General features: G+C 40.0%; 15 protein-coding genes across 24 annotated transcripts; 10 read left to right on the plus strand and 5 right to left on the minus strand.

Annotated features, from left to right (window-relative positions):
• Window positions 1–788: 788 nt before the first annotated feature.
• On the minus strand, window positions 789–3,187 carry npy2r (neuropeptide Y receptor Y2). Its single transcript, XM_018703211.2, is given in 3 exon segments — window positions 789–1,683; window positions 1,685–2,167; window positions 2,169–3,187. Coding segments are annotated over 3 exon segments (1,107 nt in total). The 5' UTR covers window positions 2,421–3,187; the 3' UTR covers window positions 789–1,311.
• A 6,841-nt stretch (window positions 3,188–10,028) lies between these two features.
• On the minus strand, window positions 10,029–12,408 carry si:dkey-30k22.5 (lecithin retinol acyltransferase family protein). Its single transcript, XM_051070553.1, is given in 3 exon segments — window positions 10,029–10,321; window positions 11,423–11,848; window positions 11,850–12,408. Coding segments are annotated over 3 exon segments (642 nt in total). The 5' UTR covers window positions 11,910–12,408; the 3' UTR covers window positions 10,029–10,165.
• Window positions 12,409–12,880: 472 nt separating this feature from the next.
• Window positions 12,881–14,705, minus strand: lrata (lecithin retinol acyltransferase a). Its single transcript, XM_018703214.2, has 2 exons — window positions 14,064–14,705; window positions 12,881–13,176 (listed from the first exon to the last, which is right to left on the minus strand). The coding sequence occupies exons 1-2, from the start codon at window positions 14,595–14,597 to the stop codon at window positions 13,024–13,026; spliced, it is 687 nt and encodes a 228-aa protein (XP_018558730.1). The 5' UTR covers window positions 14,598–14,705; the 3' UTR covers window positions 12,881–13,023.
• A 5,705-nt stretch (window positions 14,706–20,410) lies between these two features.
• On the plus strand, window positions 20,411–32,360 carry fgg (fibrinogen gamma chain). 4 transcript variants are annotated; one of them, XM_051070552.1, is made up of 9 exons: window positions 20,455–20,529; window positions 20,611–20,658; window positions 28,497–28,683; window positions 28,889–28,973; window positions 29,876–30,006; window positions 30,290–30,423; window positions 31,107–31,291; window positions 31,467–31,744; window positions 31,941–32,360. In XM_051070552.1, exons 1-9 carry the CDS (start codon window positions 20,470–20,472, stop codon window positions 32,126–32,128), a joined length of 1,296 nt encoding a protein of 431 aa, XP_050926509.1. In that variant the 5' UTR covers window positions 20,455–20,469; the 3' UTR covers window positions 32,129–32,360. The 4 variants fall into 4 exon arrangements, with proteins under 4 accessions (XP_018558728.1, XP_050926509.1, XP_050926508.1 ...); XM_051070551.1 differs by lacking the exon at window positions 20,611–20,658 and adding an exon at window positions 28,344–28,391; XM_018703208.2 differs by lacking the exons at window positions 20,455–20,529; window positions 20,611–20,658 and adding exons at window positions 28,134–28,262; window positions 28,344–28,391.
• Window positions 32,361–34,016: 1,656 nt separating this feature from the next.
• Window positions 34,017–39,799, plus strand: plrg1 (pleiotropic regulator 1). The gene is made up of 15 exons (XM_018703220.2): window positions 34,017–34,183; window positions 34,441–34,547; window positions 35,445–35,581; window positions 35,835–35,885; window positions 35,991–36,084; window positions 36,249–36,339; window positions 36,449–36,547; window positions 36,687–36,779; window positions 37,172–37,321; window positions 37,465–37,566; window positions 38,333–38,435; window positions 38,544–38,652; window positions 38,913–39,052; window positions 39,190–39,383; window positions 39,483–39,799. The coding sequence occupies exons 1-15, from the start codon at window positions 34,175–34,177 to the stop codon at window positions 39,540–39,542; spliced, it is 1,539 nt and encodes a 512-aa protein (XP_018558736.1). The 5' UTR covers window positions 34,017–34,174; the 3' UTR covers window positions 39,543–39,799.
• Window positions 39,679–42,141, minus strand: LOC108901666 (uncharacterized). Its single transcript, XM_018703221.2, has 4 exons — window positions 41,990–42,141; window positions 41,650–41,850; window positions 41,219–41,424; window positions 39,679–40,294 (listed from the first exon to the last, which is right to left on the minus strand). Exons 1-4 carry the CDS (start codon window positions 42,124–42,126, stop codon window positions 39,780–39,782), a joined length of 1,059 nt encoding a protein of 352 aa, XP_018558737.1. The 5' UTR covers window positions 42,127–42,141; the 3' UTR covers window positions 39,679–39,779.
• A 1,067-nt stretch (window positions 42,142–43,208) lies between these two features.
• dchs2 (dachsous cadherin-related 2) lies at window positions 43,209–72,859 on the plus strand. The gene is given in 23 exon segments (XM_018703219.2): window positions 43,209–44,811; window positions 44,813–45,373; window positions 45,375–45,671; window positions 49,135–49,326; window positions 49,504–49,735; window positions 51,065–51,301; window positions 53,334–54,362; window positions 54,454–54,641; window positions 55,051–55,150; window positions 55,241–55,410; window positions 56,109–56,958; window positions 57,367–57,606; window positions 60,331–60,465; window positions 62,970–63,179; window positions 63,352–64,212; window positions 64,299–64,412; window positions 65,148–65,359; window positions 65,475–65,626; window positions 66,144–66,274; window positions 66,389–66,675; window positions 67,465–67,606; window positions 69,632–71,124; window positions 71,126–72,859. Coding segments are annotated over 23 exon segments (9,825 nt in total). The 5' UTR covers window positions 43,209–43,935; the 3' UTR covers window positions 72,242–72,859.
• A 16,989-nt stretch (window positions 72,860–89,848) lies between these two features.
• Window positions 89,849–97,250, plus strand: sfrp2 (secreted frizzled-related protein 2). Its single transcript, XM_018703238.2, is given in 5 exon segments — window positions 89,849–90,529; window positions 90,791–90,871; window positions 91,196–91,251; window positions 91,253–92,072; window positions 97,161–97,250. Coding segments are annotated over 4 exon segments (888 nt in total). The 5' UTR covers window positions 89,849–90,027; the 3' UTR covers window positions 91,502–92,072; window positions 97,161–97,250.
• Window positions 96,213–100,195, plus strand: tnip2 (TNFAIP3 interacting protein 2). 2 transcript variants are annotated; one of them, XM_018703236.2, is made up of 6 exons: window positions 96,213–97,330; window positions 97,776–98,078; window positions 98,196–98,285; window positions 98,436–98,699; window positions 98,812–98,928; window positions 99,061–100,195. In XM_018703236.2, the coding sequence occupies exons 1-6, from the start codon at window positions 97,013–97,015 to the stop codon at window positions 99,334–99,336; spliced, it is 1,368 nt and encodes a 455-aa protein (XP_018558752.1). In that variant the 5' UTR covers window positions 96,213–97,012; the 3' UTR covers window positions 99,337–100,195. The 2 variants fall into 2 exon arrangements, with proteins under 2 accessions (XP_018558752.1, XP_018558751.1); XM_018703235.2 differs by having other exon boundaries at window positions 96,221–97,330; window positions 99,058–100,195.
• A 4,555-nt stretch (window positions 100,196–104,750) lies between these two features.
• Window positions 104,751–120,230, minus strand: fam193a (family with sequence similarity 193 member A). Of its 3 annotated transcripts, none has more exons than XM_018703232.2 (23): window positions 119,816–120,230; window positions 118,023–118,097; window positions 116,029–116,271; window positions 113,995–114,170; window positions 113,727–113,894; window positions 113,077–113,323; window positions 112,769–112,893; window positions 112,527–112,674; window positions 112,347–112,397; window positions 112,176–112,250; window positions 111,976–112,088; window positions 111,244–111,486; window positions 110,937–111,093; window positions 110,593–110,739; window positions 109,932–110,210; window positions 109,342–109,564; window positions 108,871–109,230; window positions 108,341–108,623; window positions 108,053–108,239; window positions 107,563–107,802; window positions 106,461–107,361; window positions 105,889–105,970; window positions 104,751–105,792 (listed from the first exon to the last, which is right to left on the minus strand). In XM_018703232.2, the coding sequence occupies exons 1-23, from the start codon at window positions 120,035–120,037 to the stop codon at window positions 105,699–105,701; spliced, it is 4,839 nt and encodes a 1,612-aa protein (XP_018558748.1). In that variant the 5' UTR covers window positions 120,038–120,230; the 3' UTR covers window positions 104,751–105,698. The 3 variants fall into 3 exon arrangements, with proteins under 3 accessions (XP_018558748.1, XP_018558749.1, XP_018558747.1); XM_018703233.2 differs by having other exon boundaries at window positions 108,919–109,230; window positions 112,347–112,409; XM_018703231.2 differs by having other exon boundaries at window positions 112,347–112,409.
• Window positions 120,231–120,338: 108 nt separating this feature from the next.
• On the plus strand, window positions 120,339–133,012 carry arfip1 (ADP-ribosylation factor interacting protein 1 (arfaptin 1)). The gene is given in 11 exon segments (XM_018703226.2): window positions 120,339–120,785; window positions 122,311–122,696; window positions 127,095–127,196; window positions 128,302–128,410; window positions 128,995–129,096; window positions 130,542–130,654; window positions 130,969–131,190; window positions 131,812–131,969; window positions 132,424–132,598; window positions 132,711–132,806; window positions 132,808–133,012. Coding segments are annotated over 10 exon segments (1,521 nt in total). The 5' UTR covers window positions 120,339–120,785; window positions 122,311–122,312; the 3' UTR covers window positions 132,868–133,012.
• Window positions 133,013–136,744: 3,732 nt separating this feature from the next.
• Window positions 136,745–173,352, plus strand: fhdc1 (FH2 domain containing 1). The gene is made up of 12 exons (XM_018703240.2): window positions 136,745–137,076; window positions 154,623–155,471; window positions 156,916–156,977; window positions 160,234–160,336; window positions 160,494–160,579; window positions 162,020–162,120; window positions 163,256–163,326; window positions 164,126–164,233; window positions 164,885–164,955; window positions 165,620–165,737; window positions 165,919–166,083; window positions 167,185–173,352. The coding sequence occupies exons 2-12, from the start codon at window positions 154,965–154,967 to the stop codon at window positions 169,372–169,374; spliced, it is 3,582 nt and encodes a 1,193-aa protein (XP_018558756.1). The 5' UTR covers window positions 136,745–137,076; window positions 154,623–154,964; the 3' UTR covers window positions 169,375–173,352.
• A 6,011-nt stretch (window positions 173,353–179,363) lies between these two features.
• trim2a (tripartite motif containing 2a) lies at window positions 179,364–206,969 on the plus strand. 4 transcript variants are annotated; one of them, XM_018703228.2, is made up of 12 exons: window positions 179,364–179,566; window positions 194,707–194,885; window positions 196,714–196,951; window positions 198,026–198,177; window positions 198,356–198,536; window positions 200,783–201,506; window positions 202,033–202,136; window positions 202,409–202,576; window positions 203,029–203,209; window positions 203,662–203,732; window positions 203,920–204,060; window positions 205,018–206,969. In XM_018703228.2, exons 2-12 carry the CDS (start codon window positions 194,752–194,754, stop codon window positions 205,168–205,170), a joined length of 2,247 nt encoding a protein of 748 aa, XP_018558744.1. In that variant the 5' UTR covers window positions 179,364–179,566; window positions 194,707–194,751; the 3' UTR covers window positions 205,171–206,969. The 4 variants fall into 4 exon arrangements, with proteins under 4 accessions (XP_018558744.1, XP_018558743.1, XP_018558746.1 ...); XM_018703227.2 differs by lacking the exon at window positions 179,364–179,566 and adding an exon at window positions 185,638–185,805; XM_018703230.2 differs by lacking the exon at window positions 179,364–179,566 and adding an exon at window positions 185,638–185,805 and having other exon boundaries at window positions 203,029–203,197.
• A 425-nt stretch (window positions 206,970–207,394) lies between these two features.
• mnd1 (meiotic nuclear divisions 1 homolog (S. cerevisiae)) lies at window positions 207,395–222,184 on the plus strand. Its single transcript, XM_018703243.2, has 8 exons — window positions 207,395–207,683; window positions 208,428–208,493; window positions 209,160–209,217; window positions 211,351–211,499; window positions 213,265–213,339; window positions 213,505–213,619; window positions 219,817–219,861; window positions 221,429–222,184. The coding sequence occupies exons 1-8, from the start codon at window positions 207,681–207,683 to the stop codon at window positions 221,533–221,535; spliced, it is 618 nt and encodes a 205-aa protein (XP_018558759.1). The 5' UTR covers window positions 207,395–207,680; the 3' UTR covers window positions 221,536–222,184.
• A 2,636-nt stretch (window positions 222,185–224,820) lies between these two features.
• tmem131l (transmembrane 131 like) lies at window positions 224,821–257,822 on the plus strand. The gene is made up of 34 exons (XM_018703224.2): window positions 224,821–225,015; window positions 225,777–225,850; window positions 229,720–229,763; window positions 237,620–237,691; window positions 241,444–241,567; window positions 241,696–241,812; window positions 243,486–243,590; window positions 244,971–245,048; window positions 246,174–246,327; window positions 247,269–247,327; window positions 247,411–247,516; window positions 247,638–247,740; window positions 247,903–248,023; window positions 248,226–248,396; window positions 248,483–248,552; window positions 248,651–248,774; window positions 248,879–248,948; window positions 249,035–249,144; window positions 249,252–249,321; window positions 249,534–249,667; window positions 249,872–250,014; window positions 250,124–250,310; window positions 250,799–250,984; window positions 251,403–251,552; window positions 251,661–252,213; window positions 252,324–252,436; window positions 252,617–252,786; window positions 252,884–253,090; window positions 253,172–253,250; window positions 253,654–253,760; window positions 253,896–254,028; window positions 254,450–254,520; window positions 254,707–254,840; window positions 257,257–257,822. Exons 1-34 carry the CDS (start codon window positions 224,892–224,894, stop codon window positions 257,563–257,565), a joined length of 4,572 nt encoding a protein of 1,523 aa, XP_018558740.1. The 5' UTR covers window positions 224,821–224,891; the 3' UTR covers window positions 257,566–257,822.
• Window positions 257,823–260,662: the final 2,840 nt, after the last annotated feature.

Here is a 260,662-nt window from a genome sequence, read left to right on the forward strand (position 1 = left end):
CTCACGTACACACAAAGTAAATCAGTGAGGACCTGGTCAACAGGAAGGGTTCTTCAAAACCTGAGCACCAGTGTAATCACTGTAGAAGCAAATAGTGGTAATTAGGATGCCCACTGCAAACAAAGACGGGTTAGCGAGGGGGGGGGACTCCTCGTTTGTGGAATAAGAACAAATGGATCGCCACATAATAACATCTGCATCCCGCATCTGTAGATTAAGTCCAGAGCAAAGACCCAAATAAACATCAAGGCTGAAACAAATGTAGATATAATTAGTAGTATTTACTTCACATGTCAGTTTCCCCCATTTTACATGTATTTCATATTTATTTGTATATTTCAGCATGCAGTGAAATTCACCACCAACAATTCTAAACTTGGCTTGATTGTCGACAATTGACAAGATATTATTTTGTTCAACCAGGCTGATAATGTCTACCATTATGGCATCCACCCATTATGACATCCATCACATGGTCATTAAGCAACACTTAAGTATAAAATAATGATCAGATAAATGACTTGATCCCATTGATCAACACACAGCTCTGTGACTTCTTGCCCATGTGTATCTGACTGCTGACTGTTATCATGGACCCCTCATTTAAAACCATAGACCGACATTTCCAGCATCAGAAGCTGGAGTAAACAAGATACTCAAAGAAAAATGTAACATGTGTGATACCAGAGAGATCCTGTTTATTAATATTAATATTAATAGTAATATTATAATTAATATTAATATCAGAAAATAGAGATGAATTCCCAATAAATCGTGTAAATAATTGTTTTTCATTAATTTAACTTTATTTTTCTAATATGTTAACCATAAGGACTTAGTAAGCCAGTAACGTATCAAAGCTCTGTTGTTGTGGTGCTGGTATCACTTAATGCAGTTTAATGTGGATGGGTTAATTTTGCTGAAATTTGCAGTTGTCTATCTTTAGTTCAGTGTAGTTCATTTACTGTAATAGCACTAATTAATGCATGATTGTTTGAACATGTGGCTGATAGTGCTGACTTGCAATTTTCAATTACCCAAAACAGAAATACCACAAAAGTTATTACCTTCAGACAAAGAGTTGAACCATTTAACTCATCTCCTTCTGCCAGAGGCCACAAACTTATCAATCATCCCTCATAATTGACTTATTTTAAAGCCGAAGCCCCCTTTTAAATCTTAAAGTAATTTCTTCCAGCCCATACAATTTTCATCATCCCTCAGTTTACAAGGTCAAAATGCAGACACAAAACCAAATACAAACCTCACATATCCACAAATGATTAGCAGTGAACTTTCTGACTGTGCAACTTATACATTTGTTGACTTACAATCTGTGCAAACCCTGTCTTCCTCTTTTTTTGTGTCTCTGTTGTTGGAGCATCTTGGCCTCAAACTGAAGGGCCAATAGCACTTACACACAGACAAAAAGGCTGACCTGTAGTTGTTGTTCATCCACCCATACAGTATTGGATTGACAAATGTCGAGCACATCGCCACAATATGGAATACAGTGAAAAGCAGCTTGAAATCTTTCATAGACAGCACAGAGCTGTCAATGTCAGCAGCCAGCTGAAACGCATGGAAAGGCAACCAGCTGACTGCAAAGACCACCACCATGGTCAGCAGCATCTTGGTTGTCTTCTTCCTGCGCTGACTGCGGTCATTTCGACCTCCGTACTGTCCTGTGATTCTTCAGTTTATTCCAGATGCGGATGTAAGCGACAGAGTTAATGGCCAGAGGTAAGCCATATTGAACCAGAAGCATTGATATGCTATAGATGGTTCCGTTCATGCTGCTTTCTGGCCAGTTCTCTGCACACACCTGGATAGACTCGTCCGGTGAAAGATCGAATGTCCCGTACTCCCTGAAGATGGCGAGCGGGCTGGCCAACAGGGCGCTGACGGCCCACGTGATGACAATGACCACAGCGCACATGTCCTTGGACATCTTGGTCTCTGTGTGGTAGACAATGCTCCTGTGGCGATCCAGGGCGATGATGTTCAAGGTGATGGTGGACACGTGCACGGCCATGCCTTGAGCGCAGGGCAGCATGAAGCACAACACCCGACCAAACTTCCACTCGCCATAGAGCGTGTAGACGAGGGTGAAAGGTAAACACAGCGTGTTCACCAGCAAGTCCGCCACAGCCAAGTTCACGATGAAAGAAATTGGTTACAGTCCGTAGAGTTTTGAACTTGTAGACGACGTATATCACCAAGGAATTTCCAATGACTCCAAACAATATGATGGTGCTGTAAGCAAGGATGAGAACAACTTGAACTCCAACCAGCTTTGTGCTGTCGTCCAGCTTTAAAACCCTCTCTTCACTCATTGTCTCTGTAGTTGAGCCACAGTTGGAAGATTTAACTTGTGAATCTTCTGCCTCAGTCATGTTTAGTTGATTTGTTGCATCCATGGTTAACAGTCCTCATCAATCTGTGAAAACACTAAGGGTTAGTTGAAGCAATGGGTATTCGTGTTTTGGCCCAGACAAAGTCAAGTATTTTCTGTTCTTGCTTTTTATAATGAGTTAACAGGCAACAATCTGGCAAAATGTTTTCAGCATTTCTCCAAAAACAATAAGGCAACATCTAGAAAATATAAATGAATAGGCAGTTATTTAAAATTATGACTGCACTGATGCCTACTAAATATCTAACTTGGATTACAGGGGAGGATGAACTATTATTCATGGTACAGTTTGTACACTGAAACCCTTTTACAAGCTTTCTGAGATGAGATAGGTATCTTGAAAATATTTTAAGCATTTGAATCACCAGAAAGGTCCGCCATAAACCAGAATTCACACCACATCCTAAATAATGGACCGTCTATAAATTTGATGAGTGAAAATGAGCTGAACATCAGAGACTGCAGATGATGCCTTCAGGAGGCTGATGCTGGAGCCATTTAACAGATAGTGAAAGATACAGAAGAAAATATGGACACTGACAACAGCAGTGATTTTGCTGTAATACAGACGCATTTACTGATCCACAGCTATCTTTAAATAAAACTAAAACTACACCTGAGCTAATGCTAATATTACAGCTCCATAAAGTGATGAGTTCAAGTCCTGATTCTCTGTTTTCCAGCTCAGAAGATAAGATAACTGCTGTGTTTGTAGATATTTACTTCTCCTGTCAAGAGGCACAATTCACATTGAAGGCATTAGCCACAGCCATGGATTCTCTTTGAATGATTAATGATTTATCTTTGCTCGATGTTTAAAAATCTTATCACTTCATATCTTCTCCCGTGATTAAAAACCAGTGAAGAACAACCTGCTAAGCTGCTGAACTTTGAAAGACTTTAGTTGTATTTGTGTACTAATTGTCCCATCGGGCTTTATCTGCCCCAGTGTTGTTGTTTCTCTGCTATTGCATGTATCCACCTCGCTGAAAAATAGCATTAGAAGTTCAAATGCAGCTGTGACTGAGGTCTGTGGCAGCTGGTGACAGTCAAAGGACATTATAGGATGAGAAGGTGGAATGGGTCAGTGGCTATAATATGCAAACCTGCAGTGAAAAAGCAACTATTTTTTCCACACTAGTTAACTGCCCGGATCAAAAGATCAAATGTAAAATCAACAAGCGTTTTCCTCCATAGTAAGATCCACTCACCTCAACCTGTAGAGTATGTTTTTTAGAGTCCTCTCATTGCTTGTCTCCAGTAAAGTTTTTTTTTTTTTTTTTACGTGTTTGTCCTCCTCCCTGCGTTATCCACATAAATAAAGGGTAGAAACCACTCAAACACCGACGGAATTATGTTGTCTAATGGAAAAGCTAAGTGAGCGCTGCAGCAAAGAGCGCAGCATTTGCCAGTGCGCACTGCAGCCCGTTTGGCACTGAGAGCGCATTACCTGCCCTGTGAGGCTCAGAGGGACCGACATGTGAGGCGGGCTGAGCAACGGGGAAGAAACGCGTGCTTCCCCGACCCGCATCCTGGAACCGGGAGGTGATGCCTGCCCCTCTGTTTGCCCTTCAGTTCGTCGTTTTAACGCACTTCTTCTGCTGTTCGTTGGAATGGCAAATGTCATATTTCCGCCCATCTGTGTCAAAAGTAAAGCATATGCATGAGGGATGTAATGCATAGTGTAGATGGAGCGTTTGTATTAAAAACCTTTAGTAAATGAGAAAGTGTGAGAATATCCAGATCTGATGTCAGTTTAAGAACCGTTTCAGGTGCAAACAGCTCGTTAATATAATTTATTATAATCCCGTTAAATATATCTGCTTTTTGTTAATGTCAGTAGCTCTGCTCTGGGTGTGCCTCTGCAGACCAGTCCTTCAGAAGAAAAACACAAGGCTCATAGTCAACAAACACACCTTACAAATCTGTGTTTGAAGGCCATGTTTTTGAAAGGGATCGAGAGTTGGATCATCAGGGGGAAAAATAGATTCCTCGGAGTTAAAGACATCATCAGGCAACAACATTTTTCAGACCTGATATAAAAGCAGATCAGATATGTTAGTGTTAGGCACAGTGAGTTCAATTTGAGTCTTATCAGTTATTTACAGCACTGACAAATGTGATTAGAAAGTGACATTCAGCATCATTTGTACAGAAATGTTTCAGTGAACACAGCAGCATCACTTTGATCCAGATGACATTCAGTAATTAAAGCAAACTGCTGCTTAACTGCTGCTTAACTGTGATTATTTTACAATAATGAAGATTTATTGACTTTACTCCACCAACCACAAAATAGATCATCATTAGAGACCTCACTTTGTGCAATAACCCCTAACATTTCATATTATGGTCAATGACAATGAGAGTTTACAGTTTAAAGTGTAGCAAAATGTAACTGACCCATTTCAAACTGTTCAGCCTCTGGATGGTAATTGGGTTCATAATTTGATCACCACTGTTATAAACCAAGACACCATGTGGCCATTAGAAATTGAGTTACCATCAAGCAGCCTCCTTGGCAAAACCCCACTTTGCCCATAGTACAACTACACAGATGGTGAAGTAATGAGGAAAACCAGGAAACCCTGAAAAGATGGACATGTTAGAGGTTCCTCCGTGATTTTAGGAGGTAGAGCAGACTGTAAATGATGACCTTGTTTCAACAGGAATGTCAGCACCAGAAAAGATTCTCATGTTGTCATTTAAGTACAATAACTGTGTTTTTGTCCTATAACACAGTACAGTTTGTGTCACAGATAATTTTGCAGTCTATTTTCCACACAGTTTTTACATTGCCTTTGAAGTGTGTTCTCTTTAACTCCAGAAACAGTTCACCTCTGATTCAAGTTCTTGATGATAATTCCCACATTAACAAAGTGGATGGTATCTACCTGTAATCAAAGTTAAAACATATAATTGTGTGATTATTCTATTCTTGCACCATGTCCTTTGCACCAGTCTAATGGCAAAAATGTAAATGAGACTAAATGTATTTCCTGTTTTTATTGACCCTACTTAAAGTAGAGATCATTGTCGCGAGTCACACCCTATAAATTAGAACTATCCACTGCAATAAACAACAAAATGCAGAGCCGGTGACTGAACACGAAAGTACGACGCACTGACTGATTATTGATATCCTCCATCTAAATGGAAATCGTGCTCTGGAGATATCTGAAGTGACTGAAGCATGCCTGAATACCTGCAGGAGTTTTCATGGCTTACACACTGTGTCTGTAGAGGACACACGGCGCATTTATCATTCTTAACAGCAGAGACATTAAGATGCAAAGCTGCACAGGGCCCTTATGTCAGGGATATTTAATCATAGCCTATTAAATAAGATTATTGACCAAATGTCACCTGTTCTTTACAATGCTGCAGACCTCTGCATGATGTCAAGATCGCAAAAGCAAATGCCAGTTTGAAGGTGAGCTGCTTACACAAGGAAAACTTCCTCACTGTACTACTATAATGTTTTATAGTATGCTGTTATACTTTTTTTTAATCCTAATTGGCCAAATTCAAACCCTATGCCACAAATGACATGATTACTTTCTACAAACAAACATTTTTTAACAGACATGTTTGATAGTGACATGAAATGACAGCAGACATGACATGCAACAAAGGTCCTCAGTTGGCGATGCAGTGAAAAATGAAAGGTATTTTCTTTTCATAAGGCTGAGCAGGTTTCACTTACAGGCCAACTCTTTGTGTGTGTTTATGTCTACCTTTAGTTGTATCGCCAGATACACCAGTGTCTTTTATGAGTCTAAATAAGGTGATCATGATTCATGGCAGCAGAAAATTTGCATGCAAATAACAATAATGTATTGCCCATCCTTTCCACATGCACAGGGCAGTGTGTGTGTAGTCAATTTAGACTACTATTATGACACTGCTCTCTCACAGCCAGGGCTAATAGTTCCTCTACCTGCTGGCTGACTACTTCTCTACCTCAGTATTCATCATAATTACTACAGTCGCTGCTGTGCCATATTTGCCCATAGCATTTAATAAAGCTGAGGAAAACAACAACTGCACTGTCCCTGTTCTGGATTTCTCAGTTAGGAATCAGCAACACTTTCTCCTAGAAACTACACATATAGCTAAACTGAGACAGCAAATACACTTTGTAGGAAACATATTTGTGACCAGATTACATTTTCTATTACTACCTTGTTAATTTACATATTTGGCGAGTCCCAAAAATGTTGATCCTGAACATATCAGTAATATCTCCACTATCAGACCTATCTGTTCCTGTTCCTCCAAAAATTCAGATTTTACAGTATTGTATTTTACTGTACTGTTCACTTGTAGTGACTGTAGCATCATTAAACCTGTTTATGTTTAAGTGGAGACACTCACAGCACTTGGTTATCAACTTCAGAAACAAAGTGTTTAGTGACATTTAACCAAAACTACAATCTCTCCCAAACCTTAACTAGAGTCTTTGCTGCCTAAACCTAGCCACAGATGGTGTGCCCACCATTCACCCCAATCCCCTCATGGTGACTCAGCTGCTGTTAATAAATGTGGGAAGGGGACAGAAAATGGCAAAAACCTCCACTGAACCTTGGTGTTTGCTGAACACTAGTTTAGCAGACAGAAAGGATTTGATTGGTGTATATTCCCATCTGTGTCCAGCTGCCCCATGACTTTTATGAGTTCATGTGTTTACACAAACCACATTTGAAAACATTTAAGGGCAACACACCCCAGCACTGTATGCACCATTTGTTGTTTATGTAGCCTGCGCAGTTACAGTGTCATGATGTGCATCATCGCAATTTGATGCTCAGCAGAGTGTCAAGACACACCACTGTTCTATTTCCCTGCTTCCAAGCCCACCTACTTTCCAGAAAAGCAATACATTTTTAAAATCATATTCACTCCCGAGATCAGCAGCTACTCCACCTTGAGTAGCTTGTTTACTACATCTGGGAGAACCCTCTCAGAACATTGGAAAAGCTGGGGCCTGCAATGTTTTAAATAGGCCATTGCTGGAGAGATAATCATTTAATAGAGTCACTACTAGTCTTTCAGTGGTGTGGGAACCATTTCACAGTTGGAATGCTTAGACTAATGTCCCTCGAGGCTGTGGCTGGGGTGAGAAAGAGTTGAAAAAAAGGAAACTGAGTCTTACTATTATTCTTAAAAGCATGCATTCTCAAATAATATATGTATATCAGCATTAAGAGTACAGTAAGGGCTTATTTTCCTCTGATGGCTCTAATGAATGGTAGAAATTGTAGGCATGTTTTTGCTTAGAGCAAGTCCTCCTTTATCCTAGAGACAGAATGTTTGTTTGTGCTCTCAGTAAAGATTCTTCCCATTCACGTCTTCCTTTATATTTAAAGCATCCATGTGATCCAATCATCTATCCATTAGATATACTGTTTATACTTTGAGGGTCATTGGGGGGGCTGGACCCAATCCCAGCTGGCATTGCCCGAGAGGCGGTGTACACCCTGGACCGCCTATCACAGCCCACATGATATATGGCTGATATATTTATTGGTAGCTGAATATGGGAGACTGTCCACACCATGAGAAGATATAGAAATGAAAATCAGATTTCCCTCAGTGATCCCATCTGAAAATCTGACAGGTGTCAATTTTAGAGGTGACAAAACCCAGTTACTCTTCATTCTCAGAGGGGACTGTGCACCTGTACTCCGCTTAATAGAACTTGCAGGCTTCAGACCATTACATCAGCTTCTTTTAAATCAATACATAGTGTTTCTCTGCAGGATTAGTGCCTTAGTGGAACGTGTAGCGATTATCCTTCATTAACTTAATTATTTGAGAAAGATGAGAAGTGCAAGATGTGTGTCACTTCTACATGTAGCAAAAGCCAGAAGTCTCATTTCACACTACCTTTACCCATCAGAGGGTTTTGCCTGTGCTCATAGAACCAGGGTTTCAGTATGTAACCTTTGTGTCCTAACATTACAGCATCTAATGTATACAGAAAGCAAAGTGAGATCCTTCATAGACAGGCAGAGGAGGTCAGCCTATTTGTAACATTTAGTACATTTTTTTTCCTCTGATGCCAGTCTGCCAGTTTATAATCTCATGCCATTCCCTCCTTGTCCACTAGTTGTCCCCAGAGTGTTTCCAAATTTCCACATCAAGTGACTTCTACACCCACCTACACACCTCATCTCTGTTTCCTCATCAGCCCCTCAGTATATACTGTACGTATACCTAGACTTACCCATTGGCCCAGATTGTGCTTTTCAAGCTGTAGCAAGCTAGCCCTCTAGTTTTCTTGTTCCTGCCTGTTCTATTATGATCCAGTGCTGTTCTTTTTGGACTTTTTGCTCGCCTGATTTGCCCCTTTGCACTTTTAGAAACTTTTTAGAAATACTTTCAAAGATACCCAGATGTTGAAAGTTAACGTTCCACTTTTTACTTTTTGAAGACCATTTCATCCCTTATATATGGAGTTAAATAAATTTGATAGCTTTGTAGGCACAGACAGAATCACTACCATCAAACTATAATAAAGAGCTATTGATTTGTTACATGAATAATATTTCTTGTTGATTTCAAGTGTCTCCTCTGGTTCATGAAGCCATTTGAGTGTTTCCCTTTAGACAAAAGAAAGATCAATAACTGACCACTCTGACCCTCAGATTCTTGAAACAATTGATCACCCTGAAATTCAGAGCTGCTTTTAGTAATACTTCTTGGTCACTGTTATGTATCTCCTCTATTCACTCAGTCTATTTGTGTGACTGTTGTTTGGTTGCTTTGAATTATCAGGAGAAATATTAAAAGAAGGTTTGGGAACATTGCCCAGTGCATTATATTATTCTTGTTGTAGTTACAATGACAGACAGTCGGTTGACCACATTTTCTGCAGTAATGTGTAAAACATTTAACTATAATCAAATCTTATTTGTGGCCACTATTTCCCAAGCCTGTAAGCTTCAATAGTATGTTCCCATGGACAGTCCTTTGATGTATTTTAAATGCAGTTTTTCCTTTGGGCAAAATAGAGGGACACGATTAATGTTGATAGGATGTGAAAATAAATACAAGAAACACAACTGGATACAGGTAGAAATACATGTTTAATGGACTGATAAAAACATAACACTTCTCAATATGATCTATGAAAGTAATATTACACAAGAAGCTTATTGCACTTTGTCCAAGCCAACATTTAAGCTAGAGCATGATGTGAGTGTAGTGTAACACTGATGACTTTTAAAAATGATCCTAAAGAATATAACAGTATCTATAGTGACACTTGCAATAAGTTCTGGCCAGATCTAATATGCATATGTCATTGTTGTATATATCAGTGGTTAGTTTCTTCTTTTGATGTTGAGCTTCATCTCAGTATTCAAGAGTTTTCCACTGTGCTGAGTCAAAGTTCATTTATAAACTATGAGCTGCTACTGTTAAATGAGATTCATGTTGAATATCAGAGCCTAGTGAACATTAATGATGAATAACAGACAAAATTAGACATCTACTAGAAAAAAAAGGGTTTTATAATAGCACCATCATTCAAAGAAAATCCCACTTAGGCAAAGAAAGATAAAACATCTGGAAATATAAAAAATAATCAACAATTGGCAGATGAATGTAAAGTATAAAATAATGACATTTTATTATTGTGAACACATTTGTTTCCCAGTGCCTTTAGCCGCACAGCTAAAATACAGGACTTTCATTTCAGCATCCACCAATTTGTTAAGTTAAGAGTCTTTACTTGTGAGGCCTTTAGGCTGCCATCCAGATGGTGAATGAGATGAGCAGGGTTGGTAAAAGAGTCAGCGGCGTCACACAGCCCAGATACAACATGATTCCTGCACCACACAGCGCAGTCAAATAGGCACTCATCCTGCTGCAGATGATCTTCCTCACTGTTGTGCAGAACTGAAGGAAAGAATGTGAGAATTAGACGGTGATTCAGGGCAAAGTAAACGATAAACTGGTAGAGCAGTGATTGTCACTCGGGATGACAGCAATTTGGGATGAATGTAACACTAGATGGAGCCACTCATCTCATGAATAAAGGAAGTTAATTTTCACTGCAGTGGACTGAAGTAAACAGCCCTCATATGACCATGAAGGAGTAAGTTCAAATTCAAGTATTAAGCTAGCCAAACGTTGTGAAATAAGACTGTTTTCTTCAGTCACACTCCTTCATAAGTACATTTGCAGTAGGTTAACAATGCTTTACACTGAGTGTTACACACAAACTGTCCAATAATCTGTTTATCATTAAACCCCTTGGAAATAACTATGGGTATTTCAAATACTACACGTGTGATAACCTGTGGCCTTGCATGTGACTTCAATAATGCAACATTCTCCAGGATACAAAGATGGGATTGAAGAAGTAAAGATTACTGTGGGGGAAAAACAAACCAGCCTTTCCAATAAAACTCACTGCCCAATGATCACTGAGAGTAGATTTTGTCAAGCTGTTCAACAATGATATAAATGATTTTGTACATTTTGTACAATGTCTCTGTATAGAATATTTCAAAATATTCAGTGATGTTTTTTACCAGATAGCAATTTGTAAAACACACCTCAATCACTAATTCAGTCCTATTAGATGGAAAGTACAGTACGTTAATCAATCTCATATGAAAGGATAGGTTAACATTTTTTCAAACCTGCCTTAAAACAACACTCACATGCTTACATGTACATTAAAAGAGTTACTGGTTGCTCTAATTGTTCCTCCTGCCTATACTGGCTGTGAAGAGATTCTTCCCTACTGTGATTCCAGTGTAAGCAGACTGGAACAAACTCTATGCATCCATGCAAAACTGTATTTCAAAGTTCAGCTGAAACTAATAGGATAGAACATCTGAACTCGGTACAGTTTTGTGTACAGTGCAAAGGATTTTTCACAGTCAGAATGGACAAGAACAATTGCAGCCACCAAAAATGTTTTCTATGTAATGGGCGTGTCACTCTTGTTTTAAGACAGACTTTCTACTGACTGTGAGTCAGAGACTCTACCTGGTATGTCTGGTAGCTGATAGCCATGCCGTATCTGCAGTACATGACGTAGTGTTCACAGTTGTACCACAGTAAACTGTAGGTGACAGAGCCCAGGAGTTTCTCAGCCCTTCGAGCCACTTCATCCCCATCCAATGGAGGCTGGCTGCACACTTTGTCCATGTGGTTGATTAGAATCTCTGAGCCATACGCAAAATCCACCACAGAGTCCACTCTGACACTGGCAACTTTAGTGATAACCCCCAGCAGCAAGCGGTTGTTGGTTACCATCTTGGCAATTGCGGATTTGTTCTTGGTAATCACAGGCAGGATGTCCGGTATGAGATGAGCCACACGGTTGTCACCCAAGTAGATACCAAAATGGGTGAATAATGTTCTGGGGACTTCTAATAGATCACCACGCTTGTAAAGGGACAGGTCATATTTTCGAGTCGTCCTCCTTTTTGGAAGCTGCGAAGAAAAAGTTGAGCAGTTGGTAGAGAAACATGATGGCAGTCTGCAGCAAAGCACCAGACACCTGAGCATTTTATTGATGTTGGAATTGGGAGGGGCCAGTGTGGTTAGTCAGATTAGATATTGGTCAACGTTTCAGTTTGATTTTGACAGAAATAAAGGAGCTTTCTCTAATCACTTTGCTGTGCAGTTGGATTTTGAAACTCTGGTCTTGTTTGTGGTGTATTAAGGTCAAGGGTCCTCATTAAGTTGCAGAATTGGCAGCAAGTTAAATCCTCATTTAAAAGGTCATAGATGTTGAGCGATCGTACGCAAATAAACAGCCTTTGTTATTCATGGTCTAGATTGGTCGAGAATGTTTTATTCAGCATTATTCAGCACTTCCTTGAATATCAAGAAAAATATGCATTTTGAACAGTTATACGAATATAATTATATATGAAATGTAATGTGGAATTATCTAATTCATCACAGGCATAGATTTATAACAACATGAAAAGACTCAGCAGTTAAACTACACTGCCTCATTGAGATTGTTTGACAGTTTGCTATTATTACTTAACATTGTTTGGCGTGTATCTGTACTGTATATGCTGTATTACTGATTTAGATGATTTTACACCCAACTAGTTTAACAAGTAACCCAATAACCAAATACACCATGGAGTATCTGCTATTATCAAGGCTAATTCAGGGCTACGCTCCTACTGGCATGTTGGTACACACATTTACACAAGGCACACAAATAAAAATAAATTGTTTATTAAACATTTGTCATATTTACAGCATTATATTAAGTGCACTACTATAAAGTATCCACTATATACACATTATGATGCTAAAGATATTGCTACAGTCCATGTACCACTGTATATTCACATTCATTGTGACTCAAATGTTAGCAACGATGTGTATATCAAAGATTTCATGTATTTCACTACACTTTTACAAGAGCACAAGTATAGGAGCCATATAGAAAAGTATTGCTACACAAAAGCATTCAATATTGTCTACACAATAAAATGAAAGTATTGTTGTAAAGCAGACTTATAAGGCATCGCATGACAATAATGCACCATTTGGAAGAGGTTTCCAGTCAGCCTTCTTTGCCAGTCAGTTCATTTGCATGTTCTTAGTGCTGAGCCCCTTTAACCGGCCATCCACAGAGTGAAGGGAACAAGAATTGTAGGTAATGTCGTTGAAGGTGCCATGCCAAAACAAACGATGGAGATAATTCCAAGCAGTCCTGTAACAATGACGCTGCGCTGGTCTCTGATGATTGATTTCAGACACTCACAGAACTATGAAGGAAAGAAATAAAGTTTGTTACGTCACTTGGTTTGTGTTTAATAGAGTTAGATTGTTTTGAATTTTCTGGCTGCAGAAAGTTTCTGCTTTGCTGCCACCTGGAAAGTGTTTGTAAAAATCATCAAACAGGGTTCCAGCATTTTCACTGCTGTTGTAAATCAGTGTGCAAGGTTAAACTCAGTTCACTCTGCACTGGTTAGTTTTACTAATCAGATTTGCAGATTTGTTTTGGAATGTGTATTATTGGGATTTCTTGCAGTGCTTTATAGTAGATGACTTATATTTAATGAGTTGAGTATTTTGTTTAGGCCGTTATCTACGGAGTAAACTGATCACAAGACAAGACTGTGTCAGGATCTGGGTGGCTTACCACCTTGGCTAAACTATTCTCTAGGGGAAACCCCCACTTAAACATGTGGACCTGTCTTGTGGGGGGGTCCTGTGTCTAGTTTTAAGACCTAACTTTTCTTTATACACCGCTCCCATGATGCATATGTCAAAATATTAGGCCTATAATGAATAGAATTCAAATAGCTTCAAACTATTTGACACAGAAGACTTGGAACCAGGTTACATTAGTCCTGCATGGGAGTGCTATTTGGAATTTTTTTTGTCTTGTTTAGTTTTGTTATTTGGGTCTTGGTGTGCCATTTGGACTTGCTACTTGGATGCATGGAGGGGGCCCAACAACAAATTTTAGCCCACCTGCCTTGACACATGTTAATCCAGCCACGCTTGGACTGACTTTAAAAGAGTGAATGTGGATTTTAACATAGCATCATTTTTCTCCAAGATACCTATCATTATCAACAACTGGAGTGACATTTATTGAGGCAGACATTTAATTCTGCACTTGTTGCACTATTTAGAGGCACCATACCTTCTCTGTTTGGCGGCTCGCTGCAGACCCGTATCTGCAGTATGTCACAAAGTGCTCACAGTTATTCCACAGCAGACTGTAGGGGATTGCTCCCATGAGTTTTTCAGCTCTCCTGGCGACAACTTCATTGGGAAACGCTTGCGCCTTCATCAACTTATCCGTACGATTAACCAGTATGTTGCAGCCATATGCAAAATCTTCCAGTGTGTCCACGCGTACCGTAGCAGCCTTATACATGCAGCCGAGGATGAGTCTCTTGTTTGTTATGACAGAGCTGATGAGCTTCTCGTCTTTTGTAAGCACAGGGAGGATGTCAGGGATCAGGTGAGCTACTTTATTGTCTCCTAGGTAAATACCGTAGTGGGTGAAGATGGTTCTTGGGACCTCAAGCAGGTCTCCTCTCCGGGGGGGCGGCAGCGGACCGCGCTGTGCAGGGAGCTCATGGTCCTTACCGTCCAACCAGCTGGACTCAAAAAGTTTGAAGTTGGACACGAGGGAGAGCTTCTCCACCAGGAATGTCAACAGCTGCAGCATCGTGAGAGTTTAGGAGGCAAATGTGTGAAAAAGTTTGAGTGAAGCGGGCTTTTTATTCTTAGTGGCACGAGGAAGAGAGACTGTGACGAGAGAATCCCGAGGACACGATTGGCCACGAGTGACCTTTTGCACGTGCGCATTCTTCATCAGTCACCTCCTCAGCATCTTGCATTTCTTTCCGCGTCATAGTTCTTTAGACGCGCACGTGCAAATTTTCAGCACTGATCCACTCTTGTTTTGTTCTATTGCGCAGAAAGGGAGAGAATAAGCTGTTAAGTAGGATATTAATATTATTAATTTTGAATCTCTAAAGAATCAAGACAAGGTAGATGTAGCCTATTTCAGTGAAATCCACAGTGTTATACACACAAAAAACGTGTGGTGCGTAGATAGATAGATAGATAGATAACTTAATGCGGTTTAGTGTGTATAGTTCGATCGTCACTAGCTTTTTCTTCAAGACAAATTCCTGCTAGATTTGTATTTTCAAGTCATGTTTTGATAGGATTTACATTATAGGAATGGCACTTTAAAATAATTAAAAACAATAGATTTAATAGAGGTAATGAGCTCAATTGTTCAACCCTCCTCTCATTTAAAACTGAGAACAAAAATCACATTGTTAATAACATCTACCACCAGCGCCCCCACACTCAAGTAATTGGAGCCTTTCAGGAGACTACTGGGTGTCTGATGATAGGCCACATGTCATTTAATCATTTAGATAAAGTTATAAATATAGTCATAAGTCACTTGACTTGCATTAACTTGAAGGGAACAAAGCCCACTGATGCTTCGGTATAAAACACCATCACAACACAGTACAATATTTATCTCCAAAATTGGAGTAGTATCTTTGGAGATAAAGTAGTATACAGTGCAAATACTTCAAAATTGCACTTCAGAACTTGAGTAAATATGATCTTTACAGGTTCTAGCCATGGCCTCACAATTTAGTTTCACATAGCCTGCTCAGTGTGGGGAGTTAACAGACAACAACAAACTGAAAATTTGTTAGATGCTGCAAAAAGAAAAACAAGTAGAAGAAAGACTATTAAGCTGATTAACCCTCAGACAGTAACTTGCCAAGGAGCTAATGGGAGGTAGATTTTGTTTATACACAAAGACCAGTCTGTTCTGTCCCATCATCAACCCTAGATCAGCTCTCAAAAAAATAGGGGGCTGTGCTGGATGGCCTGCACTTTCTCAGAGGGACCATATGATGAGATAAAACATTCCTTTGACCAGATTACCTTAATCCTGTAGGCTTCAGTTACACGCTCATCTTTCAACCCAGAAAATACCTTGAGAAACACTTAAGTCTTTTTGATCTTGTGTCTTCGAATCATTTGTTAAACTACATTTGCTGACCTAGATACTGTAAAGTTTAATTTAGGCCAGCTGCTTTGTCAGACTATGGGAAAGCGTGAAAGAAAGTGTGTGCCCTACTTTTGAGGAAGTGTGTGTGATTAATGAGTGTGCAGCACCACACCTCTCAAATTTTGAACTTCTAACCTGGAAAATTTTCAAATGATAAGCTTGCATTTATACATGATAAGCAAAAGCAGGGAATAAACTCTTATCACTCTTTGTGAAGTGTGTGTGTGCCAACAGTGCCTACTACTCAAATCTTGAGTGAATCCAGAGTAAATTACTTTGAATCAGTATTAAATGAACTAACTTTCATTGAGTTTATACAATGAAAACATCTAATGTAGTTTATGCTCTTATATTTTTTGGACCAGTCAATCACAGTAAACTGAAAGTAAACACAAGTTTCTTTTCAGTCAGAGTTGAAATTAAAACCAATGAGAGCTTCAGTATTTCAGTTTCAGTTTCAGTATTTACAAACACACTGAATTTATATTGTGATCCTTTTTGCAATAATCAGTGATGGAATAAGTACTCAGATTTTACATTGTAAAAATACATATGTAATGGCACTAAGCAGAATAGCTCATTTTAGAGTGTTGGATTATGTTAGTTATAATTTGAAATCTTAAATTATTATTACTGATGCATTAATGTGTAAATTGTCTGCTGTAGTTAGTTGAGGTGGAACTAATTTTTACTGTTATACTTTTACTATATACTGTTGGGTAATTTAATATTTAACAGTGTGTCATAATCTATGTTATATATGTAATCTATGTTTATATGGTTTGGATCTTCAAACTGCAAAGTAAACATAGTAACAACAACTGTCAGATAAATGTAGTAGAGAAAATTAGTATAATTTCATTGTGAAATGTAGTTGAGTAGATGGGAATAGTAACATAAAATGGACATATCCCAGTAAAGTAACATAAAATTGTTACTTGAGTACAGTACCGGTGTGAAAGTCTGAGTAGCAGTGACATTAGCCATGAACTTTAAAAGTGCAGTTAAAGGTGCAGATATTTTTTGTGTTTATTATATCATAATATAACTTGACAGGTTGATTTGGAACAGCTTGTAATTTCTCAGAGAGAGCACACAAGAACATACTGTATAAATCAATCAGGATAATAAATAACAAGAGACAATGTAAGACACGGGTGTTAGTATACTGGTAGTGTAAATAACATAGAACAGCTGTTTATTATAGAACTGCTGCAGGACCAAATGAACCCTCTCTGAACTGTGTGTAAGCAAATTAAACATAGAGGCAGTAAATCGATCCAGCAGTGCTAATATTAAGAGGAACATATCCAGGTCAACGCAGTTGTTTAGTAACATAGTCACTAAAAACCTAAGACCACAGTATCATATGGTAAGATGCTCCCTGTAAGATGTACTGTACTTTTTACACCAAGGTCATCCATGATATGTGGACAGCAAAGTGTCAGCCTCATTGCTCATTCTAGCTTGGATCACACCATGTTCAGCTGAGTCGACTTACTGCCTGTGACCGAAGGCTGAACCCTCAGGTGGCGTTATAACAAACCTTTGCCCTCTGTCCTGGGGAGATTTACACAATGGTCAAATGGCTCCAGACTTATAGTTGTGGCCAGTGGGGGACTCTAACAAGCTCTTTAGATTTAATTCCTGGTCAGACAACCTGTGAACTATGCTGACTTTGTTTCTCAGCCTTGAAACTTAAGTTGATTACTGACAGACGCATTTCCCAAAGACGTAAATGTATTTGCGGAAAACAGTGATTCAGCACCATATTCCTATGGCTTGATTTACAGGATAAATAGTGGTGCACTGCCACTGCTATGTACTGCTTATATGTTGTTTTGTATTCTGATGAAGTATAGACTGTATACAAATGTCAGCCTGGCATCAGTGTCTGAATACATCAACACCAACAACAGCCCAAAACACATCTTAACATCCTGGACACAGCGTTGAAAAAAAGTACCCATGTCTTCATGGCTCTTAGAGAGAGAAAGAGACACTTTCCATCTGGTGTTTCTACACAAAGAGGCCAGTTCAGCAAAAGTTCAACACTGTTTAGGTTCATGGGCCTGGCAGTTCATTCTCAGGTCAGCAAGGCTTTATATCCACCCTGGGCCTGTTTTTTTCCACATAATAAAACCAGGTCACGAAGAGGTAGTTATGGTAAGATTTATCATCTAATGTCAACATGGGGCAGACAGATGAAGCTTTATTAAGCTTGATTCTGTCACATGTATCTTCACTGTTTGTTTTGATGTAATAAAAAGAGGTGTGTTTGCCATGTGCAACATGAAGAATATTTACTGGCAAACCATTATCAACAACTACACCCATGTTAAACTGTACATCCCACAAAATTTTGGAGTGATAAGACTGATGTATGGTAGCCTTAAACTGCATGGAATTAGCTGCAAACTTTTCTTAGTCAAACAGAAAAATGTCACACTTTACTCACTTGCAGTAAAGACTGCATATAATGTATAATGTTTAAGTTACAGGTCCATTAACCCACTGACTTTGTAACCTCACAATCCATAGCAGACAAACATTCCTGTTTCGAATCTAGGCCTTGCTGGAGAAAATCGAGGCCCCAGAATCATCTGTTCTGAGAAAGGAGGTGTATTTCCATTAGGTGTGACATAAATCAAGCACAGAAGTATGAAACCAGAGCCATGTGGGAGGCTAAAAGTAACTGAGACAACAAGATGATTAGGCATTATTACTGTCCTGTAGATATGAAATGAGATATTTAAATGCTATAACATGTACATACCTTTTGGTGTCTTTGAACACACACATTAGATAGAGCTTTTTCAGTAAGTGAAGTATGTTGTCATAGTTGCATTGTTTGACCCAAAGTCCTTCACACTTTACCTTAACTACACTGTCCATTGCAACCAGTAAAACTAATTATGCATTTAGTCTGTGTTGTCCTTCAAATTATGCTTAATTGTGACTTAAAGCACCCTTCTCTTTCTACAGTAGCCCAGAACAAACAAACCAAACACTGGCTCTAAAGAGGGCCTTTTCTGTTTTTACGTTACCTGAGAGTCACCATAGGTTCTCCCACACACTCGAAAAGGGAAGGATGAGGGGAGGGGTATTTTGTTGGTTGCAATCTGTAACCTCACCACTAGATGCCACTAAATCCTACACACTGGTTCTTTAATCTTTTGACTGCCTGACCTTGCATGACTTTATTTAGGTCCGCAGCCAGGATTTTCAAAATATTTAAATCATGAGACCAGCAGGTCTGTCAGTAAGAGGATGGATTTTTGATTGCATTGCCTGCACATGGTGCATTGCATGCCCCACAACTACTCAATCCTGTTGTGCCCTTGCACCTCAAGAAATTAATTTTCAGGTAAAAAGCAAAGCAGAAGAGACTGATCAACAATTGGTGCATTCACTCCACTTTGTGTGAGTACTGAGAAAAGTGTAAGCAGCTGGTCCTAACGTGACATGTCACTGAGTTACATCAACTTCATCTCTTCTAAGGGTGAGTTTAGTGGTCTATGCACTGTTTTTCAAAGCATGAACACAATCAATCCCTTACCTTAAGCACGTGCTCATTATTATAATCATGTCAACAAAGGTCCCCAACCCTAACTAAGTAGTTATTTGCACCCAAACCACAGTGTTTCACTAACCTCATTAACAAATCATTGTTAATATTTGGCTGTAACAATGATTTGTTAATGCCATACATGAAATGACGTTAGCTGTCCACATGGGGAACAATGAGGAGATTTCCTTTCTCTGTTCTCCTCTACTGATCTGCACATGAGCTCCTTACAAACTAAGCCTATGAAAAAGCTGCTTTGTTTTCTCAGAAAAATAGTTTCCCTGCAGAATGGATAAAGCAAATAATTGTTACTCCTCTGAAATATTTACTGCAAGGTTTCCATGGACATTTTATTTGGCGTTGCTATTATTTGGTGTTGTTATACTGTTGGTCAGATGTAGCTTTTTGGCAGTGCATTTTTAGATCTTTCAGAAAATGTCATTGCAAACTCTTCATAAACTCTCTCAACCAGAACTACCAACATGTTTTGCAAATTGAAAGCCAGGTTCCAGACCTCAGAACTGTAACTGAACAAGAACTGTTTATTTTAGTGGCATAATGATGCTTGAACCATGGCTACTCATGACAGTTGTCTTCAAAACATCATCTATTTTTAAGTTTTTTTGGAGTCACTTTTAACCATGGCTGGGTCAGTTTAATCAGTGACACTGCACCTTGCATCTTGATGTAAAATTATTTGTTGTAAAAATATGTCAAGTTACATACAGTTGTGATCTGACAGCTTTGCTACAGCTGTCAACTACAGACCCCATCAGCTTTGCCCCAACACAGTGAGTCGGATGTTTGCATACAAACCCTTTATCAAACACTGAACTGATGACCTTGTTCAGATAAATATCCCACAGAGTCAAATTGCTCTTCATTCTCCAAGAAGACGAGACCACAACCAGTAGCCAAAGCAAAATGGCTCCTCATCTTGCAACAGCAGGAGGACTTCTGTTGCTTTTCTCCTTCTCATCAGCAGTAAGTCACTAAATTTACATTTTCCACTGATGCAGTTCTCTTGAGCACAGAAGACTAAATCGTTTTGTCTTTGTTGTGTAGCAAATCCAAGTAGAAAACCTCACATCATGCACCCCAAATGATGGCTTTGTAAGTAAACAGTTATATATAATAACCTTTTATATTTTTGCTTTGGTATTTATCACAGAGCACAATTTCATTGATAGTTTTCACTTGCTCTATTTGTACTCAGGGAAAGTACTGTCCAACTGCATGTGGAGTGGCTGATTATCTGCTGAGGTACATGCCAGGAGGGACCAGGGATTTGGACTATTTGCAAAGAGAGCTCAAAGTAACTGCCAGTTTGACCCAGGGGGCTGAAGAAAAAAAATCGTCTATATGAAAGATTGTTATTTATTTGCGTGAACAGCTTGTAAATCATGATGCAATGTTATAAATGTTATATAATGTTATAAACGGTAAACAAGTATATAGATTCTACTGGGTTAAATGTAAAAATGCTTATTATTATTGAATGTACACACACACACACACACACATATATATATATATATATATATATATATATATATAAAGTCACACTCTAAAAGAAGTAGTGGACTCTTACTTTTGATATTCATAAAGACTTGAATGCAAGGCTTGTACTTATACTGGAATATTCTTACATAGTAGAACTGCTACTATTGCTCATGCCTTCAGGTCAGTGCAGACCAACCTGGCCCACACAGTTAGGACTTGACGCAGATCATGAGGTGATTTGCCACCCACAGCTCTCTTCCTTACAGGCATAGGAATTCAGTTCCTGCTGACTTGAAAAACTTAGATTTGATTATGTCATTTTCCAAGTTTGATTTGCCATTTTTTCCTTTTGCTTCTATTGCATTCTTATCCTATCCTTATTTTATCCAGTGTCATTATTTGCGCACACAGCAAGTGCAAGCAATAACTTTTGTGAGTCAGTATTCCAAGTTATGTCACACGATCAACATCTGGGCCTGTTTTATGCATTTTGCTACCACTTGCAGGTGCACATTTGCAATTTCACCATGCAGAAGCATCATTAGATTAAAACCTGCAAGGGTCTCTGTCAACAATGAATGACGACAACTATGTGTGTCCAAGATGGCCTTTGACGCACTTACGCAAGGGGGACTTGTGGTGTGGCAGTAGCACTGGGAGTAGTGTATCACTGCACAAGGTGACCACTTTGAATGAGATGGGTACAGTTTTTGCTTATTATAGGTTCGGTCTATAATTGTCACACTGTGTAAGAAACTGAAGCATGAACTAGTCAGGATACATCTCATACAACTCGTATTTGTTTCCCTCTTTCCAGTGAACTTAAGGATCTAATTTCATCCGACGAGAAAAGACTGGCAGACCTGAAACAACTCTCTAATCAGCTGAAGCAGAAATGCAGTAATCGTTGCCAAAATACAGTTCAGATCCAACCCATCACAGGAGCAGGTAACTAAGACTGGGTCAAAACCTTGTATCTGACTGGTATTTGCATTGTACCTATTGTCAGCCAGTTTCAGCCATTTATCTGTTTGCTTCTCCCCTGATCATATATACAGTATATTAATACAACCAAATTCCCAAAAAAGCTGCTCTATTTCTGCATTTTTGCAAGTATGAAATAGTAACTTAAACACAGTCTATTAAGCTGCCGTGTGGTTAACATAGAAAGGTGTGCCCTTGGACGGAAAGCCCAACCTTACATTTGCGGGGCAATACTGGTGACTCTCTATTATGGAAAGCAGCTAAGGTTTGTCCTAAGTGACGCTAGATTAGTCATTCAGTTTTTTTTTGAAAAAAGTCACTGAAGGGCTTTGGTAACTTTGTAAATCTAGCAATCAGGATGCCGAATTGCCAATAAACGCCCCCCTGTGGACATAATAGAAACTGTTTGCACCACTTGGTGTAACCTCATCTCTCAGAAATGTTGCATTCAGTCTGTCAGTCAGTGACAGATACATGCGTTTATAGGGCTGTTGTGGTCCAGCCAAAAAAATAAATAAAACATCAACCGTGACCCTCAGACCGTTCCTATTTCACAAGAAGTTTCTCAATCATGTCTCATCTGAACATTTGTCCTTGTTCAGTGTTTAGAGACTAAAATCAATATGGTGCATCAATACAAAGTACAAAGTATTTATTCTAGATATGATTTGTTGTGTCCTCATTTCAAAGAGCTCTCTAAACTTTATAATAAATGTGAACATTACTTCAAACATAATTCACACCAACAAATGTAAATCTGATTATTTCAGTCATTATTTATCATAAACAGCTGAGTAGTTTAAGGAGTCACCCAAACACATTTATTCTACATGTTTGTTGTGACCTCATTTCAAAGAATTTAGCAAAGAACCCAACTTATTACAACTTACTCTACTACTTAGTACTGACATATTTTGTAAAGAAACAAAACCCTTCTTTTTCTTTTCTTTTTTATCAGACTGCCAGGATATTGCGAACAAAGGTGTTAACACCAGTGGTATTTACTATGTGAAGCCAGCAAAAGCCACTGAGCAGTTCCTGGTCTATTGTGAGATTGACAACTTTGGACGTGGCTTCACAGTAATACAGAGGGTATTCATCACTTGAACCATTAAGGAAAATGTCTACTATCTTCATCTTGCACTGGATGATTCAAATGTATTAATTTTGGAAAAGAACTATGCAGTAATAGTCAGAGAAATAGCATGTAGTTTGTTAATCCCGAAAGCAAACACTAATATTCTGATGATGCTAAGGCCTGATATGTATGATGTCAGATGTCTGCCTGTTGAGGAGAGTCCAAAATAAAATAATCACTAATAATTTTCATACAGTTCCTTAGTGAGTTATACCTTCTATAGTAGCAGTAGGGTTTGATGTTTTGTCGACCAACAGTAAAAACAGTAATCACATTATTCTTTTGCCTCAACATAATTTGACTCTGATCATATTTTTTGTGTCCACAGAGACGTGATGGCAGTGTGGACTTCAACAAGAACTGGATCCAGTACAAGGAGGGCTTTGGTTATCTTGCCCCAAACAACAGAACTGAGTTCTGGCTCGGCAACGAGAAGATCCATCAGCTGACTGCCAGTTCGATCATCCCAACTGTGCTGAGGATAGAGCTTGTTGACTGGGAGGGCAACAAAAGGTAAGTACACACCAATAATAACAGGCAATATAAGAGGAGAGGAAAGAAACTCACTTACAAGGCAAACATAACCCCAGTGATGAGATTTACTTTGAAGAAAAAAAAGATGACTCAGCAGAGATTACCAAAAACTAAATCCCCCGTTCCTCATTGTGGCCTCCTTTCTCCAGGTATGCAGATTACAACATGTTCAGACTGGGACCAGAGGTCGACATGTACCGTCTGACCTATGGTTACTACTTTGGCGGTGATGCAGGAGATGCTTTTGATGGCTTTGACTTTGGAGATGACCCCAGTGACAAGTTCTACACATCACACAATGGCATGCAGTTCAGTACCCCTGACAAGGACAATGACAAGTATGACGGCAACTGTGCTCAGCAGGACGGCTGCGGCTGGTGGATGAACAGATGTCATGCTGCAAATCTGAATGGCAAATACTACCAGGGTAAGACCATTTGACTGCAACACCAGAGCCAAATCCTTTCATCTGATGTTAATTAGTGTGACTGGTGGTGCTTAAAGCCCTGTGACTATGTCTTTACTAATGAGTCAACTACAAATTCCCACTAGCACAAAAACAAAACCATCATCAAAGCACATATAACAATGCAAAATCAGTTGAGGTCTAAATTGGCTTTGTTCTTTTCATCCAGGTGGCAGGTACACAGAAAAGGATGCAGGTGAATACGGTTACGACAACGGCATCATTTGGGTCACATGGCACAACCGCTGGTACTCCCTCAAAGAGACCACTATGAAGCTCATTCCGCTCACCCACATCACAGCAAAGCAGTGAAACTGTTTGCACATGGAGTAGACGCGTTTGTGGTCTTTACTTATTGTGTTCAGTACAATAACCCTGAAAACACTTAAGATTAAATTAAATGTCTCCATGGATAATTTCTGACTTCATGGTGCCAACATGACCAAGAAAGAGAATTCCAAGTGAAATAAAAGATAACATTGTTCATCTTCATCCAGTTTATTCATTTGCATTTTTGTTGCCTCACTAATCCTTGCTCCTTGCACTGTATGCTCAGGTGTACGTTTATCCAGTATATGAGAAAGTGTGTGTGTTTGTATGTGAGTGGTCTAACAACATTCAGGATTGTAGTGTTTCATGTGTCCGTAACATTCAATGAAACAACGAATACTGTGTCCCCTTAAACAGTTGTGGTAATTGGGTTGTTAATATACAACCGGTTCAAACTTTGTTTTTACATTTATTGATGGGTCTGATAGATTTGATAGTTGCCTTCAGTCCCACATGGCAGAGGCGCAGCTCCATTTGCTGCATCCTGATGTTGCAATGCAATAACCAATTAGTGTTCCCTTCTTATCAGTGTCAGGTCTTTGACAACCCCCAAAACATGAAGCCAAAACATCTCTATCGCTCCCTGGTGGCTGGCTGCAGTATAGGTAATAAGCCCCACCCCCTCCATGTGACATGATGGGACATGGACTAAACTTAAAAAAAAACTTTCCCAAATGTTTTTCTGTCATTTCAGTTAGCTCGCATCATGCTGATGTATGTTCAAGTGTCTGATGAGTTTGGTTTTAATTAAAAGCCAATAATGTAACTGTAGCACAGCGATTAGTTCTGGATCACTGACTGGAACATTGCTGCTCTGAAGTGCAGCTAGATGTGAGGTGAGGTATTAAAACAGTTTTGATGAGAAACAGCCAAATAGAAGTCGTCTGGTCTGCCCATTGAGTAATATTATCATTACTGTAGTTTGATTGCTGGGCTTTATACTGTGGAGGGATGAAATGCTTATTGGATATCTGGAAGAAAGCAGTATATTTCTGCCTGTCTCCAGATAGGTATAGGCCATAACACTAAAGTTGAATCTGAATTCATAATATTGTTCACTTGTTGTAATTGTAATGTTGCTCAAAATAACAACCAAAGCACACAAAACCATTGTAACTGCCAGTGATAGAACACAGTATTAACCGAATACAAAATAAATTGTGGCTGCCTGTGTTGAAATGTTGGTAAACCACACATATCAACTTCTTTATGTAAACAGTATTGTGTTAAATCAAAGTTCAACCTTTTGACTCACACCTTCATCGGGGGACAAACAGGAATACTGGGTTGAAAACCACTTTTTATATATTTTCCAACATCGCAAGGAATCATATAGGATACATCATTTGGTAACCATCCATTGTCAGTGTCACCTGTATTGTTACCTGTTTGCTTTACACATTATGGCATCATCTTGTGTTTAAATTAAAGCTAATAATAACAGTTAAACTTTGTAGGGAAACACCTCAAGTCAGGGTCATGGATAAGGTCAGTTCATGTGGTGACTGTCTGTTTAATTTACATTTCCTAAATGCTTCACATTTAAAAAAGAACAGATCCAGATTGCTGCCTCACTTATTATTTCTCAAGCAAAGAAATTACAGAGCTGTAGCTACAGAAGTGAGATCCATGTTTTTGAATAGTGCTAAAATCTTTTTGTTGTTGTTGTTGTTGTAGTTTTGTCTTCATACATCAAGGCACCCAGACAATTAAGCATTTCAGATGTTGGGCTTTGACTCAGCACAGTGCTCCTGAATTAAAGAAAAGGTGTGTGCAGTCCCCCTCCTTCAACTAATTAAAGCCACCAGCATAAATATGATAGGATTGAGGTGTTTCTTCATTTCATGCATCTGTTGTGCAAAAAGCATAATGCTCATCTGTCTGTCCCTGTCCTAGGTTCACTGTAGATGCTGAAGAGAAAGGACACTTTTCTTCCATGTCTGAGTCCCAGAACATGTAACATGTAACAGTTTTTTGTATAATTAAGCACCACATTTTTTTTTGTTCAGGCCTGATTTGCAAACTCCCTAAATACAACCACACTGATGTGTGCTTCTCAGACTCACACTGCTTGTTTCAATAGGTAGCATCAGTTACATCACACCCAATGCTACTTCCATGTCCATTAACAAACATTAATTCTTGTGGCCCCATTGACGTGATCATATGATAATTATACTAATTTTGCATGGCAGGGATTCTGCAATCCTCAGACCAGAAGTTAATTTGTAAACTATTTATTAATTAGACTAGCTGTACTATGTGACCCCAACTAAGCAGGAATTTAAATTGGTGGTGGCAAGAACTCTCTAATCTCTGTACATGTTTTGTTTTAAAACATCAGTATATAAAGCTCTCTCTCACTTTATTCCAGTTGTTCTGTTATTACAAATAGTTCACCTGTCTGTTATACAAAAAAATTGTAGAGGTGCGGGTTGAGGAAAAAAAATATTTCAGTTTCAAGGAAAGCAGAGAACTTAAGGACCTGACATTTGTCAGACCTCTGGAGTGGCAGGGTCACTTCAGGTTTGAGGTAAAAGCTTAACAATTAACTAGACCTGTTTTTGATGATTCTTTTTCTTTATCTATGTGACCACAGAGGCCACCCTCAGACTTCAGCGCCATCCAGTGACAAAATGGAGGGCTTTTATAATTCCTCTTTTTATTGCCCATTAAATGAATTACTTTGTAACTGTAACTTTGTACTGGCTTGATTGAGGTTACAGACACATTGCAGTCTGGGTTATAATATCTTAGTTCATTATGGCTGCGTGGCCTTTAATGTCATGGTAAAAGTAATAACTATTTAGTTAAGGAAAGAGAACAATAGTCGTCATGATTAAAAGTTAATAATGTTAACTGGTGATGGAAAACAGGAAGGTAACGGAAGTCTCCTGTGTCAAGTTACGGCGTTTTGTTTTTGATAGGACAGTCTTAAATATGCAGTTTTTAAGTTTGTGGTTATAAGTCATAAATTAGCCTTACTGAAAAAATCACATCAAGATAATGCCTTTATATTAAACATTTTTAACTTACCCTGATTGTTTTTTTATTGTAGTCATTCCTGACAGTTTTAGTTCTATTTTCTATTTGTCCTCTTAAAGGATTTTAACTGACAGCTGCCAGCCAATCTAATTTAATATTTTCCTATCCTGAATTTCTTAGCACATCTTTACTGATAACACACCAATGTTCATGTTTTACACAGATATGTTATAATGACATTGTTTCTTTATGGAATGATTCATGCTGCAGTTTGTCTTTGATCTTTATCATACGATGAATAAGAGAAGTAAATAAACTGTTTTCTAATCTCACTTCATAGCTGGCATCAGCTCAGTTTGACTGGTGGCCCAAGTCCAGAAAAAACTGCCATCATGTTCTTGATAGACAAGACATAGATATACAAAAGTGAGTCATCATTCTTTCAAAGTTCTTCACAAATACACAGTTTGTTGATAAGTTTCTGTTAAGTTCTGGTAGCTCAACTACAGCTGGTAATTACAGAGTCAAATCTGGGAAATGACCGCTGTTGGATGTTTGAGTCACAGCTTTGTCCTAGCACAGTGAGGGGGATGTTTGCATACGAACCCCTTATCAAACATTGAACTGATGACCTTGCTCAGATAAATATCCCACAGAGTCAAACTGCTCCTCATTCTCGAAGAAGACAAGACTGCAACTAGTGGCCAAAGCAGCATGGCTCCATCACTTCTTGCAACAGCAGGAGGACTTCTGTTACTTTTCTCCTTCTCATCAGCAGTAAGTGACTGAAATTATATTTTACACTGATGCATTTCTCTCAAGTTCTAAAGCCTAAATCGTTTTGTCTTTGTTGTGTAGCAAACCAGAGGCGACAACATCGCATTATGCACCCCAAATGATGGCTTTGTAAGTAAACAGTTATAATGTATATTTCTGTTGTGCGGACTACATAATGTGTCTATCACTGAGCACACCATCATTCATATTTTCACTTGCTCTATCTTTATTCAGGGAAAGTACTGTCCCACTACATGTGGAGTGGCTGATTACTTAACGAGGTACATGCCAGAAGTGACCAGGGATTTGGACAGCATGTTAAGAGACCTGGAGATAGCTGCCAATTTGACCCAGGGGACTGAAGAAAAAATTGTCTATATGAAAGATTCTGCTACTTCAGCCCAAAAGAGTTCCCCACAAGGTACCCTTATTATCCTTATTATATTATTATCCCTTGTAAAGCACACATCATTTATCCATATATTTTTTAATGTGCTCTTTTTATAAATACATTTGACTTGACTTAAGCGCAAACTGTTGAAAATATATTGAAAGTATTATCAAATTGGGTTGGATGATTTGAAACTGTTGATGAGTCCACTACTACAGATGACTTTTCATTTCAGACTCATACTTCAGTAAGACATCAAATATGCTGGAAGATGTCCTTCGGTTTGAAAAGACCATCATTCAACAGGAACAACAAATATTGTAAGTTACCAGCAGCACTCAAATTATACCTTTTATGGCTCTCTTGTAGTGACATGACATCTTATACCCAGTAGGGTAGCTAAGCACATTTACCCAAGCACTGTACTTCGTTACAATTTTGAGCCACGTGGGTAATTCAGCTTTTGTTGCTTTATACTTCTTCTTCTTCTTTATATTTTTTCTGTACTACAGTTTGTAATAATGTACTTTTCACCCCACTACCTTTATCTGATTAGTTACACTGTAGATTAAAATTTTCTTCCACAACAGCTTATAAATCATGATGCATTGTTCTAAACATGTGAAGTTTGAACACCGTATGTTAAGTATATAAAATTTTCTCCATCTCTACAAGTTTGAAAGTGAAACGTTTCTTACTCACAAAGGCCGCAGTAATAATAATCCAATCCAATTATATGATATTGATCATAATATACAAGATAACACTAAAGGAAGTCACAGCACACTCTTACTTTTGATAAATCTAAAGTTTTGAATGCAATGCTTTTACTCCTAATGGAGCAGTTTAACATGGTAGAACTGCTACCCCTGCCCACGCCTTCAGATCAATGCTCACCAACCTCCTCGCCCACACAGTTAGGACTGAACACAGATCATGGGGCATTTTTCCACCTACCTCTTTCCCATATAGACATAGACTCTCACTGACTTTTTTTAAAAAGCACCTCAATGTGATTGTCTTTTTCCACATTTGATTTGTCATTTTTTCCTTTTGTCTCTATTACATCGTTATCTTCTTATTCTTATTTTGTCTGTTTTGTAAGATATATTTGAGTGTCATTATTGTGTACTTCTCATAGCTGTGACAATTGCCCTACTGTGTAAGAAACAGAGGGATAAATTATTTAGGATACATCTCATATTTGTTTCCCTCTTCCCAGTGAACTTCAGAATCTAATTTCATCCAACGAGAGGAGACTGGCAGACTTGAAACAACTCTCCATTCAGCTGCAGCAGAAATGCAGTGAGCCTTGCAAAGACACAGTTGACATCCAACCCCAAACAGGAACAGGTAAAAAAAAGATAAAACATCAACTGTGACCCTCAGGCCATTTCCATTTCACAAGAAGTTTCTCAATCATATCTCATCTGAACAACATTTGGCCTTGTTCAGTGTTTAGTTAGAGACTAAAATCAATAATGTGCATCAATGCAAAGTAAACAGATTTATTCTACATGTAATTTGTTGTGACCTCATTTCAAAGAACTTAGCAAAGAACACAAATTTTGTTTTGACATATTTAGTAAAGTAACAAAACTATATGTTTTTTCTTCCTCTTTTCTTTTTCCATCAGACTGCCAAGATATTGCAAACAAAGGTGCTACCACCAGTGGTCTTTACTACGTCAAGCCAGCGAAAGCCACTGAGCAGTTCCTGGTCTATTGTGAGATTGACAACTTTGGACGCGGCTTCACAGTAATACAGAGGGTAAGTATCACTTGAACCATTAAGAAACCTCTTTACTGTCTTCATCTTGCACTGGAAGATCCCACTATATTGTTCTTAAGAAACAGGTAGTAATAATCAGACAAATAGCATTTTGTCGATCCCAAAAGAAAATAACCAATACTGATTAGGGACTGCACAAAAATTATTAGGGAGGGGAGGGAGGCTGAACCATTTGTTCTGGGGCAGTTTTGTTTGTTTTTTTTAGGCTTTTCTGAGTGTCATTAATATTTACTTTTGACCTCCACTTAAAATAAAATGTGCAAAAAATGTGCAACTCCCTCCTCTCAAATCCCAATATAATATAGCAGAACTAAGTGGTTACATTAATGACAGAATGACAAAACATTTAAGGTTATATAGCTTAGAGTTTAAACACTAGTATTCTCATATTCTAGTAAAATAAAAATATTAATTAGATCTGATGATGCTTAGGCCTGTTATGTATGACTGTTAATCATAATCAAACACATTTTCTAACTTCTCCATTTTATAATTTCCCTTTCCTCACTAATAATTTTCACACAGTCCCTTAGTGAGCTACTCTGTCTAGAGAGGCATTAGGACCTGGGAAGTATTTTGTTGACTTACTGTGGAAACAAAATTCTAATTAATCTTTTGCCTTAACAATTTCCATGTTTTTGTGTGTGTGTGTGTGTCCACAGAGACGTGATGGCAGTGTGGACTTCAACAAGAACTGGATCCAGTACAAGGAGGGCTTTGGTTATCTCTCCCCAGATGACACTACTGAGTTCTGGCTCGGCAACGAGAAGATCCATCAGCTGACTGCTGGTTCGACCATCCCAACTGTGCTGAGGGTAGAGCTCGTTGACTGGGAGGGCAACAAAAGGTAAGTACACGCACACACACACAATAACAGATTATATAAGAAGAGAGCAAAGGGACTCAACAAGGCAAACATGACCCCAGTGATGAGATTTACTTTGAAGAAGAAAAAGATGACTCAGCAGAGATTGCCAAAAACATGAAATCCCCCGTTCCTCATTGTGGCCTCCTTTCTCCAGGTATGCAGATTACAACATGTTCAGACTGGGACCAGAGGTCGACATGTACCGTCTGACCTATGGTTACTACTTTGGCGGTGATGCAGGAGATGCTTTTGATGGCTTTGATTTTGGAGATGACCCCAGTGACAAGTTCTACACATCACACAATGGCATGCAGTTCAGTACCCCTGACAAGGACAATGACAAGTATGACGGCAACTGTGCTCAGCAGGACGGCTCTGGCTGGTGGATGAACAGATGTCATGCTGCACATTTGAATGGCAAATACTACCAGGGTAAGACCATTTGACTGCAACACCAGAGCCAAATCCTTATATCTGATGACTGGTGGTGTTTAAAACCTTATAACAATGTTCTTATCAACAAATCAGCCACAAGCTCCCACTAGCACAAAAACAAAACCGTCATCAAAGCACATATAACAATGCAAAATCATTTGAGGTCTAAACTGGCTTTGTTCTTTTCATCCAGGTGGCAGGTACACAGAAAAGGATGCAGGTGAATACGGCTACGACAACGGCATCATTTGGGTCACATGGCACAACCGCTGGTACTCCCTGAAAGAGACCACTATGAAGCTCATTCCGCTCAGCCGCATCACAGCAGGCGGTGGACAGCAGACGAGTGTGAAAGAGTATGGCGGACTTGGAGATTCGTAAAAAGTAGATACAGATGTTTGTGGTCTCTACTTATTGTGTTCAGTCCAACAACCCTAAAACCATGTCTGATCAAATAAAATGCCCCTCTGGAATATTTCTGATTTCCTGGTGTGTTACCATGTGATGTTTGCATGCTGTGGTGATCTGACCCAGCTGGGCACTGATGTTCACATTTTCCTTTCCCTCCTCAGTGTTGTTTTGAACACTAAATAAATGTCTTTTCTTTACCAAATATGGTTTGTCGTCACTTCACTGGACGGTCTTTTGACTCATTGCCTCCAGCCAGGAAACACAACCTAGTGAAGTCCATATGGTAGACAGCTGTTTTATAAAAAGATGTGGAGAAGAGACTAAAACACCAGGTAAAAAGAAATAACTGAGAAACCTAATACATGATACAAGACCAAAATATATTAGTACACAGAATTACCAGAATTAAACACCTACGCAGCCCTGAAATGAATACCATCTCAAACGTCTCATCTCATCTCACCATCTCATTCAAATTATTTGTCTCTCAAATGCAGTGTTTAGTACAGAACCTATGAACCTTGGTTTTCATCAAAGTCTACAGGAGTTTCTATCTTTCTGACACCAGGTCCATGTGTGGGTGTGTGGATAACACACACCCACACATGGACACACAAAAACCCGAGCAGCATATTGGCTCTACAGAGAACAGTTTAAACAAATTAAATGCCAGGTTTAAAAGGAGTCCGGCTATAACCAGTTTGCTTTAGAAGCAAAAGAACGCAATCCATCGACAGCCTCTTGTCTCCATGAAATGAATAATTAAAAAATACTGACCAGGGCAATGATCCTCAAAGCACTTCTAAAGGGCACTTGAAAACATTCCAATATAAATTTAAGATGTGTGTAATTGAATTATTTAAACTTAAGGGCTGCTCATAGAGTGTCTTCATAACATGGAGCTGGTTTGAAAAGAAAGTTTCATTGAGTGGATTGGAATTTATTTTCTTCACTAAAAGCTCATGGTTGCATTTCATTGCTCAGGCAAGACAAGTTATTTATAATAAATAAATCTGCCCCACTTACTTTTCTGTGGATGAGCCCAGAATAACAACTTCAACTGGAATAGTATGTCCTAAGACTAGTTGCAGGAATTAGAGTTAAATTTTCAGTATTAAGCAGAACACTAAAACCACTCTGTGACCAAGTTATATTGGCAGAGTTCTTATCGGGACATCACAGTTGCCATGTGTATTTTGATCCACACAGTTTATTTACTTTTCATTGTGTACTGGTGGTACTTGTCCCCATGCAGAATCACACACACCTCAGTAACTACTTGTGGAGTCCAAACTCCATCTAACTCATTGTAGATGGTTGTGTCAAAATGGCATATGCCCATGTGCAGCAGCTCAAATACGGTAGTCCTATACCACCAAGAGAATATATTTTTTAGTTTTTGTTCCATTCCCTTTTGGTGTCATAACCCTTGGAAACTTGAAAGTTGTATCTGAACTTAATTTACCTCTTCTGGATCCTGTTATATATATAATAATGTTGGTCAGATCTGGTCAGATCCCTAGCATGCTATTTATTATTTATTAATTTAAAAAGAAAGCAAGGACAATTTTGCTCCCAAAAGGATTGTTTGGTTTTTGTCCTATCATGTCACAACACGGCAGCCCACACACTTTTCACTAGCCAGGTACATTTTTTTGGCCAAACCACTGACCTGTGTTTGTCAGGTAAACATTGCCTAAGAAATGACAAGGCAGGAGAAACTTTGGCCTGTGCTCACTGCAAGTTACATTCATTGTATCTATAAATACATATATTTATTTATTTATTTTCTTAAGCAGCATTGACCTGACTTGCCTGCCTGGCCAGTAGGTGGCGCTGACAAATTACCAGCTACTTTTGATGTTGTTTACTTCCGGATCATTCGGTCGTCGGTTTGTGGTGGTGGTGGGTCATGTTTTTACGTTTGTGATATATTTTTGAGTGCGACCAAGCGACATTCACGGGTATTGATCGTTTCTTCAGCTGCGGTGTCATATCAGGATATTTATCACCACAATGACTGAGGTAGGACAACGGTTGAAGTACTTTCGTGGCTTTTTATTCGCTCCCGCTCAGACGCTGCCACACGTAAAGGCACGGGGTTGGGCCCGACTATTTACTGGAATGCGTTGCGTTAACGTTACCGTCCCTTGTCTGGATAACATATATTAACGTGTGGAGGATTGACTTTGCCGGGAACGTTGCCATCTTTGTTTTTCCTAAGTACAGTATAATATACAGTATAATATCTTTTTTTAAAAACCACCTATGTTCTTCCACAGGATGTCCAGAAGCACTCAGTCCACACTCTGGTCTTCAGATCCCTCAAAAGGACCCATGATATGTTTGTGTCCGACCATGCGAAATCCATTGCACTGGACGATGAAAGGTAAATCTGGCACACTTACATTAAAACTTGTTGCAGTTTAACGTTATTGTTTTTACATGTGCGTTAAATGATTCACAAAATTTAAACTGCTTTTAAAACTCCCCTTGGTCTCTAGTACTATTACTTATTCCATCTTTTTACTCTATAAATCTATCCTAGTACAATTCAGAGGCAAATACTGTACTTTGTACTCCATGACATTAATTTGTTAACTTTAGATAGTAATAGATTAATGATACAAGCAGGACCAGCTACAACATTAAAGTGATGTACGCATTAATGTGTCAATAATTCAATGATCTAATGAGTATTGAAGTATATTGCTGCTAATACTTTTGTGCTAGTAAAATAATAATAATGCTCATAATAATAGTAATAATAACAAGTTCATTGATGCAGATTTCTTTGTAAATGAGTATTTCTACACCGTGGTTTTGCTACTTAAGTCAGTCAAAGATCTGATTACTTCTTCCACTACTGATCCAGTCCAGCTTAGACCAATATATGTATATATATATATATATGTATATATAAAAAAAAATAATATATATATATATATATATATAGGGGGGTTGGTTTAATGAAATACGATTGTGCACAACTGGAAATGTGCACAACTGGAAAATGACATATCATGTTGTAAGTACAGTCCTTGCAAACAGTCATTAAAACATGAGCAGCTCTTCAAATGTCAATGCACTGTTACTTTTTATATTAGAAATTTAGAAATAAAACAAAAAGATCAGTATTGGCACCAAGTCAGCTGAAACTTAATTTTTGGCCTGTAAAATAACATGACAAGATCATATCATCTCTATAAGATGCTCATTCATCATATAGGTGATTTTGAAGGTGAGAGAAATTATCATTATCAATTATCATCTCCTGTATTTGCAGCCACAAGGTGAAGATGGATGTGAAACTGAAAGCAGAGTATGGTGCAGTGTTACACATGCCTGTCCTAAAGGAAGGGAAAGACAGAGTCTCACATCTTCCAGGCAGCATGCAAGGCCACCAGAGCTACACACAACCAGGTGAGGAACAAATGAAAACTGCACCCTACCTTCAGTATAATCACATCAGATTGATTAAAAAACTATTGAGAGTAACAGTTTCATATCAAGTGTAATGTGAATCTACTGTGAAAATTAATTGGTAATATTCCCTCAAAGTAAAACAAAAGGAGTTGATCCCTCTAGTTGCCTCTTTTGCCAGATGTAGATTATTTGGACTACTTTTAAAAATTTCTTGCTTGAAAGAAAATGTTTTTTGTGTGTGTTTTGGAAGATGACCCAGAATATCTGATCACCGGGACACATGCTTACCCCTCTGGCCCTGGTAAGAACAGCGCTATTATTTTAACCAAGCTGAATCTTTCTAATTTTTCTAGACCCACTAACTGCACCATTGTTGCCAGTTTCACACCTGTATTTCATTCAACAGGAGTGGCTTTGACTGCTGACACAAAGATGCACAGGAATCCCAGTGAGGGAGGAGTTCATTCCATGGCGTTGGCTTTGCCTCCCTCACAAGCCAGGTAAACCTTTTTTTCCCCCACCACAGTGTTTAAATTGAATCAGTTATTGGTAATCATTTGTCAGAAACACTTAAGATGAAGTACACCTTCAGACGTTTTTCAGGATTCGGCACAAGTTGTCATATGTAAACAGTTTTCAATTCTTTGTTGTTGTTGAATTTCAGGCAGGACGTGAGCCGGACCGCAGCCAGTGTCAGTGACATCCATCGACACGCAGGAGGAGCAGAGAGATCTCACCCTCACTCAACTGCCGTGGTAGGTCGCAGTGCATTCCCACATTCACTTGATGTGATATCCTTTCTTATTCCTGCTGTAAAATCCCTTAAAGAAGTGCAGAGGTGATAGTGAATGTGTTTTATTTTAGTCACTCATGGAAGGGGGTGGCACCAGAAATTCTGCGCTCATGAGGAAAGCATCAACCATGCCCAAACCTCAGTGGCATCCACCATGGAAACTGTTTCGGGTAACTACAGATCATTTTAACTCTTTTCAGTACATGCTGTGTTTTCCTTCATGTGTAGATACACATGGCACACTCCTGCTAAAGTGAGGTCTGCACCTGGAATGTGTTGTTTTTAACAGCAGTATGTTTTGTCTGATAGGTCATCAGTGGTCACCTTGGCTGGGTGAGGTCCATTGCTGTGGAGCCGGGGAATCAGTGGTTTGTCACAGGGTCTGCTGATAGAACCATAAAGGTGAGTGAAGTGGAAAATAACAATAACTCCCTCTGTCACTTATTTCTTTGATTAATTATTTTGTGTATAGAATTTGAAAAATAATGATCAATATTTTTGCAGAAAGGTTATCCTTTGGTTATCTGGATGTATAAGTAAAAAAGAAAAATAATCTAATTAATCATTTTTGATTCTGTAACTAACATGTTTGATATTTGTGAGGTAAATTACATTACATTACATTATACAATACAATAAATTCTGAGTATGAAAGCTCCTTTCTATCGTTCAATGCTTTCAGGTGCATCTTATGGTCTTTGGCTTTCATGATAATGTCCCTCCTGTCACCCCAAGTTAACAGTCAATTTCCTATAATGATCCAAGTACAACTGGAATGTTCTTTGTCGTGACAGATCTGGGACCTGGCCAGCGGGAAGCTAAAACTTTCTCTGACCGGACACATCAGTACAGTGCGTGGTGTGGCAGTCAGTAGCCGAAGCCCCTACCTGTTCTCCTGCGGTGAGGATAAGCAGGTCAAATGTTGGGACCTGGAGTACAACAAGGTATGAACCATTTCGATGAGCTTGTGGCCGAGCGTGAGGTTATTCGGGGGAATTCACTTTAAAACTTCAAAAAGGCCATAAAATGAGACATTTGCATTTGTGTTTTTTCCGAAGTCCCTTGACAAAATAAATGTGTGTTTTAGGTCATCAGGCACTACCACGGACACCTGAGTGCTGTGTATGACTTGGATCTTCATCCAACCATTGATGTGTTGGTGACATGCAGCAGGGATGCCACAGCAAGGGTAAACTTAACTCTGCGTGTTCTGTGCTGAAAGTATGGATACAGTATTGAAATGAGGAAGCTGAACTTAGGTCAGATTCAGTGTGTATTTAAAAAGACAACAGTTTGTATTCTTTGGTCATAACAAGGAGGGAAGTTTATTTTAAAGTCACATTTAGATTGAATGTATCATAAATAAGTCAAACCATGTAAATAAAAGTTTGTGAGTTTTGTAATTGTCAGACAGAATTTTGGGAATGCTGAACCAGTAAGATTCTAGTTGTTGAAGTTTTAAGTATTGTGTTTGGTCTGCTTTTGGACCTCTGTGATTTCCAGACTGTGGTTTGTCTTCAGTTCTTTGTCTTATGTTAGGCATTAATAACATCTGACCATCAGACATCTGCATCTGCCAGATTACATCCCATACACCTGTTATAGAACAATAGATCAATAGTTAAATAATGACACACTCATACTGCCCTGAACTGAACAGAGATCCTGTGTAGTTGTATATGTTGTGCACTCAAGTTCAAACAGCATTAATTGCTCCTGTTTCAAGAGAGAGGAAATGTAGTATTCAGCTGAATCATGTAGCTGGTGTAATTTTCTGTTCAGTCCATTTGCGTGATAGTATCTTAAATGGCAAAATGACATCATTTAAAATTTACAGAGTTCATCCTCCCACCAGAATATTGCGGTTGAGTACATTTCAGATATGATGTTTAAGTAATTAGGCCTCTGCAGGATGAGTTAGTTGGATTAATTTGGTTTCCTTTCTAACCACACAGGTGTGGGACATCAGGACAAAAGCTAACGTGCACACACTGACCGGCCACACCAACACTGTGGCCACAGTGAGATGCCAATCTGCAGAGCCACAAGTCATTACCGGTAAATACATTTTACAACCCCAATCTGGAGAATATCAACCCTATCATTCAGTTTAATCCTTTATTCCTGCTGTTAATCCCAGTCTGACGACCGATACACCTCTTGCAGGAAGCCACGATTCAACAATCAGACTGTGGGATTTGATTGCCGGGAAAACCAGAGCCACGCTGACCAATCACAAGAAGTCTGTCCGAACTCTGGTTCTGCACCCCAGACAGTAAGTTAGCACATACCTTATTGTGCAGTAAGTGTGGTGTTGAGTATAGTAGTTAGTTGAAAGGCACTCAACAGCAAAATTAATTCAATGACATTTGATTAATTGTTGTAAAAAAAATTGTCAAATTAATCTACAAAATATTTCTGTTTTGACATTTTATAGTCTACAAGATTCATAATTAGTCTAGATTTGACAAAATACCTCAGTAATACCATTACAGGAGGAAATGAAAGAGTTTGCTTATTTCCTCTTTTTTACAGATACACATTTGCTTCTGGTTCTGCTGACAACATCAAGCAGTGGATGTTCCCAGATGGCAACTTCATCCAGAACCTTTCAGGCCACAATGCTATCATCAACACTCTGGCTGTTAACTCTGACGGCGTGTTGGTGTCAGGAGGTATTAAGATCTGCCTACGCTGTTGCTTTTTCCCGTTCTTCATTCAGTTTTGACTTGAATATACAGGTGATTTCAGTATTGCATTAGAAACACATCAAGACTTGTGATTCATCACACACATTGCGTTTTCTCTGTAGCCGACAATGGAACCATCCACATGTGGGATTGGAGGACAGGCTACAACTTCCAGAGGATTCATGCAGCTGTCCAGCCTGGATCTCTGGACAGTGAGTCTGGCATCTTTGCCTGCCTGTTCGACCACTCAGAAAGCAGGTTGATCACCGCTGAGGCTGACAAGACCATCAAAGTATACAAAGAGGACGACACCGCTGTAAGTTTTACAATCAAATCTAAAGTCTAAAGTTGTTAAAGTCTTTATTTCTGTGCCCATTCCCAGATAATTTGACAAATCTGTTTTCTTTTCTTGCAGACGGAAGAAAGCCATCCGATCAACTGGAAACCAGAAATCCTCAAGAGAAAAAGATACTAATGATTTTTTTTATTTGCTCTTCTTGTCACAGCAACAAGAATTTTATTTCTACCAAACCACCTGTTGTAGATACACCCATCAAGTTTTGCTCGTTAGTGCTTTTTCATTAGGCAGATTTCTTTATAACGAATGTGTCTTTGAGGTGACCACATTTAAAAAAAAAAAAAAAAAAACACAACAAAATTTCAATTTGTCTGCTTTACACTAAAAACCACTTGCAGCCTTCATTATATGCTGTTAGTCCAACGAGGTGGCCATTTTCGACAGCCAGGAACCTCCCTGAGTGTTTGTTCTTGATGATGACAGCTCTCTGATGACTCTGGTCTGTCTGGTCCACCAAAAGCAGCCACTCTTCAGACACAGAGGGACTGGCCTCAGTGTGGACCTGGTTACTGCTTTGGTCAAACCCTGCAGAGGGAAAGACGAGTACGTTAAAAATGTTGTTTTGTATCGAGTCAAAAGAAATTTGAAAGTTGTATAGACTTGGAAACAAACATTGCCCTTTTTTCTGGCTTGCAATGTGAGATTTATTTTGCTCCATTTAATAATAAAGACCACATTTTTCACATACATGTTGCCCTTGTTCAGTGAACATGAGTCTCTGTGCTTACCGAGGTATCTGTTGGTGACAACGTTCCTGTAGTATTTACAGCCGTTACCCTTAATCTCCTCCCAGTAGCAGTGATCTCCAGGTGTCTCGCTGAGCTCCACTGTGTTTCTGCTGTCACTAGCTGCATGGATTATCTGCTCACCTGTAAACACAAGTCACAGCACAAGAGAATGCACAAAATCAACAACAAAGTATGCATTGTTTAACACAGTCAATTGTCAATGTGCAAATCTCAGGAGTGCCATAGAGGTTCAAGTGTCATTTCGCCTCCACTACAAAAATAATTTCTCAACTTCCTTTATTGTAAAGCAAGCTTCAACAGTAACACGTCTTCCTTCAAAGAGCCAGTTACTGTCCCAATTAATCTGAAAAATCACTGTTAGCAGTTTTCACGGGAGCTAGTTTCTACCAAACAAAATGTCCCTTTGAAGACTGTTGGTTTGGGTCTGTATATGGAAGACATTTTCCTGTATATACAGTATATATTTTTTAAAATCTCAGACATCCTGCTCCTGGTCTTGGGCTCAAATTGTGGATAGGTCCACGGTTTTGTATTTTTCTTCCACTTTACAGAATAAACAAAGGAAGTGTTTTCCACCAGAATTTTATTCCTGGTATGATGGAGAGGGCTCTGAAACTGCATTTAAACCTTTATATTGGGAATTAAAATGGTAACACTTTTTAATTTATTTAATTTTACAGGCCTGTAATTCCCTAATGATTTCCTAAAGATGTTTCCTGATAAGAAAAATGTTATCTACCTCCTAGTAAGGTGAAATATGTAGATGTTCTGGCACCATTTAGTTAGTTGAATTTATTGAGGAGTTGCTAATTTTCTGGAAGGAAGTTTTTATCCTGAACACTTTCATCATATCAAACCAAATTTTGGTGCTACTAACAGTCTGTTAGTAGCAATGTTTTCCTCTTCAGGGATACTCAGTGTTTCTTAAATCTATTTTACGGCTCTGGGTAAGTGAGAAGTTTTGTTTTCCTGTAATTTGAGTGACCCACCCCTTTAAGTGGATTTGTAAATTGCATTGTTTTAGTGTTTAGTATCCTTGTGTACCTGAGTCATGAATGTATAGGTCTGAGAAGGCGTGGCGAAAGCCTCGGCCCGGTTTCCTCTTTGGGCAGCGTTTTGATGGTTCTGGCTCGTCCACCTCCTCTCTGGGAGGTTCCTCCACTGCCAGGAGGTGACCAGCGTTAAACATGATCTCCTCCTCCAGAGATCTGAGACACATCTCAAAGTGCTCCTCATCATTTTCTGCATTTCTAGACGGATAACAGAAGATGTTTATGTCAAATGTTTAATCTTCATTTTTTTGTGAAAGAAGAAAATAAATTCTTTATTTGTCCAAAGCAGGCTTAGCTACATGATATGTAAACAAAATTCTAAAGTTATACATGACAGTATATACTTTTGGAGTATGCTTTTAATACCAAACCTTTGAACTGGTGTAAAATGTTTCACCTGTCCCTTTTCAGATTGCTCCTCACCTGAAGTCCACCCACAGCAGACCTGCAGTGATCAGTCCCAGCCACTCACTGGCATCCCAGTTCTTCTCCACCATGACAGGCACGATGATAACTTCCCTGCTGTCCGCGTAGTTGAGCTCCTTCTTACAACTGCGGGACGCCTGGTAAGCCATGGTCATGAACGGACAAATCACTACAGCCTCCTCCACACCTGCAGCCATCCTGAAAACAAAAGCACATATAGATTTTGCTTTAAGAGGCTAAATATATGTTTTATATGATGGAAAAACACGTCAGTGAACAGTTATTCTTCTTTCCAGTAAGTACAATCAGATGTAACCACATCCTTTTGTGAACTTACGCGTCGTTGATGTTCCCTGTCACCCCTCCTTCGATGTCCATCCACACTGGCAGCCCATCATCTTTGAGGCGGTTGTAGATCTTTTTCACAAGAGCCTGGTCATCCCACTGGTAAGAGAGCATAATATGAGATGGCATTTTATCTCTTTTCAACTCAAATTTATCTGAAAACAATCCTGTATGCAGCCGCTGAGGCAAAGTTTTCAGTTTGCTGAACAGAGCAACCCAGACAAAAGGAGAGTCAGTAGTTACGCTGCTTGTTTACTCAGGTATGCTGCTCAGGTTACATCTGTTGCTCGGTTACAGTGCCTGATTGCACCGGTGGGAGGACACATGATGGCTACTATGGGGTTCACAATAATAATCATGTCGTTTATGGAGCTGTGACCAATGAAAGGCAATGTCTGAAACGCATATTCTCAGAAATATGAGAAATGTTCTGGTACACTGATATAGACATTAACACTGTCCATTTTTGATGCTATTCTGGGCTCAGTGTAATAGATAAAAGATTATTTGTAATTCAGATGGTCATTTTTCTTGAGAAATACATTTACATTACATTTACTCATATGGCAGATCCTTTTATCTGAAGTGACTTGCAAAGTGAGAGACAACACTAAAGCTTCAGTGCAGGAGGAGGCTTTGAGGTAAGTACTAAATCTGTTAAATAAGGCAAAGTGCAAGCAGATCAATTAAAGAAGTGCAGCAAAAGTCTATAGTAGGTGTGAGTAATGCCAGGGTGTTAGAGGAGAGGAGGTGCTCTCGGAAAAGATGAGTCTACAACAGATTCTTGACAGAGAGAATTTAAAATTAAAATTAAATTAAATGTTTACATTACTGCATTTTTTATGTGGATTATATAAAACCAGTTTAGAGTAAACTAACTCAGATTAAAAGTTTCATTGTCACTTTACAGTGAAATTACAAGTCGATTAAGTGGTTCTCATCCATAAAAACACATAAAAAGTGACATAAAAACACGCGAAGTTATAATGGGAGAATAAAAACAGAATCTGTTTTGGTATTTTAAATTGAAAAAGAAAACGAAAATTAAGCAGAGCCAAAAGATCATGATTTAATTGTAGGTGTGCATGTATAAGTTCAGTGTAACACGCATTGTGTACAGCAGAACCTCACTGTTTGTGTAACTGCACTTACACAAGCTCAAAATCTTTCTGCCCATAACTGGCCAGATAAACTTGACCTGAAGTTAATTTTTTTGTTTGTTCGTTTTGATTATTCCTCTGTGCGGGGACTACAGTTCTCTTTTTTACCAGTAGAGGGAGCCACTCTAACACTACATGGGCCTTTTGCCATAACCGACCTCGTTAAACCGCTTTAGTCTTCTGATTTATTCTAACAACTTCATCAGAATCGGGAGGATCAAATCATAGACTACAGTGAATAAGCTCAACTTTCGGACCACAACTGATTCTATATGATTTTATATCTTTATTTCCTCCACCTCGAGGCTCGCTTTATGATCTTCCACAGGTCGAACTTACTCTGCCACCTGTCAGCACGCGGCACTCAGGGTAATCTCTCGGCCTAATTAAATCTTAAGCAATCAGGGCCACAGATGGAGCTGATCAGCGTGGGACGTGCCGCCTGCCAGGAGGTGTGTTCAGTGCGCACAGTTGAGACTCTGTGGCCACACTCGGTGCCGCGATGTGTGAAGAAGCCAAGCGAGGGGGGGGTAGGATTTGCTCGCTCCTGGATGTGCGGATTTCTAGTCTTTAAAATCACGCAACGAGTTGCTGAAAAACCGTGATGGAGAATGACTGTTGGTCGCTTTCCTGCGCGCAAACATGCACGGTGCGTTTACCTGTTTCTGTTTGGAAAAGTTCTCTAAAACGTGAGCGATCGGTGTGAGTTTGACACGGAAAATATGTAGCCTGATTTTGAGTCGAAAACGAAGAGGTTTAAGTCACGTGGGAAGGAGGAATGGGTCGCAAAAATGCCACAACCTGGTTCCCCTGGACCCTTGTCCTGTCGCTGCTTTTTTGCGCGCGGTCACTCGGACAGGTGTTCAACCTGACGCTCTCCGTTAAAGAGGGTTTGCCCGCTAAAACCATCGTTGGAGATCTGGGAGCGGGGTTAAGCAGGCCAAGCACCGGGTTCTTCATCTCAGAGAGCAGAGACTCGTACGTGTTCAGAGACTTGGAGATAGACGCAGACACGGGGATCATCTCCACAGCTGTGATCCTGGACAGAGAGAGCAGGGATAAGTATGAATTTGTCGCAGCCACTCTGACGGGTGAGATGATAAAAGTGAGGATAGAGGTGAAAGACGTGAATGATCATTCACCTGTGTTTCCATCAGAGGAGTTTGACCTGGAGATATCAGAGTTGAGCCCCCCAGGGAGTCGGTTTCAACTTGAAGGTGCTAAAGACCAGGATGAGGGTGAGTTTGGTACGCAGGGATACAGGATCACAGAGCATGATATGGGGGAGTTATTCCACCTGGATTACCGCAGCGGATCTGAGAACCACATGAACCTGGATCTAATCCTTAACAGCAAACTAGACAGAGAAACACAGGACTTCTACTCCCTGACCATTGAGGCCTTCGATGGTGGCATCCCAGCCAAGACGGGGACCCTTCAGGTGAACATCCACGTCCTGGATGAGAACGACAACCCACCTGTGTTCAACCAGACTGAATATCACGCCTTGGTGCCTGAGGATGCTCAGGTCACATCCTCTGTTTGTCAGGTGCACGCAACCGACCTCGACCTGGGCAACAATGGCAGGATCACTTATGAGATCAACAGGCGTCAGAGTGACCCGAATGAGGTTTTCTCCATCAACGACACCACAGGGGGTGGTTTACCTCAGCAAGCCACTCGATTTCGAGGCTCAGGCATTTCACGAGTTGATCATCAGCGCAAGAGACAATGGGGCTCAGCCTGAGTTCAGCAGCACTTTTGTGGGTGTTAAAGTGCTTAACATCAACGATAACAGTCCCAGCATCAGCATCTTGTTTCTCAGCGAGACAGGAGATGCGGTGGTGTCAGAAGCAGCAGCCGTTGGGGACTACGTTGCCAGGATTTCAGTGTCGGACCCCGACGTTGAGGAGGAGAGGGTCACTGTCACGCTCGAGGGAGGTGATGGGAAGTTCAATCTGAAGCAGACAGATGATTTTCTGTATGCTTTGTGTGTCAATGCAGAACTGGACAGGGAAGAAAAGGATCTGTATGAGTTGAGGGTGCAAGCGTCAGATTCTGGGAGCCCACCTCTCAGCAGCGAGATGGTCTTCCTCCTGAAGGTGGCTGACACCAACGACTGTCACCCACAGTTTGAGAAAGACGTGTACATTGTCAGTATCTCAGAGGATGCTCCTCTCGGGAGTTCCTTAATCCGGATGCAGGCCCGAGATAGTAGATGAAGGCGTCAACTCAGACATCAGATACTCCATCCTCAAGTCCAACCAAGACAGTCTGATCAGCATCGACCCAGAGTTGGGCCTGGTTACCACAGCCGCTTCTCTGGACAGAGAGATGCAGGAGGAGGTGTGGTTTCTGGTGGTGGCAGCAGACGGAGGGGAACCCGCTCTGTCGTCCACGGCTACAGTCACTGTGCTGGTGGAAGATGTCAATGACAATGAGCCGGTGTTCCAGCAGCAGCTGTACAACGTGTCCATACCAGAGCACAGTGACATCGGAAGCTGCTTTTTACAAGTATGTTGAAGAGTATTTCATTTAGGGGATCAGTGCACACAAACAAAAACATGTTTTCTCACATACCCTTAAAGGTATCAAGTCAGATATATAGTTTTGGTTTATTTGCCCAGGTTTTGGAGATTTCTGCTTCCACCCCAATACATATTTAAAGTACTTAAGGGGCATTTTCATGCCTTCTTATAATAGATGATATGCAGTAGAGAGCTGAATGTGGAGAGAGTAAGGAATGGCATGCACAAAGTCTTTAGCTTGACTTCAAACAGGTCTCTCAATCAATGTTTGAAAGTTCCATCACAATGTGTCCTGAGCACTAACAACAAAATTCATCCATCTGTTGTAATGGTGAAACAGATGCAGGTAAAACCTGCACAACTGACACTGCAGCTGAAATAATTAATAGTTAGTTGTTTGACAGAAAATTAATTTAGCCAGTTATTCACCAGTTTCCACTCTTCCATAGTGATTGTTTGTTGCTGGACTCTGTTTTACGTAAATATAAATTGAATAATTTTTTTGTTTTGGACTGTTGGTCAGACTACACAAGCAATTTGAAGATGCTGTCTTGGGCTCTGAGATGTTACAATAGGCCTTTTTTCAAATGTTTCGGACTTTTTGTACACAAATGGATTATCTCAGAGTATAAGTAGCAGAATAATATATATTTAAAAATAATCACCGGTTGCTAACTTACTGTTTAGTTTTTATGGATAGACTCATCTCATTCATTCAGGCTTTGTAATGTTAGGTCATAATTAAAGTATCCTCTATAACAACACAACCAGGACCCCATGTAGACACAGCTTCAGTACAGTTGTTCATGTGTCAGAAAGATTGAGAACCATTGCTCCTGTCCAGTGGATAGTTGTACTTTCCACTTGATACTCCCCTGACTTATACAGTACAACTGGCTTGATTTTACAAAAAGAAACTGCAAATTTCAAATAAGAGCAGTCGAACAAGTCTGCCTTGTGGACGTCTGACATCTTGTGCCCTCTGTCTTGCTATCTCTTTTCTTACCGTCTCATAAGACAAAAGTAGCCTTCAGTCTGTATGCACAAAGCCATCAGTGTTCCTCCTAAACACACACAACGACACACACCCTTTCCAGTTCAGCGCTGTGGCTTTGATATGACAGATGTGATGCCTGGTACCGCACTCCTGCTGCCTGGCACAAGCTGAAGTCCATTACAAAAGCAGCTTTATTTACCAAAGTGTTGTGTGTAAACATGAGTGATAGTTGAGATTTAAATAAGAAGTTATTATAAAATTAGTTTTTCAGTGAGGTCTATTTGCGATAGGCTGAACTTGAAGTGAGCTATTTTGCATAAGCACTGTAGTTTTAAGTCAATGTCAAAACAAAATACCACCAGAAAAATACCAATATGAGTCAAAAGAATTAATTGAGAGTAGTTTCATTATAGCCTGGTGTATACAGGAGAAAATACACATCTGGTTATGTTGGATCCTCAAGAGTCTATAATAGTGAGGATTTCTCAGAAACAGCATGGTAAAGAAGTCTGCTAAAAGCGAGAGCTGAAAAGTGACAGATACTAGGATTGATTTCATTATTTGTTGATGTGTTTATTATTCAGATTAATAGTTTAGTCTATGAAATATCAAAAACCAGTGGAAAAATGACCATCACAATTTCTTTGAGCCCTATGTTGCTTGTGTTATCCCTCAACAGTCCAAAACCAAAACCTGTTCAATGAACAAATAAATAAAAAAAGAAAAGCAGCAAATTGCTATATTTGAGAAGAAAATGAAATAATTGAATCAAACTGTAAAAGCAATTTAAGAAATCTAGCCATTACAACTGTACTTGTATGACTTTTTATTCAGTATCAGTATTCAGTAACAGTATACATCTTTGTGGTTCAGTTGCAATTGTATTTAACAGTTCCTACTCCATGAAAAGTCATTGCCTTCAGATTAATATGAAAACCATTATTCATAAGACAAAGACAATGAGTAGAATTACAATCAGTTTACATAAACTCTGCTAGTGCTCTGTTAACACAACTCCAGATGTTAACAATGCATGGACATTCACAAATATGTGTTTGATATGTATAAATCAAGTAACCATACACAAGAACACACTGGATCCTCTTTTATAAAATGTGGGCTGAAAGCATGTTTGTGGGTGTGTTGTGTGTTTAATACAGACCTTGACCCATGTATCTACAACTGCCTCTGATCAGAGTTCATAAAGTCTGAGGTGATATCATCTTTATGACAGGAAAGTGAGTGCTCTATCTGTAAAATGTGTCTTTTGTCACGGAAACACTGAGACATGAAAGGAGCTCTGTCGGATCTGAGGCGTGTCTTCACTCGCACAATGTGGTTGTCATATGTTTTCCACTGCACTGATGTTCATTCACCCTTTGATTATGGGGATTTTTTACTGCGTTGACCTTCTCTGGCAGAACATGACAAGTATTATGATTCACTTACTGCAGAGGTTAAATCTAAACATTGACCGATGAGACTGTCTCTTCACTGCTGTTAATGAATGATAGAGAGTTACAATGGATGAACAACAACAATTTCATTTTTAACATGGTACCAGAAATGCCAAAACTAAACGATTAATATTTAGATAATCAATGAATAATTTGATGTCAAAAGTATTACTATAGTAGTAGTGGTATTTTCAGATATAGTATGTATAGATACTTATGTATAGATACAACTGACTTTTAGTCAGAAAATTACTTGGCAGCTACTCTGAGGACTGACTTACCATCATTGAAGCAAACAATGACCAGAATTCACTTGATCCAGCTTCTCAAATGTGAATATTTTCTTCTTTTCCAAATTTCTTGTGATAGACTGAAAATCTTTGCATTGTTTTGTTGAATCAGACAAAACAAAGATGTCACCTTGGTCTCTGGGAAATTGTGATGGGCTTTTCTCACACTCCTGACATTTTATTGACTAAAAAATAATCAGTGGATGAAGAAAGTAATTGTTAGATACTCTACATGAAATATCACCCAACTGACAAGGTATCTGCATCATTTTTAAGTTTTCTAAAGACAAGTAAAAACCACCTCTAACAAGAGCATATTGCTGCACACACATTTTCATATTTATGGAAAAATTGTAAGTTTTAAATGTAAATTTCATGTAACTGGAACTCAGTTTTAAAATCTGCAACAGTAATTCCCTGCAGCTTTTATTTTTATATTGAAGGGTTTATTCTTTTATTTTCTGGGCATCAGTGGACAGTCTGAAAGCTGCTGGATTTTTCCATTGCTCCTTGATAATGTCAGCAACAAAAGGATGTTGGAGTATCTCTAATCTATGAAATCTAGTACCAGATTCCAGATACAGCCTTCTTGATGTACACTGAGCAGACCACCTGTAGTTTTTCATAGCAGTCTCTCAGATGATCATGAATGTTTAAGTTGCTCAGGATCTTTAACTGTTTTTTCTTTCTTTCTCTTATTTTCAGGTTGTTGCCACAGATGCAGACAGCCCTGACTTTGGCACAGTGCTTTACTCTCTGTCTGATGGCTTTGACAAGCAAGACAAACACCCCCTCTTCCAAATCCACCCACAGACTGGAGAGCTGTGTGTCTCCCAGGATATCGATCGAGATACGGGACAGACAGTCCACGACATTCTGATCAAAGCTGAAGATCCAGTGAGTGGCTTCATTTAGTAATAATTTGTTTTGACATACTATAGACAGGGTCTTTCATTTAATATGACTGACTGACTCCCTGCACAGTGATCTTAAGAGTATCAGTGTGTTTTTGACTCACAAAGTACAGCTTCCTCCAAGTTCCTAACAAATCTTTTCTCACTTTTCCATCCTCAGGGAGGCCTGAGTGCACAAACCTACGTGCATATTGAGATAGAAGACTTGAATGATAACGCTCCAGTGTTTAACCCTGACGAGTACACCATGAGCATCAGCAGCCACGCACAACCCGGCACAGAAATCCTCAATGTTATCGCGACCGACAGAGATTCTGGCAGGTTTGGACAGGTCACCTACGACATTCTCCCTGGTGACATGTCCAGTTTGTTTGCACTGGACAAACAAACAGGTAGGGAGCCATACGAAATTCAGGTACAGACACAAGATTATGTCACAGAATCATTAGTGTCTTTACTGTTTTGTTTTTCCTAAGCTTGATGTATCTGTCTGTCCTTAATTTGTGTGCGTAAGTATGGTGGCCCTGAGAGGCAAAAGCAAAACAACATATATAATGTATGTTAATATATATATAAAAACAAAATCAACGTTTAACAAAAACACAGCAAAACTGAAAAAACAAGAACATCTGCAACAAACAACATTTCAGAATCTATTAATAAAACTGAAAACACAAAAATGAACAGATGGAGTTAATAGAAAATCAAGCTTTAGTCAGCATTACTCTACAGAGGTAAACACCCATGAATGTGTTAACTGGCACAGCCTGGGCCAGTCTTTGTGTTATCATTTTTTTAATTTGTTAATATGTTTTGTGAAATAAATGTTGCTGTGATAGATTCTCAGGGCCAACATATCCAAGCCAATCGCAATCAAATTTTAAAACTGTATTTGGAGGACATCTCAAGCCTCAGTGACATCTCATGGATCCACTCTCTAGTCTTTAAGTAACTTGTGTGACTGGCATTCTCTGGACTCAGGGATAAACAACTGCTTACTTTGTGTAAGTCCCTGTGAAATGATTGGCAGTGTCACTGCTCAGCAGGGGTTGTGCAGAAAGCCCCAAAGCTTTATATCCCCATGTGGTAGAGTGTAAGATAAGATTTTAACTCAGCCACAATGTCAAATAAAATTTAAATAAGGCAACAATTTTAAGCTGCTAGTGTGTTTGAAGTTGCTCTGCCTCCACATGACGAAATGCATTATAAGCAGTGGTTTTTGATTCTCCGAGCGCTAAGCAAGGGCTTCAACAATATTGTTTTGCTGTGAGATTGCAAAGTCAATTCAGGTGACAAGATTTAACATTCTGGAGCTTTGTCATCTCACAGTTATGTCTACTAATGCAGCGAATGAAATATTAGATTTTTCTCCTTTTTCTGCAGTGTGACACTTCTTCTTGCTGCCTGTTGTTGTGTGTATTTTATTTTTGTGATGATTCGTCGCCTTCATGGTCAGCCATCTCTTTAAAAGGAAGTTTTAACTCTCAATTACAGCTGCAGCTATTCTCATTATAAATGAATCTGGCAAATTTTCCAGCCCAGGGTGACTTATTGAAATGATTTGTTCAACCAACAGTCAAAAAGCAGCAATCAACTAGTCTTCCTCTAATCTAAATAATAACTAAAGGAAAGATGACAGTCCTCCAAGTGTTACTAAAATGTGCTGTTAAAGCTTAATGAATAAAACCACAAAAACTCCAAACTTATTTTTGTCACTGTAGGAATGCTCTTCCTGACCTCCACTCTGACACACCTGGGTGCAGCCAGCATGAAGCTCTCAATAACAGCACAGGATGGGGAGGGCCTGGCCTCGGTCAGACCTGCAGAGGTCACCATCAATGTCTTACGCAGTGCTCAGGCTCCAGCTGTGTTCCAGAGGTCACGCTACACCTTTACTGTGCCTGAGGATGCACCGACAGGGACTTCTGTGGGGACAGTGGAGGCCATAAACCCAGCAGGTGAGTGAATATCTCTGCATCTTCTGCAGGTAGTGATGATTACTGAATTCTATTATATTTGCAGTGATATTTACATTATTGCGCAGTTCATATTTGTTGTTCACATTTTGGCAAATCACCATTAAAAGTATGCCAAATGAGCTATTAGATGATTATTTTGATACTGAAGAAAACTTAAAAACGTGAAGATTCTCTGGCAGTTTATGGAGTTATAAGAAGCATCTTTTTTTCTATTATTTCTAAGCAGATTTTTAGGGTACTAAATGGAGCATAAATGGAATTACACATTCAGAATTAGGACATTCACCAAAAATGGAAGAGGGTAAATGTAGTGCAGTATGCAGTAAATAGGGAGTGATTTCAGACTCAACAACTGTAATCATAAAACACATAATTTTACGGATCACATAGAAAAATAGAATAACATTGTGCATAGTCCTGAAAAGAATAGTGATGTATGAATAGTCAGTTCAGATTTTAAGATAAAAAAGAGAACTTGCATCAGATCTACACTCTGTCAGCTGATTTTTTTTTACTGTACATGAGGAGGTTGACCCAATGTACAGTAATTATTTTCTTATAATAACACTAACTTTCTCATGCACCCAGTTCAGTTTAAACAAAGATAAAGAAATTAAGTTAACAAAATGATTGAAAGAGCAACTTTCTCCAACACTGGACGTTGATGAAATGCCTTAAAGTAGGATTTGTCCTGGTAGATGATTGTGACAAAAACAATTGAGCGATCATTGTCATCGCTCAAATCTCCTTCCAGACATGAAGAGGCAAAGAGGAAGGCTGCAGCTTAATCTTTAATCCTCCTTAGTCGCATGAGCAGATGACAGATGATAAAGGGTTGGAGACAGCTGTATAATATATTGTGTCATTATTCTTAGAGGTCAAAGATAAAATGAAGACTGGTGTATTGTCATTGTTATTATAAAGATATCTCGTTATATTAGTATTTAAATTTGTGTGAGTTTATTCGATGTACAACATTTTAAATATTGAAAGGAAAAACAGGAGATACAGCAGCTTGTTGTCAGTTTAATATCTGATCTAACAAACTATACCGTCTCCTCTCTCTTTTCCATAAGTTCCCTAGTTTTACAGGATTATCCCTTCATAGTCCACTTGTTATGTGCCACTAACCCCTTCAGGAGCTAAACCACTCTACTACACTAGACAGTCATTTAAGGTTGTCTAATCAATTAACGGATTAACACTTCAACTTAAAGCAGAAACAACAGAATTGGGCCTGTTTGACAGGGGTGGGGCACCGTTAAGCTCTCTGCTTGTTTCAGTGGTTTGTAGTTACTGTTGAACTTTTACAAACACTTGGAGGGGATTAATGGGATCTTCTGACCTATACTGTAATTACTTAATGTTGCTTACTGAGTGCGTGTGCTGTGTATATATGTTTACATTCTCATGTAGGTAAAAAAGTATGTTTAGTTTAAATATAGTGTGTTTCTCCACCACATGACCATGAATGTATACCAAAACAAAAACCAGAAACAGAGAAAAAATAGATATGTGAGTATGATGCTAATTACAGAGGAAGACATTAGACAAAATGTTTATTCTTGTCACTCGTCCTCATTTTCTCCACATGGGGCCATGTGGTGACAGTTTTTTAAATTGTATCGGAAAAAAAATGAGCATCTCAGAAACGTAAACAATTTTGAAAAATGTTCATTTTCTCTTTGTGAAGTTTAATTGACCATCCAATGATGGGTGTATTTTACACTTTCCTGTTACCATTAAGTGGGAGAGTGAGGTGATTTCTTGTGCAAGTGTGTACTACAGAGACTTGAACGAAGCAGCACTGTTCACTGTATTTTGTGTGAAATTTGACACAGCAACTGTTTCTGGAATTATATGTTAATGTTGCCTTGTCATAATGTTGGCTGTGAGCACCACAGCTAAAGGTAAGTGAGGAAAATTTAAAATGTAGCTTGTAATTTCGGTGAACCAACCCTTTCATGTTTTGTCATTCATTTATCAAAAAAAAATCTCTTTGCCTTCACAGGTTCTGAGGAATCCGTATCCTACCGAATCTCCTCTGGAGATCCTCAGGGTTTGTTCTCAGTTCATCCGAAGTCCGGCCTGATCAGCAACGTCAAACCTCTGGACCACGAGTCACAGCCATACGCTCTGCTGGTTCTTCAGTCCTACACCGACACGTCTCCTGTTTACAGCACCACTCAAGTCAACATCACTATCGCTGATGTTAATGACAACGCACCTGTCTTCCCCAAACTCAGCGACACCCTCACGGTGTCCCAAAACACTCTTCCCGGAACAGTGTTGTTCATCGCTCATGCGCACGACTATGACAGCGGTGCCAATGGGAGGGTGCAGTATTACCTTAAAACTAGCAGGAATGGTACATTTGTGGTTGACCCCGACCTCGGCACAGTGACATTAAATCAAAGTTTGCAGAAGGATCATCAGCAAAGGTATAGCCTGGAGATCGTGGCTAAAGATGAAGGAGAACTTTCTCTGAGCTCCATGCTCACTCTCACAGTCAACGTGGACCGCACCGCTGCTGAGGACAGCCTGGCCTTTGAGACTTTAGTCTACCAGGTGGAGATAGGTGAGGGATACCGTAAAGATTCGAGAGTCATCCAGGTGAGGGCGCACCGGACCTGGGGAGCTCACATGTCAAACTCTGGCCTCACCTACTCCTTGGAGGCAGAGGCTGGATTCCCTCCTGCTCCATTTCGGGTTCACCCAACAACGGGATGGTTGTATCTGTCCCACAACCTGGACTACGAGACTGAGTCCACGTATCGTTTTCGAGTGTTGGCCACAGCCAGGGAGGCCTCACTGGCAAACACCACGGCTACAGCCACGGTGGTTGTGCTGGTGTTGGACATCAACGACAACGCTCCGATGTTCAGCAGCGAGGTCTACTACTTCACTGTATCAGAGGGGTCGGCACCTCAAGGCCTGGTGGGAACAGTCAGAGCTGTGGATAAGGACTCTGGGAAAAATGCCCAGCTGTCATACCTCCTGCTGTCAGATGGGAAGTTCTTCCGTATCAACGCTAAAACAGGTAAAAACATTCACCACTTTGAGTTCATCTTGTGGTTTACTGCGTCATCGTGCATCCTCACCTTACCCTGTCTCCTCTGCGCCCATTCCAGGTGAAATTATCAACTGGGTGGCACTGGACCAGGAGCAGCACAGCCAGCACAGTCTGAAGGTGATGGTTACAGATCAGGGTCAACCTCGTCTCAATGCCACTGCCACTGTTCACATCCTGGTCACTGACGTCAATGACAACGCTCCACAGTTTACACACCTGCCTGCTAGCAAAGAGCTGAATGTGCAGGTAAGATTGAATCCTTTTGGGATGTCTGGTGGTGTGGCAGAAAAGCAGCAGTTTTATTGTATTCAGTCCTTGGAATGACACATGTCAGCTGCCTTACCTCGACTACTTCTGTCACATAACGTCATTTAAATGACTCAGTGCTATGTTACAGTGGATGTTGTGGATGTGTATGCACTTACTGACTCATCAATATTTTCATTAGATGAGATGATTTCTGTGGGTCTGGCAATAATGATATGACATGGAACGTCTAGAAAATACACCTGCACTGATTTTAGAAAAGCAGAAAAGACAACAGACTTAATTAACAGAACCATATATATGAATATAAGTCTTTAAATTGTGGTTGATATTTTGTGATTTTGTGACAAAATGTTATGCACTCTACATATTCTTCTCTTCATTGCAGATTTGGGCTGGTCTGTCAACAGGATCCTTGGTGACCAACATGTTTGCCAAAGATTTGGATGCAGGAGAAAACGGAACAGTCACCTTCTCACTGGTCACAGGTGAGAGATAAATGTTTCAGACCTGCACTGTATGCGTATTTACTGCCATGTGCTATTTATCATTGAGTCCTTGAATGCCTCTCTTTTCAGCTGATTTTGACGATAAGGATCTTGGACACTTTGAGATTGACAGTAAAAGTGGAGACATCAGAACAACAGAGCTTTTCACCCAGAACACTGAACTGTACTACACTCTTAAAGTAACTGCCAAGGACAGCGGAGCCACACCTCAGGAGGACACTGCAGTCATTCATGTTCAGGTACAGTCTTTCCTCCCCCTCATACTGTGATTTATGGTATTCATTAAAGTGAAACTACTGCTACATGAACACAGCATTTGATACAAACTCAGTTTTCAGAATTTTGTTTAGTGTAGGATACAGGGACCACACAGATTCATTTTTACAAAGTACTATATTCTCATTGTCTTCCAGATCAACAGATGGTGCTTTGTTTAGTTTAGTGTGTAAGGGAAAGAGGAAAAGTAGTCCATATGAACAATATTGCAATCTCCTAAATGTAATGACATTAAAGTTTGATCGTCAAGGTCTTTGTCAGAAACACGTTTGTAAGAAAAAACAAATGGTGGAAGCTATATCTACAATTCGGAGATAACATGAACAAAAACTCATATAATCTCCTTAATGATCCACTGTGTGGATACCAATGAGCTCTAGCTTAGAAGTGATTTTATTTATTTTATACAAATTTGGCACTAGGGGGAGACATTTTTTCATGAACATTCATTTGACACAGTGTTCACTCTGTCCAAAGAATTTGAAGTTGCAGAGAGATTTTTTTTAATCATTGTCTTTCAAAGAGAGCCATATGATGCACATTCATGGCATTTTTCTGTTCCTACCATGTCACATTTTAAGTCTTCCCACTCTTTGGACTTTAAGGATTTTTTGTTCTCTGTGATAAACAAACAATATTTTAATGTATGTTTTATCTGCAGGTTCATGGATTAGAGGCTCTGTATGGCCGCCATATGGCTGATCACCAGATTGTGAGGCGCTTCACAGTGAGAGAGAACACAGAGCCGGCAACTGTGATCGGTTCCGCCAGTGTTTCAGATAAAGGGAAATTCCACTACTCCATCTCTGAGGGGGACGGGAGCGTTCACTTTGGCATCGACGGCTCCTCTGGTGACATATACATCAACCAGCCGCTGGACTACGAGTCCGCCATGCAGTACTTCCTCATGGTTCGAGCTGAAGATGTCGGACTCGCTCCTGGAGTGAACGTGTCCGTGCTGGTCAGTGTGATAGTGGAGGACGTAAACGACCATACTCCCTGGTTCCCTGATAAACTGGTGATGTTCGGCCTGAGGGAAGACGCTACAGTCGGCTCGCTGGCATTTGCTTTTCATGCCAGAGATGCAGATGGGACCTTCTCCAACAGCGCCCTCCGCTACACTCTGACCTTTGACCCTGAACTTGGTGAGTCATCGTCACGCTTCCCCTTTCAGATCAACCCTCACACAGGGAGCCTGACAGTGGCAGCACCTTTAGACCGTGAGACCACCCCCAGCTTTGCCTTCACCGTAACAGCCACCGACCAGGCAAAGAAGAAGGACGAGCGTAAACAGGCGTCAGTGACGGCTCAGGTCTTTCTGCTGGATGTGAACGATAACCGACCAGTGTTCGTGTCAGTGGATACAGTTCAGGTGATGGAGGATGCACAGCTGGGGAGTCTACTGCATCATTTTGTGGCCATAGATGGAGATAAAGGTGAAAATGGACTTGTCTCCTACATCATCATAGCTGGAAATAAGAAGGGATTCTTCACACTAGAGGAGAAAACAGGTAGGATTTGTAGAATTGACGTTTAGCTCACTACTGTCTGCATTGGTGTGTATGTCACAAGGTAAGAAAGAAAAAATTGAAGTTTATTTTTCAACTCATAATTATATTATATAGGTTATATGTATATATGGTGCAATTCTTAAAAAAACTAAAACATCATTAATAAGATTTGTTTGTTTAATGAAGTTATCAAAAAACAATATCTGATATTTTCTTATTTGAATTTTTAAAGTCTCAGATTTTCAAATTGATTCATATTGGTCAGGCTTTAATTTTTAGTTAAATAAAAGTTGAAAATTCTACCAGAAAAATGTTAAATCTTACATTCTTTCCTATTATCATTAGGAAGTTATTAGTTGTGACTAAGTATTGAACAATTGAGGTTCCATCCTCTCTCATCTCCTTCAGGGCTTTTGTTTCTCTCTGCCCCTCTGGACTATGAAAGACAACGTTTCCACCGTCTGACCGTCCGTGCAGTGGACCACGGCCTGCCCTCGCTCTCCTCCACCCAGACTCTGACAGTGGAGGTGGGCGATGTGAACGACCAGCCGCCTGTCTTCAGTCAGAGCATCTACAACGCCAGTGTGGCCGAGAACAGAGATCCCGGAGAACCAGTGGTCAGGGTCTCTGCCACTGACAGGGACTCAGGTAACACTAATTATTATTTCTTATCTGGATTGTTTGGTTTTGAGCAGTTGTTGTTCATCACTAAGTTGTAAGTAACAAATTTGTTATAATTGGATATTATTTGGATGAGCTTCAGGTCTCATGTGGTGTTTACCCTGAAATAATCATCCTGTGAAGGTGGACATGGCAGTGTGCTTCCAAGGTGCCTAGATGGCAGCACTAGCATGTCTCTGTAGAGCCAAACAACCTTAAACCATGGACTCATTACACGTAAAATCAAAAAATAAATACAACTGATTTTCTTTTCTTTTCTGTTCCTCTTAAACCTTTTAAAGCTGATTTTAAAAATACTTGGTAAATTAAATGAAAAAAGAGGAAATTCCCCTACAACATTTTTCAGTCTGAGCAGTAGTGCAGCAGTCCCCTTTTATTATTTCTAAAGCACAGTACCACATGACAAAACAGAGTTGAGCACCCTGCCATGTTTTGGTTAAACTTCAGCGCCACAGTGACTCAAGGTTATCATCTGTTTTGTTTCACTCCATTAGCAGTTTAATTCAAACCAACCCGTGCCCTTTTCTTCATATGTCGCTCCAATTGTGTTTTTTTTTTTTTCATGAGCTACTCTCACTGTACATCCTACAGCAAATCTCAGTCATCTGACCCCTAATCATATTCACAAATCTGCACATCAGTACTGTTTATTTTAACACATTGCGCACAGGGCCTCCACGAATCCCATTTCGTCTCGTCATGTTGACAGTACAAGTCCTTTTAAATGCGGGAGGTGGAGGGGGCATGAGCCGGGAGGACCTGTATAGGAGGGGTTTCTATGTGAACTAACATTCTTGGGGGTGAGAATTGTCCAAGAACAGCAAGCAACACAGCTCCTCTGGGAGAATTGAAAGGTCCTGTCTCATGATGATTTCCATAATCCAAGCCATCTGTGCCAATAGGCGCCGTGTTTTCATCTGTCTCCTCAAATCACCTCCTCTGGCAGCTCGACCGGCTCTCCCACCAGTCTCATTTGATGATCATTTGCACTGCCTTATTTTTTTTTCCATCCAGTGCTCCCCAAAGATGACCATTGTTTTGTGCCTGTGTTGGTCCCTGTATCCAGTTTCCATGTGTTGGAGTCAGTCAGGGGAGATGAGCAATATCAACGAGTGTGACAGCTAACCTTTGTATCACTCTGCACGTCCTGAGTTTCACTTCGTTGAGCAAATGTTCATGTGTTCAGTGGGACTTTTGTTTTTAAGAATAACCGTTCTGTCTTTGGGGTCAAAAGGAAACAGATGCAATTTTATCATTCATGGTGAACTTTCATGGTAAGATGTGACTTACCATGTACACATTTGCATCAGGACATGCTGATGACAACATATGAAAGATCCACTGCCACTGGCAGTGCTACACTGACACGCAACACATCATAAATAACAGGCTGATGATTTAGTGCTGTACAATACAATATATTTGTAATTAAAGTTATGCCAAAAATGCAACCCCTGTTTCACAAAACATGTGATTCATATGTTTCACAGCTTTGGGCACAAAAGGTAATCTCAATCATTCTGTGCAGCATTTTGGCATCCTTAACCGTTCATTCAACAGACTTTTTAGATTGATTAAAACACCTTTTCTAATAAATTGGGAGTCAGTTCAATTATAGAAGCATTGGCTTTAATGTTATTACAGCAATACATCAGCAGAGAGGGTTGGTTTACTCAAAACACCTTCTCACTCACCTCCAGACAAATCACATAAAACATCCACAGATCAAGTTGTTAACAGTTTTCACAGGGATTTGCTCAGTACAAAGTATTTCTTTCTTATTTAATTTTCTACCTGTCATCCTGTGAGCTCTCAAATTGTCTTATATCCACAAACACTACATCTGTTCAGTGTCTAGCTCAAGTAAACAGGGGACACTCCTACTTTCCACTTGCTTTTGCTCTCTTGACAATTTCTCTAAAGATCTTCTACTGAAAGGATGAAAAACATGTTGCTTTATAGCAGTTGATAGACAAAACTAAGATTCACCACCATAACTTAAAATAAAAAATAGAAGATTAGAAGACCTATTACAGCTGAGCCCGATGAGCACTGTGAAGGGCTCAGACAGAGGTCATGTCTTTTGTCAGTTTTTAAAGGTGACACATTATGGTGTGTGATTCCTAACTCGTGCTTCTGTTTTCAGTTTGACAATCAGATAAGGTTTTTGTGAGAGGGAGGAAGGTAAGAAACATGAGCTCAACTGATGAGGTGCTAAGCTGAACCTCTGGACTGAAAGATTTAAAGAAGAAAAAATGTTTGCTTTGATCAAAAACATGGACATTATTTGAAAAATTCTGGATATAAAACAGCTCATGATTTAAAAGAAATGAATATTTGTCATGTGTATTTTTTTTAAAAATAATTTTCAGATTTCTAATGAATATGGAAACAGGATATCTAGAATAAGCCAAAACTTAATATATAAACAATAAATAAATAAACTCAAAACATACACTTGTAATGCATCATGCTTATTATGTTTTTTGTTTGTCTGTTTGACACTGTTGTGAAGTGTTAATTAAATTATATGTTTTAGCATTTAGGTCAAAGTTAGATGGTGTTGCACTGGAGTGCATTATATTCAGAGGTGTCTCTAATAATTATAATTAATGTTCTTTTTGCCTAGTTTTAGTAGTTTTCCTTGTACTCTTTAAAATGAGCATTATCCGTCCTGTGTCTGTCCCTCAGAGGAGAACGCTGTGGTGTGGTACAGTCTGCTGCCGGGCCCAGGCTACGAGCTCTTCAGCATCAACCCTTACACCGGTCTCATCACTACCACCTCCTACCTGGACAGAGAGCAGCAGCAACATTATACCCTCAGGGGTAAGATCACATGAACAAACAACCCGCTGCTCTTCATGCACATAAATACACTCACAGTTAAAACCTCTCAGAGCTGAGAGACACAGCAGTAACAGAACAACACGGTGAGCAGGAGTAACAATCAAAAGGTGGTAACATTCATGATTGTTGAAAATTATACTTTAACAATTATACTTATTTTTGGTGGATATATCCAACTTTTAACTTTTATAAATATAATTTTAGGCTTATTAAGCTTCATGGAAATGAGCAGTGGTAATGAGCACTATATATGTTATTTTAATCTTTATTTAATCAGGCACAGTAGTCTCATTGAAATCAAGATCTGTTTTGCAAGGGAGAAATAAGATGCAACAAAACACAGCCAGTCACACACAAGCACATACAAACAACCACACACAGCTCTAAAAATGTTTGGCATTGAAAGTTTAAGTTAATCCAAGAGTAAAAGTTGGTTTGTGGTGGACGACAGCCTTAGCAAATTCAGAATTTAGCTGTGAGGTATCAAGAGTTAGCCACTCCTGGGATCTGGTCTGATCAACTGCATCAAGCTGCAGTTTTAAATTTGAGGCAGAATATTAAAGCACATTTAAAAACTCATGAAACGAGTACCTAATGAGTCTTCTAGTAGCAACACAATGAGATGTGTACGATTTGCTGTATTCAGCTCAGAAGGTGAGTGTTCATTTCTCATATGTTCAGCACCCAGTTATTAATCAGAGCAACATGTTGCATCGGGGGGGTAAAAATGGAAATAATTGTGGCAGCCCAATCAGTCACAGTCCAGTGCTGATGTGTGTGGGGAAAAACTCCCTGTTGGATGGCAGGTCAGACACCAGGCTGAAGTTAGTGTGTTCATTGAGGTGATACAACTTTAAAGGCCACATTGATCAGTACATTATCAGTGGCTGTGATCAGGATTTTCCTGGAGGACATCTCTGATAAATGTCTTCTAATGAACTGTCACTTTTTGATGCAACATTGAGGACACAAGCACAGCCATAACAGACGACTTGAAAGTCTGCGCTTCTGCTCTTTGCACAGTGCTCCTGTCTGCCCACACATTTAAGTCAATATTCATATCTTCCAAATCAAGGGCAATAAAAATGTCTAATATCTGAAAAATTAAAAGTAAGCTAAAATAAAACATAAAGTTGTCTTCTGCAGTCTCTATCAAATATGGACATTGTTCTCATTCTTTACCCCTCTCTGTTTCTGACTCTCTAACTTCTCTCTTGTCGAGCTTCACAGCCAAACTCATAAAGAATTTGAGGTCTGCCTTCTGTATGAACACAGATTGATTTATGTTAAGGAAACAATAGAGTTTTCACAGGCTGATGTTCAGTATATCTAACCTCTGCTGACTGCACTGCTGCACCCTGAGCCTTTTGAAGTGTTTGCTTTCCCTCTCTCATGGGCATACACGGTAATTACATTCAAACTATTCAGCAGCACTCAGTGATAAACTGCTTTCAGATGTTTTATCATAATGTTTGTACAGTCAGCAGTATGATGAACAATTAAATTTAATAACAAAATATAATAGTAGGAAAGCCTGAATGTCTTGAAGTTGTGCCAGAATCACGCAGGGCTTATTGGGAAATACCGAAATCTGTGGGGACAATTTTCTCTGGCTGCACATGAATTTGGAAAGAAATGAAATACCAAGTTCTTTTCAGCAAGTATTAAAAGCCGTCGCAGTATACTTTATGTTGACAGGTTTTTTTTTTTCCCCTTTACTGCTATGAAAGGTCTTTGGTCTGCAGAGATGGAACCAATAAGACTGACTCATTGCTGTGTTTCAATGCTGAGACTACTGAGCAAAACTGTATTTTTCCTTGCACTGCTGCATGTATTACTTATGCTTTCATTACATATGGTGTATTACCATTTTGGTTTATGACCAAATACCTGCAGAATGACATTCCCATCAGCCTCAGCTGCACTTCATGTTCAATGCTAATTATCAAATATTAGCATGCCAACACACTAAACTAAGATTGTGAATATAGGTAACATTAAAACTACTGAACATTACCACGTCATCACTGAGCATCTTAACATGCTGATGTTAGCACTTAGCTCAAAATACCTCTATGCTGAGAGCAGGACCCAAGGTCTTATAGATTGTCTGACTGTACTTGATTGTGAGACAATGTTTGCGGTTCAATGACCAAGGACCTTTTTTGTGTCGTACTTCCCTTTCTCTTTCGCACCATTTTTTGTTTGCACCTCTGTTATGACCTGTCTAAAAAGGACAGAATACCTAAAAAAAAATCTATATAAACTGCTGTTTGAAATGGACTCCTGGTGGTTATTAAGTACTAAAACATAAATATATAAAGTTTTCAAGTTATTTGCAGAAAAAATCCAGATCAGATTTTCAAATTTTCAAATTGGTGTGAAACAGCAGATACCACTTCGATAGCTGATTTCACATGACAATCAAAATTAAGGTCTATTATCAAAAATACGTGTGAATTCCTTTCGATTCCTGTCTTCAGTCCAAGCTCGCGACAGCAGCACGCGGCCTCTTTCGGGCACAGCCACAGTGCAGTGCTCTGTGCTGGACGACAACGACAACCCTCCAGAGTTCATGCATTCATCCTTCCAGATCAGCCTGCCAGAAAACCTGCCCCCTGGAGTCATCCACACCGCTCAGGCCTCTGATCCAGACCATGGGGAAAATGGAACTATACATTACTCCATACTAGGTAAGGAACACAGATAATGCTCTTTACATCAAGCACTTTCAGTCAGTGTTTCCTTAATGTATGAAACTTATGGGCAAATCTAGAAAAGTAAGACTCAATTTGTGACAAACTGGAATTATTCTTTCATCTCTATCCACTGCTTGGTTGTCACTACATCTTTGATTGTCTTTAGGTGAGGACTACAGAGGCCGCTTCACCATCAACAGTCACACAGGTGCTCTCAGCACCACGCAGGTCCTTGACCGTGAGGACAGGCAGAATTACACACTCAACATACAGGCCCGTGACTATGGCCCTACCCCGCTCAGCTCCTCCACCCAACTCCAGCTGGTGCTGCTAGACCAGAACGATAACATCCCATCTTTCACCCATGAGAGTTACCACGCCTCCATCAGCGAGGGCCTACCTGTTGGAGCTGAGGTCCTGCATGTTAGCGCCTTTGATCCTGATGAGGGGTCCAATGGTGATATAACATACTCTCTGACAGAGGACAGCAGCCAGGGGGCTTTCTCTGTGGACAGTTTCACCGGAGTGATCCGCACCACCAGGGCTCTGGACAGAGAGACCAGGGCTCAGTACACCCTCAGAGCTGTGGCTACTGACGGCTGCACTCAGGGACCCCTGAGCTCCATGGCATCTGTGACCATACAAGTGGAGGACGTCAACGACAACATACCAGTCTGTGACCAGAATCCCATAAATGCATGGGTTTCCATGAGGACTCTACCAAATGAGATAATTACCACGGTGACGGCAACTGATGGCGACCAGGGTGAGAATGGGACAATACATTTTATGCTGTTTGATGAGGAAAACCTGTTTGACATCAACACTGAGACAGGAGAGATTTCACTGAGGAGACGTGTGAGAGCAGGTTTCTCAGGGAGGAAGCTGCAGGTTGTGGTTTCAGACCGAGGACGACCTGCTCTGACCTCCACCTGTTTGGTTTTTATCCACCTGAAGGGAGAACATGAAGGACTTCAGTTCACAAACAAAGTGTACAACACTACTGTCAAGGAGAACAGTAGAGCTGGTAGGTCTTTACTACCTCTATTCCTACTGTTTTCGCTTGATGCAAATAAGAACCCTTACCAAACTTTTCACTTTCTTTTTGTCAAGGCACTTGGATTGCAAAAGTAGAGGCAAGTGACCAAACAAACAGCAGACAAAGGATCACCTACACAATATTTAGTGGCAATGAGAATCACATCTTCTCCATTAACCGTCACACAGGTAAGAAACATATAAAGCATCTGAAACAAAAGCATCTCAGTTTTCTTGCTGTCCATCCCAAGTTCAGTTCTCTGGTTATGATTAACAGACTGCATTCTTGTTATGCATTTGCAGGACAGTCATGCATCGTTACATCATTTAAGTTATGCTAATAGCACAAATTCTCATCCACTCATCCATTTTATTTTCCGCTAAAGCATCCAGAAAGTAACTTTTGATTTCAAGTCCTCATCATTGTTTATGTCTGACCAATGAGAGTTTTGAACCAAACCATTTTAGGCTCTGATTTTCCATCTTTGTCTGTATTTCCTAAAGAATTATAATTGTTGCCTGCCTGATTTTATCATGTTTTAGCCCATGTCTGTTTTTGGGTTCATGTCTACATGAAGTAATGAAGTAGATACAGACACAGGCACTTAAATACACAACGTTCTACTTACTGAATTTTTGGGTTTCCACAAAAATTTGAACCTAAAAGCATTTCTGTCGACACATTTTTAATGGATCAAAAGTTATATTTTCCTTTCCACTTCTTTCCCTTCATTTTCCCCTGATCTGATAAAAAAGGGGGGCTTTACAAGACCAAGGAGCAAAGTAAAGAATTTATTCAAATATTAATCTCATAACTTGGGATATATTATTGAATATTAAACTTTCCACTTTGGCCCTGATTGTCAGTGTTGCTGGAAGTGCAGTTTTCTGGGGCTCACCTTTCCATCTTTCTGTCTCATGCAGGTGAGATCCGGGTGCAGAAAGATAACTCTCTGGACTTCGAGGTGAACCCCCAGATCCAGCTGGTGGTGCTGGCTGACAACGGGCTTCAGACGGCTCACTGCAGGGTCGCCATCACCCTGCTGGACATCAACGACAATGCGCCACTGTTTGAACACAGCAGTTACAGAACAGCTGTGTGGGAGGGGCAAGTGCACAACACCTACATTATGCAGGTATACTCTCAATATTTAAGCCTCTTTGACATTAGAAACATCAAGCAAGCATATCATGTATTTTATGGCACTAACTGGTGGTCTCATTAATACTGACCACATCCCATATTTTCAGGTGTTTGCATCTGATGCTGACAGCGGGATGAATGGGCAGATGGAATACTCCATTGTGTCTGGTAACCATAATGACGCATTTATCTTGGACTCTGTGCGAGGGATCCTTGCTACCAATGTTTTACTGGACCGTGAGATCACTCCATCATACAAGTATGCCAAACTCACACACTGAACAGCAACGAGTAATCTTTTTTATGGCATTTAAAGAACAACTAGTTATATCAGTTTAATAATGGTTCTACTGATAAAATAGAGTTAATGTCCCACTTCCTAGCTTCTGTAACTAAGTAGGTTTTCACAGAAAAAACTGTAAATCACACCTCGCGTCTTGCAATTCTGACGAAATGGGCCCCATTGGCACCCAGCAGATTCATTCATTCTTTTTCATAGGAAAGACCTACATAGGTAAAAGAGATCAAACTAATCAAATGAAGTATCTTCCTGGTTCAGTTATAGCTGTGGACTGTGGAGTACAACAGTGATAAATTGAAAATAGTCAAATAAAATTTTAATCTGTAGTTTTAGAATGTAGTTAATAGTTAAAATTATTGAGATGAAAATTATTGATAAAGGGTAAATTTCCAACCTGGTATAATACAGTAATATGCTATCCATGATATGCATTTTGATTAATTACTATTATTTGTTTACTCCCTTTATATTGTAGGCTAGTTCTGCAGGCGGCAGACAGGGGGAACCCTCCACTCAGCAGCACTGCCACCATCAGGGTCCAAGTAGTGGACGTCAACGACAACAGCCCTGCTATTCCCCCCATGGAGCCTGTGGTTATAGCAGAGAGTAAGATCAAACCTCACTGCCCTGCACACAGTTTTAATGATATTCACCAGGATCTAAAAACTGTGTTCTCTGTCTCTATGTGCTCCTGTCTTGACAACTTCTGTTTTTCTGTAGATCTGCCAGCAGGTTACATGGTCACCATGGTGACTGCAAATGATGTGGACCTGAGCTCAACTATCACCTACAGTTTTTCAGACAACAGTAGCACAAATAGTCCCTTTGCTATTGACCGGTATACTGGTGTGGTTACTCTAACACAAGCTTTGGACTACGAGGAGCAAACAGAGTACACTCTGACTGTTTGGGCATCTGACTCCCTCCACCAGACCTCTGGGGAGGTTAGAGTTCAAGTGCTTGACGTCAATGACAATGCTCCGGTCTTCACCCAGGTCTCCTACCAGGTACAGATGATATATTTCTCAGTAAAAAAATCTATGCTTGGTTGCAGTCACCAAGCCAAGAGACACACATTAGATACATGTTGTTAGAGATTTATGAGGATAACTTTTGGGTTGCTAGGTTGTAAAATATCCATGTGTCTGGTGCACATTTTCCTTCAGCATAACTTAGCCTGTGAAACTTGTGACCGTTTATTGATAACTTGCATTAACTGCAGACCCGATAACTTAATAAAGTTATTAAAGAGGTACTCTGTCTGTCCATTAAGTTGTGGAACTTAGAAGAGACCAATTTACAAACTAATTTTGAAAATCAAAGCAGCACAGGTTGAAATATCCTGACTATTAGTTCTTAGCATAGGTCAGTCACATGACAAGTAAACAAAATGTAATGTGTAAAATTTGTGGAGTGCCCCTTTAATAAAGGTTCCCAAGGTTCTCACTTAATAAAGAACCAGGTGTGTGGTTAAAAATTCTTTTTCCATGTCAGTAATACATGTTTTGTATTGTTAAGTAAACGTCCACCTGGAAAGTCTTCCTGATGAATTATAGTATCAACTAAATTCAGCTGGAGGGGGCTTTATGCCAACCAATTTTTTCAAACTTGGCAACCCAAAGGTTGTTCTCAAAAATGCTTATTCGTGAAGAATAAATAAATCGCTTTTTCAACAGTTAAATAGTATTTGTCACAATTACAAACCCATTTTAAGTTATGCCTTTTTGAAGAAATGCACCTGAAATGCTACTGTGATTTTGCTGGAGATGTGACTCATTATTCTTTTTTTCTTCCAGGTGGAGCTGTCAGAGTTGGTCTCAGCAGATATGCTAGTTGTGTCAGTGTCAGCCACTGACAGAGACTCTGGACTCAATGGCAGGATAACATACAGACTGCTTTCATCTCCTTTACAAGGCTTTTACATCCAGCCAGACAATGGTAAGGACATTTTAACTGCTGGAAAATAAATCATCTAACAGCTCTGATATAAATGTCACTGCCAGCAAAAAAATGCTGTATGTGTATGTATGTATATATATATATATATGTGTGTGTGTGTGTGTGTGTGTGTGTGTGTGTGTGTGTGTGTGTATATATATATATATATATATATATAATATATATATATATATATATATAAAAGGTGGTTAGGAGGTTAAGAAGTCACCAAAAAAAAAAAAAAATCCAAAAATGTAGCGTAGTTCATCTGTAAAAGATATTTCTTAAATCTTAACAAGTTTCATGACTTATGACTTTCTGCTGGTCTGATTTTCATATTCATCCTTCTTATTCTCTCCATTAAAATCTGTTTTTTTGGCATAGTTTAAGGAGCCCATGCCAAAGAAAAGGGCACAGAGAAAGTCTTTGCCTTGTTATGAGCAGCTCAGCATACAATATCAGAGGTTACTGAGAGCTTTCATTCTGCCAGTAGCACTATATTTCACCATTGTTTATATTTTTGAAGTCTTGGATAAAGTGCTTCAAAGGAGTCATGCCTATCCTATTATCTTCCTTTTAAAAATCCCTAAACCCAAGAGAGAAGATAAATCCTACAGAGCTGAAACCAAACCAGCACTCCTCAGTCCTCTCCAGTCTTTTCCACACATGAGTGATTTATGGACGTCTACCATGTTTGAACCCCAAAGTTTAATATCAGAGAAATGTATTTACCCTGTTTTGTGGTGAAGAGCACTAATGAAAAGTGAAATTTGCATCAACGTTGACTAAAGCTCTCTAACTAGAATCCAAAAATTTTAAGTGGTGCTTTTTGTAGTGCTGTGCCTCTGAGTTTCTCCATGCCTATATGTTTCACAAACAATAATGGTGCTGCTTTAGAGCAAGGCCTCAGAATTAATAAAGTCATCATGGAGAAAAGTTTAAGCAGGCAGTGAAGTGAAATAATGAATTGGATGAACAAACACTTCATTGTCATCCAAGAGGAAAATTTGCTCTTACAGTCTGCACATGGAATTCATTAAGAATTGTCCCACAGGAAATGATGTTGCATTATGGTGTCTAATGAGAAGGGCAATTTTGATTTAACTCTCAATATATTGTCATACAAGCTGACATGTTTTATAGTTATTTTTCTGAAGAGAAACAAATCCAGGAACAATCTGTATATTTGTTAAACCATCTGTTAAGTCAATTGGAAGGAGTTTAATAGCTTTACATTGTTGAGACCAAGTCTCTCCCAACGTTTCTCTACTATGTAAGATTTTAAAAAAAGACAGTGATTTGACTGACAGGCTGCTATGTAATATTTGGATAAATTGTAATAGGTTTTAGTAACGGATATATCAATTGATATTTGATTCACAATCACTTTGTGAAGTTGTTATGACAAACTTTTTAGCAAAATGTTTCACATCCAGCAGACCAAGAGCTTAGCATTAGCATTCATTTAGTGCGTAGGTTTCTGGCCACCTGATCTGACCCTGACCTGAATTCCATAGACCTAGAGGGAACTACAGAGGTTGAAAGGTTAAAGCTTAATTGCTCCCTCCAACAGTGATTGCCCAATAAGAGCCAAGCATCTGAATGGGGTCATGTCTGGTCTTAGATTTTTATACAAGGACTACAGACATAATAACAGTGCTGTTTCTTTATTTCCATTTCTCCTACATGGGTCCTCATCTTTCATGAATACTGACCTTTTGCTGGTATATGTAGCTTTAGCCTCAGTCTTTTAGCACAATCTCATACATGTTGTATCAAGTGCATATTTAAGGCTCCTTTAACAAGAGTTTTCTTGTAAGTAAGAACATTAACTAACTAGCTAACACATAAAATCTTACACCAATGGTTATCTTCACTTTAAAGAGAATTTAGCACACAGTCAACTGGTTCTTCACTGTAAACAACTCCTTTCACATTACACAGTCATTGGATCAATTGGTAACTTCTTTTTCAGGTAAAGAAAAACATTTACTCATGTGTACTCAACATGTTTTTGTCTTGCAGGGTCTGTTTTCACCAATAAGCCCCTAAAGGCCATCACAAACAACAATCTGATTCATCTCCTGGTTGAGGCAAGAGATGGAGGCGATCCTGTACACTCCACTATCACCTCCATAGACATACTGATTCTAGACACCAACGACCACGCACCTTTGTTCCACCAGGACATCTACACCCTCACTGTCCCAGAAGACACCCCCACAGACACCACCCTCCTGACGCTGTCTGCAGAGGATAAGGACTGGAGCCCAGAAAATACCCATTTAGACTACGCCATCATCAGGGGAAATGAGGAGAGGCGATTCTGTCTGGAAGTAAAAATGATTCAAGTTGAGAATCAAATGAAGAATTTAGGAAAACTTGTTCTTTGTAACCCTTTAGACCGTGAGACCACGGAGAGCTACGCACTAACAGTGAGTGTATCTGACCGAGGAACGCCTCCACTGAACAGCTCTGCCGTTGTTATGATAACGGTGACAGACTGCAATGACAATGCCCCTATTTTTTCGAGTTCAGAGTACCATGCGCATGTGAGCGAAAACAGCCAAGTAGGTACCAGGTTAGTCCAGGTGACTGCTCAAGATCCTGACCTGGGAACCAATGGCCTGTTGCACTATGACATTGTCTCTGGGAACAGCAAAGGTCACCTCAAGCTCGACCCTCAGTCTGGCGTTTTGGTGGTCAACCACCCACTTGATTATGAGGAAGACTCAAAATACACTGTCACTATCAGAGCATCTGATGGCGGCGAATCTTCTGAAGAACATAATGTTGCTTTTACAGTTGTATTCATCACAGTGCTGGATGAAAACGACAACACTCCATACTTCATGTTCTCTACCATTAACTGTTCTGTGTTGGAGAACCTCCCGGCATTTACCCACACCTGTTCAGTTCATGCTGTCGACAATGACTTAGGCCCCTATGGCCAGCTCACCTACTCGATTCTATCTTCTTGCTTCATGGACTATGGCAGTGGCAGCCCTGAGAGGAAGGAGGCCTTTGCCATTGACCCCCTAACAGGCGACATTCACACCAGGCAGACATTTGATTTTGAACGTGAGAGCGAGTATTGCTTTTTAGTGGAAGCCAGGGACAAAGGTGACAAAGCAGCCACGGTGAGAGTGCAGGTGAACATCAAGGGAGTGGATGAGTTCAGTCCCATCTTCACCCAGAAGCAGTACCACTTCCTCCTGCCAGAAAACGTGAAGGCTGGAGAGACAGTTGGTTACGTGATGGCAATGGACCATGATGGAGGGGTGGATGGGATAGTGGAGTACTCCCTTGTGAACTCATCACCATTTTTCTCAATAAACAAAACAATTGGTGCTATCTTTGTAACAGGTCCTGTGTTTCGCAGAAGAGGCCATGCCAGTGAGGACATGGTGGAGCTGGTTGTATCTGCAGGTAGTCCCAGACTGGGCTCCAGATCTACCACGTGCTCGGTTTTCGTCAATATCTCCAGCTCAGCAGAAGCACTCACAGGGGTTCCCTATTGATGCGCATATGCTCAGTCTGAGTGTCTCACTCACCATGTTCCTCCTAATCCTCGTCATTTTCGTGGGCATGGTTCTCAGGTTCAAGATCAAAGAAGCCGCAATCAAAAAGGCAGCTGCCATTGCTGCAAACTTGAACCACAGCACAGGCTCATTCAGTAGATCCAATGGCCAAACACAAAGTGCCATCTCTCTGCAGGAGATGAAACGACCCAGCATCTTGGTGACCAAGAGGGACATATCAAAGCCGTATAATCCGTCAGACTCGAGTGGCCGTGGATCAGCAGAAGGTGAGACAGCTGAGGACCAGGAGATCAAGTGGATTAATGAATACCCCTGCCGTAAAAGAGACGAATCTGTCAAAGTCACCCAGTCCACCGACATCCCAGATGCTGCCTTACCTGGAGATAACATCTCCTGCCACTCTATCAATGTAGGGCCGGAGCATCTTTTATCAGTCAATAAATGTTTAGTCTCAGGAATGGCTAGCACAGAAAGCCTCCATCACTTCAAAGAGGAGGGGGGAGGTGAGGGGCTACTTCCTGCAATACTTAGGGTAAGAGATTTGGAGGAGCATATGGGGACAAAAGGGTACGCTCCCCTCCCCGAAAACCACGGCTCAGCCGATTCTCTCTCTTCGCTGGTGTGTCTAGAGGAGCAGCTGCAGGGCAGCTACAGCTGGGACTACCTGTTGGACTGGGAGCCACGCTTCCAGACTCTGGCCGCCGTCTTCACCGATATTGGGATGCTCCCTGATGAGGAGCTCCAAGGTGGCCGTGAGGACTTAGCAGCAGAGTCAAGCTGTTTAATGTACCCACCGCCTCTAATAACAGGAGTGGCTCAGCCTGGCATCAGAACTGTACCTCCGCGAAAGCTGGGGCGTGTGCCAAGCCTGAGCAGGAAGCCCTCTTGCCGCAAATATGCATATTCCCCCTTAGCCAGGAACACTGGACTTACCCCTTCAGCCATGACGCCAAATTTCTCCCCATCACTGTCTTCTCTCACCATGAGGACCCCCAATGCCTCACCAGTTGTCTCTGAGACTGGGGTAGGGGGGATCAGACTTGACTCAGGGCCTCTCACTGCAAGCCTGTTAGAGGCAGAAATACAGGTGTAGACAGAACTGAACTAAGTTTATCTGTGATATACAGTTCCATCTTCCGTTCACTACCTGAAGGTACTTTCCCTCAGTATTTTATGGGACCATAAGGGACACTGCACAGTTTGGTTTTAATTTAGGTTTATTGACAACATTTTCTTTTTAGGGGTAAAACTATATACTCCTGGACTTATTTCCATCATTGTCCCAGTTTCCCAATGGTTTTAGACTCATGGCTTTCATGGGTCTAGACTCAAGGGGGTGATACCAGGCAGAATTGTCATATGAAGGTAATATAGTTCATTTAATCGCTTAGACTGAGGTTGATTTCATAACTTGCTTCTGAATTAAAACTAATATCTGGAAAAGCCTGAACTCAGCCTTGCATTATATTCTTATAATGCAGTACTTTAAATAAGAGCAGATGTTCAAGTCAGAAATTAATTATTGAATGTTTTACTGTAAACATGTCTGTATGTGCAGAAAATGAAACACTTTGTTATTGCAGTTGGTTGCAGCTTCTAAATGGAAACTTTTTCAAGGTTGGTTTAACTTTAATAACTAAAGAAAGGCAACATTGTTCTGTGGTTAAGTCTATCTTCCTGGAATAATAAAAGCCAGCGTTTTGAAATCAGGCCCTTTTTTACTCCCCTCTTCTTTAATATATTCTGCCAATAAAATGCCAATAAAATCCCATAACGAAAAGAACTTATTTTATCCCTTAAATCTAGGACACTTCTCAATGTCAGTATTATATTGCTTAGCTAGAAAGATATCATCCAAAACTAAAAAAAAAAATATATATGAGGGATTCTTCATTGACATTTTGTATGGATTCAAGACATGGGATTATATTGTCTCTCTGTCACTAGTCAGCATTATTGCAGATTTTCATAAACCTTTTCCAGGTTCTCGTCATTTTACTTTTCCCATGCATAGAAATGTTTTTTTCCCTTCACGATTGTTTTTGTGTATGCTGACTATAGACTATGGATACACTGTTAATAAACAGCACTTTATGTAAAATTTGAATAAATTAGCAGTCAAACTTGCATTAAAGAAACTTTGTTCTGTATTTTCACAGATGAATGGCGTGGATGTTGGATGAGTTCAAATCTACATTTAGCCAATTACTGTATGAAGGATAATGTTTATTTCTAATTTTCGCATTTTTCCATTACCTGAAACAGAAGTACCACAAAATTTATAAACATCAAACTTTTTGCATAATTACTCAGAGTTGAACTGCATGTGCATGTGACAAGAGCCGTCAAAGACAGGTTTTCTTGCTTTAATGGAGAAAAAATAAAACTAAACATAGTATTCTTAGGATCAAAACAATAATAAGACCGCAAGGATAGGGACCACACAGAACTAAGACTTATTGCTGCTCTTTCCATGGAATATCATAATTGAAGTGCCTCTTTAAAAATCACGATAGACTGATATTTTGGCTCCAATGATAATTTTTTCCTGAATTCATTTTTCACATGGCCACCATCAGTACCTTTAATCAGCTGTTACATTCCTCTATGCATGGGAAAAGCACCATCTTAACCTCTTGAACTTGAACTTGAACTTATGTTTCCTTTAAAAATCTTCCTAAGTAGCTTCAGAGTTATGCAAACATTTATATGTGGTAGTGTACAACACTATCACATATGAACTGCTGGTTTTGCAGCATCTGCAGTAAATTGAGTGAAATATGTCAGATTGTTTTTACTCATTTTTCATTAGCAGTCATTTTTTATTGATACTTTATTATGTATCTCTCTGTATCCATGTGTCATTGCAGATCATTCATATAAATCCTTTGCCATTTAGAAGCAACTGGAAGATGCAGTATTTCCATTTTCTCCATTGCTTTCATCTGTATTGGAACCAGCTTGAATCTAAGAAACACTTGAGCCCTGAGTTTTACACTGCTTGGTTTGGCTTTACAGAAATCCCAATACTGATGAGTTGTCTTGTCAGATTCGTTACAGTAATAGAATCAGTTCTTCACTGTTGCCACAAAGCAATGCCACATCTTAAATTTTCAGTCAGTTTTAAGCCCTATTGATGATCTCTGCCTCTTTAAATCTCTGCCTCTGAATCACTGCCCACATTTTTAATGTGTTCACCTATCAGGCTTCCAGTGTTTGACTCCCAATCTTTCTCTTTGTCTGCTTACAGATGGATCATAAAATAGCTCATTATCCAGCATCGTTGCATGTTTTTTCCTCTATTACTTACTGTAAGGGGAGGCTTTGGAGACATTTCATATTTTTCCTATTGTTGTCTGGAACAGTGAACATCTAAGAATTTAGCTTTTCCAAGAAAAGTAAAGAAATACAAAGTGATTCAACATGGCTCCACTTGGTCTGCTGTTAATCTAAATGTACTGCCCTCAGGGAACATCTGAGCTGAGGAAGCTGAGGAGCTAAAGTCTTTATCAGATAGTTTCATGAAAGATAATAAACAGTCAGGCCCTGAACCCTACCAGCCAAGTGTGCCCTGTATGTAGTCACTGATAGGTGAGTAATTATTTATTGACTCTGTTCAGTCTCTCTTCTGCACCTCAGTGGGTTTTGAAAAGCTCCACACTCTCAGTGTTTGTGATTTCAGCAGGTCCTTGGCCTCAGGATCACGGTGCTGGAAGAGATCTCTCGCCGTATCAGGTGATCTGACCAAACAAGCTTCTGTGTCTCGGTGCATAACTCAACAGCCCCCACAACTGGTGTCAAGAGCTGCTCTGTGGATCTTTATCAAATACTGCCTGTCACTCAATCAGGCAACTAAATTTGCTGAGAGAGGTCAGGAGGTCCTGAGTACAATAAGATTCCCTGGCACTCACACAGAGGTATTTGGATCTGCAGGAACAATTATGTTCAATACATGCCTGAGATCATTCACTGCTTTATAAGGCAGACAACTGAAATACTCAGCATGGCTAGATGACATGATATGGAGACCTGGGGCAAAAAATAAGTTGCTGCCCCCCCCAAAAAAATCCTCCTGCACTCTGTGTACTCTGCATGGTATTCCTGCGCTAACATTACATAGCCTCAGGTTTGCTGTGTGGTAATCTGATTAAACACAAATAGATCAATTAAACACAAATTAATTAAGTAATATGCAACGTGTAAACAGCAATAGCAAAAGCAATGAGGGAGTTTAATTTTACCGCAAACGATCGGTAGTGACCCAACATATCAGCCCAACTGACAGTCATTTTTCTAGACGCAGTTAACATTTGTCATGTTGATCAGAGGTGAAGGGTGAGCTCACAATGTTCCCCCCTGGACTGTCTTTACCTCCAGAACAAGGAGAAAAGATTATCATCTGATAGTCCTGTCTGATAGTCACTTGGAAGAGGAGGCATAGTGACAAATAAAACACAGCTGTGTTCTCATCCTGACTTGGATTTCATATTTATCTCAATTTGCATTCTATTGAGATATGTACTGGCCTCTAAACAAGTTCTGCATTGTGGTCTCTGGCTTGTATCTCAGGGGACTTGAGGCTGTATGATGCACCGAAGGAATTTAGGTTACATTCACTTGGCAGAGAAAAAGCTGTGGAGTGGGAAAGTGCAGTCAGGGTGACAGCTGATTTTATGATAAATGATTTCAAAACGATTTTCATATCCGGTGTTTGAGGTTTTTGATGGATTGCTTAATTTCCCACTCAGCTTGAAAAACAATGTGACGTGTCCTCAACTAGTAGACAATACACAGAATGATAGTAGACATATAGTATTTCTGTTTACTGGGTGCTACCTCACACATACTTTTGTGTTTAGCTCAACTGGAAGAACATAGACAAGTATAAAATGTTCTGTTGTTTGGTGCCAGGGGTACAGTACATTGTTAGACTTACCTTAACAACAGAAAAAAACAAATCTTGTTTATGTAATGTAGATTTGTGGCATGAGATTTTCATTACAAATTCCTCCTGTTGCAAGTAAAACTATAACAAGAGTGTCTATAGGAACTCTTCTGAAGTTCTCTAACATGAAGGATGGTATAGATTATCGACTGGACACAGACTAGAGAATGAAAACAGCATAATCAGCTCATTCCAGTATAAGCAACTGGCTTTCTGTGTTCAAAGGGCCTTTTAGCTGTGCATAGTTTTTCCATGTAGCTCTTTTTTATGTTTAAAGAAATTCTATGTATGTTCAGTTAAACTTCAAAACTTCTTTAGAACAATTGCCTTGCCACCAGTCAAAGTTTCAGCTTCCTTCTAAGAACCTTTCAAGTACTTGACTTCACTTTGATGCAGGCAGCCATGAGTAGCAAGTGGAGGTCAATAAGCAGTGACATGTGTCCATTTTGGTTGCCTGAAAACCAGAAAGCCAGTTTCTGCATTCTGGATCATCTGTATGGGTTTCACTGTGCATGAAAGAAGGCTCACCAGAGGGGCACTGCAGTAGTCAAGACAAGAGAAAACCACGGCTAAGTTGTGTGCATACTGAGGCAGGTAAGGCCTGATTTTTCTTGTTGTATCACAGTGCTTTGAGCTAAATGCTAACATCAGCACGCTAACATGCACATTTTTAGCAGGTATAAAGGTTACCTCATTACCCATCTTAGTTTAATATCTTAGCACCCCTATCACCAGTCTGAGCGACAACACTAAATGCAAAGTGCAGCTGAGGCTGATGGAAATAACATTAGTTGTCACAAAACAATGAATGTGATTAAAAAAAAAAAAAAAAAAAAAAAATTCTACCTGATGATCATGCTATATGAAAGTTAGAGCGATCACAGCAGTTATTACCATTTATCCTGACGCCGACATGAATGCCAAGTTGTCAAGACATTTCAGTCTGGACCAAAGTGGTGGATGTACAGACAAGTCAATAATACCAAGTGATACTGGTATTATCTTATGTTGTTGCAAGAGAATTATATCTGCACTGTTGAAGCTTTCACTGAATGCAGCTACATTTTTAGTTTAGAGGAAAGCTAGAATGTGTTTATGATCTAGCAGCAGGATTTTGACAAAAACATAAATCATCATCTTCAGTATCATAAATCACCGCTGGGCCCTTTGACTCCAGACAATCAGCATATGTGCAGAGTCTTGATATTTTTCCATAAACCTTTAAGTTCATTTACGCTGTGTTGCTGAAAGATTATATAAACATTGTCACACAGAGAGCATATGCTTCATGCTTCATTTGCGAGCTGGAAACAATCCAAATGTTTTCTGTTTTCTCTCTCTTCCACCTTTTCTTCCCAAAACAAAAGGGGGCACATTTGACAGCAGAAAGAAAGAAAAGTTAACCATCGTGATTTATTAATAAGGGGGACCAATTTTAGCATTTATTTATAATACAGCCATTTTTCCCACAGACCTTTATAATCTTAACAAAGAGATAACAATATTGTTTACGTAAAGAATTAATCACAGAACAGGAATGAGTAAACTGTGCTCAGTGACCATAACTTACCTCTGTTTTTTATCAGGACCATGTGGAACATCCTTTCTATGCTTTTCAGATGTTTGACAAGTGTGTGGGACGATATATGCCAGAGTGCATTGCTGTGCCTGTTCTTGATAGAAATGAATACAGACGTGATGTGGGATAGCTGAGCCGAGTTTGAAGTGGTTGGTAACATGCAGCGTGTAGACACTGGCTTGTTGCTTGTGGATTTTTTCCAAACTCTTATCAGGGCTACATCCATTTTAGGAAAGTATCCATACCTCTTATATTTATCAAGCCCAGTTGACAACTATATTATTGTGAACTATAGTGAATAGCATCCAGTGATGGAAAGTAACTTGGTACATTTACTCAAGTACTGTGCTTTTTCCCATTTACTTCGACTTTAGACTTCTGCTCCACATGCATTTGACAGCTATAATTACTTGATACTTTCCAGATTAATATTATAGGCGCTGATTATTCAACAGACCATTAGTGGTAAATATTAGTTCAACCATGACCTAGTATGGTTTTTAAATGTGCTTCATGCACACATGAATGCATTAGCTGATAAAATCCAATAAAATTATGTATAAATATATAAGTACACAACACTATGAAAGAGGTTATTCAGTAGAATATATGCTTTTCTGATAATAATTTAAAATATCATTTTGAATGTAAGTACTGAGTTTACATGGTGCTAATGGTACATTAACTTAAATACTGTAAAAGACACTTCACTGCTAATTATCTGCTATCTTCTATGTGTAACATCAGACAGAGACACTAAAATGTGATTTTAGAATGAAATAGCTCAGAATAGCTCAGACAGTTTGTACCCAGAACCCATCAAACACCTTTAAAGGAATACTCCATTGTAAAGCTACAGTTTGCTCTTTGTATTGCTTCTTCATGGGAGAATACTACAACAATCCAGAGCCAGGCTTAAAAAATCAAAAAATGTCCAGAAACTTATAAAAATCAGTTACCAATTTTTGGCCATCCTAAGAATTTAGCAATTCTTTAGGGATGGCAGTGTCAATCACCACCACTTTGGTTAAGACTGAACAATCTCAACAACTATTGGAAGGATTGTCATGAAATTTGGTACAGACATGTATACTGCCCAAAGGATGAATCCTAATGAGTTTGGTCATCCTCTAACTTTTCCACTATCACCAACATGAGGTTGGTATTTGTGGTTTTGAGTGAAATGTCATAACAACGATTGGATGGATTGTTTTAAATTTACTTTGTCCAGTACTTTGGTTTATGAAACAGATGACTTTCTCCACAGTCCTCAACTGCACTTTTCGTTTAGCACTATACAGCAAACGTTAGCATGCTAACGCGCTAAATTTTGAACATGGTCAGCTTTATACCTGCTTAACATCTACATGTTAACATTGTCTTTGTAAATATGTTAGCATGCTGATGTCAGTGTTTGGCCCCGAGCACCACTGTGGTCAAGTGCAACATAAGCAAAGGTAGTTGCAGCAAACACTGTGTGCGTCAGTGGGGTTATTCTTTGTAACTGGTTTCAATTCAAGCTGTCTACAAACTGTTCAGGGCCACCTTTCAAGTCTACAGGTGGTTTGATCCTGAACAGGTTTTCGGTTGAGTATTCTTCTCAGTATAGACCTTAGCTGGCAGCTCAGTAAGTCGGGACAAGACTCCCCATTCCCACACACACACACACACACACACACACACACACACACACACACGCACAGTGAGGCCTGGAGCCTCTTTGAATGAGACCAGTGGGGAGAGGGAAAGGGAGCTTTGTTGGTGGAGGGCAGGAGAAGGAGGGTCAAACAGGCTTTGGATGTATGAAGGAGCCTCAAGCATCACATTTGGGTCCAATCAAATCAGTGATGTTTTTTGGCCACAATATATAAAACAGATGGAGGAGCACGATTCTTTTGTGTAAACGCTGTTCCCTGTGAAGGAGTAGCTTTCTTTTCCTTTTTAAGGGGATTGATCTGTGCTTAGCAGCTTTCCTTTTTGTTTTCTGAAATGTCTATTCTTCCATATTTCAGACTGAAGCACTTAACTTTCTGATGTCTTTAAGGTTTTGTTTTAGTTTTCACTCTTTGTGTTTGTCTCCAGCACTGATTATTTTCATGTTTTGACTGTAGCTTGTGTGGCCCTCTGTTAACATTAATAATTCCTCAACCTTTGACCTGCCTGAAATGTGAGGCCTAATAGATTTAACCACAGACTTGAGTGTGAATGTCACCTTAAAAGAGTGTCTCTGGACATGCAAAGTTGTCTCACACCCTCAAATGACCTCTAACCTCTCAGGAAAGCAGCGGGGGATGAATTGTGCCCAGGGGGGTTGGGGGCTGTTTTAGCCACAAGGTGAAAACATGAGGACAGGTGCTCCCCACAGGGGCCTCTACTCCTAGTATAAGGGGCCTGGTTCTCCTGTGATGGATGGGTCTGGCTGAGATGCCAGGCCCCTTTGGGGCAGAGTCCACAGCAGGGGAGGCACCATCTGGGAATAGAATGTCAAGGCTGGCCTGAGGGTGGAGATTTATGCCCCAACCTCAGGTTCAAACGACTGTGTCTGACACAGCATAGAAGAGGTGGCAATGACAGCTTTCCTCCCTTCTAGTCCAGAAAGAGTCCATCCATTTTTGTCTGTGGGGACATCAGGAGGATGAAGGGGATCAAACAACTTTAGGGTCAAGTTTTTCCAAACTAAACATCTTCCCTTTTTTCACTGGGTGCCTTTCAGTGCGTGTCAGACATAAGTGTCAATCTTTCTAGTGGTGCCAACTTAGAGTCTTTTGTTTGCTCTACTCAACAAAGGAGATCTGATTTATATACAGCTCAAAAAATGTGCAAAAATGAAGCCCAACTTCAACAGCATGCATAAATTAAGGACAGACTGACTGAAACAAACAGACCAAAGCCTTTTTTTCTCCTAGTTTTCCTCAGCCCCCTGAAGAAGCCGCAACCAAAGTTTTTTCCACACTACTCCACCATCCTCTACGCACATTTATATACACAATCCAGCCACAATGACCATGTGGAATAAACACAGATGATGTGTAGCATGAGTTCATCCACTGACCAGTGAAATCCCCATGGGTTAGCTCAGAGTAACAAGAATCAGAGGCCCTGGCATTTTTTTGTTGGACCTATTAGTACCTCGGCTGCACAGGGAGGTTGGACAGGGAGAGGTATTAAACAATTAGGGCCATAGACACAGATGTGGGAGACAGAAGGAAAAGCTCAGTGTGTGTGTGTGTGTGTGTGTGTGTGTGTGTGTGTGTGTGTGTGTGTGTGTGTGTGTGCGTGCGTGTGCGCGCGTCTGGGGGTTCCCAGGCCTATGAAAGTGGTCGTGCAGACTGTGCACATTGTCCCATGTGGAGCTCATTTTATCCCTTCACTTTGAGAATAATCTGCAGAGTGTAGAGGCATAAAGCATGTGTGCATTTAAAGTATTTAATTTACTGGAATAAAAGAAATGTGAAATGTCTGTTTCTTAATGTATCTATACACAGTGCAAAAACATAGAGAGACTGTGCTATAGCTGTTATATACGGGGGAAATGAGTATAGAAATTGCATAGCCAAACATGACATGTTCCAGTATAAATATGGGCTCCACATATACAACAGTACACAAGAGCCTGGCAATCTAAAAATATGTAATGAGGATAAATTTCAGCTCTACAACATGTGAATTCAATGAAAAACACAGATTTCACAAAACAATATTTTCCCATGTCATATCTGTTTTTATTTTTTTATCCAACATTTCAATCACCTTTTGTAACCTCTACATGAGTTTTGTACATTGTTTCATACCTTCTCAATTTTCTATGTAATTTCACTGTCTATTTAAAGCCACACTTCAAAAGACAATATTAACAGACAGTATGTTTTATATATGTATGTAGCTTAGTCATGCTTGTAGGTGTATACTTTGTATGAAGCGAGGCTGCCTGTTTCTCTCTGTTTCATCTTTATGCTAAGCTAAGCTAATTGTCTCATGGTTCTAGCTCCATACTTAATGAACAGACAAGAGAGTGGCATCAATCTTCTTGTCTAACTCTTGGAAAGAATGTTAAAAAGACGTATTTCCTTGAGTTGCAAACTGGACCAATGTGATGTTACATCTTTTGTGTCTGTTATTATGAAGTATAATCACAGACTGTGCAGGCTGGTGGATATGATTATACAGTGTGTAGTTCATGTCAGTTGTGTTGGAAAGTCTGTATTTTGGAGCACAATAAATAGTTGGTCGCCAAACCAAAGGGAACAGTGACTTTATTATTTATTATTCACTACACAGAGCCTAAAATGATTTTAAATATTAAGTCATCTGGGTTAAATACAAGCATGTATTCTTCAGAATATAATGCAGCTTTTTGTTTGAATACTTCTAATAAGCAGTGGCATTATTCTGCTTCCTGGGCAGAGCGAAAGAAACAACCCATCTCAGCATCTTGACACTGAGCAAGTTTGTCACTTCTTGCTTACTATTTCAGTTGTAATAGCAGCCTTAAAACCCAGGCCTCATGCATGGGCTGGATTAGAATAAATATCATATTTAAGCTTGTATACACTGGACGTGTCATCTGATAGGGCATACGTAACTTCTGGCAGTATGAGGCAGAGCCAGGTCGATGTTTTGGTTGGAATGCTAAAAGTCGACATTGTGCCATCACCACAATTTAACCAGGACTGTCAAGCAAAGATTTAGGGAATATTTAATTAAGCACCACTGAAAAAGATAAGCACAGGCCATGTTTACTTTCTGGTCATGTGCAAAAGCGCCTTGCGGTGGAGTGATGTTTCATCCTTCTGTGACAAATACAACCGGCACGTCAAACGATTAGAGCAGAAGCACTTTGGAGGAGATGGTTTTGTTGGATTTTTGAGGTTGGAGAAGCCCTCGGCGTTTAAAGGGGAGCCATCATTTAGTTAATGTGAGGCCAGTTTTTAAGTGTGTGTGCAGTGATGTGTCTAGCATGTTTAGGATAACTCTAGGTCTTTTCCTCCTCCTCTCAGCAGGACTCTGCAGGTTTAATGTACGTTGCCCCGGGCTTGTTCCATCTGCCTCTGCACACTGTTAGACTGAAACACACACACACACACATACAGAAGGTAGTGACGCTACTGTAAGTCAGTGCTAACACGCTCTCTTCTGGGAGTGTATTTAGGAATAATAAAGGGCTTGGTGATTCCCTCTGACTGTGTTTAAGCTGCTTTCCTCTGTTGCCACCATAGGAGAATCCAGCATGTGGGATTTTAATGTTGCCTTCTTCATATGAAAACAACAGGAAAGCAATGATGACATGTTTTTGGGTTCACAGGACGACTTCAAGTTGGTAGCTGGCACTTTTACAAAAGCATTTACTTCTATGGAGGAAAAACGTCTACTTTTGGAAACTGGTTTTGAAATAAACTTTGTAGCCTAGTGAAGTATGTTTGCCAGACATTATATACCAGTATGAAAAGATGAAATACAGATGACCAGTTTTTGTGGTAAAATGAATGAATAAATCAAGAAAATTAGCTGGTTTGAGGCTGATGATTCATCTAGTCTATTTTTTTTTAATAATCAGTCTTATTAACAAATGACTCATCTGAAAGCAAAAATATATCATTTAATCCAGTTCAGTTTTCTGCTTTTAAAGCTCTGACAAGTTGGTAGCATGCTTCCCTGTGAAAGCTAAATCGCTAAATACAACTTCCATTTGTCGTTACTTCAGTTGGCTGTTTATCTCTGTTGCTCACATTTGCTTTTGTCGGTTGTGAATGACAAACATGAGCAGCCAACTGCGCTGGTGAGAAATGGAAGCAGTGTATTTATCCATATTTCAGCTAGAATATGACTGTTTGGAACATAATGTCAAACAGACGGACAGCAGAGAAGTGGATTATGCTGCAACAGTGGTTTGAGAAGTCATATGGACATTTTTCTCCATGAAACTGGGCTGCAATTGGAATCCATCATAACTCTTGGGAATGCAAGTCTCAGTGAAAAAGCAAGCTACAAACCTCTCCCTTTTAAGCCCACTGGGAGAGAGTATTTGATACTCAGAGAGATGATTTTTAGTGGAGAATTCGTTTAAGGTTATCAGTCCTATTCAGACCCCCTTTGACTCTGGACGGAGGCCATTCGTATATTGTTCCAAACCAAACTATTATAAAGGTTACAGCCTGTCAGATGCGAACTATTCTTCAGGGGCGTCATTACATGAAAATTTACAAATGTTATCTGTGACAAGGTGAATGAGGACAAAACCACATGCAGTTTAAAACAGAAGACCAATGAGTTTTATCAAACATGCTTATCCTGTTTAGTTTAAGGCTTGTTGTCACACTGTGTCCTTGCTCTGTTTTAAGGAAATGAAAATGCATTTACCATCTCAAAAGATAAATGCATGGATTAGGGCCCTTAGAGACTGTGATTTTAATGTAGATTTTGATATAATTTTTTCTTCTCTTCTATATGTTTCTTTTGTGTCATGTTTTTATCCTGTTGATATCTTGATTTTATTTGCATGTGTTCCAGGATATATTTGGATAATGGGAGTTACAAAAAGTGCTGAACTGCGCTTCACTTCATATTTGCTTTTAAAAATCAACCTGTTAAACACAGCTCAAATAGAAACAACAGATAAACATTTAAAACACACCAGAGCTGTTTTCCCTCTGCTCTTATCTAGATGACTTGCATTCCACAGCTCGTTCAAATATGAGTTTTTGGCAGGTCAGGGGTATTTGGATAAAATTACACTCACCTAAGTTGAATGAAATTGTAGTAGTGAAACATAGTATAAGAAAAAAAAGATAATTTAACATACAGCTGGAAAATTTAAAAAATTATGATGTTGGAGATCTGTTTTCTGCCTCATGCAGGCTTTTGTAGAAAATAATTATATTTTGATGGCTTTGCCCCCTTCTTGAGACCATAGAAAGCAGCTATGAGTCAAATCCTGTTTCATGGTTCAGAGTGGCTGTTACAAGTTGGATCTGTGAGCAGAAGTTGTTCAGAGTTTGGGCTGAACTTGGTGTAAAGTCTGTTTCTGTTCAGGGGACACACACTTCTCAACTACACCTCCAAACAAACTGTGTCCTTGTTGTGGTGTCACAACTGTGAATGAATACCAAACCTTTATTTACACTTGAGTCTGTGTCTGGTATTCCAGAGGTCACTGTGGGTCACTTGCTAACCCACTGCCACCATCACTAAAATTAAGAGCGGTGGTTTTTCTTTTTTTCTTTTTTGTAACCCCCACCCCCACCCCAAATTCCTGGAATGAAGGTATGTGAGATTATATTTCACAACACAAACTGTCAAAAGGCAAATGATCCATGACTTGTGCCAGAGTGGTCATTTGTTCACGTCTGGGAGAACGTGTCTTTGTAGGAAGTAAAAAAAAAAAAAAAAAAAACATCCTATATACATGTAATTTATTATTTTGATTAAGCATGAAGTCATCAATGTGATACCAAAAATACAAATTAAAATGAAATCACAGAAATTGATCACTAATAAAAAATCACCACATAAAAAAGACTTAAGAGCCAAGAGTAAAATATTTCATCGCTGTGTGGGGTCATTAATAAGCTATGTTTCAAACAACTCACTTTGACTTTTAGCAAAGTATAAGAGTAACCTTTAAGGGCAACTTTTAGTGATCACATGATTGATTTCATGTATGCTCTGAGCAGGAATAACTAATCAAATCAAATACAAGAATTTACTCTATATCTGCCATATTGATGATTTTTTTTTTAGATCTGCAAAAAAACAAAATGCAATTTGCAATTTGCAATTTAGATTTAGATTTAACAGCAACATCCCTTTTGTGAGGAATGTGTGAAGATGGCAAGGGGCAGGACTGTGGGTTTTCCCCCTCTCCATATGGAGTGGAGATCAGGTATGGGTCACTCACAAAACACTTCCCTGACTGCAGAGCTGCTTGTACTTTGGTCTGAGTTGTAAAATATCCCAGAGAGCCCTTCACAGTATGAGTCTTCCAGCTTCAGTATCGGTCAGGGGTCAAAGAGCAGGTCCCTACAGAAGGATTTGCTTGTCACACTGATCCATGGACATCCTGCGAGCATAAACCTGCCCGGCTCTGTCCTGTGTTTTATGGTACATGATGCTGTTTCTGGATCCTGTGACACAAATCTAAATAGGCTTTTGACCTGCTTTCAATACTGAGAACTGTCATGATTGTTCTTGCACTAATTACACACTGTTAATGCAATAGGTTGGTCCCACTCTTATGTCTGTAGGCTGCATTAAATATGAAGTTACAGCCAGGAGCAAGTTAGCTTCGCAGCTAGCCTCTGTCCAAAAATAATAAAATTCACCCATCCATCCTGTGTTTGCTGTATTACTAACATTTATTCATCACATTTCAATACTTCAAAAAGAGAAAGTACAAATATTCTTTACTCTCTCCGCATATTTGTCTGCTGCTATGTAGACATTTCTAATATGCTTGCGGTTATTGCCAAAGTCTGGTAGAGTCGTCTACGTATCCCACAGCTGCTCTGAAACCCCATACTGAGTCAATTAGACCTGTACAATGGGAACATCAATTACACCAAACAGGGACAATCTATATGACTCTGGAGCTATAATGAGATTAATTCCTCTTGGATGGGATAAATTCCTTCCCAAATGTCAATGTAGAAGGAGTGATTGAAGTTAACAAGCTCATTAGTGCACTTCAGGACGATGTTCAGAGCTGTATGGTTGATTCTCAGTTGGCAGTCAAGGGGCTGTGGAAGATAAAGAAAGACTAGTAGTTCTAACAGTGAAGTCTTGTGGATCTTTTTTTTTAGTGCGGTCAACTAAATCATCTTTATTTGATCAGGCAAGTTAACGCTGTCTTTGTAAAGGTGTGACAGACAGCAAAGACAATCTCTACAAAATCTAACCAAAGTATTTTGATACCAAGTGTCTGTCATACACTCAACACTGGCAGTGATTTCAGCCTGTTGAAGTTTAATGGATAGGCTGGCATTATTCCATATTTTTCTAGCCAACAAATCCCATTAGAAGACCAAAACCAACATACATTGGTCCATATCTCAGTACTCTCTGAATTCCGCAGCCTGTGGCGCTCAGCCCCAAGCTCATTTGCTCCTACTGAAGACATAAATCTTTTTTGAAAAAAGAAGGCCACAAACGTATATTTGATTTTTAAAAGAGGCTAAGTATTTTCCCAAAACAGCTGGAGAAGCTGTGTATCCATCTGCAGATTAAAACACATTTGGTGCACTAGGGAGTGTTTATGGCGGCAGGATGGTGCATCTGGGATCCCACAAATAAACTACAGTGCCCATGTTATGAAATGAAAAAACATCTCTGTAGCATGGGGGAATAAGCTACAGCAGACTTAAGCTACACAGACAGACAGGATTGTGTCTATTGGGAATCTATCAAGAAAGAGGACTTTTCAAAAGCATACTGGTTTACATTAGAACAGCCCTGCCGGCTTTGATGCTCCTCATTCCAAAAGGAGTCTCCATGAACATTCAATAAATTGGTTCCTCAAACATTTCCACTGGGATTTGGCTTTCTTTTGAACCTGCCCCATACATCCTGTGATTGTTTCTGACAGTAGCCCAGCCCTTGGTTCTTTATGAAAAAAGGAAGGAGAAGATGGAGGGAAAAGCATAAGAATGAAAGGTTACTGGCCCACAGATGGACCAGAAGGTCTGACAAGCTGTGTCTCATTTTCACATAGTTGTAATGAGAACCTGCTGGGGTGACTTTATACACAGGTCTAGGATCAGTTTACCTCTATCCTGAGCCTCTGACCTTAACTGTTGGTGAAACCATATTGTTAATAGAGCCTGCATGTTGTCTGTGTTTGGAGAAATAAGCCTTATGCTCTGTAAGGCTTGATCCAGTCCTAATTGTGGTCCATTTATCCCCCTTTGGATTCTTTCCATCATTTTTTGTTATTCCAAAAGATGAGCTGAAGCATCCGGGATGTATCAGTCTAAGCAGTTTACCACATATTTTGTACATATCAGATGCCTGAAGAGAATCCATAAGAGTGCATCAGGAGTCTGTTTGCAAGTGATCACATTTAGTCACCTAAGAAAGTTGAGCATGTGACCTCCACACCACAGGTACAGTTCAGCCAGCTGACCTACTGCCCACCTATAAGGAGTCCAGTTGCAGGTTAACAGGGGGCTCTGGCCCTTAAATGGTTATAAAAGTGTTTCTACAGAGAGAGAATAGAAAGAGCGGGAAAGTGCCCCATAATAGCCTTTGACACAGACTGAAGAACCAGGCAGGTATCTGGTTCTCTAGCCTCTCTTCACACCATTAATCAAAGACAGTTTGCTCTTTAAAGGATCAGTTCACCCAAATTACAGATCTCACTTTCAACTGTTTTCATGAGAATCTTTCCTGGGAGAAATAGTCCCTGAAAAAAGTGTGTGAAATGCATGTTCTCTGCAAAACTAACAAAGACTTTTTAAATCATCTTTCTGTGCTTTGCACACCAAAAATTAAATTCAATGCACTTCTAAACTTGTAGTGATTACAGCTCAGCACTATAGATCGGAGCAAATATTACTCGCACAGAAAGTAAACAGTGTATTAGTTGGGGACTACTTTTAGCTGCGTATTTATACACATTTGGTGCACAAGTGAGTATTGACATCATTTGGCTCTTAATAAAATGCAGTGTTTATATTATTCATCATGCATCTCATGTATGTGTCTTTAATCGTTTTTAAACAACCATGGAGTTCTATGGCTCAGAGAAATAAGCTATATAAGGCTTTGGGTACAACAAATCCATTAAAAATATAGAAAAATAAATCAAGTGCCCTCCAGTACAGTTTCTTGAAGTGAACAAAATAGATTCATGAGTCACTGTGTGGCATCTAATTTTAATTCAAACTCCTTTGTTCAAGAGTTGGGAAACACCTATTTTACCTTCAGTAGCAAAAGAATCTAACACCTAATTTAAGGGTGCAGCACTTTATTCATAAAACACTATTTATACACGCCAGGTTCACCAAATCGTTCATAGGTTCTGTCTTGTTTTAGTATGGAAAGAAAAACAAGTGAGGTGGGACCTCTTGCCAGAGTGTCCTCTTTGTTCAGTTCTTGGCGCATGTGGAGCTATAAACTTTAATGACAGGTTTAATTCAGAGCAAATAAACTACAACAGTGTTTTCAATTTGAATACTTTTTTTCCTTTATTTAAAACAAGTGACTCATGACCTTTTTGAATGATTGAAGGAGCTGCTGAGTGGAGAACGTAGGAGGTTCTGAGAGACTTAGTAGTGACAATGCAGGAATCAACATGTGCTGCACTGGGTGAGTTTTGGAGAGATGGATCTTTGCCAATTCATTTCCAATTGGAAAAAATATGTTGCAGTGGGTGCTTTGAGCAACATAAATCTAATTTAGCTCCATTGTACTTGGGTGGCAGCAAGAGATAGCTCTAATTCTGGTTAGATGAAACCAAATATATATGCATATCTTTAAATCACAAGGGGTATGTGGGAAAATATCCTTTTGTAATTTGGGTGGACTGACCCTTTTAGCATGAAGACTGAAATGCTTGCTGATTTCACCTTCTTCCAGGAGAGGAAGAGGAAGGTCAAGCCTGAGAAGAACCACACGGCTGTCTGCGGACCAGACTGTAGCTCAAGGGGGTCTGAGGGCGGATAGGAGCCAGAGCTGCAGAGCAGGAGGAGGCAGATTCGGTTTCACCCCTGGGTGTGCTGAGTGGAGGTCTCCCTCTCACACCAGGGTGAACAATATTTCATCATGTGGTATGAACCTGCAGACATGCCCAGAGGATTTCACCACTACACTCCTAATGATGGAAAATTAACGCTCCACTGAACAGAGCTAAATGCCCCTACTGACAACATCTCCAAACTATTTACAGCGTGGGTCTAAAAACAGCAAGTTAAGGGATCACTCAGGATATATTTCTGTTGATTTGGGCGTAATGAGGAAAACCTGTCAGACACGTTTTGTTATGATTTCCATGAAGGGCAGGAGATGAAATAGAGAGGGAAATTGCTAAGAAAACGACTGGTGATAAAATACTATGAGCTATAATTAGAAATCAAAAGTCTCTCTCAGACCCCGAGGAGCAACAAGTGAGAATTTGAGGTTTTTCTTTGACTTGGGAGACAAATTAATCCACAAGTTTCACCTGATATTAGGAAACAGAGTGTGCTGAATGGAGAAGGGGTCCTTACGTACAATATACAGACTCCACCCAGACATGCCTGGAAGAAAACCTCTTGGTACAGTAGGGGCTGGCCACTGACAGAAACTCCATCCACCCTGACTGATGCTCTGCAGCCCCTGATTAAGCGTCTATGTTCATATTTTACAGCTTTTACGCGCAAACAAAATGAGAGCCTTTATTTCGACTGTGACATTGTTGTGGGTGATAACAATACCCTGCATGGAAGCCATCCACGGATTATACAATTTTGGCCAGCATGAGTTGTTTTACAAAAAGAATAACTGCAAGCAAATTCCTGCAAACCTCCTGCTGTGCCACGACATAGAGTACACAGAGATGCGCCTCCCGAACCTGCTCGGACACGAAACCATGAATGAAGTTCTGCAGCAAGCTTCGTCCTGGATCCCGCTGGTCCAGAAACAGTGTCACCCGGACACGAGAAAGTTCCTCTGCTCCCTTTTCGCCCCCGTCTGCCTGGACGACTTGGACGAGCCCATACAGCCGTGCAGGTCTCTGTGCGAGAGCGTCAAGCGCGGCTGCGCGCCCGTGATGTCCGCGTTTGGCTTCCCCTGGCCAAAGATGTTGGACTGCGACCGTTTCCCACTAGACAATGACCTGTGCATCCCACCTGCAGGCAACGACAATTCTGTGCCAGTCACCAAAGAAGGTGAGCTTTGGTTTAACTGTGTTGTAGAAGCAAATATTCCCAAGTCAATTCCAGATTCACTCAGTGGCACAGCGTGGTTTTTATCCAGTTTATTCACTCATGTGTCCATGTACTACACCAGAATGCACTGTGGTCATATGTGGCTGTGTGTCTTACTTCTTTTGTTCAGTGCATTACATTTTGTATTGTATTATGGCAGAACATTAAGAGGTTAGTCTGACATCACTGATTTGTTAATTGAGTCTAATTTGTTTGTTTTAGTGCCCAGAGTGTGTGATGCTTGCAAGGAAACAGATGAAAATGACAACGAAATTGTTGACAACCTGTGTAAGAATGACTTCGGTAAGTAAGCCCACCCATTTTATTAGAGCAGTAGTTCATAAGGTGAAGCTCAAGGGCCCCAAGAGGTCACGAGGGGAGGTTCCAGGAGATTTCAGGCAACAAGAGGGAAAATTTCTTTGTTGAATATGTTTTTATTTCACTAAAAGGTTCCATGAAACAATGTGTATTGTGACTCCCCACTTTCATCTCCCCCTAATGCATGCATTTTAGCACCAAAGCATATGTAAATACAGATGGCTTTCATTAGCACATGTCAAACAAGATGATCTGTATACAATATGTGTGTGTCATTTCCCCCAATCCTTACATTCTGCATGCTTGAAGCTCTGAAGATAAAAGTCAAGGAAATCTCCTACATCAATGGTGACACCAAGATAGTGCCAGGAGACCAAGAGCAAGACCATCTACAAGCTGAACGGCGTGACGGAGCACGACCTGAGGAAGCAGGTGCTGTGGCTGAAGGACGGCCTGCAGTGTATCTGCGAGGAGATGAACGACATCAACGCTGCCTACCTGGTCATGGGCCAGAAGATGGACGGCCATCTGATCATCACCTCGCTGAAGCGCTGGCAGAAGGGGCAGCGCGAGTTTAAGAGGTTTTCTCGCAGCATCCGCAAGCTTCAGTGTTAGGAAGGGGGGAAAATCATTAAAAAATGACCCAAAACTCAAAAACTAGGTAGTATAGGGCACACACAGGGCTACATAGCTAAAATGACTTGAATTTATTTGACCCTACAACTGTAAATCCAATGGATTTTCAGTTTTTGGATGGTGCTGTGCCCCAATACACTCAAACTACATTAATCAGTAAAACCAAATATTCTAAAAGACCACTGTTGGTAGCTAAAAAACATGAATTATATCTGTTGCAAACACAGAGGTGAGCAAATATAGAAACACGAGTCCCTGAAGCTGCAGTAATATGAGATTTCATGACTTTCACTCATCTACTCCAATTCATTTTGCACTGAACGCCCCCTAGTGGCCAATTTTCAGGTGGTGTGTTTTTCCCCGGGGGAGCTGTCTTTGCTGTCACTTCATTAATTGCGGTTAATCACACTCAGCTGGTGTCCCAGGTGCAGAGGAATCACTAATTACATGGTCAGAGTGAAAACTAGCAGAGCTTTGAATCCAGGATTAAAAATGACTGACTCCAATAATTGCTGGCAGATGTGGCCTAAAGTTAAATACTACAGATGGGGTGAGTTTATCAGACTTTAAGATATTTTTCTTTTCGCTTCTGGTATCAAAAAGCAGTCTTTTTCTACCGTCTTTGGGGAGGCCTCAAACAGGGTTAAATCCTCAGAGCAGGAGCAGTGTTCAGGGTCTATTCAAAAATCCTATAAAAACAACTTGCATTACAAGAGTCAAAAGCCTTGACTGCTTGAGACAGGACTCCATGATTTAAGTATTTAGGTTAAGTAAAAGCACTCTAGTAAAATGTTTTTTAAAGTCTTCCTAAATAAGGTATTAATTTCCATCCTAGTTCTATAGACACAGTTAAAGAAAAAAGAGCGATTTTGTGTGGTGCATACTGAGTGAAGCTGTGATCCCTGTGTGCGTAGTGTGACGTTCAAAGACAAAATAATGTTTGCGTTTTTGTACTCCTACCGTTTTCTCAAGCAAAAATGAGAGATAGCTGGCTATATTCTCTTCCTGTAAAACATTTTAATGTCCTTGGTAAACCTTTTTGTACTTGAGCCAATGCATACTTTTCTATCACAGTATGATAAAACTAATATTTTTCTACTCCAGACTTTCACGTGTCATTTAAGTTTTGGTGTGCATCTTCATCCTGTTTGATGAGTAACGCAAGTTGGTTTTTGTTTGTTTTTGGTATTAACAATGAATATCTGAGTTTTTGGTTGGTAGTGTTGATTTGATGAGCAGTAACTTAGTAAGCCCAAATAACCATGTGGTGGTGTGTGTCTGTGTGTGTGTGTGTGCAATTTAAAGTATTTTTTGAAAGTATTACCATGTAAATATCAAATACTGTCTTTTATTCTTGTATAAAGCTATTCAGCTATTAAAAGTTGCCAACCAACATGTTTTGAAATCGCTGACTGAGTGTTGCTCGAAAAATAATGAAACTTGACAATTGGAGGACAAGTTCAAGTTTGACTATCAGCAAGAAACCAGCATACTCATGAATGAAAGAGGAATTTAAAAAGCTAATCCTACCGGTCAGAGTAAGAAGATGGAACATTAACCTACAGAGTGTTATTAAACATTGCCATCTAGTGGAAGTCAGTGGTAAAACTTGTATGCTCTACTTGCTCACATTTGGATACACAAGGTATTTGGTGCAGTCTAATTACTTAAGATCTGTATTTTCAGTATTTCCTATAAGATATGTTCACCATTATTAAATTTTGACCGTTCTAATGCTAAAAACAGTCATGCAGTCCTATTGAATGTAGGCTTTTCATGCTTGCTTCCCTGTAGAGTGGCTTTATTTTCAAGTTTTTTATGATTTGACTATGCATTTCTGAGAAACATGTGGCACCTGTTTATTGTTTTGTTCTGGATACACATCTTTCTTTCAGCACTTTGATTGCTGTTTGTACAGTTCACAAACTGGGTCTGAATGAGGCCCAAGGCATTTAAAATATTCCACATATTGTCTTTGCGCATAAACTTTGGAAGAGTTTACTTCTTACCTCCATACTTTTAAACAGAAGTTTTCCCTTGCTCTGTTTTTGTACAGCTCTTTGTAACTTAATAATTTAATAATTTCATATGGTGCTTATCAAAATAAGTCTTTATTTACTCACCTAATACCAAAAGGCACTTTAGAGCCCCACACAATGGTACCTTTGAAAACAACAAACTAAGGGTTTAATCTAGTGATTATCTTCAGTGTCAGCTAATATTGATTGACCTTTTAGTCTATAAAATGTCTGTTATTTAAAGAGAGTGTTTTAATGAAAAAAGTCTCACAGTTGCTCAGACCCAAAGGTGACCACTTCAAATTGCTTATGTGACCAACAGTTCAAACCCACAGGTAGCATTTATGATTATATAAAACAGCAAAATGCAGGAAATCCTGACATTTGAGAAGTTGGAAGAAGTCTGGCATTTTTGCTTGAGATTCACTTAAATGATTAATAATCAAACTGTTAATGAATTTTCTGTCAACTGATTGTTTCAGAACTGTAACAAACAGCTTAGAGCTGTCCGGTGAGTGGCGTTTTCATGGTGCACTGCACTGGGCCACGTCTCTGTAGATTCTTCTCATTCATTCATATTTTACTACCTGGTATTGTGCTACCTGGATGACTGACACTGTACTGATGTGTCAAAATGAAACAACTGGACTGTGGGAGTAGATTTTAATACATTTCACTATGTGTGAGGGGCTTTGTCAGGTCTGCCAGGTGATGGGGAGTCCCACACATTTTCACCTCTGTCACACTGATGACACATGAAGTGCTGAGGGTTATCACATGAATCAAGGTGTGAACCAAATGAGAGAGGATTTGGGTTACAGTCTAAAAGGTTTGCAAAGTATCCCATGAGAAAGAGGCATCACATTCTTCTACTGTGGCAACAACAGTAGAGGAACAGTAGCTCTTAGCCAAAAAGACTGACAGTATCAGTGACTTTTAACACCATCCTGACACTCACCTCTTCCTTCATGGTTTTAATACCACTTCACACCTTCATTGATACATGTGACTCTGACATCTGTCACACGACTGCCATGTGACTTTTATGACTCACCGACAGCTTTTGTTTGACATTATAGTGTGATTGACCCAGAAATGCCTGGGACTCCCCAGCGGCCAGTAGAACCGATAGATCCTCTTGAACGACAGCCTAAAAGTCTTGAACTGTACTCCTACAGTCTAGACAGGAGTTTCATTTTAACCCAATGAGGCTCAGAAGTTCAGTGTTCTTGTTGTTCACGGTCCAAATCCAAGGAGTTTAGCCAGTGTAGCTTAGGTATCAACAAAGGGGTTGTATGCATTAATAATTGTGCACTGTGTATAAAGCTACACATGTGTAAATCTACTGAATTCAAAGCCTAATTAAGGAATACATCTATGTACTGAGCAAATTAAACTCAAAACATATGAGCATTTTATAAAATATGATGCATTCCTTTATTAACTATAAGCACTATGTAGTTAAAATGAGCTCCACTTTGTCCACAATAATTTCAGCCCTGACTTGGACTTTTTCTTCATAATGAGTGTTTTTGTTTTTTTCAGTAATGTTGTGAATGCAGGACTGTTACTTGTAACACAGTATTGTATTACCACTTTTACGTAAAACATCTGACAACTTATTCTACCAGTGTATGTTATATTCTGTTGCATTTTATCCATGTTAACCTGTAGTAAACCTGTGAAACTCATGTAGCCTGATTCAAACTGCAGCATCAGGATGGATGAGTTCTACTGGTGTCTTCTGAAATTAGTCCTATTGTCCATATCCTTGTGTAAAGGTAGTTTTGAATTAATTTTACTTTTAAAAATCCCTTGCAAACCTGAATGATCTTTGTGACAGGTGAGAAGGTGAAGCAGACATGTCTAAGGAAGAAGAAAACACCCATACACTGTCTTCACTCACTCAGGACATTTAAACAACACTGTGGTCAGAGACCTCCTTCAGGTCTATCAAATATATCTGTATCAGAGAGATGTATTCAGTGTTTTTTGCTGAGCAAGTGAAGACAGTGTGTGGTTGTTTTCTTCTTCCTTAGATTAATTTTAGACTGACAAAAGAAAAAACACACAACAAAAAATAAACAGCAACTATTGCGATAACCAATTAATCATTTGTCATTTTTGACAAAAATCAGTGAAGCGATGCCAAATATCTTCTGGTTCCAGGTTCTCAAAGATGCAAGATTTTTTTTGTTGCCTCATTCTAAATGGAATATTTGGGGGTTTTGGACTGATTGTTAAAAACCGAAGACATTTGATGATGTCACTTTTGGGTTGAGAGAGAAGACATTGAAAACACAATACTGATTAATTGTGTAAAATACCAGCCTGCTTTTCAAGAATGTAGTCAATATATAGTATGATATCGTTGGCATATTGCAAAAATAGTTGAGTGATAATTTTCAGTAAAACTAAAGCATCATGAAATAATAATGGCATAATAGGTCAAGTTCTACTATTACTATTGTAGTCAAGTGGTAGGCTAATTTGTTACGGTAACGGATATTCCCAAAATTTCAGAAGGCAGAAATGTCCACACAATAGTCCGTAATACTCGTAATGTATGAATCATAGTCTGAACAACTAAAATACAATCGCACACTCCCTGGTTGTGCGTATTTCAGGCTAACAGAACAATTAAATTACATCATAATGAGGTGCGGAGAAGAATTAACTAGTATGATGCCTTCATACTGTGGGAAACTATAATACCCATTGAGCGAAGATGAACAAACTTAACAAAATGACTGGCGTATATGGGGAATTTGCTATGACAATCAAAATGCCCTGATGTGACGTTTAGGGGGCGGGATGCGTGAAAACCCTGTAAACTACCGTTGGGAAAAATTTAATATTTTGAATTCGTACTGTTTGCAAAATATTAGCTGATACTAGAGGGGGACTTCATTTTCTACGTTTTTTTTAAGCCCACGGCGACAGCATTTGGGTGGGATTTGAACTTATTTTCTCTCACACACACAAACCCATTTCTGAAACTAAAACAAAAAAAGGAACACGTGCAAATGCCAATCAAACGCACTTATTAATCGCGCCACTCGCACGCAGAGTTCGAGTTTACGACGGTCACGAACGCAGCACCAGTATTTGTTTTCCAGCCGTTGGTGAAGCCTAGCTTATAACTCTTTAGTCTGTAGTTAAAATTTATGTTTCTGTGTATTCTTTACTATTTGTGCCAAAAGGCTATAAAACCATTTTACCTTCCAGTGACGGTCGACGATGAATCTTTGAGAGGTTCAGTTTGACGAAGCTCAAAAAAGTACGCGGGGAAGTTCCCTAGGAAATCCCCCTAGACTGTTCGGGGATATTATTCAGACACTGATGAGCCAAACCCCCGACACAATCGACCTCCTCGGTCCATTTCTAAAGACACGGGGCTAGGAGCAGAGGTGTCAAATGTTGGATTATTTAAAAAAGAGTGGTCTTTCTGTTTAAATCGACTCAGCCCGCAATGGATAACGTCAGTATGAGCACGGATAACGATATGCTCAAAGACAAAATCCGGAGTTACAGCACGCTGAATACTCTTTATCATGAGACTCGGCAGGAAATCGACCTTCTGAACAAACAGATCTATGTAAAGGACAATATCATTGCAGATTTAAAAGCGAGGCTCGGGAGGTATGAGAGGATCTACATGACGGTGGGAGATAACGATTCCGTGGTCATCGGGCCGTCAAAGTCTCTGCTGGAGAGCTTATGTAAAGAAATATGCAAACTGAAACAGAAGAGGAACGACATGGAGTTCAAGGCATCTCGACAAGAGGAGGTAAGATATGTTAAAAAATGATGTTAATATGTTGTTTCGTGTGTATGTGTGTGTGTACATAGTGGAGCTTTAAATTGGTAGTTGGTAGTTAGTCAAGTGGTGCAAGTCTGTCCAGTGTGGGCACATTTCCACTAGCCCATTAGCCAGAACTTAACAGCTTTCAAACCCCCAAGACTGTATTTTAACATTTAACAATACAGTTTACTGTTTTGCACTGTAAGCTATTGTGGTCATGTATTTTTTTTTTATTCTTAACTGTATATGTTCAGTGACAACCTCCAGGCTAGAGACATGATTTTAAAGAATCAAACCCAAAATAAATATAACCAATAAGTAAAATAATACGTTAGTTGTAGAGTATCTTTGATAAATGTAAATAGACTAAAAAGAATTCACAGTATGAAGTCATATGCTCATGCAGTTCATCTTCTCTCCCTCCTCCCAGGAGATCCAGAGGCTGAATGTGCAGCTCAGAGAGAAGGAGCTGGAGCTTGAGAGTGTCAGGTGTCAGCCAGACCACGAGAAAGACCAGGAGATCCAGAGGTTGCGGTCAGCCTTGGAGGAGAGGGAGCGGTCCGAGGCCACCAGAGCCGTCCTCTGCACGTCCCTGGCGGAAGAGGCTGACCAGCTGCGCAGCCAGCTTGGCACAACTGTGAAGGTGTGCCAGGAGCTGCTGGCAAGGCTAGATAAAGAGAAAAAGGGGGAAGGAGAATTGGAGGAGATGGGCCAGCAGCAAAAGGCCAAAGAGGTGTGTGACATCTTGTTGGACATGTTGCATACTTTGGTGGTGGGGTGAATGGTGTCTTTACTCACGTGTTGCACTGCAGCTCATGCTCAAAATTGTACCCATATTTCTTTTCCACAGACGCCAGAGTCTGCGGACATGAGTGGTGTTAACACTCAAATCCGTCAACTTCAGGAGGAGAATAAACAGTTAAAGCAGCGTGTGGCATATGTAAGTCTTGAACATTATGTTCAGTGTTTTGGCTTTTTTCTTTTCTTACCCCTAAATTCAAATCAGTTGAATGGTGTACTCATCATCAGAGTGTAATACTGATTATAGTGCATTATCAGATGGTCTGAACTTGGTAATTTTTCCTTCTAGGTGCAAGGTTTGAACTCTCAGTGGCAGAGGTATGACTCAAGCAGGGAGGACTATATCAGAGGTTTATGTCAGAGGCTGAAGGAGACCACTGGGCAGGGCTTGATGCCTGGGCTGGGTTCTGTCAGCACCGGGTTGCTTCATCAGGAAATTTCCAGGCTCAATGGTTTACTGGAGGAGAAGATGAGCGAGTGTGCAAGGCTGGGTAGAGAAGTGGAGGAGATGAGGAGGAAAGACCAAGAACGCATCCAGACACTGGAGCAGCAGGTTGGTACTATTTTATAGTCTCCGTGTGTCTTCTGCTACATTGAATCTGAGTCTGCAGTCTGAGTCTTTTATCAAATTGAAGATTTAAGTTTTTTTCCCTTTCCTTTCTCAGGTCCTCATCTACACAGAGGACTTTAAGTCAGAGCGTACTGACAGAGAGCGAGCCCAGGGCCAGATTCAAGACCTGAAGGAGCAGGTTTATCAGTTAAAACAGCAGCTACACAAACAGGTGAGACAACAGCCCTCCAGTCAGGCGGCTGAGGCCCTCCACAGAAGCATTCATTTCCTTTTATGGTTAGCATATATCCATATGTGTGGCTGTCACAATCCTAACTTGTATATGCCTCATGGTTTTCAGCAGGGAGCTAGCAGAGAGAACAGAGATGTGGTTCCCATGTGTCGTGTGCACATAGGACACAGAATCTCCACGAGGCGTTCAAAAGACAATGCAGAGCGTCTATTGAGGACCACTGCTGAGACGCAGCAACAGCCCGCAGCTGCAGCAGCAACACCAAACCCTGCCTGGAGCGAATGCCTAGGTCTGTCAGATTTACAGTGTCCACGATGCCAGGCCAAGTTCAGCGAATCGGAGAGTGCAGAGTACCTGAAACATTGGGAAGAGTGTGCCAAACTATAAACAGAACAACACTCATTTGAAAAAGACCATTGTCTTTTACTGACAGTAACTGAACACTGATGAGCATCACTACACGGCAGAAAATAACCTGAGTGGAGTTTCCAATTTGGAGAGGCTTGACTACAAATTAAAACAACTGACTTAAGATGTTTGTACATAGGGAAGCAAAACTGTACAACCCACAGTTCCCTGTTGCAAAAGAAATGAGTTCATCAAGCTTCTCTTAGTCTGAATAGGTTTTTTTTTTTTTTTTCCAGTGTCAGGTTCTGAGTGTTCTCCTCTGGCAATACAGGATATTACTGTGGAGGGGAAGAGGATGTCAATGCAATATATCAAATATATACCTCAATGTGTCAAATTACAAACCTGTTGCACTTTCTTGACATTTAGCCAAAAATCATAGGATCGTACGATTAAAAGATTCATGATGCATAAGCTTCTTATTTTGGATTTAGACAATCTAGTTGATAATGTGGTGCTATTACTAGTTTATTTTTGATTGAACTTAACATATGTCTGTTCTGTAAATTATATATTATTAAAACAGATTTAAAATATAACTATTATATTAATATTTATTCTTATTGCATAAATATAATTGGGAAAGGCAGATCATTTTAGTGCAATGATTTCTTGCCTTTTTTCCACCAAAACCATGAAATATATATATTTTTTCCTGGTAAACATTTGGGATCAAAAATGCTAAATACATTACAACTGAAAATAATGTTTGAGATCCACTTTTTGAACGTAAACATAAAATCCCAACTGACAATATGCTTATTTTTGGATATCTGGTGCTGTTGTTCTCGAGCTGGCACATTATTTTTGTAATAAAAGATTGTTTACCCACCCTTTAGCTTATGGTGATTTATATAGCTTTAAATATGCTCATTATTGTGTGGCGTGTTTTAACTCTTGTGACAGTCTGCAGCCTCGAGCTGTAACCAGATCACAGCCTAACCACGAAAATGTTGGCGCTACTTAATCTAAGTCTGTGTGCATGTCTTTTAGTGTGTGTTTGTGTGTCCATTTGTGTCACGTGTGTGTGTGTTTGCGCGCGGTGGAAAACCCCTTCCCAGCGTTGCCTGAATGGGCATGCTGTACTGTGACAGCTAGATTCCCAGCTGTTGTGTGGCTGAAGCAAACACTACAGGGGTACGGTAGCTCAAATTACATCCAAACCCTCAACAACTGCCTGCAGATGGGTTAGTGACTAAAAAAAATTCTGCAGTCAGTGGCTGTGAGGTATCATTTTGACACAAACTGTGCTGTTTGGTGAATCAGTTGTCATGGGTTCGGTGTAGTAAGCACAGGAAGCTGGACATCCCCTGCTCAAAAAGGAAGTAGGCAGTTGCATTACATAGAGAAGACAAAGCCAAACAGTGGTATTTGTGTGTATGTGTGGGTGAACACATACCCCTTTTGCTGCTTTGTTTTATGATCAGATAGTAGCATATTTAAAGTAAGACAATGTAACTTTTAAAAGAATACATGCTCTTACAAATTAAATGTTTATTCCATAAGCTGTAAGTAAATATATCTTTAAGTAAATATATATTCAGAACAAGTTACATAGTCCAGCCTTTAAATACTACTTTAGTGAACAGTAAAGTTAAAAAAAAAAAAAAAAAAACTCTCAAACATTTGAAGGAAAAGTTTCATATTTTGGGAAATTAGCTTATTTGCTTTCAATCCACTCTCAACAGTTAGAAGACAGGATTGATCCTGAGTTGTTCTCATGTTCGCAGCATCCTGTGTTCCCCAGATTTTTATGGTGAATAATGGGAACATGACAAAGGTTCCCCTGTTATATATGTATATGCTCTTCCAGGGTCCTATGCTGCCCAGGTCCATAAAAAAAATCTAAAAATAACCAATTTCTGACTTGATCAATTTCATATCCTTCTACCAATACTAGAGTTAAGGATTTGAAAAATGCTTAGTTAGAAGTGCTGAAATGAACTGCTTCTGAAAAGAAAATGAAGAGGTTTGAAAGTTAGTACATTACCCAAGTCCCCAAGCGTTCAAATGACACCAGGCAGCATCACATGATAACTTACTCATCAGCTAACAGGGGAATATATTTGTGGCTGAATTAGTTTCCAACACATTAAATTAATTTACATAACAAACCACCCTGGCTCTGGTTTGTGTGCCCACAAAATGACTGGGTCCAATTTTGGCTTTAAAGGGCAACTTGAATCTCTTGTTTTAAAGTCAACCACATACACATTGGCAGAAATACACACAAGCCCTAAAAAGGCCATGAGCTGTCTTCTAGGGATTCCCCCCCCTCCACTCCGCCAGCATACACCTACACATTTTTAAAAGGGTCTATAAGTGACTGAACTTCCACACACACAAATGCTCTACCCACCGATCTGACAGTGGAAAAAAATAGGTCACAAGTCCCCACCTGAGTGTCTGGGAACTTTTCTAAGAAACAAAGAATTAATGAGAGAAGTCAGGTGACAGAAGTACATCAGTTCCTGTTGGAAACAGGTTTCAAAGCATCAGGATGTAGCAATGTAGCAGTTATGTACTTTAACAGAGAGGGAAAACTTCAGCCTGACACTTATCCAGACAAACACAGAATAGATAGATAGGGCCTTTAATCTTGTGTATATCCTAAAAGAATGGGAATTTCCAGCCATCACGAGGGAATTCCCAAAAAAGCAGACAAGCTTATGTTAAAATGGAGTGCTGTCGACTTGAGTGGATCATTTGAATTTAACATATGTTGGTTGAGGTAGTTGGTATTAATGTTGACTGTTTGTTTTAAAGCTGCTACCTAAAGGGGTCCAAGGTTTCAGCCATTAAAAACAAGAGAGTGGTGGCAGTTTGTAGCCAGGAAAGCAGGAGGGAGATTCCCTCTTTGGAAATGTATGTGATCCTGAAGCGCTCCAGGCAGTTGACAATGAAAAGATCAGCGTTCTGATTACAAGCTACAAGGCAGCTCTGATCCCTTTTAATAATCCTTTTGGCGCTCTCCCCTGTCATTGTCAGACTGCTCTGAGAGCACCATTGTGTTTTCCTTCATCGACCAAGACGATTTTCACAGCAAATTTTAAATCAAGGGAATCTTTCTTGAAAGTACACATGATGGAAAAAAAATTTAGGTGACTTCTACAGATAAATATTTCATTAATGAGAGAAAGGGTTGAGTTAAGTGGCTCTTATCTCTTCATATATCAAAAAACAGAAATCTGTGCCATTTTGATGTTTTATTTAGATCACAGCCTACGTTTGTCCTCTCAGACATTTTTGTTTGCTGATTTTGACTTTACATTTGCGTAGTTTTGTGGGGCATTTGCTTAAATGTGGTAGATCCGATCTTACATCACTGGTGACTGAGAGCTAGCACACTCTACAAACAGCCAGACAGTCATTCATACCTGAAATAAATTATGAGTCATATCTGCTCCAGTGGCTCTTGCAAACCAAAACCTTTTGTCTTCTCTAACATGAAGTACACGTTTACCACAGTTCTCTCATTCATCAAATTTGTAAGAATGGTAATTTTTCGTAGTGAAATCCCTCGGTTTTAAGAAACAATTACTCTTGGAAAAGTTAAGAGGAAGCAGTCACTGTGAACAACATTACTGTAACTCACTTCCTCTTCCACATTATCTCTTGACCCTAAACATATGATGTGAACATACTGTACTTTACATACAGCACAATATTTTAACATTTTTTAAAAATCAAGAGCTGCTGAAAACTCTAATCTAGTTTTCTTTTTAAGTAAGAATGAAAATATGGGAATGTTTTGCATCCTGAAATGCAGGGCATCTGTTTACCCTTATGTGTCTATGCAAATTCATGTGAAATTAGGTTTTAGCAGCTGAAATGAACTACCAATAAAAACTCAGCTCACTAGTTTTCCAAAAATGTAACCACCAGAGTCACACAATAACCTGAACGTATTTTAGCACTGTATGGCAGAAAAGGATGCTTAGAGAAAGTTTACAAAAATGCCATTATGCCTCTTTTTAATTCAAAACAAACTGGTGGAAAAACACCAAGCAAAATTACCACAGCTGATGTTCACTTTGAAAGGTATGTATTATCTCATCTACATCTAGATAAGCCAAGGCATGACCTCATTTCGCGCTCACTTTACCCTGAGGGAATGTACTTGATTTCATAACTGTCTCAATTCAATTTTCCCTAGAGTTTCATGTGCATGTATGAAATAGTGCTACATGTAACTGCCTGAAGTAGCCTAGTGGCAGCTGCCTTTTTTTGTTTAAGGTACTGTACAAGTGAAACTGAACCTCTGGATCTACATGACTCAGTTACATTAGCCTTGTAGATTGATTATGACTGTCAATTAGTGGATTTCCCAAAAGGAACACATAACTGAGGGTGTGACTCACCCTGCAACCTTGTGTGGCCGCAGACAGCAATAATGGGTAAAATTCCTGCCATAGTACAAACACTACATATTACTGTCTGGTCCCATACTATTTACTGTATTGGGGCATGAGCACATTCAAGCGAACTGGCCTTGATGAATTTCTCTCTTAGTTAGACCCTTTGGGATTACGCTTATTTACAAGCTTGCCAATTTAGCTAGATGAAAAGACTGACACCACTGTCATATTTGTCTGTTAAATATGAAGCTACAGCCAGCAGTCGATTAGCTTAGTTTAGCTCAAAGACTGAAAATGGGGGAGAAGCAGGAAGCCTTGTTCAGTAAAACTGTCCAGTGGCAATAAAATCTACCTATTAGCACCTCTAAACCTCACTTTATTAACACATTATATTGCTTTATCCATAAAAAACCATGTGTAATTTTTCCCCCACTTTGGGTTCTTGTAAAAAAGGTTTTAACGTTTTTGGGTTAATTTGTGAACCGGATCTACGGGGTGCTGGTAGGTGGATTATTTATTTTATTTTTTAAAAAATTTTTTGCAGTCAGACAGAACCAACCCGTTTCCTCCTTTTTCCAGTCTTTGAGCGAAGGAAGGCTGGATCACTAATGGGCAATGCAGGAAACTGCCCCAGAGCCCCAGAGCCTCCAAAAGCCCCAGGTTCACTACATATAATTTGGGTCTACATGATTGTGATTAATCCCTTGGAAGTAGACTTTCAGTTCTGATGGGTTGTCCAACTTGTATGGATGCTGTGTCAAAACTTGTAGGGGTCACAGGGGGGCCCACAAAAAAATCTTTGTCCCAGGACTTCCTAGGAGGTTAATCCGGCCATGGTGCTAACCAGCTGCTTACTATAGCCTTATATTTCATGGACAGATACTAGAGAGGTATCGAAAGCGACTAAATATATATATTTCCCCAAAATGTCCAACTATGTATATAAATGTCTGTATGTGTTGTTTTAAGTGTCCACGTCCTTTGTTAACAACTTCTGCTGCATGTAGGAAATAAGATTTGACACAAGACACATAATCCTGCCATACTACTGTATTCCATCTTTCAAAAAAGAAAGACAAGATTTAATATTACTTAACAATATGTTAAAAGTAGCCAGTTTGGCTTCAGTGTTAATACAATATACACTCTATAACAGATTGATAGTGTGAGTATTGTTCTTTTTCAATTTCATTCTGAAAGTATTCTGATACAAGCTGGCTACAGGTCAAAAATCAAGAAAACAAAAACTGTAACTGGTACACTTTTACTCAACAGTTTGTTAAACAGAACTTAAAAACCAAAAAAGAACATTGTCAAGTATTACGCCTTCCTCCTTTCTGTGAAATAGGGTGTTGGTGGTGGTGTTGGGGGGGCGGGTTGGTGGGGGAATTGGGGAGTGGAGACCAGCTGACCAAGCCCATTCCCTTGTCAATCATATGTGGATGAGATGCCGTGCTAGGAAGGGAGACGATGGGATAGTAAGCCACAATATCTCAAATACAGCTTTTAATTCATTACATTTCTCATTTTTTTGTAGTTTCCATTGTCTTTTTTTTTTTTGGAAGGAAACCATCCAGACAGAGTAAGCATCTTTTGACTACAGGTAAGCCAATATAAGAAAATAATTTCAGACCATGGCTTTTTCAGTCAAGAGAAATGCCCAACTCAGACTAAAAGCACACAAGCACGCAAGGAAAATTAATCAGATGTAAAGTAGCATTTTGTGATTCTTTTTGTGTCATTTCATTTCATTTTTGTTTTTAGTTCTGCAGGTGGATCAGTCCAGATGGGTCTGTGTTGGAACCACACAGTGACAAGAACAAAGCAAGGCAGCGTGGGTGTGATTTGGGCACAGCAGGAGAGAAGTTCTGGGAGGACAACAGTTGGGTGGAGGTACAGGGATGAGCTGTGGGGTGGGGAACGTGTGGGTTGGTATAGCTGTTAAGGTACTGATTGTGTCCTGACAGTCACTCACTAACACCCTCAGTGTGCAGCAAATGTAGCCTTCTTCAAACTAAAGTTTGACCAGTTGATGGAAAGCCGTTGACGGGTCTGCCGAGCAGAATCCAAGCAAAACCTGAGACAACAGAAAGAAAAAGTTAACTCCTAAGAGGTGACACATAGATTTTTAAGAACACATGGAATACAAACAGTTGGTTACTTCAAGACATACCTTTTAAAATATTCCACCTCCCTCTCTGTTTCATCCATTTCAGTGCTGTCCAGGTCGATGTCTTTGGGCAAAAATACATCATCTAAAACAAAATAAAATACATGCATGATAACTGCACCTATTTCAGTTGGAAGCAATTTTTTGGTTCTAGTCAAATAGTTTTAAGGCCAAAGAGTGAGGCTGAACATATTATGACAGTGTTAACATCACTTCTTCTTCAACTTCTCATACTACCTGGTCAAAGCAATGAAAGTAAATGAGAGCAGCCATCTGCACAGCGCACAAATTCACTAACCACACTGTAATGCGGTGGTTGTAACACAGAATACCCAAGAGACAAGTGAGGAAATAGATGTTGCTGTAATGTAGACAAGTCAAGCTGTCCCTGGTGAGTGTTCTGTTGAGGACAGTTCATATTTCCCCTCACCTAGCACGATGTCTGTGGTGCTACAGTTATTTATGCAGCGAGGCTGGTCAGGAGTGACATTAAGAATAAGCTACTGCATTTATACCGTTTCATGGTTAACACACACCTGAATCTTCAAAATCTAATTGTGAGTCGTAATACCAACCTATTGAGCTGTTCATTTTGTCCCCCTTCTTCTTCTTATTCTTCTTGGTCTTGCCTTTGGGCTGTGGGGACTCTGCACTGGGAGGTTTACCATTCTGCTGGGTCTGCTCAGACTGAGGGGCTGGAGGGGGAGATGGGGAGGGGTTTGACACAGGTGGACTTCTCCTGTCTTCCTTTATTTGGGTCAGGGGTGGCTGTTGCTGCTGCCTTTTTCCACTAGCACTTCTGTTATTACTCCTGTCCTCCCTCCGCGGTTCGGTGGTTGGGAGAGGAGCTAGAGCCTCAACAGGTCTGATTTGTGTTGCTTTGGTGTCTGTTGTAGTGGTGTGGGTGGTGCTGTTTGTTAGCTTTGCTGTCACGTCCGAGTTCTTGGGTAACTCTGGTGCTTTCTTAACTGCAGCCTCACAAGTCGCCACCTTAGCAGACTGTTTGGCCTTAACTTTACTGTTCACCTCAAGGTGAGATGTAGAAGTGCCATTGTGGAGGGTGGCTGGAGAGCTGGGGAAGTTGGTCTCAGCAGAGAGCCCCTTGTCACTGGTGCGTTTTGGGCTGTGCTGTGTGTTGGATTGGGGTACAGGGTCAAATCTAGGTTCCCTCTGATCAGGGAGGCGGATGAGGGTTTGAAGCAGTTGTGACTTTCCGTTCTGAAGATTATCTAAGACGTTTTGAGCTGTCTGTTTGAGGGGCTGTGGGTTGTTTTGTGGAGGTGCGGTGTTTTCCTTTGCTTTCTCTTTCTTTTTCTTCTTGGCAGCACGATGTTGCTGCAGCTCCTGCAGCCGGAGCAGTTCCTTTTGAAGCGCTGCCTCTTCCTCTTCCTGCCGCTGTCGTCGTTGCTGTTCCTCCAGCAGCAGCTGCTCCTCCCTTTCACGGGCCTCTGCCTCCAGACGGGCTTTCTCCTCCATCTGGAGCACAAAAAGATGTACGCTTTCAGCATTATGACAACTTAAACCCAAAAAATCCTAGTTGTCGACATAAAGACATCTGCACTATTTACCAGCAGAGGTACTTTATTTTAAAGTGGTTTTGAGCAGTGATTTAAACAATGATGGATACAGACTGGAGGTTGCTGTGACAATTTGAAAAGACCTTTGAAGTTATTTTACCTTCTTTTGTTTATGCCTGGCCCGTTTTGCCGCCTTAGAACTGGAGGCAGGTTTACTGTCGGCACTGTTTATGAACTGCAATAGGTCCTCCACTCGCCTGTGGTCCTCCACCCCTCCATCTCGTTCTATCACTGGCTGCTGCTCCTCACGCTTTGGCTGCTCCTCCTTACGTTTTGTGAGACGCAAGCGCAGCTTCTCCCGCATCTCTGCATAGTTTCGACTGGTAGGAGCAGCTGGGGGCTGGGATTAAAACAGAGAGAGATGCAAGCAATGAGGATGCCATCAATAAATTACTAAACTATGAGTCACCAAATGTCTATTTTTAATCAATTTATTACATCTAAACTTGAACTTAAAACTAACTGATGACAGAAGTGAAATTCAAGATTGAGTAAGAAAATTTAAGTACTCATTAGTGGCATTTGCCAGAAAACTATGTAAATTTGAGGTGAACGTGTTAATGTTACTGAATAATAAATGTATGTCTTACCCCGCCATGCCCAAAGAACTCGCAGTAGCAGCAGTCACAGTACTTTCCTTCTTTCTGATTGGTGGAGGTGGAGGTGGAGGAGCTATGCTCAGAGCAACTGTCCTCATCCTGACTCTCTTCTCCATCGTATGGCTGATGCTCATATGCCCCATTCCCCTCACAGCGATGGCCCTCACAGTCAGGATCACTGAAAAGAAGGATACTTAAAACTGGCTCCCTCTTTTTCATCACAAACAACAAAATCACATTTCAAAACAAACAACATTTTTAGGTTTCCTTAATGCTTACCTGCAGACACTGGGTGGGGCACTGATGGGGCCATCTGTTGAGGAGGCTGGAGGCTCTGCAGGCGGGAGACATAAACCCTGGTGGGCTTCTACAAAGTCTGGGGCTGGAGCAGCCATCTTTGGGAAGGGCTGCGATCCCATTGTGGGAAGGTGCGTGGTGGGTGCCGGTGGCAGGGCAGGGCCCGAGAGCGGAGGAAGGGAGGTCAGTCCTGTGGAGCCGTTTCTAGGTGTTGCTGGAGCAGGCTGCCTGTGGTCCTCTTTACCTAGATTGTGAAATACATCGTCTAGAAAAGACAAAGATGCATTGGATGAGACCACGGTTTATTTCTTGTAAGACCAAATCTACTTTGTTACGACACATGGTCACATGTGTCTTTCTCACTTTGAAAAACATTTGCTTTGGTGGTGGGTTTAACAGTGGATATCACACCCCTGTAATAACTCTGATTTTCTCAGTCGACCATTAGTTAATCATAAAAAAGTCAAGTCATCTATACAAACCTAACCACTGCTCCTGCCCTCCTATATTACCTAAAGAGTTGGGTCTTTTAGATGCTAGGTGGATGGGTGGGTTATTACTTGACTGGACAGTGGTGGCAGTGCAGGACACAGAGGACGTGGAGGCGGAGGTGGCCATCACTACTCGATTGGTCTCCATGAAGGCATCCTGGAAATTGTAGAGACACTTCTTCTTGGCGCCACTCTTCTTCTGCTCTTTGGCTTCTGAAGAGGAGCACGATGACGACGACGACGATGATGATGAAGACGATGACAGTGATGAGGAGGAGGAAGGGGGCAGAGGGGTGGGCAGTGAGGGGTGCTCCCCTTGGGGGCCGATGGATGATGTTGGCGGGAGAGGGACGTCACCAAGGGGTGGTCCGAGCATGTCACCTGTTGATTGTCAACAAATGTGAGGGATTATAATAGGTTTCAGACTTTTTATTATCTAAAACAAAATTCACCTCAATTTTTGGGATCTTCTGTTGTGCCAGAGTGGCTCACCTGGCAGAGACTCAGGCAACAGCACAGATGGATTCCAGGTCTTCATCACAGCAGCATCCCACAGGTTCTCAAACTTGAGTGAGAGGCACTGCAGTGAGCTGTTCCAGTCACCTGTTCCACCTGCACCACCAAAGCAGTTCTGGTAGACGTGCTCTGGTAGTGATGGGCTAAAAGCTGGCTGCTTGGCCGCTGAGTGGTTTGATGTAGGGTTTGGGGGAAGAGGCTTTAGGAAAAAAAGAAAGTAGTTACAAAACAAATCATGTCATTAGCCCGGGTTTATGAAATGAAGTGATTTGAGCTGGCCTACAATTCAACTTTAGACTGCTTATGACATGTCTTAGATTGGGTTCAGTCTGACCCCTTGTGGCAGACAATTAAAATGACAGTGAAACTAAGTGAAACTAGATGCAACTAAGCTTAGTATTGTTCCTGGAACCTTAAAAAATCCCCAGCCATAAGGAAATGAATAAATTTTTCCCTTAAAGAGAGTCTCATGCCTATAATTCTACATGCTGTAAAAAGAAAGTAATATGGGAGAAAATAATTTATGTCTAGCTTTATGGCTGTATGGGCCCAAGAATTATGCTCACCTTGCTGTGTGTGAGAGGAGGACTGGGTGGGTAGAGTGTGGGGTGCAGTAGGGGCCGGGAGAAGTTGTGTAGGGGCAGGTGGCCGTGGATGTGGGGGTAGAGGTGGAGGGCGGGGTGGGCGGGGGGAGTTTTGCTGTCTGTGAAGAACTGGTGTCCGACAGCTGAGGGAGGCGCAGCGTGGAGCCGACTAGGGGGCAGGCATGTGGCAAGGCCCAAGGTGGAGGAGCTGGGATCCTGGTTGCAAACGTGGCACTCACAGGCATGCTGGACCTGTTCTACCTGAGAGTGGTAACATAAATTCAAAACATGTCCGCTTTTACACCACAGAGTGTGTTCCTCAATATGAGATAACTGCCCTTACATGTGAGAAGATGGACTATTTTTCACTTATGCTGTCAACAGTCCAAAATTTCTAAAAACTAAGTAAAGAAGATTGTGATGCCGGCTTTCTGTACTTTAAAAGGTTTTCACTACTTGTTCAATGCTAGTAAAAGTATTAAGGGTCCATAGCAAGCCCAAATGAGGACTAGTTCCAAACTGATCCCTAAACCAGAATGTTTTTATCTCCACTGCTGTGAAAAATAATCATGTGAATGCTGTGATTGTTGTCATTCTGTTAACAGGGTTAATTCCTGCAAAAATTCAGACAAAGTGGGAATACCTGTTGGTGATTGTAAGCGGGTGGAGGACTGTTGGTCTTTCCTGGAGAAAGCTCCTCCTGCTGCCCTGGGGGCTCCCCACCAACCTCACCATCAGCTTCCTCTTCATCACCCTCTGATGAACTACTGCTGCTGGTAATGTGAGGAGACTGAGACAAACAAAATGTGTGAAACAAAGAGGACTGAATTAGGAAATAGTTGGGTAACAGTACACGAAACATTTCCCTAACCACCAGTAACCCACTCATAATGAATATTGGTTTCATCATCCAGAAACTCTGCAGGGAAATTCACAACTAATCTTGGGCATTTTTCTTTAAGTAACACACCACAATACAGAACTCACCCCTGCCTTTAGAGCCACGTTTTCCCCTTCCCCATTGATGTCACTGTGGAGGCCGTTCACAGCAGCGGTCACAACGCTGCTCTCCTCATAACCAGTCATAGGGTAGATGTCCCCAAATTTACTGGACAACGGAGGCACTTCGTCATCATCACTAATACTAGAAGAAGTATTAGTCAGGTTAGGGGAAAGTGAAAGAGGGGGAAATTATTGTCTATAAGATGAGCTGTGCAAATATGGTGATCTGACATAAACAACACTAAACTGTGGCTTAAAGTTCTGTGATTGGAACAATGACTGGCTGACTTACAAAGTGTTGGTATCCCCTTCTGGCAGAATGAGCCTTGGATGTTGCTGAATGGTGATGGGAGAACTGGAGTTGGAGCCAGATGCTGAACTGCCGGAGGAGAGGCTGGGAGGGTGAACCTCGGCCAAGTAATCCCGGGGAGGTTCGCCTTGCAGAGGCAGTTTGATGTGGAGGTCCTCAGCGATGGGAGAGTCCATGATGCCACATGTCAGGATGTGCGAGAGACTGCAGTCATCACATGTGCACCTGTCGGTCGAGGTGGGTGGTACGGACAAAATGAACATTGCAACAAGCATCACAGCAATATGTCAACAGTGATTTACCAAAATATTGAAATTCACACTGTATAATATCAAGAAGGCAATGCACTTTGTGGCTAGTCCAGTTCAGACCTTGATTAACTCTCGGGCTAGCTGCTACCAATAATTGATTTCGCTCAACTATATTCCAGTCTGCATAGAGCACCTGGCTCTGACAGCCATTTAGCTTTTACTTGCAAAGTAGTTATACTTGTCGTTGGGTCAGACTGAGGTCAAATCATGTTCACAGCACAAACAAACTGCTCAAGAATTTGTTTGTGGTGAAGCTGAGATCACTTCCTCTAAAAGGTCTCGGTGTGGTTGTGGAATCAAGTCAACTGAACAAAACAACATCGGTTTCGTTGGCTTGGAATTTATTTTACTGGATGTGAGTTGATCTCAGATAATGACACAAAAGCTAATCCTAAAAACTCACCTTCTTCTATAATTGCAGTTTGGACAGTCTGGAATACTCAGGCGAGATGAGAGCATCCTCATAGTGTCTGTGAAGTTGTTATCTCCACTGGGGGACTTTTTACTGTTGGGTAACTGTAGAGAACAAAATAAAAATGTACTTTGAATCAGAGAAATGTCTGTTTAAATCTGCCATGATAGCTTCATATTCTTGTAGTGTACCTGTTCTTCTATAAATCTTCTCTGCTTAAAGAACTCCCAGTCCTCCTTCAGCATTCGCTGCTTTGTCTTCAAAGTCTGAAAATGGGCAGGTAATGAAAAGAACATTTACTTTCATAAATTGGAAACCGAAAACCTGTATGACTCTGTTCAGATATAACTTAAAAATCTTACATTTTTGCTAATCAAGGACTTGTGTGGCTCTGTTCTTTGGTTACCCTCCACCTTAAAAAGCAGCTGCAAAAGAGTTACAACCTTACACCTTGAATTACTGCATCTTTAACAAAAAACATCTTTTTATAAAAATAACTTTATGTATCAAATTCATTTATGTGACATCTTCAATGTGTGTACCTGTTCATCTACATAGTCATCAATCCTCTTCTCACACTCCTGCCATTCAGCAGCCACTGAGGCCATCTCCTGCTGTAGCTGCTGGTAGCTCTCTAACAAGGTCCTATACATGTCTTCATTGTATGAATCATGGGAGGCTGTGCCATGTCTGAAAAAAGGAAGATTAAAAATATTGGTCTAGAGTAGCAAAGAAATCCAAGTCATAGTATCTTTCAGTTTCTTAAATAAAAATGATGTCTTACTTCAGCTGTGCAACCAGTGCAGGTAAACTGCTGTGCAAGATTGGTTCAGAGAACACCAGATTCTCAAAAAGGTGCTTGTTGTGCAGCTCCCACGTCACCTGGAATTTCTGGAGGTGCTCATTCTCCTGAGGGGAAAAAAGGTTTGGATTACAATCAAAACAATGACAGTAACAAAAGATATGAATGTAATGGATATCTTAAACATTGTAATGTGTGTGACAAAGTTGATCTTTAGTAAAAATTTTGCCTTTTATGCCACCTGCAGGACACCTAACAGAAACTCTGGCTGCACTAAAGGACAAACTAACCAGGGTGAGTAGGAAGCTGCTGATGGTGCGTGCAGCTTGACAGAGGGCACTGTACTCCTCCAGCAGCAGGGAGATGAACTGGTGGGCCTGAGGGGGACCCTGGGCTGCAGCCACAGTCCCCGATTGTCCCGTGGTCTTGGAGCCTGCAGAAAGGTGCTTCAGTAGCCGCACCTTCATTTCCAAGACATATTCACGGGCCTGCTGCTCCAACCGTTGATATAACTGGTAGGGGTCCTTCTCACAGAGTCTGTGAGTGGGAAACAAGCAAAATTATTTTTGGAAATGGCCACCTAAAATAAAACTGGTTTTCTTTTCCTAATCTCCCTGCCTTGGTTTACAGTTTACAATGTTCCCTCAGTGAGTCATGGCATGACCCAATATACTGTAATACAGGAAATACATGATATTAAGGAAGTAAAGATTCCATTTTATTGGGGCTTTTAATCAGGCCATTTACAGCAAGTAAGGCAGTAGTTTCAGTTGGTTGACATCACTACTTTCAAAGGCTTTCAAGCCTCTGACTGACTCAGATGCCTTTTTCCTGCATTCACAGATGCTTTTGCAGTTCAGTAGAGACCCCTAGTGGACACATATCCTATAAGTGAGAACTGAGGCAGAGAAAATGAGCAGAGCTGTGTTTGTCATTATACCTGTCCACCAGTTCCTTCATGCCCTCCTTGTCTCTCTCTAAGGGCTGGTCATGGTCATCTGCTAGTGGTGTTCCTGTCTGACGGTAGATGCAGCGCACCAGGTAGCGAACCTCTGACCAGTGGTTCTGCAGCTGCTGTGACTCTCTCTCTGACTCAGCAGAGATCTCCCTGTGATTCAGGTAATGAATTCATCAAGATTTCATTAACACACACAAAAACTTACTCATCTGAAAGTAATTTACTTCAGAGATAATCAACCTGAACTAACCGTCTCTCATTGCAAGCTTCACAGCTGCACACTGTATCAGCAGGCATTGGTGCGGTAAGGTCCGGGGCAGGGAGCATGGGTAGTGTAGGCGCAGCAGTGGTCACTCTGTCCCCGGTAGCTGCCTCCTGGCCCAGGTTTCCATTACCCACAGGCATGTGCAAAAGGAAGTCCTGGCTCTGTGTGGAGTATGAAAAAGAGCAGTGTAAGATACAAAACAATCTTGAATTTCTTCAAGATAGAAGCAAGCAAAGCCATAAACATATAAATGACTCGTTTGTCCAGAAAATGCTGCTACACCACACCATGTGACTAGCACACATAGGGTATGTCAACAAGAAAATACAGAAAGCCCAAAATAAAACTTATAATGTGAATGAGCATCAGCTCCCACAAACATCTTCATCTTTTCGTCCTTTTCTTCCGTGTAGTATTCAAAAATGATCCACAGGCAAAAATGCCCTTAAATATATCAAATTCTACATGTTTCTAAGTTTTATTCACCAGAGTTAGCAGTGACTAACTTTGCTAACCTCAGTGACTCAAAGACTGAAATCTCTGGTTTCTGATCTAATTGCTGCTAGGCTATCTGACTGACTTATGTGCCAATTGTCTGTTACTGCAAATGTTCTGCAGCTGCTTCATAGTAAAAGCTTTCCAGTGGTTTGGCCTTGTTAGCTACAGGGCCATGATACTGTGAGTCAGCATAGTGCTCGCCCTTTTGCGAGGATGCAATGGAACAATACATTTAGGAGGAAACCAAGCCCAAGCTCAAAAGCAAAGACACACACACCCCCAACTGAGGAAACATAACCCAACCACCCACCCATACCTGACAAGCCTTGGAAAAAAGCCTAATCAATAGGATATGAACCAGACTGACAATGTAACATTTACAACTACTTGAGGTCTTGAAGGAGGATTTGAGATGTGCTACATTGTTAAGTTTTAAGAATTCACTGGCACTTACATAATTTGTACAGCAGCGTGCCATTAATCCATGAACTAATTCACATACTATTTTATTCCTGGCAAAACAACTTTGAATCACAGGCTGAGTAAAGCTGGAGGCTGTGCTTGAAAATGAACGATCGAATATTGCAGTCTATACTATGAATACCTAATTGTGATGATCAAACCAGGAAAAACATGGAAAAACAATAATTTCCAATGAAAGAAAATAAAAGCGTCAGACTTCCTTTTTAAATTCAGCATGCAATCAAAAGTTGCGTTAACACCTTTATTAATTACAACCAATAATCACACCCTTATAAGCACTACCCAGAGGAAGAAAAGTGACTTTGTATTCCAGCTAAAAAAAAAAAATGCTGTGCTGAATCACAAGATTTTTCCACAGCTAAACTGGTGTTATCTGTAAGACACAAGCTGAGTGCATAGCATGGGCAGTCCAACATAAAAAAGCTCTTTATATGAGGAGGTATTAGCCTTATACATCATGGCATCTCTACAGCATAGGTCTGAGAGGATATTTACAGTCTTATGTGTAAAGGAAATCAAAAAAGTACAAAATAGAAAGTATCGTTCGAAAGTAAGAAATATACTTAAAGACACCCAGAAAAGATCCAATGTAATCTTTATTGTAGTATACTGTATTAAATGTGATCCACCGCAATGTTCCTTGTTCTAGGGAACTTGACAGTATTTGCATATTTGACCTAGATACCATCATCTAGCCATAGTTCAACCTGAAGCCAAGTTGGAAAATTAAATGATATTATGTTCATTATTACATTCTTTTTACAGCAACAGCTGCTGCTTCTGACTGCTGCATCTGTGTCTGGCAATGAACCAGAGGTGGCCAGTGAACACAAGAGCTACACCATCTACTGGCAGACTAACCACAGCTGTGTGAGTTGAGACAGAGAGAGCAGATATGTGGCATCAGTACAGAAACAGAAACTCTAGAATCACGCCAAAGAACCAGAGGAATTGCAGTCCTGTCACAACAGCCACCGACAACGTTTTCTATAACCTCTCTATAAAGAATTTTAAATGCTTTATACCCAGGTGACTTACCCCCAGTGACTGCTCCAGAGCAGTGTGTCGGTCCTCCTTCTCGACCGTGCGCCTGCAGTCAGAGCACACCCACAAAGGCAGCTGGAGGGCACTGGGTGTCTTGGCGGGCTGTGCCGTACCGTTCTGGCCTGAGATCCCTGCCTCTGAAGGCACAGCACTGTCTTTACGCTCACATCGGCATAAGAGGCAGCGATCACCGGCCGTGTAGGGCGCCCGCTGGTTCAAGCCAAAGGTAAATGGGGTCTTTAGTGGGTATGTTTAGTAGGAGGAAGAAGAGAAAGAAAAATATACCATGAGATAACCAGCCATGTTAACTTAAGCATAAAATTACTGTGTGATTACTGTTAATAAAAGACATATAAGAAACTTCAAAGAAAAAGTGAGAATATTTGTAAATATTTTCTTTAGAAACTAATGTACAAGATTTAACTTGGTTTATTTTTTTTCTGAGGATAATTTAGGTTTAGTCACCATTGGCAAACAAGATTGATTAGTCTCTGCTAAATATTAAGCCAGGTCACATAACATGGCACTACTAAAACCTTCTCTTAATACACAGCCTTCTCAGAGAGGGAACACAGAGTGGCACACACACATAATTAGCAGACAGAGGTTTCAATTAATCATTTCCATACTGACATTGTGTGTCAGTGAGCAAAATGCTTAATATTTTCATTCATTTCAGCAACATTTTACAGGTGTACCAGCAGTACGGGGAAAATTCTGAATCTGTTGTTGCTATGGATTTCCCAAATTCACCCACTCTTCTAGCAGTATTTTGGGTCTGAATCATTGCTGCACCAAAAAGCAGATCACTAAACGAATAATGTAAAAGTGCTGGTCAAGTTTATTTTTCCAATTGCCTGCCTGTATAATTCAGGATGGGGAGAACAAATAGTTCATGGTTTGGCTCCATACAATATGATAGTATCTAAATCCATTCTGAAGTTATAATACTCCAAAAAAATTTATTCATTGTTTATATTATAACAAAAGCAACCATTTGTGGTGACAAAAACATAAACTCAGATTAATAGCCACATGATATATTTTGGACAAGCCAGAGGTGATTCACCATGTGAGCTTAGCACAATGTCTTGTTGTGAACAATACACACAAAAACACTACTAAAGCCTCACTGATTTCTTACTATGGCACATGTAAACAAGACAACATATCTGAATGTGCTCAGTTATGCGTGAGTTAATAGTTTTGTATTTACTATGATTTAATTTGGAAAAACATTACAGCTCATGCATCCTTAGTCTAAGACAGAGACTATAGTGAGATATAAGCTCTGTTCCTCCTTCAAAGCAGTAAAGCATATATTCTTATAAAACTTTTTCAAAAATTATGTTGTCATCAATTATCCCGATGCTGCTATTTTGAGTTTGGCAGGTTTTCAATGTTTATAACTACTAATTTCACTGGTCAGAATAACTGCAATAGCATAAAGTTTTGTGAATGTCAAATCTTCCTTAAGGAAATATTTGATGACAGTCAGTTGAAATATGGCTGAATGGTAACAGAAAACTCCTTCTGAGTGACGAACACTGTAACACTGTTGTGAGCGGAAAAAAAGTGCTGCCAAGACAGAAATTAGTGCTGTAATCGAACACATAGGGCAGGCAGTCACTAGAAGATGGAGCTGGCGCCCATCATGTCCCAGATATTTAGTCCAAAACATAACTGTTGGAGCATCTTGATGTTCTACTGTTGTCAAACACACAACTTTGTTTGGGGCAAGTCGGTTCAGAACTGAATATGTTTGAGACAACTGTGTCACTGTGGACACTCAATGTTTTAAAATCTGTGATTAAAAAGCATAAAAATAAATTTAACGCAACTGAGGGCATCTTGTTGTGTACCTCTACTTATAGTGTGTTTAAAGCTCTGGCATCAAGCTGTAAATTGCCTTTGACAAAAAGGGTATGGCTTCCGAAGGAAAATTATACAGTGGGCTTTAACTTCTGAAACACCCAATGTAAATTTACCTGAAGGACTCCGGAGAAGTCAGCGTTCACTGGTCCTTCCGTAAACTGCGGTGTAACACTGTTGTTCACATTGACCTGAGGGATACAAACAACTCAGTGTTTACATGGAAGTGACCACTTTCCACTTTTACAATTAGTAAAAATGACATTAGGACAGTCTGTAAGAGTCAATCAGGTCTTGAGATTAATGATTAATGATTGTGGACTGCCTTGGTGAATGGGCTAATTTCACATCCTTGCTTGGTGAAGTGGAGTTCTGCATGTTATGAGCATTAAAGCTACGTGCGTGTGTGGTGCACATGCAAGGTAGAAATCTGATAAGCAACACAGTCAGGACTGTATATTCCTACAGTGCAAGACAGGACTACTATGCAAACATAATATGTTTATGACTCATGATTGGACATTTGAGAGTCATTATGCCCAAATTACAATAGAGCGCTTTCCCACTTGCTCCTAGTGGTATCTAGCTATGCAGACAGTTTTATTTGCTTTACTGGTAATTTGCGTAAAAATGAAAAACTAAACTGTAAAACTCATACCAGATCATTTTACTCAAAATATTAAACACAACTTACTAGTGAACTTATTACTGGGACAAAACTACAGCAAATTAATGTCATGTCAACCTACTAGACAACATCTGCACATAAACAAAAATCAGAGTTTGGAATTGTCTCTGTTACCAACTTTTCCAATTTCTAAGCATTTTTATCCAGCATTTCTCTGTGTGTATTATTTTCTTATGATTACGTGGAAGTAATTCTTGTCTGGATGGAGAGGCTATCACATTCCAAGGAATATGGTTATTTATTTGCAATTAGACTGGCTGTTTGTCCATATTTGCATACACACATTAGCGAAGTTAAAGACTTTGACTGCCTCTGTATTTTTACAATAACGCATTAATTATAGATAGAAAATAGGAGAGACACATTTCACCTCCATGCAGGACGACTATATAACTTTAGGTCACCTTTGTGATTTCTTTGACCTCAACAGCTAATTTAATAACTTCTGAATCGACATCTAGGAGTTGGACAACTGAACATAAGACAGCTGCATAGAAACAGGAGTGTCAATGTGAGCCCTTATTTTACTGCTAACTTAAGATGTATAACTAAGCTAACTTTGATAACTTCAGGTTGTCAGATGGTTTAGCTTATCTGCCGGAAATTATGACCATGTTATAAACTATTCAAGTCTTTATAAACAAAAAGTGGAAGGTCAGCTTATAAAAACACATAGGCCCGACGGGGCTGAAGTTGTTAGTACTCTTAACTGTTAGCATTAGTTAGCATTAGTGTTTATCTGTATAACAGCAGCCCGTGGGCCAATTATGTTTAACCCAACGGTCCTCGCGAATAATCTTGGCTTGGCCAATGTAATCTCCACCTACCTGGACTGGTATTAGCTCAAAATAATGCTTCGTGGTGTTTAAGTTGTTGTCGATTCAGCTACGATATCTTAAGCTAACGGTGGTAGTCGTAGCGTCTCGACCAAGGCAAAAGTAGCCTAATGTTTACGACACTTTATTAATACATAATAAGGCCAGTTTAACTACACCGCTAACTTATATGGCTTGTTAGCAGGTAAGGTGTTCCCCAAAGCATAGCAACCAGCATTAGCGATAATTAAGCCAGTTAATTTCCACCTACGTTGCATAGGTTAGTTAGCTAGCTGCCTTCCTCGCATCAGTATCGGGCCCAAATCAGATTTGTGTCGTTGATAACGCTGCTAGCTAGTCGCCCCCGTTTTGACATGCACCGGTTAACATTGTGTGACACTCTCACCTCTCCGTTTATGCCCGTGATGGACCCCATATTCCCGTTGCCTGTACTCCCAGGTGTTAAAAAGCTGACGACAGAGGCAGGTGTTGCTGTTCCCGCACAGCCTAGGGCCGAGGCAACCCCGGCCTTGCCACCGCTGGTGTTGCAGACAGCACTGCAGCTACTGCCACCGCCCCGCTTGTTCTTCCTGCGTTTAGCCCCTCGTTTAGCATCGGTTGGACTCATTTTTTCCACAAAAGAAGCGAGACAACTTGCCGTCCAGACTTGGCAGGGTCTCAAGTGGAATGCCTGGCGCGATCACACGAGTATAACTCCGGGATAGCGATTTAGAGACTCCCAAATCGACAGAGACTCAATTCCATCAAAGTGCAAGCCGACTTCATAGATTCCAATATGGCCTCTGGCTGGACTGCCTCAACCAGGCTTCAGCTTGCGTTGTGACGCAACTAACGTCGCCCTTCTCGAGGCTTATGGGAAATTGGGTTTATTGTTGAATATCACATAGTAGCCAGTTACAGGGAGAAAGTTGTAGTTAGCTGGGGAAACAACACACGATGAATGCATGAACTGCATTTACTCCGCTCATTGACGTGTTTTCACCTAAAACATATTTACTCGATCGCTAAAAATCATTAAATAAACTTATTGTAAACAGCGGACACAAAGTGCAAACAGCATAATTTAACAGCAGGGGGAGAGCGCATGCAGCAAATGATGCAGTCTGCCTCAGATGACAGCCGACGGCCCGCAGTGGATCAGTCTTTCCGGGGTTCAAGCAGCAAGTCCAGTGAGCCAGTGAAGAGTCAAGGACCACCGATGATAAGTTGGTAGTATATCTGTGCAACGTTTGCATTGACAGCAGGCGCCCTGCCTTTCAAGAAAACGTCCAGTGCGGCACAGCACCGAGGAGGATTTCAGTGAGCTATAACGGCTAGCAGTCCGCAGCTAAATAGTTAGCCACGGCCGCAGACAGGTAATGTTAACTAAAGTTTTGATCATCGCCTTTCCCTTATGGCGTTGGGTTGCATATCTAGCGAAATAGTGTGTTAACTTCAATTATGTTAAGTGCTTTTAGTGAAGTTTTCCATGAGTTCGTCGTCTGCGTTTTCTGCCGTTTAGCTACGTTAACGTTAGCTAACAACACGTCAACGGCACCGATGCATTCACATTAAATCAAACTGATGGTCAGCCGTATGCTAACTGAGTGGGAGGTGAAGCCACTTAAAGATTTGTTGAATGCCTGCTTTCCAGACGCGTTATGTCGGCTTATCCTTGATCACGCAATATACCTATTGTGTTATAATAATGTGTCCAGCACTAACAAGTATTTTATCACTTTTGGACACCATCGGCAGTCACGTGACGGTGCTGCAACAGGTAATTCACCTAACTTTGCGAAACGTAAGAGCTAGTTCCGGTGTTTGATGGGGAGAAAAAGAGCAAATATCATGAGAACAGCTGTTATGTTAAAAAGTATTAACATCCAGGTCGTTTCCGAATGTAATGTCAGAAAAGTGCCGAAACTAACTCAGTAACTACGAGGTAAATGGGTAATATTTTCCAGCAGAGAACTGAAAAACTGGAAATGTACACCTTACCACTGCCTTGCCAGCAGTTAACTCACATCTGTTAGTTTATATCCAAAGCAAGAATTGCTCTAGAGTTTCATCCTGACTGCTGATATTATCTTATCTTTTATATAATGTCATTGATTCGAGCTTGAGATCATCAGACGTAGCCAACTGAGCAAGACACGTGTGCAAAGTACAAGTTCATACAAAAGCAAGTCAAGGTGCTTGCACTGCCGGTAGTGTCTGCAGCTTCTTCATATTCTGTAATAGCCATTTGAGTTTCTCAGCAAATTGCCTTTAAGATGCAGGGGTTATAGCCTCAGCTTGGGCCTCTCATGTAATGTCATTAAATTTGAGTTGAAGTGATAAACATCTGCTTTTCTGAACTTATCCAAACAAATATTGTAGCTGGAAATGGCATAAAACCTTGCTGGAGTTGTAGGATGTAAATCAAAGTTAAATTTGCCATCTATTTTTAATTTGTATGCATGTACAGTACAGTATATGGAGATTTTATTTGTGTGTGTCTGGAAGCACTGAGTACTGAGCAGATGCGTTGATGATAATGCATGCACTGTAGAAACAAATACCCCTCTTGGGAAAAAAAAGTCTTTTATCAGTTATCTTTTTATGTAATAATGTCACATTCAGTTATTGATATTTTTAAACACAATACCACATTTGTATTTTCAGAATCTCAGAATATATTTTTTCATCCAGATGCTTTGTAAAGTCTTTGAGGATTTTAAACAGGAATTTATCTTTCAGAAAAACAGATGCTCTGCTCTTGAATGTAATGATACACATACATGCACAAACTGGTGCCTGGATAGTAGTGCACTGTTGTGTTGTGCTACAGTAGAGCACTATAAGCAGTCAGCCAGCTTGGTAGGACCCGTTCATACCCTCTCATCTGTCTGCTTTCAGGTATGTCTGAAGTTAGTCTTGAGGCTGAATCGGAGAGGACCTCAGCCGAGGACCCTCAGGTGGATTGTGAGGAGGCTGACCAGACAGAGGAGAGTTTGAGTGAGGATGTGAAACAGGAGAGTGTAGACAACAGCAGGGGAAGCGATGGCACAGATGAGGTGCTGTACGAAATTGATATTGACAGTGCTGAAGAAAATGCAGAAAATGGTGAGAAGGATGGTCAGAAGGAGGATGAGGGCATTCAGAGGGAGAGTGCAGTGACGTGCAGGGACGGTACTGCTGCACACATGTCTGGCAGTGTAGACAAAGAGGGACTCGAGACAAATCATCATGTTGAAACAGCTGAAGCACCAGAGGAAAGTGGAGATTCTCACGCTGAAACAAAGGTGATATTTACCTTCACTTTGGTCAGTTAACACTCTAGCACTTCCTCCCTGTGCACCTGTTCATGTTGCTGTTGTGATCTTGATTTGCTGTGGTGGTGGCGGTTCTCTTTCCTATGCAATCACTTTAATGTTGTTTTTTAATTTTGTTGTGAAGCTTTATCTGATATGATCAACAACATGAACCTGAGTTGTAGCCATAAAGTGATTATGTTTCTTTGTCCCTTTTGTGTGTGTAGTTGTGTTTCAGATTTCATTCTGCTTTGCTGGGGGTTTTAGAGAAACAGCAGGTGTAGCGGTTGCTCTTGGTGCAGTCGGTGGCTTTCTCGCTGATTATTAGTGTATTGATTGTGGTTCCTTCTGTGTTTGGGGATAATCAAAGCTTTGCTCCGGTTCTCTGCTTCGTATTAATGCTGGCTTATCTCAAAGTGATTTATCTGTATTATTATGCAAAATATACTCACTGAGCACTTTATTAGGAACACCATACTAATGCTGGATTTGTCAGCTGCACATTCATGCACATTCCCCCGTTCCACCACATCCCAGAGATATTCTATTGGATTCATATCTGGTGACTCTGGGTGGCCATTGAAATACACTGGACTCATTATCGTATTCATGAACCGATTTGAGATGACTTTTGCTTTGTGACACAGTGCGTTATCATGCTGGAAATAGCCATTAGAAGATGGGTAAGTTGTGGCCATAAAAAGATGCACATAGTCAGCGACAATTCTCAGAGAGGCTGTGTTATTCAAATTGATTGATATTAAGGGGCCCAGAATGTGTCAAGAAAACATTCCCCACACCATTATGCCACCAGCAGCAGTCTGGACTGTTGGGTCCATGGACTCATGCTGTTGATGCCCAGTTCTGACCCTGCCATCTGCATTCCCCAGCAGAAAGCCAAATTAATCAGGCAAAGCAACATTTATCTAGTCTTCAACTGTCCAGTGTTGCCGCCTCAGATTTCTGCTCTTGGCTGATAAGAGTGGAGCCCAACAGGGTCTTCTGCTGTTGTAGCTCAGCCGCCTCAAAGTTGGACGTGTTGTGCATTCTGAGACGCTTTTCTGCTCACCACAGATTTAAAAAGCCTATTTGGCATCAACCATCCTGCCACAGTCAAAATCAGTGAGATCACATTTCTCCCTACTCTGAGATTTGATGTGAATATTAACTGACCTGTATCTTGCATCTGCATGATTTTATGTACTGGATTGCTGCGTGAATAAGCAGGTGTATGAATGTTCCTAATAAAATGCTCAGTGAGTGTATACATGTGTTTGTGTAAGACCTTTAGACATTCTTTGTTGGTTATAGTAATCATGATTCCTGCTGTTAGTAAGTATACACTCCTCTACAGTTATTTGTGCTGCCTTTTGTTGGACGCTGACTTTGTGTGTAAGTGAAAGTGTATATGATGTAAATAATGTCATTTCCTCATGATGTTTTCCTGTTTGTAAGTTGTGTATACATAGAGCTCTTGAATTCTACATGCTGTCAGTCACATGGCTGGGTAAGTGAGATGGATTTGGACTGACTGCACATTCTCAGGCAGTCCCACATTTCTTGTGTTGCTGGAATGTGTGAATCCTCAAGCTGTGGGCTCAGTGCCAGTATTACACGTCAGACTGCCCAAATTTAAAATGGAAAAACTTTTTTTTTTTCTGTAGACCCTCCTCATTTAGTAGCTCTTAATTTAAAACAGCTATAGTCCAGAATTTTCAGGTCTTACTTAAAGACAAATTTTCAATCCCTTCTGCAGTTTGAACCTGGCATTGTACAACACAGCTGTGTCATGTTCTTCCGCAGTTTGAGAAGCAAGATGTGATTCTTTGCTCCTTGGCTGACACAGCTAATTGCACAACTACCTCATTGTTGTTATCCATCCCTCCCTCCCACGTCAGGTTAGCTTGTATCCAGGATACTGAACTGTAGGGACTGGCAAACGATGACATGCCATACCTTGCCCCTTTGTATGCCTGATTAATTCACAGCCACTTAACTACTATCCCTGCTGCACTAGGCTGACACTATTAGCAAGCTTTCCTCCAGAATGTTTGCAGATGGTGGGTGGGATCATTTTGGCTCTGAGACCCCTGATCATCTGTGAATCTATGGTTAAATAAGTTCCATTATGTTTTGCTATACAAGACTTACAGCTAAATAAATTAACAAAACAGTGCAGTGCAGTCAGCAAATGTTGGTACAATCTGTCTTTATTTACACCATTTTTTTAAAATGCATGTAATCAGAGATGTGCCTCTGCCAGCCGGCCTGTTTAAACGTGGTGTCAGAGAGAACTATCAGGCAGGAGTCTGTCTTATCTGCAGTAGGCGGTTAGACAAGTAGTGCATGTCTGTGCTGTCTGCCTGTCTGCATGCCGGCATCATATGGCCTTTAAGTATTTATGTGTCCGTCACATGACTACACTCAAAGTCTTTGTCACATGTGAAAACATGAAATTATTTTATAGTGCTCAACTTCAGACTTGTTTTTAATATGTTATATTCTGTTTGAGAGAAATCAAAAATCTTTGGTTATGGATTCTAGCTTTAAAGAAAGAAAGATGTTTTGCCTCTAAGGGAGTATTTATTATCAATTGGTTGACTCATTTTACTAATATTTTATGTAAGGCTTCAGTTAAACATGTATTTAAGAAACTATCAGCTTATAGGCTTTCTGTTGGGGTTGACACTACCTATCATTTTAGGGTTACACACTACTTTGTGCTTTCTTTTGAAAGCAGAAACCCTCACTTTTTCAAGTTTGTATGTTGGTGTTTTTACCCAGGTTTGTGTAGTTTACTAGATAAGAAGTTTTTTCATTCACAGTCTGCAATAGAATCGGATATTTTTACCCAATATGTACCTTGTAATATATATATCATTTATTAAATTAAGTAGGTAAGCATGCTAGTTTAAATTTCTTACAGTACCCATGATTTACACTCACTTTTTTGTTCACACAGTGAAACCAGTCACTCAGTTTAGACCAGACCCAGATCTTGTTACCTGGTGATCTGGCAGCTATTTGCATTATTTACACACTGGTCAAGGTCTATAGGTGAAGGATCTTGTTCAAAGATGCAAATTAGAATTTACTGATCATTGACATCATTCTAAAAAAAAAAAAAAAGAAAGAAAGTGGTACCCCCTTGGCTTGGTGTGTCATTAATCAGTATTTACCAGCTCTAGATTGTTAGGCCTTACTATACTCCCATGCAGAGCTTCATAGTGGTTAGGTAACTGCCCTAGTTTCCAGGTCCACAGTGATTAGACCAAAAACAAGTACTAAAACTAGCACAGCTGTATCTTCAGCCTGCAACAACGGGCAGCCAGTTTATTATAGCCTAAACAAAACTCATGTGGCCACAAACTGTTGTCTCCACCCTGTGGCCTGCTAGGAGCAAACATGTAAATGTGCAGCTAAGCAAAGCAGTGTGTCACTGTGTCATTTTAATCCACAGAGAACCACGATTTATGTGTTTTCAAAAAGATTATAACAGCTCTTTCCATATGCTTGTTTATTATATTCAAATTTAAGGAGAATTTCATCCCAAGCGTGCTCCTGTAGCATAAGAGTTTCTGAGTTAGATCACAGCATGACTAAACTATGACACAAAGGGTTTAATGTGGTCTGAAATTATCAATGTCAGTGTAGAACATAAAGCCCTGCATTTGCTAGGAAACACTGACGTGAATAAGGCAACAAGAAACCAGTTATTGTTTGTCCAAAGCATCACTATGGAGAACTACAGATGTTAGAGATACCTGTTTGATTCCCCTTTTTGCGTAGCCTCATGGGTGGGGCATTATGCACTAAATCTTTATGGCAAGGTCATGTGTGTACAATATCCCACCAAAGCAGGAATAAACCTACATAATAGGTGAGAATGGTGACTTGCTCTTGCTGTATTTCATCGTTAAACAGCCTTGTAAAGTGGAGGAGTGTTGAAAATCAATGTCAGTTGTTGCACAACCTTATATACTGGGAAATACTGTAATGCTGCAACATAACTGACTCAAAGCTCACCAAGCTTCCCATCCTGTCCTTCAAATGAATGAAAGGATCAGTTGAAAGAGTATGAGCTGTCCAGAATATAGACTCATTTCTGCAGTAATTTGCTGGGATTTGATACAAGTGCTATAATATTTTTAAATCTATTTACTGTAATTACAGTAATTGATCCATATTGTAATTTTAGCTGTGAAATCAGACTGTCTCCCCAGGCCAATAGTTTCCACTATGGCAGTATCCACAAGATGGCAGTCCACAGCTACTGTGTCCCACCAGTGGATCCTGAGACCTTGTTTCTTAACGGTGATCTCTCTCTTTCAGGTTGTCCGAAGCAAGCTTTGAGCAATAACCTACTTCATTTCATCTTCATCATTGTAGGAAAGCACAATGGCTGAGGAGTCCCACAGAAGCTCAGCCGCTGAGATTCCAGTCACCAGCAATGGAGACCTGGATCAGAGCCCTGAGACAGTATTCCAGAGGGTAAGAGTTTATTTAGAGAACAGCATCTCTCAAAACTATATAATTGAATAGGTCCTGGAGGTCCTTGAGTTGAACGATGATATCTTTAACATCAACATAACATGTTATGATATCTGTGTCTGTGATATTTATTTTACTCCTGGATGAAAATTAACAATGCAAACAAATTTGCAAAATTGTCTTTGGCTATGTAGGCAAAATTGTGGGTCTGCAGGTGACCATTATCTTCATTATCAGTCACCCCATTATTATGTTAGAAAACAGTGAAAATGATTTCCCAAAACATAGGGAGATTTAGATGTTTTTTTCATTTTAAAACCTGGAACCAGCACAATTTTGGCATTTATGCTTGAAAAATAAGCAGCAATTAATCAAGTATCAAAATAGTGGCACTTGATTAATAGGCAATTGTTAGAAGTGCTCTACAAAATAGGTTTCATTCTGTGTAGCAGTGGTATATTGAGACAGTCAAGATGAGATCATTCCACCATGAGGTCATCTTGATAGAGACCTCAGGGTGCCCTCTCTTTCTCATCAATCTGACTGTGTGCTGGCAGAGCCTCCAAATGGTCTGCTATCTGTTCCTAATGGCTCGCAGTCACACTGACGGTCTGTGGCAGGGAAGACACAGCAGCCACAAGCATGTATGCAGCTTTAAAAGTTTTAATCTTCATAAAATTAGTACAGATGGGATTTATAAATTGCCCCAGGGACCTTACTCTATATTGCCTTGTTTTCTGTCTTGCGTTGGTTATTTGTGTCACTGTGCACCACATAGCTGCAGTCTACTAATTAAGGTTTGCATGAATTAACTTTACTTCGATCGTTAGAGTAACGCAAGTGTAAAAAATGCTTGCTTCTGTACAATCAACCATTTTATCCAGTGCCCAGATTATAACAATATAATAGCAACACCAACGCCACACAAGTAAAAGTTAATAGACAGCAGAAAGCAAGTGTGTGAAGAGCATGTTTAAGTATGTCTTTGTGGTATAAAGTTGTGGGAGCCTATTAACAACCAATACAAATACAGAGAGTACACATAGAACCACTGCAAGTAACCATTAAACCTGTTAATATAATTCCTGTATGAATTTTATCATAGGACTCATACCCTGGTGGCCCTGGTGCCCTAAACCTCTCAGAGTCCTGTGTCACCTCCAGCAACTTTGCTTCAACAACAGAGGGCATCATTGAATCAGGACCATACAAAGGTAAACACTCCCCATCTTTACTATTATTGCCTGTAGTTTTGTGTGTGTGTCTCATTATATTTTGTTATGCAGCAGCTCATCAGAAACTTATCAGGCCCCGTCAGCTTATTTCATTATTTGATTGCTTTGCAGCATTCTGTGTTTACAAACTGTTTTTCCCTTCATGAATTCCCGATGGCTCCACTTTTGGTTTTTAATCTCTGTGAAATTTGAAAGGCAGACATTTGAATTTGTAAAGGTGGACATCTAATTGAATTTAATGAGCTTTCTCTGATCTCCAGGTTGTAACCCTCCTTTCTTTTTCATCATCACGCCCTTGTTACAAATGCAAATAAAAATCTCCCCATAGAACAGTGAGCTGTTGTAGCCCGTTTACCACAATGTTGCCATGGCTATTTTCCATGTTGTTTACACTGGATGAGGTAGGCTTTTGTTCATTAATACATTCAACATGCGGAGAGCCTCTGTAATTTAAAAAAAAAAAAAAAACGCACAGGAAATAAGCAGCAATGAGAATTCCCCCTTACACTTGTGAAGGCTGTAGGGTGACATACTAATGAATCATAACTCTGAATATCTCCCAGGGTCAGCAAGCCTGCCCACGTCTCCCGTGGCACCTGTAGCTCCCAGCTCGGCTGTTGCTAGCCGCCTGGCGCGCTCTGCCAGCGATAGTCAGGCTGAGAAAGGTACCCACAGCGATGGAGCATGAACAGGATGATACTGCATCATCACCATTTGCACACTAAATTAACCACAGTCTACTGTACCTTTCTTGGTTTTCATCAGTTTCTCCCCCTCTCCTTGTTCCCGCAGGCTGTGCTCAATTCAGAGTCAAACCTTTCTTCTTCTCCTTTCTTATTTATTGGCTCTCCAAACTTTGCCTTTGCACAAGTCTGGGCTACTTGAAGTAGTTTTCTGCTTTGCAGGAGCTAATTATAAGTGTTTATATACTCCTTAGAGAAACTGTCTTAAGATCTAGAGATGAAGATTTCTAGATCTGATGCAATTTCTTGCATTGGCTTGGAAAGAAAACTGCCTTCACATTTAATCTCAGTGGGTTTCCCTGCTTGCAACCTTTGTCCTTGCAAAAGTTGGTACCTGTAGTCTTGGTATGTGGAGCCCAGAAAATGACAAAATGTAGTAAAAGCTAAGACAAGAGATCTATATATGAATAAATAATATTGTTGGTTAAAATAGTTAAAATGTGTAAAAAGAAGTGTAACTTTTATACTTTCAGTTGGTGACAACAAAGTAAAAATCTTTTGAGTCATTTATTTATTTTTACCATCATCAGTTGGCAAGACAAAACAAAAATAAACTGAAAACACTGGTCACTAAACACACCTGATCGCCAGCTCTTTCAGCTAATGTTAGCTAACTCTCTGAAGCTAACATTCTTTAAGTGCACATAATGTCATTCATTTATATGCTGCATACTGCTGTAGCATTGCTGTAGAACTCTTGCAATAGTTGAAGTGTTTAAGCAATGTGCGCAATTTTGATAAGCAAATACTAAGAAAGTTAGCTAGCTGAGGCTACTTAGGTTTTAGTTCAGTGTGTTTTACATTCTTAGAAAAGAGGCATTTAAAGCCCATGACGGACTTTAAATGTGGCCCACCTTGATGAAGATATGAGACAAACACCTGAAGATAAAATATTAGTTAGCTAGCTAGCTTTCTTAGCATTAGCTTGTCAGCTAAAAGTATATAGCGTCATATTTCTTTTTGCACTACACTTTAGTTATTTAACAGTATTATTTATTTGACACCATAATTGCATTTTGTCAGTTTCAGTACTCCATAGCTTTCAGTATTTCCCTTCTTTGCCCAAAACACAATGAAGCACTATTCAACTCTTTTACTGTGATTGTTAGCACTGTCAAAGTGGTTCATTATGACTAATTGTATTTTCATTTTGATCTGAATAATCATAGATGTCATCAGCGTCCTCTAATGTCTTTTAATTAAGCATTTGGTCTGTGTTGAAGTTTCAGTGTCCACAAAACAATCTAATTACATTGTTTGATAATTATAACACTTGAAATGTACCTCCCTAATTTTCACCACAGCTTTCTAGGCTGCAAATCCAGTAACTTAATCACTCACTAAGTCAATGACTTTTAATTGTCCAGGCGCAATGAAAGCTCAGCCAAAGAGTGGAGCGGTGGTCCTCTCAGATGACTTAAAGAACCCAGCCATGGAAAAACTGGACCTAGTGAGAAAGTGGAGCATCAACACATATAAAGTAATCCTCTCTGTCCTTGATTTATTTTTATGTCCCTCCTTTATTCTGCTTCATCTTTCAGCCTTCAGCCTATCTCCTCTCAGTTAATTAGGATGTTGGCAGAAAAAGTGAGCTATACCCCAAAGTGACAACCACAATAACTCTTTTCTTGCTTTAGACTCCACTGTGTCCCTTTGATTGTCTCTTTCACAGTCCATCTCCTCTCTCTCTCTTGACTTAAGTACAAGTTTCCCACAGTCACCTATAGTATTTTAAAGTGCAGTTAGCCTCTTATCAGTGTGTCTCTGTGTTAATAAGCCTGCTCCCCTCTGCAGTGTACCAGGCAGATCCTGTCCGAGAAGCTGGGTCGGGGCTCGAGGACCGTGGACCTAGAGCTTGAGGCTCAAATCGAAGTTCTACGTGACAACAAGAGAAAGTACCAGAATGTGATAAAGCTTGCTCAGACATTGGCCAGTCAGCTGTCCCAGATGATGCAGACGCAGAGGCAGCTGGGCGACGCCTTCGCCGACCTCAGCCTCAAGTCACCAGAACTCCATGTGAGTCCACATTCTTAGATACATTGAAATTAATCAGATTAGGCAGAACACAGGAAACAGTCTTGCTATCATCTTTATCTCAGTGTCCCAGGCAAAGACTCTAAAAATAATGCAGCATGCAGTGATATGTATTGAGTCGTGGGCCATCTGCTGGACATGTTGTGTTCTCTCAGAAGTTACTCTTCTCTCATAGATTACTGTTTATTGTCACTGTTAATTGTTATTGTTTATTTAGATTTTATTGAAGCATCACATAGCAGTGTACACTCTAAACTAGGAAATTAATAGCTTAAAAGGCAATTCATTCATAAGAGTTTAGATCCTCTCCCACATCCTTTGAGTCTTCTAATTGTGTTACGGGATTTATATACTGTATATTACTCCATGTTTTGAATATCAAGTGTATTCTAGTTTACCTTTATCTCTGCCTTGTTTGAGTTTACCTTTATTATGACATAACTGGACATTTATTTTTCAAAATAAAAGAACATGTAGGTCAGATCAGCCTGTGTATGTACTGACCTCTTGCCTGTTTTGTTAAGGGTGATACTGACACAGCTGACTCATACAGTTTTAATAAGCACTAACGCTCCTCTACACATGCTTAATTGTGCTCTTCAGGAGGAGTTTGGCTACAATGCTGACACCCAAAAGCTTTTGTCCAAAAATGGAGAGACACTGCTGGGTGCCATCAACTTCTTCATCTCCAGTGTGAACACACTTGTGGACAAAACAATCGAAGACACCATGATTAATATCAAACAATATGAAGTAGCCAGGTAATGTATACAAATACATGTTTGTTCTTTCTGTGCACTGGCTCCAATCCACAAACTTTATAGAACTATTTGGAGAAAACATTTCTATCCTTGCTGGAGGGCAGTGCAACAAGCTGTAAGCACAACATTAACATTTATCATCACCTTTATGAAGTCGATATGGTGAACATGTTTGCAAACAGTTGCTTATTTACACATCCAGTAGACACAGTAGCAATCATTTAGAGTGGTGTTTGTCTCCACCTGATGAAAACAAGTCCAGTATTCACTCTCCTCTAAGCTCTGTTTTTGGTCTCTACCAGAAAAATATCTGGTTGTTTAGCTGCTAAATGCCCCTCTGTAGCGATGTTTACTGGGTGTATAGCAACACTCCCCTGCAGTGTGTGTCCTTATATGATGTAATGCATACACACATAGTACAAAGTACTGATGCTGTTTAATGTGACATCCCTAGGGTTGAGTATGATGCGTACCGCACAGATTTGGAGGAGTTGAATCTGGGGCCACGTGACGCCACCACCATGCCCAAGATCGAGCAGTCCCAGCAGCAGTTCCAGATCCACCGTGAGAAGTACGAGAGGATGCGAAATGACGTCTCTGTGAAGCTGAAGTTCCTGGAAGAGAACAAGGTCAGCTAGAAGCTAGCTCTGCTCTGCATACCCTGTGTCATCATATCAGCATGAAGTTCAATGTGCTCATCATCTTTTTTTCTTTTTTTTTCTTTCTCCTGTTCCTAAATAGGTGAAAGTATTGCATAACCAGCTCATCCTGTTCCACAATGCCATAGCTGCATACTACGCTGGGAACCAACAGCAGCTGGAACAGACACTCAAGGAGTTTCCACATCAAGTTGAAAATGCCAGGTGGGGACAGTCCATCTTGGCTGGAAGAGCACTAATCACTCCTTTCAAAGCCATACTGGCTCAGTTTGGGGTTTTGACAGGAAACCTTAAATTCTACACACAAAAAAAAACTACAGGAAACCCTCTTCTCCCTTCCACTTTTCAGTCTCTGCCTTTCAGAATCTCTGAATTGTAAATCTTTTAACAAAATACATAAAAGGAAAAGAAAATCCTCAATCCGTTTTACTCTTGATCTTAACTAATTCTTTTCAACTTTGCAGTTACTTCAAATCATAGGAAACGCACTTTTGTACTGTTTGACAAAAATGTTGAACAGAAGTTGCTGCAGTAAACACATCTGGAAACTGTAAATGGCCTTTTGTACTCCAGCATATGAATGTTGAATCCCAGCACGACGGACATGCGGGCTCTATAAGGGCAGCTACAGGATCAAAACGACTGCCATTTTATTTACGTTGCTCTTATCGGCTGAGCGACATGAGGATGAATGCTTTATGAAAGTCTAATCAGGAAGCTTCTTTTTCAACATATATTCTTTCAAGATTTGACCTGTCGTGATAAATAGGGAAAAATTGCATTCAGATTTCTGGATCATGCAAATGCAAACTGATCACCTTTACCAGCAAACTCTGATTAAAGTTGTTGATCGACATTTTGGGAAATATGGCTATTTGCTTTCTTGCGGAAAGTTAAATGAGAAGATCAACACCAACTCTCACAATTGTCATTTCAATATAAGACTATAGCCAACAGCTGGTCAGCTTAGCTTAGCATAAAGACTGGAAAGAGGGGGGCACAGTTAGCCTGGCTTGTTCCAGAGGTAAAAAAGAAAATTATCCCTTTCTAACACCTTTAAATTTCACTAGTAATAAAATCAAAGTGTAAAAGGATCAAGTTGTGGTTATATGAGAGGTTGCTTACCTTTGGACAGAGCCAAGCTATTTGTTCCTGGTTCCAGTCTTTATGCTAAGCTAAGCTAACTGGCTGTTGGCACTAGTTTCATATTAAAGGATAGATGTGAGAGTATGGAGTATGTATTTATTTCTCATATAACTCTAACAAGAACAACCAAGATTATATCCCAAAATGTCACACTGTCAAGATTAAAGTTGTAGCGATGGCTGTTCACAACAAGTCTCATGTTATGCTATGATTATGCTGACATGATGCTACATTTTAATCAATATTACCCTTTTTTTTTAAGCATTTCCCCATTTTGTCTAAATTCATTGCATTTGACTGAATGGGTGAAAGTGTTGATTAAATCCCAGAGAAAATGAAGGACCAGCCTTATGTGACTAAATGTGCCTTGATTTCATAAATTTGTTCGTCTCTTCCCCTTCACGCAAACTGATCGTATTATTGGAAACGAACGCTCTCACTACCGGTTTTTGGGACCAACTCTTGATGGAAGAGAATGGACCAAACACATGCACAAACACGCACTCCAAGAATATAGTTAAAGACTATATCACATCTAAACACTCCATACAACACAAAGTGATAACTGTGTTTAAAAAATAATAAAAAAAACCTTGATCAACTTTAGAAAGTCTAAATCCATTTAAAGACATGCTGTTCTCAAAGTTATTTATCTGTATTGCACATATGCACATTTATGCATTTAAGACTAATTACATAAAATCTTGTAAGAACTGTATGATATGTAAGGTGTAAACCAAAATACAATTAACTTGAGAAACTTTTTGTCTTTTGTAAATTTAAAAGACCAGCATTCTTTACCTGAGCTGCTAATGGTTTCCTTCATTGGGCTGTATAAAAGTATATTTTTCAAAGGGGACTTCTGTATTCTGGTATTTATAACCAGCTGTCATGTCCTCACTTTGTTGATTTGTACTTTTCCTATGGCTCACTGTAGCAGTTTGAGAGTGTGAATCTTGTACAACAATCTATTGTTTCCCTGAAATAGGTGGATATATATTTGTAATTTTCTGTGTTTTACCTTGAGTATGTAGTCTTTGACCAATGCAGCCATTTGGCTTTGTTTTTTTGTTTTTTCCTGATGACCTACAGAATGATGTGCTAGTACTAGTATGTACTAGTGGATCTCTACCTTTGTAATAATGAAACATTAACAAATGTTGAGTTAAAAAGGATTCAGAATGTTGTGTAAGCTCTTTGGGGAAAATAAAAGTTTCTTTTCTTTAAGTGTCTTCAGAGGTTATTTTCTTTTTGTTTTTTTGATGTTTCATGATAGTTGCTTATATGGAAACTTGCACCCAGGGGGGTCAACAAAGAAATGTGAGAGAAATATGAGGTAAGTTAAAGTTTTATAGTATATTTGGTTTGTTGTTGACAATGTGCCACAGCAGAAAAGATACACCCATGAGAATTTACAATTATATGGAGAGTGTTTTTCAAGTGGAGCTGTTCTGCTTCATCCTGCTTTTTCATCAATTTGTTCCATTCCAGATAAACACGCTGTGGTTTATTGTACACTCTGTTATATTATGTTGACACATGGATTCAAATTGCTGTAGTTGACTGAGGGACTTGTTTACCTGAGTCCAGGTGCTTTAGGTTCCCCTTTAGGTTTTTATCATCAGAAACCCACCACACCCACATGTATACATTCAGCAGGATCTGGTTAATCCTTAGAAAAACCTTGAGGATGTTGAACATAGTCTCAGTAACATGTTTTATCTGTAGGTACATTGTCAGTCAAATGTGGCTCTTCAGAGCACAACTGGGGCAAAGGGTTTATAAAGAAACTACAGTTCAAGCAGCAGCTCCGTGTTTTTCAATGAAATTTATGACAAACAATTTGGCTCTGAGACACTGTCATGGACACAATATCAAAGTGTGATGCATACAGGATTTTAAAAAGAATAACAATGTAAAGAGAAATCATGGCATCATGTTAATATATGAGAATGTTTTACAAAATAGGAACCATTTTATTATACTAAATGTACTTCATTCAATGATGTGATAAATGTAACAGCATAGAGGTGCATAGATATTGTCAGCACACCTGCAAGTAGTAATACAAGTGATGTAAGGAAAATATGTCCTGAGGTCTGATCTAACTAGTAAATGTAAATCAAGTCAGTTTCATTTATATGGCTCCAAATCACATCAGAAGTTCATATGGAGCAGGTCTAGACTGTACTCTTTATAATATTTACAGAGACACATTTACAGAGACTGTCGCTGTTTGCATATATTTCTGTCTCCGGAGCTGAAGCATCTGGTCTGTGAAGACATGCCTCCTGCTGCCCCTACGATCCTGCTCACCACCTAGCTGTGAGAATGATGCCAAATATTAATTTGTTGAAACTTTTGTTGAAATTTGGAATCAGAAAGCAATAGAAAAAAAGGTTGGGTAAATTAAAAAATAATAAGAGATCAAAAGAGTGATAGAAAATGTGGAGCAGGAACGACAGAGAGGACAGAAGGCAAGGAGGACTATAAGAAGAAAGAAACGTTGGAAGATCCTTCACTACTGTTTTCCCAATTAATCAATCATCTGAAATGTCAGAAAACAGTCTTCAGATGTCCCAAACCCAAAGATATTCAGTTTAGTGCCATGTGCAACAACAAAAAGCATCAAATTCTCACATTTTTGAAGATGGAATGAGCAAAGTTGCAATTTTTACTTTAAAAAAATTAGTAAATGATTAAGTGATTAACAAAACAGCTGCAGATTAATTTTCTGACGATCGACTAATTGATTAATTGACTAATTGTTGCAGTTCTACAATACTTCCTTTTGAAATGTAGTGAAGCAGAGGTGTAAAGTTGTATGAAATGTAAAGTACATTTACTTCACATCTGGCCTTAATTGCAGTACTTTAATAAATATACTTGGTTACTGCCCAGCACAGCTCAAACCTGATTAAATATACCTTTAACTCACCTCGTCACTGTTCTCAGCCCTGTGATTGCACCAGTGGTCACAAGCTGTGTGTGTGGCGCGCGGGGGGATACGTGAACGCGCGTGCTCCACCTGGCCCAATCACGTACAAGGAAGCTCACAACACCGCCACCGTCTGCTGCTGCTCGTACTGCTGCTGCCGGTGTGTGTGTTTGTGTGTGTCTGTGTCCGTGTATCAGCCTCTGCCCTGTTCGTGCTGCAGTTCGGCCAGGACAGCAGCAGCTCACCTGACCGCGGCTGATAACCTGAAACACAACACAGATTTTCTCCTCTGAAAAGTATCTCCTACTAACTCCAACGGCGTCGGAGCGGATTACGTGTCCCGACGAGCCTCCTCATCCCTCCGGTAAGTCAAGCAGGACGTTTACCGCCGCATCATGCCGTGTGTGGATGTACGATATGTAACGACCTGCTGTAACTCCGCCGTGAAAAGTCATCGTACCGTGAGAGTGGAGTCTGTATTTTAGCAAAGCACCGAGCCTTTCCTACTGCTGTTTTTCCTCTTTGAGGCTGTAAGGTGACTACCGAAGGTGTCCTGCAATGCAGCTCAGGTCCATAATTGCATCATTATAAAGAATTAGTGTAGTTTGAGGCCTGAATCTGTTGCTTTACTGTATCATGGCAGTGTAAACACAAAGGAAACATTAGCTTGTTATCAATATTTCTTTGCAGAACTTGACTATATCCATTTAACATGGCTACTGGATGCCTCAAAATATGCATTATTGATTAAATTCTATTACCTTATTATCATTTCAGCAGTCACTTTGTAATATGATAAGACTAGTAGCTATCATGCAGCGCCAATAAAAAGTTTTAATTTTTATTGTTTTACAACACTGAATCAAAGTAAATTTAATGTGGCTCTTGTTTCATGTCAGTGACAGAGTACTTTTTGTAGACACTGCAGGGCAAAAGTTATTTCACGTCAGAGAACTCTTTATTTGTTTCATAGAACTACAATACTCTATGCATAACTGTATATTTACAGTTGCTAATTTCCAACAGTTAAGAGCCTCCTTTTTGGAAATGACTGTAGCCTATGTGTTACATTAACTGGCACTTCACCTCCATTAATATTGCATTTGGGCTGGTTATATTCAAAATTACATGTTTCAATATATTTCCTGATGCTTGATATAAACATGTTTTCCTACAAAATCCTTGTTTTATGCAACTAAAAGTAGGCAAAGTTCTCAAATTTAAACTGGTTTCTGCTCACAACCAGTCACACAACAACTTTTCGTGATTCAAAACTGTTAAAAACTGGAAACATTTTGACTTAAGTCAGGAACTATAAGAAGTAAATAAGTCTAGAAATGTGATCAGATGATGATAAATCCCAGCTTTTTTTCCCTTAATGTTTCAGATACTTAATTTCAGTTCCTACCCCATAGTATTGAGGTTCAGTTCAGCCCTGTATACTTGATGGACATTTTGATTTTACATTAGCGTGGTTACTGGAGTAAGAAGCAGTGTTTAGTGTTGTGGTGGTTGTTGTGGATTCCTAACAGAACTTTCTGCCCCTAGCCCCTCCTTAGTTAAGCATGTATGGCTTTATAACTCTGCCCCTATTGGTTTTGTTCTACACCTCAGACCCCGGCTTCCTTGGCTTTTGTACACTATTATCCATGCTGAGATGAATTAGAGGTCAGTCCATTCAAGTGTGGGGAACAATACCCCCCTGGAAAAAAAGAGTTTCTCCCCGGGTCAGGTCAAGGGGGAGGGCGGTGTCACCCCCGGTTGCTGTGGAGGCTGAGAGTAACATGGAAAACTCAATTCTCTGACGTCATCCTGAGGAGGAAGATATTGGGGGGCCTTGATTTATTTGTGTGGGAGCAAGGAGGGGCTGAATAGTTGTTGGCAACTTGGGTCGACTTGAGTGTTTTTTATTGCCTAAAAATCTGTCTATGTCTTATAAATTCAATTTTAACCTGCAATGAAAAATGGTTTAAAGAAAAAAAAGGATCACAATAGAAGAAAGGAGTTAGGAAGAAAATTAAAGCACCCTTGGTTGCATGTCTGTCTCTTATATCTCACGCCCCAAACTCCCACCCACGTTACCACCCAAATTTCCCAGCTTTCAGATGTCTAATAAAGAAAACAAGCCCGAAAGATGAAGCAAAGAAATTTAAAATGACACACCTTTTTTGCAGGAAAATAAAAAGGATTCAGGACAAAAATAACACAACAATATTCCTTCCACTCATGTTGTCTTCTAAATATTGTTTTGGGGACTTATGTACATTGCTCAATGGCAGAGTCAGAGTCTGTAATGTGATCCGCGTGCATGCACTGCCTGTAAGTAGTGTTTCGCTGGTATTATGAAGCCTGCTCTGTCTCTGTGCCCTTGGGCAAACACTTTTCCCCACTGTCATGCACATGTTTGCATTCCCTCCATGTTTTCCTGCTGTTGTCTCTATAGTGACCTGAGCACCTGCTTTATTTGTCACCTTTGTATATCATAATCATCTGCACCTCACTCAGGATCTGTTGCTTTAAGCCAGCTGTTAAACCACTCTTTCCCCCTAAATCATACACTGTGTGTTTTATTAAGCTCAAAATAGTATGATTAACCTGTAAACTGCCGTGGTGGACTCTGGTTCTGAAACTGCAACAACAAGGCAAGACTGTGTGAAGCCAAGAGGTGCAGCGAGATTTGCCTGAAGCCTTGTCTTGGCACCGGGCTCAGATTGCTGAAGCAACAATTGGAGCTCAGAGCCAGAGGTGATACAGTCGAAGTGGTCTGCTACAGGCCAGACACTGATCACAAGAACAAACAGGAGGAGATTCAAAGCTCTGGTTTTGATCTGTGGCCCCGCAGACGACAGAAGGATCCTCTCACATCTCCGTCCCTCCTTCCCTTCTCGTCATTACCTCACTTGAGTGGGTTTTGTTTCACCTGGTTTACTTTTTCTCCTTTGTATTTTTTATCAGGAGATTCAGTTTTGTTTTGCAATCCTGACCTGTAATGCGCTTCTGTAAAATACTCTCTGAAGTATGTTTGAAGCTGCTGTGTCATTGTGTAGGATGGTAGCATGCCTCTTAGGAGGAAGCCTTAATGGATAAAATCCTCTTTCATGGTATTTATCATTCTGATATCAGTACTTATAGTGAAGTCCAGTAAACAGGGAACAACATTGTCCAGTGTTCACTGTCCTTTTAGCTTTACTAGTCCCACCAAATGCTTCACTGTGTTCACCAACTAGTTGCTAACTGTCTGCCTGCCTTTTGTTGTTGACCAGGTAAGTTTTTTTGTCACAATATAGAGTATCACCCCATCCTAAAGCCTATTTGAACTAATGTATATATGTGTATATATATAATATATATATATAAATCACAGAAAAGCAAACCGCAAATCCTCATATTTAAAGACGTGGGATGAGGATATGTTTGGTATTTTTGCCCAGCAAGTGGCTAAAATGATTAATTAATCATATCAAATCATTATCAACTAATTATCTGTTGATTAAGTGATCAATTCTCTAATCATGTCGTGGGTGCTGGAAATGTACCGTTGTTTGAAGCTGATGTGTTATTATATCAAGATTTACTTCTGACTGTAGAATTAAATTATCTGCTGCTTACCAACAAAACTTTAATGGGTAAGACATTTTTCTGCTTGGTCAGTTATTAAAAGGATAAGCAGAGATTCCTTGTTTGTTTGAATCAGATTATATGATTAGGTGAATTCCCTCTTCAGTTACAGGTTAACCATCAGGCATGATATAACCTGTGTTACATCTGAGATAGGCGTTTATATTAGTCTTAGCTCAACCCGTCTGAAGCCTTTTTAAACAGTCATTGACAGAGCAGGCTCGCGTGCTCTGCAAACTGGCAGCTTTAATCTTTAAAATCTGAAAACCTCATTTCAGACACAGGCTGTCATTAGCAGATTTAAGCTAAGCTTGGGGGATATGTTGTGTTGGGGGCTACTGCATCTGCACACGGTCTTTACAAAATCCTTCGTTCTCTGACTCTGCAGGTGTTTGTGTTACTAAGTGAGGCACAATGAAGGGACTGCAGCTAGAGGACAGTTTAGGTGTTTGAGGTTTTTGCAGTCTAAATTTATTTTTGTCAGAGTTTATCTCCATTAGATTGTTGTCCAGACTGTTCTTCAGCATGAAAGAGCAGTATTTCTTACATGGCACAGTAACAGTATGATTTAGAACTGGTGTGAGCTACAGTATGATTTGTGACAGTGTTGGTGGTCCGTGTGTTTTGGCAATCTCTAGCTTTTGATTACAGTATTTCCTGTATCATCAGTAATTTCTAAGTAGTGTTATCAGTAAGTAATTTTTGCACTTGCAAAGGCTTTTTATAAAAAAATGCCTGCTTAGACATAATTTCCGCCTCAGCTCTCTGCAGAATGTCACACTTTATTTCTCTGTGCAACAGAGATAATGGGAACAGGGGGTTTTAATGTGCTGTGATCTTTTTTGTATAGATTTCCGTAAGTCTGCTTGAGATCAGTGTGTTAATAATTACAGAGGAGGTTAGTATGCAAGCTAGAAGAACACACTCGCAGCTTACTGTAAAGGAGACATTTGTAAGTTTTGCTATTGCTACATTAACAGCTGTTATCCTACCAGTCTCAGCAAAAGCTGTCTCCAGTGGTGGGATATTTTTCCTCACATTCTATCACTCCTTTTCTTCTGCTGAAGTTAGCATGCTAATAAGGTAGCTACGGCCCAGCAGGCCTGACCCACTGTAGTGTCCAGACTGCCCTGGAGCGCTGCCGAGAGGATGTATTCTAACCTCTTGTATTGTAAACGCAACAGTAGCTTAAACTATGTTCAGAGAAAAGTTACAGATAACCCCTTTAAAACAAGGCTGTGTAACTTCAGAAAGACAAAGAAACACAGTCTTCCTCTTAAAGATGAAATGTTCAATTTATAATCAGTAAAACAAATCTTTTCTCAGTTCTGTACATTCAGGGATTTTGCTGCAACAGTCATATTTGGTTTGACCACTAGCATATGGTGGCTAATATAAGCTAACATCAAACAGCAAACCCTGGATAGATATCATAATGTAACTGACTTTACTGAGTCAAGTAACTATCTCTATGACTCTTCTCTACCTCAGATGAACATTTGAATACATTTTTGCATGAATGTGCTTTGCTGTGGATGTAGTCCCCCCTCACTTAGACTGAAAGCACACGAGAATCAGTTCCTTTAATGGCTAATATGAACAGGAGGAATAATTACAGCAAGAAAAACCTGTTTCAGGATTCATATGGGCACTTGACTGTTGTTTTAAGACAGACTTTTAAAAACTGAACCTATAAAATGATCGCACCATTATTCCCCCCCTGAAATTAGCTGTTGAATGCATAATCTTGTAGCACTTTTATCATACGTTATATTGATAGCACCATTATTCAGATAACAATGCAGCTAGTTCTCGTGACTCATTACGCAGGACTGAAAGTAAAGCAGCAGAACACAATGTTGTAATTATTTGATGTGGTCATTAATCAGAACTTAAAGCACACCAAATATCCTAAGTGTTTTGTAGTTTCCAGACTATGCTACATAACCCAGAAACCCACATTTCTGCCATAAGAACATTATGGATAAATCTCAGGTTCAGTCTTACTGGTGGTACCACAGACAAACCGCCACAGAACTGTCGGCAATTTTCTCAATTTCTGTCAACTTGCATAGGAAAGTCGTCATTGTTCCTTATTTATCGACAGAAAAAAACACCCACTAAGCAACAGCAATTTATTTAATCACATAATTGACAATAGAGTGAAAATCTGACATATGAATCCTCCTCCAGTATTTCTCTTTAAATCACAAAACGGCAAGATAACTGGAGTAACGAGGCTTATAATCAAGCAGCTCTTAAAACTTTATGAATTGAAAAGGCATTACTGTCACCTGCAGCTGACAGCTTTCCTCTCACACTGAATGGGACTTTGATGCAGAGAGAGATGGAAGGGAGATTGTGGGCTATTTATAGTAACTTTTGTGAATTGTGGGTCAGTTTTGAGTCGCAGTAGAGCCACATTGGGGAGAGTTTTTAGGTGGTTGTAATTGCCGTGGTGAAGATCGAGCAAGACTCCAGTTTTTAAAATCAATTTAAGAAGGACAGGGCACTGCAGACTTGAAAAAGATGCTGCTTGCAGGAGATGTCTCACTGTTGAAGGACCATTCTCCCGATTTCCTGCTTTGTAGCATCAGCACAGTTGCATAACTATATATGGAGTAGGTAGAATGATAATATTAGGCAGAGTACATCCTCAGCTGCCCCTCAGCAGATAAACCTGTGATGGGAAGATCAATGTTTGTCAGTATTGCAGGTTTAGTTTCACATGGCATGGGGTGCTGTAAGCTGTACCTTGGCCTCATTAGGAATTCATTCTTCACTCTAGACAAATAACACCATGTAATAATCTCCTTAAAACCGATTTTGCAGATTTGACAATGAAGAAACTGTTGGGTTCTGTTTGAGCCAAATTAATCCTCAATACAGAGCCTGCTTTATCACACATGGCTGTTTGTTTTGGAAGCTGGTGGCTTGTGCGTGCAGCAAATTTGTCACCCTAAATTAGGTAGACGTTACCTAATTAATTTAACAACGCTATTTTGAAGTTTATTTTCTCCGGCAGTACTGTTTCAATCAGAGTTCTGTCTTTGGCTCTTAATAATGGCTTCTGGCTTTTGCTGTGGATTAAATTAGCAATGCTTAAGATAAAAAAACACAGGAGGAGCAGTGCCATGAACTCAGACAACCTTTGAACAAAAGTTAAAAGATAAGCAGGGAGGTTGGAGTGACTAGAGGAAATAAAGGAGACTTTCATGATGAGGATTATCTGATTTGACAGCTTGTGGACAGAGTCCTGACACATTCATTGATGTAGTTGCTCATCCGGAGCTGTCCTAATCTTGATCACTTTGTGTCAAGGGAGTAGGCCTGAAAGCTTGAGTGTTTAAACTCATTGATCCTGCAGAGGTGATTATCGCATGAGCTAATTAAGCAAGAACAAGGAACACATTAAATTGTTTTGTGTGAAATGCCTACATAGCAGAAAATGTGTCGACTTTAGAGACTTCGGAGAGAGACGATCCATGAGTTAGGTTTCTTTTTCCAGTCTGGTACATGTTGCTTCCTGCATCATGATTATTTCACTAAACCATAAGTTTACACAGGTGAGTTGACTTTGGGTCAGCAGCATCACTGAGTGGTATACTGCTCAGGACAGCAGCAGTACACTTTGAAGAGAGGTTACTTTATTCATGTGGATATGAATAATTTAGTCCGTCAGGTTCTGCCAAAGTTCACTCAGAAAATATAGACATAAAGTTATCAACTGCTCAGTCTCCTGAAAATATTTGATAAATCCAGGATTTCCTGAATAATAGGTTCCTTGTCCACAGTGTTTCCCAACTAAAGATTACTTTTTTCTGCTGTGTTTTTTCAGGGTTCACTGGTATTAATTTGTGTGTTACACAACCAGTGGCAGGAGGTGACAAATGTCTTGCAGTTCACCAGATATTTGGTATTTTGTTTGTAACTTAAGCTTATTTTGTCTGGATAACACAAACTGTGAGAGGAGCAATGGATATATAGGTCTTAGACAGTGTCAGCCACTTTTTACAGATGAGTTGTTGACATACACTGTATGTGACATAGGTACATTTTGTTTTAGGGCGAGGGCGAGGACTTAATGTGATTTATGTAACAGACCAGAGTTATGTGGTTTGAATACATTAGTGATGCTACTGCAGTCTGTCACCTTCTGCTACATCCAAACGATGAGCTGCAGTCCCTGTGCTGCTGCCAAGGACTGCTATACTGTAAACGTTTGTCAGTGTTTGCTACATGCACCTAAAAGATGTCATTTCACATCCTCTGTGTGTGAAAAGAGGATTTTTGGCAGCACAGCTCTTTTGTCTTCCGTGTCTGGGCAGCAGTAGCCTGGGTAGTGCGTGTCTGTGTGTGTCTTTGTGTGTATGTGTTGCTGAGAATATGCTCAACTGTCAGTATATTGTGTTTCCTCTAAAGAGAGTTCCCAAATGGACATAAAGTCCTTTTCATCCAGTGAGTCCTGGAAAACACCCTGAGCTGCTGCATGATACAGAAACACACAATTCAAGTGGCAAAACACAGTCAGTGTGTGATGATTGAACACTTACTCTTAACACTTATTAAACTCATTTGGTTTCTAATGTAAAACCATTTAAATAGCATTTGTTTGGAAATTCCCCTCAGGAGCCATAAACAGGGCATTGATATTGGTGGTAGTTGGGTGGTGGAGGGCTGAGGCAGCATAAACGGCAATGACGGGATAGAAGCAAACAAGCAGTTTACATATCAGCTAGGTTTATCATTGGTTGGCAGTAAAACCCACAAACAAATCCCAAGAGGTGAAAACCCAGTTTGATGGTAAAATTCTAATGATACTTGTTTCCAGCTTCAACTTGTGCTGGAATAACATTTAACATGTTCACAATCTTGGTTTGTTATGTTAGCATGTTGCTAATCAGCACTAAATACAGAGTACAGCTGAGGCTCATGTTACTGTCTAGAGTTTTGCAGGTAATTCATGATGAACTTACATATTTGACAAAATGTAATGTTGATGTGATGATTAGGCAGATGAAAGGTCAGAAAATCAATTATTCATCAATTATTACAGTTTATCCTAGGATCATTAAAATCTTTAGCAAATTTCATGGTATTTCATCCAATAGTTGTCAATTTCACCCTGACCCACAAACACACACGGTGGCATTAGCGGGAAAAAATCAGGATCACCAACGTTAATAGGGCTTTATCCACATGAATGTTTGTTCAAAATAAAATGGCACTATGTCCAATAATTGTTGAGATATTTCAGTGTGGACCAATGTGGTGGAACAACTGATACTGCAATCCCTAGATCCATGCTGCTGCCATGGCTAAAAATACAAACTGCTGCCAGTGAGGTCTTGTCAACATGCTGCATTGCTTGCAGCCGTTGGTTGTGTTGCAATCATGGGTGGAACAAAGATCTCAGCGCCACCAAAATCCCAGCACTACCTGACCCGTCACCACCACTTGGACAAGTTGGGATCAAGGTGGTCACAGGGATCAAAAACAAATAGGTCTGACAGCGACACCCCACTGAGCCCTACGCAAAACTCCTCTCTGCTAACGAGCGTTCCCATGGTAATGATGATGGAGTAGGATCGGCCAAATCCCTTGTGAACGCGCGCCTCTTTGCCCCTACGGTGTGAGTGAAAGACCTCAGGAAATTGAACTGGAAGTTAGCAACGGGGGATTATTGTAGCAGGCGGTGGCGCCTCGACCTTCAGCATCACACATTTGTGAGTCAGAGTGGATTTTGTTTGTTTTGGACCTGATGGCTCCCTGGAAACTTGTTGACAGTTACCTCCGGTTTAAAAAACCTTTTCAGTTCTGCGGAGTGTTAAAAATAAAATTAGAGAAGAAAAACTCCTGCATGCAAAGAATGGATGACAAATGAAAGGAAAACCCTACATTAAGTGTTTTAGTTAAGTATTGGGCCACTACAACCCTCCAGAGCTCTTTGTATTAGATCACCCAAGTTTCTTGTACTCCACTGGAAGGATTAAAACAAGATATTCTGTTATTTGGTGCTTTTGGACCCTTCACCCAAAGGTGTTATTTTGGGTAGAGATCTGTTAATTATGATTCTTATTTCCATTCTCATCAGATTATTCAGTGACCCCTCATGCTCTGTATGCTCTGATCTAGGCATGGGCCAGTATGAGGAGTTGTGTTAATTCACCCTGCACATGACCCGAAGGACTCCTACACTCTCTGTCTTTGAAAAGTCATAACGTGGGAGATAAACCACTTATACCGTAAAAACAATAAAACTGAAAAAACCTTTTTTTTTTTTTTTTTCAAACTGCAGTATACCTTGAAACCACCCATGCCTAGTCTTAAATAAATATAACTTGATGAATCGGTAGAATCTGATAAAACACTTGCAATAATAATTTTTTACTCAGAAACAGAACAATAAAGTATCTTCACTGTTGTTCCTCTTGCTGAACCAATGCTTTCTGCACTGATGATTTTTTCAGTGAACGTAAATCTTAATTTCAGTCTGTTTCAGACAGAGTTATGTGTCAAACCTTGATGAGAAAGAACCCTGAGATACACATTTACTTTATAGAAACATCACATTTATTTTCATTACACTTTTTGGAGCTGAAACTGAAAAAAGAAGAGGCATTCAAGGATAGCTCTGGTGTTTTTGAACCTTATTTCCCTACGTTTTTGGGTGGACTTGGTGCAGAGATTGACCTTTTTATTAAAGAGCAAAATCATTTTTGTTTAATCAGAAACATCACTGTATATCATTACCAGACTCCATTGACAAAAACAGCAATTTTAAAATGTTCTACCTTTTAAATCAATCAGTTCTCAGGACTCACTGACTCTTGTTGACAGATTTATTTAATATTCAGATTTCAACATTTTAACAACATTTGTATCCGTATACATTCAGACAGCTGTGTGCAGATGTTTCACCTCCCACTGAGCAAATTCAAGTCATATGTGACCTTAACAGCTCTTAAGGTGTTATCAACCCCACGAGAGGTTAAAAGCCTGATCTTGGGAAAAGAATTTGCCCACACTTTTGTCCACAGCTGTTTATGTACACAATTACTGACTTTCAGCACAAAGTTATACAATTAATGAACAATGGAAGTCTTTTCAGACTTTTCACAATAAAAGTACTTGTGTTGAGGCTGAAGCGTCTCAGCCTCTGTAGCGGGAATTCAAAGTTTTGAAGTCACTATCGGGATTATTGTCGTTAATGTTGTGTATGAAGCGTCATTGTATCAGCAGTGTTACCTCAGCTTACCCCTGTAATCAGTGTGCTGCCTCTTTGTGAGTTTGAGAACGTGTGGCCCTAGAGATAATCCACATCCCTCTCACCCTCGCAAACACAAGGCAGGGGAAAGTGTCGGCTCACTTGCTGATGTCGCTTGATGAGTCATTGCCGGTGGGTTCAGGAACTTACGTATTTTATACATAAGTCCTGTAAATGTCCTTTAGAATAGTGTTTTCTTAAATGGGGAAGAGAGCCATTGTCTGCCACGGCCTCGGCTCGTACACCCAGAAAGCCATAACAATCCGGTCCGAAAGATTGTGTAGGAAGCGGCCGATCCTCCTCCTCCTCAGTTCAGAGGGATCCAGTCCTTCCTCCTCATCATCGGAGTCCCCATCCATGATGTATGCGTCCATCCGGTTCCTCAGCGTCCTCCATTTCTTTCCAACCTTCCGTGGCAGCTTCTGGAAGAAATGTATGACATTTCTTCTCTTCTTCTTCTTCTGTGTTGGTTCGCCGTCGTCAGTTTTAAGTCCATCCTGCAGAGCGTCAACCTCCAGCTGCAGCCAGAAGGCAGTGGCTGACCTGCGGAGGCTGCTCAGCACCAGGTCGGACATCAGCTGAGCGTAACGGCTGATGACGTCGTCGTACTGCTGAGCCGATTCTGCCAACCTGGCGGTGGATGATTTGTCGCTCTGGACTTGTACGACCCTGCCCATCCCCCAGGAGAGAGGAGGGAGGACAAACAGCCTGAGCAGATGTTTCACAGCTGCAGTGCAGAACAGACTAACCTGCTCAGCTGGACTGATGGGACTGGACCACAGAGGACCCAGAGACTGCGTCAGCAGCTGGGAGAAGCTGGACAGTTTGTCCTCACTGATCAGATCTTCCAGTTTGACCAGAGTGGATCTGTCCCTGTCGCCTCCGCAGACATCGACCTGCTGCAGCAGAGTCCTGACAGCACTGGTTATGACCTGGACTCTGGATCTCTGCTCCTGGTGCATGTCCTCACCCTCTGCTGTCTTCTGTCTCAGGTCAGACAGAAGCGTGGACACAATCGTCTTTGCCTTTTGCATTTTGTCCTCCTTCTGCTGCTCCACAGCGTGTTTGTGGCAGGTGAGAAACTCCCCCAGTTTCTCCTGCAGAGCGACTTTCAGTTCAGTCGCTGTGGAGTTGACTTTCTTTTCTTTGACCTTGGTCTTGCGTCGTCTCAGTGGGAACTTTGACTTCTTTTTCTGACAAAGTTCCTTCACACCGTTGACGACGATGTCCAGAATGTCGAAGGCAGCAGACTCCACGCTGGGCAGGGACGACCTGTGTGGTGCGGTCATCACGCTGAAACTCTGGGGGGACGACAGGACCAATAACTTGGCCAAAAGGCCCTTTAACACCTGGAGACAGGAGCCATGAAACTCGGACAGGTCGCTGTTGATCTTCTCAGGCGACACGTGTATTGGGTATGGCTTAGCAGGAACTCCAGGTTCCTCAGGCTGCTCGTCACTGTCGATCTTCAGGTTGATGGTGAACGAGCTGAGCTGCTGGTGTTTGGATGCTGAGCACTGCTCACTTATTTTGGTGGCGAGGTCTCTCAGGATTTTTGTAGACTTCCTTCCTTCAACCTGACACCTGGCCATGGTGTCAGCGATGGCGAACATCACCTCTTCAGTCGCTCTTTTGGAGATGGTGTCTACATCCTGGTCCCGATCCTGATCCTCGTCTTTTAGATGAGCCAGAGTCTCACCTGCCAATGCCAAGAACTTCATGACAGCAGGCGAGACCTCTGACCCTTCAGTCTCTGCGCTGTCCTGGCTCTGAGCAGCCAGCAAACACAGACCCTGGTTCAGCTGCTTCACTAAATCTCCCAGCATGCTCCTGGCTGAGAGCTGGGAGGCAGAGTTGCCCAATGAGTGAACCAGGGCTTCTTCATCGATTTGCAGATACTTTCGGAGATGCTCCTCTTCCTCCTCCTCCTCACTCTCATAGGGAGACGCTCTGGGCAGGTCCTCAGGCTGGAACTGGACTTTCAGAGATGGGGCGAGCAGCTGGAGGACCAGCTGAGACACCACCCTGATGATCCTCTCGGACACCTGAGCCAGGTGAGTCTGGGACATCTGCGGAGAGTGGGTAAGTTTTGAGTCAGGAGATTCTGAGTCACTCACCTGCACAATCATCCGCTCCTGCAGGCTCTGCCACTCTTTGTCCTCCAGGCTGCCAATGAAGGACGAGAGCATGGCGGAGATCAGGTCCTCCTCCTCCTCCTTACGGTCAATTAGCACCATTTCCTCCAGGAACAGCATCAGGGCTGCCTGCTGGGTCAGTGGGTCAGTGGTCTGATCTTGGTTGGAGGTCTGATCTTGGGCTGTGATCTGGATCTTGATGGTTTGATCCTCAGAAGCCTCGTCTTCAGAGGTTTGCTCCTCAGAGGTTGGACTCTGGTCAGAAGTTTGATCCAGGTCGATGATCTGATCCTGGTCAGAAGTCTGGTCCTGGTTGGTGATCTGGTCCTGAGACGTCTGATCCAGGTCAGTTTCTTTCTTCACCTCATTCAGAGGGAGAAAGTCTAAACTAATAACTCCAGACATTGAAGCTGGTTTGTAAAACTGCTCTCTGAAAATGGTTCGAATAACTGGTCTCTTCAACTGGTTTGAATAACTGGTCTCTGAAACTGGTCGGTGAAAGTGTTTTCTTCTGTGGTAAACTAGCTCTCTCTGGTCTCTGGTTCTAACATTCCGCTCACTGTGATGCGTTCCATCTTTATGACATAGCTGAGATCTGGTTCCATTTGGAACACGGTTTGCCTATGATCATGGTTTGGTTCTAGAACCCATCCTGGACTCCCTGCTGCAGGTTAATCTATGAGAAGTCCACAGTCATATTTTTGCTGAATAAATTCGTCAGTTCCATTTTTTCTCTGTTAATTTGACACAGTCGTCAGATGAAAATGAGTCCACCGCACTTCCTCCAGTGGTGGAAAGTAACTAAGTACAATTACTCAAGTACAAATCTGATGAACTTGTACTTTATTTCCTTTATACCTCTGTTCCACCACATTTACCTGACAGCAACAATCAACTTTACAGATATTAAAAATGATGTTTTGTTATGAATTAAACTCCCCAACTATTATACAATATTGTGAAGCAGAAATCTGTATCTTGTTAATCATGGTGCAGCCCCTCAGATTAGAAGTCTTCAGAACAGATCCATTACAGACCCTGTAATTAAAAAGAGAGAGAGAGAGAGACTGCAGACATGCAGACCCACAACAATACCCAAATCCAATTAATCTGAATATAATTTTGACCTGGCCATACTTGGATCCCAAGTAGGGTCTCAGTTCAGTACCCAAGCAGACCTGTCAAGACCTCCACTTAAGATTTATTGTGCGACATTTTGGAAGGGGTCCCATTTCTTTCTTCATGTTGACTTTGACCTTTGTTAAGTTAGGGTGTGTGAGGGTGGGGTATTTCCTGTCAGTAATTAAGACTGATAGGGGTGGGAATGCCTCAGGGTTGGCAGCAGGTGGACCCTTAGATGAAGCCCCTTAGTCTGTCTGTGTTCAATCATGGCAGCAGGTGGATGTGTGAAATCTGGAAACGGTGTCTTTGCTTTCGCCTCCCTTAGGGCTTCTCTGTATAGTGTTACTGACAGGTGTGTTTCCTCCTCTGTAAATCATGTTAGGCAAATGATGTCGGTTACAGCCTTGTTGGTCGGTTTTTGTCCCTTCATCCAGTTGGTAATGTAATGAAATGAATATGAAATACCACAGATCAATTACTGTCAAGGATCTTTCTTTACAGAAGCAGGATTATGCTCCTGGAACTCGAGAGCAAAAACACAATGCTTAGAGATCCTGTTTTACTACTGTTGTAGTGCAGACAGGAAACTATAGGATGTCTGTGGTATAAGTGTGCATTCATTTTACTTTTAAAGGATTGGTCTGATATGTCAGGAGGTTTGGATCAGATTCAGACAGCTTCTCTAGGATGGTCCAGCTTTCAGCCAACAGCAGCACTTAAAAACTGTGAGTGAGTCTGTGTTCTCAGTGTAGTTGTCTTGATTTCTTCCTAACCATGCTGTTCTTACACTGTCATATTGTTGATATGTGATTTATTATGTTGCAAGTGCATTATGAAAGTTATTTGCATAACTAAGTGTAACAGTAATGCTGTGGTTTTATTGGCTAAATTGCAATACACTGTATGAATTGGTTATGCAAGAAAGATGTGCATCCAAGACGTTTTCCCATCTACAGGGCTGCAGAGAGTTAGATTATATTGATACCGCTCTGATGTCTGTGCCTCAAATACAAAACTACAGTCAGAAGACCTGTAAATCTTACTTGTTGGCATTTTATGTGTTGTAAAAAACAAAGAAACAACTTTTTGTGGTTTCACACAAATAGTCTCAAGACGTTTTGTGTAGACTAAACAAAGGAGATACAGTGTCTCAAATAGTGAGCTTTAGAGCTGATGTTAGGCAGATTTTGTTTCTATTAGACAGGGCCAGGCTAGTTGTTTCCCACTGTTTCCAGTCTTAATGGTAAGCTAAGCTAACCAACTCTTCGCGAGCACAGTCAAACCTCTCATTTAATCTAATTCTCTGCCAAAAAGCATAAGCAATAAGCAAATTTCCCAAAATAAACTGTTGAACTGTTCCTTTTAAAGCAGCTGAGATGACAGTGAACGGAATAAAGAGAGATAAAAGCAAAGAGTGAGGTGGCAGACAGTTTAACCCTTTTTGCTCCTGAGTTTCCTCCATAGCAGCTGTTAGAGTAGCCACATTTTTATCTCATACAGGAGGAGATGACTCAGTGTGAGGTCAGATGTTCTTGCAGTCCTATGAATTAGACATGAGTGACGGTGTGGTCCGTCTCTGAGGACAGGACAGCTGAGTGTGCAGGCTGATGTTGGCAACATGAGGCCATTTGTGACGTCCTCTTCATTAATTAGTAATAAGCGAAAAGGGCTCAGGTGGACAAGGCTGCTAACTAATGAGAGATTACCACTAAGATGTTACAAAGTTGTATAAGAGGCAGTGAGTAGATTCTAGAAATCACCAGAAAGAGGCCACATGTAAAAAGTTTTATATGCATTATTTACTGCTTTTATTTATCAGGATAAACCCTTAAGATGCCGTGACTGATCCTGAATCTGATTATTTCCCCTGAAACTAAATTCTCCTCCTTTTACAGTGCTGAAAGCGACGTACTATCACCATGCCTCTGATTTATCTCCTCCTTTCTATTCATGCCTTTGTTTAGACAGAGAGGAGTATCAGATCACTGTAGCCATGTCAACTGTGGCAGCATGAGTGATGTGTTGTCCTGAAACGCAACCAGTTTCCCTCCAACAAAGAGCTGCAGTGCAACCGTTGATTTGACAGAGAGAGAGAGGAGAGGGTGGGCAACTCGAGTATTTCCTTCCCTTTTGGTCTGTGAGGTTTAAGGCAGGTTGGATCTTGCTATAATAATTTACAACATTTTCAGTAACCAATTGTGTGTTTAATAAATTATCCTCTGGAATGTTATGATACAATAGAGTAGCCAGGATGTAGGAAATATTTCCAAATGAATCAGATTTTACAAGTTTAATCTTAGAAGGGTTTAATAAAAAATGTGTTTGAGAGTTAGAGTTGTAACATCACTAGATATTTCTAGGAGCTCAGGCTCTACACATCTGTGTTTCTCAACAGGTATACAGTAGAGCTACACTGATTAATCAACAGGGCCGACGTATTAGTTTATTTATTGTACACTATGTGTTCATGTAAAAAATGACTATAAGCTTTCATTTATTCATTATCAGATGTGAGAATTTACTTTTTTCTCGATTTTACATTAAAGCAAACGGAATATGTTTGGGCATTTCTCACTGTTCTCTGATGTTTTATACACCAAATAATTAATTAATTAATAAATTGAGAGATGAGAGATTAGAGTGTCTTGGTGTCCTACAGGCACATGTCATTCCCCAGTTCACCTGGTTCTTGTCACCTCTCTGCTGTCAGCCCTCACTGTACAGTGACTGTACGAGGCTCCTTCTCCACCTGTGCAGTGAGCTGTCAGCTGAGGTGAAAATGTTCACCTGAGCTCTGCAGGAGTGCACACAGCTGAAGAGCCTCTATTTAAAGGTACTGCATTTGAGTCTTTAAAGTCCTCACAGGCATCAGGCAGGTTTCAGGTTTGAATTTTCAATCCAGCAGACAAACAGGTAAGTCTGCAATGGTTGTAGATGTGTCTGTGACATAAATGTCTTCAGTTGTATGAGTTGGATTTGCTGTTATATTCATCTCCAGAATCAGTTTGCAACATGATCTGACAAAATTTGCCTAATCTTAACTTTTTTCTGGTGCACACTGTGTTGTGTTGTTAGTAGCGTTGCTGTGTGGCAAGCTCTTCCCTATGGCAATAGATGCTGCTGATCTGAATACATGAGAGACCACCAGTTGTTTTCCATAAAGCTACAGTCAGTACCATAGCAATTGTAGTAGCTGTTGCTTTTCATTGTCTTGGCAAGGAATTAAATGAATGGAAGTGATTACATTAACACTGAAGAGTCAACAGGCAGAAATAACTGAACAGCAGTTTTATTGAGAATTGAATTTAATGCATTTATGTGACAGCTTCACCTGTATTATCAAGCACTGTGTTGGTTGGGTGTATGTCTGATGCAAAACCAACAGGGAACAAAGGCATTGCACAACACAATATTTTGGGAAATTACCATATTGTCGTAACCTGCAATTACCTTTGTTACCTTTTTTAGTACTCTGCTACATGAGAAGTGTTGAAGAATGAAAATGATACTAAACTGTGTAACAGAAGCTAATCTGTATGTGTAATGTGTCTGACCATTATCCACCCCAAGGCCTGACTTCAAAGCCCTTCAAAATTAGAAAAAAAATAGGATTTGCCATTTCTCTTATTGTGAGCCCCTTTGACTGGGTACCCCTTCTCTTTTGATCTGTCACACCCCTTAATTTCCCCTAATTTCAGATTGTCCATGGCAACATGCATGACTACCTCTGCATAATCCTGTCCTGTGTTGTTTTTGTTGCTCTCGTAGCTCCATGGCCATCGCCGCTCCCCCCTCGCCCTCTTCCCCTGGGAGGTAACCTTCAAAGGCTGTGCTCAGCACGATGGATGACCAGCTGAGTGATGGAGATGGACAGAATCAAAGGACATGCTCCCTTCATTGTGACTAAATGAAGGGACACCTAGCCTTCCTCGAGCAGCGAGGGGGACAGCACTGAAGCATTTTGATGTTCTTCAGAATGAACACATGCAAAACAAATTAGTTCTTTGGAAAGTCTTTGTTGAAAAAGGAGGGAATACTGATCAGATATATTCGGTTTATATTTCACACTCTCTCAGCATAGGGCTCATATGCTGACTGCTTATCCCTGTGATGCTTGTTATGAGTTGTCCGTCCGCAACCAATGAGCCAGAGAGCTGCAGCAGTGAGGGGAGCAGCTGCACCACTTCCTCCATCACCACCTCTGACCCGTCCTCTATGTCCGGACACCCTCAGTCCATGCTACCATCCCTTAGCGATGCCCCCGACACCTCCAAGCATGAAGCTCCCCCTCCTCCTCCCCTGCCACCCCCACTTCCAGGGGCTCCCCCTCCTCCACCACCCCCGGCGACCATGTCTTCTAACCACAACGCGAGGAAGAAGCGCCGCGTGCGCAGCTTCTTCTGGAAGCCAATCCCGGAGGAGAAGGTGCGCGGGAAGCCCAACATCTGGACACTGGCGGTGCGGCAGCAGCAGTACCAGATCGACGTGCGCTCTGTGGAGGAGCTGTTCGGGCAGCAGGAGGAGGCATTGACGGGAATGCGAGGTTCTGCAACGACCACTGGAACCTCAGCTCGTGTATCCCGATCCCGCTCGTTCAAGGAGAGCAGCAAGGATGAGGTGAGTGACTGTCATGAAATGGTCTTTTGTCTGGGAAGTCTCCATGTCTATGTCTTCCAATACAACCACTTTAAAAGAGTCTACTCGAGGGAATGAGATGATTTTACTCTATTTACCATCCTATTCTCTATATACCATAGTGACTGATCGCGAGAAGGATCATTTCTCTGTTCCTCAGTCTGCAAAATTAAATCAGATTTTTCCATTGAATTAAATATTCTTAGGTTCTCATTTCATCGCTCAGATTTAAGAAACACACAAACATGAAGTCATGACACCTACAGACACTTAACACCCACTGCAGTTGTTTTTGCAAACATGTGCAAGATGTGCTTGTTACCTCAGGTCCTGAACGCAGCCCTGATGGGATTCAATAGTCCCAGATTTCATAACCATACAAAGCATTGCTCCTGCTGTATTAAGCTATCCCTGCAGGGACACGTTAGGTAACGGTGTTGAGTTACAGCTTTTCTCTGAGTGCAAAAAAATTATTTGTTTCCATAACGAAGACAAAAGCGTGCTTACGTCACTGTGTACTCCTGGAAAGTAACACGTGAACTGTAAAGCAATACCTGCGTAACGAATAGGGAGACTCATGTCAGTGAAAAACTCTGCTCTGTGTCTCCACAATGAGGTGACTGCTGCTGGACAAACCTCAAAGTCTAAGCAGTTTTCAAGGAGTAGTTGTTACTAAATGCACCTTTGGGAGTTTCAAATAAAGCCACAGGCTCCCCACACAGAGGCATATCTCTAAAACCATCTTTCATCTATCATATATTGTATTATAACATACATGTTTGATTTTATTATTAGAACTACAACTAAAGATTAGTTCTGTTATATTTTTTTGATTAAAAACCAAACTATGCATCATAAAATATTTTAAAACAGTAGACGTGTCCAGGGCCCAAGATGAAGTCTTCAGATTGCTTGTTTTCCAAAACCAAAATATATGGAATTTACAATCCTGTAATAAAGAGAAAAACTATAAATCTTATCATTAAGCACTATATTATCGTGCAGTAATTTATATTGGGGTATGTAGATATAATGTTCATCTTATGGTTTCTTTACTTGTCTTCTTTCACCTCACCTGTTTTTAATTCAAACCACAAGTGTCTAATTGCTGTTTAAAAGCTATAATTAGGTCTTGTGAGGGAGCCTTTTTAAAAATGTACGTACTGTACAGTCACCTGTTACAGGAGGGCTTAACAAGCCATTGTTAATGAAGGAGGCGTGAACTACGCATGTGGCCCGGTGGAATTTCAGTGTCCCATAGGGTGATTCTGGGTGGGGGGTGAGTTGTAGGTAACACAAGCAACAACAAGCAGGAGTAGTCAGGAGTAGGGAAGGGCATGTATACATGTGTTTGTTCCTGCTTCAAGGCTTTTGCTAACCAGAGCTACAGTAAAAATTACTCACAACATCTCTCATTTGTTTTTAGATCAGCATTCTTGACTCCAAGCGGGGGATGAATGTGGGCATTTTCCTGAAGCAGTTCAAGAAGTAAGTAGTCCTCCACCTGCATCACTACCTGAGGGAAGAGCTGCTTCCATAAAGCTCAGTGGAATATGTACAAATGGGTGACAAATTAAAGGAGAAGCCAATGTGAAGCGTCCTGAGGTAGAATTGTGTCAATGAAGTTGATTGGTTGAATCAATTCTTGTCAAGACACAGGTTCTAACTGGAGATAAACACAAACATAAATGTGCCATATACAAGTTTAAAAAGAAACTGCAAAGTAAACTTATCTAAGAGACCCCAAGGGCTTGGAAAAAAAACAGTTTGTAAGACGTGTTGTCTGACCACATCAGCAGGCAAAGGTGTTTATAAACGGCACAGTGTCTCCTGGGTGGCATTCATAGTGTTGCACTCAAATGTTCACATAAAAAGTGACAGAAATAGCTGTATGAAGAATGAGAAAGTAGAGCCAAAGAGAGAAGTTCAAAGCCCCAGCTAATTTCTCACCTCTGCACAGCTGGTCAGTCACAGTGTGAGGTGGCCGTAAATGTCAGTTTATCACCTCAAAAAGTTACATAAACCCCTTTCACACAGAGATTGTGTTATACTGGTGTTAGGACGACCCTTAGTTATGGCGTCTGTGCTTGTTTACAGTGAACCAAACAATCCGGCTCTACCTTTTACACAGACGTTGATTCGGCTCTTTGACTACCTCTGCTGATAAATGTGGGACAACAATGCCTCCCTATTCCGCCTTCACACCTTTTTATACAGGACGGTGAGGCAGAATAACGTTCCCGCCTTGAACTGTGTAAAAGGGGCAATAAATTGTTGGACACAGCCCTCACAATTCCAACATCTGAGAGGAGTGGGAGGAGAGGGTTCAAAAGCTATGCTAACAGGCACTTCTAAAGAAGTATACTAGCACCTTAACGCGTCTTGTCATCTGCTCATATGGTGTTGACAGTTGTGGTGACAGCACACTCCTGGCTGCTCTGCGTAGCTTTCAGGTGATTTGCTGTGTGTTAGTTAACACAGTGCATTATCCAGGTTGTGCTGATCTAGGGAGAGAACATGATAAAATTTGCTGCTGGAGACTGAGCACCCGTTGATGGTGAGAAATAGGGCAGTGGCTCATAGACCTGTGATGCCACTGTCCCATTTCCTATTTAAGATGCTGCTGATGTGTGGCCTTGCACAGAAAACTATGGGTCCTGGTGTTCTGATATGCTGCCAGTGTATAGTATAGCCAGGTCATTCCTGTCTGTACAATATTAGATTTCACTGGGAGAAATAATAAAATTCAGTGTTGTGTAACTGGTGTAGAGATGCTGAGGTCTTTAAGTCCAGACCATGACGCCAGATATAAGGAGTACTGGTACAGAGTGTCAGAGTGGAGGAAGGACGGTGGTGAATTTCTATATAATTTGATAATTACTTCCACACTTTTTGTTGGCTTGTGGCTACAGGCTAACTGCACAAGTACTACAGAGAGATAGGCCATTATGAGGAGGGCAGTGAGCTTTCTAACCTTTTGTTTCTTCATCACACAGTTTTCTCTAATGGCTAATAAACACTTGGGAAAAACACTAATTGACCCCAAGGTAATTTGAGACTCAGATGAAAGGGAAGAAGACTGATAATGTATAACAGAAAAGTACTGCAGTGTAGTGTGTTTGAGCTGTTCACTCTGCTGTCCCAGAGATATGAGACCCAACACTGATGGTATCTTGAAAACATCCTCAGTTTCAGTTTGTATTTTACTTCCTGGCTGAGAAAATAAAACCTTTATAACTGAAGGAGATTAAGGTCAAAATCTGTGTCAGTTGTTCTAATAGGCTTTCTTAGCGCTCCATTGTTTCTAATTAATTGGTTCACGAAATCTTGAGGTGTGCTCGACCAGACTCAGCATCGTGTAATGCAACTGGTCTGCAGCAGAGTACAGAAAGTGTGTTAGGTATCTGTTTGCATGGCGATCTATTTGCATGGCTCCCCACTGTATTTTAATGACATTTGACTGTCAGCCATACTGTACTCTGTGAGGACTGAGTCTGAGCTGTGACCTCATCAGAGTCAGTGTTTATGTTTGTTTGTGGCTTTTCATTTGACTTCAGCACTAATGTGTTCATCCTCTGCCCTATATCATCTCTATATATTATCCCCTATCCTGTCTTACACAGGTTTAAACTTTGACTCAGTTTTTATGACAGGATTTCCAAGCCAGAACTTTATATGAGCAGTAAAGCAAAAGTAAAAAAAGAATAAACAGAAGCAGAGTTGTGAAGTGGTTGCAGAGGTTTCTTTTACCATTGCAAATTTGTCATTTCATTGTTTCCTTTTAACCAATATCAGTTCAATTCAAAATACTTGATTTGGGGCGAGTGAGTTTGCAAACAAGAGTACACAGTCAATTCATTTACACAAATAAAGACAGTCTAAACATACAAATATTATAAAATACAAACCCAGCTCCCAAGTATTTGTAGGTCTGGACTATTTCAGCACTTATGTCATAAATGAATGTTGGAAGACCGTCTATGCAGAAATGAACAGATTTTGTTGTTGATTTTCACTCTCCTGATTGTATCTGACTTCAGCATTAATATCTTAGTACAGAACTAATCATGCAGCAATCCATAAATGTATTGCTCAGAGATTACATACAGCATGAAACTCTTGTAAAAAGAGTTACAGTACAGGGAGTGGACAAAATGGTAGGAGAGCTTAATACATGATGATAAACAAACAAACTGTGGCCTCAAGAGCTGAATGAACATGAATCTAACACAGATTATAAACTTTATAAAGGTGATATTTATTGCAGAGCTATTATTCTGGGTTGTGTCATATTGTATTGTAAGGTGTCTACTTTCTGGATATTATCCATGCAGGTTTTCTAATAGTCTTTTCCCAGCAGTGATGTAATTATGTACTGTGTTGCAGCATTAGACATTACTGAGAATACATGATGAACTCATTCATGTGTAATATTCAGCACTGAAACACTCACATGTACAGTAGTGAGGACAATTGATGCTTACACAGATGAGTTTTGAATCTTTCCTGTGAGTTTACACATTGACACAGATCTGTATAAACCGGAGAGGATGCTTCTCATTGTATTTATATTGACCATAACATTGTCATTGTGGTTTGTTTTGCCTGTTAATGAAACTGAAGCAGACAGGGACAAACGTCTCTGTGAGGAACAGTTGGATTTATTGCCTTTGTGAAGCATTAAAAGAGAGCACCTGTGCCATTCATCATCGAGCTTAATTGAAATGAGCTGTCTGACTTCCAGGTCCAACCGCTCCATTGTTGAAGACATTCGACAAGGAGAAGGAAAGATTTATGGGGCAGAGCTGCTCAAAGACCTGCTGAAGCTCCTTCCTGATGCAGAGGAGGTCTGTGTTTGACTGTTTATATTTGTCCATGTCTGTGAGGCTAAATTATGAATAGCGTACAGTTTTTGAATGAAGACTAAAACTGATGATGAAAGACAGTTTATGTAGACTGTAGACACTGCAGCTGAGCTTCCTCTCTCCATTATTCTCTCCACAGATCAAGAAGCTACAGATGTTTAAAGGAGACCCAGACAAGCTGACACTGGTTGATTCCTTTATGTACCTCTTGATCCAGGTGCCACGGTGAGTTGATTTCAATGGCCTAGTTTCAATCAAAGAGAAATGTGAAGTCACTTGTTTGACAGTCAGTGAAAGATGAAGTGTTTGCACTGTTCAGTGTTGCAGAATTTTGTGAGAATAGCATTTTGTGAGTTTCAGATCAACTGGTACTTCTTGCGTTTATGTATTGCATTATGTGTTGTATTTGCATTTGATTAAAATGCACTGTCCCAGTGTTAGCTGATACTGATTAATTCTCATCGGAGAAGTGCTAAAATGATCCTACCTGCACAGATTAAAGTGCTGCTGCCAGCTCTCATATTTTCTGGAAAGGACTAATCTAATTCTTCCAGATTTTCTTCTCTCCACTAGCACAGGGTGGTAACACAGCAATTATGCTGGTATTAGTGTAATGGAGAGGAATGCAGTAGCCAGTACCGGGGGTGTGAAGGTGAAATAATGCAGTGATTGGCTGGACCTGATGCACAGCTGGAGACAGTCTGCGTCTACTAAAATTACACAAAGAAAATAAAACGCAGTTCATAAGTGGAAATCAAAACCATCAAATAAAAACATAAAAGAAGTTAATATGACAACTGTTTATAATAAAGCAATTATATAAAAAATGATTCACTCTCAAATAGCCACAAAGTCCTACATCAGGATTCAAACATTGTTGTAAGAAAGGTTTAAAAATATAGCTGTCACAAGCTCTGTGGGGACCATGGTATTGACATAAAAGGTGACGAGTTATAATAAATCATACAGTTTAAATAATGGCATGAATAACATTCTGTTTTTCAGACTGCCAGCCCAAATCCATGTTTTTGCATATCTATATTGTATCCTGAGTGACTTTAGAAAGTCTGGAAAAACACAGGAAATGCAATTTTTGCAAACCAGATCTAAGCCACATTTGGAGGTGGTGTGATTCCACTAAGATCAATCTGGCTGCTAAAATCAGATTTCAGAGTGTCGTTTGAGTCGCTTGCAACAAAACACACAACCATGTCATATCCAGAGTGATGGTAGCTACATCATCTCTGACCCTGGACACACAAATCCACTCTGATCACTTGCAAATAACAGTGTTAAGAGTCTGTCCTAAAGATCTGATTTGTCTGATTTGCCTGCAATCTCAGCAATGCTGGAGTATTACATAGGATAATAACATTTCTTCTGAATGATTATTGCATATTTTAGGTGCTAAAAGCAATCAGCTCTCACTGCATCTCAGCCTAAGATGAAGATAGGTCAAGTTAATTTCCATAAACTATGCACCTTGTTTCACCATCCATCATCCTGACTACTTGATAATAATGGTTATCGCTCTCTATGGAACCTTCACCAGTATTTTTAATCAAGACAGTCAACTCTTTTCCATCCTGTCACAGCCTTCAAAATGACATTCATCACAGATTTAACACCCCCATCCCCCACCCCGCTCTGCTCTGCCTCCAACAGCTTCGAGGTTCGTATCGAGGCCATGGTCCTCCACGAAGAGTTCTTCCCTTCCTGTGCCGTGATGAGCCACGAGATCGATGTCGTCCGTGTCGCCACTAAAGGTAACAACACACAACCTCTGCTGCCTTCATACACACAGAAACACATGCTCCGGGCAGGTGACCCAGATATTTGAGCTGTCAGCGGCGGTAAACAAAAAGTAGGAATGTGTCACCTGAGATACAGTGATGTCAGGACAGAGTGGAAAGAGAAGGCTGTGTCATCTTAGTGTTGCTTTGTAATCTTGGTTTTTAATGGTATCATGGAAAAATTACATTAAACATGACCTTACAAGACTAATAGTGCATTTATGGGGCGCTGGAATAATCAAAAAAATGAGTTCCTGACGTGAAAATTCACATGAACCTTAAATTAGAAAGTCAACAAAAATTTTTGTTCTCGACTTGCCAAGTTGTTGATGTCACATACACAGAAACATGGTGGATAAAAGTGAATGTTTGGTTTATGGTATGACACTTTTGATTTATTAATAGGAATTAATTTATTTCACAAGCGCCTAATGTCATTCTTGTGAGCAAATACAGACGTTTTTCTGTCGAACATGCATCTGTTTGAAATGAATCACATCACGGTTCACCTGGTTTGTTTCCTTTGTTCCTCACTGTCACACAAATACTGGAAACAGCTTTCAACCTGTTGTTTAAATGCTCTGAGCAGGAAAATACAACACATCTTTGTTATGGTGCTTCCGCAGACCGAAATTAAAAGCACATGAACCGACGACTTCTGAGAAACTGTGTAAAAAATATATATTTTTTATATATATCACTTGAACCTCAGTGTCATTTCAGCTGAGTCACACTGTCCTCCCTCTCTGTGCCTCATTGGATTTTTTCTTAAACCCTCTCTTCCACAGTGCCGTGACCTTTTCACTGCATTGCAGAGCTATCAGTTAAACACTGCACTGGGGAAAATGAAGTAGAACTTTTACGACACTGTTTAATTAAAGCTATCTGCAGTATTTAACATTTACCCTCACCGTTAGCACTAAACGGACAGATGGTCACAATGCACAAAGAAATTTCATTTAACTACAGATGATTTTGGAATAGGCTGTCGTTACTACTGCAGGTTGTCCTGTGTGGTGGTGGAAAATGAGAGTAAAATGGTGTGTAATGGGCTGCTCTGATCTGCTCTGGATTCTCTAATTGCGTTTATATTGATTTCTTCCTATAGAGTTGATGAGCTGTGAGGAGCTTCATGCCATCCTGCATCTGGTGCTGCAGGCCGGAAACATCATGAATGCTGTAAGTCTGCAAGTTACGTTCATTTCTCACCCTTATCTGTCTGATGAAGGATCAGGCCAGTGTCTTTCTGTATTTTCCAATTAAATCCAGTTAAAAGATGAACACCAACAACATGTTAGTCCATCTCTCAATGCTTTCCAGCCTTTTCTAACCTGTCTGTGGCTCTGTTTCCTCGTACCAAACGTGTAGAAATCAGCCTGAAATAAACTCATGGTAATGTCATGTGGTTCATTGATGTGTTTTTAAAGATACAGCTCGACATTTTGGGAAAGCATAAAGACCATCTAGCAAGGAAACAAAAATCCTCCTACCAGTGCTTCTAAAGCTAATTAAAACAATATATATTTCAATTGTTGTGAAGCCAAATGTTTTTTAAACTTTGGACAGAGCCAGACAAGCTGTTTCTTAATGTTTTCAGTCTTCATGCTAAACTAACTGTCTGCTCCCTCAGATTTCACATACAGTTACATTTACATTTACAGTTACATATCAGTTTTCTCATCTAACTCTCAAAGGAAGTAAATACAAATATTTCCAAATATGTCAAGCTCTTCTTCTTGCATCAGTGTTTGTCGTCATATTGCCTGTTTTGTTCAACCAGTAGTCCAAAATATAAAAAATGAATGTTTACCATCAACAGTGGAGGTCTATGGGACAAGGAATAAGCTGTATTAGGCTTTAAATATACACACAATACCCTTTAGTAGTATCACTTCATTGTTGGTCATGGAATTGGTTGACAGTCAGACTGATCCTTTAACTTTCCTGTAATGTTTTTGTTCATCTGTGAATCCCTTAGGGCGGCTACGCAGGAAACGCAGTGGGATTTAAGCTGTCCTCCCTGCTCTCACTGGCTGACACCAAGGCCAACAAGCCAGGGATGAACCTGCTGCACTTTGTTGCCATGGTTAGTAAAAGCTGCACTCATACAATATGATTCTTATGATACCATTAAGGCCTGCACTATCTTATGTAATCCAATACAACATGGAAAGCTGGGGCTGCAGAAATTACTGTGGAGTTAAATCAACACTTACGGGATGGTGCCACCATAAAATTGACTGTTGAAAGCTTCACACAGGTGCTGGATGTTGAAGGGTTATTTACTGGGCTGCATTAACATAAGCCTCCATTAATATGTATGTTTGGCACTGTTTCACTTTGTAATACTAACTATTTTAGAAGACACATTTACACATTTCCTTTCAGAAAGTCTCTGGTTTGCTTTGATTTCCACAGTTAAATCAGACAAAACTAAAGAATAAAACAGTGCAATATAGAGCAAAAGACAGTTATCTGTCAGGCACAGAGAATTAGTTTCATATAAATCTTTGACAGCAGTGGTGTTTGAGCAAACAGTGACCAAACACAAAGATTACAGAGGCCAGGTGGACAGCAGATGGTGACAGGAAACAGAAAAGAGCCAAGAGTGGCTAGCCAAGCACTTACATAAGCCAAACAAAGAGTGGTACTTCATACAGCAGTTACTATGCCTCTTTACCTTGTACAGTACTAAAAAATGTGGATGATAAATTGTATAATGTGTCTCTCCACACAGGAGGCAAAGAAAAAAGACGAGAAGCTGCTCAAGTTTCCAGAGAGACTTCAGGATGTCCAGAGTGCAGCCAGGTAAGAAGTGTGTTGCTCCAGTTTTCCCTCACAAAAAGTAACATTTCATGGTGTAAATTACTGACCTACTGGTGCTGTATTCATTACAGTTAAACTTGGACAAGGACTCCTCCATCTTCATGCTTTAACAAAACTATAACAACACCAGTAATTCACTACAAATTTAGACAAAACTTGTTTTTCATTACACCTTCTCTTTAATGTTTTTACACACAATGGCCCACCATAACTAATCATAAATATATTTTATTTCTCGATTCTGTAAATGACCAAAAGTGTGAACCTCTAGCCTCATCACTCAAGCTGACATCCAACTTAAGCACAGTACTCAGAGAGTCATGTTGAGAATGCAGTGTGACTCTGGTGGCTGTCAGGCTCCGTCAGCTTCACAAGGTCATATCTGTGTGGCGTCAGTGCAGCTCCTGCACCGCAGAGCCAAGATCACCCCTCCCTCCCTCCCTCCCTCAGGATATGTGAACGCATTTCTCACAGCAGTCCTGTCTTCACCTTTAACAGTCTGACAGTGTATTCAGCGAAATGTCAAATATTGTCACGCTAACCAGTATTATAGTCAGCAGTCAGCAAATGTGAATTATGTATGCAATAATTGTCTCGTAACACATTTTCCTCATCTGAATTTTTCTTTTGTCATATTCTCGTGTAGAATCTCAGTGGAGAACATTGAGATGGAGTTTTCCTCTTTATATGTCCGGATTAAATCCCTGGAGGAAAAGGTTCAAGGAGACCAGGAGCTACTGCAGCAGCTCGAGCCCTTTCTGCAGGTGAAGCAGCAGCAGCAGTTATGTAATACATTATATACACAGACACACATACAGAAAGTTGGATCCAGGACACTGTACATTTCTGGCGCTGCTGACTCAAGTGCTACAGATAATGACATCCATAAAAGCGCATAACGCTTTATAAATAAAAAATGTGTATGTGTTTGATGGTCCATCTCAGAGTTCAGCACGGACTCTTCAGGACCTGAAGAGACGCAGGCTGGATCTGCGGAAAGAGGGAAACGCTCTAATCGATTTCTTTTGCGAGGACAAGGACACGTTCAAGCTGGACGAGTGCTTCCGCATCTTTCAAGACTTCTGCATCAAGTTCAAGAAAGCTGTTAAGGTCAGTTTGATTTATAGGGTTATTACAGCGCTTTGTGGTTTTGGCAGTTCTTCCCACCAGTAATAATAGAATTGTACTCACTGAAATGATTGGTGACATCTGTAAACATGGCAGCACTGTTAAAAAGAAGTCAGACACAAAGAGACAGCTACACAGGTTATAAAGAAACTCCCACAGTCAGCAACTTTATTTGGACAGTAAAATGAACCCAAACTGTTTGTTGCACTTTCATCATTAATATTATTGTTCCCTAGAGGAAAACCGTCTCACAGCCAGGTAGAACACAGGACACACAATGACTGTGTGGCCTCCTGTACATTCTGTAGTTTGATGTGCCAATAGTTTTCTTGTGCAATGAGCAATTATTATCAACATTTTGAGTTCACTCACTTTTGGTTTAAACTCCAAAGAAAGTGGTTTTACTGGCGAAAGTGCTTTCTTTTTATAACCTGCCCTGTCGTGGATCAAGTTTCTTAATCGAGTTTCTTATCCGAGCCACACTTTGTTGTGATGATGTTGTTCCTAGATTTCCGCCATAATTCATTCCAGGGGAGGGTGAGTGACAGACAGTAGTGGTCTTGTAAACAACAATTGATAATTTTCACTTCTTTTCCATGGTGAAAAGTTTATTCAGAATTTATACTTAATGTGTAACTGTAACATGCAATTTTTTTTCAACCCATACCTCCAAAATGTATCATCATTGGGGGGCTTTGCTGCCCATGATCACATACAGTAAATACATGATACTATTGTTGAACCATCTCACTAATCATGAGAACCAGCCACACAAACCAAGCTTCACATTTCAGTGACTTTTTTAGGATTTCCTCCATGTTGTTTTGGCTGCTGTGTTGTTCTAGGGATGAGGGGTGCATTAACAAAAACTGTCTGTTAAAATAGCCGAATTATTGTGCTTGAGGTGTTTGTTTCTGTGGTGAACATATAAGTGATAGGTACTAGTAAGACCCATGCTGAAATAATTATGATAAATCCATTAAGAGAACTGAATTCAGAGGAAAAAAGATGCTTCAAATACTATCTTCTTCAAGTCTGATTCGATGTTACCTTAACTCTCTCTCACCTTTGTCTTTCTCTCAGGACAACATGGATCGCGAATTGAAAGAAGCAGCCAGGCAGCGTCGTCTGAGAGAGCTGGAGGAGAAGCGTTTCGCGTGGTCAGGCGCAGATCAGAGCGGGGGGTTCGGTCGCAGCAGCAGCGAGAACGATGTGGAAATGCTCACCAAGGAGGGCCTCCTGGACTTCTTCCAACAGAGGTCTCAGAGTCCCCACAGCCCGCTGGGACGTTCTGCCAGCGCCCGCCGCCACCGTCACACCATGACCTCCATAGCGGACCGCGAACTCCAGGGATACCTCGAGCTATTTGGAGGCGCCGGGAATCCCACCGACTATTCCAAGTTTAACAGCCTACCTCGGTCGGGCCGCACCGTGCAGCGCAAGACCATGCCGTGGATCTTAGCCCAGGATGACAACCGTGAGCTAGGCTGTGACAGACAGGTGACATCTCCGGGTGCAGAAACTGAACCTATCAGCCCACTGGCCAGGTTTTCCTCCTCCGGGTTTAATGACAACGATGACCGATACAACAACAACAACAATTACTCATCTGTATCCGAAAGCAGCGCTCTGCCTCGTCCCTTTTGTGTCTTTCAGAAGCCTGCCCATCTTCTCAACCCAACAATTACCGGCCACATGAATGTTAGTGTGGAGAAGCATACTTTAGTTCGAGGTCCTCAAGCTTTTGACTTGCCTAGTCCAAACAATAACAGTAATCATATGCACTTTGTCAACCGGGGGGATGTTGTGGTGACAGATTTGGAAAAGGAGAGACAGTCGCCTCCCAAGAATCTGGGTCCAGGTATTAAACTTTTAGAGAGAGGAGCAGATCCCAAGGCAGCATGGGAAGATAAAATTGATCCTCCTACACAGGCTGGACCGTCTCCAGAAAGAGAGAAAGAAGAAGAGGACAACAGCACAGTTTCATCAACAACCTGTGATACACCACTTCCACTAGATACCTCTGTGTCCAATAAGAAGCCAGTGTTTTACATACTAGACTGCACAGAAACTGACTGCTCTGTCACCTTGGATTACTCTGAGGCCGAAAGCTCATCTCTGACAAAAGAGGGACTTCAATTCAGAACGACGGACTGCAGCAAAGATCAGGAGAGCCAACAAGATCCAAGCTCCCTGTCCTCTAATGTAGAGTCCATGTCTCCCAACGACCAGTCTGTTTCAACCAGCGAGATTTCGGCGCCAAAATCCGTGGACGCAGCATCCATGACTCCGCCTGCGACCGCAGAGGAGTGGGACACAGAGAGCTGTGACACAGCTGAGGGAAAACAAGGTGCAGAGAAAGATGAACAGAGAAGCAGCAGAAAACCAGTGAATGCAAAGAGTAAAGCTAACAAAGCAACAAAGTGCAACGGTGGTCATGGCGTGCGAACACTGACCACCACCGAGAGCCAGGGCATGCGCAAGGTCGTGCCTATTAGCAAGCTTACGAGGACAGGTAGCAGCAAACGTACAGAGAGGACTTTGGTGCACGACAGCGGAGAGTCACGCCGACCTCTGCGAGATCAGAGCACCCCAGCGAGAGGAAGGAGCGAGAAGACCACAAGACCTCCTCGACATTCCAGTCTGCCTCCCGATGAGTTGAAAGCTCAGAGGGGAAGTGGTGTTTCAAGATGGGCGCGTGATTCGACCCCAAGGAAGGCTTCCATCCACAAGCCAAGCGCCAAACCCCTGAGGAACATCCCCAAGGCCGCTCCTGAGGAGAAAATGTGTCGCTCCACTATGAGAGCTTTGGCCCAGGCCCAAGCCCAGGCCCAAGCCCAGGCCCAAGCCCAGGCCCAAGCCCAGGCCCAGGCCCAGGGTGGAGCTTCCTCTGAGAACAGCAGCTCACACACACTCAGCACAAAAATCACCTCTGACGTCCCCAGCTTTGCCCGTAACACCGTAGCTTCTTCCTCCAGGACCAAGAAGGAGCTGGGCCCCCCATCCGTCCCCTCCACCCCATCTCGCAGCCCATCTCTCCTGGGCCGACAGCCCTCTGTGAAGCAGAGCAGGTTGTCACCCCCGGTTCACCCCGGCGAGGAGAAGCCGCAAGGGACGAACGTGCGACGAGTGCAAAGTGTGAAGGCCACAAGTCGGAGCGCCTACCGCAGCGAGACCCCGCCTCCAACACGTGAAGATGTTCGTAAAACTAGTAGCTTTTCTGAGAAGTCGATGGTGACGCCCAGCAGAAGTGCTAAACCAAGCTGGAAATAAAACAATCTTTGAGGAAACATACAGGAGAGAGACTTTCTCCCTGATTTCCATCTGAATTGTTATTCTCTCCTCTTCCCCAGCTACAGTGCTGACTTCTCCTCTCATATGATGCAAAAGACAGGAATCTGAAAGCATATTAAACTATCTCACCTCCATCCAGTAGCTGACTCTGTATCAGGTTTATGAATTGCAAAGAGCAAGATGCAATGAACTTCTCCACATGTTCGGTTTTGTTCGTTCAAAAAAGCTATTGTCCACAACTTCCTTTTTTCCTGGGGTGGGGGGGGGGCATTAACACTTAACTGACAAATGGCACAGGAGCCTCTTTGCCTGCTGAGCTGTCTGTGTACTGTATGTGCTAGTGTTTGTGATGATGTAGATGTTGAACACTACTGACTATACAATGCTGCTAATTAGCTCTGACAATTTGAAACCGAGTTTCAGTGTCTCTTTGATTCAGGGTTACAAAATTTGTTGTTACCTTAACTTGCTGCTCTTATGGTGTCTTTCAGTTTTGTTGCATCCTCCTGTAGGTTACCGCCCTGTTTGCTTTTTGGTTCTTTTGCTTGATACCTCAGAAAAATTGCAGTGGCCTTGTACCAGCAGACTAAGTAGAATATATTCTTTGGTTCTGCATGATAAAGATGTAGACAGAATCTGATCATTTGGGTTTAAAATAGCTGCAATGTCACTTTTTACAATTCCCTGGTATATTGATATTACTACTATATATATAAAATCACAGATTATATGCCCACAGTGTGTACCAACTGTGGTACTACTCGTACCTTGTGTATGTATGTGTCAGTAGTTTGTAAATGTTATAGAACTCCTCCATAGTATCATGGAGTAGACATGCACGTAGGAAATGTTTCCTATATACTGTAGGCTAACACACGATCAACGCTAATGCTTTGAAAGATAAGCATTGAATGCATCTGAAACAACACTGAAAATATCATCAGTCATGTGATCTAATTTTTCTACTGTGAATGTAGTCTGATCATATTCTCTCCAGGCCTGCACCTTTCTCGATCAAGTTAAATTTGCAACTATAGCGCTAACTGGTCATAATTTAGCTTAGCATCAGTTTGTGCTGCTGATGTATTACCATGACGCAGAGTTAGTGATTCGGTTTTCTGAAAAACCCAGAAGTTTAGTTAACAACACTCACTGCTGCTCTGACTCAGACTTGTCTGACCATGTGAAGGAAAATATTTCCACTGTGCTGCACAACAAAACAGATTTATAGCCACTTTCCCAAGTTGTGACTTTACACATACCCAGAAATTACATTGTCCTTGCACATTTTCTATGGCACAAGAATAATATAAACACATTATTTTGTATGGAAATATAAAATAATACAATTTAACATCTAAATGGACAACAATAACTGATGATGGTTATATATTTTGTTTCACATTGTACAAGTTGAGCACAGACAAACAGTATGTCAGTAGTTTTATTACCTTATATTTGTCCATATTGATGTTACAATGGGTTATTTTACATTTTCATACAAAACAATGTGTTCATTTTTTTCTTTTGCCATAGAAAAGAGCAAGGATGTATATCATTTCCAGAAATTTGGTTGTAATTTTTCATCCATATGGTTGAAAAAGTCTTTGAGGATTCTGTAAAAACAGCAATAAGTGTTGTCCAGCAACCTTCTGAGCTTCTCAAAGATCCGTTATTTTTCAGAGAAACAGAGCTCTGTGGGTTTCGTGTGATGGTAACACATAAAAGGCACAAACTGGACACCCTGTTGACCATTTCACACCACTTGCCTTTCTACCTGCATTGTGCCATTGCCTTGATGGCAACAACATTCACAACAGTGCATTGCCTTAAAGCTTAAATGTAGCCGATCCATCACCAGTAGAAACTCCTTGATTGTAAAAGGAGAGTAGAAACTTTTCCGACATTCCATCACACTGAACTGGAACAGTGACTCCGCTGGTTAGTGATTCACTTTGTAAATAATGTAAAGACATAGTATTTTTCTGACTATCAATATGTTTACATAGCATTAAAAATGAAGGGTAAAAGAGTGAAGTCGAGTATGTGAGAGCACAGATGTTTTAAAACAGTCAGAGCATCCGTATCTTCCATCAGATGTTTGAGAGTCCTGACCTGCAGTGTGTTGACATGCTGCGGGTGTCTTCCTGTTCCCTGTAATGCAAATGAAGTTGATGAAGCGATGACACAAAAGGCCCAGTGTGACATGCCACCGTGTGTGTGGCCTGCATGAAGCCTAAATTTAGAACCCTTTTCACAAAGTACAAAGTAAAGTAAGGCTGCAGCTAACCATTGGTTTCATTATTATTTTGTCTATTAAAGCCCCAGGGTGAATTTCTCCACTTTCATGGATAAATTAAAAGCTTTAATTAAGGCTTTAACAGTGAAAAACTCAGCTGATGAGTTTCAGGACTGTGTGGGTGTGGTTTGATCAGGTTTAACAGTGCTGGCATCACAATTCAACTTCAGCTTTAAACAGTGAGAAGAGCAAATACAGGAATCTGTTATTGGGAAAAAAAGGACCCCATCTATCATTAGGAAGCTAATCGATAAATATAAATAAATATGTTTTTAGGGCCTTTAATTGTCAGAAAACAGTTCAAGGTGGTTATATCACCCAACATATTATCCAAACCTAAAGCTAGTTGATTAGAAAACTAGTAAAACTTCAGTTTGAAAGCTGAAAATAATGAATTTCTTTGGGCATTTTTGCTCACAAATGACTAATTAGAATATCAAAATTGTGGCTGATTATTTTCTGACAGTCAATCTATCAACAAATAGTTTCTCTCTAAACTCTAAAGTAATAACTGTAATGAATATATCTGTCTGCCATTCAGCCTGTGATAAAACCCACACTAGACCTTGTGAACAGTGGTTTGAAATCTGATGAAAGCAGTGGAATAACAGTGGACCTTGAGTTAAGGCCGTCAAACCCATTTGAGATATTTTAACATATATCCTCCTGTAAACTTTGGTCAAAACCACAAAGATTGTTAAAAATAATCCACCTTTATAACAGTTTGTAACCTTAAGAGCAAAAACTTTAAAACCCCAGTTTGTCTCCTGACAAGGTTTGAATGTGAGAATCAACTTTTCTTTCATTTGGATCATGGATTGTTTAATATAAAAGATAGACACACTAACTATTGTGTAACTTGAGCTGCTGTTTTCCAGATTCAATTTACACACTAAGGCCCAGTCTCCTGCTCTCTGTCTGTCCTGAGCCTCGTCCTTTGTGTCTCCCCCTGCTGTCTTTTAACAGTCCTGAGCATAACAATGGCTGCCCTTTACATTATGTCGCACTGGCTTGCAGCAGTGGAGCTGCTGTGGAATTTGAATGCTTACTCACCCTTTTTACCACAACGTCCTTGTTCTACATGGTGGTTACCGTGGTAACAGAACAAACATCAATTACAAATACTGATTACGGGCCTGTAAAGCAAAAAGGTCAATGCCGTCCACAAACTTTCGTCAAGTTAAACTGGTATTGTTTCAAGTCACATGACCAAAGCCCGCTCACAGTATGTGACTTTATATTATTTAGAGTGAATCGTTTTATGTAATCTTTATAGTAACTCTATGTGTACTCCCTCAGTTAATTTTCATCAAATTGATTAACTTGTTTTGTTTCGGCATTTTCATGTCTTTTGTAAGGAACGACTAGCTGAGGTGCTTTTTTTTTTTTTTTACTCTGATGTGATTCTTTGTGATGAAGACGTTGATGTGTCTGCTGTAGTTTTCACACCTGTGGAGAAATAGGTGCTCCGCTTGGTCTTTTCCAATCTGAAGTCTCATGATGATGAAAAACCGAAAAGACTGATCATTCTGTCGAGCAAACCATCATCTCTGATCACTAGACCACAGGGCTGCAAAATCATGATGTTTAACTCTGTTGCAGTTTCTATTTCTGATGATGACGTCAAAGAAATAAATAAAATCACATGTTGCTGTGTAAGCTGAAAACTTGTTCTTGGTGTTTTTTTCTATCTCCGCTACTCAATAATGGATGCGCTGTGGATCATGAACTTAAAATGGAGGGTTTACCCTTCAGTCCTGAGGCCACAGTGATGAAACTGATGAAAATTTGTACTTGGACATACTTAGTTTACTGGACAGCATTATGAGTAGCTCGTGCTCACGCATAAAATAAGACTCTATAGACAAAATGTGGCCTTCTTTCAGACTAAGTGTTTGTTTTACTACATTTTGTCTCTTTGCATCTGTAGGTTTCAGTTACAGTACATATCTATATTCTCAGGATGAGTTTTTTCTCTTACTTTTGAACCAGAAATCTCCACTTCAGCAGCACCTACATACAATACACTTCCCACATTTATTCCTATCTGTATTCTGAATGTTTGCAATATATCATTTACAGCCTGATTTATGTAATATTTCATTTGTAAAAACATAGTGAAAACTGATTTTTTTTTTTTTTTTTATGGCTGTTTTTGGGGTTTATGGAGTGATAGAGATATCCAAAATTTCCTCTGTAAAAACCTTTGACTCTAATGTCAACAAAATGAAAGAATTTTGAACCTGGTTTTATCTAACATTAGATGATGCCTCAACTGCATATTCAAGCATAACATTTCAGAAAAGTTGTAATACAAAACATAACTGTCTTAATGTAAGTCTTGTGCTGATGTCTATTGATTTTTTTATCCTGTTCTCCTGTAGTTTGCTTTGTTTGTTTGATTTGCCTTATAAATGTATGAAAAATAGAATAACAAATCACTTACAGTACTGTTTGTTGGGGATGTGAAATCATTGTCAACGATCCATATTACTTGATTTTGACAGATACAGAGGCCAGCAGCTTTTATTTTTGCAACATAGTTCTGTAATGGTAATAGTGAAAACTGTTTTAGGGAAGTGTCTCACATCTGCCTTTACGCCACTAGAGTGCAGCAGAGTATCTTGGTTTGAAACCCTGAAATCACTGCGTCCTCTGCCTGTTCCCTGAGGTAACAAGCCTTCGCAGAAACATACAAAGTGCTTCACAAATTAGGTTAAAAAAATATACAACATTTTTTGTTAGAAACAACAAAATGATTCAAATTTCTAATTTTGGACTTAAAAATGTTACAGAACCACAGTAGCAGCACAGTCAATAATGATTTTTCATTGTTAAGCCTCTTAGTAGATACACTTTCATTTCATTTTCATTTAAGGGACATTTTAAATCCCAGCAAACACATGGACATGAAGCAATAGCAACATCTTCATAACGTTGCAGTAGTATGAAGTATGGTGTGGCTTGGTATCATCTAGTCTTGTCCTTAGAGGCACTGACCAGTATGGGCTCCACCAAAGACAATGCACTATGTACTGTATGGCATTAGATGTCAAACGGCTCGTGACTTGGTACGTTAAATCTCTAGATCACAGTTGCTGTAGCCATGTGTGAGGGATTATGTTCCTCTCAATCCTTCCTTATCCCGCAGCTCATCTTAACACCTGAAGAGTAGGATCTTTACTTTCACTCTGACACTGCTGCAGGTAGCAACAGCTCTTCACATTATTACATATCATCCATAGCTAGTTAGGAGAGCATTCATATTTTCTTGTGTCTGATTTTTTTTGGTGGGGGGCAGGGGAGGATTAAAGAGCAGCTCGAGGATGTTTTCCTGATTGTCAAGTACGTCATGAAGCAGGCAACTGGGATTAGACAACAACAATGGTGTTCCTGCACAAGAAGGAGGTCTCAGCAACAAGATCCCTAGAAAGAGTGAGTCCCAGTTTGTGTCTGTTTTATTAGCAATTTTCAGTGCATAGCTTACCACAGCAGTTAGAAATGAAAAGAATATCTTCCTCTGGTGAATTTCAAATCCTCCAGCGCTGATTAACATCAACCTGAAAGACAAAACTGTGAAAGGAAAATATGACCCAAAAATGAGGCTGTTGTACAATCCTGAGCTCATGTAAGTTCATTCTTCAAAGATATTTTTACTCTTTAATACCAGGTGACAGTCTGTGCAGCGTTTTACTACAGTGTCCTAGTGGTGACCTTACTCCCCTGTCACTTTAAAGGACACAGTGTCACTGCTGATTCTTGTCACTTTATCACTCTGACCTTTAACAAATGTATGCACATAATCATATGTGCCACAGCTCCTACAGCGGGTTACTGACACACCTGGATTTCACAGACTTGTTCTACTACAGCCACAGGGATTATCAGAGGAGCGCTGAGATTAGCAGCCAGTCTAAATACATCTACCTGTTTGCAGACAACTGCTCTGGTGTCAATAAAACACTGCAGAAAAAAAATCACATGCACAGCAAAAATGCTTTTATGTGAATTCAAGGACAAAAGAAAATTGCATTACGTGCCAGTGTGAAGGAGAGGAAAGCTTCTGCCTGACAGTTGAGAGCTGATGTCGGTGACATTGACGTCTTCCTTCTGTCTTCAGATCTACATGATACAAACACATGGTGAAAGTCAAAGCCCCTGAACCCAACCTGACAGACGCAGAGAGAGACGGCACTGAAACAAACATGGGGTGAGGAACATTATTTTATGCATTTAACGCTGAAATCTTTCTGCTGAAGTCTTTATGTAGCTTTGTAATATTCAACACAGCTGAAATGATTCATCAGTTAATTGATTAGTTGTTGCAATCAGCAGCTATTTCAATAACCAAATAATAATTTCAGTCATTCTCTGGTTGAAGGTTGACAAATGTGAGAATTTGCAGCTTTTCTTTGTCACATCTTTGGGTTTTGGAGACTTTCTTGTCATTGTAGCATTGTAGCTCTGACTAGCAGCAATAAAAAGAAAATATACACATATAAGTATTAAAAAAATACACAAATACAAGTGCCAGATAGCTGAGGAAAACAGGTATTTCACGTTAAAAACAGTGTCGGTGTAGCAGGTATACAGCACAAAATTGAGTAGTAGTATTACACAAATTGTAGTAGTTATATTTACAGTCCTGAGTCTGTAAGTGATCAGTTTTGTTTTGAGGATAAAACAAAGCCATGATGGCCATTGCTTTTTTCTCATGTTTTATAGATAAAACTACTAATCAATACATGACAGAATGATTGAAAATGATCATCATTGGTTGCACCCTTATGATTCAGAGTTGCAATCATATTGTTATTGATTCAGTGCCCACATTTTATTGGCTGCTTTTAAAGTTTAAAATAAATTATTCAAGCACTACCTACTGCATCAGCAATAGGTTTCTGCAGTCACTTTATCAGAGCAAGCTCACCTCCTGTAACAGACAGTGCATGGTCTGAAGATCTAATGTTAATTTATTTTATAATGAAGCTTTTCAGCCTCTATGTTAGCACAGGCTCTGAGTAAGAAACCAATTTACCATAAATTTAGCACAAGGACTGTCATACATAATACATTTATACTGTTTTATGTTGTCTCTGCTGTCAACAAATAAATCCCACATCAGTATAGTAGGAGGAGAGTTACTCCAAAAGCAGGACAGAGGTAAAAGCTTTTGGTTTTACTTCATAGCATCAGTGGATCTCCTGGTTAGTGTACTCTAGCTTGACTTAGATGAAACAATAAATTCTAGAGCGTCCTCTCTAATAATTGTTTCACTCTAGAAAAGCCTCATAATCACCATTTCCACATCAAACTTTCATTGCAATTTGGTTCACAGCGTATGTTCAATCAAAACAGCGTGAGTGAGACAAAAGAAGTTGGTCAATTATTCAGCAACCATTCACTGAGCTTTCTGCTAATCCCAGCATGCTCCACTGAGCTGACAGCAGCAGGTGCTGGCAGCTGTGACCACTGTTACATGAAATCATGGACAAATGATCAAACTAAAGTCTGCATGTATTCTGGTTTTGTCGCACAGGATCGGCCACATTTGTGAAACACTGTGCTGCAGCATCTATAGACTGTTTACATGCAGCTTCTTGATGCTGTGATTTGAATTTGGTAAAAATACAATATCGATTGATTTTTCCCTGCTGACGTTCAAAGTCTGATAATGAATATTGAGTTCTTACATTGAGCCTCGTTATGTTGTGTTGCTAAAGCAGAAAGCTGCACCATGCACTGCTTGAATGGACTTTGTGTTTTAAGCAGTGGTGTAAGTAAAGTAACTTGGATGTAATTAATGTACTTTTCTTACTTTATAAGGTTTAAGGCAAATTTTCAGTATTTCCATTTAATGTTACTTTGTTAGTCTACTTCGCTGCATCCCAAAGAGGAATATTTTACTTTTCACTCCCTGACATTTACATTGTTTTACAGCTCCAACCACTGGTTTCTTTGCAGATTAAATCTTACACAGAAATCTTAGATCTTAGAAAGTATATGTATTTCAAATTAGCACTATTGAACATGCTACAAAACTGAAATGCCGGTTATATGTCATTGCATCTGTGAATTGTGTTACAGTCATGTCATTCTGCATGATAGAACATTTTACTTTTTATACTTTGAGCACATTTTGTTGATAATAATAATACAAATGTACTTTTGCCTTGGTAACATTTTGAATGTAGATGTTTACATGTAAAAGAAGTATTTTCACCTTTTGCTTCTTAAGTTTTCACTTCACAGACAAAGGTCTGAATACTTCTTACTGTACCTGTTAAGTTATTTAAAAAACAGAGGTGGGATGCTGAAACAAACAGAAATCTTTGCAGAGTCTGTGATTGTGCACTGCATACTAAGCAGGTGCCCTTTGACTGTGGCACACACACACAGTGCATTAGTTTTCTAAAATAGTTGTGAGGCTTTCAGACGTGTCAAGATCGACTCCCCTCCCCCTCCCCCTCCTCCTCCGATACACACCAGACAATGAACCTCATACCGCCTTTTTTCTATCACAAGAAATCAGTAATGGAAAAGGAATGCAAATAACTTGTTTCTGTCTTTCTCTCTGTTCTTTTCTTTTCTGTCTTTTTTTTTTTTTCTTTTTTTTTTAAATCTGAAAAGAGTCTTTCATGAGCTGCTGCATAATGTAGGGTTGTTATGGCAACAGCCTCCCTCATACGAAGGGAGGGGCCCGACTGGAAACCACAGTTACAACTGGTGCTGGGATGTCCCACCAGGAGGCTGGCGTTGTTGGAAAACTTTACAAATATATTCAGTTTAAACAAAAAGGGGTTTTCTGATGATTCATAATAGATGTTCATTATGTACTTAACATAGTTTTTTAAGTTTACTAACAGTGGCAAGAAAAAGTACACGAATCCTTTGGAATAACTGGTCGTAAAATATGATCTGATCTTCATCTAAGTCACAAGCACAGACAAACACAATATACTTAAGCTAATAACACATTAAAAAAAATGTCATATTTAGTGTCTTTATTGAACTACACCCATTTAAACAAGCTCTTCCAGCAGCTGCTGATCAGACCTGCATCATTCTACCTGCACAGCTGCTTCAGTTCAGCCATATTTGTAGGCTGTCTGGTGAGAACGGCTCTCTGAGCTCATTCCACAGCATCTCTGTTGTGTTGAGGTCCTGAGCTTTGACTCCAAAAGGTGGATTTTCTTAGTTTGACGTCTGCATCACTCAGACTTGCATTGTGGTAATTTTACTCAGCACTGCTTCTCCTACTGTCTGCTTTGTTTTTCATTTTGCTGCAATCTTACTTCAAATACCCTCTATGAGATACAAAATGTACCTTTTTTTTCTTATATGAACATTTTCATACAGAAATCCATACAGTTGTTAAAAAGAAATGGTAAAAAAAATGAATCAAAATCATTCAGTTGTGTCACTTTGTAAGTTTAAGGTAGTAATGCATAAAGAATAACTTAGATAATTCAGATATTCACTTCACACATACCGCAAAAACTGCTTGTATAACCACTGTAGAGAAAAATAGAAATAATGCATGGATACCGAGACTATTTTTACACGTGAATGTAATATTGATGATTTTTTTTCCGGCCTGGATTAGAACTGCATCCGGTTGCAGTCGCCTATCCCTTTTATTGTCGGCGGATCCCTTTAATAAGTGAGGTGGAAGTGAGTAGAAGCGGCTTCTGGTTCAGTTCAGCTGTAGTTTGTTCATGCAGAGCAGCAGACAGGACGCTGCTGCTGGAGGAGGAGGAGAAACAACCAGCAGTTAAACAGGGAGAGAGTCAGAGAGGATCAGCGCCTGTCATCTCATACGTCCTCATGCGTCATTGTAGTTTTCACACCGGCTCATAAAATAACCTTAAGGTGAGTGAAACCGAGCTTGCTGCACGTCCCTCTGTGGAGAACATCAGCTGGGACTGAATGAATGTTCATACTTGATGTAATGTTGGATTAACTCTTAAACCAGAAGAAGCTTTAAGATGCAGAATTCGATTTGATTTCTACAGAAAATTACACAGCATCCAATCATTTAAAGTGCAGGAGTCCAGACGGGTCCTGGTAATATTGCCTGTGTGTTTATGGTATGTTAATTTATGAATGTGTGCCACTTCAGCTAATCCATTTACAGCAGGACCTGCTCTACCGAGACAAATCCAGCAGCAGGTTCATATTCGTGCCAGCATCTTAAATCTGTAAAAACTTGAATGAACCTTTGTGCCTCTGCTGATGCACATGCTGAGATGAGTCAAACATGATCTCATAGATCATGTGGCTGGTGGTTTTATGTTTTGTGAGAATAGTTTTAAGTGTATAGACTTTAAGCTAAATTTAAAGAACATTCAGGTTTACTGTGATGTGAACTTTAAGATGAGATATTTAGCTCTTGGTGAGAGTTCTGTTACTTGAAGTTGAACTTGACCTTTATTTATGCGCAGCTAGATTTGATACTAAAGTTGAACAGAGATTCAGATCAGATTTATTTGGGGAACAGTAAAAAAGCACTCTGATGCTAGAAAAGTTCATTTAAAAACAAAACTGACTGATATTTAACAAAGAAGGCAGGAAATACCAATGATATTCATCGAGTAAAAACGTCAGTCAAATCCAAAATGTATAAAAGTCTGCTGCTCTCAAGTTTGTTGACAGTGTACAGTTGCAGGAGAGCTTCGGTTGACTAGTGAGAGACATTTGTGAAGAGAAACGTGCAGTTCATGTTCTTCATAAATGTATTTTAACAAAATGAAACCTGGATCTTTTCAGTTTTAGTTTCCCCAGTTTTGGCACTGGTTGATAAAAATCGTACCAGTTGATATGTCAGGAAGGTGTAGATTTGTTTCAGCTTCCAAAGGGAGAAATGTTTGGGGACCAATGCTTCAGAAGCGATCTGACAGTTCTTTTATTTTAGATCAAATGTGCTTCTGGTCTTTCTGCTAATCTAAGCTAATTGTCCTCCAGCACCAATAAACTGCCGAATGTGATGTCACTTGAGTCGCTGTGGGTTTAGTCTGAAGACTGTGAGGAAAAGATACAGAGATACGATCTGTGGCCCATCATGAGTCTGACAGTGTCATTAATGCTAAATGAGTGGAGTGCTCTTTTAATAAATTTAATACCACTCTGTATCTGCCATACTGGGCAGGAATATCACACATTACAGTAATGTGATTACTTAGTGGTGTGAAGAATTATAATTTGAAATTTAGTAATTAAATTCCAGTTACTAATCCCAGTAGCACTCAGATATTTTGACATTTGGTTGTCCGCTTGTTCAGTCCAGTGAATAGACTGGTCCAGGATATGGTTGAGGTGTGGGGTAGACAGTAATGACTGATGTGGCCAGTTGCAGAATAACTTCAACTCTGAGCTCTGGGCTTCTGCAGAGCTGTGTGCGGTCACTGAGACTAAGTGTGCTGCTGGATGTCAGTAAACCTCCAAACTGTACGGCTGCCTGTTTGTTTATCTGCAGCGTCTTGTTTTCTGTCTGTTGAATACAAAACATGCAACATGTGGGTGTGGAAGATTCGGAGTGGCGCCTTTGACAAAGCTGAGTAGTGACAGTAAAGTAACAAGTAATGTAACAAATTACTTTTGCTGGCAAGTAATTAGTAAAGTAAAGTGATTGTTTTGTTAATGAGTAATGTTTAATGAGTGATTACAGTTTTCTTCTTTCTTTCTTTCTGTTTCCCAACACTGTGTGTCTGTATGCCTGGTTGAGAAATAATTACAGTGAGTAATTCCTGGTAAAATCACAACTTGTCATTTTTTATGATCTGTATACATACATATCTGTATGTATTGGCATTTGGATTGGGAAAAAAAACTATATATAATGTGCAATTTACTAAATTTTGAGCTGCTAGTCTGTGAGTTTTTGTCAACTTTTGACAGAGCCAGGTTATCTTTTTCCTCTTGCTCCCGGTCTTAACTAACTTCTTAGCTAATGAAAACCCAGAAGGTATCAATCCTCTCTTCTAATTCTTGGCTGCAAGAAAGTATATTTCCCCTAAAACTATTCTTTTAACTAAGTTTTTTTTTTTTCAACTCATGACGTTAGAGCTGCTTGTATGCAGTAAGTGACTGTGGGAACAAGAAGTAGAGAGTGGTGCAGTAAACGCTGCATAACTCTCCCACCACTGCAGCACACTGCCTCTGCTGCAGCTGTAGCACTGCAACTGTTTCTCCTGCTAATCAAAACATGAACGGGCCACTAAGATGACTCATTGCTCAGAGGTGATGCAGAGTCTACACTAAACCTCACCTTTGCAGGACTGTTTTTTTTTTTTTTTGGGGGGGGGGGATTGTACAAGTGTACCAAATAAACTAGGATCACCGGTGTTTAGAATTACTGAAGGTATGTGATCGTAAAACCGACTTTAATCCCTAAATCCAGCTCCGAACTGCAACATTTTATTTAAATAATTACGTCAAAATTTAGGATTCAAAGCTTTAATGTCTAATACACAAAAACAGGTTAAATTGTACAGTGAAAATTCTTGGTTTGTTGTCTTAGCTGAATAACATCCATACCAAAGAAATACTTTTAAGTTATAAAGTTAGAGCAGGAGAATCCAAACAGATGATATAGAAATGACAAAACTGTATTATGAGAGTTCATCATATGGCAGTAATGCGACTTTATAATGTAAAATGTAAATATTCAGCCATCAGATGACAATCACTAATAATTCATGAAAGAGACACATGTCCTTTAGCTGAATACCTAAGAAACTCCAAACTTATCTATAACCCAGAATCCAGCCTCAAACATCCTTGGACCACTTTGTCCTGTTACTGTATCTGTAGTACTCTAGTCGATTTGTTGTTTGTACAGTACGATGACCATCAGATGAAGACTGACATCTTTTTCCGTTGTGAATGTTTATTGGTGGTGGTATTGATGTTTTTTTCCTGGTACAGTAACTAAAAGCCCTGCAGGTTTACAGGTCTGAACTGTTGCACTCTGACCTCCTAGGCTCAATGAGCTCGACCACAGCGACACAGCACTCTGTCTGGTCGTGGCTAACTGATTAGCATCAGCCAGCTTAGTGACTCTTAACTGAGTGCCAGCTCCGAGTGTCTGAGTGTAAAGGATTTGGAGAAGTCGCAGTGTGTCTGTGTGTGAAGGGACACAACTTTTACTGCAAAATGACTGAGACAAGACACACTTATGCCTGGGAACTCTTCCTGTTTAGTCTTTATGTGTCATTATGTTTCTGGGTTGAGGATGAGACAGTATTCATATAGACTCCTAAATGCTTGTAGGGGTTAACTTGATAAATCTGTGTGTGTTGTGGATGAGTAATGGTGGAGGATTTGGACTCTTCTCACATAATTCTACTAATACTGATACATTTTTGATTTGAGGTTAAACCCATCCTCAGACTCCCTTCCTCTCTCTTTTTTTAAACTCCCAGTGCTCACTGTCTTAACTCTGTTTGACTTTGACTCTTCTACACTGTCAGTATGTAAAGTGTATGTCATGCTCCAACCAGCAGGGGATATCAGTGTTGCACAAAAGGAACATGACCCTCCTAAATGATTAAAATACCCAGTCAGCAGTTGGTAGTGTAACCTAAAGGAATCTAATCTTTTCTATGTAAGTTAAGGGAAATGTGCAGTGGTCCATAAATCTGTCTGATGCCTCGTTTCAGCTCAGTGGTTTCATTTACGAGTATTGCAGAGAAAAACAAACAGTAAACCTCAAAAACAAAAAACAGGTAGTTCATAGCAAGCAGTCTTTGTTTACACAGTGTGTGTGTGTGTGTGTGTGTGTGTGTGTCCATGTTCACTCTCCTTTGTCATTCAGACTGACCGTTTTTGCATTTCACATTATTCTGCGCTCGATCGCTTTCTGTTCTTTTGCATCTAGGTCAAGCAATTTGTCTTTGTTTTCTTGACTCGAGGGAAAGAGGGAAGCAATTGTCAAAATGGCCCCAACAATCTGGTATTCTTTTTCTGTGAGTCTGATTTTCTGCACAGTTTGCTACAGTTAATTAGTGGACGGCCTTTAGTTATCCTTCGATACGCAGTAAAAATCGTTCTTAGTCAGCTCTCTGTGCTGTGTCTGAGCAACGGGGTTGTCTTAGCATTAAATGTCTTGAGCCATGTCACACGTGCTTTCCAGATATTTTATCTTAATCTTTTAACAACTGATTAACACTCGTTCACATACTCTTAGGGATAAAAGTAGCATTTTTAGTTGTGTTTACATAGAGCTGAGCAATACACAAATTCTGGATCTTTAAGAGGTCTCCTCAGCTGGTTTCCCCTCACTTGGTTACACTAATGACACTCTCATGTTATTTAACTTTAAGATGAAAATGAATCAAATGATAGTATTCCTGTTTCCGTACAGAGCCATTTTCTGTGCAGTAAGTAATCCAGTTAAGTGGGAGTGGACGTACAGAAGGGAAAACAGATGCATTTGGATAATTACTACAAACATTGTTTGCGTCCTGCCAATAAGATTAAAGCTTTCAAGAGATGGGAGACTCTCTAGGGGCATATATGTCTGTGTTATGTTGTGTGTGGGTGGGTGTGTACAGCCTGAAATGCATGAGTGATTTTGTTGTTTTGGAACAGCTAGTGTTTTTCTGCCAAGGTGGAAATATTAAATATGTAGTAACAATGAAGGGAAGTGTCGGCACAGGATGGTCGTTTTACACTTACCTACCAAGATACAATTAAGGTCTATAAAATTTCCACACAGAGAAACTAATAGAAACACAACACACAGAGAGAGGGAGACCTGCAAATAAGGCCTGAACCTCTGTACTTTTTTTTTTTTTTTTTTGGTACCAGCTGAAATATGTCCTCGTCACTGGGAGTTTTAAAAGCTGACACTGAATGCTCACATGGCTAGAAGGTGTTTTGTAGAAAACATGTTTATATCTCTGAGTTAAGTGTCATGAAAGTATTGTTGTTAAATCCATACCCAAACTCAAGAATCTTTCTCAGCAATATTATCTATAATTTTCAGACCAGACCTACAGCAAGTCTTACTTAAACACAAACCAGTGAGCGGATTTGTTTTCACCTTCATCCTGGTGGTTTGTGGGTAAACTAGTTCTATCCCTCCTGTCTCTCCTGAGTTGTAGTCTTTGGTTCTCTGTCTTGTTTACCAGCGTTGCGTCAGTGCACCGCGTCCCCCAGGGGCAAACGGGACAGATAGTGACATGCTTGTGTAGCTGGTGCAGTTTTATCCTTGAACTTATCATGTACTGTGCATGACTGTGCACTGTGATGATCATTCAGAGTACTGTTATGGTCTTTGTGAGATTTCTGTGACCATCTTGTTTCAGTTACTGTGACTACCTCTTCACCTCTTATGTCATGGACTCTCAGGAATGCCAGTGGAAAAACTATGTTTTCTTTACTCTCTGCAGTATATCACGCAAATGTTCAGTGTGTGTTTCAGCTTTGACAGTTTGGACTTGTGTTTTCAAAAAAAAAAAAAAAAAAAAAAAAAAAAGATGTCATTCCAGCTTGTTACAGAGAAAGGTAGAGCTCATTACACTTGGGGCCCTTTCTGGGAAGTGCAGATTAAACTGTGCACTTTGGGGAAAGGGTTCAGCTGGTTAGAAGTATTCATTGTTTTTACAGGACAAGATAAAAGGTACTGTGTAACACACAGTAGCCTGTTGCATCATGGTCAGTTCTCGGACAAATGAAATAATTTGGCTCCTGTTGGTTTCCCTCCCTCCTCTCTTTCTGTGAGATCCCCCCATCCTCCGTCACTCCCTTATCTGTTTCTCCTCGGTGCTCGTCAAGCCTCTGGGACTCTTGCCCTCCCTGGGGTTAAAGAGCAGCACGAGCCTTAAGCCCAACCCCTCCCTGCCTTCACTAAAGCCCTCTGATTGGTCGGTTTTTCTTACCCTCTACACCACCAGCAGGGGCCCTCCCCCTCCATCTCCGCTCACCCAGTGGCACCCTGTCGGTCTGTTTGGATTATTGTAACAGCAACTCAGGCGCGCTCACATGTGTTCCCCTCTCTGCCCACTGCACACACCACAGTATACCAGAGATGAGAAGGATTAGGTGACAGAGAGCAGTGCTGTTTCACCCCAGAGAAGAGAGAGGACGAGAGCAGCCATGGAGTTGAAGTAAGTGGGATGTTTGGGGTTTAAAGATGGAGAGGAAGGTTGGGAAGAGTGAGTAATAGATGGAAAAATGACAAGAGGAAAGAAAATGGGAAACAAATATGATTAAAGGAAGGGGAGAAGCTGTACCAGTGTTGATTTTGGAAAGTCCTCATGCAGGGCACAGTCTTGAAAAACAGTTTTGTTTTTTTTCCTTGTCAGTCTACTTGGCCTCAGTAACAGGAAAAGATTATTATTAAAAGATGCTTCTGTAATTCCAAGGGTATTACCCTGGAAGTCTTGAGATGAGATACTAGAAATACAGGTTCCAGCTGCAGTTCACCTGGTCTCAGGTGTTCGCATAGTGAAATACACACTGTTTACTCTCAGCAAATGAATGAGCTTTAAGTGGCTTTGCTGTGCAGGTGCATAATGTAAACTCACAAGATAATATTTACTTGACTCTCATTTCCTTTTCCTGTTTGTCATGCTCTCTGGCTGCAGCTCATCTGTGTTGAGAAGTAGCAGGAACCTTGCACAGCATCTTCATATGCTGTTTGTTGAGAAAAAGTCAAGTGAAGCTTATGTCTATATATATAGAGCCTGAAGGCAGCATGGCTACAGTCAGCAGCTGATTTGCAATTCATCATAAAACTGTACAAACTCTAAATGGATTTCATAATATAATATGTCACATTTCTGTGCTGATATAACAATAAGATGCGGTTGATAAACGATCATGTAAATCAAAAACCAGAACTGTTTTCTGCTGTTACTGTTTTACTAAGGTGAGGAGGTGTGTTTTGTCTGGACAGTGAGCCACAGTGTTTCAGCTTTATTGAATTCTGGCTGACAGATGTGCAGCATGGACAGTTTCCAATGTGCCTTACACTGGCACATCTGTAGACCTTAATTTGAGGTCAGCAGTTGACACACGTCCACCAACAGACACAGACTCAGACACAGCATTGTCTTATCTGTTGCCACCAGATACATGGTTGGCAGATATATGGCCAGGGTGACGCATCGTGGACATGGGGTTTCCTTATTCACTCAGAGTGCAGCCTTTTTTCTCAGAAGCATGTGAATGCAAAACGACAGACCTTACAGAGTGATAGAACAACAACAGGAATAGTGGACAACATTTATTAACTGCAGAAATGTCTTTAAACTGCACAAACAAAACCTCTAAATTGTCCTCTGCTGCAACATTACTTATTGTTTTAGGTTGACACTTTCACCAGCGGCTTTTCTTTATAGATGCTGCTGGTGATTTTTTTAAAGGAGGGGGATGGTTGACGTGGAGTTGGACGAGGGGATGTTCAGGCTGAAGGCGTGCTCAGCCACTGTAATCTCTCATCATCCTGAACCCGGTGGATGCTTTAGATTAACATGAGAGTGTCCTTACAATTCAGGGGTGGGGCTTGTGTCAACCTTACCAGCAATTTAAAAAAAAAAAAAAAAAAAAAAAAGGATGTGAAGCCATTGATTCTACTAAAACAGAAAGCTAGAAGAGTTACGTAAAGAAGTGGTTTTAATTGTTTTGCAGCAGCATCCTGAAGCTGCTGTGGATAACCATGTGTGTTTTTTTTGCTGCAGCGCTGATGAAATGGTGCGATTACCAGGGTCACCATGGACATAAACCTTATAGGCTGACCATCTGGCTTTAGGTGCTGACAGGATTTAAAATACAATCAAGGATGAAAACAAACAAACTGTAACTGTCAACGCAAACATAAACATCAGTAATAATGATAATTTTAGTGCATATTATAGTATAGTATAGTCATGTGGTCCTGTCTTGATTATGGTGATTTTGGGCATAATGATCATGTTGGAGCTGTTGCCTGGCAGCTAAGTGGGCGGCCATTTGAAAATGGGATGATGTGATTCTGCTTCCAGTTAAAACTGTCAGGTCGTTTTAGTGTTTTGTCAGGCTGATGTGACTGTGATGTGGTTGTGTTTAAATGTTCAGTCTAGTTTGAGGTTCATGCTTGTGTCTCCACAATGGATGGTTGGCAGACAAGTGACACACTGACATGGCGTTTCCTTATTCCCCCAGAGTACAGGCTCTTTTCTCCACATCATGTCAAATGTCAGATTAAACATCTCTAGTTTTTTGTGAGTTACATGAGATTATTATTCTACTCTCATGTTGCCAAGACACGATTAATGGGCTGTTGCACACCATTCAAAGGACTTGTCAGATGGTCACACAGCTTTGGAAACCCCCTCTCTACGCACCTTTCTGATGTGGGATTTTCTGTAACTTTCCAAAAGTGATGATCTGACATTCATGCCCACTTCACGCCATGATTGGCTGATGGTCTGTTGGTGAGAAAGTACACTAAGTTAGAACTTGTCTCTCTCAGCTTTCCTGTTTCTTTTGTTACACAAATATTTGTGGCGCTTTTCACATGGACAGCTGAGTGCAGCTCTATGCATGTGTTCCAGGAACGTCTGTCTGAATACATGCGCCATTTCCCCCACATTTAAACAAAATTGTGTCTCACCCTCTCTATACCATAGTCTTGTGTGTCCGTGTCCATTGGCCTAGCTTAGCATAAAGACTGGGAGCAGGGGGAAACAGCATGTTACCGCCCCTACAACCATAATTTGTGCTTTAGAAGTTCTCTAAGTACATTTTTGAGTTTCAGAAAGCTCCAAGCCTGCGGTTTACACCTGTTACACCTGTAGGGCAGTTACCCTGTGGTTTCACCTCTGTACTTACAGGACAGATGTATCAATCTTCTCATTTAACTCTGGCAAAACAGCAAATGTTGCAAGTGTATTTTCCAAAACATGTGTTCATGTGAGGTGTATGTTGAGTGTTGCAGTTAATATTAGAAAAACAGGCACATAATTTGAATTTCTATAAGGTTCTTTATAAGTTTACCTTAATTACTTTAATTTGATAAACATGTGCAAAGAAGAACACAACATTATTTACTCTAATAAGGTGCATGTGACATAAATAATATCTGTTAAAATGCAGTTAAAACTATTAAAAAATAAAACCTGACTTCAAATTGCTAATGTAAAATAAAATGTCTGTGCAGCAGTAAATTGTCCTGTGACTCTACTCTGGACTCTTGGACTTCTGTCCTGACAAACTAATGAGTCTTGCATAATGAAACGTCATAAAGCGCTCAGTAATGTGCAGGTGAAGCGAGACGAGCCGGCTGCTCTCCATCAGCGCTGCGTGCATGTGTGCATAACAAAGGTTTGTGCATCTCCACGTGCACCTGTTTGTCTTCACCCCGGTCACTGTGACAGAGCAGTGTGTCATTATTGTGCAGGACGACACACGGCATTTTGTTTTGGCATGTTTAGAAACAGAGAGAGACGATAAAAAACAGCTGAGGTCAGTGCTCTGGAAAGAGCTGTGGGACGGACACCACAGGGAAACCCAGAGTAACAAACAAACCAGCGCATCCACCATCTAAACCAAAACCTAAACCTAAAACAGCTGCATGAAACCTGTTTCCTCTTCATACTGGTGAGTGGGAATGAGCTGGTTTAAAATTGCAGCTTGGCCTAGAATCTCAACACACAGCAGTTAAAGTTCAACTCAGGTTAAAGTTGTTTTTATGTATTGGAGGATGAGTTCAGAGAGCAGCAAGTCTTGTTTTTCCCCCTATTACAGCTCCTAACTAAGGTGGAAATGTTGTTACTGAGTCTGTTTTAGGGCCTTTCAAGTGTCTAAATGAATCAGGGGTGATGATGTGGGTGTGAGCAGTGAGGCAACCAAAACAGGTTAAGTGATGTGTTTACTCTGTGTGTGAATGTGTGTGTTTATGTGTTTGTGCCTCTGAGCCATCAGTTTCTCTGCTTTCTCTTGGCTCTCAGACAAACCCCTGAGTGATGTAATGGTCAAGCTGTAATTATTTTTTAGTATATTTATATATATATATGAATACAGAGGCCTCTCCTTCTCTTCCTGCTGTGATTACAACCTCTACTGATGTGATCAAACCCTTGACAGCATCAGAAAATGTTGATTTAGCTGTTAGCACCTATCGGTTTGGAAGTCCTAGCGTGTGTTGTTTGTCACAGAAACTGGTTTGCATTATCCAAATTGAAGGCAGCCTCTATAACCACTTAAAAGCACCCTGAGGAGATTTCGATCACGAGTTGTGCTACGGATCAATGTTTTAATTTTTGTTTATAAAAGTACTTTGAAAGCATGAGGCTGGTATTATTCTGTATTTTTCTTATTGACAGTAAATGTCATGAAAAGACCAAAATCAACAATGAACCATTTAAGGGAATTATTAACAATAACAATATTAACAATTAATAACACATGGTTGGTTTTGTTGACAGTAAGTAAAATATAGACCACCAACCTTATCCTTTTAGGGTATTGAATCCAAAATGAAGTTTTGGAAATTGATTTTTTTGTGTGTCATTTGTTTGTGTGTTGATGCCTCACCCACACAACCGACTGTTTGGCCGGTGCATTATTCTCTTTTCTCCAGAGTTTCATCCGCTTCTCTTGTTCTGGGTCCCACTCCTCTGACTGACTCAGAGCTCACAGGAGTTTGGCAGAAGCTGAGATGAGATCACTGGAACAGCCTTGGAGCTGCCAGGCATAATCAAATGTGCAAGGAAAAAAAACTCTGCCAAGTTCAGCTGGTGTTATTTTTGAAACTGAATGATAGAATTTCAGATCTCCTCATGTTATTTTGCACTGCTATGTGTTGGTAGATTTAGGACAAATCTCCAGTTGTATAAATTCAGTTACAGCCTCAGAAACTAGATAGTCTCAGCAAATTGGGTTAGAAACAACATTCCTTAGTTTTATGTTGTCACTGATGGAGGATATATTCTATAACTGTGCAAATCCCCTTCACAATGTTGATAATATCTCTCCTCAAACAGGCTGATGTCAGTTCTGAGCAGACTGATCTGGATCTTGAAACGACTTCAAAGTACACCACGTTTTCAGTTGAAGATGTTTCAAACAAAATTAAATGTATTTCATCGTTTCTCTATCAAGGGTAGAAGTTTTTTCAAATCTCAACACGACATTTTTGATCATTCAAACAAGATATTTGATTTCACTTCACTGAATTTAGCCTGACCGTTACGTCGTGTGAACCGGTCTCGATAAAGAGAGAACGTTATTTTGTCTTGTCTTGTTCTGTCCTAGTGAGAAGCAACTGATATATTCTTTCCAGTTTTCAGTTGACACAGGAGCTGTGGTAGCGGTTGCTAGAGGCAGTTCTCTCATGACACTAGCTGGCTAGGTATGCAGGAAGAAGTGTTGTAAATTTGTAATTCTGCCCGTGAAGACGGTGATTGGGTGACTTTTTTTTTTTTTCGAAACAGCTGTCAATGAGCACAACACGGGACCTGTTTGAAACAAATCTGAGGTGTGGGCAGTGATTCAGAGGTCTGTACCCAGGCTAAAGACAACAAACTGACAGGACTGATTTCCATGACGGTATACGGAATCACTTTTAAAGTGATCATTTGGTTGACTAAACACGCACCCTATGTCAACTCCACCACACAGGCCCACATACTGTATGTACATACAGAATAGTGTGCTGGTGTGATGGAAAAATACAGGAGTAGCTTTATCCAGAAAGTCAGTGAGGTCAGAGTTTTACTATTTCTTGGAAATTAAAGATTTGCTTCTTTGTTGAGGTGATCCATTCATGCTTTGTAGGGTTTAGATCATCACACAGACAGCGGTGCAGGCGGTGACAGACCCTGCCTTTGAAATCACATGACCCACAGGTGGCCTTCATCTTTTCATTGTTCATTGTCAAAAGACTATGAAAGAATGACAACATACTTTACTGTTAAGAACTGACCTACTTGATTTATGCTGTGTTACACGTTGTTGTTGTTGTATATGTATGAGGGTACATACAGGAGAGCATATTTGAAACACGATGCAGTCCTCTTTCCTTTATGTAACACTTCCCTTATGCTTTGAATTATGATTCTCTTTCATCTTCCACTTAGCTTTTTTTTCTGTGTCCCTGCATGAACAGTGAGTCAGCAGCATGCATACACCTGCACACATACGTATGCACCCAGAGAGATCCCTCTGGCTTTAACTCCATTGGTCGAGGAAGGGACCCATTAGTGCTGTCCCCTTCCCTTCCATTTGTTAGATCACCAGCCATCAGCCAATGCTCGCTCACATAGTCCTGATGCTGCACACGCTCCCTGCACTGCAGTGAGCCAGCATTTACTTCAGACAGAGGGGTAGGAGGGAGATGAATGGATGACATAGACTGAGCAAAGAATGCAAGTGATGGGAGGAGAGGAAGTGGTGTGGGAGAGTAAGAGAGGGAGGGAAGGAGGGAGGGAGAGGAGATGATGTAAAAAGTGAAACACAATCTGGCCAAATCGCCCCTCCTCAACTTTGCTCACGTGTGTGTGCACACCCATAAACACACGGAGGAGCTGCCTCGCTCACACACGCATCTTGTCGTCTCCTGCTTTGGCTCTGTTGCTGCTACCTGGGAGGGAAGCATCATTTCATGTCAGAACTGACATGACTTAAAGGCTGGTTTAGAAGGATTTTAGTGTGTTTTTAAGTGTGTTTCTGCATACAGGAGTGGATGACGCCTGTTGATCGGTGCATAGATGCAGCTCTGTAAGTCATCCTGTTCATTCATGTTATGTTATACCGAGCTATTTAGAATAGCTGTTGTTCCTTTTGTCTGTTTTCTCACAGAGTCACTGCATGCAAAAAGATAAAATTGCTTTGAGTTAGTACAATAATATTTCCCTCTTTCATGTCTACCCTCCACTGTGGATTAGATGACAGCTCAATCCAGCAAGAATTATTCTGCTTAGCTGGTGCGGATCTGATTATGTAAGAGTAGAGCGTTGTGGCTGCTGTGACCTTGTGCACTGTCAGCACAGGGCTGCTCCTGTTGTCCTGTTGTGGCTGTCTGCAGAAGGATTTAGAAGAAGAAGAATTTTAACTTTATAATCAGTGCCATATTTGATGCTCTGTTCATCTCTTTAATCTGGCCCGTGGAGCTGGTAAGTTATTAACATACAAGCCTAAGCTCTGAGATTTGTGTTTGTGTGTGTGTCTGCGCTGGCACACAGTGTATGTATTGTCATTCAAATGTCACAGATACAGATGAGTTCTCTCCTTTTATGTATGGATACATGTTTGTGATTGAAGAGTATGGCATCTGATGCTGGTTTTAGCTTCTGGACTGGTCAGGTTTTGGACTAGATTGTGAACAGCCTTTTTGAGTTTAAGTTTAAGTCATAATTCTGCTGTTACAGTAACTTGCCGTCTCAGTTTTAAATGCAAGACCAGCTTTGTGAAAGTGGCCTGAGCCACTCAACATCATCACTACTTGGCAGCTGACAGCAAACACATTACATACCAGCCATGTAGCATAGTGGAAATTTTGGTAATAACCCAGTGAATGCATAACAGCTTCATTATAACAGTAATTTTATCCTCCACTATCCATTTTCAGGCTTACCGAATCACCACATTGTAGGTGACGGCTCTCATATCTGCTTTCAGAGAGGGGAGTGAGAGGAGGAGGAGATGATATGAGAGAAGGAGATTAAATGAAAATAGAAGAGAGAGGAGGAGAAGGAGAGCATGCACTGTAGAGAGAAGTACAGTCCCTGAGGGTTTTCCTCTCGGCAGCAGAGGTGGCCTGTTTCTGTGCCTGTCTTCAATGTGAAGAGACAATAAAAGCACTGACACACTTTTTGTGTCTAAGTTAGCTGCCAGATAATGTTACAGGGATATTAGACAGAAAAAAAAGAATAAAAAGATGTTTGAAATAAATTTGAACACACATTGGAAGAATTATGAAGAATCTGTGAAAATATTGTGTTTGTGCTATTAAAGCAAAGTGTTTTATTGTGGTAGTAACAGTTTCTGTTTCTTGTTGATGTGTGCTGAACACAGAGTGCCTTGCTTTCACTTTATAATCAAATATTAATCACTTAAAGTGCCTTTACTGCAGTGGTTCCCAACGTGAGGGTCGAGACCTCCCAAGGAGTCAGAAGATAAATCTGTTAGGCATCAAGAAGAGTAGGAAGAATCAAAGGAAGTAGGGGGAACAACTCATGATGCACTGATTAGACTGACCCACTACAATAAAGTGTATCGTATCATATCGTATCCTGATCTGGTAGATCATCACAGTGCATCCTTACTAAAAACTATTCAAATTAAACAGTCTGTATGGGGAGCATTAGTCTTTGGTCATGGCCAAAAACAACAAAAACTGACACATGAACCTGGGGTTTTTGGTACCCCTGGGGGTGTTGCCTGGTTTCTTAGTACCAAATTGCATTGCCCAGATTAACTCAAAGTCCTTAAAGAGGATGATTGTGTGTTTGACCAAAACCTCCAGAACAGCTACTAAAAAGACATTTCAATGAGAGTATATTGTCAATTCAATCCCACTATTTTGTAGATGTTTGTAACTGGCATCCACCACACTGTGAATTTTCATAATCAGATACAGTAGTTGGCACCATGCCCTCAGTTTGACCTCTCACTCTCTTCACAACCTTTGAGATTCTCTATCTGTTCCCAAACTTGATGGATAGAAAATGTAATTATATGTAAATTAGTTTATCCCACTGACCATTAGGAAAGAGATTCAGCAGTTGGTTTTGTCTTGTTGACCTGATGATTAAGGGGATGTTTACAGTCACTGTTTCTAATCTTAACACTCGCCAGTTTGAGTTAAAGCCTATAACCACAGGAGCTGATTGGTGTATCTGTTTGTGCATTTGGCACTTCCTCTCTCAGTGAGGGGATGGAAGGAAGAAGGTATTTTGCCTTAGATTTCAAACTTTTATCTTTACTACCCACAGATTTCCCCTCATGTCCGTGAGGTCATCACTGTGTTTGATCATAGGTTTTGTCCTTCACTTGTCTTGTCCTCCCTCCATGTCACTCTACAGGGTGCAGGGTAAGAGGAAGAGGGACTCCTATGTCAGAGCTTTAGGATGGCCAGTGAAGGCTCCACTATTCCCAGCCCTGTGGTCCGCCAGATTGATAAGCAGTTCCTGATCTGTAGCATATGTCTGGACCGCTACGAGAACCCTAAAGTACTGCCCTGCCTGCACACCTTCTGTGAGAGGTGAGTGGAGTTACCATCTTGTTTTAATGCAAGGACACAGCTGCAACCTGGGGAGGTTTCAAATTCAAATGTATGATTTATACGTTTTCTGTGAGATGCAGTAATAATACTTTTAAATCAATATTGCTTTTGTAAATTTGAGCTTTGTTTCACAAGAGATGGTTCTGTATCTCCGCTGTTTCTCCGCTGACTTTGGTGTGTTGGTGCCATCTTCTCTGTTAACCAGCCTTTGTTTCTGACACAAAAGAGAAACTGTGCATGTCAGTCCCTTTGCTCTGGCTGGTTCTGGAGAGTCATTAAGCTTTTGAATTAACAATTAACAATGTAGTTGTTTTCTATTACTGTGTATCTATTTCACACACAAATCTCTGTGGTGAGTGTTTGCCTCCAATGTCTGCTTAGATCACATTTGTCACAAAGTTATGGTTGAAATTATTTTAAAGCACTTGTGTCCTGGGATTTGATTTCCCTTTTCTGCCAGATTGCACTTACCTAGCACTATATTTAACCATAATTTGATTGTAAAAGAGAACCCAGAGCAACTAAACTAATGTTTAACATGTAATATAACACTAAAATCTCAATGGCAAAAAGGCATTACTGCACTGACTTGTTCACATGTTGAAAGTCTCCTTTACTCTGATCTATTTCTAACCACATCCAGCAAGTGGAGTCAGAGGAGTGACCACACACATCACTGATAATGTGGCTCTACGCTGAGTTAACATTTTATCAAGTACACATGTGCAATCCAATACAATAGCCCTGTAACAGATTTGTGAAGCTGATTTGTATTTAATGTTTATTTGTAGTGGGACAAGTATATAGTATGATCCAATGCTGGATACTAATAAGAAAGTTTTCAATAAACCTCCCTGGATATGCCTTTAACATACACAAAACATACACTCAGCAATAAATCTACATATTTTATTGTACAGACAACACAAAACACAAACAATTCATGAAGAAGGATTGAATTAAATTACTATGTAATGCAACGACAAGAACCAGATTATTCGTGATTACATGACTGATCCTTTTTTAAAAACAGTTTCCTGGTCAGCTTGGTTATTTAGTCTTGTATGGATGAGTTTAACATTAGCTGCTTGTGCTGCTTGTGACCAGAAAGTTACACAGTAACTTTAACAAAATAATTGTAATGCAGAAAACTCAAATGACTCTACAAATTTTCATGAGTCTAAGATGTAATTTACATATACAATGGAAAGGATATTAAAAGCACCTCTTAATATAATCCAGTCCAACACAACAAACTTACTATGACCTCAAAAATCAACAAAACTGAACATTATACCCTTCACAGGATTTATGGGTTTATGGCAGGGACCGTACAGGTGTAGATAATAAACTGGGAAGTAAGTAACTCAGATGGTGCTACTGTAAACAACTTCTGAATTATAAACCTTTCAACCACTAGATGGCACAAAAGACAAGCGTTTCCCTGTGTTCCTCAGACTTAAAGGTCAAATAACTGATAAAACACAGGTAGATAATGGTGTTTAACATTTTTGTTGAATGCTGATAATCTGTATTGTGTAAACAGAGGAAATAAGAAAGTATCTCAAGAAAAAAATGTTTCTGTAGTCACAGTCATAAATATATAATATCCTCTACATATCCTATATATATCTACATTACTCTGTATTCAGAAAAACTGAGTCCTAAGTCTTTTTTCTTTTCAATGTAACACACACATGCACACACACACACACTACACCACCCACTCCTTTCTCCAGACAACTTTGATATAACTTTGTACGCGATGCTCCCACTCGTCAGTATTCTCCATGCTCCACTCCTCCAGGTGCCTGCAGAATTACATCCCGGCCCACAGCCTCACACTGTCGTGCCCCGTGTGCCGCCAGACCTCAATCCTGCCGGAGAAGGGTGTGGCGGCATTGCAGAATAACTTCTTCATTACCAACCTGATGGACGTGCTGCAGCGGGGGCCGGATAGCTGCAGCCAGGAGGCCGCCGCTCTGAACAACATCACTGCTGTGGCTACGGGCCAACTGCTCTCCTGCCCCAATCATGGAGGCAATGTAAGAGTCACACACACACACACACACACACACACACACACTATCAGTTTGTACCTTTGTGTGCCTGTTTCTCCTCCTGTTTCACATGCACACAAAATACTGTCTGGTCAAGTATCCTAATGATACTTAACATGAACAATATGACATGAAACATATTTTGAAGGGTATGCTGTGTTGCTCCATTACACTTTGATATGTACTGTAACCCTGTGAGCAAACACAACTGTTGTGCTCTGTTTTTTTTCTCACATTAGTTTTGTCTTGTTTGCATTTTTTGAAATTTGAGAGATTAGTTTGAAAGGCTTGCCATAGCGTTTACTGCTGTCCAACATAATAGAGAGCTCAGATGTCAAGTCCATGGTCACTAGTTCAGATTTTAATGATTCTTTTAAATGATCGTGGTCAGCCTCTTTTTGAAGAGATTTTCTCAACCAAAAAAGTGTTTTGTTTTGTTTTTTCATTCATGACTTTGACCTCAGCCTCACAGAGCAGCCATGCTAGCTGCTCTGTGAGGCTGAGCTTTGAGCTAAATGCTAACATCAGCATGCTAACCTAGCCACAATGATATGATGACCGTTAATATTCTGATGTTTTGCAAGTATGAAGTTTACTATGTACATCATCTTAGCTTACCATGTTAGCATGCTAACATCTGGTGATTAGGGGTAAACACAAAGAACAGCTGGGACAAAGTATGGAGCAAATTGAACTTCTGATTAGTTATTACAATTGACCCTGAAGGGGACATAAATATGTGTATAGCATAACAATCCTTCCTCCTGGGGTGGAGACATTTCACTCCAAATTTGTTTAACTGTGGGTAGTCCCAAGAAAACATCAGGTATCACTTTTGTCTGGAAACCAAGAATGACTGCGCCAATCAATCCAATGGTATATTTCATTCCAAATCTACAATATAAACCATAAACGTCTGCACTAAATTTCATGCCAGTCCTTACAGTAGTTAATAGAGATATTTCAGTCTGAATCAAAGTTAGTAATGTGGCATAGACACTGTGGAATAAGACTCAACCCCATATTTAAGTCTAATCTTTACTCTCTCCTGCTGCCTAGGTCATGGAGTTTTACTGTCCTCCATGTGAGACAGCCATGTGTCAGGAGTGTACAAGTGGCGAACATGGTGAACATCCAACTGTGCCTCTTAAAGACGTAGTGGAGCAACACAAGGCCTCATTACAGGACCAGCTAGATGCTGTCAAGAAGAGGTACAACAGCAGCATTATGTAGCCGTCATTACACTGCACTTCAGATTGTATGCATGTCACCCCGAAGTAAAAGCCATGATGGAAAGAACACAATCTTCCTTTTTGTGCATGTTCAGTCCTGTGATTGTTGAGTAACATTTCTCCTCATTACCGCACTCTTTCCCTCGGTTGCTCCAAGATTACCAGAGATTGACTCGGCCCTTCAGACGCTGTCGGAGATCCTGCAGCAGCTGACCAATCAGAAGAGCGCCATCGAGGATGACATCCATACTACCTTTGATGAGTTGCAGAAGACCCTCAATGTCCGAAAGAGCGTTTTACTCATGGAGCTGGAGGTCAACTATGGCCTCAAGCAGAAGGTGAGGTAGTCAAATAGCTGACGTATGCAGAGTATAGTCTTTTATCTGGCTTTGGTCAAAATCATGATAAGCATTGTTTGAGTTTTTTAATCAGCGTTAAGCACTTTGCAGTTATTATCCACCTCTTAAAAGCACTATACTAACTAGAAGTCATATCAAGATTTTTTTGGAGCACTACATAAGGAAATTATGGAGAACGATACAACTGGTGTGACATTAAAATTCATACAACGCTGGCTTTGTTTTAACCCACTTTGGGAAAACATTTAACCTGTCACAGGCTGTTTTTGCTGATCTTCATATCAGGGGCTCAGCTGGTCCAACAGGCTATTAACAAGCAGAAAGAGGAGGGCTGGGTGGGCTGCTGGTGCACCACCCCAATCCACACAACCAATCACCCGGTGTGGTTAAGAGCCTGGGAGCTTGGGGAGCTCTGTCACATGAGTTGCTAATGATTTACAATTCAGTGGCTGGTGTGCAGTCAAAACACTGGAGCCCAGAGGGGAAAGTCAGATATGTGACTTGCAGCTTGTGTTGTGTTGCTGTAGCTAGATGGAGCCAGCGCACTCACTGTATGTACACTGGAGTTGATTTGGGTGTGTCATGTGCAGTGAGGGAATACAGCACAGCTTCATGCTGCTAGCACCTTATCCTCTTACACCGGCAGCTTGATCACTATTCTGCCAGTATGTATGGAGAGTACGTTAGTGTTCAGAGCTTCAGTGTGTGAATTAGTGTGAAGAGAAGAAGATAGTAGAGGGTGTTTGGATAAAGCATTTGACTGTGGGCTGAGATAAATGGCTTAATGGCCTCTCTTGTTGGAGAAGAGGAGGAGTGTGATGGCCAGATGCGGGTAAGTCTGTCTTGGTGCTTTGATGGGTGTGTGTGGTGATGTCCCAGTAATGAAGGGAAATAGTGCAAAGCCAGTTTAAAGAGCATTAATGACAAATAACTTATTTTTAATACCACTTAAAGTACAGATTCATGATCTAAATGTGACTTGTGTTGGTTTATTGTCGGCTAAAATGATTACAGTTTATACTTAGGTTACAGAAAGTAATGCATAATATAACAAATGTATCACTAATGACGATTTACAACATGAATTAATTCAGGATGTGTCATGAATTCCTGTCACTCACCTCTAAGAAATCATCATCTCTATGAGTTTAAGTGATAAGTTAACAATAAATCAGTTACTTCATACATTAAATGATACAGGTATATGGAAAACGTCATCTGAGACTCATGCCTTGTCAAAACAGAAGATTCCCTGTTCTTACAGAAACATGAATCTGTTTAGTCAGATACACTAATATGTTACTGCATGACCCAACAATCTTTGTTAATGTCACATTTACAAACTGGGGTGGCGGCGGCACGCAGTCTGTTTTTGTCTTAATTTTGTTGTTGTTGAGTGTAGCACGTAAAGAGCGAACATCCAGCAGGTGCAGTTGAGAAGAATGTGCAAATATGCTCAAGCACATGTTAACAGTTTAATGAAGTGGAGAAAAAAATACAAATCTGTTTGACTTGCAAAAATTACCAGAGATTGATTCTGTTGATTCAGTTATGTGGTTATGTCAGTAACTGTAATGTCACAGACAGATCTCTGCCTCTGTCACCACAGCATGACAAAGCCATATTTGATAGACACTCATCTGTTTTCATTGGCAGTCACTGCAGTAAAGCTGCAGCTGGTTATAACTGAGAGCGAGGACTTTTGTTGCTTTGCATATGAGCAATAACAACAATATACTGCATGTTTATGCCAACATGCATTTACCGAGATAAGATCTCATCTCCCTCATGCTGACAAGGCATGGCCTATGTTTTATTTATTTTTTTAAACGCAGAATTTGTTTCACATTCCTTCCTACAAAAGCAGTGGAGCCGGTTGGGTTAAGTGTGTGGGCTTGACTCCTGAGGGACAGTCTATTTCTGTGGTTCCAACCTGGGATCTGGGGCCCCTGAGATCACGATAAATCTGCAGGGTTGTGAGATGAATAAGACAGAAAGAGAGAGGAAGCTATATGTGTACCTCTTGTGGTCTGTAAAATGTACTCAAATTAATAAATATAAGACAGGAAAATCAGACATTGTCTGACCTGCTCACAACTTGTGACAAGGTGGTGCAAGAACACGCTGCTTTTTTTTATGGGTCACAAGCCTAAAAAGGTTTGAGAGCCACTGGTCCATCTAAACACAAAGTAACCCTGCTGCCCCCTGGTGTCTTTGTGTGTTAGGTGCTCCAAGCCCAGCTGGATACCCTGCTGCAGGGACAGGAGGGCATCAACAGCAGCTGCAACTTCACAGAGCAGGCTCTGAGCCACGGCACCGAGGCCGAGGTGCTGCTGGTGAAGAAGCAGATGAGCGAGCGTCTCATCGAGCTGGCCAGCCAAGAGCTCCCTCTGCAGCCCGGAGAGAACGACCAACTGGACTTCCTTGTGGAGACAGACGGACTAAAAAAGTCCATCCACAACCTGGGAACTATCGTAACTACTAATGCAGTGGCCTCTGAGTCTGTGGCCACTGGTGAAGGGTTACGACACTGTGTGGTGGGCGTGCCCACCTCCATCACCATAACCACTAAGGACAAAGATGGAGACCTGTGCAAGATGGGTAACGCAGTCATAACTGCTGAAATCTCCTCACCTGATGGCGGCAAAGGTGACGGAGAGATACTGGACAACAAGAATGGTACTTACGAGTATCTGTTCACAGCCCCTAAAGAGGGGACTTTTAGTTTATCCCTGCGTTTGTATGACCAACATATCAAAGGAAGCCCCTTCAAGATAAAGGCCACAAAGTCTATAGATGTGTCACCAACCTCAGATGGCATGAAGAAGAGGCTGAAGTCTCCAGGCAGTGGGCACATCAAGCAGAAGGCCATCAAGAGGCCGGCCAGCATGTACAGCACAGGGAGGAGGAAAGAGAACCCCATTGAGGACGACCTCATCTTCAGAATCGGTAAGAGAGCTGTTGTTCTGACCTCAGATCTGCCTTTAAACGAGTATGATGTGGTTAATGTCAGTGAGAAAATAAATTCAAAGCCCTCTTAAAGCCTGTGCTTGAACATTGTTTCATAGCATACAGTATATAATAAACTTTACTGTGCAACATGAAGTCTCATGATAATTTGTTGTTGCTACAGCTACAGTTGATTTATTGTCTCTGCGTAGTGCAGTATCTAACACTGCAGCTCACACAGAGCAAAAATGGGGCATTGGGTCAAACTTGTTAGAGGTTATTAATCCAGGTCAGTTGCAGAGAACTAGCAGCATTGATAAGCATTTCTGTTTGTAATTTATTTGGATTTTTTAAAATTCAAATACCTAGATCTGTATCTTCATTAGGCATTGCTTATGCACTGTGTGACCAATTTTCTTTCCCTGTGTATATAGTATGTTGTCTGTAGAGCAGTATATTTTTACTATTTTCATGAAAAAAAGAAAGAAAGAAAGATGTTCAAATGTCTCATGTTCATGCTTTTTAGGAACAAAAGGAAGAAACAAAGGGGAGTTCACTAATCTGCAGGGAGTGGCTGCCTCCTCTCTGGGAAAGGTGCTGATAGCAGACAGCAACAACCAGTGTGTCCAGGTAAAAATAACATCCTGTGGTCCAGTGGATGCTGCTCTCAGCACCCAGGTGTAGCAGTGTCAAGGGGGCACAGCGAGAAGTCGTTAGTGAGGGACTATAACTTCTCATTGTTCAGCTACCTTGAGCAGTGTGGCCTGTGCACTTTGCCATCTCAGTATATCGTGTAATGACTTTGTGCGGCGTCGTTAGTTAAAAATACTGCACATCAGATAAATTCTAAAGTGTTTCATTTGAAGAAAAAAATCTTATTGAATGTGTTTTATGTGATGCAGATTTTCTCCAACGATGGCCAGTTCAAAAGTCGCTTCGGTGTCCGGGGCAGGACTCCGGGTCAACTGCAGCGGCCGACAGGCGTGGCCGTCCACCCAAACAGTGACATCATCATTGCCGACTATGACAACAAATGGGTCAGCATCTTTTCAAGCGAGGGCAAGTTTAAGGTGAGTCAAGATATTTGATACTTACATCAGTGGGACAGTGTAATAAAATAAATAATATAAAAGAGAAAAAATAAATAAGCTTGATGTCATATTTTACCAAAATATATATTTTTTGTGAAAACAATAATAGCAGGGATATTACCACATAGGTAGCTGTATATTTAGTATGTATATTTAGCTCTTTTTATCTGTAAATCACATATTAGACAAAATAGAACTTGTTAAAGGGACTAAAGGAGAGGTGTTTTAGAAAATGGGGACAACGATTCTGTGAGCGTAATACGAGACAAATACTCATACATAAATGTATGTTTAAAAACAAACAGGGGTCATATACATACATACACTCTGCTAATCCTACTGTATATTACTACTGTCTATATTCCAAGTCAGAAAGTATATGATTAAAAAGTCCTGGTGCAACAGAAATGTGAAACTCTTTGCCTCTGCAGAACAAGATCGGCTCAGGGAAGCTGATGGGCCCTAAAGGCGTGTCAGTGGACAGGAACGGCCACATCATCGTGGTCGACAACAAGGCCTGCTGCGTCTTCATCTTCCAGCTCAACGGCAAGCTGGTCACCAAGTTCGGTAACCGTGGCAATGGTGACAGGCAGTTTGCAGGTACACTCAATGGTAATATGTGCACTGCCCCCTACAAGTCTTTTCTCCGACCAGATCACGCCTGCATGTGGAATGAAGACGCGTACAGTCCGCCAAACCAGGAACCATAAGGATCCTGTCATCCTTTGACTTCTGAGTTTTTTTTCAGTATTTATAGATAAGACATGAAGGAAGAAGACAGACAAAGTGTATGTCTACTTAGTGATTAAATGCTCATCACATAGATTAATGTCTTTAAAACAGCATGACAAACAACTGAACATGGAACGAGTAACTTCATTTCTCTCATCAATCTTCATTTTTGTCACAAATGCATTTGCTTCTTATAAACATGCATGTCTACTTAAAACACCTGCTCTACAGCAGTTTGCTGATCTGAACTAGCATTTCATTTGAGATCAGATTTGGAGGAGTGGCATGTATCTGAGACCTTGTTTTTTTTTTTTATTGGTTTTGTTATTCAGGCCCTCATTTTGCTGCTGTGAACAACAACAATGAAATCATAGTGACAGATTTCCACAATCACTCAGTCAAGGTACGTACAGTTTCAGAGTACAGTTTTTTGCACAGGCTAAAAAGTAACTATTAGTACTAAAGATGGTGACTTGTATTCTGGATGTTCTTGACTTTTTTACTACTATTCTTTAGTTAATATGTTATATTTCTGTTTTCCTTCTTTGCTGCGCCAAAGTTCACATAGTTGTTTCTATTTCAACATGTAGGTTTTCAACACAGAGGGAGAATTCTTGCTGAAGTTTGGTTCTAATGGCGAGGGCAACGGCCAGTTCAATGCCCCCACAGGAGTGGCTGTGGATGTTAATGGTAACATCATAGTAGCGGATTGGGGCAACAGTAGGATACAGGTCAGTACAAACAACAGGTCTGAAGAAAACACAGCTTTTCTCCCCTGCTGCATTCACACTTGTTTGGATGACAGAATATGACTTTGTGCTTAATACACCTTTGCAGAGTACCTTGTTATCTTGTGGCCCATACATCAGCAATATTTACAGTGCACTTTTGTTGCTTGTACAGAAAAATGCTGATACACATTGGAGTCTTAGAGTCCCCCTCCACTCAGAAGTGTGTTGTATTTATTACTTCTTCTCTTTGATAGTTTACCTTTACTGTGCAGAGTTTGACACTTCAAGGCTGTTTACACATGTATCTGCTGAAGGAGGAAAGTTTCTCTGGGCTCAACTTAAAGATCAGTTTAACGCACAGATGTATGAGCAGGATTTTACGACATCACAACTAGTTTAGGTGCCAGTCGTGGCTTACACAACTTACACAAGTGAACTTAAAACCAGATTCTTTTAAATGAGGGAGAAAAACCAGATGTTATTTTAATAGTTTTAACAATGTAATTGAAGACTTTTGTGTAAAAAACATTTCATACACAAATTATTATCCAAAGCAAAGTATAATTAACACATCTGGAGGGAGTCTTTAATATTGTATTTTAGTCTTTTATATAACCAACCAGAGGATGATATATTGTACTTTCTTTCTGGTAGAAAAGAGAGTTAAAAAACAAAAACAAACTCATTGTGTGACTATTACCACCTCTAAGCTGTTGTATGTTACAAAAAAATCTATATTTTCATCACCATAACAACGAGACTACTTCCTGAGACTACCTCTGTTCTCCTGCCATTATAATTACAAGCAAACATCGCCCTCTTACATTTTACACAGCTCTATACGACTTAATTATACATGCCGAATCATTGTATAAACTGCAAATGGATTGGGAGGTAAAGCATCTTCTTGTTTTTACCCAGACTACAAATATAGGTGATGATATTTTTCTCTCTCAGGTGTTTGATGGCAGTGGTTCGTTCCTCTCCTACATCAACACATCAGCGGACCCGCTGTACGGCCCGCAGGGACTGGCTCTGACCTCTGATGGACACGTTGTGGTCGCTGACTCAGGCAACCACTGCTTCAAAGTCTACCGCTACCTGCAGTAGCCCCTCTCTCTGGACACACAGACTGTACAGTGTATATATATATATGTATATATACACACACATATATATAAAACACACATACACACATTTGTATGGAGTGACTGACAGATTTTGCACTCATCCACTCACCCATTCATCCTTGAATCGTGCTGTTGTTGTGCCATCTGTTTGACTGTTCTCCATGCGTGGACTCCTGTTTGACTTCCTCATGCTGAGGAGAGAACAGAGAGATGGTTTTTTTTCGTGGTGTGAATGAAGCGAGAGGATCTATGATACTCAGAAGCGGCTGCTGCTGACTGGTGCTTTGAGGAGTCACCCATAACCTTGTTCACATTCCATCTTAACTGCGCTGATTTGAAAAACAAAACTTTAGTATTGTACATATGTTAGGTCTTTGATTTGTTGTGACATGGCAGGAAAACTGGAAAACAATGCTGTTGCACTTGTTCCTTAATAAATATTGGTTGTGCACTGTGTTAAGTGAAATTGAAAACAAAGTAAAGGAGTTACCTAAGCCACCTGAAAATCAATGGGAGTTCTATTTATAGTTTCAATACCTGCAGTTTCCTGTTAAATGCTCCTCACATTTTGCCTGTTCACTGTAAAAGAAGAATATATTCCACATAATGTAGGTAGCAGGGTATTTTCAAGCATGATTAGGCATCTCTGTGCATGCTATTTCTACTAATGAACACCTGAAAAGCTACTGTGCACAATATATAAATATGTTTCAAGCTGAGACTTAACAACATCACCAAATGAAATTTTGAATAGAGGCACTGTTTCAATTACAATACTTCTGTCTGTATGTGAAAAAGACTTGTCAGTGTAATTTGTCATCACTTTAAATTAACACTTAACATGGTTAAAATAATAAAATAATAATAAATTCTGCTTAATTGGTTTTACAAAAACACAGAGCGTTTGTGTGTGCAAGACAAGTATGAATGTTTGTGTGTGTGTGTTGTGATCAACTAAGGTACCAAACATAAGCGACTTGATATGCTGACTTCTGCTGTGTCGGTGTGTATGAAGCCTCTTGACATTTCAACTTAATAATCTGCTGTGATTATGTGCAAACATCTTAGAATTTGTTGCAGAATTTAGTACTTTGAGTAAATAGCTAAAGAGCTGAAAATAAACTCAGCAGGTTGCATCAGTCCTCACAGTAGTGTAGGTTTAATCTGACAACCTCAGACACAGATCGCAGAACTGTGATCACCTTTACTCCTTTCCATGTGCTCTTACATTTTTCCAAAAAAGTCTGTAGAACTACTAAGAAGTTGTATTTTAGCAAAAACAATTTGTCTGTCCTAAAAAGAAAAAAAAATGTAGTTCAGCAGTTGAGGTGTATGTGTAAAAATGCACTGTGCTACCATTAGAAAGCCTTGGTCAAACACAGTTTTCTTTAGGTATCCTGTATTTGATCGTCCATTTTCTACACAATCCTGTTAAATTATTTGTTTTCCATTGTCTTGTTTATATTTGTAATGCCAAATGGAATTAAAGTGCCCATAGAAAAGAATATTGTGTCTGTATTTGGTTTTGTGTAATACATTGGTTCATTTGTTCAAGTTTTTCTCTCACACACAAAAAACCTCAGGTAAAGGTATCATTCCATTGTAGGAGAACTGTAGAGCTGAAACAAACTGAAATTGCTTTTGTTGTCTTACCAACAGTCAAAAACCCCAGAAATGTTGAGTTTACTGTCATAGAAAACTGGAACTAGCAAATATTCAATTGCTGTCAGTATTGGATGGTTTCTGTGTGACTAAGGAAATAAAGGAAGGTCAACAGGGGCCCTGATTAACTGATGTCCTTTTTACATAACTGGGTCTCTGTACAGTCAGCAGACCTTTAGAAATCATACAGACTCTTCTTGTTCAATGTCTCAGTTGTGTATTTTATCATACAGCAGGGGGCGTCCGAAAATCATGAGGTGAAATCGGACAACATCGCCCCTCCCCTTTTAAAGGAATGTTGCCTTCTTGAACAATCGGAAATAATCATGACTGAAGCGAACAAGACAGTAAATTACCTAAAATGGGACGTATAGCGGGACATATACAAGCCGAATCAAAGCCATCAACAATACCATCAAAAGCCCTGTTTTTCTCTCCTTATTAATAGATCACTGTTCATTTCTTTCTTTCTTGGCATCCTCGGTGTTTTATGTCGCATTGCACTAACCAAAACTGGTTGTTGAGAAAGAAAAAATTAACAAATAACGGTAACATTACGTAATAGTTTAACAGTGTCAATAAACTAAAACCCACTGAAATATAATACATTTTTGATGCGTATTTTCTTTTTCAATTTTTGATGCGTAAGTGGACTTTACGAGGAGCCCTGAAGGCCATCACTGCCTTCCGCGGGAAAATTCAGTCCTGCATATCTGACGTTTACCTTGTTTGGATTATGTACATATGAAGGAAACCGCCGCTTTACATCTCAAAAATCGTTAATTTTTTAACGTCTGTGGATATTGCTGGTGTAGCCGATATTGCAAAATGGTGAGTAGATGTTCATCTTTACTTGTTATCTGATGCACCCTAAACACGACCGACAGTGTGTGTACGAGATAGTGTCAACTAAGAGTTGAACTAACGGTAATGTAAGGACGTGACGTTGCTATCAATTTACGTGCCACTGAACCAGTAACGTTATTAGCCATAATCTAGGGCAGTTACTAACTTCATTGTCAGTCCTGTATTACTACTTGACTTGGACACTAATTTTTATGCAGCACTTGCTCATTAAATTCATTGACGAGGGACCAATGGAATTACTGACACAGTGCAGAGAGGGTACATTTGTCATGTAAGCTAACGGGGGGTAAAGCGGTTGATGTCAGGCGATTATAAATCAATAAAAACCCGGTTTAATCTGTTAGGACGTTGGTGACGTCAAGTCACCCGCAACATAGGAATATAGATGAAATCCAAGATGGCGTGTTCTTACATTTTTTTGAATGGCTGTTGTGCTGCCGCTGGTGGCTGGAACCTGTATTACAACAACACTGACACAGAGTCAATAAGTACAGACATTTTAAAAACATTTTTTACACAGTTTATGATAGAACCATAGATGTACTTTATATGCAGCATTGAAATCACTAGCCTACACGACAATGCTATGAACTGTTGATATGTGTCTTGTTCTTTGTTAGATGTTAAATAGTAGGAGTTCATTGACAGAGATCAGTCCTTCATACATAAACTTGCGATTTGAAAGTCCCACTAAACTTTATTTTACAGTCAAAGAAGAAAGGACTGAGTTTGGAGGAGAAGAGAACTCGCATGATGGAGATTTTCTTTGAATCTGTGAGTTTTCCAACACACACATAACAGGAACATAACAATATAATATTAGACCTCCATAAACCCTTTTTTGTTTATGATGTGACTGCTGATCAGTATTGTTATGTTATTATTTTCTTCAACACCATTTGCAAGAGCAGAGTTTTGATGTAATGTTGCTAATATTGATTTATGCTACCTACTTTTTGTGAATGAGACAAAAGCTAACATGCAGGCTAAATGAATCAGTAAAGACTAGATACTTGTGTGAAACTGCAGCTTTGATGTAGTGATTTTCAAAACCTGCTTTAAGGTCACTCTTAGAGGAAATACATTACTTTGTGTTTTTTTCTCTCTGATACACATACATATTGTGTACACACACAACCACACACACACTTTTCATAACTAAATCAGGGTTAGCAAAGTCCTATCAGACACATTTTGAAGCGTTATTAATTTTTGAAAACTTGAAATAGCTACAGCCCATTTTTTTTAGAAATGGTAATACAATACCTGTAATGTAATATAAGTTTTAATATAATACTCCTTCCAGTGCTAAGTCATTAATTTCCAGAAAATCTAAATAAAGTAAACACTTCAGCACTGATACAGACTTAGTTAACTGTTAAATAGTTCCTTGATTAAAAATGACTTTTCTTATAACACATTTTCTCACCACCTTTCTAGAAAGATGTGTTTCAGCTGAAAGACATTGAGAAGATCGCCCCCAAGCAAAAGGGCATAGGTGAGTATTGATAAACAGTGTGATTTCTTAGGGGAAACAGGGCCATGAAAAGTCTCCTTAAAAAGCCATTTAAAGGTATTAAAAAGTCTTGAATGTCATTTACAAAGGTCATAGATATTTGCTTCTATCTTGCTCTAGTAATTTAGTAATGTTAATTGGATAATGTGTGCAAAGAATTAAAGGTGGCACCATCTATAATGGTTTTCGTTTATATCTTTAACACTTTAAATACTTAAATACTTTAAAACTTGCTAAGTTAAACTTGGTGAAACCTGCACAAACTCTGATGCACTAAAATGTTTGAGATTGATTATTCTCATATCTCATATTTTCATAGTTTCTTTTTTTTTTTTTTTTTGCCGTTGTTTGCACTTGCATTGCCACCCATCTATTACACTGACTTCATATCATTCTCTTAAGCATACCATGCTTTTTAGGTTTTTTATTGCAGTTTTTCTACCGCCCAGTCATTCTGCAGATCTTTGAGAGATAGTCAACAGTGAACACTTCTCAAGTTTATTTTTGTCACAGCTATTTCTTGTTGCACTGCACTTCAGGCGCTGAGGGCAAACAACAGCATTTACAACATCTTATGTCAAGGCTGACTTGGCAAAAAATGGACTTGTATATACAACTGTATGCTCTCTGTTGCATTACATGACATGAAATGTAAATGACATGGTATCAACACAGAGTGAACAGTGATGTATTTACATTACCACCAACAATAGATTGGTGAGAAATTATGCAACTGTTTTAATGCAAATTATTAAGGTAAAACTTCAGCTTTCCTTTGGCGACCCCAAAAGTATTTGTTGGAGGTCCAGATTTGGCCCCACAGACCGCCATTTGCTCACCATTGCCATACCGTCTTTGTCAACAGACATTGCACCCTCATGCATTCTTAAAAAACATTGCGGTGACATGCTTGCAGAGTTACCATGGCAACGAGGACTAGCTCTTACCATCTTAACTGCATTTGGTCTGTATAAGCAGAACCAGACCTATCAATAGCAGTAATCTCATAGTGCAGAGTGCTGCTGAAAGCTTTTGGTTTTTAAATAAAACATATTCCCTCAATGTCAACATGGAGTCCTACATTATGAGCGTCAAGGGAAAATGTTTAAAAATACAAACTTTTAAAGTGCTTGGTCCCGCAGAGGAGCAGGACCATGTTGTGTGTGTTTGGGGGAAGTGAGGAGGGATTTTGTTTTAAAGTGGACAAAACATAAATCTGGTGAAACTGGATCTTTTTGCCGTGATTAAAAGCACATGTTTCTGACCCCCATACTTGGGCATAATCTAGTTACTGAGAGATTGGGGGAAGGGGCAACAAGAGATCTGCATTGTGGGCACCTTTTCCTGTAGAACAGAAGAAAATGTGTGAAAAGCAGCAGAGGGAATGATGTCAGCTAAATATAGAAAAAGAGAGGCGGAATAGTTTTAAAAGGGGCAGAAAGTTATTTGAATTGCATCAACAAATAAGAAACAAAGTATTGGAAAAGGTAGTTTGAGAGTTAAGCACATACAGAGTTCAGTCAATCCATCCAGAATGTTTTTCATTTTCATTCCTCGTTTTTATTTTTGCTGCTGTTCAACATCCTCTCAGGACTCAGCAAAGCTCAGCCGCTTAACATAGCAGATAAGCTCTTTCAGTTTCACACTGGACCGGCTGAGCAAATGCGTGGGAGTATCACATTTCACCACTGACACTGTTCAAGATGCAACTCCACTCTATTACATCCTCTCATGCAGTGTTCTCTCAGATAAGTATGAAACGGCCAGATAGGCTACAGATGTGTGGGTTTAGCTTTCCGAACATTTGAGTGGTGAACGTTGCCAGAGGTACATAAAAATGAGACCTGATGCTGATGTGTATTTTTTGAATCCTTAGGTATGATATTGCATTCTGCTAACATCAGGTACAGTTTGTATTGCCCAGTAAGTTCAAAGTCTTCTCAGCTTGTACTGACAGTAACTTCACCATAAGTCCTTGTCGTTCACAAATCAAATCAGCAACTCGGCTGGGAACACAATGTAATGATGGAAAATCAAGGATTGTGGATCCTTACATGTGAATGGTGTTCTTTCCTCTCTCTCTCTCTTTCTCTCTCTCTGTGCTGCTGCTTTAAGCTCCCATGACTGTAAAGGAAGTGCTGCAGAGCCTGGTGGATGACAACATGGTGGACTGTGAAAGAGTGGGTACATCCAACTACTACTGGGCCTTCCCCAGCAAGGCCCTGAACGCTCGCAACCACAAACTGGAGGAGCTGAAAAAACAAGTGAGGCCCCCTCAGTTTTTTGTATCTCAAAATCTGCAGGTGTTACTAAATAAAACCTTATTAAAGCAGGACAACACAGTGTATACAACAAAGAGATAAATCTTCATAAGTGTACAGAGCTGTGGTGAATGCAGTTTGTACCAGTTTCAAAAACCAACTTGCTGTGTGATTTGAATGAAATGCATTTTAAAAAATAAGAGATTAAAGAAAATAGAGAGGTGACATTAAAAAATGTGTACAATCAATTTCCCATTCATCCTATCTATCTGTATCTATTTATCTATTCATAATGTCAGTATATATAAAGACAGTTGCAAGTAAATACATGTATGTGTTGATATAACTAATACGTGCAATGTAGAATAAAATGGTGCTACATATGGTATACATGCTGATTTCCTGATTTTCACTCCAAATTGCCAATATTTTATAAAGGGAAGCTTTTTTTTCCTCTGCGTTAAAGCCACACTGCTGAGTGTATTTTAGAGTAAATGATGAGCACAGCTTAGAGAGCTCTTCTGGTAATTGAGAGAGAAAAGAAAAATGGGAAGAAGACACAAATGAGCACCTGGTTACGGGCAAGTTCCTCTGAGTAATACACAGATGTTTTAATTACGTGTTTACATTCAAAATAAACCAGAAAAAAACAAAATCATATTTGGTGGCGGTTTTTGCGAGAGCTCTGTCGTCACAGAAAGTTAAAGCGCTCATCTTTGAATTTGTCTTCGTCGTCTGTGATGACCCATTTCCCTCCCCTGGTGCATGGCAGACAGATGGTGTGAGGGTGGTGACTCCACAGAGAGTGTTGGCCACCAGATATTTAGGACAGAAGTTACATGTTACAAAGCTGCAATCTGTCTCTGAATAATGGCATTTGGTTGCAGCACAAGCATAACAATATATAGCTGTTGGGATACCACAGCATTTGGCGATTAGAATGACTGTTGACTGAGTGTGACTGTGAGTGCTATCATCTATTTAAGACAGCAGTGTAAATGTGTATGCTCAATGTTATGACAAAAAAGTGAAAAATGAGGGATTGGTTGGGGTGTAATTTACAAACATACTACAACATAGCTCCTTCCATTTCTGCCAGATTAATTACAAAGCATGCTTTAACAGCACTGTAATTACCGCTACTTGTTTGTTCATGTAACAATGTCATGAGCAGCAAGATTGAATTTAGTATTGGTTTTGTGGCAGGGTACAGTGAAACTGTGGCAAATTCCTCAGTAAATATAAAATATTTGTCTGTTACACTCAATCTGTAAATATGAAATAGTATTATGCACTTTTTTTTCTTTTTTTTTGACTGATGCTATTTCAAAACTTTTTGGTCTGATGTGTCTTTGTCAGTGTTTATTTGCTTCAGTAAATTCATTTATTTGTCAGAATACATGGTTTTATTTTTATCTGTTAAATCCAATAACAGTATGACTGATGACGTCTGCTGCAGCGTCTGGGAAATATCACATTCATAAATCAAGAACAACTAACAGTGTGCTCAATTTTAGACTTTTCAATCGATGTGAAACATTTTGATCAATCTCTTTGCAATCTCCAAAATCAGAAAACGAGGAGTGAGGTGCATTTGTTTGTCAAAAGTGTCAAAATTTGTTTATCTGTATTTTTAGCTCTATGATCTACCCTGTTATAATGCCCCCTCTGCCTTATAATTTGACCATAGAAGTTATTAAAAACATTTTACTTTGGACACAGTTCGATGTCATATTTTGACCTGATGTAACATTGTTTTACTTTAAAGATTTCTGAGGCAAAACAGCGGAAAGCGTCTCTACAGAAAGCGGTTGAACAGGCAAAAGTAGGACGTCAAGATACAGTAAGAGGATTTTCATGTGCTTCCCCACCTTATATGGAAATGTCTGTCTTCTTAAATGAATAAAATGAAAAGAATGATACGTGTTAATTAGACTAAATTACTATTACTATTAATTATTAGATTAGAATAAATCTCACAAAAATGAATCTGTGTCTGTGTGTGCAGAAGGAGAGAAGCTCCCTGCTGCAGGAGCTGCAGGCTCTGAGAGAGGAGCGAACTTGGCTGCAGGCCGAGTTGGAGAAGTACAGAGAATGTGACCCAGAAGTCGTTGAAGAGATGAGTGAGTACAGACACAAGCTGCTTTATCATAAAGTCACTTTTTGATGCTTCAGCATCAATTAAGTCACCCTGCAGTCAATGACCAGAGAAATCCAGACCCCTGTAAAATGTCACAAAAGCCAGTAAAGTAATGTTGAAATGAAATGTCCAAATGTTGAGGTCATGGTGTTATATGGAATCGTATTCGACTGGATTATATCTCTTTTATCTCTACTCTTCAGTAGAGTGATATTTTTTGTACTGATTGCACAACATTACAAAGAGCTTTATATTTTTCTGGTCACTGTATGTGTATGAAGCATGTCATGTCACACTGAGAACAATGGAGGTTTGAGAGTGTTGAACATGTACTTATTTGGTGTTTTGGTGACTGGTCGGTTCAGTCACCTCTTGTTTGTCCCCAGATATTAAATCTTGCTGTACAACATGAGTGTGTGAGGTTATGACAAGCCAGGTGATAATTCTTAAAGTCACTTTTACTTGGTGTGTTTAGCCACTGCAGCAGAAAGCTTAAAACTGGACTCATTGAAGAATAAGATGGAGCAGTGGAGTCTAACATCAGGTGGCTCATGGAGGCAGATGGTGTTATTTGCAGCCAGTGAGGAGCTCTTATTAAAATGAGGGACTGAGTTGGGCACCATCCAAGATGCAAAGCATTTGAGGAGCTTCTGTTTGACTAAAGCCACCATGAATAAGTGCTTTCACACTGGATAATAAACAGAGTTCTGTATTATAAGCTGGATTTTTTTTTCAGTGTAGCCTCTCATAAACTGACAAAAATAAGACCTCGGTGCTGCTGGCAGATGTTAACATTTTTCACCCTTTTTAAAAGCTGTTCAGCTCATCAATCATTCATCACAGAGATGGATACATTAAAGGAAAAGATATCCAGAAAAACCACCAGTAAACAGAGCTGCAGTGAACTTGGCCACCAATCAAAAGCACCTACTCATAGTGCTATTAAAAAAAACATAAGCAGGATGTGGCAGAACATATTTTACATCCCTCCTCACACATTTCACTGAACGCTATTTTGGATGTTCAGGTGGCTCTAAAAAAGGTGTGAATGCATCCAAATGCATTAAAGAGATACCTGGATCCAGTTGCTTAAAGCTAAAATATGCAAATACTGGAAATCAAACTAGCACTAGCAATAGACTTGAAAGCAAACCCCTGTGCTGCTCCCACCCCTCCCTCTACCTGCTCTGCCCAGCCCTTCACCTACATCCCCATCATGTTTGCTGTCTCAGCTGATGCAGATATCTGTCACTACTGCTGCACAAGCTCAAAAGCTCAGTGGGAGAGGGGTGGTAGACCAGAAGTGTGGTTCATGTAATGATTGACAGCCATGAGCTCCCATCCCTGACTTTGTCTTTCTCTGATTGGTTAGATGGCAGTTATCTCTGTACAGCTGTTGAGCCTGGGTCACAGACAGCGCCTCTCCACATATGTTTATGAGCTATTTTAAAGAGTATTAGAAAATAGGTACATACAGAAGCTTTATGTTAAGTTCAGCAGAGGCCACATAACCACATGAACACTAGTCAGTAATATGTATAATGTGCGTAAAGCACAACAATCCTCTCAAATACAAACAACTCAGGACAAGATTTTGAGGCCAAAACAGACCTCTTCTCTAAATGTATGGCTGAAAACAAAACCTGCACTTTGTTTGTTAAGCAGCAGAGTCACAGTTTCTCAGGGCTAAAATTGCATGTGACAGGAGGAAGTGAGAAATTATATCAAGTGGTCACTTGCCTTATGCCTTCTTATGTCAGTTTTGAACTATCTCAGTTAAACCACAAACTGCTTGCATGTTGACAAGACACCAAGTGTGAACATGCTGAGCCTTCCTGCCTTCAAACAGACAAATCTTCTATCCGGTCTTAACACTCGCGTGTCAGTTTTAATTGCAATCTAAATGAACCTCATAACCTTGTAACCTCTGAGCTCAGAGAGATGAGGGTTAAAAGTCTTTTATAACACAAAGACAAGGCCACCAGGCATGACTTACTTACTGGCTCTTTTATGGTATGGCCACGCTACATACACAGCTGTTAGTGGTATTACAAAAATCCTGTGTTGCTTTGTGTTCATGTTACAGCTGACCTGTACTAAAGGGGGTGTGTTACTCTATGGACACATGTGACGTGTGGTGTCATAAAAATATCTGGTCCGTTTACCTGCACCTCCCAATGTTACACCAGGCATGCAGTTAGTCTGCACGTAGTTCTGCTGGTTTTTTCCACTCCAATGTGACAATATTGTCTTGTCTGCTGACAGTCCACTCAGCAGGTATGTCGAACAGATAATTCCTGACTACTGTACCTGTAGCGCAAATGACGAATTTTGAAGAAATTATTCAAAATTTCTAAAAAGTGGCTTAAGGGTGAGGCCTAAGAGATGAAGACTACATTCAGAATTGCTATAATTAACCTTAATTCTGAGTATTACTACATTAAAGTAGAAATAATCAGTCAATTAATCAGTTAAATGACAAAAAAGACAAACCATTTTTTCTGTAACAAAATAAATATATAACATTTAAATACGTCAGTGTGTGGTTTAAGAAATTGTCATTAATCAATATAATAATAGGCAGGGTAATTGTAAAAAATAATCATTAGTTGAAGACTCAGTCATCTAGATCACAGGCCACTAAATCAAATGCAGCCTGAGGTCTTGTTTAGGATGAATGTCCAGTATATTGAGTATTTGATATAGTATATACTGAAAACATAATTAAGGTCACATTTCTCATTCATATCAGGAGGCATGTGGGTTACTCTTTAGCCAAAAAGGTTCTTAATTTGAATTTAAATGCAAATTGGATGTGACTTTAACTCCCAGCAGAGCTAAAGTCAACCAGAGAAGAAGAAATGGCATCGTAAATGCAACAGAAATCTAATAATGTTTTCATGCAGTTATAGTGTACATTCTAAATATTCTCTAGATAGTAGATAATACAGTAAAGTTAGCAAAGGTAGTTTACTGCCAAAGTAAGTTAAAGTAAATTCCACCATAACCTTTAACATTTTTAGGGTTTCCCAGAGAAATAACTTCATGAGCATAGTTGGTCCCTCTGCAGAAACTTTGCCAAACGTAATCATTGCAACAGCTGCTGAAGTCCCAGTCCCATCGCCAGGAGAGTACAGGGTTTTTTTAAACAGCTATCTGAACAGAGTGTAATAAATATTACAAACTGGCTGATGTAAATAGAATTAAAACATTTAAGTCAAATAAGGCTAAAATTTTAATTGTCAAATGATCGTATGGTGTTGTTTCAAAATGAAATTTGGATATTGTTTATCTTTGTACCCAGGGGAAATATGTGGAATCCAGGGCCTGTCCTGTTTGTTAGCTGACATTTGTGTGAACTGAATTTGTGGCAGTGATTTGTGTTGATCTGGTGAAAGTAGATTCCCCAGCTCTTTCTAGATCTGGCCCCTCTCACTGAAAGCTGAGGCTATGGCAGAACTTTCAACCCCCTGACCCCAGCATCAGCTTGTACTTGTATTGTGGAAGTTGAAAGTTACCGTATATGATGTAGATTAGACAGGTGAAGCTGCAATAGTTAATGATATAGAGAAAGGAGAAGCTTTCTCTTACTTTCAGTCTTTTGTGCTTTGTTTTCACATTCATCACTGTCTCCACTTGCCTGCAGGTCTTATTTTCTTCTTTTTGAACTATACCACATACACACACACTGCATGCACACACACAGCTTTGTTAGCTGATAACCATCTCCCTCCAGTGAAACTTGAATTATATCCTGAGAGCTTTGTGCAGCTATGCAGAGAGTGTATGACATTATGTTATGTCTACTGGCTGCAGGGGGTTAGACTTGCAGAATGGGTTCAGACCTGTTCCTGCTTATGTTCATGCAGATGTTAATACTCATTGGTTCTGAGAGCATCTTTAAAGCAACAATATCATTACTGCTGCAACAATATCATTACACATATATTTTAGACATTTTTCCCTTTTATTTTAAGGATTTTTTAAAGGATTGTGAGACAATGAATCAAAATTACTCACCATAATAAAGTTAAAAAACACACTTGCAATTGTTGAATACATACTCTGCTTTCTAAAAGCTGTTCCAGTCAATAGTGAAGGGTCTTTCAAGAATCAAGTAGGCTCGCCCTAGCGTGACTTACTTCCTTAAATTCATCTCTGTTCACATGAAACCCGACCCACACTACCATTAATAATGTACTAATTATTGTGTATTGGAGATGTTGTTGGCCCTGAGCGTGTTTGATTGGGGTTTCCACACCCATAGATACAAGTAAGCCGTTGCTACAACAGCATATTAGGTATTGGGATTAAAAAAAACCCACCAGATTTTTTTCGCAAATCCAACTGAAACCAAAATGTAAATACATTTGTGGATTGGTCTAGGTGTATAAGTATTGCTTTTTTTATTAGATTGGACCCAAAGTACAGTTAAAAGCACTGTCATGCTCACTGTAATTACCACTGACAGTACTAGCCTATGTGCTGGTGACAGAATGGACAGACAGTGTTTTGATTTACATAGATTTGTCAGGTCAAAATGTTTAACAATTGTAGCCACACCCATAGATACCAGTAAGCTGCTGTGGTAATAGGTGAGGTAAAACAACAAATGACAAAAGAATCTCATAGAAATCAGAGCTATGTGCATGCAGGTATGACGCATGTGTGTAAACAAATCAGAGTTTAAAAGTTTGAACATGCTCTCAGAAATTTCGAACCACGTTGAAGGGAAAATATAAACTACAAAGAACAACAGGTTAACTGTGGTTTCTTCTTTTTGTTGATCACTGAGCATTTTCCCAGCAAATAAAGTAATTATTTTTTAAAAAGAAGAAGAAATAAATTGAGCAGGTAAACAAAAGTCAAATCTCATTTTTCCATGATAGCTGCTAGGGTCTGTTTGGTGGTGGTTGAGATGTTTGTACCCTTTAGTTGTGTTGCCATCCAAATTGGTGAGGGACTGAAATGGATAACTTCTGACTCATGGACCTTAAGTAGTTGTTATTTAACATTGTGGTTTAAATGTTAAATAACAACAACTTTAGGTTGATGAGTCAGATATTATTCAATTCAGTCCTTCCCACTTGCAGCTGCTGTTTATTTTTGTGATTTTTTTCACTGTAGCATTATTAATAAATGCTGAAATAACTGTAGAGATGGTGTGGAGAGCGTTTCCCCTGTAGGCTCATGTAACTACTTAACACCAACTGTGACAACTATACCAGATATTTTGGCTGAATTTTCAGCAGCCGTAGCCCAGTCCCACTGGTACAGCAGCTACATCAGTGTCTGTGGATAGTTACCATGACATCAGTAAAAGGTTATTCTTAAATACTGCTAAAAGGCAAAGAGATTATTCCAGGTGCATAGCAACCAAATCATGTAACCTGCTGTTGTTTAGGATTCAGTTTTATAGATTGCTAAATATATCTCTCAGAAATAGAGAGCTGTCGAGTTAGAGCACATTGTTCAGCTCCATTTCAGGTTTCTAAATGGATCCTCTCCAGCTACAGCTGCAGGGGAAGTAGAGGCTAAACTGTCCACTTCAATTTAATACTATACCGCTTTTTCATACAGTATAGCTGCTGCCATCCAACCATCACATCACTGACCAAACTTTCCTCCCTAACAGTTATTGTTTGCTGCAGGCCTTTTATGTTTGTTTTGCCAGTATTTTATTTATTTATTTTTTGTCTAGCGTTCAGTGTTTTGTGTAACATTAGTTACAGAAAACATTTTCTGCTCTGAGGATGACAGACTTTAATTGAGCTTTCATGTTAAGCTTTTATTTGTTTGGCCTATTTTCCATACACACAGTATGTGTGGAGTCTTGCCTATAAATATGGATTACCATAGAGACAAAACTCAGTTAATTATTCATACTGTATGGATGTACAACACAAAATGCACAGTAATGTCTATTTCTATCACCTGTAATATGACACTTTACTTTTCATAGTCTTTATACAGTGAATTTTTAGTGGCAATCTTTTGAAATAGATTTGTCCTGAAAGTGTACGTTTTCATCACAGAGATGTGATGATGGCTTGTTTTGAGCAATACTGCAAAACTGACTGGAGAGAATAGAGTTACATTTTCCTGATAAAATGAAAGAACCACCACACGTTGCAGATATTATGTATAATGCATATATTGATTGTAAATTGTGTTTTGCAGGAAAGTCAAATGTTGTTGCAAAAGAAGCTGTTTCCAGGTGGACAGGTAAGCCATCTTATCTATTAAATGCATATACATTTAATAAGTTTGGAATCAAACTGAAACAATCAGTTGATTAATCAGTTAAATAATCTGCAACTATTCTTAATGATCAATTAATAATTTAAGTGATTTTCAAATGTGAGAATTGGCTAGTTTTCCTTGTCTTACATTACAGTAAATTGAATACTTTAAGTTTGCTGTTGTACAGACAAAAGAAGACATTTGATAACATCACCTTGTGCTTTAGGGAATTGTGATGGACAATTTTCAGCATATTCAGTTTTATATTCAATTTTACATGTAAATGATAAAGAAAACCATGGATGGATGGTAATTTCTCTTTAAAGCACTCAAAATCATCTCAAAAGTGTGGACTGTAAGGATCCTTTGTGTCCAACATGTCATCTCCTGGTGGTCAGCACTTAGGGTCTGTGTGTGCGTTAGTTGACCTGAGTGGTAACCTTGGAGACAGCTGACCTCTGGGGATCATGGTAACCAGCCAGGCCTGTGGTGTTTTGACTCCTCAGGTCAACTTTTCCTGTTACTGGTCAACAGAGTCACGCTGTCAGTTCAAGCTGGCACATTTGCGTTTTACTTCCATACAATTATACTAATTTTAAGAAACTGAGTCATACCCAACTCTGCCATGACTTGTACTTCCCTCATCTGCGGTGGACACTACTGAACGAACACGCCTTAGGTGGCATTGACCATAAAAAATGTTTCCTCACGGCACTGTCTGCACTGTCTGCTTTTTGAGAAACTTTTTTTTTGTTTTATTACAAACGGTAATGTTCATCTGTTATGTTACAACCACCAGCATTATGTTGGCTGCTCTTACATTGTCAACAAATTCCTAAATTTCTAAATTCCACATTGTGCTCACCAATTGCGGGAAAATCAACACAGCAGTTGATAATATATTTCTTGGATAGATGGAAGAGGTGGCTCTATCTCTGTGTGCCTTTTCTGTGTACACAAAACATACGTGCACTGGTATTGTTGCTTTGCAGCTGGTGTTATTTCAGTGCAGCAGAGCACTTACGTTACCTTATCTAGCAGGCCACAACAGACCCCCGCAGGCAAGTAACAATCCTGCTTAACGTGCTGAATTGCCTGTGGCTGCAACAGCTCAAGACCTTCTTTTTTGAAAATTATGCTGCGTAGCTTTAAACTGTAGCCTTGTCACACTGAGACACACCCACGAAAAGACACATACTCACATACAAGCCCCAACACAGGTAATCACTTGCACTTTTGCTGCATATTGTTTCATCAGTATTGAAGCACAGTGATCCCGCAAGACTCAGGGAAAAGGCAATACCAGTAGCATGATTCAGAGTTTATTGACTTAAGCCTCCTGATAAGACAGGCATTAGTCTACAGGAAGCTGTTTGATTTACTCTTTAGACAGTTGACAGATTTCAGTTTTCAGCTTGTCTTATGAATCACTTCTCAATTCAAAAGAAACTCATTTTATATCATAAACTAAACTGTATTAGATTGATTACTGGGTTTTGGTATACCAAAAAGATATCCTCACATCAGAGATATTTATTTCTGTTTTCAGATAATATTTTTGCCATCAAGTCATGGACAAAGAAGAAGTTTGCCTTCGACGACAGCCGCATTAATAAAGCCTTTGGGATCCCGGAGGACTTTGACTACATGGACTGATTGTCAGTCTGTTATAGCCTGTGAACACAATAAGGGAAAAAATAAGAGCTTAAGAGTTTGAAGCCTCCATACCTGGTCTCTACATTTCTAGTTTCTGTTCTGCACAGATGTTAAAATGCACACAGATTTGTATCAAAGACCTGTGGCGGGCTGTAAATAAGGACAGATATTAGTGATTTTGCTGCAACAGATGGACTTTATCAGCAGATATGTTGCTTTGGTGCAACCAGAGAAGAGACTGAACCGTCCATTAGTGGCTGTGAGGGGTGAGAGGGGTTCTGCAATAAACACAACTTAGCAAGCCAGACTTTTTGGGACACCTGTTTGCATGAAAACTGAGAACTCCAAGTTGATGATGGAAAGGAATCAACACTGAACACATCTGTCGCCAGTGATCTAATTTATATGGTTTAAACAGATGGTTTGGAATCAAATGCCTGTACTCTTTTTCCTCTACATTGTCCCTTTCGTTGTATTCTTGTTTGGAGAGAAAAGGAAAAAGTCTAAAGACAGGAGAATTAAATTACAGAGGATGTGTTTAGGATTTATTTTGTCTACAAGAGCTGTAAATATTTAAAGTACATTTACTTTTTTGCAGAATCTGTTTTTCTTGTGTTGCAAATAAAGTGTCCCTGGGTTTTACAAGCCATCTTCTGCCATTGTATTCATTCCAAAATGTAGTGTGCAGCAAATAAATTTAAACCAGGCCTCTGCCTATCTTTTGTATTTTCAATTCTTTAGAAGTTGCCACTGGAATGTTGCAAAATCTGTCACAAAAGCACAGAGGTGTTTTTTTCAGAGGTGTTAAACAGAAAACATTCTTGTCATGACAAATCTTGAATGACTATACCTCTGCTTTTTTCCTCCTTTTTTTTCCATCAAACCAGATGCAAAACAGGTAGTTTTGTGTTCTGTGTTTACTCAGTGATCTGGTTGTCATGGCCAGTGCATTTGGGTTTGTTGATTTAAATTTCAAATGTGCTCTGTGCTCGCCTTGTCTTACTCATCAGTTTAATTTTCTTTCCAGTAGATGTGATATGGAAACATATTGTTAGTTTCTGCTGAATTGTGACTTGTTATGTTTGTTAATGCAAGCTATTTTACCTGTAAGCCATAAAGAGAGAACATGTTGGTATTAAGAGACAACTGTAACAGATACATATCCTTGCAAACATACTGCAGCCTACTGATTAAAAGCATCGACAGTTTCCTTTTTATAATGCTTCCTAATGCATAAGTTCAGTTAATTGCACTGATCAGGATAATCTGCTACTAAACAATGTACATATGCAAATGTCAGCGAAACCCTAATGGTGACTGTAGTCACACTGGTCCAGGAAAATAGATAAATAAATGCATCGCTGTAGTTTTGTTTGGTGGAGCTGACACACCTGTAAAGGAGTAACCTGAGTGTATGTTCATGTGTGTACCTGCCCGACCTGTCCTATGATTCATGAGTCAGAGATGCTGAAAGTTGAAGCTTTGCAAGTAGGCTGTGCATAGTTTAACATCACTGTTGCTAACTTAAAGATCACTATTAATTGCAGCTTCGCAGGTTAAATATGTTTTGTCCTCACAAAAATCAACAGTGACTTCCACTTAATCTAAAGAACAGGGTCCCAGAAGAACATGAGATTATATAACACCAGACAAAGTGTGAATAGATAGATTTTATTGCATGCAGTTTTACTCAATGTCCCAATTCAAACATCTTAAGTAACATTTACAGCTCTATTAGTAGACTGTTGGTAAGTATTCAGAGCTGGATTTACTTGCAAATCAGAGAAAAGTAAATCAAGTAAAAGTCCTGCGGTCAAACCCCTATGTAAGTACAGTGTAAGTCTTATCAGCAGAGTACTCTTGCAGTAAAAAATATAGTGGTTTTGAGAAGAACTGGCCACTATGACTAAGATATTAGTCATAATAATACTGATGCATATATGTGTAAGTAGCATTTCATCGGCTGGTTGAGGTTTGTTACATGGTTAAAATTATAATCTCTGAATTAGTAGTTAATGATAGCTGTCAGATACACAAAGTGGAGTAAAAAGTACAGAGTCTTCCTCTGAGATGTAATACAGTAGAAGTATAAAGGTTGTGCATAGTGCATGGACAGTACTTGAGTAAGTTCACTAAGTTACTTTTCAGTACTAAAGAGTGTAAACAAGTCTGTAAATATAGTCATAAGTAAAATACTATAGTGTTATACTGTTATATATATATTTGAATTATTAATACAGATTCATTAACTAGGTATTAAATCAATTCAGTGGGGTAAAAAGTACATTATTTCCCTCTGAAATGGAGACACGCCAGTACTATTACCTCAAAACTGTGCTTAAGTACAGTACTTGAGTAAATGTATTTAGTCACTTCCTACCAATAAATAATGTGGCAAGTCTGAAAAGTACCAGCAGTGGAGGAAGTATTCAGATCCCTTACTTACTAACTTACTACTTACTAACAGCATCAGTACTGGAAAAATTTGCCAATACAAGTGAATGTTGTGGAGTAAAAAGTACAATATTTCCATGGGCAGATTAACTGTCTTTGGGGTCCGGGGGCAAAACTTTGTTGTCAGGCCCCTATTGACCTCCATGTCACTTTTATTATCTCCCCATGTACACAGAAACTAATCAGTATGTTAAAGCTTAAATGATAAGTTGATTAACTGATGAGTCAATTGACAGTTAATTAACTGGGAATCACTTTGTGTATTAATAGTTTAAGTCATTTTAAGTATATAGCAGCCTCTGAAATGTGAATATTGGTTACGTTGTATTGTTTTCTATGATAATTCTTGTCTGTTAATCAGACAAAAGCCATTTGAATATGTATATGAATTAGAAGAATTTATAGCTGTAGCCTTGCAGTACTCCTATGATGAAATAACACTACCTAGTCCAGAAGTTTTCTGTGTTTTAATTACTTGAAACTTAGAAAAAATTGAGCCAATTTGATAAAAACATAACAAGTTCAATATAAACTAAAACAATTAAATTCTTAAAACTAGATCTGGGAGCCGTGGGTGGTTGCACTCTTGATATTTAGATATTAATCTCTGAAATATAGCAGAGTGTAAGTATTATACAATAGGAAAAACTCAGTACAGTACCGAGTACAGTAATAAGTAACTCTCCACCACTGTAGAGTACATTATACATGTATATCTATTATAGTGACACTGCTGTTTGCCCCTCACTGTACAATGTGTTTGAGCTATAGCAGGCGGGGAGGGACTGAGGGAGGGAGGTGGTGCTGCTGCTGCTGGAGCCACTGCTGCTGCTGCTGCTCGGTGAGAGAAAGAAAGACCAACGCAGCGAAACACAAGGTAGGCTGCTAGCTGAGAGGGCAGCATGGCGGGGCTACAGGACTTCCAACAAGGCAGCCACTGTCACAGGAAAACGTGGATCAATATACTATTAGGAATACTACAGTTACTTTTACCCTGCGTCCAGCACGGAGGGGCTCAGTTGCAAGGTTTGTGCTCACCTTCATTTTCCGCTTCGAGGGGGTGTAACGTTAAAACGACCATTGGAAAAAATTAGAAATGTACGTTAAGTTAGCTTGGCTGACTTGACAGCCAAACGTTAGGCTGGAAAATTAGTAGCGGGCTAAATTGTCCAAACAGCATATAAACTCAACATAGGCAAGACATTTTCTGAATACGTTTTCACTAAGTGACTTGGGCATATTTGAATTTTTTTACCAACTTGGAAGAGGGTTGTCGCTAGTGTTGTGTCAGCTTGCTAGTTCATGCTAGCTGCCAGTTCCCTCTGCTGTTTCTAAACGATACTATAACTTGTTCCGACCGGGAAGTAAGTTAGCATATTATTGGGACTTAAAACTGCTATTTAACGGTTTCTGTTGTCACTGTAATAAAGGTACACATTGCATTAAGCTAACTCTGTTATCGTGTTGTACTGCAGTAGCAGTAGATGTATGTTTTCAAGTTCGTTAGCTACCGAGCTAACCTTCCTGCTAATCAAGCAGCTAGCAAACAGCCTTTGTCAGACTGCCGAGGCGAAGTCATTTCCTCACTTGTCTGAGTGATTATCACCCATTCTGTTTCAGTTTAATCATTTGTTATAACCAGAAATAATAAAGGCGATTTGGCCGTTTGCTTCCTATTTATTTCGATTCCTTAAATTTGGTGCATTTTCACTTGTCTGTCTTATCCGTGTTGCTAAATTTCCAACCCAACACCTCACTTGTTAATTTAATTTCTTGCTCCCACAAAGCTCTGAGTCAGATGTCCACCAGCGTGGTCGAGGTCTGGCAGCCAGAGGATGCAGACCCGTTAGTCCCGCTTCAGGTAATCTTTTTTTTTTTCTTCCTGGGGTGGGTGTTGTGTGTGTGTGTGTGTGTGTGTGTGTGTGTGTGTGTGTGTGTGTGTGTGTGTGTGCGCGCGCGTGTGTCTGGAGGAGGAATTGAGAGTATTTCTATGCAAAACACCAGATCACCTAAAGACAGCTTTCAAATGCAGCCAGATGCATGAACACGTGTGTGGTTGGTGCATCCCATTGTGTTTGGCTCCACTTTGCAGCCAGCTGAGTTGTGCGTATTCAGTCGTTTATGTAAAGAAAGATCAATACTATCAATTCGCGATTTTTGTGATCGTAGTTTTAGTGCTTATGTTGCCGTTTATTGAGCCTGTTGCCGCAGTTCAATACACGCCTCTGAAGATGAGACCGGAGCGGGAGGCCACCTGCCATGTGGCTCCTCCTTATTTTCTTTTGTACATAGTGTCCATTGTGGAGTTGAGTCACCAGTACACACTGAGAGCACGTTAGGAATGAGGCAGTCTGATTGCTAGTTTGCAGTTCTTCTTTGCATGCTACTTATTTTTCTGCACCATTGCTTTACATTTTTGCAGTTTGTTGTGCAGTTTTCTTGCTTCTTCTTTTTGTTTGGTTTTGTAGGATCTGAGTTCCAGTTTTCTGAACATTTTCAAGTTGGTGGATGTAGGGATTAAGTATTTATGAAGCAGGGCCAGCACAAACAGCTGGAGTCTAGTGTTTACTGATAACCTGTCATGAGGACCCCAGCTGACTGTCATGTTACCTGAGGGGGGTGTGGCATTTTCTGCAGGGCTCTGTAAACAGGCAGCACTGACAGTTCGGTTGCCTTGAAAATCAGTAATGCAGTGATGCACATATCACAAAAGTATTTTTCAACAAGTTAAGTCACGTTTTTTTTCGAGGTTGAATGGTAGGCTTTTGTTAAATTTGATATATGTCAAATAAATAAAAGGTTTACCATCTACAAAAATGGATATTCATAGTTAACTGTTACTATGTTTTGCCTGCTGTAGTTGCCATAGACCAGAGATAATGCAGGAAGAGTTGATTCTTGTTGAATGTTGAATACATTTTTAAGAAAATTAAGATGGTGTAAAGGATGGGGGAAAGGGGGGAGTGTACATCTGTGTTTGGATGTGTTTTTTCCACTCATCCCTACCTTGCAGACCAATTGGCAGATGGCAGAATTGTTGACATTGTTAGGTGTCATGTTTAGATAGGCAGCATTGAATGGAGTGACTGTCTCAGTTACATTGGCGATGTGAAATAGAGCATGACATGGATGTCTTTCTTCTATTCTCCAGTCCTGCTGGTGGTCAGCTGGTTAAGTAGTGTATGTTGCTGCAGGCTCATTGAAGTGGTGATGCAGGAGGTAGAGTGTCATGTGTGGTGACACATAGTTTAAGTCAAATTTGGGCAGCAGGCATAACTTAGCAGATGTTGTGTGTACAACTAGAGCTTGTAATTGTTGCCATTTTCATCTTATACTTTTTGTGATGTTGTTGACTTGTGTTCTAGGTTTGACTAAGGATCATATGTTTGAATTGGCTGCAAGTATAAATTGGTAGCTTCCAGTCCCCTAGTAATTGCTAGATTAATTCACTTTCCATCTCTTTCATCTGCCAGGCTCTGTGTTTTGTATACAAACCTTGTCCTAAAAAAATTGCTAATCCCTGCATTCATCTTAAAATCCCTGCATCTAGAATCCAATTCATTTACAAATGCTTCTGCTTTTGAATATTCCTACTGCTTTAATGGCCCTCTTGCTGCAACAAGCAGCAGTTGCGTGTGTTCTGTCACTGTTGTGCTTAATCAGCTGGAAAATCAGTTTTCTGTCATTCACTCAAGCCATTAACATGCCAAGTTTAAAATGTGCTAGGGTGTAATGCACATTAAAATAAAGATACATCAATTGCAAACTGCAAGCTACAACTTGTAACTTTTGTCTTTTGTCTAGACAAGGGATGTGTAGTTATAGATAGTATTGGTGTATCTAATGATTGTAAATGTTATAATAAAATTTAAAACATGAGAAAGCAAAGGATCTTGATGGACCTGTAAATTCAATGCAAAAAACTGTTTTAGGATTAAAATAACAAAATTGAGATTCAGTGAACTAAATGGCTTAAACACCAAGATACCTCATCACAATGATTCAAAAATCCTATAGATTGCCATAAAGCAATCTCTTTGATTTGCAGCATTGCCTAGAATGGCTTAACATGATATAACCAGAGACCTTAGTGGAAAAAAATAATCCTCTTTGTTAACAGAGCCTGTTGCTGTTGTGAAGATGTAATTGTACAAACATCAGCACGTTCTTAAAGGTGTGTGTCTGTTTGGATTTGGTGTGTTATTAGTAGTTTTCCATAAAGATGAGAAAGGGGCAATAAAATGCCTGACAAATCATGATCCATGGTAGTGTTGCTCAGATAGCCACTATACTTGCATATGTCTTCCATTGGTGTTGTTTTGTGGTGTGATCGTGAAACCATGTAATGTAGCCATAAGATTGTTCCTATGGAAACTGTATGTTCTGCGTTTGAAGAGAACAAAGCTTATCTCTGTAGGCCATGCATGGTGCACATAACCTACCACACTGTAGTTAACTGTGTTTGTACCACTGTGCTGTAATTCTGTAATTCAGTTACCTATTTCAAGCAGCATGTTTATTATTTACGGTTTTCATGCAGTACTACAGGCTTGTAATATTCTGCAGAACAGGCCAGAACTAATTTTCCACATTAGCCTCTATCCGTCATGAAGTTGCTGAGGTCTTTACACACCACTATTACTCAAATCAGATGATCAGATTTGATCCAAGCTACACCATTGCAACACTGACAAGTCAGTTGTCAATTAACTACTGAGTGCACTGCTGGTCATGTTCTTTCGAGAGACATGAACCCAGTACATGCAGTATGTTGACATGCGCAGTGTAATCTAGTTAGGAAATGGTTAGAAGTGTGCATGTGGTTTAGAATAATTAGATTTTTCCCAACAATAGTTGACATGATTTGTGGCAACCGTGAAAATGTCTAGGAGGATCCTCTGTATTCTGCAGGAAATGTTATTAGAGATGCATAGGAGAAATAAGAATGGAGGGCTGTACTGTAACTGGATGTTATCTATCATGTAATCGTGTTAATTTCCTCCATTGCTAGCAAAGTATTGAAATTAGGCTAATGGATGTATAGATATTTAACCAATACAAAACTATACCATTAACAAATGAATTAAAAATACCAAATATGTTGAGTATACTTCATACGACAGTAAAAAGTACTTCTCTTAGATCCCACTTTTACTAGTCAGATTACCAATTACAACAATGTTTTTATTTGGTCACTGATCTTCAGAAATGATGTATTCATTCAGTAATCCTGTAGGCACACTGTGAGAACATGCAGTGGACAACGAACTGGATGTTCATTGTTTTATTCTGAGAACCAGAGTGTACTCTGCCAGCACTGGCAGAAATTACTGCCTGCTGTCTAATTTGGAGTCAGGGTGGAAAAGATGTAATGCCAGTTTTTGTTTCCCAAAGCTATTCCAGTTTTCTGTTTGGATTTCCTGCTTTATTTACAGCGAAATTATATTTTATGCTAAATAAAATCGTTTGACATTTCGAGAACTAATAAATGCAGATGCACAGTGAAATCATATCAAAGCAGTTGGTGGAGTGTATCAAAATGCATCAAACCTCTTTTTTTTGAAAAAAAATCATCGTAGTAGCCTGAATGTAGTTTGGCACAGTACACTTTCATCCCACAGAATCTCCTGATGAGGTTTTTTTACAAGCCTCAGTGTTGATGTAGAATAAAAAGGTTGCCGTTTGCTAGTTTGAGCAAATTAACTGAAGTGTCTTTTCTTTCATTTTCAGGTGGAGAAGGAGCGAAGAAAAGATGGTCTTCCGCTAGAAGACAGGTAAGCTTCTGTGGGAACAGCATCAAATGGAAACTCCTCTGTGGGTTCTTGCACACATTTGTAATGTATTACGCATTCATGACAGCAAGCCACTCCAGATGAAACAGGTGAAAAAAAAAAACATTAAACCATGTTACTTTGCTGGTTCAAACATCGGTCAGAGAAAGCCACACATATATTCAGCAATTTTGAAAGTGAATGAAGTTGATGAAAGGTTTCCACCTGTTCATGAGTGGCACTTGGGAGTAGGTAGAGAGTTTCCACCAAGCCACATAATTATGAACAAACCCCAAGCCAACATACAGATTGCATCATAGTGAAGTGTTTCTCTGGTGTAGACTAGAATTATACTGTAAGGCAGAGAATGAACAGCCCAGTGGAAAAACAAGCTTTCCTCTGCATGACCAAAGAATGATTGTGCACTTCGGTACAGACAAGAAGTGCTGTGGAAAAAAGGTGCTCCAGTGTACTATGAACATATCCAACAAACTGCAAACTATAGCTCAGCTCTGTTAAATGGTTTATTCCATACGCAGAATCACACTGAAGCTGCAAGATGAAATGTTTTTGTTGTCACACAGACAAATGATGGTGGTGTAGTTTGAGGGTTAACGGGGCTGAGGGTTTCTAAAAGGCCTTTTAAAAGTCTTCCCCTGTGTGCTGGCTGTGTTGTTTATGTTGGTGAGTGAGGGGTGTGTGTGACAGAGAGAGTTTTGGGGGCGTGTGTTAGAGAGGCACAGAACCAAATTCCTGACTAATTTTAGAACTCCTTGAAAGAAAAAGGAGGGGAGGTCCGTCTTTCCCAGCTGTTTTTGTTCCTGCAGAAAATTGTTCGGAAAATAGATGTTTGCAGCAAAATATCACTAAGTCACTGTATTATTTAGTAATAGGGTGGTGGTGTCGGTGCTTTCTCAGAAACAGAGCAATCTTGTTTAGTCCCTCTCATTGAATAAATCGTTTGTTAAAGCTGCAAATACTGATATTGTAGCTTTTGTTAGAGCTTCTGCTCCTTGTTTATCTGTTCAGAGAAGCAATGTCAGCAATGTAAAGAGTCCAGTCTGTTATATACCTAAACTAGCTCAGTTTGTTCCCCACACTTAACTGTTTCTTGCCTGGACATTTCTATCTTAGTGTATTAGGCACAGTTCAGTTGACTTGTCTCTGCAAGATGTTTTATAATGCATTGCTGATGAGTTATGTCAAAGACATGCTGTTATATAACCAAACATACCATGCACTTGTGGCTATAATATGAAACTACTTTGATGTCCAAGTAGGAAAGATGTGCTAATGCAACCTAGCACTGAGAATTGGATTCCCTGTGACTGTATGAACTGCATCAAACATTGAATGCTTTGGACATGATATTGAGGTACATACACTTTTTTTGTGGTAAAAGTATTTTAAAGAGACACTCTTCCTAGTTTTGAGACGTATCACTACTGTTTAAAGGTGCTATATGTTAACTTTTGCAATTGCTATATAGCCAACATTAGCATTAACAGCTGTTTACTTACCAGTCTAGAAGAAACTGTGCAAGTTCAGCAAACTTCACTCCTTTACTTGCCAAGACCTGTCTCCAGTGGTGGAAAGCTACACCAGTGTTAACTTTTATTAAGCTTCTGCTTCAGCAAATATCAGATAAATTATCCTTTATCTCAGTTTGAGTTTAGAGACTACAAATTTACATCAGAAAGCATTACATTCTTGTGGGTGTGGAGTTTAAGACATAATCTTTTACCAGGCACGATCAGTCTAATGAAAAGATGCTATCAGGTTGCCTTATGGAAACAGTAGGAACAAGTGTTTTTGGAGTTTGACCCAAACTAGGGACTAAAACTCTGTATATTGGTTGCTTCTGTTTTTGTAGAATTCTTTTTTCAAATTTGTCTCTTCCAAGTCTCCCAACTGTTATAAAAGTGCAGTACTAAAAATCTACAGTGCTTCTTCAAAGAGACACGCTGTCAGTGTTTGATATAAAGTTAATCTGGTTCACATGCAGCCAACATTTGCTGAACTGTGTTGGAGTATGACTATTTTTAAATCAAGGCAGGTGAGAGGCAAAGGAGGCTTAGTAGCACTAGTTGACCTCAAGACCTCCAGAGCTGTGGGCTGTGAGGCCTCTCGTGCCTGGGTTATCAGGCACTTGGCAGGTCTGCCATCACTCTCTCCCAGCTTAAAGAGCAAAGCAGGCTGCACATGCAGAGGTTAATGATATCTCCTTCTCAGTTTAGTCATGTGTCAAACTGTCTTGGCTCGCCTTGTCATCTTTTTAGCTCTTTTTACTTCAGTAATTTCTTATTAAAAGCCTTGCTCCCTCATTGTGTTGATTTAAATAGATCTTCCTGACACAAACCTACTCTTTGACATTGCTTTATGTCAATAATTTGGCATTAACAAGTATTACTGTACCCTGTGGTTTTAATCACTGTTAGTCTTATTGTTTCCCTGTCTTATACAAACATGTGTGATCACCAGTTGACCTAAACTCTCCTCTGGTCCTAACCTCTCCTCTGGAGCATGACTGAGGTCACTGCTAACACTGACTTTGAGTAAGATCCAGGGGATCAAATAGCACCAAACATAACTTGTTATTTTTGTACTGTGGCAGTGGACAGAACCCTTGGACTACAGCTCAGTGATACGCTTATTGAGAGGCAGAGTTTTTCTTCAAGGGCAGCTGCTGTTGATTTCAGAGAAAATACTAAGTTACTAATACATGTGACAAGGTAAATGCCCTCCTTCACATTTAAAGTACATAGGAACCCGACACCTGATGAGAACCTGACAATACTAATCATTAAAGAGAGTGCAGGATGTTTTCCACTTTGCATTTTAACTTTGAATCTGGCTTTTGCATATTGAAACTAATCAGTTTTACATATACATTAATCAGCACTGTTGTGCATTGTAATCAGGTAGTGTGTTCCTCATCATTGTCCTTTACAGCTCTCTTATTCCATCACTATCTGTTTTTAATTAGATAAAGGGCTGTGTGAAGTTGAAACCGCTGACTTTAGATTTCAAACAGCAATGCTAGATCTATATCAACCATTTGCCATCACACAGGACTCCTCTGCAGCGGCGACCTCATTTCCCCTCCACATCTGACCCCTCAAATGCTCACCCACACACATTTTTTTTCCGCTCTGACTAACACTGTTTGAAGTTCTACTGTTTGACAAGTTGTGAATTAACAAACAATTAGAACGACAGAGCATGAGAGAGAGAGAGAGAGAGAGAGAGAGAGAGAGAGAGAGAGAGAGAGAGAGAGAGAGAGAGAGAGAGAGAGAGAGAGAGAGAGCAGTTGTTATATAATACAGAGGACAGTGTCCGTCTAACCAAGTCAGACTCCACTGCTGGCTTATTTCTGGTTCTTTGTGTTGTAGTGTAGCAGTTTGTTATCAGGGGCTGAATCTACAGCAGGGGAAAGTGTGTGTGTGTATATGTGTGTGTGTGGGGGGGGGGGGTCTACCTCACAGGTGGTAGACTGTGAGGCATTATGACGGCTCAGTGACTAAGAGGAGGTGAATGAATGGCTGTGACTGATTGACAGGCAGAAACTTATAGTTGGTGATGATAGGTTGCAATATCTGCCACGTGAATCTATAGAACAATATCAATCCTTTGACAACAGTTTGGACAGTTTGGTTTAAAATGACTACAAAGATTTGATGATGGCAAATAAGCGAGATACTGCATGCTCACCTGCTGCTACTGCACTTAGGTCTCATAGGACGATAACCTAAAGTGAAACATCTTATTTTTCATTATATATAATAGGGCTCATGAGGGGATTTTGTCATCTGTTTACTGCATGCCTGTGTTCATGTGTTGGACCCTTACTTTGCATCTGGTTCACTCTGTGGCCTCCTCAGCACATTTGGATGTTAAAAAATCAGACATGGATGCATCTCTACATGGCTCTCTAAAGTAAAAGTTTGTTGTTACATTACATTGATTTGGCAGTATTAGAATAAATTCATTCAAACTCAATAGGACCAAGCTGGATGTCATCAGTAACTACAGGTATATCCCTCTCAAACAAGCAAATAAAAGCATGTTCTCCTCTGTAGTAGAAATACTTGTGATCTACTGTAGGTGTTTCTGACTCTGAGTCTGGACTGACTTAACACGGGTGTTACTTATGCATTCTGCAAGAATCTGAATTGTAATGACCTGATCATAATCAAACTGTTATTGCACATACTCTCAGAAGGTGACCAGTGCTAATATGGACATTTTAGTTTCACACTTCCTGCCATGTCTTTGCCTTTGTCCCATTAACCTTTTCACTGCTGACAGATCTGCATCATCATGACACCAGTATCTTCAAAAGGAAATAGCACTCAGTCTTGCAAGTAATTGATAGTAGTTGTTACCCCTGTTACCCACTGTGGATAATTGTCCCAGTTCTGTTTAGCCTGAAGTAAATTGTTGTTTTATAAAATGACTGAATCAGATCCTCTTTGTTTCATTCCCTGTCTTAATTCTTGTTGGGGCGCACATGCAGAAAGCTGCACTTATTGATTGGCCAGAGCAAGATAGAGTAGCTAGGATCGCGTAGGGGGTTTTCATGTTTGTCAGTGCTCTTTTCATTTCTGTCATCTCAGCATTGACCTCTTTTCTGTTTTACATCCTTTTCAGTTGCCTTTATAGGCTAAGCTGCTGCTCAGAAAGCAACCCAGTTCTCTAAAGGTTTGGTACAGGAGGTTAGTGGCAATTTATGTGGAGCTGGATGTAAAATTAATCATATATTCTTCAACCATACAGTATATTAAGTTTCAGATTTTTTTGTCATAGCAGTAAATACTAACCACACTCACCAAAGATAGATACAAGTCTCTACACTCTCAGACCTTCCTGTAAACTGTGGCTACCCCCACTGTTAACAGATTGAACTAAGATCTGTCTGATTTCCTGCACATCAACTTCATATGGTTAGAAAAGTTGCACTGGACTGGCCTCAAATTGCTCTTAACTTTGGTTTAGTTTTTCTCAAGTAATAGTCACATTTACACTAATCCACATTTGTATTGACTGTCATCAAGATATAGTCTAGAATGGAAAGAATACAAATGTTATATTAATTATGTGTTGAAATGTTTATTACAGGAAATGAAATGAGATTGGCAAATTAGATTGTTGTCTTAACAGGAAACAATTCACTTGAAACATTTGCATTTATTATATAAATTTACAGTATGTACTGTAGAGGCTGGGTTTTTTTTTCTTGATCCTCTAACAGAGTCACTGTTTGACTTATGTAAATCACACAGCTCCATGTATGAAGAGTTGCTCAATGAGTCATGTCACAAGTTAAAATTTCTGTGCAAAAGACTGACTGTGATTTTGAGTCAGACCATTTGTTGCAGGACTTCTTGTTCCTTGTCTCTTTAGACAGTTCTTCATGGCTGGCGGTATGTTTGGGGTTGTTGTGTTGCTTTAGAATGAATTCTGGATCAATTAGATGCCTCCCTAATGATACTCCATGATGGAGGAGAATCTAAACATCTAAAGTAACTAAAACCTTTGCACAGCACTGTCTGTCAGGAAGAATGTCAACATTATCAAGGTAGTTTTGTAAAGAAGTGAGAGGCCCAAGGGTGAGCATTGTATTTGTTGCGAAATTCTTCATTATTGATGTTTTGAAATCATGCAAACCAGCAAGACTAAGCCTGCATGTGGTGCATTTTGCTGTCGCCAACTATACAAGTTATGGTGTCTGCCACCTCCAGCTGCACTGTAGGCCACTACATCAACTGTGTGTCACTTCCTCTCCTGTAGCCATGACGGTGTTGCAGCCTGTCAGTCATTTTAGATAACAGACCCCTGAATGCTGTAAGTAGCTGTGGCAGATGGTCCGTGGGTGACTGGTATGAGGAACTGTTACTTATGTGAATAAACATCTGGAACTCAGTTATTTTACCTAGCTGTAATGGCCAGGTGAAGCTGCTAGATAAGGAAGCTAATAACCAGTCCCTGTTTGTGTTTGTAACCAAATTTAGACTGCTCAGTCTGTGTGTGTGTTTTAAGGAAGTGCCACTGAAAGAAGAGTAGTTATGGTATGAACTGACAAGCGACTGTGGGTTTGCAGAAAGCAGTCTAGAGTATTCTCCCTTCTCGCTGCTGCTCACTTTCTCCATTGTTGCACTTTTAGCATTGTAATTTGTCATGAAGATGATTTGAACTTTATTAGTGTGATAGTACAAGTCGACTTGCCTCCCTTCGAGTCCTTACATCCTCTTTGCCGCAGCACTGGGTTGGTGTAGGAGTACGCATTGCTTCTCAAATTCTAAGCTTCGAATGTGCTGCTTTTCTTTGCAGTGTGTTATGATTTGGGTTTTGGCTGGATGTTCAATTGATGCCACTTGTATTTTGATATATTCTTTTATTTGGCACCAGCATGTCTTTCTCTGGGCTGTTGTAGCTGCCAGACTGGACAAGGAGCAATTTAAAGAGCTCGGCTCTTCAGATGAAAGATAGAGATAGGTAACTCACAAAGCCTGTGAATCCAGCGCAGCCCTCAGTCACGCCTTTGTGTGCTATTTTGTGTTCCGTGCTATGCTGTGCGGTCTTTTTGACATACTGCAGCACATCCACTGAATGCTATGGCCATCAAATTACGAGAATTGGTTGATGCGCTGTGTGGCCACTGTGTTTGACTTAAGCCCCACTACTGAGATGACTCTAAAAATAGCAAAATTGTTCTGTCTAGTGCTGTTTTTTGGCATCTAACATTGCAGCTTCTACTAGAGCTTTAGCTTCACTCTAGTTGAAAAAATGACATTTTTAAAGTTGGCTATATCTGTGAGTAGTATTTTGCCCAAGTGATCTATATGAGCTCTTAAGCACAATCTGTCCACTTCCATGCACAGTTGTGAGAGTCCTCTGTCAACAGGGTTTTCACATACGTACACATATAGAGGCACACACACATCCACAAATCAGCTGCTGTCCCCCTGTTTCAAGGAATCCATTTTCCAGAGCTCATTAGCTCAGAATGTCTCACACACCGTCACCAATGAATACACAGTGGACCTCCAAAAGGAGCTGCTGTGACCTCATACAATCCACATTTTCACATGATCACATTTTTGTTAGTTGCTTTTTTGTTGTTTATACCATTACATGTTCTACGTTTCTGCATGAGACCCAATGTTTAAAGAGTTTCCTGTTTTAACCCCCAATGACTGATTTCTACTTCTCCTATCACAAAATATTTTGAGACTTTGCCGCATCGCTCTCCGTGATACAAATTTTGTTGAAAATCTTTGTTCTATGAACCTCTATCAGCATCAAAAGCTAATGTAATTTATGATAAATTTGATTTAACTTCACTGTCCTGATTGTTAAGCAGCTTCTTCCAAACTCCACCAAACACTAATAATTGTTGTACTGATGTGAGGTTGCTCAGTATAAGTCAATGTGTCGAATGTAGTAAAGTTGAGCTGTGTTTTTCTCGTTGCAACTCTCAGTGGGGTGTGTAATTATTTTCATACGCAAATGCTTTATTTAAATGATGATGTATGATCTACCTGGTACCTGCCTCATCTCTTTGTGTGACAATTATCTAATTTCTGTGCTGGTGTGATTTTTGTCCCTTTGTTAGGCAGGGAAGAAGATTGTTTGAGAAGCGTCCTGAGGCTGTAATAGTTATAATTCATCTCTGTGAACTGTCACATGCTCTGTTGGAAAGGGGACACAGTGTTCAGTGCCCTAAGGGTTTCATAAAAAATATACAAATGTAGATGTTTTTCATCTCATGTTTAATGTTTTTAGTGAAACTAATTAATTACATGTATAGTCCTTTGGTCTAATGTTTGTTTTTCCTGTGATTTTCTTCTCTCCACCAGCTCCTCTTCATATACACGGGAGAATGGGAGGCCCTTGCATTTTCAGCCCCCAGCACTGGAGTTTGGGACACAGTAAGTCCTGCTCTCTAACATGACGTGTCTTAACAAGCAAAGCTGTTATTCATTTTGTACTGAAAATGATGAAACCCATTTATACACACCCAGTGCCGTAACACACGGACAAAATATACTTCATTTCACCATCTCTCAGTCCTGAATGATGTGGAAAACTCCAGTGACTTAATTCAACCTGAGGGAGAGACAGTGGCCTCACATCAGGTGGTGGTGGTGAATGCTACAAAAAGGGAAGATTGCATAAAACAGGGGGGCCCTGAATGTGACAGAACAGACACAGGATATCCAAGTATGGTAGTAAGCTCACTTTCCCAGCATCAAGACGCATACTAGAAAGGTCTGACCCCAGTCAAAAGGGGGGGCTCCATGCTCCCAAAACAGACTGAATATCAGATGCTGTGCTTGGACAGCTGTCCCCGTTGTTCCTGTTAAAAACAGCCACAAACGTCATCTATTTTGTGATATTTTAAATCATACATTCGGAATGCAGAGAGCAGGCAAATTACCAAAGATCCTAATCATCTTATAAATATTTGGACACAGAAAGATAATTGTTTCAGGGAATTTGTACTCAAGATAAAAAACAGGAATATGACCAAAATCCCACACATCGGCATGTAGTTTCCTGGCTGTTTTTTTTTTTTTATGTGTGTGTAAACTGAGGGAAAAGTCATAATTCTAATAATTCTAGTATTGAATAACAAGTATTCCTGAAGATAAGACTAAAACAAATTAGTGTGTATGTAAAAGTATGAAATTTGAGCACTCTATCTCCTGATTTCAGTTCAGTCGAGCGTGGTGTTAAGTTGCTTAAAACGAAAGAAAAGTCAGTCAGTCTCACAGACAAACAGGAAGTGAAAGATGCTTCAGTTGAGGTTTGACAGAACATCGTAAATGAAGTTGTCAAGAATCTGGAAATCATATGTTATAGACTTGAAACACTCACAGAGTACAGTTATATTCAGGGATTTATTTCCAGTGTTATCTCTCCTGAAATTGGCTTTCCTGAATCACAACAACTACTTTTATTTTGCATAAGGTACTGAAATCTGAAATTTGTCTTCATATTCACCCTTTGACCTGAGGAACATGTTAGTATTGTTTGTTAGTATATACCTTATATACCTTCATCTCAATTATACACTACCTATACATGCTGAGCAAAGCTCTGTCTGTTTTGTTCTGTATTTTGTTTGCAGAGATATGAGAAATGAGATGCGCTGTAAAGAGGAGTCTCTTGTCCCACAAAAAATTTAAAGAAGTCAAGTTTAGTTGTAAAAAGATATTTATTCATAATGCCCTGTTCCTCTCCCAGAAAGAAACAACGGAGTATTCCTCTGTTTGAGAAATACTCATACATTAGCTTTCTCCTCAACCAACTTCCACATGCTCCTTGGTGTTTAACTGTGTCCAGCTCTGTTTAAGCACAACACACTGGCTGTGGACCCAACTTTGCACATGCATAGCTTCTCTGCATTGACCAGCTGGAGAAGACTGTGTCCACATACTTTGCAATATCGGCAATATCTGAGAGCTGTTTGTCCGGTGAAAGCTTAGCATCTTTGTATATCAACTATCAGAGGAAAAAAGTGTTCTCAGATAAAATAAAAACCCTTGTGAGGGAGGAAATACATTGGTCCAACATGTGAAAAAGCTCTTAATGGCCTCAAATGTCTTTTGAAAGTTTGCAGGTCACATCTTATTGTATGCTAACCAAATATTTGCTGTTACAACAGTCTAAACACTGCAAATGTTAGAAAACCTTTCAGATGAATACATACAAGTTCTTGGTCAACATTTGATCACCAGACTAGTTGTACACTAAAGATACAGATTGGAATAACCAGTTCTTCTAATGGTACCTCTGGTAATTTGTTGTTGCATTCCTAGAGTAGTTCCTGCTGTGGGACTGCCAACTGTGCGTTGTGACAGCAGTGTCCATTAACCATTCAAAACCCACATGTTCACAGTTGTTAGTATGCATGTTGTGCATTTTTCCACTTTAGCAGTCCAACTACTGATGATGTAGCTTAATTCAATTCAGAATAATTTATACATCATTTGTTCACTTGCGTAAGATTAATGCAGAAAAAACATACAACATTTCAAGCTACATCTACATTTAGCAACATATAACTACATTTTAAGGTCATGTACTGGGTGTGTACAAAAACAAAATAACCAGTGGCAACTTAATGCTGTCAAGTAATGCAGTACAACAACATTACTGTGTCATCTAAATATAACATAAAGTTGAACCAGCACCTCTCTGGCACAGATTCAACTGACACTGAACTATAAAAATGTCAGAGTGGTGGTATTTATTGTGAGGCTCTCATATTGGATTGTATTATATTGTTATTGTTATCACCCTCCCCTGTATATCCAAAGAAATAGAACTATAATTTCATTAGGTTATGCACATGCATTATGCAAGATTATCTCTAAGACCCAGTCAGGCTGTAATTTAGCCCACATGAAAGTAGTTCATATCCCACATCAATCATCCATGGCTAATGCTTCATCCTTTATAACAGTGGTGCATATTTAAATGGCTTTGTTATTGTATTCCGTGTGTATGAACACAGCACCTAGATGGTAAGATTAAAAAAAATAGTAATAATAAATAGCTATAGTTTGACTGTCATCAGGCAAAAAAGTTGAGTGGCAGCATGTCAGTGTAGCAGAGTATAGCAGAAATAGCCAACCCCAGAAAGTTTCATAGCCCTTCTTATGTCCATATTTGTATATGTGGTTTTACTTCTGACACCAGGGCCTTTCTCAGATTAAAAATGAAGAACTCATACTTGTCACCCATCTGTCGACAAAATGGCAGATGGCTGATTTTCCTCTTACAGCTTCTCTATATTGACAGAATGCAAAACATTAGGAATTCAGTGACTTCCATGGCTTATTTCCAAATTACTAGGCAAATCTCTCATTTGGAAACAAGGTGGATTTCTAAGTTAATTTAACCTTTATATTAATGCAAATGAAAATATGTCAAATTGTTTCCTAGTTTTCGCTCATCTAAAAGTTACCTAGAAATGCAATATTCTTGTTTGGTGTTTTAAATATGACCTTAAACTTATGATTATGTAGCATCGAAAAATGTTGCTTGAATTATGTGACATCATGTATAATTAATATGTTGACCACAAATGTATCACTTGAAGTTGACTATTTAATTAGTGCTTTTCTTAAAGGATCTATTTACAAGTTTAGCTATTGCTGCATAGCCCACATTACCAGCTGTTTACTTGCTAGTTTAGAAGAAACATTGCGAGTTCATTATCAAACTTCTATCACTTTACTCCTTTACTTAACCGTCTGAAAGAGCCGTGTTTTGCCTCTAGTTCTGTCACTTCTTTTCTTATACTGAAGTTAGCATGCTCACAACAGCTGAATCTCTTAGTGAACAACCATCATCATCATCATCCACTTCTGGCAAGAAACCATATTTGGCAGCAGAGGAAATTTACAAATTGCCCCTAAAAGTTAACATTGACCACCACAATCACTCGAGTTCTAATGGGTTTAATAGGCAGCATGAGGATGTAATTTAATAGACGCTCCTTAGAAGACTTGTGAATGAGCTTACTCATACAGTATGTAATTGTGTAGTGAAAAATTTGGTGCCCTTAAATTTTGGCGTGTACCTTCAGCTTCCCAGCTGGCCATGGCACTCCCTGGGTAAAGCTCAGTGGAGAACTGAGTTATTTATGATGCTGTTCTCTCTATCTTTACAGGCCGCTGGGGCTGCCAAGAGCCGAAACCATATATATACACAACCCCAGCCAGGAAGTTCCTGTGACACTGCTGTCAATGTTTACATCCAGCAGGCATTTTTACATACCTTCCTTTCACAGAAGAGTAAGTGTGTGTACACCAGAAGGTGCACAAAACATTCACAAGTAATGATGTTTAGAATTAATTCTGTTAAAATAATTTGTGTATCTTGTTGTAATAACTTATTATCTCACGTTTCTTCTCTGTCCTAGGTGATCCCACCCAGAGGGAAGGCATCTTTTAAACTAATTTTCCTCCCGTCTGAGGAGGGCAATGTAGAAAACACATTATTTATAAACACATCGGCCCATGGGCTACTGTCATACCAGGTCAGTTCCATTAATGCACCTCCTGCTGTATAGTCTCAGACCATGCTCTGTTCAGATAATGGTGAAACCTCCATCATAATGCATGTGGTCCTTCTTTTCCGTCAGCTTTCATCTCCAGATAGTTAAGTGAAAGACGCTCATATGTTTGTTATTTTGCCACAATATGAGTTTACCAACAGCAGTAGTCGTATCAAACTTTATTTTTCTTTAAATAATCATGATCCAAAATAGCAGCAAACCAGACTGCAGCTAAGACCCAGCATCCATAATGTTTGTTTTCCCTTTTCATCCCACATGCACATATTCATATACAAAGGAAGTCAAAAACTATTGTGTATGCTGTTAGAAAGTTGATGTCGTGTCAGACCTTTGTTTCAAATTAACTTGCTCAAAAAGTAAAAACCTTCACTAGTAGACACTTTGCTGAAAAGGCGTAGTTGTCGTCATTTCCAATAAAAATCAATTCAGTGCTTCATTGTTGCCTCAAGCTAAAAAAAAAAACACAGTAGTTTCACACAAGCATCACTTTTGTTGCAGCTTTTATTACTGCATTTTAAATGTTTTTGCCTTTACTTCACCCTAGTAGACGCATGTTTGTGCACTGTATTAACTGAATAATAAGAATATACTCTGGAAACATGCGTTCACATGCTTTAAACTGTTTTAGTCTTTAGACTTGTGCTCCAGTCCCTGAGTCTGTTTTGTTATTCCACCCTAAATGGTTTTGCTGCAACTTTAGCCACTTAAGGATTTTTCTAACCTCCATTTACTTTAAATTTCACAGTTATTGGTTACAGATGTTAGTTATATTTACTCAGTGTTAGTCCTTGGAAGTTGGACTGTGACAGAACTGGTGTTTTAGTCAACTACAATGGAACCAAAACAAAAAGGAATTACCTACAGAGGGTTATTCCAAAAGCCTTAGAAGTGTCTGTTAAGTGTAGTTGTAATTTTTGTCTATCCCAGACCTGCACCACAGTACTTCTGACATGTGCTTATTAATTTCAAACACGCCCAGACACGCAGACACTTGGACTCTCATGTTCAACAGCTCCAGCAGTGCCACTCCCCTTATGTTTTTTATGTTACCAATAAGCCAACAACACAGATCTTTCCAGTTATTTTTCTCACTTTCTCACTTATCTGTTTACACCTTGTAAGTCAATGCAGTTTATTTGTTCCCCTTTTTGTACAATTGAAATGATTCTGCCATAAACCTGTGTCATTATGTGCCTGAAACCTACATTGAGACAAATGCCAATGATTGTAAAAAGATGAACCACTGTTACCTCAGTATCAAGCGCTAGTTTTAGGCCTTTCTTGTATGCGTTATTTAGCTTGTGTTTTAACATCATATCAACTGCAGTTACCATATAGAATTAGGGAAGTTCTCTGAGACCTGCACACTTCACCCTGTGTTTGTTTTTTTCTTCAGCAAGATAACAAACTTCAAAAGTCCAAAAAGCTACATCTTTTGTGGTGCTGTATTATTAACCAATTTATCTTGTGTTATGTTTATAGCCACAAAAGTTACCTACTATGTTACAAACTGCTCCAAAACAGTTCAGGCCCCCTAAATGACACTGCCCCTTTGTTTCCTTGTTGACTGCGTGGACCTAATATAACACACATGGTGTGGAGAATCCTTTACATGTTAACTGTTCCTTTTCCAGGTATTTGGTGTGGGAGTTCACCGGGGTTCATTAAAGTCTGTCCAAAGAAAGGATAGTCTGCTTATATTCCCTCACATCCAGAGCATTAAGCTGACCCAAACTCAGGTATGTATGTAAATATCTGTGTGCTTGTTTGTGCATGCCATACTGATAAGTGAATAAAGGCTCATCATTGGAAACAGCTGATTTCCCCTTTCCTGCAGCCCTGATAAACAGATGGCTGCATACGTACACACAGAGGCTTTGTGATACACACTGACAAGCACTTGTTGACATGACATTACTGAGTGTGTGTTCAGTCAGCCCAAGGGATCCCTCAAAATGTTTGGTTTTTTTTTTCCATGGTTAAAAAATGTGAATGTTTGCTTGCAGAGTGCATCCATAAACACTCTGTTTAAAATTATAGGAGCTCTATACAGTCTCTCATTTCTACACACATATGAAAACCATGTAAAAACACCGAAACCAGTGACAAATTAGTGCAGTAGTTTTAGATACAGGCCAAGGCAGTGAAAGTGTGCGAGAAGTTATCTGAAAGGGATCCTCGCCTCCACAACAGGAAGTGGGGTGGCAGTTGCAAAATGTCAGCTCGGCCAAGTGCAGAGAGGCTGTGGCTCTCACAATCACTCAAGGCTGCTACTGCCTAGGCTGAATGCAGCTTTTTTTTTCCCTCTCAATGAGCTCCTCATGTTTTAACATATGGTTAAGAAAAACATTCTCTGTGTATACAGTGTTCTTAACATCCTCCTGGGGTTCAGCATCGAGTTGATACACTTGCTCCAAATTCAAATGGTGTTAGTTTTTCTGTCTTCTTTGTTTTTCTGCTTCATGAAACACATGATATTTGGTATTGAAAAGGGTGAGAAAGCTTTGACTGTTTGTGGATTTCAGCAAAAAGCACGTTAAGTATACGTTATCAGACTTAAGAAAGAGGTAGTCCCTCCAGAAGTATATTAACAAATGCAGTCTTAGTACTCTGTATTTCATTGCGCTGCGGTTTGTTACAAAAATAATTTTTGTAGATTATACAGTGTTTAGAGTTTGATCTGACAGCCTGTCACATACAGGGTAAAATGCAGGTGAACTTAATGTTGATTACGTTTACCAAGACCAGCATTGGAATTAAATGATTAGCTGGACAGCATATAAACCCTGTCTAAAGGCTGCAGGATTTTACAACCACAAAGTCCTCAGTTATTCATTGGTTTGTGTTTGTGGATCAGTGAGTCATTATACTATCATTATACTCCTCCTCTTAATTTGTTCAGTAAGGGACCAACCCAACCAAAACTGCTGTGTTGAACTATTGAATAATATGATGTGTAGTATACTGTACCACCACTAGAATACAGTCAAGTGCCTTGAAATGAACTGAAATGCCTTGTAGCACATTTAAGATGCATTTTTAAGATATCCTTCTATAATGTTTATATTAAGCTGTGTAATCTCTGATTTTGTTGCCTGTTATGTTTATTTTTCCTGTAGGAAGATGCCTCCAACATCACTATACTGGGTCTACTCCTGGAGTGCAGCTTACCGAAGAGTTTGTTCAACAGTCCTCAGGTACTTCTTTTCCTTCTTTTCCTCGAATCTGTTTCAGTAGTTGATATTGATGAATGTTGTCAAGCCCGTAAAGTATATCATTAAAAATACACATGCTTGAATTTGCAGGCTGTAGTTTTTCAGTTGCCATAGGGCAGACTTTCAGAAATAACACAGAATAATTCATTACATTACTTTATCTTTTTATGACATGCTATTGCATCGTTTTGAGTTTGTTAATAGTGGAGCAGAGTCTTTCACGCCACTCTGTGTCATGCCAGCTCCTCTGAGCAGTTAGTCTAAAACTTCACCAGACAGATGGGCTCATCATCTGAGCGCCTTCTGTTTTCTCCAGAACTCCCGAGGAGAGTGCAATCTCTTGCCAGACTTTTAATTGCTTTCTCAAGAGACTCTATAATTGACACGGGGCTCCCAGTGCTCATGTGGTGCAATACTCATAATGCAAGAGACAACTGCAGACAACCTACAACTATAGTATATTGTCATAATTATACAAACTGAAATAATCCTTACATTCAGTGTTCCAGCTCTGTAACTTTTGGTTCTTATCCAAGATCAACACCTGCTCCTCAGTTCTTTTTCAAGACCAACAAAATTGTGAACTGGCCTTTGGTCAGTGTCAATTCTACTCACAGATTAAATGAGCCTTGCTAGAAGGAAGTTAGCAGCAGCCTCGGTTTCAAGGGATTAGGTTTGCTATTGCAGGCCTTGAGCTTTGGTGGCACCAAGCCAGGGCGTCTGTCTGCAGGTCGTCAAGTGGTGATTCACCCACTGAAGCAAGCCCTGGTTTGCAGTAAGATTTGCACTCTCCCTCTGCTGATCTGTCAGTTTCAAGAGGGTGTTAGTCACAGGGTGGGTGGAAGTAGTAAGTTACTGTGATGTACAGTAACACTAAGTCAAAAGCCAAGAAAATACCTGAAACTTTTCCATCAACAACTTGTTAATTTATAAAATTCCCAAATTCTTTCTTTCTTCTTAACATCTGGATTGTCCTTTTTTGTTTGTTTTGTCTTCTGTGCATTTACATGACTCTGAAGCTACTTATTGTTCTTATGTTTGTCTTTTCTCTTTCTTACCCAAATCTGTTTGATGCGTGACTGGTATGCCTTTCCTGTCCTGTCCCAGGGGTCCTGTCTCCAGAGCGAGGAGCGCCTCAGTCTGCAGATTAATCTGTCGGCGCGTGGTGACCGGCCCGCTGACCTGGACAAACTCAAGCCTTACGTCATTGAGCACATTCTGGTGCTACTGGTGGCCCCCACTGCCGGACAGGCTGCAGTAGGTAGGTGTCTGCAACCTCTCTGACCCACTATCTAGAGGCAAATTGACCACAAGAATGTGACAGTGTGTCGCACAGAATTTCTGTAGGAAACCACACAGCTCAATTCTGACTGATTCTGAGCATGGAAGGAGAAACATCCAGTCATAAGAGTGAACTCTGCTGCTTTGTCAGCCTCCTCTCAAAATACCTTAGTGTCTTATCTCTCAGACTTGTTTCTGTGGTGGACCACTATCAAAGCAAAAGTTCAAAGGGTTAAAATAGTATTTACATATTGACGTTAGAACTGAACTTAATTAAGCTTCTGTAGTTCCTGTGGCTGCTCTTTACTTTAGTTTGACTTGAGTTTACTTTGACTCACAGAAAAAAAAGAGAAGATAATATTCATGATACTGTTGCTGTTTTGAAAGATCTGTCAGATGAGAGGCATAAGAAAAATATGACAAGACATCAGTTCTGCTTATCTGGGCTTACTTTATTAAATAACCCAGAGGCTAAAGATCAGAGAACCAATGAAATCAACCTCTGGTGTTTACACAGTATTTTCTAGTTCATGAGATCATGAGAATTCACAGTGGATTTTTCAGTGAATCACATCATTAATTGTCTCTCTAAACACTTACAATGTTAATTTTTACATATGTATTTTACATATGTATTAGACTGTTTCTGTCGGCACCAGACTGTGACTTGGTGTACACAGTTTGTTATAACTCTCTGTCAAACTGGTTATGTGATCCCGTCAATTTTCATTTCCTTTCTGAGGAAATCTGTCTGCCTGGGCAAGCACCAAATTCTCACAATGACGTACAGTATGAAGAATGTAGGCAAGAATCTCCATGGCATAAGACACATTTGCACATATAACTGTAAACTTATCAGTAATATAATATTTTATACTGAGCTTATGTGCTTATGTCTGTTGATTTGTCTGTTTCCTACAGGAGAACCAAAAGTAGGAGTTTATATGTTAAATTCTGGAGGCAAGAAGCTCTACGTTAAGGTGAGTTTATCTCTTTGTTTTGCTTTACCATGGCCTCTAGGTTGCATTATTCGGGCTTTGACAAGATGTTTTGATCCCTCCAGGAAATGCAGGTGCTATCAAAAGTGGAGGCCAGCCTGGAATTTAATCAGGTTCCCCTGAGACCAGAGGCAAAAAACTTCACTGAAGTGGCCTCCCTAGCCTGCAGAGGTAAATGTTCCTTTCATTTCCAATAATTCCTTCTCAGTTCCTATAATGCCTTTAAAGTACAATTTCATTTGACACAAATGTCTTGAAACGTTTGACCACGGACTTTTGTATCTGATGTCAGGTTCATTGCCAGGCCACGGAAGGAAATGCATAAGTCATATCAGTTTAAAAATTCTGGGAAACAGGACAACCTACAGCTTCCCAGGACTACATATCACTCATAGGTATTGTGGAGACGTTTGCCATATCACACTGTAGTTGTCCTAAGAAACCGTCTGTGTATTAACTCATGAGGAAAGGTCCAATACAGTAATAGCTGAAAACACTGAATAACAGAGTGTCATGGTGTAATTTTAAAATTATTTTGTTGTTGCTTCCTTATTCAGCCTGTTCCAAGTCAAACAAAGAGATGCAGACCAGGTGGATCTGTGGCTGACTAACCCCTTTCTCATGCCCCTCTCTGTGACGACTGCCAGCCTCTCACAGAAACTGCAGGGAGTAATGAAGGTATGCGTCACTCGTTCACGTAATGACAGGAAGCAGATCTGATCACATAATGATAAAATGATGACCAGGAAACCTTCTGTTAGTTTATGCTAAGTGGATTCTGATGTGGGCACAGCACACCATATTTCACCCATTTATTATATGGATGCCAAGTTAAGGACAGGATTTGACACTAATGTCTCTGCTGCCCCCTGTCTGTTAGGTGATGAACTTCAGCGGCCCACTGACAGTTCCCCAGGGCTGCTGGCGGATACTGTCCCTCCAGCTGCTCAGCAGGGCCCTGCCTGTCAATCAGCTGTTCACACTGAGTCTGGACACAAGCCTGGGTTTGACCCTGCACATTCCCTTCTACTTTCACTCTACTCCTTCTAAGGTAAAAGGGCAACTCTTGTGGTTAGTCAGTAATATGTTGATTTGGGGATCAGTGCAAGGTAATAAATAATGTGTTCACTTTCTCAGCAGGGGGAAGTGGTGTTTGAGGCAGAACGAGAGTGTGGGCGACCTTGCCCGCTCAGATTGTCTGAAACAGGTGAGACGTGTCATAATTGCTTGCATGAGAGAAAATGTCATAATCTGCGTTTCTGTTGTTCATTTATAAAAATTTTTTTTCCTTCTCTGTCACATCAGGTCGTTCAGAGTGGCAGCGTTCTCTGCTCCCAGACTTCTTCCCCTCGTCCTGGGCTGTAGACAGCAAACTGGCTGCTGAGCTTTGCTCTCGATGGCAAAGCCACAAAGACAAACTCCCTTGCAGGTCGGTCTTAGATGCAGCACACTGCTTTCCCTCTAATACCAGCATAAGCCTTGTAGTTGGTCATGACTTAGCATTAACTTCGTTAATCACGTTTGTTCTCTCAGGTGGCCCAGACTCCCTGTAGAGACGTCCACCCCTCTGGACTTTGGTGCTACACCTGTCAATGAAAGCAAGGTGAGCAACAATTCTGAATGATGGCTTTGTTCTTAAAGACCGACTTCACAGTTGTGGCTAATAGAAGAAGTGTATTAATGTTTCAGGTGAAGACTTTCATGCTGAAGAATCCCTCCTCTTCAGTGGTTTCCGTGGAGATTCGAATCCTCTCCATGTACCCTGCCCCTTTGGAGGCTCTGGACCTCCTAACTAAATGGTACGCAGAGTACGTTAAATGTTTTATATCACAGAGAATGATTCAATTGAAATTGATTTTCTGCTTCAGCTGTTTTTGTTAATTTGTTAAATTGTTTTCTTTGGCAGGTTTAATATCAGCCCCCTGTCTGTCAACATTAGCACCACAGAGTTTTCTCTGTTGGCTTCTCCCCTAAAGGTAAATACTGAAAACACTCAGGGGAAATAAAGTTGTGGCACTGTTTAATATTTTAGTATTTCTAGCTTTTTGGCTGACAACATGTAATCCTTACCTGACTTTACTGATTTCTTAAACACATTTATAACACTGGCATTATTGTTGTGCCTCAGTCTTGCCTGTGTTGCCTCCTCTGCTAACTTCTCCCCCCTTCTCTGTGTGTTTATGTCCAGGCGGGTGAGAACGTGGAGGACATAACACGAGAGGGTGTTCTGCGTCTGCTGCTGCAGCCCTGGGAGGCCAGAGAGGTCGCTGTGGTCTTCACTCCCTCTGAACACAAACCTACTACCACCATTCTCATTATCAGGTACTGATTCAAATGAACAGGATAAGTATGTTCATAGCTTTTAAATTTATATGGTGTGTAGTTCCTGTAATAGTGAAGAATTTTAAAAGTAACTGCTGATGTAGTACACAGGTAAAACATGAAATCTGAACACTGAAGACAACATTTTAAAAAATGGTAAAAAATTAAATGGCTTCGAGTGTAATTTTAATTCATATCTTTCAGGAACAACCTGACAGTTTTCGACATGGTGATGGTGCAGGGCCATGGGGCCAAAGAGCTGCTCAGAGTTGGGGGCAAACTACCCGGCCCGGGGGCTTCCCTGCGCTTCAACGTCCCTCAGTCAACTCTCATGGAGTGTCGTGATGGTGAGATTGATATTCACACTTAACATAGATAAATTACTGTAAAGTAATGTTGTCTTTCATTTAAGTACAACTTTACAAATGGCTAACCACTAATTTACGGCACTTCTAGGTCTGCGTACCAACAAGCCGCTTTTCGCCATCAGAAAGAGTTTCAAGGTGGAGAATGCAGGAGAGCTTCCTCTGACAGTCATGTCGATGAATATAAATGGATATAAGTGTCAGGGGTTTGGCTTTGAGGTGCTGCAGTGTCGCTCCTTCAGCCTCGATCACAACACCTCCTCTGAGATCACCATCGCGTAAGTGGAACTTTAGCCATGCTCTATTGTTTACAGTGCAGATACAGTGAAATCTGTTTTGCTTAGTATTTGAATAATGTTGACATGTAATATCTTCAGTACTTGGTGCATATTACCTCATTATTTTATCCTGCCTGGGCTACTATAACTCTTTATATTCTGCACTTAACGAAAAAGCATTAAATTGAAATTGAAAAATCCAAAATACTGCTGAGAGACTCTTTACTGTAACTTCTGTAACTACAAGAGGAGAGCACATTACCCCATCCATTCATTGCTTTAGAGTGCAGTATAAAATTCTATTAATCACCTAAACGCGATCAGCTCCAAGCTCGATCTCTGACCTGCTTAGCACATTTGTACAAGGGCACACACTTAGGTCAGCAGGGGTAGATCTCATCACTGTCTTTTAGTAAAGTACTTTGTAATTGGGTTAAGAAAAAGTTTGGTTTTCTTCTCTCATTGTCTATACATGTCTGTTACCTCAGGTTCACCCCAGACTTCACCTCTTCCTGGGTGATACGGGACCTCACTCTGGTGACGTCCCGTGGCACCTCTTTTCCTTTCACCCTCAATGTGACGCTGCCCCACCACATGTTGCCTCTCTGCGCTCAGGTGGTTCCTGGCCCAAGCTGGGAGGAAACCTTCTGGGTTATCACCCTCATCTTCACATGGTTAGCACCTTCTAAGTTGTTGATATAATTAAATCATTATATCCTTTACAAACATATCAGTACCTGTAAGTACTGCACAGCATTTAAAATCCACGCTCTCTCCCTCACTGAGAAATTCAGATTCAATTAATGTGAAAATATAAAGATACCACAGGCCCTAAGGTTACACCTATCATTATTTGGCCTGTTACTTTCCATTCTGAAACACACTAACAAGCCAACACATCCATGCATCATGTAAAAGTAGTGTTTTATGTCTGTTAAGAAACAAGCAGGTCCATGTCTAAAATGTGACAAATTGTCTTTAGAAAGAGATCATTCTATTCTTTGTGAAACTAATCACAACAGTATCGAAGTTATTTTTTTGTAGTTTCAGTTTTGGATCTTCTCATCATCTCTCTGTTGCTGTTCTTTGCAGTTTCTCGCTGTTTGGTGTTTGTCTGATGGCCTTCCATCAGGCTCAATATATCCTGAATGAGTTCTCTTCACCCAGCATCAGAAGCAACCACAACTCTGTCCTGTCCCGGGACAACGGCTCTGTCAACAACATTACACCTAATGGAGTAAAGTATGTCCAGTGTAATTTACATCTACAGTTCATTTACTGTTTGCACAAATACTGCATGTGGATTGTGTTTCTGATGTTTAAATACTTATTTATTTCTTGTTTGTACAGCAAGACAAAGGGAAGTTGTAAGAGCTATGTGGACACCTGTCACACCTCTGATAAAGGTAAGGGGCGTGGCTCTCCAGCTCTGGCCAACAGCCCCGCCCCACGTACTCAATCCTCGAAGAAAGGCTCCTCAACTACCCCTTCCCAGCCACAAAAGAAACACAAGGTCTCCCTTTATTACACCAAATACAAGTCCAGCTCGTCCACAGCAGCAGCTGGCGCTGTGACGATGGACGAAGAGCACGAAGACCTGACGCCAGACGCTCCCCTGACCCCAGACCCTGACGTCTGCAACAACAACGAACCAGCTTTCATCAGCGAGCTGGAGAAAAAGTCACCTGCAGACTTTAAAGAAGACCCCCACAGCACTATAGAAGATAGAGTGCCAGCAGCAGTTATGTTTCCCATGGAAATGCCTGCTGGTTTCCCAGATAACGTCACATTGGGTCCAGGACCTAGACCAGGCCTGTTAGTGTGCAGTCCTGTAGAGAAGAGCTGCACTGAGCACTATGCAGAGAAGATCGACTCTGAGAAAAGGGACAGTTCTGAACTGGAGGTAAGAAAGTGGCTGCAATTTACAGTTCCAATACCTATTGCAAAGAATACAATCTAATGGGTTCCTATGAAAAAAAAATAACCATCATCATTTTGTTTTTACCTCTCCAGCTGAGGGAAGATGGCAAAGGCCAGAAAAAGAAAGCACAGAGCACAGAGACTGGCACTGCACCAGGGAATAATAAGGGAAAGAGGAGTCGCAGGAAAATAGAAAATATTTCCAGGTAGACCTCACTTTACCTGGATTTTCCTCTATGAATCCACTTGACATTAATTCTGATAATTCATGGGATATAGTCTCTGTTGTGTAATATTTAAAGGGTAAACAAAGCGCTACATCAGTGAAACTAAATACGATGGACAGCTTTAAAATATGTTGTGTCTCTGTGTGATTACTGCACTAGTGCTCCTGAGCACAATGTGCTAGTGATGCCAGAGAGGGAGAAAGAACCTGACTGGAAAATAGAGGACCATAACATCAGTGGAACCCGCAACAGGAACCGCTGCTACAACACCTCCAAGTCAGAAGCACTAAAGCCTGGACTTAGTGCTGAGAGCCCCCTCAAGCAAAATGGTGGGTATTCTCCTGACCAGGTCTCTGCAGCTTTCCTGATTCAAGCACAACTGAACTATTGATTTTAACGTCACTGGCTTGTGTCGGTTTCTTGCAGGTGTGTGTCCTGCTCGCACTCGAAGGAAGTGCGCTACAGATCGTCGCGGCGGTGGAGTGTGCGAGTCGGGCTCAGACTCTGGCAGCTCGTCAGGCAGTGTCAGGGCCAGCAGAGGGAGCTGGGGCAGCTGGAGCAGTGCCAGCAGCATGGAGGGTGACAAGGACCCCGGTGCCCGGACACACGCCTGCACTACCTCATCTAGAAAAAGTATGGAGCACTTACACATTACCTTTATCTTTAAGATTATCATGTATTTATCATGTTTTGACATTTGTCTTGTTTTTACAGGGGACTCCATGCAGTACGGTGTCTACCCAGTAGAGAGAGACTGCTACCAGACCATGAATACAAACTACAAGGCTCTCAGGTACTAAAGCATGTTCACACATGTTACAAGAACTGGCTCTAACGATTGCATGAACCTCCACAGAAACGTGCCTCTGTCTTAGGGTTTGTTAGCGAGAAATATATCCCAGGTGTAGATTATCCTGAGCACTCAATAAGTTGAATAAAATTATTATTAGTAGTATTTATTTTATTTTATTTTGTGTGTGTGTGTATTTTAATTGCCACACTGTAGTATAATTCTTAAAACTGGATTAGATTAGATTACACTTGTGAACCAGGGATTAAAATCTGAAATTTAGGTTATCCACTTGTCACCATGGTCAGACCACTGCTGAAAATGTTTTGTTTGAGAGAGAAATGAGAAAGAAAACATCTCATCCAGTCCCTGTTTGACCTGTAACCTTTGCCTTCTCTCTGTTTAGCATGAACAGCTTGTACCGTAAAGACTTGTGCCAAAGCCCAGATCCCACAGCCTCCAGTTTTGCCCCGAGTTTTGCTGCAGTTGCTGCAGGAGTGGACAGAAACATGGGTAAAGTTATTCATAAGCAAATACATACTTTGTTTTTTAAGGAAAAGAAAAGTTTTAAATTGATGCATTTCTTCAACTGAAAGGCTTATGCATTACTTCTAATTCCTAATGGAAAGTTGCTGTGTTCTTCCTCAGACCTGACTGGTCAGTATTTGCCTGAGGAGACGTGGTCAGCTCCATCCATCCCCCTCACCAATGAGTTCAGATACAACACCACAGAGGCGCTGCCCTACATACCTCAGCCAGCAAACACCGGGTCGTACAATGGGTAGGTGTTTGAATGCGTGTTTTCATTCATTCAACAGTAAATTCAATAGAGAGAATATTTAACTTATATTTGAGAGATGGACAGAAACATAACTCCACATAATTGCTAACATTAATAATTTTACACTCTGTGGGAGCAAAATGTTTAGGTGTCCAAGTAATGGACAGAAAATCTTTGGTCCTTTTTAACAAAATTAACAGAAATAATTAATAGAAATGTCTGTATTCATCTGAAAACTTAATTGCTATGATGCAACTTAACCACTCACCTCTGTCCTGGCATGGTGCTGATACTGGTTTATAGTTTGAATAATTATCTTCCCAGTGCTGCAACGATATCTCTGTGTTTCTGTAGATCAGCGTTTGAGTTTTATCTGTCCCTGTTAAAACTGTTGGATCAAATGTTTCCTTGTTTCCTGCAGGTTTACTTGGAGTAGTGCCAACAGCCATTGCAACAGTCCCTACACCTACTGTGAGGAAGCCAACTACATAGGTACATGCTCATGATCCGCTTACAGTTAAACCAGTCATATGATCATGTTCCACTTTTTGTTTAATGTCTAATTTTGATGAAAAGGAAAAATCACTTGAGTCTTTTAGTGCAGCAAGTATTGGTATTGTATCTCTAAGGTTTCTGTGGATTCAAGCTCAGCATTTGTTTGTTTGAATCATTTTGCAGGTAATGGAACATTTCCCAGTGGTTTTCCTGCTCAGGAGGGCCAGAACACACACAGCAGTCAGACCAGCTGGAGTGAGGAACAGCCTCAGGAATCGCCCTCAACCTGGGACACAGCAGCCTGTGTGGGCAGCAAGGTGACAACTCACAATACCAAATTTAGACTAAGAGCTCTGGCTGCAGACTTACTGCAGCTTAACAGCATTTATCAAAGAGCTATCAGTTCATTTGCTGATTATTTTCTCAATTAATGAAAAGTTTATATAAAATATCAGAAAATACCAGTAACAGTACAAAATTCACATATTAAGTTTACTATCACGAATGATACAGATGAGCTTCACAGTTCTGAAAAGCTGCTCAGAAAATTGCTTTAAAAATAATTAAAACCATTATTCAATCAGAATAGTTGCAGATCTGCCGTTGTAGCTCTGCTATGTTGAGATGAAGGTAAAATGTCCTCTGCACATTCAGTTCATTTCTTTAAAGAAACTTTGTTTCAGCTGATTGAAATGACAACAGTGTAATCTTCTCAGAAATCACACTTCACATTATTTTTAGATTTAGAGCATTTAATTTTTTTTTTTTTCAATATTGCCCAACTCAAGGCACATGTATAAACCACAAGACACTGACACAGTTTATTTCCTCAATCGGTGGGCAGTTGCAGTTACGTATATAAATTTACAGGATGTGGTTGAGGTTTTGTTGTCAGGAAATGAAAAGATAAATGCAGAAGGTGAGTAAAATGATGCATGAAATAACACTAAATCTTAAAATTGTTGTATCATAAACACTGAACAGGTAGAGGCTTTGGGAAGCAATTGGTAGTTACAGTTTCTTACACAACTGACTGTGCTGCTTTGATTACAGTGTAACCACAGTATGAAGTGCATTACAAGAGTTAATGAAACTTGGCAAACTTGCACAAGCATCAGGGACACGAAGTAACATGAGTCTGGCCAAATGTAGTGTTTGGATGCTGTGTGAACTCTGACTAGCAACAACGTGATAAAGATCCTGGTTAATCTGTTATCTCACCCGTGTCCACTACAGCTGCCAAATATGATGAACACTAACTGATGTTTGGTTTAAAAATGAATGTTTTTTTTTCTGTGGTGAATAGCAGTACACACACACAGACACTAAAGACAGGCTTCACCGTTTTAACTCGTGCCTTTTTAGAGGAAGTTATCTGCTCTCGTACTTCAACTCTGAGCAGAAATGAGGAACAAAGGCTTGTGCTTTAATAGACTCAGTTTTACAGAAAGGGGGGATTTTATAAAGTCCTTTCATCTGCTGCTTCTCCTTTTTTTTTTTTTTTTTTTTTTTACACACAGCTGTCATGGCGCTTCATTTTGCACAGTGTTGCATACAGTTCATGGGCAGTGTGTTTCTCATGTTACCTGTGAGCTGATATTATCGTCCAGTATTGGCTTGTCACAGATAAGCCAGTATTGCTGTATATGTTAGCAGATAAGCAAAAACAGATTTTCAGTACATAAATATTCTATAAACTGCACATATTTGTAGAAACCTCTGAGTATTTTTCTTGATTTTAGTTTAACTACTGCACTGCCCATTCAAAATGGTCAGGGCTTTAACATGTAACCAAATTTTTAACCAAAATTATATGTTTGTGTTAAAAATGACCAGCTGATATATTTATTTTTATATTTGATTTTGTGTAATTTATACATTTTTTATTCTCAAATATTGGCCTCAAAATTCTACTATCTGATAATGATAATACAGTGAGGTAGTAATTATAAAAAATGATGTCCTGACATTTTAAAACAGACATCAAACAATGAGGAAGGGCATTTATTAGAAAATAACTGCACAGTTAAAAAAACTTCTAGCTCATAAATGTTACATGTTGCAAGTTTTTCCAACTTGTATTTTTAGTTCTGACAACAGACATTTATTTCTGATCCATACATGATTGAGGCAGGTACTATAGGTTCCAATGTAGTAAATCATGTTCTTTAATGTTTTCGATTAAGATTTTTAAATATGGGGATGCAACTGAAATACAACTTGAAAGGATAACCTTTATTTTAGAAATTATTCTTGTGATATTTTGCCATTTGAGACTGTGCCAATAGATACAAACAGGGAAAGATTTAGAAAGAGGAGAGTATGACATGCAACAAAGCTCCCCAGCTGCAGTCAGACAGCGGACATTGCAATTACACGGCGAGTGACTTAACTACTAGTCACTGCGACTGAAGAGATAACCTTTTTTTGCTGAGGATGGAGAGAAACTTTGCTGCTGTTATGAGAGCAGGAAGGTCATTTTATTTAAGCTGAAAAGGAGAGACAAGATTTAAAAGCTGTGACATGACAGCCAGGTCATCACCGCAGGGAACAGGCAGCCAAATGTCCAGTGGCTGCAGAGCACAGTGACAGGTAAGGCTGGAAAATGTCATGAAAGTGTAACATTAGGATACAGCCTCTTTAAACAGTGGCAACTGAGCAGTACAATCTTGCTACAGTAGCTTGGAAAAGTGGCTTAAGAGTTGACGTTTTTCCTCTTTTCATCCTTCACAGCCATACTTCTCGGGTACCCGCAGCCTCTCCCCCATGTCCAGCCTATTCGGATCCATCTGGACGCCTCAGAGCGAGCCCTACCAGAGCCACTTCCAACCTGAGCGATCAGCCCCGATGTCCCCCGTGTCCCCCATCACCCCTCCTCACTCTCCCTTTAACCGGGAGCCAGAGGGCACCTGCAGACCAATCCAGTACTCCAGCTTCAACCCGTTTGGCCCGCACATGAACCTCGACATATGGAACTCCTCTTCCAACCGCAGCTCCAACTCACAGCTCTCCAACGACTCTGGCTACTGTGGAGATGTTTAAAACAAGAGAAAAAACAAAACAGCAGACCTTAACAATAATTGCAAACATATAAAACATTGATATGTAAAAGAAAGGAAATAAAAATGAATGTTCTTTTATCATTATTGGGGAAAATGTGAATATTCCTTTTCTTTTATGTTCCCATTTTCAAATGTTAAATGTTGTGAAAGGTTAACCATTTGTTGTATATTTTTCTAGATGTTTTGCAGTTTTGATCATACAAAATAATAAAAAAAAAAGGTTTTGTACTTGAATAACACATTACTCTTTTTTAATCACATAATTAACCAGTGTACCCCTAGAAGCTAACAGCTTCTAGGGGTACACTGCTGCCAGTACCCGTAACTGCTCAGACTTGTCCAACAGAATTTAATGTTCCAGCGTCCTGCAATTACCGCTTGTTGCTGCAGAGACCGCTGTTGCCACTGCTCATCAGAAGTTAACATAGTGTTGCTTTAAATACAGTTTCTGTGTCTGTGGCATTATAAAATTATGGGTTTCTCTTACCAAATAGATTCGGTCACAGGAGCCCAGAGATGAGGCTGGCTTTATGTTACCGTGCATAAAAACTATGATGATGAGTTATACTTTGTGAGGTGCAGGTGTAAATTTTTGGGGGAAAAAAGAGGTATTGGATCAGTAGTATGTATCAGCAAACACCTAAAGTTTAGTTGTAGATGAAAAGTCTTGCCACAAAGGAATCCTCCTCCTCATCCCTAGTGGCAAAATTAGTATTCAACCCCAGTTGCAGTTGTAGAAATCTCTAGATCAAAGTTTGACAGAGATCATCTCATGATACCACCAGTGTGAGACCATGTGATAGCAGAGAAAAAAAGTGTTTCATTTGGAAAAATATCCATACCAGTAGTGTTTTCCTCAACAATATAGCACTAGTTACAGCTATGTAACTTGTGCTGTATTGTCTTTAGTTACAGACCTGGTGTAGGGTGAATGGGGGGCTGGAAACTCTCCCAACCTTACATTAGATAAAAGGTACCATACTTTCACACCTACCTGGTAGTTAAATCGAACTGGTGCGCTGACTTGGGCTCGCATAGATGTTTTCATCATTTTCTCCAGACATTAAATGTTTTTGTTCAAATAAAAGTGCTCCTGTTAGTTGTGTAGCAACCTGACCAGAGAAGAAGTTTGGTTTGTAGCAGGTGCTGATTAAGCATGGTTGGTTGCTGTTTTTGGCTTCTGTCTGACTCTGCACATAACTGTGAAACCAAACAAGCCACAACCTTCTCGTTGTTCCAATCCCAAAGCTGTGCCAGTAAACAGGCGCTCTAACTTCCTAATGTGGCATAATAAAAACAATGAGACAGTGAGGAAATAATTTGCAAATTAGGGAAGAGACAGAAAATGTCTGAGTCCGTAAACACGTCTTTCCATCATTTCAAGACTTTGCCGAAGAAGGACAAGAGGTTTCAGCTGCAGTCAAGACGCAGAAATTCATCAAGGTATTTTCTCTTTATTCTGATTCCTCTGTCGTGCTTTATGGAGTGTAGAGTCTCCTGCAGGAATATTTACTGTATAAACCTTATTGTTTAATTATAGATAATAAACTATCACATTTTAAAAACCAATAACTTATCAGTTGATTTAATATATCTGTATATGTAAATGTTACAATAGAAACTCAAAAATAAAAATATATTTGCCATTTAATTTAATGTGCCAGTTATAAACTGTAGATAAAGACGGCAATAATGAGGCTTACTGTAACTAATGAGCTTGTTATATATGCAACCAATTAAATAAAATAGATAAATATCAGTGAAAATGCAAAGTTAATTTTAAATGTTTCATATTTGCATGACTCTGACTTGAATTACTCCTGTGATACACTCTATAATAGGTATTTTTATCTATCCATCTAAAGGTGTTTTTCTGGGAAGACGCATAGACATGCCACAGATTCAAATGATAAAATTAATGATGGCTAAATTAAATTTAGCTGCTTGTCACACTGCCATGGCTCAATGAAAAATGTTCATCTTATTAGTTACACCTGTGCTTTTCCTACCGTGACAAGTCAAAGTATGTGCTGTGAAAAATGCCTATATTTTAGTGAAACAGAAGAAACAGTGAATGCAACTGTTCTCACCATGTGAGCCTTTTAACTACAGCTAGTAATTATATTTTAAGCCAAGGCAGCAGCATGGATCTAGGGATTGCAATGTTGATTGCTCCACTGCTTTGGTCAAGACTGAAATATCTCATCATACAGTGAATGGATATGCACCAAACTTTGTGCAGACTTTCATTGTCCTCAGAGGATGAATCCCTAATAACTTTGACTTTTCCTCTAGTGCCACCACGAGGTTGACATTTGAGTGAAATGTCTGGATAGCTATTAAACTGCAAATTTGGTTCAGACATTTATGTTCCCACAGTTGAATTGTTTTATGATTTTTCCACTAGCATTAACGAGTCAAAATTGTAATTTGTCCATTACTTTGATCGATGACCAAATGTGTGGAAAACTAACAGCATTCCCATCCTCATCAGCTGTTTGTTTTTAGTTCTGATTAGCCAATATTAGCATGTGAATGTACTAAATACAAATGTTAATGTTAATGGTGAACACCTGCTTATTATCAGCATTTTAGTAATGTGATTTTAGCATTTTAGCATGTTTAATAGAGCTGCTAGCATGGCTGTTGGCTTGTTTATTGTTGGGTTGCTTGCACAACATGCAAGCAATGCATTCGGAAGGAAAGATCTGATGGTTGGTTTTCATTTCTTTTGTCTTTTACAGGAACTCAAGATGAAAATCCTGACATTTCTCATGTTTATCCCTCTGCTGATACATCAGAGCTCCTCACTTTCCAGGCCACAGTGTCACAGCTGTGAACAAACATCGTGTAACTGCTCGAGACAAAACCTGAGTAATGTACCTTCAGTCCCCTCAAAGCTCATCACTGAACTCGACATCTCATTCAACAGACTGAAGACAATAATGAATGATGATTTCCTTGCATATGTCAATTTAAGGTCTTTGATTATGACTAACAGCAAAATCAAAACGATCCAGGAACAAGCATTCGTCCCACTGATTAATTTGGAGAAACTGGATCTGTCTGTAAACGAA

This window comes from Lates calcarifer, linkage group LG5 (assembly GCF_001640805.2).
Source record: "Lates calcarifer isolate ASB-BC8 linkage group LG5, TLL_Latcal_v3, whole genome shotgun sequence".
NCBI classification, from domain to species: domain Eukaryota; kingdom Metazoa; phylum Chordata; class Actinopteri; family Centropomidae; genus Lates; species Lates calcarifer.

What these genes read in the sequence shown, in the direction of transcription:
- fhdc1 (XM_018703240.2), top strand. Translation starts at nt 154,965, where the DNA reads ATGCTTGTTATGAGTTGTCCGTCCGCAACCAATGAGCCAGAGAGCTGC. An exon ending in CTCTTGATCCAGGTGCCACG is followed by an intron (nt 160,580 to 162,019) that starts GTGAGTTGATTT and finishes TGCCTCCAACAG; the next exon opens with CTTCGAGGTTCGTATCGAGG. An exon ending in TGCTGCACTTTGTTGCCATG is followed by an intron (nt 164,234 to 164,884) that starts GTTAGTAAAAGC and finishes CTCTCCACACAG; the next exon opens with GAGGCAAAGAAAAAAGACGA.
- trim2a (XM_018703228.2), top strand. Translation starts at nt 194,752, where the DNA reads ATGGCCAGTGAAGGCTCCACTATTCCCAGCCCTGTGGTCCGCCAGATT. An exon ending in ACTATGGCCTCAAGCAGAAG is followed by an intron (nt 198,537 to 200,782) that starts GTGAGGTAGTCA and finishes TTTGTGTGTTAG; the next exon opens with GTGCTCCAAGCCCAGCTGGA. An exon ending in GTTTGCAGGTACACTCAATG is followed by an intron (nt 203,210 to 203,661) that starts GTAATATGTGCA and finishes TTTGTTATTCAG; the next exon opens with GCCCTCATTTTGCTGCTGTG.
- tnip2 (XM_018703235.2), top strand. Translation starts at nt 97,013, where the DNA reads ATGGATAACGTCAGTATGAGCACGGATAACGATATGCTCAAAGACAAA. An exon ending in TCCAGACACTGGAGCAGCAG is followed by an intron (nt 98,700 to 98,811) that starts GTTGGTACTATT and finishes TTCCTTTCTCAG; the next exon opens with GTCCTCATCTACACAGAGGA. An exon ending in AACAGCAGCTACACAAACAG is followed by an intron (nt 98,929 to 99,057) that starts GTGAGACAACAG and finishes CATGGTTTTCAG; the next exon opens with CAGGGAGCTAGCAGAGAGAA.
- mnd1 (XM_018703243.2), top strand. An exon ending in TGGAGATTTTCTTTGAATCT is followed by an intron (nt 208,494 to 209,159) that starts GTGAGTTTTCCA and finishes CCACCTTTCTAG; the next exon opens with AAAGATGTGTTTCAGCTGAA. An exon ending in TGGAGGAGCTGAAAAAACAA is followed by an intron (nt 211,500 to 213,264) that starts GTGAGGCCCCCT and finishes TTTACTTTAAAG; the next exon opens with ATTTCTGAGGCAAAACAGCG.
- tmem131l (XM_018703224.2), top strand. Translation starts at nt 224,892, where the DNA reads ATGGCGGGGCTACAGGACTTCCAACAAGGCAGCCACTGTCACAGGAAA. An exon ending in GCTCAGATTGTCTGAAACAG is followed by an intron (nt 248,553 to 248,650) that starts GTGAGACGTGTC and finishes CTGTCACATCAG; the next exon opens with GTCGTTCAGAGTGGCAGCGT. An exon ending in TCCTCTGAGATCACCATCGC is followed by an intron (nt 250,311 to 250,798) that starts GTAAGTGGAACT and finishes CTGTTACCTCAG; the next exon opens with GTTCACCCCAGACTTCACCT.
- LOC108901666 (XM_018703221.2), bottom strand. Translation starts at nt 42,126, where the DNA reads ATGCCATCTCATATTATGCTCTCTTACCAGTGGGATGACCAGGCTCTT. An exon ending in ACAGGGAACATCAACGACGC is followed by an intron (nt 41,851 to 41,989) that starts GTAAGTTCACAA and finishes TTTTGTTTTCAG; the next exon opens with GATGGCTGCAGGTGTGGAGG. An exon ending in CTGCTGTGGGTGGACTTCAG is followed by an intron (nt 41,425 to 41,649) that starts GTGAGGAGCAAT and finishes TTATCCGTCTAG; the next exon opens with AAATGCAGAAAATGATGAGG.
- fam193a (XM_018703231.2), bottom strand. Translation starts at nt 120,037, where the DNA reads ATGAGTCCAACCGATGCTAAACGAGGGGCTAAACGCAGGAAGAACAAG. An exon ending in GCACTGGTTGCACAGCTGAA is followed by an intron (nt 112,675 to 112,768) that starts GTAAGACATCAT and finishes TCCTTTTTTCAG; the next exon opens with ACATGGCACAGCCTCCCATG. An exon ending in CAAAATGAACAGCTCAATAG is followed by an intron (nt 105,971 to 106,460) that starts GTTGGTATTACG and finishes ATTTTGTTTTAG; the next exon opens with ATGATGTATTTTTGCCCAAA.
- fgg (XM_018703208.2), top strand. Translation starts at nt 28,200, where the DNA reads ATGGCTCCATCACTTCTTGCAACAGCAGGAGGACTTCTGTTACTTTTC. An exon ending in CAACAGGAACAACAAATATT is followed by an intron (nt 28,974 to 29,875) that starts GTAAGTTACCAG and finishes CCCTCTTCCCAG; the next exon opens with TGAACTTCAGAATCTAATTT. An exon ending in GAATGGCAAATACTACCAGG is followed by an intron (nt 31,745 to 31,940) that starts GTAAGACCATTT and finishes CTTTTCATCCAG; the next exon opens with GTGGCAGGTACACAGAAAAG.
- plrg1 (XM_018703220.2), top strand. An exon ending in TGCTTACCCCTCTGGCCCTG is followed by an intron (nt 35,886 to 35,990) that starts GTAAGAACAGCG and finishes TTCATTCAACAG; the next exon opens with GAGTGGCTTTGACTGCTGAC. An exon ending in AGAGCCACAAGTCATTACCG is followed by an intron (nt 38,436 to 38,543) that starts GTAAATACATTT and finishes CACCTCTTGCAG; the next exon opens with GAAGCCACGATTCAACAATC.
- lrata (XM_018703214.2), bottom strand. Translation starts at nt 14,597, where the DNA reads ATGCTGCAGCTGTTGACATTCCTGGTGGAGAAGCTCTCCCTCGTGTCC. An exon ending in CGAGCCGCCAAACAGAGAAG is followed by an intron (nt 13,177 to 14,063) that starts GTATGGTGCCTC and finishes TTTCCTTCATAG; the next exon opens with TTCTGTGAGTGTCTGAAATC.